Consider the following 231,948-nt stretch of genomic DNA (forward strand, 5'->3'; position numbering starts at 1 on the left):
AAATAAGATCAGTATTATTCACAGAGCTAGAACAAACAATCCTAAAATTTGTATGGAACCAGAAAAGACCCCGAATAGCCAAAGCAATCTTGAAAAAGAAAACCAAAGCTGGAGGCATCACAATCCTGGACTTCAAGCTGTATTACAAAGCTGTAATCATCAAGACAGTAAGGTACTGGCACAAAAACAGACACTCAGATCAATGGAACAGAATAGAGAACCAAGAAATGAACCCAGAAACTAATGGCCAACTAATCTTTTACAAAGCAGGAAAGAATATCCAGTGGAATAAAGACAGTCTCTTCAGCAAATGGTGCTGGGAAAACTGGACAGCATCATGCAGAAAAATGAACCTGGACCACTTTCTTATACCATACACAAAAATAAACTCAAAATGGATGAAAGACCTAAACATAAGACAGGAAGGCATAAAAATCCTAGAGGAGAAAGCAGGCAAAAACCTCTTTGACCTTAGCCAGAGCAACTTCTTACTCAACATGTCTCTGGAGGCAAGGGAAACCAAAGCGAGAATGAACTATTAGGACCTCACCAAAATAAAAAGCTTCTGCATGGTGAAGGAAACAATCAGCAAAACTAAAAGGCAACTGACAGAATGGGAGAAGATATTTGCAAATGACATCAGATAAAGGGTTAGTATCCAAAATCTATAGAGAACTTATCAAACTCAACACCCAAAAAACAAATAATCCAGTGAAGAAATGGGCAAAAGACATGAATAGACACTTCTCCAAAGAAGACATCCAGATGGCCCATCAACACATGAAAAAATGCTCCTCATCACTCATCATCAGGGAAATACAAATCAAAACCACACTGAGATACCACCTCACACCTGTCAGAATGGCTAATATGAACAACTCAGGCAACTACAGATGTTGGTGAGGATGCAGAGAAAGAGGATCTTTTTTGCACTGCTGCTGGGAATGCAAGCTGGTGCAGCCACTCTGGAAAACAGTATGGAGTTTCCTCAAAAAATTAAAAATAGAACTACCCTACGACCCAGTAATTGCACTACTAGGTATTTATCCAAGGGATACAGGTATGCCATTTCAAAGGGGCACATGCACCCAAATGTTTATAGCTGCACTACCAACAATAGCCAAAGTATGGAAAGAGCCCAAATGTCCATCAATGGATGAATGGATAAAGAAGATGTGGTATGTATGTATGTGTGTGTGTGTGTGTAATGGAATATTACTTGACAATCAAAAAGAATGAAATCTTGCCATTTGCAACCACATGCATGGAACTAGAGGGTATTATGCTAAGTGAAATTAGTCAGAGAAAGACAAATATCATATGACTTCACTTATATGAGGACTTTAAGATACAAAACAGATGAACATAAGGGAAGGGAAGCAAAAATAATATAAAAACAGGGAGGGGGACAAAACATAAGAGACTCTTAAATATGGAGAACAAACAGAGGGTTGCTGGAGGGGTTGTGGGAGGGAGGATGGGCTAAATGGGTAAGGGGAATTAAGGAATTTACTCCTGAAATCATTGTTGTACTATATGCTAACTAACTTGGATGTAAATCATACAAAATAAATTTGAAAAAAAAAGGGCAAAAAAAAGCTAGAAACTCCAGACACATTTTTAAAATACAGTGGATAGCACAAGGGACTGTACACAAGCAGGCAGGTTTTGGAGCGGCATTAAAAGTTGGAGTCAGCAACAGACATGGAGTGAGGTCCTAATTTTTGTGGTGTGGGTTTGAGGTCAAGTGCAACTGCTCATCCTGAAAACCTTTTCAGGCAAACCAAAGACTAAACCATTGACCCCTTCAGGACAGGCTCAAGTATCAAAGATCGTACAATTTGTCAGACAGACTTATATACAGAAGTCAGAAGTGACCCACAGTTACCTTCACCTCATTAGAATACTAAAATCTCTGCCCAAGGAGGATCATAAGCCTCATTTACATAACACGCAATGGATGTATAGACACGTTTCCTTAAGGCACATGTACCACCTCTGCCCTACCTCCACATGCAATGACAAGGCCCCTGTATTTCAGTGTTCATTCCTAAATCATAGGAACCCATTTGCCCTTGCTTGGAGCATCACAGCTTTGGAAGTTATTCCTCGATCTCCTGATTTGCTATAAATAAAGTTTACTTTGTGCAACAATCCCCCCCCCCCCCCGCCAAAAAAAAGAAAGAAAGAAAAGAAAACATAAAACAAAAAAAAAGTGTTTTTTCATCACTCCAAAAGGCCCAAACATAGCTAATGGGAAATCTAGCAGGAACAGCAAACAGAAGTAACACAATAAATAGTCTCTAATCTGAAGGACATGAGTTTCCAGATCAAAAGATCCTATAGAAAGCTCATCATTGGGAAAACTGAGAAAAAGGCACATGACTGGGAAATTCAGAACAATTGGAATTGAGAAAAGATCTTAAAAGCTGTCAAAGAGGAAAAAAGTGGTGTCCACAGGGTCAGAAATAGGAATGCAATGCAGGAGAACTGACTACAATTCTGAATGAATGGAGTCAGCTTAAACTCTATACCTAGCCAAACTATCCAATTGGAAGGAATTATATATTTTCAGGCAAAATACTAAAAATAAATGCATCTCCTCTGCACTCTTACTCCTAAAGTTACTAGAACAAGGAAGATGAAGATGTGGGATTCAGGAATTTGGAGATCTAACACAGCAGAAACTTGAGAAGGATTCCCAGGATGATGGTGACGGAGTTTCAGGATAGCTGAGCTGCTGCCAGCAGGCTGAAGATCTTCCTGGCTTGGAACTCAGGCTGAGGCAGCTGGTCTGGGAAGGCTCAGCTTGGGACAAGGACTGGTATGCTGAGAGAAGATCAGTAGAAAATGAAAAACCAGAGAAAGAAGAAGCAAAACCAAAGGAAGCGTGGCAAATTAACATCAAAACCAAACCACATGTAGGTATTTCTAGGTATGCACATTAATGCTTACATCACCTATTCACTAAATGCATGCACTTCATTCCATAATATGCGTTCAGTTCTTCTCAGTTAGTATTTCTCTTCGACATAATACAGTCCTCAGCTAAAGAGACTGTTTAGACATAGTAAGCAGAGGTATCTGGACTGGACAGGCATAAGGGATACCTGTATTCAGATTCTTGTACTCCAAGTGGAGAGGCCACAAGAGCCATAAATGGCCCTTTCGCATGCTTGTTCCTGAGCAAGGCCTACTCCTGTCTGGATGTGTCTCATAGTACATGAGCAAATTCTCACATGACCCCCATGGTAAGGCCAAACAGTGGAGACTCCTTTTCAGTGTTTAAAGTGAAGCTGCATTATCAGTCTGTGTGAGTTCAGTCAGCTGGCTGCAAGAGCTCAGGCTCTCTCTGTTCCTGACCATTACTGTGGAATTCTGGAAACTTGAATTCCTGTCCAATGTCAGTACCTTAGCCACCTCAGACTGCTATAACAAATTATCATAGACTGAGTAACTGAAACACCATACATTTATTTCTCATAGCTCCGGAAGCTGGGAGGCCCACTATCAAGGAACTGGCAGATCTGATGAGCTCCCATTCTAGTGGGCAGATGCCTCCTCTTTGTATCCTCACTCACTCTCTGTGTCTCTTCTAACAATAGGACTAATCCCACCATGAGGGTTCCACCCTCATAACTTAATCACCCAAAGGCCATACCCCAAATACCATCACAGTGGGTGTTAGGATTTCAACAGATGAATTTTGGAGGGATGCAAACATTCAACCCATTCTTCATTGGAACTTTGCATGATACTGCTGTCTACTGCTGCTCAGCTATAACTTCATTTCCCCTGCTGTTTTGGTGGATTGTGGGACAAGTAGGGTTGAGATGGGAGTAAGGCATCGGCGAGAAAGAAGCAACAATTTCCCCTGCTTTGTAAAGAAAATAACTGCTGAGTAGAAGGCCTCTTGAAAGATTCATCCCCTTTTACCCACTCCTCCCCCATCACACTAGAGTGACTTCTTTTGTCAATATAGCAAGCACTCTTGTATAAAAAGATCCTGAAAAACTAAAACATTTTCACTGCCTCTTCCATCCCTTTTGATAAACTTGAACTGCCCCATCAATGGCTGCTAAACCACAAGACTAACTCCCCCTCTGAGAACCATCTCTGACCAACTATTCCCCAAACTAGCTGTGCGTCAGTAGACTCTCCTATTAAAGCTCTAAAGAAATACTACTCTTCTTCTCCAAGAGAAGAGAGATTCCTTCAGAGTCTTCTCATTCTGTACCACTCAAACAAAGGCTTATGCTCATGGTGCTCTGGTTGATTATCTTCCGTGGTTTTTGATGTCAAGACTCTAATCATTGCCTGGACCCAATGCTGCTAGCCCAAGTCACTCTGAGAAAGACAATGCAGGAGACTCCCCACCAACCTGAGTCTCTCCTCCTGAGATGGCCAAGGTCTAGACAGCTGAGTATATCATGCCCCTGACTAGTATCTAGTACTTGGCTCTCTTTATGTTGAAGCTCAACCTAAGCTTTTATTCTTCCTTCTTAATTGTCCTTGGTGAAAACTTTATGTTTGATTTACTTCACAATTTAGGGTTCTCAACAAGATGGGTATGTAGTACCAAGATTCTGAGGAAATCCCCAGCCATTCAATGAACTTGTAGATCTTTGTCCAGCTTCTTACATTTACAAATATGGTTACAAGTAACACCAAATATTTGAAGCTCTGAAGCAATCTTACCAAGAACAATTTAGAATTTCAGGGACCACTCTAGTGAATTTGGGTATGAGTAAAATAATCCACTTTAGAATCAAAGGGTTCAAAGAGTACAAATATTTCATGGTCAGTATTTTTTATTGGTATAAAGAGGCCTGTGAAAGACAGGAAAATTCTAAAATTGCTTCCTTTAAAGATGCTTTAGAAAAGGTCAGTAAATCCCTGGATGATCTAAAATCCAAACTTAAACTCCCTTCTTGGTCTCCTAACACAATTGACTACATACTGGCCTCCCTGTGGTTCCCTGAACCTTAACTTCTTCTTTACTCTTGCTCTCCTCCTCCTGCACCTTCACCAGACCCCCTTTCCTCTGCTCCACTGTCCTTTCTTAAACACATCCTTTCTCACTGGACAAGATCTCTTCACAATGTTGTTGTTGTTTTTTTTTAACATAAGTTGGGGGACAATGGACTTATAACTCTACTCCTTGGTCAAGATTAGATTTGCACAATTTAGTTAAGGACTTCACAACCGCTAGGAAGAAAAGACAAAAGTTCACTGAAGAACTAAGGATTGTCCTAGGAACATATCTTCTGGGACTCCTTAGACTCTATCAATCTATTTGATTACCAATATTGTGTCAAATATATAGATCAAAATTTGACAATGGGCAGATATGAAAAGAGCATAAATACAAGACAAGATCTCTTAGCACCTTTCCCTGAGATCTTTCACATCAACATTGAGTGGTTAAAAACCTAGTCTGTGAAGCCATTCTCAGATCTCACCTTCCAGGATTACTCTGATGTCCAATAGCACAATTGCCTTATCTACTTTCTGTGTTGGTTTTAAAGAGAGTGTACCTCTTAGAAGGAATCGTATCATGTACCATTAAGTGCAAACACTGCAGTGAAATTCCAAGGAATCGCCCCCATTGGATTCACGATTTCCAAGATATATATACCTACATTCTAGACTTCAATATGGACAAGAGATTTAAAACTGAGACGCCCTCAGGATTCTTCTGAAGCCAATGGCATCACAAGGAGACAGCTTTCCTGACAATCTTGATCAAGCAGCACACAGCTAGACATGGACAGCTTTGGCCTATGATCTCCTATCAAGACCCTAGAACACAGGAAGCCACTGACTGCCATATCTTTATCTCTTTTTCCTCCCTTTCATAACTATCTTTTCCCTTCTCTGTTTGTTTGAAACTCTGTTGAAATGAGATTCTTAAAACTCCTTCCACTAATAATGTTATTCCAGATGCCACCTTGGTAAATCAAGAGAATTAACAAAGCGTTGGACAAATTTACTGATCTCAAACCTCTCTTCTCCTTTGGTGGAGGATGTAATTGTTCTCCTGACTGATCCTAGGTGAGACAGGATCTGGACTAATAAGCACTATCCAAGGCCTTCTGATGATTCTTGTAATACCTGTTGTCTCTACAGTCATCCACTGTGCCCTCTCCAGAGACTTAAATGCTTTTAGACAGCCACTTGCTCAAGAAATATTAAAATTAAACTATGAAAAGTCACAAGAAACTCTGATAGTCGTCCTCACCAATGAGTCTGAGACTGCAATCAACATGAGTTCTATAATTCGAAGGTGTGAACAAGTCAGAATCTGATCAGATGATGGGACTTGGTCTCCCTGTTGACCAAGAGCAGGGACTGTAAGAGACTAAGTGACTGAAACTCCCCACTGTGGCCCTTGTATGACTTGGCCCCTAGAGCTATAGCACCCACCCCTCTTGATAAAACCCAAGTCTCCTATCCAATGGCTGTTAAACCACAAGGTCAATTCTTCCTCTTAATTATGCTCCTGCTGATTTCCTTCTACACCTGCTGACTATGGTTTTACTGTTTAACAATTTTGTGCCCACTATGGACAAAGAAATTATGAAAAATTAAAAACTGTTGTGTGAGGGTAGGTGAAACTATACTAATTGTTCTATTTTCCAAATTTTCCCTAAGGTAGTTTTATTATTTTAATATTGACTATATCTAATGGAAGAGGGGAGAGATGAATTACTTGATTTCTACACAACTATAACCACTCCAAGAAAACATTTCCAAGAATGTCTTAAGAATTTTACATTTTCCACAAAGATAGTCCAGTCAAGTCTTGGGTCATCTCGGGTATTGGTTTCTTTAAACTTTTTACTTAAATAAACTCTTTCTGCCTTACAAATATGAGTATTTGGTTTAGAAATGACCAATGTCTCAAAAGCTTTGATTTCCTGCCACCTACTCTTCTCCAAAATGCCAAATTAATGGCATCTGATCCTAACAAAGTGAGACATCCCTAGCTAAAAATGTCTTTATAATGGGGGTAGGGAGAGAGGGGGAAAAAGCAGGGGTAATTTTTTCCCAATATGTTTGTCATTATTATAGGTTATATATACAGAAGGAAAGTTAATTAAGCTTTAAAAAAATCCATCACACATCAATGGCTGCATTTTAATGAGTACAAAAAGTTGAGGTGTTTACTACCAATTAAAGTGGTTTTTAAATAAGCATTAATTAACACAGAAATTCAGAAGAAAGTTATACCTTGTCAAAGAAAGGCCAGTGCAGGCTATGCCCACTTCTGCTCCCATTCATATTCAGATAGTAATTAACACCAACCCTATATTTTCCATAATAATGAGGAGATGCTGTCATGTCTATCATGCAACAACACACACACAAAAGTGGTGGAATTAGAAATTCTCAACCTGAAGTAAACTTTTCAAATTTTTTTCCTTCTGGGTTTATCCCTCATCCAGGTCAGAGTTTTTCAAAGAGGAGGTTAGCCTGACTTTAATGGTGGGTTTCTCTCTTTCTTCCTCCCCCTTTTGCCAGGAGCATCATGGGGGAGCGCTCATTGGTCAGAGAAGTGTTGTTCAAGTCCCCACCAGCAAATCAGAGCAAACACCCAATCATGATTTAAGAGGGCCTGCAGTCCTTCCTTTGTTTCTCAATGATCCTGTTAAATTGCATAATCCAGCTTCCTCTACCCCATTCCGCTTTTTAGTAAATTATTGTCTGTCATAGGGTGGTAGGGAGGAGAAAGACACAAAATCTTTAAAACCCACGGCCTAACGAGCACCCAGTCTGATGGATGGCCTCATCCTTGGGTGAAAGCGATGGGGACCGTGCCTGAATTTGGGGAGGCACCCTGGAGAGATGCCACAGGCGGTGGTCACGGGAAAGGCGTTGTCAAGCATCTCAAGGCAACAAGTTCCAGAGACTGATCCTCAGCCTGACAAATCAGATTTGCTTAGTGATGACCTTAACTCTGATCAAATTAACATACAAGTGGCCAATAAATGAGTATATTAACTTACTAATTTATAATGGAGGAATTCAGAAATTCCCTTTCCAGAACTTGGAATTCACATGCTCCCTATCCAGGGGCTTTCCTTCCCAATGTCAGCGTGTTTAGGAAAAGAAGCTGAGTTTTTTATCAGACTCCTCCTTAGTGAACTCAAAGTCAGAACAGGGATGCAGAATAATGTGGGAGGGTTCTGCCCAATGGAATCGCCCCTCTGTGCCACAGGGAGCCTCTCTTGTGGTTGAAGCACTGTGCTTTCTGCACAGTGCCTCTCCCCGACACGATGCTGCAAATGTGCTGACTTCGGTCTCTCGGGACTCCAATTTTCAGAGCAGACTTCTCCCCCATTCACCGACCCATGTTTTGCTTATTTAGTCAAGTTCTCAACATGTGAGAAGCTCTTCACAGTCATGGTCTTTAATGATCCAAGGGTAGAACACCAAACAAGAAAGATTGACTCCAGGAGTCCATATTGGACAGGTTTTAAATCAATTTGGCTAAGTTGCTGTAGAGTCAATTCTTTTTTTTTTTTTAAGCTTATTTATTTATTTATTTATTTATTTATTTATTTATTTAGAGAAAGAGAAAGCATGAGTGGGGAGGGGTAGACAGAGAGAGAGAGAATCCCAAGCAGGCTGCCTGCGGTCAGCATGGAGCCTGATGTGGAGCTCGAATTTACAAACTGTGAGATTGTGACCTGAGCCCAGATCAGATGCTTAACCAACTGAGCCACCCAGATGCCCGGCTGTAGAGTGGATTCTTAAAGCTAAAGGGTGAGAGGAGGCCCAAGAGGAGACTGCATCATCTCCCAGACAAGGGTGGATTCTCCTCAACGTGCAAAAAGGTGGCAGGATGCTTCCAGAAATTCACAGCAAGAAGTGGGATGAAATATACCCTTCTTAACCTCAGTTTAAGCGCCTTATTTTCTGTGTGAATAAAGAGATGAAGAGATGGTTTGGGTATATGACCCTTCAGCGCCAGAGGGCATTTTTGGTGTCTACTCCTCCGGAGCCTGTGGTAGCTTCAGAATTTCTACATAAGGCAGGTTTCAGGAGGAATCCACCTGGAAGGGGCTTAGAGAACTTGTCTGGAAGCCACATCTGCAAAGCAAGTGTGCCATTTTTTTTCTAGGTTGAATGTATCGGGGGGTGCTGATGAGATTGAGGGAAGAAGTAAAAACTGCCATTTGTTGTGGGATCACTGTGGAGAGGAGCAGGCCTAGCTTATCTTTAAACCATGTACAGTGCCCAGCAGGGTAAGTAGTACAAGACAAGTGTTCAAAATGTTTATTAAATTAGACGAACGACAAGTGAGCCTTGGGGCGCCCGGGCAGCTCAGTCTGTTAAGCATCAGACTCTTGACTTCGGCTCAGGTCATGATCTCACGATTCGTGGGTTCATGCCCGGGCTCTGTGCTGACAGCACAGGATTCTGTCTCCCTCCCTCTCTGCCCCTCCCCCTACTCTCTCTCTCCCCACCCTCAAAAGTAAATAAACAAACATTTTAAAAAGATGAATGACAAGTGAGCCTTTAGATCCACATCAAAGACAACAAGGTCATGCCTGGGTTTTTTCCCCTTACAAGCCCGTTGGCTTCTATCTAGTTTCATGACTAGTGGCCGCACGTGTAAGTTATACCAACTTGTATACTTGCCCAGAAATAGACAGACAATGGACGAGCAAAGAACTACAAAGAAAAATCTAAAGAACCCAGGCATTTAGTTGGAAAGGGAATAGGCTCAGTTGACACATCAGAGAAGGTGGGGCTGGAAATCAACGTGGCAAAGGAAACACACAGCGGCCCAAACCTCACTGGGGAACCACAAAGCACCAATATCCTGCCACTCAAATTGCAGCCACTCTACATCATCCCTTTTTTTAAAATCTAGCTATTCATTGTTGGCACCCACCCTCAGTCTTATCTGATCCATTTGTACAGGAGTAAACAGGCTTCAAAGAACAGTTAAGTACCAATGTGCTTCTTAGGAGAGAATAGGAAAAGGTTGGCGAGCCCCCAGATTCCAGGAGTAGGAAAATCTCCTGCCTAACGTGGCTGCCACCTTGGCCTTTGCTTCTCATTCTTTTCACTGCTGTTGCCTTTACAGGAAAAAAAAAAAAAAATGCTCATTTGGGCACTGTTTAAACATGCAGTCGATTGTACTTCTTTTTGGGAAAGTGTGCATTTTCTCCCTTAGAGTGGATACGGGTAACATGCCTCCTTGGTCAAATCTGGCAAACTGAAATGTCCTTTTTTCTGAAATTCCTCAGTTATGTCACACCCATTATCTTGCCTTATTAAAATGGAAAGAACTTTCCTCTATGTATGTCCCATTCTTCCATTTATCAGAATTGGGATAGATTGTGCCTTTCCACTCAATTTGGACAATGAAATGAGTTTCATTTTTATTTATGGGCTTCATAAATCCGTCTCACTTGCTGCTTTTCATGCCCCAGTTCCACGCTGTTGTGTTGGGATTTCCCACCCTGCCAGGCAATTAAACTAAAAACTCGTGGCAACAAAAATTTTCTTTACAAAACTCTTTTAAACCCAAAATATACATAATCATCTCCATTTCGGGTCCAATATATTTAAGGGATGGGGTCTTTAAGTCTTATTTTGGAGCGTCCAATTTCCCAGATTAATTCTGTCATCGCCAAGCCCTCATTGGAGTTCTAAAGGTGAGTGCAAAGTTCCAGGACGGAAAGAATGCGTTAATTTTAGATACTATGTTTCCAATCCGGGTGCCAGGCATGTGAGAAGACAATACAGTGGCTGTGCTGAAGGACTTGAGGAACAGCAGTGAGCTCACACCCCACGATCACCTGAGCTCCGAGCAGGAGGAGCCCAGAAACCGGGAGCAGCAGCAACAGTTCCCTGCTCTAGGCCAGACCAAAAAAAAAAGAAACAAACAAAAACCCCAGCCCAACCCTATCACATAGACCTACAGCATTAAAGGAAGGGTGGAGAGACAGGAGTCCTGCTTCTCAGTACTTTGCCACCGTCAGAGGAAGTTACTACTGTTTCTCTAAGTACACAACTGAACGACAGGCTTCTACCTGATAAGGTAGATCCAATAGGATCCAATAGATCTGATCCAGTCTAATGACATGTATGGATTTGGTTCAGGGGTAGTCCAGTCCTGTAACACAAAAGCCCAAGAAAAGAAACCCAATAAAACTATTTTGACAGAAACCCAGTGATCTGCATTTTGGATACCTTAGACACAGGCCAAGCTGAAGATGCTTTCTCTGATTCAACCACACACACACACACACACACACACACACACACACACACACACAGATAGATATGTAGATAGATAGATAGATAGATAGATAGATAGATAAAGATACATATATCTCTCTCAAATAGTAGAAGTGGGCAAAGAATGTTTAAATCTGGCCTTACCAGGCTGTCTACTTTAGATCAGAAACCACTGTTTGTTCCTCTAGTCCATGGAAGGTGCTCCATGTCTGTTAGACTCATTTACCTGACATTCTTTGTAATGTAAGGTGAGCTGGATGCTTCAATTGTCATGCCCCTAAACACTAGGGTTGACCCAGTGTTGCTTCCTCCCTCTATGCGGAGCCTGGGAAAATGTGAGCTGGAGAGCAAGAATTTGTAAGTGTGTCTATTGTAGGATGCTGACACGGTTGACACAAGTGTTTTGGTCCAGCTGGCAGGTATCTCCCTGGAGTGGAGATGGGTGGATCAGAATGTGATGAGAATGTCACCAGCCATTAGGATCATCCACCTCCCTTTGCAAATCACACAACCTTCTGGCTTCAGAGGTACTTGCCTCATTGGGAGAACAGAGCTAACGTGAGTATTCTCGTTTATTTAGCAGTTATTATTATTACGGGAAATTAGCAAATAGACATTTTCACTTATATCACAATCTTCTGAACTTTTCCTAATGTGGGTCTATTCCCCTGAACCTGATGATTTATGGTGAATGAAGTTCTGGACCCGGCCAAGATGGGGGCTAGAGCCCAAATGGTGCTAGCCACACCAGAGGTATGACACTCTAGAACTTCCTGGCTCTGAAGCTAGCTAGCCTTCTTAAACATTTCTTTTTTTTTTAATTTTTTAATGTTTATTTATTTTTAAGAGACAGAGAGAGTGTGAGTGGGGAACGGGCAGAGAGAGAGAGACAGAGAGAGAGAGAGAGAGAGAGAGAGAGAGAGAGAGAGACAGAATCCGAGCTGTCGGCACAGAGCCTGATGTGGCGCTTGAACCTGCCAGCCATGAGATTATGACCTGAGCCGAAGTCGGACGCTTAACTGACCGAGCCACCCAGGTGCCCCCTTAAATGTTTCTAATATTACACAATATCTCAGGAAGTACTTAATTCTACCTGAGTGATATTGTATGCTAAAATGGGCAAGCGAAATATTAGTGAGAATAAGCACTTTCCCTATCCCACTGGATTGCTAAAGTACATTCAGGTAAAATTTTTCAAAGAACAAAATGGTGCTTGCAAAAAATAAATTCCTTTCTTTAATAAACACCAAATGGAGATGAGCTTGAACCAACATAGACAAAGGCCATTTCATAAAGTTGTGCAAGCTGTACACTGCTCAAAGGCCCCCTTCCTTTCATAGGCATTGTAGGCTTTTGTGTTTACTGGCCAATAGGAGTCAATGCCTTGAAGAAAGTCTGCCTTTTTCTAAATTGCACAAAGACAAATAAAGGTTAGCAGTAGCTCTGTAGGAATCCGTATCTAGTAAAAGGACCAGGTAACCAGCACCAACATCTTCTTTTATCTTTTTTCACTACATATATAATATATAGATATTATATAGACAGCCACCCCAGAAGTTCCTCCGTGTGCCCCAATCATAACCCCTCTTCCCTCAAAGTAACAATTGTCCATGATAGTTGTCACTTCTTAAAAATCATTTTATCACCCAAATCCAAACATGCATCAGTAGACACTATTGTTTAGTCTTGCCCTTCTTAAAACTTTTAGTATCTTTAAAAAAAATTTTTTTAATGTTTATGTATATTTGAGAGAGACAGAACGCGAACGGGGGAGGGGAGGGAGAGAGGGACACAGAATCTGAAGCAGGTTCCAGGCTGTGTGCTGACAGCAGGGCTGTCGATGCAGGGCTCGAGATCATGACCTGAGCCAAAGTCAGACGCTCAACCAACTGAGCTACCCAGGTGCCCCCCAATTTTACTATCGTTTAATTCTCTTTTAATCCACAGAATTTCTCCTCCACCCCTTCCATTTCTTTACAAATCATTTGTGGAAGAATTTGGGCAGTTTGACCTATAATTTCCCAGTGTCTTGATGTTGCTGACTGCCTGCTCACAATGAAGTTCAACACGTTCCTGTCTTCTGCATTTCCTGCAAATTGGAAGCTCAGTCTACTTAAGGATCAGACCAGGTAACAACTATTTAGCAAGACTATAGGTAGTGTCCAGCAATACTACAGAAGGCACATAATGTCTGGTTATCTTTCGGTTTTTAATCTGTGCCACTATTGATGCCTGTATGTGTCCAGCGGGGGTTGCAAAATGGTGATATTCTATCATTTCTTTTTCATTTTGTAATTAGAATAGTTTTATAAGATACTGTGCCTTTAATTTACTATTTGGATACCAAGTGGCACAGTTCATATAAAAACCAGGGTAAATGCTTAACTCTTTCCTTTTACTTCCCAGTTTTCAAGATATGAATTGGTTTACCTTTCCTGAAGGTGATCAGTTCTTTTTTTTTTTTTTTTAAGTTTATTTACTTTGAGAGAGAGACAGAGAGAGCCAGCAGGGGAGAGCAGAGAGAGGGGGAAAGAGAGAATCCCAAGCAGGTTCTGCACTGTCAGCACAGAGCCTGACGCAGAGCTCAAACTCACAAACGTGAGAACATAACCTGAAATGAAACCAAGAGTCAGACACTTAACTGACTGAGCCACCCAGGTGCCCCAATGATCAATTCTCTCTAATATCATTATCAAATCATGAATTTAAACATACATGACAGGTTTCAATTCTTATCATTATTGAAGGTCAAACTGTCCCATCTTTGACCAGTAGGAGGCTGAGTCCTTCTGACATGACCTCAGAAGTCTTTGATAGTTTCCTTGTTATCTAACATGTTCCAACTTCATTTTACAGACTTCCTGCCCTAGACTTATTTCTCCAAGAAGCCCTAATTTCTTTTACAGAGAAATGAGTGTTTCAAAACCACAATCTGGGTGTTGGGGATGCTCTTTGCTAAATTAGACATTGTTTCTAGAACTTTTCAGCAGACTGAACTATGAAATATGATTCAAAGATAAAAACATTTCATAAATGTATATTGTACTTTCTATGCAGATTCAATACTATGAAGTTTTTACTTAACCACTCTATAACAGTGGAATCTCCTGTCTTGCATTCTGAGAACTTGGGTTCTTAAAAGCAGAAGGAACGACAGAATTAAAACATCCCAACATTACTGTTCTGACATTGCACAGCAACAATCTCAGAATGACAATACTAATATCACCACCAATATGATTCTCAAAAACATTTAAGTGTTTTTGCATATACCTTCCTACTTTCCCCATTAAAATAAAAGTTTATTACATCTACACATTGAGACCATGTAGCCATTGCACACTATACTCTCCCCCCATGGTCCAGGACACTATTTAATGTGTAAGTTCTTATGTTGGTGTCTTTCTCATTGTTTCAGTCATTTACAATACATTCTCTACTAGATCCCTCAGGAAGAGCTCATGGGAACAATATTCCCTGAATGTTTGCATGTTGATAACTATTTGTGCCCTTTATTCTCAGAGTCAGTTTTTCTGGGTATAAAATCCTTCGCTCACATTTTCTTTCCTTACTTTAAATATGTTGTTTCATTTCTGTCTCCTCAATAAAGCACTGCTGTTGAGAAGTGTAATTATAAGCTAACTTTTCTCTCTTATAATTCATGTGCACTTTTTATTCTAGAAGCTCATTTTTTTTTTCTGTGTTAATCATATTGTCAACATTCTCAGGTATGCAGTGTGCTCTTTCCATGTAGCTTCAATTTTTTTTTTAATTTCAAAAAAGTTTTCTTGAATTCATCTTTACAGTTCAGTTGCCTTGCTTCGGTTTTCTTTGTGATCTCCAACAACCATATGTTTGATCTTCTTTGCCTGCTTCAATATACACCACTTTCTCTTTAATCCTTTTTATCTCTTTTGTAATTAAAAAAATTAATGTTAATTTTTTATTGAGAGGCAGAGAGAGACAGAACATGAGCATGGGAGGAGCAGAGAGAGAAGGAGACACCAAAATTGAAGCAGGCTCTAGGCTCTGAGCTGTTAGCACAGAGCCCGACACAGGGCTCAAACTCACAAACCATGAGATCGTGACTTGAGCTAAAGTCAGATGCTTAACTGACTGAGCCACCCAGGCGCCCCTCTTTCTTAATTTTTTTATTTTTAAAAATGTTCTGACTTCTAGTTTCCAGTTCTGCATGTAAGTATCTTAGAAATTACCACTCCATCCGAATAACAATTCTGAACAGACTGGAAAACCAACAACTCTTTTGGAATTTGTAAGAGAGTGGATGGTACACAAGGCAACCTGATGCCCCCAGACTGAAAAGAAAGACAAGTGAAGTCATAGGTTACCAGAGAGAGGCTTACAAGTGTAAAACACTGTGGGAACAATACCAGAATAGGAAAACCTAAACTGTAATTGACAAACTGATGGAGGCTCAGTGAAAACAGGTCTGAGAGTTAAAAACTCCAGGGGATTCAGTAACAATATTCCACAACATTGTGAAATATACTTTCAGCAACTTGACCGAGTTCCCACAGTAAATACTGGAGAAAAATCCCCTTGCACTTCTGTGCTTCTAGCAAGGGAGGGGGAAATAAATCATTTTGAAATACGCCAGAGCACTCTGTTCTTCTTAACAAGACCTGCCCTTCAGGGGAAACTAGTTAACCAGAGCCTAACCTGCTGGGGTATTATCAGAGCCAACTGACCTGGAGAAGGGAAATACCCAACCCCAATCACCTCTAGCCTTCTATGTGGGAGAAGGGAAATATTCAACTCCAGTCCACTCTAGCCATCCTGTCCTACCTAGAGAGGTTGAAAAAAACTGAGAAACTCTTGTGAAGTTCACAGTCCAGAGGCACAGTCTCACTGAAAGAGTGAGATTTCATTGTAGGACTATAGAATACTTCCTCATACCTCACACCTCAACATTACACTACTAAAGGCCTATTCATAGCCAGTCATTTTATCCAGTACTTCATGTCCAGCTATCATGAAAAAAAATTACAGGGACTACCCAAAGGCAAAAAACACAACTCAAAGACACAGAGAAAACACCAGAACTAGACATAGCAGGGATGTTGGAGCTATCATATTGGGAATTTAAAGCAACTACGATTAATTCAGTAAGGGCTTTAATGGATAAAGTAGACAGTACATAAGAACAGATGGGCAATGTAAGCAGAGAGATGGAAATCCTAAGAAAGAAGCAAAAAGAAATGCTGGAGATAAAAACAAAAAACAAAAAACAAAAAAACAAAACCACCGTTAACAGAAATGAAGAATACATTTGAAGGGCTTAGTAGTAGACTGGACATCACTGAGTAAAAAACCTCTGAGCTAGAGGATATATCAATAAAATCCTTGAAAACTGAAAAGGAAAGAGAATAAATATTGAGAAAACCAGGGTATCCAAGGACTGTGGGGCAAATACAAAAGGTGTGATACACATGTAATGAGAACACCAGAAGGAGAAGGAAAAGAAAAAAAATCTTTGAAACAATAATTTTGGAGAATCTCCCCAAATTAATGTCAGACATCAAACCACAGATCCAGGAAGCTCAGACAACACCAAGCAGAAAAAATGCAAAAAAACACAAACTAAACCAAACCAAACCAAAATACTACACCTACATATACCATTTTAAACCAGAGAAAAGATCAAGGAAAAACTCTGAAAGAAGGCTATGTCAAAGAATACCTTCCTCTGGAAGAACAAAGGTAAGAATCATATCCAACTTCTCCTAAGAAACCATTCAAGTAAGGGCACTGGGTGGCTCAGTTGGTTAAGTGTCTGCCTCTTGGTTTTTGGCACAGGTCATTACCTCACGGTTGGTGTGTTTGAGCCCCACATCAGGCTCTGTGCTGGCTGTGAGGAGCCTGCTTGGAATTCTGTCTCTCCCTCTCTCTCTGCCTTTCCCCTGCTTGCTCTGTCTCTCTCAAAATAAATAAACTTAAAAAAAATCTTTTAAATTAAAAAAAAAAAGAAACTATTCAAGCAAGAAGAGAACAGAGTGGAATATTTAAAATATTGAGAGAAAAAAACCCACCAACATAGAATTCTGAACCTTGAGACACTAACATTCAAAAGTGAAGAAGAAGAAAAAAAAAGACCTTTTCACAAAGAGATATTGAGGAAATTTTCTGTCTATAGACCTGCCTTGCAAGAAATGTTAAAAGTTCTTTAGAGGAAAGGGAAATAACATAGGTCAGAAACTCAGAGTCACAAAAAGTAACAGAAAGCAACAAAGAAGGAATAATTGAAAAACCTTCATTTTTTAATTCTTGACTGATTCTAACAGACAATTTATTCAAAATAATACCAACAACATATTCAATTATGTGTGTATATAGATTTATGTGTGTGTGTGTGCGCGCGCATGCTTATATAAGTAAAATGAATGACAGCAATGATACAAGGGACAGAGGAAGTACTCAGACTATCTGAAGTGATAATATATATATATATATATATATATATATATATATATAGACTTGGATTAGCTGAAAATGTACATTGCAAACTCTAGGGCAATCACTAAAAAAGAGAAAGAGAGGAAGGGAAGGGAAGGGAGGGAAGGGGAGGGAAGGGGAGGGAAGGAGAGGAGAGGGGAGGGGAGGGGAGGGAAGGGAAGACCAATATGCTAAGAAAGGAGAGAGATTAAAATTGCATAAAATGCTGAATTAAAACAACAGGCAGAAAAAGACCAGAAGACCAAAATAGGAACAAAGGACAAGGGCAACAAATAGAAAAGAGTAATGAATATGATAGACATTAATCCGATTACATCAATAATCTAAATGCCCTAATTAAAAGATTATCAGAGTTGGGGCGCCTGGGTGGCGCAGTCGGTTAAGCGTCTGACTTCAGCCAGGTCACGATCTCACGGTCCGTGAGTTCGAGCCCCGCGTCGGGCTCTGGGCTGATGGCTCGGAGCCTGGAGCCTGTTTCCGATTCTGTGTCTCCCTCTCTCTCTGCCCCTCCCCCGTTCATGCTCTGTCTCTCTCTGTCCCAAAAATAAATTAAAAACGTTGAAAAAAAAATTAAAAAAAAAAAAAGATTATCAGAGTCAATCACAAAAACAAGAACAAACTATATGCTGTCTACAAGAAACCCGCTTTAAACACAAAGACACATATAAATTAAAATTAAGTGGTCAGAGAAAAATAAACCATGTCAACACTAATTAAGAGAAAGAAGGAGGGGCACCACCTGAATAGCTCAGTTGGTTAAGCGGATGACTTAGGCTCAGGTCATGATCTTGCAGTTTGAGTACAAGCCCCACATCAGGCTCTGTCCTGACAGCTCAGAGCCTGGAGCCTGCTTCAGACTCTGTGTCTCCTCCTCTCTCTGCCCCTCCCGTGCTCATGCTCAGTTTCTCTCTGTTTCTCAATAGTAAATAAGTGTTTAAAAAAAAATTTTTTTTAATAAATGTAAAGAAAGGAGTAGCCATATTAATTTCAGATGAAGCAGATCTCAAAAAAGAAAAGTTATCAGAGATAAACAGAGGCATTACATAATGATAAAGAGGTAAATTCTCCAAGAAGATGTTATAATCTTTAATGTGTATGTGCCTAAAAACAGAGCGTCAAACTATGTGAGGCAAAAACTAATAGAATTGCAAAGAGAAACAGATGAATCCACTAACATAGTTGCAGGGTTTGACATCCCTCTATCAGAACCAGCTGGCAGAAAATTAGTAAAGACAAAGTTGAACTCAACACCACCATCAAACAACTGGATATAATTGACATCTATAGACTACTTCATCCAACAACAGCAGAATATATATCCTTCTCAAACTCACATGGAACATTCACCAAGATAGACCACATTCCTTGCAATAAAACAAATTTAAGAGACAGAAATCATATGTCTGCTTTCAAACCACAATAAAATTAAATAAGTATAAAGATGATATAAAATATATAATATAAATATATATTTTTTTAATTTTTTAATGTTTATTTATTTTGGAGAGAGAGAGAGAGAGAGACAGAGTGTGAGCAGGGGAGGGGCAGAGAGAGGGAGACACAGAATCTGAAACAGGCTCCAGGCTCTGAGCTGTCAGCACAGAGCCAGATGCGGGGCTCAAACTCACGAACTCTGAGATCATGACCTTGAGCCGAAGGGAGACGCTTAACCGACTAAGCCACCCAGGCACCCCTATAATATAAATATTAATTAAATCAGTAACAAAAGATGATTGGACAATCTCAAAATACATGGACTTTAACAAACAAAAAACATTTCTAAATAACTCATGGGTCAAAGAAGATATCCCCAAAGAAATTTTAAAATATTTTGAACTAAATGAAAATACAACTTAGCCAAAATTTGTGGGATGCAGTGAAAGTACTTAGAAAGAATTTACAACATTGGATGCATATATGATCTAAAATCGATCATCTAACTTTCTATCTTAGGAAACTATAAAAAGAATAGCAAATTAAATCCAAAGTAAGCTGAAGTAAATAATAAAAATTAGAGCAGAAATCAATGACATTGAAAACAGGAAGCTAACAGAAAAAAAATAAAAATAAAACCTGATTCTTTGAAAAGATCAATAAAATCTGGAAGCATCTCACCAGACAAAAAGAGAGAGGACAAAAATTACTAGTATCAGAAATGAAAAAGGGGATATTACTACAGACCTTATAAACATTTAAAGGATAATAAAGGTATACTATGAACAACCCTATGCCCACAAATTTGCCAACGTAGATGAAAATGGACCAATTCCTTGAAAGACACAACTTGCCAAAATTCATACAAGAAAAACTAGATAATCTGAATAGGCCTGTATCTATTAAATAAATTGAATCAATAATAATCAGTAATTAACAGACTTCTGAAACAGAAAGCACTAGGCCCAAATGGGTTCACTGGTGAATTCTATCAAACAATTAGGAAGAAATTGTACCAATTACCTGCAACCTCTTCCAGAATACAGAAGCAGAGGGAATACTTCCCAACTCATTCTATGAGGCCAGCATTATTCTAATAACAAAACCAGACAAAGATATTCCAGTAATTACAGACCAATATCTCTCATGAACATAGATGCAAAACTTCTCAACAAAATAATAGAAAATGCATCTCAAAAATGTATAAAAATACTTATACACCATGTCCAAATGAGATTTATTCCAGGTATGCAAGTTAACATTCAAAAATAAACTAATGAATCCATCACATCAACAGGTTAAAAAAGAAAAATCACAATGATATGACAACGATACAATCATATCAGTAAATGTGGACAAAATTCATGATAAAAAGTCTTAGTGAAGTAGGAATTGAGGGGAAGAATCCTCAGCTTGATAGTGAACATTTACAAAAAACCTACAGCTAACATTATACTTAATAGTGAGAAATTCAAAGCTTTCCAGCTAAGATCAGGTACAAGGTAAGGATGTCTCCTCTCATCACTACTCTCAACATCATACTAGAAGGTCTAGCTAATGCAATAATACAAGAAAAAGAAACAAAAGTTCAGTTGAGACAGGAAGAAATAAAACTATTTGTTCACAAATGACATGGGCATCTATTTTAAAAGTTTGAAAAAAATCACCAAAAGTCTCTTGGAACTAATAACTACAGCAAGGTTTCAGGATACAATTTCCTATATACCAGCAGGAGTAAGTAGAATTTGAAATTAAAAACACAATAACATTTATATTAGCACACCCCCCCCCAAATTATATACTTAAGTATAAACTGAACAAAAAAAGCACAATATCTATGTAAGGAAAACTCTAATGAATGAAATCAAATGAATAAATAAATAAATGGAAAGACATTCCATATTCATGGATAGGAAGGCTCAATACTGTCAAGGTGTCCATTCTCCCCACATTGATCTATAGATTCAATGCAACCCTGATCAAAATCTCAGCAAGTTATTTTTGTGGATATCAACAAAGTGATTCTAAAGTTTACAGGGATGGGCAAAATACATAGAATAGTGAACACAATATTGAAGAACAACAACATTAGACCACCTGAAGCCTTAGTATGAAGTTACAGTAACCAAGACAACACGGTGGTGTCAAATGAACAGTCAAATAGATGAATGGAACGGAACACACAGCCCAGAAATAGAACCATGTAAATAAGTCAACCGATCTTTGACAAAGGAACCAAGGCAATAGAATGGAGAAAGGATAGTTTTTTCAACAAATAGTGCTAGAACAACTGGACATCTGCATGAAAGAGAGAAAGAGGAAGAGAGGAGGGAGGAAGGGAGAGAAGAAGGAAGGGAGGAAGGGGAAAAAAAGAAAAATCTAGACGTAGAGTTTATATCCTTTACAAAAACTAACTAAAGACGGATCACAGACCTAAATGTAAAATACAAACTATAAAACTCCTAGAGTACAACATAGGAAAAGAAACCTAGATGACCTTGGGTATGGCAATGACTTCAGTATACAACACCAAAAGCACAATCCGTGAAAGAAGTAATTGATAAGCTTAACTTCATTAAAATGCAAAGCTCCTGCTCTGTGAAAGACAATGTCAAGAGAATGAGAAGACAAGCCACAGACTGGGAAAAACTATTTGCAAAAGACATATCTGATAAAAAGACTGCTCACCAAAATACACAAAGAACTCTTAAAACTCAACAATAAGAAAGTGAACAACTCAATTAAAAAATGGGCCGAAGACTTCAACAGGCATCTCACCAAAAAAAGATATAAAGATGGCAAGTAAGTATATGAAAAGATGCCCAACATCATAGGTCATCAGGAAATGCAAATTAAAACGATGACATACCACTACACACCTGTCAGAATGACCCAAGTCTAGGACACTAACACCACCAAATGCTGGTGAGGATGTGGAGCGACAGGAAATCACCTTATTGCTGGTGGGAATGCCCAATGGGCATACTCTTCCATACAATCCAGTGATAGTGCTCCCTTTTACTTACTCAAGGGAGTTGAAAACTTATGTCCACACAAAAACGTGCACACAGATGTTTATAGCTTTATTCATAATCGGAAAACTTGGTGGTATCCAGGATGACCCTCAGTAGGTGAATGGATCGATAAACTGTAGCACATCTAGACAATGGAATATTACTCAGCACTTAAGAAGAAATGAGCTACCAAGCCCTGAAGATGTGGAGGAAGCAAATTACTAGGAGAAAGGTGTCAATCCGAAAAGGCTACATAATATACAATTCCAACTATGTGAAATTCTGGAAAAAGAAAAACCATGGAGATGGTAAAATTCAGTGGTTACCAGGTGTGGCGTGGGTGGGGGGAGAGGTGAGACGTGGGTGGGGAAGAATGAGCAGGCAGAGCACAGAGGATTTTTTGAGTCATGAAAATAGTCTTTATACCATAACGATGGATACATGTCATTACACATTCGTCCAAACTGGTAGGCACGTACCACACCAAGAGTGAACCATAATACAAACTATGGACTTTGGGTGATTATGACAAAGTGGCAAAATAGGTTCACCAATTTTAACAAAGGTACCCCTCTGGTGGGCTATACTGATAATGGGGGAGGCTATGCACATGCAGGGCAAAGGGCATAAGGGCAATCTCTGTACCTTCCCTTTAGTTTTTCTGTGAACCTGAAAAAAATTTTAAGCCTTCAATTAAAAAGTTGTTTTCCTATCACATTTCTCTTAAGGCATTATCTGTTGTGTTCATTCACTCTTATGGCCTTTCTAGTTTAGTCTTTGTTTCTAAAATAATTTTTTCTTTTATTTCTCATTCCCTCCTGAGTTACCACCTCATTTCTGAATTTTCTAATTACAACTTGGGTTATTCTTTCATGTCTTATTTAACTTTCTTAATGTCCTTCAGTTCATTTTGGAGTAGTAAATTAATTTTGGTCTATTTTGTAAGCACATATTTCTGGAATTACTTTTAAAAGTTCATTTACTTATTTTGAGACAGAGAACAAGCATGTGAATGGGGGAGGGGCAGAGAGCCAGAGGGAGAGAGAGAACCCATCCCAAGCAGGAATCCCATCCCAAGCAGACTCCACACGGTCGGCTCAGAGCCCGACATGGGGCTTGATCCCACGAATTGTGAGATCATCACCTGAGCCGAAATCCACAGTCGGACTCTCAATCGACTGAGCCACCCAGGCACCCCTGGAATATTTTCACTGTTCATATTATTCTAATCCTAATTCTCTTTCTCTTACAATAACTTTGCATGGGACTTGATGTTGATTCTCTTCTGTTGTGCATTTTTAACGTGAAATTAGTTTTCCTAAACTATGAGAATGAATCAAGCTAAATTTTTTAAAAAGCTCTAACTTCACAGAGCTCCCTCTTCTGTTGTTTGTGTGAACTGTTAAAAAAAAAAAATGACACATTGCTTTGAAATTTCCTGGCTGTTCTTCCCTTCCTTTGAATTGGGCCTTTCTCTTGCCCCTACCCAGTTCAATTTTGATACCATTCCCAGTAACTTCCCAGTGAAGGGCCCAATACTAGAAGGCAGCTCTGGCCGGTCAATTTTGAGGGTTCAAAGGGCCGGCGCCTTTAATCCCTTATGACAAGCCCTTTGCGCTCAGCGGGTATTAGAACAGGCAACATGCCTTCACCTTCAGCTGCTGTTCTCAAATTGGTCTGAGTTTCCTAGTGAAACTATTTGGGGTTGGCTATTTGGGGTGCTGTTCTCAGACACAGTGAAGAGCTATACTGTGGCTTCTTTTTGTCTCCCACACAGATGCCCATCTCATGCAAGTCTTATGGTTACTGGTATTTTGTCCCCAAATACTTGCATTTTGAGATTTGTGGCATCCTGTCACCTGGTTTTGTTGTAGTGGTGGTCTATCAATTTTGATTTTACTACATGTCTCTGTATGTTTTTATGTGGGATTATGTAGGTGGTAGGCTACTGCCATTACCACCACCATCTTCCCAGGATCATTATCATCTTTTAATTCAAGCTGATTTTTGCTATGTTCTTCCTTTTGGTTCCTTCCTTTCAGCAAGTCACAGGGAAAACTTGGCTTCAGTTTGTAAAGAGCCCCTGTATTTATACATAAATACATACATCATTTATATATATATATAAATATATGTGTGTCTGGGAGAGATGTATAGAAAGGGGGCCATGTGTTGAGTGGAGGCTGCTAATTGGGGGCAGGTTGCAAAAAGTTAAAGACACAGCTTCTGCCTTTCGGAGTTCGTAACCTGAGAATGCAATACACATCCACTCAATGAAGCAGAACTACAACTACTTAGTTTCCAATCACAGCTCTTATTAGCTTGTCACGCCAACTGGGGCAAATCGACTTCTTGGGATTTGAGTTTCTCCATTTGTAAAACACAAGCATATCACCCGCCCTGTCCGACTGTATAGGCTGTAGGGAAGAAAGAATATAATGGAGGTATATGCACTCTGGTCACCAACGACCTGCATCACGGGGGCAGGAATCACATGCTCTTCATCTGTCTCTGCCCCTCAACGCCTCCGCCTCCGACAGTGCTTGACACATTCTGAGCACTCTGTGTTTGCACCTTGGAAAAAAGTACTAACAGCCCTATTATGTGATAATTAACTTTAAAAGTTCCTCAGTCTCATCAGTGATGACAAGAGTTAATAGGCCCTTGTTTGGGGGTTGGAGAGGCTAGCCTGGAAACTGACCCTTCACATTGAAGAAATGGCCTTCACTTCAAAAGTCAACCATCAGAAGACACAGAAGAGCTGAGTTTTTAAAAATGCATTTTTTATTATTCAGCCTTCAGCAGAAATGTCACCTTTCTAAAGCAAGCTGTTATCATGCGCTCCCCGTGCCAAACAGGCGCCTCTGAGGAGCAGGATTTTATCTCAACGTTTTTCGTGATTTGTGTTTCTCTTTCAAGGAGCTCCATGCCTTAAGGCACCTGAAACACTAACAGGAAGAAGTTAAGGTTACAGGAGGAGCAGACTCCAACAACATAAAACAGGGATTTCTGCGGAACGGTCCAGGATCAGCATCAAAGCTACAGTAGGCAGTCACCCTGTCCAATAATTCATGTCCTCTCAGTACAGCTCACTGCTTTTCTGGTGGGCTCGTTGGTTGAGACCATATTCTCAAAGAAACTCCATTTTGTGACAGGGCCCCCATTAGCAGGCTCAGCCACATGACAGGCCTAGACACAGCCAGCACAACTGCTGGCGACGCTTGCCAATAAGCCAGATGCTGCCACATATTGGCATCTGGGTCCTGGAATAGCAACCATGTTCTCAGTCTGGCTAGGGATTCTGACCCTAGCTACGGAAGGAGACAAAGGAAGGAAAGAAAGAGACGGAGCAAGGGGAGGGAGGGCAGACGGTGGAAGGGTCTCTTGGTAATTTCCCTACCATGGATTTAGAGCTTCCGCAACAAAAGGCTCGTTGGAAAGCTGCTACCAGCGCTGCAATGGGCGGGAGAGGTAGAGATGGGGAGCGTTCTCAACCCAGCGAGCTATTTTGGCACCTGGGGAGCGGGGGTAGCTGATTCAAAAGGAGACAGCTGCAGCAGGCAGCGACGCTCACCCCTCCTCTCCCGCAAACCATGATAGCCCACAGTGGAGATAAGCTACTGGATATAGCTTCAATCTGCAGCAGAGGGACGGAGAGTGGCAGCATCAGGATGGCTGTTGCTTTCGGCTTTCTGGGTGCCAAGACTCACCAGCGCCAGGAAGGCCAACTAAGCGGTGAGGGTGAGACCCAGACCGGCAGTCTGGGGGAGATGCTTACAATCAAGAAAGGACAACTGCGGTGTTTTGGCCCCAGGAATAGGGTACAGGTGAAAGGAAGCCCTGTGCCCTACAGTCACTTTTGATGCCGAAGTGAACCTAGCCTGAGTGAGTCTTCAGGTACCACTGGCATCATTATTAGGCAGAAGTATGGCCTGGCAGGGGGCAGGGGGTGTTGAACTGAGTTAAGCTTAGGGCCTGAAGAGGTGAGAGTATAAGAAGCAGGCAGCATTTCATCTTTCTCAAAATATCAAGTTCTATGCAGCATCCCCTCTGCCCATATCACATTTGCCAAGAGCTGCTCAGGGCCCTACACCCAAAAGAGTACTGGCCTCTGCAGTCAGAAGATCCGGGGAAAGAGCCCCAAAGGTCATTTCCCAACAGGAGAGTTGATTCTTTCAGGGGCAAGGTGGCCTCTCTCTGTTCACCAGATCCCATCCTCCCTAACCGGAACCACCGCGGTGTGCCCCTCGTCACCATCAGGGACGGTGCGAGGGGAGGGGTGGGCATTAGCGGGAACCCCTGCCCACCCCTGGAAAAAGCTTGAAGCATGTCCTGTCGATGGCACTTTACGCAATGTGAGGCTGAGTCCGGGCATAGTGAGAGCACAGAGACAGATGAAACACCCGCCGTCCCTGAAATCCCACCTACTGAAAAGGCAAAATTATCTAAACATTCTGCACGTGCTCACGAGCGGTCAAATATCCATTTGGTCAAAATAAACTTTATGAATCATCTTACCTAATAATCGAGGTACCTTATAAACAACAGAGCCTTAAAGTGAAGAGTAAGAGGACAGTGGATGACCCCCCTCACAGCACCCCCCCACCCCTACCCCCACCCATGCACACACTTAACCTTCAGGGAACATCTAGGACATTTCACTTCCCTCCTGTGAAGCCTGATGCCCATTCTCAAAAGGCAGAGCCGAGTCCACCGAGAAAGCACCCCCAGCTGGGTCCCTCGGTTCTAAAGAGAATACTCTTTATTCTCTTCGCTGAGAGAGCTCTGCCGCACTTCAGAATCCGATGAGAACATTCTGGTGTCTTTCCTAAACTTAGCTTAGCATCTTCACATTCAGATTTTGGACAACGCAGGGAGTAAATACTAAATTTCTGCTGTGGCTCTGCTTTAAGAAGGAGCAAATAACCCAAAGGTATACAACGCATCACGAAAAGAACTGTCAGTATAATGCGGTGTTTATTCTATTTCAAAAAGGGATTTGAGAGAAGAGCACTATCTATAACAAAGGGTGGGTTATTTGAATCCAGATAACCGAGACAGGATTGGCTGCGTGTCTCTGAGGGAACCGAATCACTCCTCCTGCGCTCCTCCTCTCACCCCCTCTTTTTCTTTATGCAATTGGCTATTCCCCTTGCCATTTCCCTTCCTCCTGTCCTCACTTCGGGTGAGTCCCGTTGACGCAAGGCCTCCCTGGGCCAGCCTCCTGGGAAACATTCTAAGTGTCGGGAGATGTCTTCAAACCCAAAACACATATCACAAGGAGGGTTGCATAAGATCATACAAGGCGGAGGCAATGAGTTTCCATTAAACTAAGCCAGTGGTCCTCAAATTTAACCATGCATCAGAATCACCGGGAAGAGCTTAAGACAGACTCCTGTCTGTGTCAGCACCCCCCCCCCCCCGCCCCGAGTTCTGAGTCAGTAGATTCGAGACAGGGCCTGAGAATTTGCATTTCTAACAAGTTCCCACATGGTGCTAATGTTGATGGTCTGAGGATCACTTTTTCTTTCATTTTGCTGAAAACTTCTGTATTTGGCAATCATTTCAAACTTGAAGAAAAGTTGCAAGAACAGTAAAAATCACCCTATTCCCTTGACCCAGATTGGGACCACTTTTTGACAACCACTGAGCTAAGCTAAATGTGTGTCAGAGGTCTGGGACAAAGAGCAGTCACCTGGCAGGATGTAATGCCTTCTAGGAGCAAGAATGGAGGACTAGCCATATAAAAGCAAACCCACTATTTAAAAGCAAAGGATGGGAAGGAGTGCCACAAAATGATAAAAAGAAATGGAGTTGGGACCTGGGGGGTTTTAAGCTATGAACAGTCAATATCATTATCAACCAATGGTTTGTCTCTCTGGAGATTCCTTGGGGGTGATTTTAAAAACAACAAATCCATAATCTCCTAGTATAAACTGGCTTCAAGAAACAAGGAAAGCAATTATTTGATAGGGAAACTCTACTCTATACACAAGAGACATGGACAAGAGGACGATGATGTACCCCCTCCTTTGTTTTCTACCACCTTCATTCAGGACTTTATCTCTTGCCTGAATTTCTGCAATAACTCCGAACTGATCTCTCTGCCTCTAACCATGCTCTCTCCAATTTATTCTCCATTCTAACCCTAAAATTATCTTTTCAACAGCAGGCTGCAATAACGTCAGCTAAGAACTTTCACTAGTTCCCTACAACCTAGAGAATGAAACTCAAACGTCTCAGCCAGGCATCTAATGCCTCTGGCCCCAACTTGCCTTTCAAATGCATGTATCTACACACCAGCCAAAACAATATGCACAGCTTCACTTTTCCCCATCTCCAGGTTTTTTTGCACACAATTGTTTTTGGGTTTGGGTTGTTTTGTTGTTGTTGTTGTTGCTGTTCCCCTGGAATTTTTTCTTCTCCCCAAACAAAATCTTAAAAAAAAAAATCCTTATGTTTAAAAATACTATTCAAACTTCAGGCTACTGCTCCAATACAAGAAGCTTTCCTGCGGTTCCTCAGATCTCTCCTTTGTGTGCTCACCATACCTCTATTTGTACCTTATAACACTTACAACATTCTGCCCTACTTATTATTTATGCTTTCCTTCCCCTGGGTTGTTCAAGGTCCTTGAAGATAGGCACCATTTCTTTTGTTCAGTGACCAGAGAAGTCCAGAACAGGGAAGAAGGGTAGATGAAGAGGAGACGAAGAGAGGAAAAAGAAAAAATGAGAAAACAGTGGGAGAGCATGGTAACGGGGGGGGGGGGGGGGGGGGGGGGGGGGGGGGGGGGGGGGGGGGGGGGGGGGGGGGGGGGGGGGGGGGGGGGGGGGGGGGGGGGGAGGGGGGGGGAGACTCGGTTTTAAAGTTCTCTCAGTCATTCAGAATCTTTTTGCTGAAGACAGATTCTTCAAATATTTAACGCATTTTCTTTCCAGAACAAGCCCACGAGACCAAATAGTTGCATGAGTTTTCTTTTGTTTTGCCAACACTACACCTCCTTCTCTTCTTGTTTTCTATCTGTCACTCTTGAGCCAATTTTATGGATCTCTCCCGTGTGAAAAAGGCAACATCACACCACACCATTACCGCTGAAATAGATTTGAACCCCTTTACATTTGCCTTTTTTTGGTGAGGCTGGTCGGACTACTGCCTTGTGGATTAGCTCTAGGAGGAATTTGATCAACATGACTAGAGAGATAGCTTTTTGATATGAAATTTCTTTGGGACTTACAAAGACCAGGATACCAACAACTCAAAGCGTCATTTGTCACTCTTTCTCGCAACATTCAGTGAGAGGGATTTCTGCCCCAAAGAAATCACAGTAACTCTTTGCAGACACTCATGGCCTCTACCAGCCGTACCAGCTGTCTTCAGCAAGGAGATGGAGACAGAACAGACTCTGACAAGCTTGTCACTTAATCTTTTCCAAAAAGGCAGTTCACTATCTCTTTTCCTGGAATAGCAGGAATAGTTTCACTTTCTGCCTACCTCTTCCTGGGAGAAGAACAAAGGATTGCCCTTTAAATCTAGCTCCACAAAGCAGGCTCTCTAGTGCTCCAGACACCAGGGCCAGCACGGCTGACAAGTGCCCTGCTTCATTTCCCTCGACTACCTCATTCAAGTTACTTTCTCTCTTCCACCTCCACAAATCTTTTCTGCCTCTCTTCCTCCCTGAGGTGAGATCCCTGGATCAAGGAAAGAAGTCATGGGATAAGGCCAAAAAATGCAAAGCCACACCATCTGACTATATATCCCCACTACTGTAAATCTTCCCAAAGAGGAAGCTTGTTCTCCAGTTTCCGATTTACTGTCCTTGAGAAAACAAGTGATTCCGAGTCACAAAAAGTGACCGTAGTACTTTGCTTCCCATTTCCCTGCTGCTCTTATGTTTACAACTTTATTTAGAAAGAGCTGACTTCACAGCTTTTACCATTTAGTAACCCTTCGGCATAAGGACTTCATATGAAATCCTTAAAATGAGCTGAGTAGACATCAAATACTCAAAAGTCCAAATTACCTAGGCTGGTAGAGGTTAATGTTCTGCATTAAACAGGAAGAGAAAGTATCAATTTTGTACTCTGATTATGCCTGCCAAAGAACTGAGTCAAATAAACACATAACAGATGATGGATGAGGGCAACAGGGGTAGAAATACCACCACAGCTTTTGAGAAAGGTCTAAGAAGTGAGCAAATGTAGGTGTGTCCGAACCTCCTTTCACCTCTTGGTACTTCTTTCTGGACCTTCAACTCTCCTTTTCCAGTGTAGAGCTCACTGAGAAATAACCTTTTAATATTGCATTCTATTTATAATTTTTATAGCCACATAACCACTGAGGGCTATGCTGCTGAGAGGGTAGACGGCAGCGACCCAAGTATGTGGTATTTACTAGAAAACAAAATTATAAGGAAACAGTTAAGCACTAATTTAAGATTTGCACTCACCTTGTCTTTCTCCGATGTTAGTTTATCAACTTAGCTCACTCTGAAAATCAGAAAGTCCACATGCTGTGGAGCTTAGAACTTACCTACCCCTTCATTCTGTAAGTGGGGGAATAGGTCTAGAATATTGTTCTTTGATTAAGGTAAAAATGTTAGTTAAGTCACAGAGATGAGACCAGGACACGACTGTAAGGCTTTCTATTATTTTCTACAATCCTCAAAGAAAGAGCCTGAAATACCAGGCTTCATTATCCAGAGCTTTAGCTAGCCCAGAGGTTAAATCAATTACTCTTAAGAAGAAAAATGATCCAGCTTACGCCTTGGCTTCTGCTATAAAGCATTCCCTAAGTGAGTCAAATAAAGATGCTACAAGGGGCCCCTTGCAAAGCCAAGAGCCTTTCACTAATACAGTCAGATTTTTTTCTGCTTGGATTCATAAATATGGGCAACCGAATTCAATGAGGGCGTTCTATGTATAAAGTCCTAATATAGTGTTTCTGGCCATAGTGTAAGTATTATTTATAATTTTATATTCTTCAATACATCCATTATATGAAAGCAAAACTCGATCGTGGTTCACAATGACTGAAATAAGAGATGATAGAAAAAACTTGAGGCTCAAAACACAACAGGAATTGTAGCTGTTTTAAAATGTTTAAAAGGGGGTGCCTGGGTAGTTCAGTTGGTTGAGCATCTCACTCTTGATTTTGGTTCAGGTCATGATCCCAGAGTCGTGCGTGGGATTGAGCCCCATGTCAGGCTCCATGCTGAGCAATGGAGCCTGCTTAAGATTGTCTCTCTCTCTCTCTCTCTCTCTCTCTCTCTCTCCCTCTGCCCCCTCCCCCACTCACGCTCTCTTTCTAAAATAACTAACTAAATAAGTAAATGTTTAAAAGGCAGTTTAAATATGTTATCAAGAGTTCAGTTATAACAAGTTGAAAAGTACTATGTCTCAAAAAGTTTTAACTCATGTCGTAGTTGAATTGCTACAATGATGGCATTCTCTTTCACTTTTCGGGAGCTTAACTCTACTTCTGTGTAATAGAAATGGTAGACTTTCATATCTTATCTTAAGATAGGTGGCATTATATCACACTTATTATTGACAACCTGCTTATAAAAAGCATCATAAAATGATGACACTGGTAATTTCATATAAAAATATAAAATCAAATGAGAGTAGTGACTTGAACAGATGTTTACACATCAATGTTCATAATGAGATTGTTCACAATAGCCAAAAGGTGGAAACACCCAAATGTCCACTGACAGGTGAATGGCTAAACCAAATATGGTCTATACATACAGTGGAATATTATTCAGCCTTAAAAAGGAATGAAATTCTGATATATGCTATAGTATGAATGAACCTTGAAAACGTTGTAAGTGAAATTAAGCCAGACACAAAAGGATGAATGAATATTATAGGATTCCACTTCTATGAGAGACCTCAAAGAGTCAAATTCATAGAGATAGAAAGTAGAACAGTGGTTACTAGGGGCTGGGAGGAAGGGGGACGGGAAAGAGAAGGTACTGTTTAATGGGTGTAGAATTACAATTTGGGATAATTAGAAAGTTCTGAGATACATATACGGTGGTGATGGCTGGATAAAACGGGAATGTACTTAATGCCACTAAATTGTGTACTTAAAAGTAGTTAAAATGGTCAATTTTATATTATGTATGTTTTCCTACAATAAAAAAAATCAAATGAAAAATACAAAATGGTAAGTTCTTCCATGTTTTGACCCACAGGACATATGCTCAAAAAAATAAAAATAAAAATAAAAAATAAAAAACAACAGGGGCACCTGGGTGGCTCAGTCAGTTAAGTGACCAACCTCAGCTCAGGTTATGACCTCAGGGTTCCTGAGTTTGAGCCCTGCGTTGGGCTTTGTGCTGACAGCTCAAAGCCTGAAGCCGGCTTCGGATTCTGTGTCTCCCCTCTCTTTCTCTGCCCCCCTCCCCCACTCATGCTCTGTCTCTCAAAAATAAACATTAAAAAAAATAATTAAAAAAAAAACAAAAAAGCAGTATCACCCACGGCATTTAAAAATACTAATATTTTAATGCACATCATCAACTAAAAACAGACTTGGGTTCATCACCCCAAAGCCATATCCTATGTGTTTACTACTATAATAATTCATGTCCACCATGATTACGAATGATACATCTACATTAAGCACAAGTTCCAATCAAATCTATAGACAGACAAAGGGAGCTGAAGCAATGGAGCTATGTCAACACACTGACACAGCAACCGTCTGTTGACATTACTGTCCTGAATCCAAGGAACCAAAATCCTGTGGCAGGGCTGGGAGCTTCCCCTTAGCTGTGAGGTCCTACTTTCCTGTCACAGGGCACTTCTGGAAGGAAGCTCTGCAGTGGCCAGCTCTAAGTACTTGCAGATTTCCTACCGGTCCTACACAGGAAGTCATTCTTCAGTCTCACCTGCATGAGTTCCTGTTATGAGCCCAGGGAGTGGGTGAGTCCAAATCCAGTTCCAGGGAGTGATGTCATCTTGATTGCGCTTTGATCCTGGTGACCCGCTCCCCATCCTGGTGTTGTTGCAGTCCTTCGTCTGAGGTTCAGGTTATAAGGGAACCAGAAGGAAAAAGCGGAAGTAGGAAAATAGAAAAAGAAAAAACGCTTGCACATTTCCTTTGTTTCACTAAAGCATTTTCTGCTTCCCTTTATTTTGATGGGAGAACCTAGCTGATGGCAAATGGAAACTGTATAGATGCTCCTGGAGTAGGAATCGACTCTCGATCTCAAAAACTCGGAGGATTAAATATGGAAGACTTCTATTATTTCTGATGGCCCCTAACTCCGAAAAAAGTAATTTATTCTTTCATCTTTGGATAAGGTTTAAAAAAAGAGACATTAATACTTTTAAAACATTTGTAAATTGTTACAAACAAGGCACGAATGCAGGAGCTATCTTAGCAACATAAAGAAATAACAAATACAAATATTTGTAGGTGTATAAATACTCATACACTTTCTATATAATGTCAAGTAGACTAGGAGGTCAAATCTGGAAATCTCATCACTAAGTAATAAAATAGGATTGCCATTCAGTTCCATTTACATGAGATCCTTTGGTTCTTAGTATACCAAACCAAAAACCTAAAATGAAGTCAAGCATAAGCAGCAGCAGAAATTGCTAACATTCCAAAATGAAAGAGAGGCCCTTCTAAAACAAAGCAAAACAAAAAACTTAAGCAATTAAATAAAGGAGAGATGTCCATTTTTACCATGTTTATTTTATAATCATGATTTCTTTGTCCTTATTAAGTGGATACAATTTGGGGAAATAAATACTCCCTTCCCTTTTTTGTTGCATATGTACTAGTGGAGGAAAAGGGAATCGAATATGAGAGAATAGGCAAAGGGTGTAGGGCGCAGAAGGATAAAGTTGAGAGACAGTGAGTGTTTATACGAACTCCTCCATAAGCAGTACCAACCAACCAAGTATAAAGTTGACAACATGAGTTTTCTTTTCACGTGGACTTCAGAAAGCATGAGATAGTATGGAACCACATTCAGCACATATTAATTATATAGCATCATGGTGCGTGTTTTCTATCAGACATGATGTATATATCCTTTTTTTTTCTCACTTTTTAAGCTCCACAGATGACACTATTCATGAAGCACTTTTAGTGTATTATTCGGCAAATATTAATTACGATCATATAAACCAATCTTGCTTAGCAGAAAGCACTATTAGCTGCCATGTAAAGGTCCTCCTTTCAAGTAACACTTAAATGTACACTTGGAGCTTTCAGAGGAAGTTCTTGAAGGGCATTCTTCTTTCAGCTGGGCATACAACCCGTCTGCAACACTAAAATGCAGATAAAATAAAGATCAAACCTTTGTTAAAGGTTTGCACATAAAAGCCCCTTGCAAATGTAGCCAATATCTTGTCCAGAGAGTCATGGTAAAGGAACTGTTCTCTTTCAGCCTTTTTCTTCCCCCGTTTCCTCTAAAGGTCTTTATCCCAATGTCTTGGTGCTCCATAAGTGACTGTGAGGCAGAGCTGCCTCTGTGCTGGAGATGCCTGTCACAGAGAAGATCAGAATGTGCACAGATAACCCTGCATTCTGTTCATCTCATCAGTTCTGCCCAATCCACAGGGGTAAAAAATGGATGAGATTTGATATCTTCAACACCAGCAACTCCAGCACCAAGACGCTCCACAGGGTTGAACTGCAAGAGCTAAAAAAGAAGGACTTAGTGAGTAATAGGAATCCAACTGGTGAATCAAAGGAAAACAAAAATATATGAACGGAAAGAACTGTTCAATTCAACCCCAGTGACAAGTGGACTTGATGAATAGCCAAATGACGAGATTTCCTTGAAAGGGAGCTATGTCTAACACCACTGTAGCTGTGGGGTGGTAGGGGATATCTGCGTTTACGGCTTTCAACTGATTTTTAACATGACCTTGAGTAACTCACTTTGTTTCTCTCAAGCTCATATAGTATAATAGGACAGTTAATACCCATCAGTTTCCTATTCCAAAGCACATCATGATATTAATTAGATGCTGTGCCAAACTCTGAGAGATCCAGTTACTCCTTTCATGGGCATGCTGAAAGAATGTGCCTCGAAACGTTCATGCATCCTCAAATTTTGTTTTCGCGGCTTTACTGAGAGATGATTTATATAGCATAAAATTCATCTGTCGTAAGTGTGCAATTCAATGATTCTTACTTAGTAAATGTAAAAAGTTGTGCAACCATCACACAATCCAGTTTTAGAACACTTTGGTCACCCTAAAAAATTTCCTCGTGATGTTTACATTAATCCTCATTTCCATCCCCAGCCCTGGGCAAACAATGATCTGCCTTCTGTCTCTATAAATATGCCCTTTCTGGATATTTCATGTAATTGGACTCATAAAATATGTTGCCTTTTGCAGTTATCTTCTTTCACTTAGCATAATGTTTTTCAGATTCATCCAAGTTGTAGCAGGTATCAAAGCCTGTTCCCTTTTATTTCTGAGTAGCATTCCATTGTTTGGATAGAACATATTTTGTTAATCTACTCACCAGTTAATGGACATGTAGACTTTCCAGGCTGAGGCTATAATGAATAGTATTGCTATTAACATTCACATATATGTCTTTGTGTAAACATGTCTTCATTTCTCTCAAGGACATTCCTAGGAGTGGAATTGCTGGGTCATGTGGAATATTTGTTTAGCTCTTTAAGAAAGTGCCCAACCTTTCTAAAATAGCTGTGCCATTTTACATTCCCAACAGCAATATATGAGAGTTCCAGTTTCTCTACATGCTCACCAACACTCAATACGGTCTATCTTTTGATTAAAGACCTTTTAGTGGGTATTAGAGGCATCTTATTATAATTTTAATTTCTATTCCTTGGTGAGTAATGATGGTGACCATCGTTGGATGGCCTTCTAAGCCTTTCATGTAGCTTCCTTGGTGAATAATTTGCCCATTTTTATATTTACTGAGTTATAAGAGTTCTTTCTTTATTTTTTAAAGATTTTATTTTAAGTGATTACTTAAAATAATCAACTTAAAATAATCAATTACTTAAACCCAATGTGGGGCTCAAACTTACAACCCCAAGATCAAGACTCTCATGTCCTACTGACCTGGCCAGCCAGGTACCACTATAAGAGTTCTTTATATAGTCTGAATACAAGTCCTCATCAGTTACATGATTTGAAGTATTTTTTCCATTCTGTGGCTTGTCTTCTCATTTTCTTACTGCTATCTTTTGAAGTATAAAAGTTTTTAATTTTAATGAAGCCCACATTATCAATTTTTTTTCTTTTATGGATGTTTTGGTGTCATATCTAATAACTCTTTGCCTAACCCAAGAGCATCAAGATTTTCTCCTATGGTTTCTTCTACAATTTTTAGTTTTGCCTTCCATTTTTCGTCTATGAGCTATTTTGAGTTCATTTTTACATATGGTATAAAGTAAGGGTCTTAGTTCATTTTGGTTTTAGCATGTGACTTGATTTTCCCAGCAACATTGATTTAAAAGACTATTTTTTTTCACCATCAAATTCTTTTTGCACCTTTATTGAAAATTAATAGACCATTAATGTAAGGGTTTATTTCTGGATTCTCAATTCCATTCCATTGATCTATATACTTATCTTTCCTCTAATAACACAGTAATTTTCCAGTTTGCTAAGGTGCAAGGTGAGATTTTCATTTGAGACCTTTCTTCTTTTCGGATATAGGAGTTTATAAGCCATAAATTTTCCTTAAGAACTGATTTAGCTGCATCTGATAAATTTTGATATTTTCTGTGTTTTGATTCCATTAAAAACATTTTCTAGCTTCTCTTGAGACTTCTTCTTTGACTCATAGGTTATTTAGAAGTGTGTTTAATTTCCAAATATTTGTGGACTCACCAGATCTCTGAATGAGAATTAAATTGTTATGATCAGAGCATGTTGTATGACTTAAATCCTTTTAAATACTGAAGCTTGTTTTGTGGTATGGCATATGATCTATCTTGGAGAATGTTCCATATACATGTGCTAAGAACGCATTCTTCATTGTTCCATATGTCAGAGATGTTTGATAATGTTACTGAAGTCTTCTCAGTATCCTTGCTGATTTTCTAATTTACCAAGCATGGAGTATTGAAACCTCCTTTTATTATTACTGGATTGCCTATTTACCCTTCAATTCAGTCAGATTTTACTTCTTATGTATAGAAGCTGTTGGTGCATATGCAACTATTGTACTGACCCTTTTATCCCTATGAAAATTCTGTCTTAGTCTCTAGGAAGTCTCTTGTCTTCACAGCTAGTTTGTCTGGTATTTAATATAGCCACTTCAGCTCTCTTATGGTTACCATTTACATGGTTTATCTCTTCCCATCCTTCTTCTTTTAACCTATTTGTGTCTCTCATACACAGAAGATAATTGAATCTTCTTTTTAATCCAGTTTAATAATCTCTGCCTTTTGTTTGTCATGTTTAAACATTCATATTTCATTGTACTTATTGGTGTGGTGGGTTTACATTTGCCACTTGTTTTCTACATCTACTGTCTTTTTTTGTTACTCTTTTACAGCTGTCTTTTGTATCAATACTTTTATTGTACTATTTCAGTTCCTCTATTAATTTTCTTTTACTATATATATTTTTTAGTGGTTGCTGTAAGGATTACAATATGCATCTTAATTTATCACAATCTACTTCAGATTAATACCAACTTAACGAAGGTGAAATGTAGAAACTTTGCTCCATTATAGCTCCATTCCTTCCGCCCTTTGTCTATTATTGTCATATATGTAACATATTACTTCTGGATGTTATAAACTCAACAGCACAGTGTTATAATTATTGTTTCATATAATCTTACGTCTTTCAAAAGAAGTTGAGAAGAAAAATGAGGAAAAAATAGTCTTCTTCAGTGACTCATGTTTTACCATTCCAGTTCTCTTCATTTCCTCCTAGAAATTCAAGTTACTATGTGGTGTGATTTCCTTTCAGCCTGAAGGATTTCCTGCATTATTTCTGGTAAGGCAAGTCTAGCAATGAATTCCCTCAGTCTTTATTTGGGAATTTCTTTATTTCATCTTCATTTTTGAAGGATGATTTTGCTGGATAGAGAATTCTTGGTTGATGGTTACTTCCTTTCAGCACTTTGCGTATGTCACTTCACTGTCTTCTGCCTCTCATTGGTATTATTATTATTTTTTTTAATGTTTATTTATTTTTTAGAGAGAGAGAGAAACAGAGCACAATCAGGGGAGGAACAGAGAGAGAGAGGGAGACACAGAATTCGAAGCAGGCTCCAGGCTCGGAGCTGACAGCACAGAGCCCGACGCAGAGCTCGAACACATGAACCGTGAGATCAAGACCTGAGCCAAAGTCGGACACTTAACTGATTGAGCGACCCAGACACCCATTATTATTATTATTATTATTATTATTATTGAGGTATAACTGACATACAATGTTATATTAGTTTCAAGCATATGACACACTGCTTCAGCAATCTGACTTTACTCAATGCTTATCACAGTAGTGTAGTCACCATTTGTCACCATACAATATTATTTACTATATTCCCTATACAGTATTTTTCATTTCCGTGACTTGTTTACTTTATAACTCAAAGTGTAAACTGTCTTCCATCATTTTTAATGGGAAGTCAGACATTAATGTTTCCTTGTATACAATGAGCGCTTTCTCTTTTGCTGCTTTCAAGAGTGTCCTCTTTGTTTTTGTCTTTCAACAATTTGACCAGGTATATCTTCCTAATTAGTCCATTGAGCTTCTTGGATGCATATCAATGTTTTTTTTTTTTACCAAATTTGGGATGTTTTTAGCCATTACATTTCCAAATACTTTTGCTTCCCCTTTCTCTCTTTCCTCTCACTCTGGGACTCCCTGGTATATTTGATATTGTCTTACAGGTTTGTGTAGCCCTGTTCTTTTTCTATACATTTTGGGGCATCTTTTTCCAGATTTGATTATTTCTATCATTCTATCTTCAAGTTAATTGATTCTTCCTTCATCTATCTCAAATTTGCTATAGATACGCTCTAATGAATTCCATCCCCTCCCCCCAGTGATTCTTCATTTCAATTATTATACTTTTCAACTTGAGAATTTTGGTTCTTTTTTTATATATACTTTATATCTCCTCATCAAGAATTTCTATTTGTTGATTCATTGTTGTCATACTTTTCTTCAATTCTTTAAACATGGTTTCCTTCAGTTTTTGAACATACTTATAATAACCACTTTGAAATCTGTTAAATCCAACCTAGGGACATTTAAAGTCAATTTCTATTGACCACTTTTTTCCCTGCACATGAGTCACACTTTTTTGTTTCTGTGTATATCATATAATATTTGTTGAAAATGGGATATTTTGGATAATATATTTTAGCAATTCTAGAGACTGACTTTGTTCCCAAGAAGACTGTTATCATAGCAGTTGGTTGGTTTGTTCTTTGTTAACTTGTTTCAGCTAGATCTGTATAGCTGCTTCTCCCACCACATTGTTACAAGCAGCTGTTGCTATCTCTGCTCATTCTTTTGGTTTTATTTTGAGCTTCACTTCCTGGGGATCATCCTGTGTCTGCATAGCTTAAGTGTTCAACCTGTGATTGAAAAGAGGTTATATTCAAATACCTGAGCCCCTAAAGCTTGTCATCTGCTGATGTGTTAGGAGAACACAGTAAAAATTTAGGACACTTACAAATCTCCCTTGGTTTTTACTTTCAACTGGGACCTTTCCTTGTTCCTGTACACACGCATGCAACCTCACAGTTGGCCCTCATGGCCTGCTTCAATCTGGAAGAAACTTCACACCTGACAAGCAGGGAAAAGAGAGTAGCCCAGGCAAAAATGCCACAGACTCCCACTCTTTCCCAAAGTTTGGTTGTTTTTCAAGCATAAACACTTTTCAGATTGTCCTGTCCTTTTGATCAATTTCCAGAGCACTGAAATGGCTGTTTTTGCCAATTCTGTCTAATGTTATAACTTCCTTTCTCAAGAGAGAATTTGCCAACTTCCTCATATGGCTATAGCCATTCAAATTTGAGAATATTCCTATAGTAAATCTTTTTTTTCCCACAGAATTTAACCAACTGCAACTGTAAATCTTTAAATGACTTCTTTACGTTAATGTTTCTATGCATTTAGGACATCCCACTATTCAAATTCAACCAAAATTTCTGTTTCTTCTCTTTTTATTTTTATTTCTATTTTTTCTTTCATTCATGATTAATTCAGTTATTTGTATGAAAAATACCAATTGATTTCCTATTATGTGCCAGTCCACTATTTTTTTAGGCCTTTTCACCTGTATCACCAGCAGCAGCCTCACTCTTAACATTAGTAGCCCTATAATTCAACACATGCTTCAGCAAATACAAATTACTATATATTATGAAACACTGCCCTATCAGTACTAATGATAAACATTTATGTGACACTTATTGTACACCAGGCATTATTTTAAGTGCTTAACATAGGTCAATTAATTTAATTCACAACTCTATGAATAACTACTATTCGATTCTCTCCATAGATGAGAGAACACAGATTCAGAGAAATTAAGTAACTTATTTAAGATCATACAAGTAGTAAGTAGCAAAGACAAGATTTGAATTTAGGCACTGCAGCTCTAGAATGCATGCTCTTAAACATAACATTACACTGCCTCATGAGTATGTAATCTGTAAATGCCAAGAATCTATTCACTTTAATATTACCAAACACACAGGGGCATGAAGCATATACTTCAAAAGACTGTATTCAATCTTTTCATCTGAGATTACTGTATCTAGCATTCAAAATCACTATTCATTAAAGCTAACTGTTCAAAAATTTTAATATTAGATGTTGCTAAATCGTGTTAAGTGAAAAGCTGTTATTATAAAACAAACACTGTAAGAATATCCCAAATGTATCAAATCCATTTTCAAAATCTGACAATCCATGTCTAACTGATTGAAATGTGGAAGGCATCACACAATTTAATATAAATTTAAATTATCAAACAGTGGTAAGAATTAAACCTAACTATAGCATATTTTTATATATTTCAGTACACATAATAACATGTAAAAGTTCTTTCTTCTTGGGGCATTTGGGTGGCTCAGTTGGTTAAGCGTTCAACTCTTGATTTCGGCTCAGGTCGTGATCTCACGGTTTATGAGTTCGAGCCCCACATCAGACTGTACTGACAGTGTGGAGCCTGCTTGGGATTCTTTCTCTCTCTGACCCTCCCCCACTCATGCACACACATGCACTCTTGCTCTCTTTCTCAAAAATTAATAAACTTTTTTTAAAAAGTTCTTTCTTGTTACAATTGGCTTTTCCACTCCCATTCTTTCCAAAACATGACCTCATTATGAAATTCCAATAAAGGTTCCAATTTTGCCTATTACTAAAGTCAATTTAATTAGTACATGAACTTTGCTATAAATTTGCAAATACAAATTTAGAGGCAAAAATATAATTATTTTACCCATAACTATCTTGTTTATCCTGCCATTTTATTTACTTACTTCTTAAAGTTTATTTACTTATTTTGAGAGAGAGGGAGAGTGACAGAGAGAGTGAGAGAGTGAGAGAGTGAGAGAGAGAGAGAGAGAGAGTGAAAGCAGGGGAGGGGCAGAGAGGGAGAGAGAGAGAATCCTAAGCAGGCTCTACACAGTCATGCAGAGCCCAATGCGGGGCTGAAACTCTTGAACTACAAGATCATGACCTGAGCCAAAATCAAGAGTCACCGCTAACCAACTGAGCCAACTAAGCTACCCAGGTGCCCCTATCCTGCCATTTTAAATACTATACCAGCCTCAAGAGAGACCACATAAAGATTCTACTGCTCAAGCAAATGTGTCAGCCAGTGGCAAAACCAAAAAGAGTCACCGCCAGCCTCCTTCCTCCTAAAGAATGTTCAGGCAGTAAAGTTAAGCAATGAAGACACAAAAATTTGTTTTGAAGGACTTTTTCTCATGTAACATTTTTCAAGTGACAAAAGAACTGTGTCATAATTAACTAAATATACACTGTGAAGTACAAACATACATGCTCTGAGGGTTTGTAAAATGTAAGCATCTCCTTTTTAATTGCATTTAAAATGTAACTATGTCTACTCTAGCACCATTCATGTGACTGAGATGACTGAACAACAGGTACAGGGGATTATGAAATCTAGGAAGAAAGCAAGGAGCTAGAAGTCCAAAGAGGGGAATATCTCCCCAAAGCAGAATAATTATTTCCATATAAATCATTTTGTGATTTTTTAAAAAAGTGACCCCTATGACCTGTGAGGTAGTGGAAGAGGAAAAGTCAAAATGACAAATTGCTAATCATGTCAAGAGACCCCTTTTCCCTTTCCTGATGATGTTTCCTCAACATGAATGGTAGTTTCCTTAGGCCAATGACAGAATGCTGATTTACTATATAATATAGACATATCTGTATTGGGGGATTTAAGATTTAACATACTTTAGGCCAAGATTCCTTTATAACCTACCTTCCCATAAAGACAGAGGCAGCAGGCCATTATAAATTAACGCAGGGAATTCTATTCTCAGTATTGTATAACAACGACTTTAAGGTGAGAAACAAAAAATAGCATTTGCTAGCCTTTCTCAAATTATTTACAAAAAAAATATTTGGAATTTATCATGTTGTGCCACAACAAATAAGATGAAATCAAATGAGTAGCTGTCCTTTTTTCCCCATTAGAATGAAATGTGTTCTGTGTCTTTGCATTACCTCTTAATCCTTTTGCAAAGTGCTCAATGGTATTCACATCTCATTATTTCCAACCTGGTTATGTTTCTTTCTGTGTTATACTCCCTGGAAAAATCTAATCTTCCTGAAGCACAACTCTGATCCTTTTATCTTCTGCCCCGAAACTCCAAATATCCATTACTATTTTATTTATTTATTTATTTATTTACTTACTTACTTACTTACTTACTTACTTATTTTTGCTGAATTGAATAGAATCACTCTTCCCTGGTTATCATGATAAAAGAACCTCATAAGAGAACTCCAACTTACCTTTCCACATTCATCTAGTACTATGACTCATTCCTACATTTATCCCTCCACTCCAGATAAACCAAGCTTTTGATTTCCTAATTTGGGTCTTTTGGACCAATCTTTTCCTTGTTGAAGCTGTTTGATCCACCTAACTACTTCCCCAACATCCCACCTTGTCATGCCAAAATTTGAGGGCTCCACAAAAATATCATTCGCTACATAAAAACTTTCCTAATACTATCACCGTATCAGTTATAACCCCTCCTTAACTTGACAAGTATTTTTTAAGCCTCTGACAGCTTTTATCAAACCCATCAGTGATACAGTTACTTGTCAGTCTTATCTCTATAGCTTATAGCACTATGTCTTGCCCATATTTGTGCATGTATTTGTTGAATGGAACCCAAATCACTCATTACTTTTCAAGAAAATACTAGGTCATTCTCTTCTTAATATATTCTCTCCTCCCCTTTTTCTTTTTTTTTTTAAGTTTCATTTTCTCTGATTAGAAAAATAATAATTCAGGTTTCATGAAACAAAAATGTTAGTTCTTGAACTTTTTCAAGTAACTTTCCCCCTTACGTTTCTCATAAAACTATAAGGATCCTAGGCCTGACAATTCTTGCTGATTTGCTGTGTGCCTATCTTACCCAATGCTGACAACCCTCAGCAGACTCACCAAAACTCACTATTCAAAACTAGAGGAACATTTTCAATGTGGGGAATCAATTTAAGAAGCTCACTAGAGTTCCAAGCCTACCTCTGAGATACTGAACTTTAATTATCAATAGTCTCTTTCTTTAAAGCCACCGAAAATGCATTAACTGACATCAATGCCCAACTTCCATCAATGAAGCTAGGAGTAATCGAACTCCGCAAGACTTTCTAGCACCACTTTTCTGCAAAGCAACCTGAACTGCCTATTCCTAAGTTTCTAAATATGAATTAGAGATTAAAAATAGCCATTTAAAAAAAGAAAGAAAATAACCATTCATATGGTTACAAAATGGAATAGCAAAAACAGAGCAGCTCCAGACAAGCTAAAAATGATACTTAAATCTCACACCTATATAAATATATGGAATTAATTAAACATTAGCCTAGATTTTTGAGAAAAAAACACTGAAATACCAGTAAGTTTTAACTGTTCTCTCTGACCTAATACTTAAATAAAAGCAGAGGCCTAACCATGCACAGTATTAGTTCTGAATCTGTAATTAGTAATGAGTCTTTCTTGCCCAAAACTAATTTCTTTAAGGTTTTGGAGCTATGTAGTCAGCTAATTTGCGTGGTTGATATGCTTGGTCAATATAGGTCAATTAAATTACCTGTTGTATGAGTGAGCGAGCCTCTTCAGAGACACATTCTGGCATGTTCAAAGTAGTGTGAGTATTTATTCCTGCTGGATGGCACTCCACCAGAGTCTGAAACAATCAATCAGGTACACTTCTTATCCCAAGTAACATCATTTCTGTCCTATCACAGGATTTATGGACAGCAAAGTACAGAAAGCTTAACAACCATCTTCACTGGGGGTGTAGTGATCAACACAGCGTCACCTAAGCAGTTTAGGACAAGGGCCACGAGATACAGAATATCTAACAGAAATGAAGGCAGTCATCAAAATCACATCATAAGCTTAGGCTTCTAGCCCTTTTCCCTTAGTTATACAGCGAACAGCTCATAATAGAAAAGCTAACATTACACAAGCAAACTAAAAAGGGAGTTGGTATCTCTGATTTTTTAATGGTCTTAAAAACCTTCTAAGTTTAGAACTGTTTAATAATAACGATTTCTACATTTATGGCACTTTATGATTTAATTGTATGTGTAGGTGATTTGTAACAATCCGCAACAATCTTAAGAGTTCAGTATTACCTGCATATTTACGGTAGAGGACTGACTACTTAGAAAAGTACTACTGCTCATTTCCTCTGTTTTCTTCCCAGGAGGCAATGTGCACAACACTCTATTAAAGTCTATTAACCTCAAACATCTTACTTAAAAGTTATTGATCAGAGGGAGTATAAATTCTGTCCTTAAGCCAGAACAGATAGGAAAAATTTAGTGTTGAGAATAAAGCTAATGTTACCTTTTATATCTACATTAATTTTCTAAAATGAGAATTCCCTCCTGGTTTCCAGCAAGATGTTTAAAACATCTAGAGAATTCTAATACATCCTTACATGAATGTTACAGACTTAACGCCGTTGAAACTGCATCATAGAAAATGGAGAGAAAGAACGTTTAGTCATCTTTCTGCACACTCACACTATGATTTAATGGAATCTGATCGTTTAGTCAATGTAATACAATCCACTTTTTAAAAAAATCTGGAATCTTGATAAACTTTCATTTTTCTGCCTTTTCTTTTTTATATCGAAGGTTTCCCTATTTCATCCCTGATCTAACAACTGAAGGCAAAGGCTAAATGTTCTCAATTTGAAATCCAGGTAGCATCTGGATAAATTTATTAAATGTCCAGGTCACTGCTCACCTTGCCAGTAAGAAGTTCAAAGAGAACAGCACCCAAACTCCACCAATCACAGGCTTCCGTTTCTTCTGTGATTGCTCCAACCTCTAAACACACCAAAAAAGGTTGATATTAAAATTCCAAAGGTCAATTCAACTTTCAAAATTAACATGTATTAGCAAGGTGACCTTTTTAATGCTGAGAGAGCATATACTAAATACTACTGGGCTTTCAAAATTCCTGAAAGTTACTTATCCCCTTTGGTCACCTACTGTGGTTGCATTTTTTTTTTTTTGATGCAGTCATATATTAAACTGAGACATTTGTTCTTTAGTTGATAGAGGGACACCTTCAAGAAGCTACACTTAAAAGTTATATGAATCTACGAGATCAGCATTCTGCTTAATTTTTCAAATTCAAGAAAGTAGAGCCAACTCTACCTCAGGGGTCATTTTTTGTTTTAGAAATAAAGGCTCTAGGTTCAGAAGGAACTTCAAAAATTATTTAAACCAGTAATTATCCTTTTAATTATAGATTAGAAACCAGAGAGGTGAAATGCCTTGTCCAATGTCATACAGTAAATCAGTAGCAGAACTAAAACCTGATTTATAGTACCATCCCTTTCCTACGTAATCAATTGTTTTCAACTGAAGAAGGAGCATGTGAAATGCAAATTTACCCATGTTGATATTTAGAAGTACACACAGACAGGTTAAAGCATTAAGCCCTAAAACTACCGGTTAAGGTAAGGGTGTGTTCAGGATACCCACAAATATCAACACAGTTTTCTCTGTGTTGTCCCTGAAGTTCCTGAAATGTAACAGTTTTCAGGTATCACCTTGCAGCAAGGCTCCTCACTTCACCAGTTCTTGTAGGGCCTGTAGCCCTCGTAGCCCTTAGGTCATGCTTGATGCCTTCCTGTCCTTTCCTAAAGACATTCAATTAGTCACCAAGCCTGTCAATGTTTGCCCTTTCACTTTCATTTGGCCAACAAAACATGTTTATTATTCATGTGCTGGGTAACCCACAAATCATAAAAATACTGTTCAAAAGTTTTTAAGTAGTTAGGTTGGAACTTGGAAGTAACTGAAGTGATGCTCACGTGCCCAGCCTTTTAACCAACACTTAGTAAATCTACTGGGGGGAAGAAGCACAAACTCACAAAACAGCTTTAGCTTTAAGTCTTGGAGCAAAGGTCAAGTGGACCAGAAAAAGAAAACAGGGGCGCCTGGGTGGCTCAGTTGACTGGGTATCCGACTTTGGCTCAGGTCATGATCTCATGGTTCATGAGTTCGAGCCTGGCGTCGGGCTCTGTGCTGATAGCTCAGAGCCTGGAACCTGCTTCGGATTCTGTGTCTCCGGCTCTTTCTGCCCCTCCCCCACTCACACTTTGTCTTTCTCTCTCTCAAAAATAAACATTAAAAATTGAAAGAAAAAGAAAACAGAGCCATTCCTATGAAAATACTGAAATTCTTCCTATTCACCATCTTCGTTCATATCCTGGCACCTACCCTCTTCTTCTGGAACTCAAGTGGTCTGTGGAGAACTACATCCCTTCACACTAGCTCCTGCCCAGGCCTTCCTCTCATGACATGCTCCATGCCAAATCGCAACCTCCGTCCTCGAACTAGCTGCTCTCAGCCAGGTGGTACAAAGCAAACATAGATATTTAACTACTTGAAATATTGTGTGAATGACCAAAAGTCTCCTAGTCCTCCTGATGCCACATGCATCTAGGAAATAGCAGCTTGCTTGAAAAACTGAGAACTATTTATCTAACAATAGAGACTTAATTATATATGCATTGTATATATATTTGCATAATGTGTGTATGTGTATGTAAACACATACACACATCAATATGATGGAATACTATTACATGAGCATTTTAAATGATACATTCATGCAAAGTTTAAGCCTATAAGTAAATGGGTATATTAAATTTTAAAAAACAAGCTAGAAAACAAGAGAACTCTAATTTTAGAAGTATATGTTTGAAAAAAAGACTAGTGAGAAAATACGACAAAATATTTTAGTGATTTGCCTCTGAGGTGGGGAGATGTTTATTTTCATGCTTATACTTATGAACCTACCCGAACAGCTAGCTAAGTGGTGCATTTGAAAGAGATGACATGAAACCATTTGCCTGTGCTGGTGCAAGAAGATGAAGCTATGCAGGCCAGTCCTCCCTAAGAGTCCGCCTACGTCCTTTCCCCACAGCAGAAATGTATTATATACCAGAGAGAGCAATGGACTAGATATCAGGAGTCCTGGGTTAAGGGCCCTGAGGAATTCACTTGATCTCATCCAGAACAGAGGGTTGGAAGAAGGTTAGATCTGAGGGCCTCTCAGCTAAATTTAGCTCTAAACTCTATGATTTTGATACTCAAGGATTTTCTAAAATAGTGATTCTCTTAAAGGACAACTCCTTGGGAGATCTCATTCAAAGTATTTATGCTGCCTTTCCCGGATTCAAATTCACTGCCCCCACTCATTTCCCAACCTCCCTGTAGAGAGCCTCTGTCACCTTCAGAAGCATGCTCTAGAAACTTTAGGAAGGGTGTAAGTTATTAGAAACTTAAGAAAACTAAAAAAACAAAAACAAAAACAAACAAACAAGCAAAAAACCCATAGTCTAGTCATCAAATATAACTTTTTGCACATTTCCTTCCAGTCTAAAGCAAGCAATGGACTACATCATTTCCCTGTCCAAAATTCTGAAATGGCTTCTCCCTGACCATTAAGTAACGTTTAGATGCCTTGCTTACTCAGGCATGTATATATCCCGGCCTCCATAATGAGTCTCAACCTATCATATTCATTCAACCAACATACATAAGCAGTATGAACTAGGCACTATGCTGGGTGCTATTCTTCCACATAACTCCATCAGCTGGCTACATTGCTAAATCATGCGAAACGAAAATCAAGGTTAGCATAGTTAATGGTTTCATTATTTTAGTATCTTTTTGCTCAAGAATTTATTATTCTATGTTCTTCAATCGTATAGTAGGAAGTATACATTTCTTAGTTTTATAAAGGCGATATCTGTTCACAGCTCAAGACCCAAAATGACTGATCAGCCATCAAGTCTCACATTCCATGTATGAATGTTGCCTCGCTCACAGTAGGCACATATTGCAATAATGACAGTTACAACAATAAAACAGCAGCTAACATTTATTCACTGCTTACTATGTGTAAGGACTGTTCAACATTTTATGCAAATGATTTTAAATTTCCAAACTTACAGAGAACTTAAGTAAGTTCTTATGATGACCTTGGAGGAGCAAGAATATTGCATTTGTGTGTCCAGGGAAGAGGAACATCTGACCCAATCAGCTCAAAGAAAATTGTGAAAATTAATGAGGTAGTTTTACAGGGTCTAACAACACACCCTAAGGAGCTCTAGACTAGCGCCACACTCCAAGCCTCTGCTCATGAAGGTTTCCTACTAGAATTGAGCAGAGGGCTGCTGAGGTAAGTCTATGTAATATAATCAATGGCTAACATAATTTATAAAGGCACCTTTTATTCAGTGAAAAGTCCAAAGTGCCATCGCCAGTGTAGCCTACCCCGTTGAAAGCTACCAGGTTATGTCTGTTTCCCGTATCACTGCCGGGAATGTGCATGGGTGAAATGTACCACTATTGGGGGAAAAGGGGCAATGGGTGGTCCCTGAAGCTACCAGATAAGCATAGTACATCTTCCTGAGCATCAAAGGATTTCATATATGGGGAGGGGGGTGGGGGGTGGAGGAGGGAGGAGGATATTGTTTTACTATTAAGGGCAACACAGATCTATTCAGGGACCACAATGTAAAATTTGCATGGATTTACAAGCTAAAAAGACTTCAGAGAAACTTCAGGATCATATTTCACTCGTTCCGTGGGGTACCCATTCCATACCACCTCTACAGTCAGAGGTACTCGGGTAGAAAAGTTTGAGAGGTACGTCATGAGACAGACAACGTGTATCCCTTTACTGGTTTCTATGAACTTGCTCAACTAAGGACTCTATAAGAACTAGGTTCGTTAGTTTTATGCTGCTTTGAAATCCCTCTCAATTTTCTGCCAGAGAAAGATAAATAAACAGGTAAATAATGACCAACACACTGCTTCAAATGTGGATTATCACAGTGTTTGGTGGGCCCCAATCTAAGTGAGGCAACACAGGCAGTACAGTACCAAGAGACCCACCCCGGTCCTAAAGCCAATTACTTCCCACTCTTCCCTTGGCTTGCTCTTCCGTCCAGGAGGCACCTGCCAACTTTAGTCTACTTCTTGTGTTCCCCATTTCTTTCTCCATCTGTCCTTGATCTTCCCCTCTTCTTTCTTCCACTGACAGCTGGCTTCTTTTCCTCTTTCCTTACTTCCTCTTTCTTCCCTCCCCTTGGTTGTCAATTGTTTAAGCTTTCTGACTTCAGGTCTAGAGAGACTGCTGACATCCAATCTAAGAAAAACTGCTTCTGAAAGGATGAAGGTGCCTAGGCTGAATGCCATCTTTATTCTGTTGGGCCAGTAAAGAAGATAACAACTTTGAAAAGGCATTTTTTTTTTCATGGAAATCTGGAAATAAAGACACCAAACAGGTTTTAAATCCACCCCCTTAACAATGCAGCTTGAAGCTCTTCAAAATGACTTTATATTAAGCAGGGATTCACTAATTAATGTGAAACTGACATCATGACCAACTGACCTTGGTTTTCACAGATGACTCTAAAATACAACAAAGAGCTCTGTATTTAGGTAAGATACAAAGAAGAACTTCTTAACGGCTAGGGAATTTATATTATTACAATAACTAGAGTAAGTACTTGTGGAATTTCTTCTTTAGGATTTTCAAACAGAATTCTCTTTTTCTTTTAATAATCAGGACGCAGGATTTTGGATGCCTCTTTAATATTCTTTAAGGACCAATCATTCTTATATTAAAAAGTAATGATATACTCTGAAATTATACTGCCAAAAAGAAGCCTGAGATTGTGTGGCTGTCAAAACCATTGTTCTAAAACTGCTGTCCTTGCAAAATCTACACAAAAACTTTCAGTATAAACCAAGAGCACTGATTTATATACAAAGCTACATGATGACTACCACAAACACTAGGTGAACAGTCAGGTGTATATATCTAACAAATAAATTTGTGAGGCTATTTTTAAGTATAAACACAGTGAAGCTTAGAAATCCCTTTAAACTCCTATGTTGAATGTTTTAAATCTCTGGGGGAAAAAAAAAACCACAAAAGCATTTTAAAGGATAAATTTACCATTTTTGTGTCAATTTCCAAATATTTTTCCTATTAAAAACCAAAGGGTCGGGGCACCTGGGTGGCTCAGTCGGTTGGGTGGCCGACTTCAGCTCAGGTCATGATCTCGTGGTCCGTGAGTTCGAGCCCCGCGTCGGGCTCTGTGCTGACAGCTCAGAGCCTGGAGCCTGTTTCCGATTCTGTGTCTCCCTCTCTCTGACCCTCCCCTGTTCATGCTCTGTCTCTCTCTGTCTCAAAAATAAATAAACGTTAAAAAAAAAAATTTTTAAAAACAAAAAACAAAAAACAATGGGTCAAGTTTCTGCACATGCCCTTCCCCTGCTAGGATACTCTGTATTTGCAATTTCCAGGGTGGTAAAATAGTATCTTTATTCTCCACAAGTGCAATACTTACCATAGGCATGAAGCAAAGTGATGGAGGGGAGAACTAAACTATTCCCTAAAAAAATAAACAAATGCTCAGATTATTCCCACAGAAACTCAAAAAAGAGATGGTGTTATCAAAGAATCCCAGATTTTTGTCTTTGAATCAAAGAAATGTATTGTCATTCCACCATTTGACCCTGGCTGAGTATGTCACACTGAGCTTACTCTGAAAATGAGGACAGCCGGGACCTCTAACATTTTTTCTACCTGTAATTTTATGATCCTGAAAAGTGTTTTCAAAAGCACTCATGAGCCTTTCTCAAAACTTCTCCCTCCATTAACCTAAATGCCCAAAGAATGGGATTATGCTAAAATGACTAGCACTTCTCACACTTCCTTCTTTCTATCCACCGTCACCGCTCTCCTTCCCTAAGAGATCTGGTGGCAAACGAACTGAATCAGTGTCACTCAATGTAACCATTCTCATCTTTTAATGTAATGGAGACACAGAATTGGCTCCAGATTAGATTTCAATCCATCTAAAAATTTTTAAGGACATCAAATATGTGAGAACGGTTTTGTAAAATTCTAGAATTCTCATTTTAGCACTATCGATTCTCACATTCTGACACAATATAGAATCTCATTGACTCATACTAATGATTCGAACTATATTTCACAAGTGAATAAACATGTTTAAATAAAACAATAAAGGTATCACAACATAAAATGTGCTTTGCCTACCTTTGTCTTACTCATGTTTAACACGTCATAGAACACTCTTCAACAAGCCAAGACATTTTTCAGTAAAACAGTGCTGCCTTGGTAACCCTTATTGTCAAAGGGCTTGCTAAAACATACAGTAAGAGAGTTTTACAGCCCTTATGATATTTCCCGAGTCTCCCTCTTATAGTCAAAAATAATAATGTTAATCTGACCCCAAAATAAACCTTGCTCCTGAAAAATACAGGAGCAAAACAACCAGGGCGCTTGGACTTAAGAAATCATAAAATATCTATACCTACGCGAGAAGTGAAGAAAAAGAAGCCAAGTATGCACTCTCAGACTTGAGGAAACCTAAAAGACACTAGAGAGTGCTCGATTAGGCAGCACATACACCAGAAGACCCTGGAGAGACCATGCAATCCCAGCATTACTGAAATCACGACATATACCTAAGTATAGGTAGAGAGAGGCCTTGCTTTTTAGGATTACACAGTTTAAACCACACACACGCATTTGCCAAAGACGTGACTCAAAAATAAGCAAAGATAATGTTAAGACTCTGCTGGAAATTGTATAGAATTTGAAAAACCTAGAAAGTGCATGTCAAACTCCCGCTTTAAATAAAGACCAACCTTTCTACAAAGCTTCACAAAGATGAATCACCTTGCATTTTAAGCAATTTGGTACCCTCAACATCTCAAATTCAGAATTTACTTTTCTTTAAGGGTCTGTAACTATTATACTGCTTGGTCAGTAAGGGAGTCTGACAGTCTACATTTAGTTCTCTGATGGGTTTGATAAGGCACGCTTCCAGTCTGAGGCCACCACTTGATTCTGTTCTGTGGTTTCTCACCAAGGGACCCACACAGGTGATGTCACCCTTCCCTGGACCCTTTTACTCACAACACAGTTGCCCAGACCCGCTGCAAAACCCTCCAGACAATTCCAGAACCTCCCTCTGGCAGTATGTTCTTCTGTTGCTATCTTCCTTATAGGACACGGTAGGAAATAGAGTAAATTTTCTTAGTAGTTCACATATAGAGAAATTCTATTTTCTTTATTATCTTATTTTCAGAATAAGTATTTAAATATTTCTCCCACTTTCTTAACTATACTTGTTAAATAAACAGAATCTTAGAAGCCTCATTTCTTTTCACTCTCAAAGTTCTAGTAACTGTGGAACTCTTATTAAAAGATCATATAAAACTCAGTAAAAAAGTTGCAATGAAATTGCAACAATTGTTGCAAATAAAGTATTTATGTAATAGTCAAACCAACATTTAGATGCTGGAAGAATCTGTCACATAAATGATACAGCACTTTATCCAAATATCAGAATGATGGAACAATTTTAAAGGCATAGATCCATGCAATAAATTAAAATGATAATCAGTAATAAGCATATTTTGGGGGCAAAGGGAGATACAGTTTTCTAATGCCACAGGGTTTAAAAAAATTATGTTAAATATCTGACTTTAAGGATTCCAATTCTCACTTTTAGAAGAGAAACATAAACAACACAAGTACCTTATTAGCTTTTACGGTAAAAGAGAGATCTTTGGTGAAGAAGACAATATAAAAATGAAGCCACGATGGCCTCCGATAGGAATAGAGAAAAGTGTAAAAAAAAAAATCTGATCTATCATTAGTGACATACTTGGACCAAGGAAAAGAACATCTTTCTTCGGCAATGAGCATTCATGTCAGCTAGGGCATGGAAACATTAGTACTGTGTTCCTACACAGACAGTCTTTCCCTGCAGCATCTGTTGCTAATTGAAAGGGACTAGAATTACAAAATTCTAGTCAATTTCTCTCACCAGCGCTTGCTGTGTATAAAGATTTTCTATGCAGGGGCTGAGCATTAGTCTTCCACTACAGCTGATGACTAAAGAACAAAGAGAAAGAAACACAGAAGAAAGCTTTTTTTTTTTTTTAATCCAACAATATATGGAACTAAATGGTAAGAAGAGAAACAGCTAAGCACATCTTTTGTTAGTTTGGTAAATTACAATTCTGTAAATACAACTATTCACCTGTAAAGGTCTATTAACATTCCAGTTAACCAACTGTATACGTGTTCTGTTTGGGTAGTCTCTTTGTTTACACAGGTCTTCAAAATTAATTATCAATACTATACCAATTATGTCCCTTATTTCTAGCTCCTAGGCACAGTGCCTGGAACACAGGAGGCACTTAATAAATGGTTGCTGAATACATAGATCCTCCTTGTGTTCTGTGGCACTGCACATTCAAGGCATTCAAAGCTTCTACTAAGGCCTCATCACGTTCATTTTCCTTAAGTTCCATTGAGCACAGAGATCTCCATTCAGTCCTTTCGTACTTTTATATATGGTAGGCTAGAAAGTTTCAAACATTATCTAAAGCACACCCTGGCTGCTGAATGAAACACAGATTAAAGCAGGGTGAGAATGGAGGTCAGTCAGCTGATGACTACAGTAGTCCAGGCAAGAGATGACGGTGGCTTAAAGAGGGTGGTAGAACAGACGCCTTCCAGGACACTTCTCTGCAGAGCGCAATGGCCGCTACAGTCTGTTCTGACATGGATAGCGCATGGCCAGGGGAAAAGCTGAAGAGCCCTGGGAGCAGGAAGAAGACAGGATTGGGAGGTAACTCATGGTTTCCCACGCCCCTGCTCCATGTGAGGAATCCAGGCACACAATCACACGAAATGTGCTACAAATGTGCAAGCTGGCTACAATATCTGGCTGCCAGTCTGGGGAGATAATTAGTATCACTATTGTTTTTAATGTTATCAAAACCAGTGCATCGTAGGACATCTACGCTACTTAGTTTTCCCAAGGGTATTTATTATTTTAGATATAGAGACGATTTTTTTAAAGTTTCCTCAAACAAGACAAAATGTTGCAACTGAGAACAAAACTAAAAGCCGTATCAACCATGAGAGTGAAATTTCATTTTAGTTCCAGGTTTGAATTGTTTCTCTAATACCTAGAAGCTAAATGATCAAAGTTTAGACATTTAAAGTTTAAAAGTCTGAAGGTGCACAACTGTTCAAAGGAAAGAATATGGACCGAAGAAAGGTACTTGCCTAAGGTTTCACATCTCTTAGGCAGATCTTAATTCTCAGAGTAATAGACTAGCTAGAGCCTGGAATTTGCACGTTTGTAGCCTATTATTTCAAATGAGCATTTCGCTCCTGTTTTTCATATTTTATCCTACTTTAGAAAACGTTGGCTGCCCACTTCTCCATTCTACATTCCATAAAGTCCTCCAACATTGTGCTCCATTGATTATTCAAATGCCACATCTGTTGAGGAGCGTATATGAACTACTTAAAAGTTGTCAGTGTCACGTGACTCGAATTCATTAGAATATTATCCAGAGAAGCCTGGTGACAGAGGCCAACACTTTCCAGAGAGAAGAGTCTACGGCAGCTGGGGCTCCGCTCTTCACAGCACCACACGGTGACAGGAGAAGTGTGCTGCCCTACCTCACACACACTTGCTTCCCTGGCTCATCCCAGGCTCTAGCCTTGCTTCCCGCCACCACCTCATGATTAATCCATTGGTTTTCAGGTATTTTAATTACCTGAAGCCCTGGGCCAGTCCCAGTTGTATTGGGACGTAAAGACACATCCCACTCAGAGAATTCAGGCTAGGCTTGACAAAATACTTAATTCTGCTTTTCTACCACTACCCAGCTCTGAATTTCTTGTTGTGGGGGTGACCTGGCAACATGTCCTGAGCATCCTGCAATGATCTGCGGAAGTTGGGTCAAAACTCCTTGACTTAACTTGATTCAGCAGTCCAGAGCCAAGAATTACCTGCTGGAGGGAGTTTATAGGTATCATTACACTACCGTCTTCTTGTGAGATAAAATAAGAAGTGGGTAACTACCATATGACTTCTGGTTGACTGATTATAATTATAATTCTGAGCTCTATGCAATCCTGCTTACTCTCTCACCCTGCATTTCTAGTAGGGGGAAAAAAAAAAAACCAACAGCACGCTCCATTTTCCATTGATCATATCACAACAACTCCATTCTGAATAGCCATCGGGTGTCACAGTGTTACCCAACCAAAGCCATTAAAGTTGATTGATGAGAAAAAGGCTAACTGAAAATTGTGAAAATGACAGATGCAGCTCCCCCCACCACCACTGCCGCTGTCGTGTCAAGTAGGCAGGGCTTCGTGCACTGCTATTAAAGGGGCTCAAGGAACTCCGTTTGCTTTGTCATCCATTTTTTAAAACCTTAGCATTTTTAAACATTTATTTGAGGGGAGCACTTGTGAATAACTGCTCAGAAGGAGTAAGCCCTGGTTACTTCAGGGAGATTCAAATTGACAAGATTTTGCATGGTACAGGACCTGATGACTTGGTCAAAGGAGCTGGCCGATAGCTCTGGTACATGATGTTTAAGACTCAGCATTATCTCTTCTGTGTTAAGTATCAGAGGCAAAAGATAGTTCTCTTTCTTCTTTATAATAATATCCTAGTGAGGCCAAGTAATAGAATAGTTGCCAAAAATCAACTTAGACCTGAAAATCAAAAAGCAATTACAATGCAGCTATTACTCAAAACCACAAATATCTAGTCTCTTGTTCCTCTTCTAAAAAACAATCTGCCCAAGATAATAAAGAAAAAGGTTTGGAGCAAATAAGAGGTTAAAGTTAACTTCTTTTTAATAATCTAAAGGTTGAGGTAACCCCCCATTCCCCGGTATATCAGGTACTATTACGAAATGTACGGAGATCTTGTATTTCACCTCTTCCGTATGAAAATATTACTAGTTCTTTGACTCTTACAAATTCTCTAGTTCTAATGGATGAAGAATTTCTTTTCACGAGAAGAGCTAATGTGCTATTCACTAAGGTGCCAAATAGCAAGGATGGAACATTTTGCTATTACTCAGCCTCATTCCCACTGGTGGAGGTAAATCACAATCTGTCCTGATGAGAGAAGTATGATTTCAGAATGGGTCTATTTCAGTATGGAGTGACCTTAACACAGAGGTGAAGGTAACTAGCCCATCACTGGGGGATCTGTGGAGGATCCAAGATACATCCTACCCAGGGACGGATCCCGAGGTTCCAGACCTTCAAGCCAGTATAAAGCAACTCTTTAATTTTTCCATCACGAGGGGTCTGCCTGAACAAGGTAAGATTTGCGTTGACTTGAAGCTCTTTTTGCTTATCCTAATATGACTATACTCATGGCACAAACTTCATCAGTACACAGGGATTAAGTGCATCAGAGAATTTTCCTCAGTGTAAACTTTTCACTACTCTATGGCAAACTTGAAAAGTTACTGGTTCTCCCAAAGAAGATATAGATTCGGTCTTTATGACAATAAGAACTAAAAACAAAGGATTAGAAGTACTTGCTAATTGTTAAAGGAAAATGTTAAAACATCTAATATGTACAAGAGAGTTACTGTTGAAGTTTTGCTGAAGGGTAAATCAAACAAAAGAATCAGTGTTTGAAACATAATGTTTAAATATTAACCACAAATATTTTACTCTTTTCAAAATTATTTCTATAGCTCCCTCTTGCCTTTTTCTTCTTTCTCCTTTGGGAAAAAAAATTCTAAAAGCCTACACCGGGGATACAACCATATTTCCTGGTTAGATCATTATTAGTTCAAAATACGTATCTATATTCATTTGAGTTCTCTCTCAACTTCACATTCCTAAAATAGATCACTCATGCTTGCTGAAGTTACCCAGGACCCAAACATTCTCAGATCCAAATGATTCTTTCTTCTTTAAACAATTTTGTTTGTGGAGAATCTTGGCAATCAAATTTCACCCTACTCAAAAAGTGTCTTGGCTTCTCTCCTCCAAATGAAAATACTTTCCATAAATCCCTCATTTCTGCATAATACATATTATATAAATACCTTACAAATGAGTACAGGTATACACTTAGAAAGTCCTCCAAGTGAAATAATTATTTTAACCCTACTAATATTAGACAAGAAATCAGTATGTAACCTTGGGGGAGAAATTCTTGCCTTAATAAAATAAACTTGAATTCTGACTGCATTTTGTGTAAGAACGGTATTAGATGATTTGACACCTGTGATACTTTTTATACCCTACAAATCTATTTGGCTAGTGATAAATTAAGGTCTAGGAAGTCTTAAATAACATGCCCAAGGTCATGCAATGAGTTAACGGCTGATGTGGGACAAATATTGAAGTTTGGTCATTCTTAATTCTGCCTTAATATTCTAAATCTTAAACTTAATGATGGCCTCATGATATTTTAAACCATCCATGGTCTGAGTCCTAGATCTAATTATCAAATACATAACTACGACATAGAGCACCATGCTTAAAAAAGCAACAAATGACATGTAAGACCCATTTATGAAAAAGGGCAGAGGAGACTACCCCCCAAAAATATATTCATAGCCTATTTGATAAAGTCAGGCTAGAAGAGCAAAGGGTGATAGTAAATAAATGTCATGCTCTAAAACTGAATTTTACAGATAGTTTCAGCATGATTTTTCTATGTTTCACTTTTCACCGTCAGCTGTGAGCTGTTTCCAAGTGTGAAATCGCCTAAGAGAGGAAGCAAAGCTGTCATTTGACATCTGGGAGCGTGGAGATTGGGCTGCAGTAAAAAGCATTTTGGACTTCTTCAATTTACACACATATTCACCTATAAATTGTCAAGTCTGAAAAGTATTCAACGAGAAATATCAATGTAAATTTCAAGCATTTATAAAGGCTCATAGTGGAGTGGAAAATAAAGGTGAAGGACACACTCTGATAGGTACGATATCAACTTGTGAAGACTGGAATGAGAAACTTAAGTGATTCAATTAGCATAATAACGAACATATCAACAATTTTACTCACTTGCCTTAGATTGCATATTAAACTTTCCAATACAGTCTTTTGTGCTTTATATGCTTAATATTAGAGGTTCTATTTCCTAGCTGCTTTTTTTTACGATGAGAGTCAAGACTTAAAAAAATACTGGTAAAAAAAAAAATACTTTCTTGACACTTTATTCTTCCTTTATACTTAAAATGCTGTAACAGAAATTTATTCTACATTATGGTAAATCATTTCAATGATAAAGCACATAAAATCCTTTGTGTGTGGTATACACAGATACAGAAATAAAATGAGAGTAATGACAAGGAAGTCCTCTAGAGAAGAATAATCAATTTACTCCAGTTTTTATTCTATAACCTCTCACAACGAAAAACAGGAGAACCTGTCTGTAGGGCTCTTAATAAAGTATCTAAAAAGCTCCCAATATGGAAACCAGGCAGTGTTATGTTTATATTCCTCTGCTATACCATCTATTCCCACTCCGGGGGTCTGTTTCTTTACTCTCTCTCTTCCTGAACTCTGTCCTGTGTTTCTCTAGTATGAAAGGAACCCATTTACCATGAATGATGTTTATTTAAAATACAACCTTTCTAGAGAACCATCCTAGATAATCTAAGGATACAAAGTGAACCTAAAAGGAATGATTTCTACTTTGAAAACAGGGCTGGGTTTGATCAGTGAATTCGTATTCTCAAGACCCTCTTGATGGGCCTGCAGCTGCAGCCATTTATTTGCTGGCTTTTTCACAGATGTAGACAGAGAAAGCTCATTGGTTTTTGTCTTTTTGTTACTGGACTTGTTTTCCTTAATATAAAAAAAGTGGTAACTTTTTCAAAAAGTTCTTCAGGTCATTGTAGAAACTTGTGAATATCAGATATCCTTGGTAGTATGCAGTGCTGAAACGACCATGACTTTTTAAAATCTAAGATCGCAAAGTTGGCAGAAACTCTACTTAAATAACAGAAGGTGATCATTTGCATTTCAAAATTTATCTATCTTGCTTTTCCCCTCAATTAGACCAAAACATGTTGATTCACAGGTTTCTGTGTGTGTGTGTTTTCTTTTTTAAACTTATTTATAGAGCAGAATAATGGCCCCCCTGCTAGTTTGGCATGTGCTCAAGTTTCTGTCCGTGTAAATCGAATCTGTTACTGGAAATTTTTCTCAAAATATGAAGGCACATCATCCACAAGATGAAAAGATACATTGCTGATATTATAAAGTACAGGGCAGGTGGATAATGTTTTTAGGACAAAAATGTGATAAGGATTCCCAGGAGAGAGGAGTGGTCGGGGTAGAGGCTGCATGCTGTTTAAACAGAAGTGGGTCGTTCTCATCACGATCTTATGACAACTTTACTTTCTAACCAAACATCAGCTGCTGGACATGCCTTAGAGTTACTCGGACAATAATACTAAGGTTAGAATTAGAAAATGGAAGGGCAGAGGGGATGTGGGAGAGTATTACTGCAACCCTTAGTGTCTCTAAGAGTAGAGCAAAAGATGACTAAGTACTCTGTGTCCCCATGTGTTAATGGATTTGCGACTTTTAAGCACTGAAATATTAGCATATTAGCACTGTTCCCACCCTTTGGGGAGGAAACACTATTTATAGTGTTCATCAGTAGCACTGCTGTTCACTTTTGAAACAAACAGTAATTTACAATTTTTGGTTCCAGTTCCCCTTGCATTGTAAGCTAGGTGTGGGAGAACGCAGACACTTGACGGAGTTCTGTAACTCTGGGTTTACAATCATCTACATTACAAGGCTAGCTCTACTTTTCAGTTAAGGCCATTACTGGTTTTATTTTCCCCTGTTGATGAAACAAATTAATAGGTCCCAAAAATAGAAGAGACTTTCTACATCGTTCAATGCATGATATAATGCTAGGGCACTTTTGCAACTCACAAAGCTTGAAAGTACAATTCTTTCACGCAAATAATTAAAACAAAGCCCTTCTTCAGACAGCTTTTCTCAAATGTTAGTGAAGGACAACCTGGAAAATGACAGCAAAAATCCATTAATGGTAGACTGCCACCTGCTGGTAAACTATGAGAACTGTGATTCGTGGGGAAAGGCTTAAAAATAAAAATAGGGAACTGATCTGGATTAAATTTGCTGTTTCGAGTACACAAAATTAAAAGTATCTACTTGTTGATGAATGTAGTATAGTTTTGTTAAACACATATTAAAATTTTCAGGTGGTCAACATGCTGTGAGTGTTAAAGTAAACATCGTACGTTGAAGAAACAATTCTGCTAGAACGCCAAAGCATAACCTTACAGTTTTCGAGAAGAAAGTGACAATAAAAATAGGAAATAAGGAGTCAGTTATAAACACTAAACAAGGCCTCATCACATCTGGTGTGATATGAGGTTTATCCTGCACTTCACTTCTGGATTCAACAGGTTTCATCTAAAAGAACTCCCAGATTTGGAGCGTGTGGGTGGTTTAGTTGGTTGAGTGTCTGACTTTTAATCCATGCTCAGGTCACAATCTCATGATTTGTGAGTTCGAGCCCTGGGTTGGACTGTCAGGCTATCAGTGCAGAGCCTGCTTGGAATTCTCTCTCCTTTTCTCTCTGCCCCTATTCCACTCATGCTTGCTCTCTCTCTCCCTCTCTCTCTCTCAAAATAAATAAATAAACCTAAAAAGAAGTCCCACATTTAATTTTGATCCTTAAGCCTCCAAATTCATTACAATTAATATATGTATTTATGTACACTGGCACCTAAGATGTTATTTATCAAACTATAGAAGGGGGTGAGTATTTAAAAAAAGAACCAGATAACCATAATAAAGTGATTTCACATTGAAATTATTTTTGTTATCCCATTAACTAAATCATACTAATAAGGCTTCAAAAAACAGCATAATATTATCTACTTGAGAGAAACAAAAAACGGAGGCATGCTCTATTGCCCCTAGGAAGAAATAAAATCAAACACCCCTAATTTGAGGGAAGAAAGAGGAAAAGAAACAGAACACTAAGAAAAAAAAAACCAAATCACGTTTTCAGGAAACAGTTTTGGGATATTTGCTTTGCAGGCTGAAAAACTTAGCTATTCCCCAATCCAGGAGTAATTCTTAACAATGAAGGTTGTAACTTAAAACAATATAGCTCTTTCAATCCTAATTATAATCACTTCCCATTATGCAGGGAAACAATGTTAGCATCAATAATACACTGGTTAGCTAGGAAGCGTTAAATACTGTATTAATCAACAACTAAGCAGATCATGTCACCATAATCAGCTTGAACCTCCTTTGAAAGCCAGTGGGGTGACAAGTGAAGTAACTTGGACTATCCAAAGAGGCTGAGAGCCGGGCAAAAGGTGAACGAACTTTGGATTCAAATATAGCCCCATCTGCACTGACAGAAAGACACTCACACAAATCCAATTCATATGCTTACGTGACCTGTAATTATCAGCAAAGGATATAACACCCCCCGAAATAAAGCTCTAATTAAAAAAATAATAATAATAAAGACAATACAGTAAGAGCAAGAGAAATCTGTTGTGTTGAGTATTTGGCTAAACTGGCTATTTTAAAGCAAGAAAAACATGCTTCCTAAAATGTCTCAAATACAGAGAGAACTCTAAAATCTGCTCTGCATGCCAGGGCACCTCATCATTGAAGTCACAGTACTGCATTTTTAAAAATTCCATATTTTATCCACTTTTCTCCTTGGGAATTTTACCCCTGTAGTTGGCTACCTCTCACATCTTAATAAAACCATCCACTGAAAGAGGTTCGGGGTATTCAAAGGTCCTTCTAAACACTGAGAAGTTAAGACACTTCTAAGACAGAATTAACTGTCTCTCCTAAGAGAAGTACAAGCCCATTTAACAACAAATACACACACACACACACACACACACACACACACACACACACACCTCTAGAATATATAATGGTTTCTTCCCCAAATTTTCTTTTTTTGAAGGATTTGAGAGATACCCAAACCCAACACCTATGTGAACCGCTAGAGAAAAATACAACTTTTATAAGGAAAAGAGAGAGGCGGAACTACTTTTTCAAGTGAAACATTTTAAGAGATTGCTCTAACCTGGGGCACAGTACATTCTCTCCATGGCATCACTGTCACAGGAATCTTCAACCTCGCTCCACCTGCTAAAATACGTTAGCTGAATGTGTCCTAAAAACAAAACGACAGGAGAAATCAAAACATTTTTCTCTTCCATTTTCTGCAGAAGTGAACTGTAATTACTCCTTTTGTAGCTAAAAACAGTATCATTAAGAATAATGGCATCATTAAGTACTAGAAGCTATTACTGGGGGTGAATTTGCCGCACTGATAATGAAGCTCTAGACAGGAAATGAAGATACTAATTACAAGATAAAACGCCTACTCAGTTAATTGGAAGCAACAGCGAATAAAAAGAAATGCATTTGCAAAAGTTCCTGACCTCTATCATTCAATAAGATGTTGTTTGGGTTCAAATCGCGGCACACAATTCCCTCTCTATGTAAAGCATCAAGGGCTACCACCATTTCAGCTGCCCATCTTTGAATGCAGCCCTCGGGGATGTAAAACCTGGAGTTTAGTGCTAATTTTTTATCAAGGTCCTCAAAAATCTGATGTATTTCCTTGTCTCCTTCTAGTGCTAATCCACTCTCTCCCTTAGTCTCTGAGTCTCTCTGAAACAAAGTCAGTTCCTCTTTAGCCAAATCCTCAGTTTGATCTGTAAACAGCAATACTTCTTCAGTTTTTAAAGTGTCTGTGTTTACATTATATTCATTAGCACCTGAGAGTGGGTTAGAAATATGGAATATGCTTTCTTCTGTGTTGGCTGCAGTGACTGCAGACTCAACCGCTCCAAGTCCTTGGAACTCAGGATCCGAGCTGTGTAACAAAGACACGTCTCCTGAACTACTGTGATCACCGGCTGTCACAAACAACATCCCAAGATCCCCCTGCGCGCTGTGTTTCTCCGCTATACTATGGGATTTAGGCCTGGAGGGATCACTCAATTCCTCTGTGCCATTTTCCTCACTTGCTTGGCGTTGTTCAGTACTAAGCCTGAGGCATAAAACATCAGGGGCTTCCAACAATTTACTTTCAATTATGCCTATATTAGTCTGTGTAAACGGAGTGGGTCCCATTGCTTCACCGTCTTTGATGGGCTCCAGTTCACCAGGTAGATTTACAAGGAGATCGGGCCTTCCTTCATCAGTGCCGATGACATCATCAAAAGCAGCATCTTTAAAAGAAATAACTGGGACAGAGTCATCTGAGCCCCTGCTAATGGTGTCCTGAGCTATAAACTCTACCTTGCTTTCACTAGTACTGAAACCCCTGGAAGTGCCGTCTCCATCTGGAAGAGTGAAAAATGGTTTCAAAGGCTCTGACTTTAGACTATACAATTTTTCTCCAAAATCAAGGCCTAGGAGTTCACTAGTGCTATCCTTACTGTCTATTCTAAAGAATTCCATGGGGCTGTTTTTAGATCTACTAAGGGAATCGGACGTTCTTGGAGAACTATCTGCTTCTAGGTCATCATCTCCAGCAAAGAACTTCAGTTCGTGAGCTATGTGCTGGGTGCTGGGGCTGCCACTGTCAGCAGCAAGGTGTGTTGGGAAGCTTTCGATAACTCTGGGATCAACAGCATTCCCTCCGATCTTCACGAAAGGCTCCTCATTCAAGGACCCTGGCTCAATCTTTTCTTGCCCATATTCATTGCAGAGGGTCAGATAACTAGTGGTACATTCCTCTTCTGAACTTGAGCCAGAATCTGGCCATTTTGGAGAGCTATCTTGGCCTTCTTCGTCTTGGTTGCTATCATCTTGAGAGCTTGGAGTAAGACTAGTCTTCAGAGGCAGAACTTTAAGCATCGTTCCACCATCGCTTGCTCTGGATTCAAAGCTGCTGCTGTCCTGAGGACTAGAAGTTGGCTGTTGCAGGTGAACTTTAGTGAGTGCAGATTTTTTCACTTCCCCGATGTCAAAGCTTTCTTCAGGACTTCTGTTTAGAAACTTACTGATATATGACCAGAGTTTGCCACCTGTGAACAAGTATAACCAAAAAAATTTTTAAGATCCCCAAATTAATGGTTACTTATTGAAGCCAAAAGAAAAACCAAAAGCATTCTAATAATCAATCAAAAGCAAGTCAGCAATATCCATTAATATCAAGTATGCTATAAAACAAGCATTTTAATAAAATGTATTTTTTTGTGATTGCTGACTGGTGAGTATAGTTTTAAACCTATCTCCTGATATCAATTATTTTTTAAATGACAACCTATTTCTTCCTTTGAAATTATTTTAACAAATACTAATAGGAAATCCCACAGCTAGAACACTGCTGTAAATATGATTTAGCTGTTGGAACATGTGATTATGTTCTGAGCTGTTTATGTAATAATTTTTCAAGCATGGCCCCTTGGTCAAGTGGAAATACATAAATAAGTGCTGCTTAAAACTGTATATACTATAGTGTGTGTGGGGGGGGGTGTGGGGGGGAATCAGCAATATTATTCCACTTTAAAATGCCCAGTCCAAGATTAGAGGGGAGATATGGCATCCGGTATATAATTATGCCATTATAAATGACATATTAATAACATTTTCCCCATTTTCTCCCTTCCCCACACACATCACGTATGGTAGAAGACCAAGTAAACCAGCTGAGGAAAATTAATTGGGTATTAATGGGGCAGGCTACTGCAATTCTGATTCTATATTCTGATATATATCAGAAACCTATAAAAGTAAAATCATAAAAATCAATTTCACAGAAATCATAGAAATCAAATAAACACAAAGCAATCCAATATTTTACCAGCAATACTTGTTAGGTAGTTGTTTCACTTTACTTTTCTTTTGTTTTAACCATTAAAAACTCAGCCCGTTTTACTCATTAGAATCTTTGAATAAATAACTATAATAAGTATCAAAAACCCATCAAAGCTTTACTGTATTGCAAGAAGAAAGAACAGTTCAATTTGATCCAGAAATCTGATAAACAATAATTGCAGAAGCATACTTTGTGAAGATACAACTGTATCTTCCAAAAATGGGAAATAATGTGTTAAACACGAATCCCCTCTATTAACATGGAAAAGGCAATTTTTTTCAGCACATTTTTAATGTCTTTATTAAGCATCCTATACCAAGAGTAACATTCGTAAGAGAAATAATTACTGACAGTCAATTATATCTATAAAAAGGTAAGTGGAAGCATCCAAAAAACTCTTTTTTGTACACTGCCTTTTCATTTCATTTAGAGGGACTCAGTAAATACACAAAGCACCCAGTACTGTGCCTGCTATCAAGTAAATGTGCAGTAAAGGTTAGCTGTTACAATATTAATCCTAAGATATTCAGACATCTCCTCTACCAGTGACCTAGTTAACAGCCTTCTCCCATTTTGATAGTAATTAGTAGTATTGGACATTAGGGCATTTAACTTTTCACTCTCATTCTTTTCTTGGCTAACTTTCTGTCCTCATTAGGTTATACTTAGTGTTTCATATCTCCCCAGAGTCAAATTAAAATTTAAGGGTTCATATATAGCTTTGAAACACATTCACAAAAGACGGCATGCATTGATTCCATCTTTTTTTTTTAGTTTTTTGACAACAATAACCACATTCCTCTTATCACAAACACCTCTATTGTGGCACACTGACAATAAAGCCTGAACCTGAAGCTGGAATTCCTGTATGCAATCCAACTATAACAACGTGTGTTGTTTTCAGTTCTCCTAGATGGGGACTACTGTGAGGACAGGACCGTCTTTTTCATCTTTCTCTGTCTACTGCCTGATCAGTGCACAGGACATGGCAGGCATTCAGTCAGTGGCAGGCATTCTTTAACTCAGATGGTAACTCATCAGAATGTGATGTGCCATCACAAAGCAGACAGTCTCTGTACTCACAAAGTTCCAGAAATAGCAAGACACAGTAAAGTTCCAAGAAAAGTTTCATTCATTCTTAGGCCAATTTCACCTAGATGAACTGCTGAAATCTAAAATTCAATATGCTTAAATTCTTTCTTCTTGCCCCCAAATCACTTCCTATTTCTGACCTCTAAGCCACTCTGGCACAAAAGCTTTGGACCAAACTTAAGATTATTTTTTCCTCCTTTGTTCTTTCTACATCTGACAAGTTTCCAAGTCCTATAGGATATACCCACAAGGTTTCACATAACGTTTCACATAGTCTTCCTCTTCCATTGATTCCTTTGGCCATTCTCCTTGGAATAACTTTATAGTTACAACCAGATTCCTGCTTTAACTCCTTCCTGTACCACTCTATCATACTAACTGCTGCCCAGTTAATCTTCCACTTTAGCACAGATCTTACATTATTTCTCCATTCAAGAACCCAAATCCCCTCGACCCCCTGAGTGATATACCAGCCCCACAGAGGCACTGAACTCCTCAGTAATACAGTGTGTCAAGCTATGATTTGGTTCTCCCCCTCAACTCATCAAATACTTCATCTGAATTGGATTTCTCCAAATATAACCCATGCTGGGCTTTTGCTCAAACTATACCTACCACTTAAAGAATTTACTTTCTTATTAGTTTGTCCAACATCTGCTTGTCAAAATCCCAACTATTCTTGACAGTCTCTCAGAATTTGTTTTCTTTTACCAATTTTTTTGATATCCCCTCAGCAGATATGACTCCTATCTTCTCTGAATTTTTTATATCACTTAGTCCCTCTTACAACATTTAAAATATTCTATTTCACATTAATATTACTTTTATACCTTTATCATCTCCTTTACCAGACCACAAGGAGAGGATTCTGCCTAGCATATAAAATAATATGTATTAAATAAGTATTTATTAAATTGGGTTATAGAAAGATGGTATCCTTCCAAGTATTTTGAAAACCTTTCAAGAATAAGGGTCTATAAATATTAATAATGTCATTATTTTTTATCATACTTTCTTCCTATTTTAAAACAAATATATGGCTTCATTATAAACAATTTAAATAAAGAAAAAGAAAAAGAAAAATATACAAATCACCTAGAAACACCATTAACTATTTGTACATTTATTTTCAGGCTTTTTATTTGTGACTAACATCACATCATGAACATTTTCTAATTTTCATGAGACTATGAACTTGAATGGGCTATACAGCATATCCATGGGATAGATGTTCATCTATTGTTGGACATTTACATTGTTTCCAATCTTTTACTATTAGAATTAAAATAGTATGTACCTTCACATGGAAGTATTTGACATCTCTGACAATTTCATCAATATAGAATACCAGAGACGCAAGTACTAGATCAAAAAGCATGAATATTTTTAATGCTTCTGTTATGTGTTATGAAGCTATTTACAGAAAGGCTGTACCCAAATCCACTCCCATAAGCACTGTGTATTAATGCCATCTTCATAGCAACTTGCCTATATTGGATATTACCAAGTTGACCGATTTGATTAATCAAATATGGCATCTCACTTAATTTCCATTCTTTTCATTATTACATAGAATTTTTAAATGTGATGGTTGACACTTTCTTTATAAAATTTATTCCTAGCCTAAACAAGCATCCTAAAGTAGACTGTAAAAAGTGCATTTTTCAAGAGAAAACAAAACTGTTTTAGCCCTTCTCCATTGTTGCTAGGTACCCAGGTAAACTTAATGCTTGATATGGAGCTATGGAAACAAAATTTGAGTCCTATCCCATATTTTTTATCAATTACAAAAATCATGAAAATCACAAAACTTACAAGAACACATTATTTCTATTGAAATTGGTCACCCACAAAAGCTGAATAGGTTTTCCTTTCTATCAAGATTAGGCCTAATAGACAAACTTACACACATGTCGATATTATTATTATAACATTAAAAACATTATCCTTTTTAAAAAAAACAACCCTGTTATTGATAAATCTCAAAATATAAACAGAAAATACCTAACACATTTATAATTTTTAACACTTTAGAAATATAAATGACACCTTTCTAAGCACCATTGAAGCATATAAAATTGGAGATATTAGCTATTTTAAGCTATGAAATTAGAAATTCATAAAGTTTAATAAAAACTCTGTGTCTCTCATTAAATTTTACTGATATTCTGAAAGACTGCAAACAATATTTGTTAAATTTGCTTGGCCAGAATTAGGACCTGACATTAACAGGTCTGATAAAATACCGCTGAACAATGCTCAAAATCATTTTCTGAACCAGGAATTCCAATTCAAGAAATTCATGCTACAAATAGTTCTCAAAAAAAGAAAACAGAAGTATACAAAGACATATAAGCAAAAGTACTAGAAACAATTTAAACACCAATTAATAAGACAATAGTTAAAAAAATTATAAGTCTATAAACCAAATATTCTTTATTCAAAGAAATAATAGCAATATTTGCAAATATAGTAAAACCTTGGATTGCAAGTAACTTGCTCTGCGAGTGTTCCACAAGATGAACAAACATTTCTAATAAATTTTAACTTGATAAATGAGCGATGTCTTGCAATAAGAGTACTACACGACGCCAAATGTCACATGATCACAACTGAACCAATGATTCTTGAAATTCACTTTGATGTACAAGTGCTTTGGATTATAGGCACGTTTCCGGCACGACTCATGTTCGCAAATTAAGGTTTTACTGTACTTACATAGCGTTTACCATGTGCTAGGTACTATTCTAAGTGTTTCACATATATGAACTGCTTAATCTTCACATCAACTATAGGAGGTAGGTAACTATCATCCCTATTTTACAGATAAGGAAATGGAGGCACAAAAACGTTAAATACCTTGCCCAAGGTCACACAAGCTAACAGTAGTCTGACTCCAGATTCCTTGTTTTTAATCACTACACTGGTCTCTCTTAACACAGACCTATATATACTGCTAGGGAAAGTCACCCAAGGTACACTGTTAAGATAGGGGAAGAAAACAAGCTATAGAACAATATGTAGGATCCTTTTTTTTTAACTAGACGGGTAGGGAGAATATGTTTATACACAGAGGAAAATTTCTCCTATTTCTAGAAAGTGGAACAGGGCATAAAAGTGACTAGGAGGGGAGATTTTTTATTTTTATTTTATGTACTTCTATATATAGTTCAAATGTATTGCTTTACATATTAGTTTCATAATAAAAAAAAACTTGTTAATAAAAAAAGAATAATTTCACCCCTGGGGTCCCCAGGTAATTTGGGGTTACTCTTTCCTGTCCCTCATCTCTCCAATGTATCCACATGTGCAGGCTTTTCCAATCATTTTCTTCTAACCTAGGCATTCACCTTTTCTCCGACTCAGCAGCCAGCAATTATGCACTGAGCACCTTCTGTGCACCAAGTATTCTGCTAAATGCAGGGATACAGTCGATGAAAATGACACAGTCCCTAATCTTAGAAACTTAAAGTTTTAACGACACACACGGCCTTGACTGAATACAATTACTTTCTCACCTTTTCCTTCCCAAACAGAATTAACATAAGGGATTCATTAATAGGAACAATAAACATTTTAAATCTCTCTCCTAAAAGCCTGTCTGCTACATCCAACTGCCCACTCAACACCACCTGGATATTTAATAAGCATCTGAAACTCACAAGCCCCAAACTGAAGCCCTGATTTTTTCCCTCAAAATCGACCTCTCCCACAGCTTTCCCCATCTTAACAAATGGGAACTCACTCCATTCTTTTAGTTAGTTAAGCCAAAAACCTTGCAGACGTGTAAAGCACAATCAGGTCAGTTCTATCTTCAAAACAGATTCAGAATCTAACAATCATGTCTTACCACTTCCACCTCTAATGCTTTGAGCGAGCTACAATTATTTTCACCTGGATTGCAACAAAAACTTCCAAACTGGTCTCCCTGCTTTTGCCTTTGCCCTCCTAGACTACATTTTCCACAAAGCAGCCAGAGTGAGCCCTATCTTGCCACTCCTCTGCTCAATATCCCTCAGTGACTTCCTTTTTATTCAGCATAAAAACCAAACTATAAGCCCACAGAAGGAAGATCTGCCCACCGGCCTCCCCACTTCCCCAAGCTCTTCCCATTCTGCTCCAGCCACAGTAACCTTGCTGTTTCTTATACCCCAAATACACTCTTGGCTCCTGGCCTATTTGTTCTCTCTTTCTAAGATGCTCTTCCCTTACATATCCACAACATTCTGCCTCTTACTTCCTTCAGTTCGCTGGCCAAACGTCCCTTTCTTAATAAGGTGACCACTCTAGATAGAATAGTAACCCCCCCACACACCCTTTTGGCATTCCCTTTTCCTTCTTTTATTTCTCCATAGAATTTATCTCCGTCTGACATATATTTACTGATGTATTTGCCTATTATCTTTTCTGCTTCTCAATGTAAGCTCCATGTGGGCAAAGTCTTCATTGGTTTTGCTCACTGCCATGTTACAGCCAAGCCTGTATCCCAGTAAGCGCCAATTTGTTTCTAACTAAACAAATTAAAAATGGAAGGAAAATGAGTCCAAGAGACTTACGTGAATCCTGAATAGTCCTGTAAGCGGGAGGAAGCTAAAGCCACAAATCATAAATATTCAAGCATTTGTATTACAGAGAAAACAATTGTTCAACACTTACTTTTCAGGAATAGCTATTTATACATATGAAAGTAATGTGTTTGTGACTTATGCACAACCTTCTAATTCACAGAGGTAACAAAGAAAATACCACTAACATGTAAAAGATAGCACACCGCCCGTCAAACAGTTCACTTGATTGCTCAAGTGAGCAATCCAAAAAATTCGCCTAGATTCTTCATTCTCTAACTAGAATCCATCACAGGTCCCACTGAGTCTACCCTCAAAGCATAAGGGCTAGAACCATTATCTCTTGTCTAGACTATACATTGCTCGTAGCCGGTTTGTAATCCATTCCCTATACAACAGCCAGAGTGATCTTTTTAAAATGTAAATCAGATCTTGTCGCTGCTTTAGATAGATATCCAGGGGTTTTCCAGTGCACTTGAATAAAAGCCAAAGTCCTTACCCTTCAGTACAAGACTCCTGCCTATTTCTCCCATAGCCTCATATACGACGACTGCCCTCACCTACCATACACTGCAACCAAATTGTCTCCTTTCTTGTTTATCGAACGTTGTTTTTGCTTTTGATTTCTTAACATTGATCTCTCCCACTTACATCCAAATGGTTGTCATTCAGCACTCCTCTTAAATGGCACCTTCTTAGAGCAGGCTTCCTTGACTACCTAATCTAAAGTAGTCCCCCAGTCATCCTATTTTAGAGTTCTCTGTTAGAGATCGGTGGAGTCCCTATTATTAGGCAATATTATCATGCTTTTGGTTTTCTGTTGGACTCTCCACAAGAATGAATGTAAGTGTCAAAAGGGCAAGCTCTTTTCCTGTGTTGTTCACCTAAGAGAGAGTCTAGCGCATAATACACACTCAATAAATTTGCTGAATGTTCAATGAATCTACGGTCCCTATTTGCACTTTAATTTAATATCTTTGTGTTATAAAATCTTCGTAAAATTAAACAATAACAGTCAACAAGAAATGAACAGTCGACAAGAGATCCTCCCTCACCAAGTTTAAATAATCCAGGGCAAATTCTATGATCACGTAGCCATTCAGAGTCAGGTATGGCCAACAATAAAGGAAAAGAAGCTTGGTAAAGATCATCTGAAACAGTAGAATTTAATTGATAAAGATTTTCTCAGAACTAAAGTAAAATCAGTTGCAACAGCAGCTTTAAGAAGTGTGAGACAGAGTGAGAAGATGGCAGAAGAAAACCGGAAGTGTGTTCTGGGGAAGGAAGAGAAAGAACAGGAAGAGGCTGCAAACAGCAGAGGCAAACTAGAATCGAAAATTTGCCACAGATAATCTCCAACATGAATAATCCACCCTGGGTAATAGAATATTGACTATAATTACATTCATCCTACTGACCTTGTTCTAAATTATTATGGATTATTACTACGCAAGTTATTTTGTTCCACACCAGAGGTGGCTGTATTTCGCTATCAGATGACATGACCTCTAATTCAATAATGTCTGTAATGCACTGGTATCCTCAGATAAAAGCTGTCTATAATGTCTGAACAAAGGTGAATTAGTTATCCAATTCACACACGCAATTAACTCTCTTAATACCTGAGAGACCATGGAGCCCCTTCTGAATTTCCTATTAAATACTACATATGGAGGTCTTCCCTCCATCTGTAGTTATCTTGTGCTGTACTTCATAATAAACAATATTAATAGTTTATTGCCCCCGTCAAAAATCTTGCATTAGTTATCATAAAAGACCTCATTCCACAAAGCAATGACTCATTTTCCTGGGAAAATGCATTAAATTCAAATGCCATGCCTATTAGTAAAACACAACACGTGTTTATTCTCAGTAATGTAAAAATAATAACAACACCTTCGTGAAATATGGAAAATAATTTAATTTTTTTTTACTATTTAAAAAAACACCTCTTAAAAGCCAAAAGGCGACTGTTTATTTTGTGGGTTTGTATTTATATGCTGTATTTAGTCATTCTAAATAAAAGACTATTTATTTAAATTCAGGCATTAAAGGGCAAAAACAATCAAAACATAGTATTTTTTTGCCACCTGTTCCCTCTACCAAGAGCTGAAATTTCATAAATAGTTTGAAGGCAGGGCACCATGCCTCTGCTTTGTACGCATATGTGATGCCAATGGCTGTGTTCGTAAAAACCCAGATCAGAATAACTAGGTAATGTCAAATGTTAAGCAAATACCCGTGCATTCTAAAAAAGGAGGTAATTAATTAATTCTTCAGGGGATGCTTTTTAAGTCATCTAACATTAATGTATCCTTTTCGCAGAGAACAAAATAAAACCCCTAAAATACAACCTCGCTCTTTTAGCACACCTTCACCTTAAAGTTCTCATCAGAGTAGACCAATTCTAGGAGAAAGTAAGTAGTTATGTATATCGAACAAGGTTACTGTAGTTCAAATGAAATCCGCTGCTCACCTGGGTTTTCGTTTTCCCTCACAACTCAAAGAGAGCAGAGGAATAAGGAAACAGTTTCTTACATGTGTTTTATATGTTTCATCTGCTCATGCGATGACAGAAGTAAGGAGGACATTATGGAAACGGAAGAGCTAAGGAGATGATGACATTCTTTGCTCCATAAACAATTTAAACTACAAACTAACCTTCCGCGTGCTGCAGCACAAGAAATACCGACTCCTCAGAAATGATGTACTTGTGCAGACACACCATGTTGGGCACACAGCGGGGGATGATGGTCTTTCTGTTCCTGCTGTATTCACTGCTTTTCCTTAGACCCTGACAGAGAACAAAAAGGTCAGTTGTACCCTCAGTTGCCTTTGGAGCCTGCTGTGCTCTGTGTTTATCAACCAAACTAATCTATCCGAGTTACTCTGGGCTTCAGAGAAACCACTCATCTGCTGCTCTATGCCCCTCGGTCCCTGGAGGCTCTGCTGATGGCATCTGGCGTGAATCCAGAGAACGGAAGATGCCACAAAGCTGCCATTAAAATCAATTACGTGGGTCAGTGTTTTTATTAGAGATGCTCTCAAACTAAGTCATCAGGATGATACACAGTTATTTCTCTATGACCTTTTCTTAAGTTTTATTTTACATATATAGACAGATCTTTAAAACAGTAGACATTGTGAGATCATTCAAATTTCTGAGACACAAAAGGTATTCCTGATGAAACAGGTGATTTAAAATTTCAGGCCAAAAACAGTATAAAGACTATTTTAAGACTTCTCCAAAGGAACAAGGTGGCTATAGTTTCTGGTGTCTTACCCTGGTTTAAAAACCTGGGGCGATGCCAGTGATAAAGTATACTCAGAAAGAAATTTGTTTCCGCATATGTTAATGTAACTTACTGCCATGCTGTAAGAATCTGAAAAAAATACATACAACTAATCTGAAACTGATTAACTCTAGATGCTGTAGAAATGATTACATTAGGATATTTTAGAATATGTACTGTCATAAGCCATTTCAATTTTGAAATTACAAAATTGAGGGGTGTTTCTTTCCTTGTTCCTAGAATTTAGATTAAAAAAAAAAGAGTGCCAGGAATGTAGATAACACTTTCCCAAATACCTGAAACGAGACTTTAAGGCAAAATTTCAGTTCTTAGGGACTGTAATCATAATCAAAGGGCAACTGTGTGCAGTCCTCACAAATTACACAAAATGTTTTAGAGGTTTATTTAAAGTACACACTATATATTTAAACATGAGGGAATGAGTCTTCAACTTATCCAAATGACCACCTCTAAAGGCATGCTATAAAGTATTTATCAACTGTGACAAAAAACAGGAAGTAAAATAAATACAGACCACCACAAACACAAAAGAACATTCAAATACCCAAGAAAAAACATTAAATATTTTTCTTTCAGAAGCATAATTTGAAAATAAATTCCTAAATTCATTCAACATACAAATTCTACTTACTTTTAAAATGAATGTCTGCTCTGTCCTTGTGTCCATTACAAGTAAAACCTACATAAAAGACATGAGTAATGAATCATTCACAGTACAATGAAACATGGACTTGTAACTTTTTGAAACTATACTTTAAAGGTTTGGGGGATGGGGAGTGTTGGAATTGACTCCACCAAAGTTGTTAATTTCTGAATAGATTTTTTTTTTTCTTTAAGTAACCAAATCACAGGCTTAAAACAGTCTTATCTAGAGTAGGTTTTACTGGGGTTCATAGGTGGCTCAATGGGTTAAGCATCCGACTCTTGATTTCGGCTTAGGTCATGATCTCACAAGTTTGTGAGTTCGAACCCTGAGTCAGGCTCTGTGCTGACAGTGTGGGATTCTCCGTCTCCCTCTCTTTCTGCCCCTCCCCAACTCGCCTGCATGTGCATGCTGTCAAAAAACCATTTTTTCAAGTGGGTTTTATTATAGTTTCCTTTTCTTTTTTTTTTTAATTTTTTTTTTCCAACGTTTATTTATTTTTGGGACAGAGAGAGACAGAGCATGAACGGGGGAGGGGCAGAGAGAGGGAGACACAGAATCTGAAACAGGCTCCAGGCTCTGAGCCATCAGCCCAGAGCCCGACGCGGGGCTCGAACTCACGGACCGCGAGATCGTGACCTGGCTGAAGTCGGACGCTTAACCGACTGCGCCACCCAGGCGCCCCTATAGTTTCCTTTTCTAAAAATTCCATATTTTAGAAACATTTCTATATATTTACTTATTTCTATATAGAGAGAATATATATATATATAATTATTTATATATTTTTTTAAGAAATATATTTAAAACAAATCTAGGAATTTGTTTTAAAATATATTTCTTAGGGGCGCCTGGGTGGCTCAGTCGGTTAAGGGGCCAACTTCGGCTCAGGTCATGATCTCGCGGTCAGTGAGTTCAAGCCCCGCGTCGCGCTCTGTGCTGACAGCTCAGAGCCTGGAGCCTGTTTCAGATTCTGTGTCTCCCTCTCTCTGACCCTCCCCCGTTCATGCTCTGTCTCTCTCTGTCTCAAAAATAAATAAACGTTAAAAAAATTAAAATGTATTTCTTAAAAAAATAAATTAAATAAAATATATTTCTTAGAAGGAAAAATTTTCCCTTATGGAATATATATGGTTAAGAGGAAGTAAAAAAAAAAAAATACAGGCATTGCTGAAGTCTCATTTCTCTTCCTAAAACCCCTTATGTAGCAACTTGGTATAATGATCTCAATGACTCAGGCTCCAACTTAAGACTCCCTTTCGGTGCTACTTCTCTATCTAAGACTCATCCTAGCTCCTCTTTTTCCATTAGCAAATCCTGTCAGCTCTATCCTCAAAATGTACCCAAAATGTGAACTGACTTGCCAGCTATTACCCTGATCCAAACAAAGATCTACCTGGATTATAACAATGGTCTCCCAACAGATTTCTCTGCTTCCTCATTTGCTGCCCTATGGTCTGTTCTCTAAATAGCAGTCAGTGTTTTCTTTTAAAACAATAAATCCAAAAAATCACCTCAAGACCCTGCATGATCTCACCCACTGCCCCCTCAAGCAACCCCCTCCCCCCACCCACCTTGGCAGATAGGAAGAGTGCCTATAGACAAGGGATTGATTTCTCTTTACCCACCAGGTACTAAGTGTTTACTATGTGCTATGCTTTAGCCATCAATGTTAATTCTTTCAAATACCTATAAGATACTTTTACCCTTCCTATTCTACATGTGAAAACATTAAAACTTCATCTATAGAAACCATAATGGTAGATAATAACAGCATGTACCATTTGCGAGAATTTCAGTGAAATAATCTTGTAAAACTGCTTGGTATCGCCATTTAACTATTATTGCTATCACTATTATTGCTTCTTCTCCCTGACATATGCCCCCCACAGCCCCTTAAAACAAGTACTCATCTTCCCATATTCAGCTCAAATGTCTGTCTCTCAATAAGACTGATTCTCTCCTTTCTTCATTCACCCACTGTATACAGTCCCAACCCCTTGAATTTGATTTTATTTGTTCATGTGTCTATCTCCCAACCAGATTTCAAGCTTTTCATGGGTATATCATAGGCAGAATAATGGTCGCCAAGGACGTTCATACCTTAATCTCCAGAACCTGTGAATATGTTATGTTCCTGGCAAAGAGAACTTTGCAGATGTAATTAAGGTCTACAGACCTTAAAACAGATTATCTTGGATTACCGAGGAGGCTCAATCAAGTCTCATGAACCCTGAAAAGCAGAGAACTGTCTCTGGCGAGAAGTGGAAACACAGAAGTGATAATGGCAGGAGAAATCAGAGAGATGTTAAGTATGAGAGGGTTACACAGTTGCTGGTGCTAAGATACAGACACCCGCATGTCAGCACTGGAGAAAGGCCACCGGCAGCTCCCAACAAGCATGAGAAGGAGCAGACAGCTTCTAGAAGCAAAGACTAGAGTTCAGCTGATAGCCAGTAAGGAAGAGTTCAGTCCTACAACGGCAAAGAAAAGAGTTCAACCTACAATCTGAATAAGCTTGAAAGTGGGTTTTTCCCCAGAGTCTTCAGTAAGGCACACAGCAGTGCCGGCACTTTGATTATAGCCCAATATGACCCACATCAGGCCTCTGGTCCAAAGAACCTTGACATAATAAATTTAATTGTTTGAAGATGCTAAGTTTGTGGTGATTTGTTATGACAGCAATAGAAAACTAATACAGGGCAGAAATTGTATTTCTTCCAACACATAACACATCCCGATCCCATAGTAAATAAATGTTCAATAAACACAGTGAACAAATTCAGGCCTAGAAGACAGATGGCAATATGTGAAGGGAGCTTAGAAAATAAGTTGGGACTAAAGTTTCATATTTGAGCATTCTCCATCAAAATAACAGCTAAAAACATGAGACTGTACCCCCAACGAAATGTTTACACTGTGCTGGATTTCAAAGAATTAAACGATATAATGCACTGAACAATCCAATGAGATAGGTATATCTATTTTTCCTTTGTGACTGGCTTTTTTTAAATTAAAATATAGCTGACCTACAATATTGTTAGTTTCAAGTAGTGATTCAACAATCATATCATATACACTATGAAATGCTTACCACAGTAAGTGTAGTTACCATCTGTCTACCATACAAAGTTATTACAATATTATTGACTATATTCCCTATGCTGTCCTTTTTATTCTCATCACTTATTTTATAACTGTAAGTCTGTACATCTTAATTCCGTTCACCTGTTTCGCCTATACCCCCAACAACCCTCCTCTCTGGCAACCACAAGCTTTGTATCTCCATATTTATGAGTCTGTTATTATTTTTCGTTTGTTCATGTGTTGTTTTCTAGATTCCACACATAAGTGAAATCAAATGGCATTTGTCTTTGTCTGATTTATGCCATTTAGCATAATATTCTCTAGTTCCATCCATGTTGTCATGAATGGCAAGACGTCATCCTTTTTTGTGGCTAATTTTCCACTGTGAACATGCACCACATGTTCTTTATCCATTCATCTATAGATGGACACTTAAGTTGCTTCCATATCTTGGCTATCGTAAATAACATTTCAGTAAATATAGGGGTGCATATAATCTCTTCGAATTAGTGTTTTTATTTTCTTCAGGTAAATACCCAACAGTGGAATTACTGGATTATATAGTATTTCTATTTTTAATTTTTTAAGGAACCTCCATGCTGTTTTCCATAGCAGATGTACCAATGTATATTCCCACCAACAGTGCATGAGTATTCCCTTTTCTCCACATCCTCCCCAACACTTGTTATTTCTTATCTTTTGAATACTAGCCATTCTGATTATTATGAGGTGATACTTTGCTGTGGTTTTGATTTGCATTCTCATGATGATTAGATATGTTTTCTCATGTCTGTAGGCCACCTGTATGTATCCTTGGGAAAAATGTCTATTCGGGTTCTCTCCCATTTTTTAATCAGATTTGTTTTTGGTGTTGAGTTGTATGAGTTATTTATATTTTTGGATATTAATCCCTTATCAGATGTATCATTTGCAAATATCTTCTTCCATTCAGTAGGCTGCTTTTTCATTTTACTGATGGTCTCCTTCCTGTACAAAAGCTTTTTAGTTTAATGTTGTCCCATTTGTCTATTTTTCCTTTTGTTCCCCTTGCCTAAAGAGAAAGATCCAGAAAACTATTGAGACTGAGACTCGATTACTGCCTCAGGCAGTTAGGAAACTGTTGGTAACTTTCAATACTGTATTATGCTGTGAACTGCTGGAACAGAAGTCAGACTGCTCTGGGTTAATAATGGGTGATAATAAGATGGAAGCGATATATATAAATCTTTCAATAAAGAAACATGCCAAAAGAGGGAAAAAAACACTAAAATGAAAGAGTTAGTGGGGACATCAGGTCCAAACTATTTTCTGATAATATACACCTATTCTCCCCATAATTTCCCCTTGAGCTATATGCAATCTTGAATCTCCAAAGCATGGAACCACATTCAAAGAGCTTGAACTTTGAGACTTAATTTAACATGTCGTGTGTGTAAAAGGAGACACTTCGGTTCTCTCTCTGCCTTTGCAGAGAGCTTAATAAACCTCTATCGAGTTTGTAAAGTAGTGTTCCTTAAATCCTCTGTGTTTTTGTACCAAGTTGTGACTGTCTTAAGCCACTCACCAAATGTCAATCTTCTTTAAATAAGATACATCTCTATGAAACAGAAAACATTTCACGAGATAAAAGGTATGGAAGATGTACAAAAGAATTTCTTCCGTCTACCAGAAACCCCTTAACCGGCTGAACAGAATATATCCACATGAATCAGGAGTGATTCTTTGCTGATCTTACTTAGCCATGAAGCATGAAGTGGATCAGATAAAAAGACCAAATTAAGATCGACAAACATGGCTGGGAAGCGATGCTCTGTTTGCATTTACTTTCTTCTCCTACCAAGTTTGTTTGCAACTAGACAACGTTCACATTGAGGCAATAAACACAAGAACATATGTGATTTTTTTTTAAATGTGCCCTTTGACTGTCAATTTCTCCCAAACAGGTGTTGGCTAAATGATTATAAATTGGCCTCTGGATACACCTCTTCAACTGAGCCGTACAGGGCTGGTGATAATATAATTAGACCTAAAAACATCAGGCTGGTGAATGCTTTCCATCTGTTTGGCAATAATGTTTAGTTAACAATAGTCTTTAAAAGAAGCACCTTCAACTTCAGTTCTTAAAGTTATTTATAGAGCCATTCTTAACACACCAGCACTCCTGCTAACAAGAGCTTTAGCCACTTGGAAATTATTAGCCATACGGCTGTATACAAAGAGAAACGACTGCATTTAACATCTGTATCTTTCCAAATTTACACGCTTCAACCTCATTTAAAGTCATTTCTTAATGAACAGTGCTATGGCACTGCATTAATATTATAGTTGCATGCACAAAGATCATAAGGAGCCAAACATTTTTTTAATGCCAACAGTAGGCTAATCTGTAATGAAGCTGTCAGCATAAAGGACAAAATAATAGCTTCTTTAACCCTCAAACAGAATTTGTTCATTTGTGGACTAGAACACATCAATTTAAAAACTGCTCATGGGTTTGCTCACCTTTATAAAGACAAAAATCTAATTTGGTACTAATTTGATACAATTGTCTTTTCCAATAAAAGGCTCCTAAAACCATCTTTTATTTCATGATAAAACAAGTACTCTAACTAAAACTGTCATGAAATAATTATCTCGGATAGCATACCTTATTGAGAGAATACAATTAATGTATTTCTCCCTTTCATTTTTCACTCTCACTTATCAGCACTATATTAGCATATGGTCTAACAGAAGAGATTACTCCATCTTTGCCCGACGTAATATATAGAATGACTGCCTCTAACTGGGGGGGGGGGGGGGGGGGGGGGAGGGGAAGAAAAAGCAGACAACTTATCCCTTAAGGATTGGCCTCATCTGTTCTTCAGTTCCGCCAGCACAATGAGACCTGCCCACTGTCCTTTCATAACGGTGGCAGGAAACGCTTCAACTGATGATAGTCTAGGTTTTTCTATCCATTACAATAAGGAAGGCCTGATATTTAACTAGGCACCACTTCTGGGAAGACAGGAGGGGTGGGGCCATATATCAAAAGCATCCGATGATTTTTTCTTAAAGCATAGGAAGAATAAATTTGGAGAAAAGAGAGAGATGCTCCTATAAGACACTATCATTGTGGTGAGGAAGTGTGAAGGCTTTCCTCTGGTGAGGATTAAGTGTCACCCACTCTTGAAGCTGTTTACAAATTTAAATGTTGACATTCAATGTATGTAAGTCTCTGAAAATAACTTTAGCTCCAATTCCTTTCAAAAGAAAGATTACGTGAGTAATTTGAGGGAATATCTATCTATCTCTACTTTGGTGCCAGTTACTTCACAGGATTCTAGAACAATTAATAAAAGTTAAAAAAAAAAAAGTCTATAGAGGTAGTCATATCGGACAAGCACAGGCTTTCCCTTAATGACATCACACTACTATTTGTGTTTGCTAGATGTAATCTGAATGGACTTCAGAAGTTGTGTTAAGTTATACTACTGGGAATTCACATATAAATAAACATCTCGAAAAGAATGGGATCAATAAGAAAGAAGCCAGAGAAGAAATGGAAGCCCATCTCTGCAAGTTGAAGACACTTTTTCTCAACAGAGTTTCAGCCAGATAAGAATATACTTACTGTCCTCTGTTAAAAACTAACTTAACCATTATTAGATAAATTATCAACTGAACCCATCTTGGCAGTATTACAGAAGTTGGTAATCTTACTTTTATGCAGAATTTTTTTTTAATAGACTTCACGCCCAGCATGGAGCCCAATGTGGGAACTGAACTCACAAGCCTGAGATCAAGACCTGAGCTGAGATCAAGCGTTGGAAACGTAACCAACTGAGTCACCCAGGTGCCTCCGCAGAAACAGCTTTAAGCAACAAAACGAGGGCACTAAATCTTTGCTTCCTCCCTGATACCATGTGATGATAATCAAGTTATTTCTATTTACTGCAAAAACCCATCTCATTTTGTATGCTTAGTATTCAAACTGTATTTCCACTCTTATTTAATTCCATACCTTATTCTCATGACATCTCTTATAAAATTCCAACTACCAGAAAACAAGGAATAGTACTAGGTAACCTTTAATACCAACAACTCTCCCTACTGGGCCCTAACTTTCTCTTGCCTTAACATCAGAAGGCCAGCAACAGTCCCTGTGCCACCACCAGCAACTCCCAAAGTAAAAGATGTTGAGCCCACAGGGGGCCTCGGTGGCTCAGTCAGGTAACCATCCGACTCTTGATTTCAGCTCAGGTCATGATCTCATGGTTTGTCGCATGGAGCCCTGCGTCTGGCTCTGCACTGAAACTGCGGAGGCTGCTCAGTATTCTCTATCCTCCCCCTCTCTCTGCCCCTCCCAGGCTCACACGCACTGACTGACTGACTGTCTCTCTCTCTCTCTCTCTCTCTCTCTCTCAAAAATAAATGATAAACTTTAAAAAAAATTTTTTTTAAAAAGATGTTGAGTCTACAGTTTTTGTCCATCAGAAGCTGCAGTGACAAGAGCATCAGCATGACCAGACTGTGGAGAGGCACTTCTCTCACGTTATGCCATTAAACCAATCTGTTCTCCATGGTCATATGCTCACAAAAGTATTTCACTGTGAAGAATTCAAATATGAAGAGTGAAATTTGACATAGATACTTTGTAACTGTAACCTCAAGGATATTTTCATTTTACTAGTCTCAAGGATCTATGTTTAACAAAGCATAAAAGGTACCCCAGATTTTTTTTTTTTTGAGAGAGAGAGAGAGAGAGAGAGAGAGAGAGAGAGAGAGAGAGAGAGAATCCTAAGCAGGCTCCATGCCCAGTGTGGAGCCCAATGCTGGGCTTGATCTCATGACCCCATGACCTGAGCTGAAAAGTCATCAAAAGTTGGATGCTTAATCGATTGAGCCACCCTGGCACCCCTAAAAGGTACCCCGGGGATAAAGGATTTAAGGGAAACAAACAAACCAACAAAATCCTCAAGAGTCTTACCAGTGTTTCATTTGTGCTAGGACTTTCAAACCATGGCACAGTATCATGAAGTAGGTGAACAAACAATCCAAAAAGGACACTGCGCTGTGGACTGGTGGCTAAGTCAAAAAAAATCACTAACAATTTAGAACAGGGTGAAATATCTCTTTGAGGCAAGGTGAGTTCTTCAAGCTTCTATATAACCACGCCATCTCTTCAAAGGTCGGAAACAAAAGAACAAATCTACCCGGATTGTATGGAGGTAATAGTGAAGATCCACAATTCTGATGCAAAATACGAGAACTCAAAAAAAACCTCTAAGGGTTTACAGAAGTACGTTGAACTCCTAAAAACATTTCCTATGTCAGTTTATCTACAGTTTGTCTTAACTACAGGCAAAGTGGCGCAGGAAAAGGGAGGAAAGAACCACATTAGGAAATGCAAGCAACACCAAACTAAGCTGGTAAATAACTAATTTCCCTATAAGAAAACAACTAATTTTAGATTTCTTTAAATGCCCAGACATTTGCAAAGGTTTTAGTATGCTAATGTTTTAATTAAAAGATACTTCAGCAGTGAAAGCTCTTTCATATGCACTACTGATTCTTCATCAAACGTTAACTTCCCAACTTAACACCAGTACAGCCGGTGGCAGCCTGAAGGTTTACCATCTGCTGCTACCCAAAGTCACTGTGGCCACCTTCAGAACATATGCATCAAAGCCCGAAGATAAGAGGCTGCCTAATACTGCCTAAGTCAGCATAAGGGGGATGACGGACCCAGAGGCAGGCAACAGGCAAGCTCCCAGAAAATACAGAACATCATGAACCATCAGTCACCTCTTAGAATACATACCCAAGGTCACAGGGGATTCTCGGGGTTGAACAGAAAGACAAGAGACATACTCCCTCTAATGGGATTTACTTAAGTAAATTAAGTTAATGTGATGATTTTTTTGTCTTTAAAAAAAAGTGCAGGGGCCGATTAGCCACCTTTAGAGTGGCCCATAATTTTATTCAAAATAAGGATACAACGAATAAAATGAAATATAAAAGCTAAGGTATTTTAATCAGTCTATGAATAATAATCAAGGTTTCCTTTATGCAGTCATAGAAGGTACTTTGTTCTGAAAGGTTTCTAGGTACCATCATACCCACAATCCAAATGTTACCCAAGGAAAATGTACTTTCTGAGATTAGGTTTTATAAAAATATCTACAAAATAACAATTAAAAAGCCTGATTTCTAAGGCAATGATTCTATTTGCCGCAATATTTCATACAGAAACAAAATATTATCATGTCTCTTAAAATATTAAAAACAGAATCTTAAGAACCTGGCTATATTCTATCATAATACTGAATTAACTGGCATATATTCATCTTAAAAGAAATCAACTAGTAGGAAGCTTTCTTGTATGTCATTTTTGCTTTCTGGGTTTTATGGGTTTTTTTCCATATTTCAAATGCAGTTGGGGGAAAATCAATATAGAAAATATTTTTTAGAAAATAATAACAAAAACATCTTTTAATTCTTGGCTTTAAAATGGCAACAGATGCATTTGGTTTGCATTAATTCTATATTAATCCATATTTTTAAAAATTCTTCAAAGCTTCCATAGGGAATTAGTTATAAATTAATTTAAAACCAGGGCATTATTAAGCATTTATGTACCATAAGAACTGTCATAATGAAGCCCATTTGTCCTGCCCTCTTTTTAAACTGAATATAGCCCTAACCTGTTGAGTGCAACTATCTATGATCTCCACAACCTAGGTGAACTCAATTTACGCCTTTGTGTACTTAGTAACTTCAATAATGATCACAGTGATTTTTTTAAGGACCATACTTTGTCACTGTGATAGCTAAAAATAAATGCTACCAGAATAAATTCATCTTCGAAGATATGCTATTGATGAGGGAGCATAAGGCAAGCTGAGGGCAAAGTACAAGCTAGCACACCCACCCCCCCCCCCCAACCCACCTGCCAGGTAGGATATGTGTGATATTCCTGAGAAACTCCTGACTGCCCAAGAACAAAGGAAAGGAAAGAAAACAAATGATTGACTGATAGAGACCACAGTCATGCAGGAAAGGAGTCTCCTTCGGTTCACGGACAACTTAGTAAACTGCAAGAAAAAGGCAATCTTATCCGTAACCTAATCGCCAGAAATCTATAGACTCCGTTTCCTAGAGCCCTAATACCACCCTCATCAAGATGTAAGGGGGTTTAAAAAGCACTTGCCATGGTGATGCGGGAAACAAAGGCAAATGAAAAATTAAATTCCCTTACTGCCTACTCCCTTGACAAGTCCTTGAAACAGGCAGAGTGACCTTCCTCTAGGAACTCAGCTGCCTCAATGACACTTTGCTGGGGACAAAAGGGAATCTTGGCTCAACATTATCCTGACCCCCCAGGATCCTGTGAGTCTCCTCAAACACAGAAAAATTCCTTTGCAAACCTCCTTTATCTTTAACCCCCAAGTATATGTTGGCAATCATACTCCAAGCTAATGGCCCCCTGATATAAATCTGAAGGGTCTCATGACTGAGCTTTTACTAAAAGGTAATAAATGGCATTCTCCTAAGAACAGCGAGCCCCTCAAGGTCCTGGAAATCTTGCTTCCAAAATTCCTTAGAGACTTAGGCTATCCCTAAGCCCCTCCCAAACCTGAAGGTATATAATCAGTCATTCTTCACAACCCCAGTGCAGCTCTTTCTGCCCACAGGTCCTGTCCGCAGGCTTTAATGAAATCACTTTTGCACCACAGACGTCTTTAAGAATTCCTTCTTGGCTGTCAGCTCTGAACCCCTACAATCACCCCAGAATCCCATCACTATGAATATATTATGAATCATATTAGAAAAAGCAAATAAGCATATTTTGGTAGTGCTAAAACAGATCTGCAAATACAAGTAATTTACTCAAAATGCAAAGGCCACTCCTTCCTACACTGTTTTATTCCTTCAAGAGGCACTGAAATTGGGTCGGCAAAGCTTCTTTCGACAGACTAATATCAGGATCAGAAAAGATAAAAAGGATCCAAAAAAACGTTTCTCCATTTCCCATCTAGAAGTCACTTAGTCAACCCCTGGATTATTCATCTTTAGGCAAACAGCTAACTCCAGTCTAGCCCTGAAGCAATGCAAAAAAGATGTGATTCTCTAGAAAATAATCCAGGGAGTAAATATTTCAACTGCAAACATGAATTTAAAATCTCTTATATTCCTATTAGCCAAGTGTCAGTGGGATGTAAGCCATTCCTCAAAGATGTCTCCGACCATGAATGTGAGGTTAATGATCTAGTGAACAATAAAGTTATCACAAAAATGTCTTTTATATACATATATGAAAGAAGAGTTTTACTTTGTATAACTTTTCGAATCCTAGGCCTATACATCTTATTACTTCATGAAACCTGTTTCCAAAGGACATGGTGTGTCTTTGTAAGAAAACTGGATATAAATGTAGCAGAAGGCAGAGTATAAAAGACAGAAAAATTGGGTTTAAAACAGAAATGTTGAAGAGCTACAAAAAACATCCACTTAGGAGGCTCTTCTCAGATCCAAATGCTTTAAAAGCTAGATCTCTACACCTCTGTCATTCTCATTTTGATTGTCTGGTTTTGGTTTTTGTGAAGCAACTTGCCCAAGGCCACAAAGAGATTCTGCGAAACAGAGGTTAAAACTCTGAAGTTCTGGGTTTGCAGGCCTAAGTTCAGCTCATGCCATTCAATTCCATAATGAAACCATTTATTTTATTTCTCTGGTTTGAATTCTGAAGTTCACGTGGGATAATGACTTGACACTGTTAAATTCAGATGAAAATTAATTCAATTAAAAGTATACGGGCGCTCGGGTGGCTCAGTCGGTCAAGCATCTGACTTCAGCTCAGGTCCTGATCTCAAGGTTCATGAGTTGGAGCCCTGCGTCGGGCTCTGTCCTGACAGCTCAGAGCCTGGAGCCTGCTTCAGATCCTGTGTCTCCCTCTCTCTCTGCCCCTCCCCCGCTCATGCTGTCTCTTTCTCTCTCTCTCAAAAAATAAACATTAAAAAAAATTTTAAGTATAGTCTGTTTTATTTAGCTTTAGAGCCTTCTTATTACATTTGCTAGAAAAACCTGATACTCTAGTACTGATATAAACTATATTCGTTCATGCTCGGATTTAGTATTTCCATTCTGCTGCCAGATGTGCTCCAATCAATATGCTCCAATCAATTTACAGGCCCTGAAAAGTGTAATTTAAAAACCAAATACGTCCACCAAGTTTTTACACAGTGTTCAGAATCAGTATAGTATGTATTCAGTTAATAAATGCTATCTTATAATAATGATGGACACAGAGGCTACATCTTCAAGTCAATCAATACATATCCAGCTAAACTGACAATGTCAAAGGCAGTCTGATTCCAATTCAGAAGAAAATGCCTCAAGAGCAAGGAAGCTTTAAATGCTATTATTTTTAAATGTTTTAAATGAGCTTTGTACTTCTGTAGCAGATGGAGTTTAACTTCTAGTACTGATTAAAATGTAAGTGTTTTCATACGACCTAGATAATTTAATATAAGAATACAATGCGTCCATGTTTTGAAAAATTCCAAAATATTTTAGAGCACGTATGAAACACAAAGACACAACACTCATTCCCAAACTGAAAATTTCAATGACTGCAACAAAGTACCCCAATAATCTATAATACAGGTGTACTCCGAGAAAAAGGAAAAGGGGAGGCGGCGCATGGAGAGGAATGTTTTGACAATTTTCAGTTCAAACTACCCTCCTACCGTCTTAGTGTGATCCAGCAGGTAAGGTACATCTTGAGGTGCAGATTCACAGAGTATTTGAAATCTTAAAACACATAAACTGTCTCTTTTCGATCCCTTTACCATTATTCAACAAGCGTTTACTAAAATCCCTACTGAATGGACAGCACTGTATGTAGTCAGGCATTATCAGAAAAAATAAAGAGGAGTAAGATACAGTTCCTGCCCTCCACGACAGGTTAACAATATATTTAAGGCAACTAAAGTCATACAAGTGAAAATAATACACAACTGAATGGTGAGCTTCATTCAAAGACAGAAAAAATGAGCACAGAGTCATGGAGGAGGTAAGCTTCAGCTAAGTTGTGAAAAAGGGACTAAATATAGATGGGCAAGAAAGAAGAATCGAAAGGGCTGAAGTAGTTAGGGAGAAAGCATGCTCTGAAAGACTCCCACAACCACGTATATACTATTCTTTCAGCTTGGAACATTTCCTGCTCATCCCTCCTGTCCTTGCTTTGCTTACTTTAAGAAGCCCATGGAGAGCCCCAAGCAAGGTGGCCTCCTGTGTGTTCTCACAGTATCTTAGTGGACTTCCTTCACACAAAGCACTTTTCACCCTGGGCCGTAGCTCCGTTTATTAATATTTCCCACTGAATTATAAACTCTGAGGGGGTAGACATTAGGTGTATTTTGTTCACCATTGTATTTTCCAGTGGCTAATACCACACTTGACACACGGCAGCAGCTCAGTAAATAATTGCTGAATGAATAAATGAAGAAACAGAAATGGGGGGGAAAAAAACATACAGAGAAATGGTGAGGAGACAGTCCAATCAGAATAAATGGCCTCCCCTTTATTTTGAGATAATGTGAGGAGGGAGGTATTGTTCATTCATTCATTTTTCTCAACAGTTTTATATATTGAGTATCTGTTATCTGCAAGCTACTACACTAAATGCCCCAAATACAAAATTAAATAAGATACAGTTACTAAGCTGGTGTTTGACATGTTTTAGAGATTTATTCTCCAAAGACACATATGTTGAGCACAGGATTTAGACTACATTTTCTGTCTAATAGATGTCTGTAAATACTGTGCCAAAATAAAAACGTTAATTTAAAAAAAAAGAAGAAAAATGCTTGATCATATAAGGTATTTGAAGGCTTGTGGGAGGCACAGAAGTAATACCAAAGCTACCATACAGGGGCACCTGGGTGGCTCAGCTGGTTGAGTGTCTGACTCCAGCTCAGGTCATGATCTCACAGCTTGTGAGTTCGAGCCCCGCATCAGGCTCACTGCTGTCAGCGCAGAGCCCACTTTGGATCCTCTGTCCCCCTCTCTCTCTGCCCTGCACCTGCTCATGCTCTCTCTCTCTCTCAAAAATGAATAAACATTTAAAAAAAATAAAAAGACAAAACTACCATAAAATAGGAATGAATGCTGTGACAAATAAGTTAAAGACATTAAAAGGACACAGCAAAAGATATTTAAATCAGACAGTACAGGTAAGCAAGGGAGCCTTCCAAAAGGACAATAATTATGAATGAGATGAAATTAAGTAAGGAAGAAAAGCAAAAGTCACTCTAGGCAGGCAGGTAGGTACATCATGTGTGAAACATGATGCTTTCTACACCTTTCAAGTTCAATAGTGCTATAACCAGGAGAGCACACTGTGGTGGTCTGGGGGTGAGGGAGGGGAGTGTTGGACAATCTGAGAATCAATCCAGAAAATAGGGGCGAGATCACAAAGGCCTTGGTAGACTTAGCTAAGAAGTTAGAACTGAAAACTATGTTAAAGTACTAAAGGATTTTAAGCAAGAGAGTTTTTAGTTTTGGAAAGGTCTCTTTTTTTTTTTAATGTTTGTTTATTTTTGAGAGAGACAGAGACAGAGCATGTGTGAGTTGGGGAGGGGCAGAGAGACAGGGAGACAGAACCCCAAGCAGGCTTCAGGCTCTGAACTCTCAGCACGGAGCCTGATTCCGGGCTCGAACTCAAGCACTATGAGAGCATGACCTGAGCCAAAGTTGGACACTTAACCAACTGAGCCACCCAGGCGCCCCAGAAAGATCATTATTCTACAGCATCGGCTTTATGAATTATTCTGGCAGCAGTGCTAACAATGAACTGGAGGGAAAGCAGACTAGAGGCACATGATGGTACATCTTGAAAGGGGGATAAAGAAAATAATGCAGACTTTGAAACTTACACATAATTTGGGATGCCGAAATTTTAATCTGAAATACAGCTGAAGGAAAGGTAAGTTAGCTGTAAACGCCAGTACCTAGAGGGTACTGGGTCAACCTGAAATAATTACACTAGCTGTACGTCACCTATAGGACTCTTCCCTATTTTGCTGAAAACATTTGTTAACAACTTGAAAAAGGTCAACAAAGACATGCTGGTCAGAATTACAGATGCTATGAGGTGTGAAATGGGCTATACAATGTATTAAATGTAACACTCTCTTAAATATAGGTCACTACCCCCATAAAAATGTCATTAAATAACAGTAAAGAAATTTTAAAAGATACACAATGATAACTACAAAGAAAACATGAGAGATGAGAACAGACGGCAAAATTTTAGAAGATAAAAAACATGCCAAATGTCTGTAGGTAGGAAAACCAACAAAAAGCAAGCCGATTCTTCCTGCAGAACTCCAAAAATAAGAGGTACCAGGTATTTCCTGAAAACAAGACTGGGAAAACAGCCAGCCAGGCAGCTGCCCTCCTCCTCCCTGCAAAAGACGAGAGGTTTCTTCTCTGAAATACTACAGGCATTGAGAGTGGAATCAAGGAGTGTACTGAAAACAAGGGCATTATGAAAAACCTGCACGTTGAGTTGGTGAGGCCATCAGTCCCCCTTCCACCACTGGTTCCCAGAATGCTGCTGGTCTTAGACTAGCTCCCTAGGTAGGAGATGGTAAGGTTCTTTTCTAAGGAAACCAATTGCTCTAAAAGATACACAGATTCTGACATTCATTAGGTCTCCTAGCAAAACATCTGGAGTGTTACCCAAATTGAAGGCTACCAAATGCCCAGCTCAACAAAAGGAAAAAAAAAAAAATCCTAGAGCAAAACATATCATTGTGAAATTTCGGAAATTTGGAGTTCTCAGAACAAAGAGAAGATTCTAGAGACCTCCGGCAAAAGAGAGAGAGGGGAAAAAAACAGGCCACATACAAAGGATCTGGAATTGAAACACAATATACAAGAATGATGAAGGGAAGTGTCAGAATAACAGAAAATGGAGGAATGAGAGGTAAGCGATGTAGCAGGCCAAGGGACAAACCAGTCTAGGATGGAGCAAACGAGGAGGGTATCCAATAGACAATGCTCTGAGAAAACCACAGATCTGATGGATTTCCCAAGGTGTCTAATTGTATTGAGATGTTTTAAAGTTGTATCGGAGGGTTTAGGAATAAGTGATAGGTACATAGAAAAAAATAAGCAAATTAAAAACGATGGGTAATTTATTAACCCTGAGAAAAATAAAAATTTGTACAAGGAAGACCCAAAGATACTTGAACAGACTGGAGTTAGGCCAATGCAAGCAAAATAAAACTAGAAGGCATAAACATAAAAATAATACCAATTGGAAAGACAACGTAACTATCCTGAAATAACTACAAACTGATTATTGGTGAAGGAGAGTATTAAGACTTACCGCAGCAGTATTTGGCTCAAGAGAAAAAAAAAGACCCTCTGAGTTTCAAATGTGTACAATGGACTTTGAGGCATAAGTAGCTCTATTTTTATTCATGCTTCTTTACAGCCCCTTCTATGCCGCTTTAGAATTGACAGACTGACTTATCTCTCCTGCTAGACCAAAGAGAAACCGTCTTTGTAGCATCATATTCCCAGCACCTAACACAGTGCCTGCCACAGGACAGCATTCAAAAGAAGTTTGTTAAATGGATAAATAAAAGGCCCTGAAACTGAAAGTGGGGCACCAGAGACGGGCCAAAAGATCCGTAATGCAATGGGTCAGATGACCTTAAAGTCCTTTTGAGGACTGAGATGATACACCCAAAGCATAGCTAGTAAAATGAAACGACTCCCTTTACTTTGAAATTACTTAGGTTGTCTTATAATAAAACTGCCATAAAAACCGATCCCTAAAAGTATTTTAGAGAATCATCCTTTAAATACTAAAAGAATTTGAGTTCTCTGGAACAAAAATACGCTATTTACCTAATAATTAATATTGAAAGCGCACATAAAGGGTTTTGCAAGCATAGAATTCATTTTATATACTCTTTAAAAAAATTTTTTAAGTTTACTTGAGAGTGAGAGAGAGCAGGGGAGAGTCAGAGAGAGAAGAGAGGGAGAATCCCAAACAGACTCCACACTGTCAGTGCAGAGCCCGGTGTAGGGTTCAATTCCATGAACCATGAGATCATTACCTGAGTCAGGTAATCAAGAGTCAGACACTTAATCAAATGAGCCACCCAGGCACCCCTTAATTTATATACTCTTAATTATAATTAAGATGTGTACTTAAACAACAGGGAGACAGATTAAGATACCAGAGCACTGAACATTATGAGACACAAGTCATATCAAACATATGGTCGTTCCTTATTTTAAAAAATAGGTATATTGGATATAGTTTTCTTAAGATGATATTATTAATATAATCAAAGCCCATGTTGATGCTGTATATAAAACCTATGGGTAAACTGCATTCCCTTCAACATGCATGAATTAGTTTGTAATTATTAACGCTACCCATACAATTTGGTCCTATTAGTATCTATCCTTTAGCCTCTTGGTCACTCTTAAAGCTTTAAAAGGACCCCCTCCCCACCCACACCACAAACATTTCAAACTGTTTCATGCACCCGCCCTATCATTTTCCCCCACATTTGTAACAACCAGTGCTCCACGGCATTCTTGAAAGCATGACTTCTGTCTATCCAACTCACTGCTGTCCTCAGTATATAATGGTCTTCAACACAACATCTCAAGTGACCCATAATGGCTGTGTACAAATGAATCAGAAAGCACATTCTGACACTAACTTCTTTGCATCATCCTCAAACAGAGATGCATAGAGTTAATGGATTAAGCTAGGTGTACAACATAAGTCTACTTAGGGTGTGGATCCAAAAAGAGGTATTTTATACTATAACTCATTCCTGGGATTGGTACAATGCTCACAATGCCCGAAACAGTCTGGCCACTATTAAAATGAGGTGTGTATATGAGCCAAATGCCACAGTGCTTACCAAATCAATGGACTCCTTCAAGTGTATTATAAAAATGAACAACTACATTAAAAATTGTTTAGTAGCAAATTGTGAAAAACTGCTTTCTTTATAACATTAGTGGCTGCTAGAAGAGACCATCCAAAGGTATTTATGTAATCTATCCCAGTACACTCTAACAATGCTAAAACAGGATTACTCAGAATCACTAGCACTGAGAACTAAAAGAAACTTTGACCTGTTGTGCTGTGAAAATACAAAAGATACAAAAAGTTCTCTAATTATTAAAAAGAAACAAATCAACGCTACTATCAATCATGAATAAAAAGAAGAAGATAACAGGAAAAATTGAACATCACACATGAAATTAAAAAGCAAATTGATAGGTAGGGGTCGTCTACAACCCCCTTCACGTATTAAAATCCAACAAGTCAACATATATTTACTGAGAGCCTGTTATGTGCAAGCACTGTAACGGCCATGAATAAAAGCACGATGAACACACCAAATATGGTCCCCGCCCTACACGCGCTTAAAGGTGAGCATGGGGAAGGGATAATTACAAACACTTTAATAAGTGCTATGCTAGAGGATGACAGGTCTAAATGGAATGAAGAACAATGTCTGATTTAGACATGGGACCATCAGAGAAATCCTGGAGAACTGCATGGCTGGCAGAAGAACAGGAGCTTCTTGTAGACAGATGCAGACTCATTCTTAAATTCATGTAAGGCCACAAGGAATCTCTGAAATACTTGTAGGGTGGGGAAGAAAAAGAGGGAGGTCCCACTTTGATGCAGGTAAGAGTCAGAGTCAGTATAATTTAGATGCTAACGTCTTTATGACTTCATTTGAAACCATAGGGTAATGGGGCGCACATGTATGTATAAACACACACAAATAAAGACAAGAGGAGTATACATTAACACGTAAAAAGGATTCTCAACAGGTGGCAGAGTTATGGGGGAACTGCATCTTTTTTTTTAGCTTATTTATTCTTTTCTTTTCCTACAATGAACAATGTACACAACGAGAATTTTCTGTGTTGAAGAAACATGAGAAAACACCTGGATATTCAAGACAAAGGTTTACAAATCCTTAAATAAAGAGAAAAGTCTTAAAAATCACTAAGGGTACATGATCCTCTAATTAAAAAAATATGGAAAAAGGAAATGAAACAGTCATTTCATAAAAGGAGAAATATAAACAACCAATTAATGTTTTTAAAAATTAATCCTCATTAGCAATTAAAATTGCATATTAAAATGATAATGAAATCCAAATTTTCATCTAGTAAATTCCATTTGTTAGTAAGGATGTGAGGAATTAGTCTTCTTATATACTACTAGTAGGAGTATATATTAGTATAATCTTTCTGGAGGTTAACACACACATGTATACTCTTTGACTCATGATCTCCAACTCTGAAAAAGTATACTAAAGAAATCATAATAGGAGATAATTTATCTCTAAGAATATTCATCACAGGCAGAGAAAATTAGGAAAACAACCTGAACAGCCAAACAATAGGGAACTGATTAAATAAATTACAGTATGTGGTAGTATAGTATGAAACCATTAAAGAGAATAATTTAGAATAACATTTCCCAACTGGATCACATAGAATTTCTGAGGTTCACATTTTAAAGATGGTAATGGTGTATATTTCAATTTCTAACAGTTTAATCAATAAACATAATAATTATTTCAATATTTTTACCGTTAAGCTAATATAGTTTGAAAGCATCAAAATGTTTATGAAATAAGCAATGCATGGTGGTTTGTAAGGATCAAATGAGACCCTGACTCAGGCATTCAAATTAGTTACAACAGAACCCTATCAGCCACTGTGCAGGTTTTTGACTGCTATAGTTTTAAAAAATGTTACTATTCATATACTAATTTAAGGTATAAGATATAAGGTATGAGGGTAAACTGATTTTTTATTAAAGGAAAGCTGAAGAAATAATGCGCTCAAATATAAGAAGTTGATAAGGGGCATAAATGTTATAATCATCGCATAAAATACAGTTGTGAATAATTATAAAGATCTCTGGTGTTGGAAAGAGACAGTCCTGGGGTCAAACCCCAGCTTTGCTACTTAGCAGTGTCCCTAGACAACATACTTCACCTCTCTAAGTTCAGGTTCTTTACGTGCAAGAAGAGGTAGTGTGTAATCCAAAGAGTTCAGCCTTAGGAAAACTCAAAGTCATCCAAAAAGTTACAGTGATCTGAAGCACATCTGTAATAGCTAACTGGCTGTCAGGACCAGTTTGATCACAGTCACAATCTTCTCCTTTTACAATTTTAATACTAACCATTATATGAATTTTAGGTGAAGGCACTACTGAAGGTCCCCACAAGCTTTCACCAAACATGGTAATTACTATGTTGATTTTTTTCCTTTTATTTATTTATTTTTTTTTGAGAAAGGGGCAAAGAGAGAGAGCGAGAGAGAGAGAGCAGGGGGGCTCACCCAGGGGCTCGTGTTCATCCGCAGCAGGGCTCAAGCTCACCCCATGTAGGACTCAAACTCATGAACTGTGAGATCATGACCTGAGCCAAGGTCAGATGCTTAAGGACTGAGCCACCCATATGCCCAGTTATTTTCCCTTTACATAGACTTCATGGGTGCCTGGGTGGCTTAGTCAGTTAAGCATCCGACTTTGGCTCAGGTCATGATCTCATGCACGGTTCATGGGTTCGAGCCTCACGTCGGGCTCTATGCTGACAGCTCAGAGCCTGGAGCCTACTTTGGATTCTGTGTCTCCTTCTCTTTCTGCCCGTCCCCCACCCCCCACTTGTTCTCTCTCTCTCTCTCTCTCTCTGTCTCTGTCTCTCTCTCAAAAAATGAATAAACATTAAAAAAAATTTTTTTTTAAATAGACTTCATATTTTAGAGCACTTTTAGGTTCACAACAAAATTGAGCAGAAAGTAGAGTTCCCACATACCTTCCGCCCCCCAACCAACCACAGCATCCACTGCTATGAACATCCTGCATGAGGCTGGTACATTTGTTGAAAGTGATGAACCTACAGCGATACATTATCATCATTCAAATTCCACAGTTTACATTAGGGTTCACTCACAGTGCTGTACATTCTATGGTTTTTGACAAATGTATGACATGCATCTACCATTATGATATCACACAAAACCCTGTCTCCACTATTCATCTCTCTCTCCTCCCAACTGCTTGTAACCACTGATTTCTTTACAGTCTCCATAATTTTGCCATTCATACAGTATGTAGCCTTTACTGACTGGCATTTTTCACTTAATAATATGCATTTAAGGTTCCTCCATGTATTTTCAAGACTTCATAGCTCATTTCTTATGACAACGAATAATATTCCATCATCTAGATATAATCCAGTATATTTATCCATTTACTATTAAAGAACATTTTGGTTACTTCCAGGTTCTGGCAATTATGAATAAAGCTACTGTAAACATGCATGTGCAGGTTTTGGTGTGGACATAAGTTTTTAACTCATTTAAGGCCAGTACAAAGAAGGGATGTGCTAGATCATATGTTAGGACTATGTTTAGTTTTGGGGTGCCTGGGTGGCTCAGCATCCGACTCTTAACTCACGGTTTGTGGGATCAAGCCCTGCATCGGGCTCTGTGCTGAGAGCGTGGAACCTGCTTAGGATTCTCTCTCTCATCCTCTGACCCTTCTCCACTCTTTCCCGTGTGCGTGCACCTCTCTCAAAGTAAATATAAAGTTAAAAAAAAAAAAGATTCTTTCTCTCCCTCTGTCCCTCCCCTGCTTGCACTCTCTCTCTAAACAAAAAGCAAACAAAAAAATATGTTTAGTTTTGTAAGAAAAACTGTCTGCCAAAATGGCTATACTATTTTGCATTCCCACCAGTGATGAAGAATTCCTGTTGCTTCACATCCTTGTCGGCATTTGGTGTCGTCAACGTCCCAAATTATGGCCATTCCCTAGTAGTATCTCACTTTTTTTTTTTTTTTTAGTTTGAATATACCTGATGATGTATGATGTGGAGTATCTTTTCAAATGTCTATTTGCCATTTGTATATCTTCTTTGGTAACACATCTGTTCAGAACTTTTGCCCTTTTTAAAAAAATCAAGTTGTTCATTTAGATTTTAAGAGTTCTTTATATATTTTGGATAACATTCCTCATATGTCTTTTACAAATATTCTTTCCCAACCTGTACCTTGTCTTATTCTCTTGACAGTGTCTTTTGCAGAGCAGAAGTTTTTAATTTTAATGAAGTATAGCTTATCAATTAATTCTTTCATGCATCATGCCTTTGGTGCTATATCTGAAGTCATTGCTAAATACAAGGTCATCCACATTTTCTATTTTATCTTCTAGGAGTTTTATGGTTTTTATAGTTTTGTGTTTTCATTTAGGTCTATGATCTGCTTTGAGCTCATTTCGTTGAATGACGTAAGGTCTAAGTCCATTTTTTTACTTGTAGATGTCTGCTGGATGTGGAGTCCCAACACCATTTGTTGAAGAGATTATCTTTTCCCCATGCTATTGCTTTTACTCCTTTGTCAACAAAGATCCCTAGACTATACTATGTAGATCTATTTCTGGGCACTCTCTTCTGTTCCATGAATCTGTCTATTCTTTCATAAAGGTCTTAATTAGTGTAGCTTTATAGTAAGTCTTGAAGTTGGGGAGAGATAGTCCTCTGAGTTTGTTCTTTTCCTTCAATACTGTGTTGGATTTTCTTCGATAGTGGGTTGGACTTTTGTCACTCAATAAAAATTTTAGAATAATTTTCTCAATAGCCAAAAAATTACTTGCAGTGATTTTGATCAGGATTACACTCAATGTATTGATCAAATTGGGAAGAACTGAAATCTTGACATTAATAGTCCTCCTATCTATGAACATGTAACATCTCTCCATCTATTTAGTTCTTTTTTTCTTTGTTCCCTTAAAGTTTTGTAGTTTTCCTCATATAGATAGTATACACATTTTGTCAGACTTATACCTAAGTATTTCTTTTTTTTTTTTTAATGTAGGCTCCACACCCCATGTAGGGCTTGATCTCGTGACTCTGAGATCAAGAGTCGCATGCTCTACCCACTGAGCCAGCCAGGCACCCCCCCAAGTATTTCACTTTTTTGAGGGTGCTACTATAAATGATACTGTGTTGTCTGTGTATGTGTTTATGTATGTTTATTTATTTTGAGACAGAGATAGAGAGAATGAGCAGGAGAAGGGCAGAGAGTCATGATCTCGTGGTTTGTGAGAATCGAGCCCTACATCAGCCTCTGGGCTGACAGTGCAGAGCCTGCTTGGGATTCTCTTTTCCTCTCTCTCTCTGCTCCTCCCCCACTCGTGTTCTCTCTCTCAAAATAAATAAAGTTAAAACAAAATCATAGTGTATAGCTCTTTCTATACTGGATTCAATTTACTAATATGTTGACTAGGACTTTTGCACCTATGTTCAGGAGATATATTGGCCTGCAGTTTTCATTACTTATAATAGCTTTCTTTTTTTTTAGTATTAGGATAATACTAGCCGTATAAAATGACTTAGGAAGTATTCTCTCTGCTACTACATTCTGAAAGAGACTGTAGGGAATTGGTATAATCTCTTCCTTAAAAGTTTGGTAGAGTTCACCAGTGAACCCATCTTGGCTGATGCTTTCTGTTTCTGAGAAAGTTTTGGAAGGTTCTTAATTACTAATTCAATTTCTTTAATAGACATAGGCCTATTCAGATTGTATATTTCTTATTGTGTTAGTTTTGGCAGATTGTGTCTTTTAAGAAATTAGTCCATTTCATCTAAGTTACCAAATCTGTAGGCACAGAATTGTTCACAATATTCCTTGATTACTCTCTTAATGTCCATGTCTGTACTAATGTCTTCTCTCTCATTTCTGATGTTAGAAATTTATGCAAGCCATCTTTTTTTCTTACTTAGCCTGGCTAAAAATTTATTGGTTTTATTTATCTTTTCAAAGAACCAGTTTTTGGTTTTGTTCATTTTCTCCACTGATTTCCTATTTTCAATGCCATTGATTTGTTTAAATTTTCATTATTTCTTTTCTTCAACCACTTTAAATTTGATCCTTTTTCTAGTTTCCTAACGTCAAACTTCAATGACTGATTTTAGACCTCGTCAGTTTTAATACAGGTATTCACTACTATAAATTTCCCTCTAGCACTGCGTTAGCTGCATCTCAAAAACTTTGATTAAGTTATGTTTTCATTTTCATCGAATTCAAACTATTTCAAATTTTCTCTTCGGATTTCTTCTTTGACCTATGTGTTACTTAGAAGTGTTACTGGGCACCTGGGTGGCTCAGCTGGTTAAGCATCCAACTCTTGATTTCGGCTCGGGTCATGATCTCACATTTGTGAGATTGAGCCCCACATCAGGCTCTGTGAAAACAATGTGAAGCCTAATTGGGATTCTCTCATGTGCTCTCTTTCTGCCCCTCCTCTGCTTATGTGCATCCTCTCTCTCTCAAAATAAATAAACATTTTTAAAAAAGAATGTGTTTGAAGTGTGTTATTTAATCTCCACATATTTGGGGATTTCCCAGTTATCCTTCTGTTACTAATTTCTAGTTTAATTCCACTGTGGTCTGATAGTGAATATTCTGTTTCCACCATTTTATTTATTTTATTTTATTTTTTTAATGTTTATTTAGAGAGATAGTGTGTGTGTGTGAGTGAGGGGCAGAAAGAGGGGGAGACACAGAATCTGAAGCAAGCCCCAGACTGAGCTGTCAGCGCAGAGCCTGATGTGGGGCTCAAACTCACGAACCGTGAGATAATGACCTGAGCTGAAGTCAGACACTTAACCGACTGAGCCACCTAGGTGCCCCTCTATGCTTCTACCATTTTAAATTTGTCAAGTAGTATTTTATGACCCAGAATATGGTCTAACTTGGTGAATGTTCCATGTGAGCTTAAAAAGAAAATATTTTCTGCTTCTGTTGGATGAAGAAATCTACAAATGTTCAGCTATGTCCAATTATGTTGATTCGTGGTGCTGTCGGGTTCAACTATGTTCCAGTGATTTTCTGTCAGCTGAATCTGTCCATTTCTGATAGAGAAATGATGAAGCCTCCAACTATAATAATACATTCAACTATTTCTCCTGGCCTCATGTACTGTGATGCTCACTGTTAGGCACATTCCCCCTATGAATTGTTATATCTTCTTGGAGAATTGATCCCTTTATTATTAAGAAACATATCTCTTTATTCCTGATAATCTGCCTTGCTCTGAAGTCTGCTCTGTCTGAAATTACTACAGCTAGTCCCACTTTGTTTTGATTAGTATGAACATGCTTAATCTTTCTCTAACCCTCTACTTTTAATCTATATGTGTCTTTTATATTTAAAGTGTGTTTCTTATAGACAACAAATAGTTGCCTCCTGTTTTTTTTTTTTTTTATTAACTCTGACGATCTCTATCTCTTAATTGGTGCATCTGGAGCACTCATGTTTATGATTATTGATATAGTTGGATATCTACCACAATTTTTACTGCTTTCTATTCACTGTCTTTGTTATCCTATTTTTCTGCCATTTGTGGCTTTAACTGAGCAATTTATATGATTTCATTTTCTTACCTTTTTTAGCATATCAATTATACTTTTTTTTTTTCATTTTTCTTAGTGGTTGCCCTAGAGTTTGCAATCTACATTTACAACTAATCCAAGTCCACTTTCAAGTAACACTACGCTGCTTCTCGACTAGTGCAAGGACTTTATAATAGCAAAATATTCCTAATTCATCTCTCCAATCCCTTATATCATTGCTCTTACTCATCTCACTTGCACATAAGTACATATAAGTATACACACACACACATTGGCACACATCACATACAAAGCACATATAATTGAATGTTTTGTTATTATTATTTTAAACAGACTGTTCCTTTCCCTTTCATCTTCTTCTGGTATTCTCATTGCACGTATGTTATCCCTTTGAAGCCGTCCTACAGTTCTTGGATGTTCCATTTTTTTAATCTTCACTCTCTTTGCTTTTTAGTTTTGGAAGTTTCTACTGACATATCCTCAAGCTGAAAGATTCTTTCCTCAGCCCTGTCCAGTCTGTTTACGCGCCAATCGAGGCATTCTTCATTTCTGTTATAGTATTTTTTATATCTAGCATTTTTTTAATTCTTTTGTAGAAATTCCATCTCTATGCTTACATTACCCACCTGTTATTTTTACTTAATTTTTTTAAAGTTTATTTATTTGAGAGAGAGTGGGGGAAGGGCAGAGAGAGAGGGAGAGAGAGAATCCCAAGCAAATTCCTTACTGCCAGCGCAGAGCCTGACGCAGGGCTTGAACTCACGAAACTGCTAGGTCATGATCTGAGCCGAAACCAAGAGTCAGATGCTTGATCGACTGAGCCACCCCGGTGCCCCTACCTATCTGTTCTTGCACATTGCCTGCTTCTTCTGTCACAACATACAGCATATTAATCATAATGGTTTTAAATTAATGGTCTGGTAATTCCAACAGGCCTCCAATCTGAGTCTGGTTCTAATTCTTGCTGTCTCTTCAAACTGTTGCTGTGTTTATGTTGTCTTTTTGTTGTTTTGTTTGTTTGTTTGCCATTTAGCATACCTTATAAATTTTTGTTGAAAGTTACAGGTGATGTGCTAGGTAAAAGGAACTCCAATAAATAGGCCTTTAGTAATGTGGTAAGATTGCAGAGGAAGGAAAGAATTCTACAGCCCAAGATTATGTCTCAGTCTTTTAGTAAGCCTGTAACCCTGGGCTCTGAACTTCATAAATTCCTATCAGATTTTTCCCAGCTTTAGGTGAATCAAATGGCTGCAGGGGACTGGAGTTAGGTATTTCTCTTCCCTACCACCAGAAGGTCAGAGGGGGATTAGAGTTGGGTATTCCCTTTCCCCTACACCCAAAGCTATAGCTGGCTGGAATTGGGATTTCCCTGCCCCAAAGCCGCTTACGCTCTAATAAAACCTGAGTAGATTAGGTTGTGGTAAAATCATTTCTCTTGAAGGCAAACCTTGTTAAGAATAGAATGCTCTGGTATATTTCCGCATCCCCTAATGGAAGTCTAAGGGAATTTTTCTCCAATACTCACTGTGAGAACCTGGTAGAACTGCAAAAGGTAAAACTCAAAAAAGTCTGGGCATTCCCCTGGAGTTTTTAACTCTCAGACTTGTCCTATGGAGCCCATTTGTCATTTAGAGTCTGGTTTTCTACCCAGGCAGTAGCTCCCATGTAGGTTTCTGCTCTGGTAAGCAGTGATTCTCTGTATCTGTATGTCTGTCTCTCCAATTTTGGAGGCAGCCATTTGCCCTATAACTTCACTTTCTGAGGATCTAAGAAGAGTGGTCGATTTTTCAATTGTTCAGCTTTTTATTTCTCTTAGAAAGGAATGGAGACTTCCAAGCTGTTTACATGCCAGACCAGTAACCAGAAGGTACTACATTTTTAAATGTATTTTTAAGTATTTATAAACATAGGTGTTCAGTACCAAAATCATCAGTAGCATGTTATGCACAAAACCACAATAATAGACGACTTTATTTTAAAGAGATCTACATTGAGGGCACCTGAGTAGTTCAGTCAGTTAAAGCATCTGGCTTCGGCTCAGGTTATGATCTCTCGGTTTGTGAGTTCAAGCCCCACAATTAGCTCTCTGCTGTCAGCACAGAACCCACTTCAGATCCTCTGTCTCCCTCTCTCTTCGTCCCTCCCCTGCTCACACTCTCTCTCAAAAATAAACACTTAAAAAGTAATAAAATAAAAATAAATATAGCTTCACCTATAGTACTGCTGGATACTATAATATATTGAAACTATGGCTTTATTTGTATGTTCTAATTTGAGAATTGTTATTATAAACTACTTTTACAATATGCCTATATATCTAAACTATATACTAACAATAAAGTAGTAGGATGTATTATTTTCTTATAGATATATGACAATCTAATATACATTTATTATGAAGTAACATTCGTGGGAATGATTTCTTAAAGACTGCAACAGAATAAAATTTTTCAAAAAGTATGCAACCATGTTAAATCAGCTCACTTTTGCTGTAGTATGTAATCAATAATTGTAGCAATAATTATTAATCCATGTCTACCGTATTAGTAGTTTCTTTTAAATGTCTTTGTCCTACACTACCTCAATTATCAAACAGAATGAACTATGGGAAATGAAGGAAGAGAAATATTAGTTTGGTAATTTTGAAAGTGGGATATAAATGGGAAGCATACAGTATATAATTATTTGAGGGTGGCTTTTCTTCACTCAGCATAATGTCCTTGATGCATTCATCCCGGCAGATGCGTGTTTCAACAGTTCATTCTTTTTTATTGATGAGTAATATCCCCCATCCCTGGTATTAATGTACTACAGCTTAACTGTTCACTTAATGTATGGTATTTTGGTTGTTTCCACAAATAAAGTTTTCTAATTGGTATACAGAAATATCTCTGTGATCTTATTTTGCATTTCTTTAATGATTCGTGATGTTGAACATCTTTTCATGTGCTAATTTACCATAATTTCATTTGGTGAAATGGCTGGCTTTTCATGTCTTTTGGTAATTTTCTAGTTGGACTATCGGGTTTTTTTCATGTTGAGTTTCAAGAATTCTACATATCTTTTAGGTGAGTTTTTTTGTCATCTACACAACATGCAAATAATTTCTCCCTGTCTTTAGCTTGTCTTTTCAGCCTCTTAATGGGTCTCTTGCAGACCAAAAGTTTTTAATCTTGCTAATCTAAGTCATCACTTTCTCCTTCTATGGATCATGCTTTCCAGCATGTTTAAAGCCTCTATAAGCCAAGGCTTATGTCCTAAAGATTTTCTCCTGTTTACTCCTAAAAGTTTTATGTTTTACATTTAAATGTGTGATCCATTTTGAGTTAAGTTTTATATAAAGTGTGGGGGAGGGGCCAAGATTTTTTTGTTTGTTTTTTTTAGACAATGGCTATCCAATTCCTCTAGTACTCTTTGTTAAAAAAAAAAAAAAAAGCTATCCTTCCTACTTTGAACTGTTTTGGCACCTTTGTCAAAAGTCACCTGGCCATACTTGTGAGCTATTGCTACATTCTCTATTCTGTACCATTGATTTATGTCTCTCCATACACCAATACCACACAGTCTGGACTGCTGTAGCTATGCAACTCTTGAAATCAACTAAAGTGATTGTACCCACTTTATTCTTTTTATGAAACTGTTCTAGCTATTATACTTCCTATACCTTCCCATATAAATTTTTTAATAATCTCACCTACATCCACACACACACAAAAACCTTCCTGAGAATCTGATAAGAACTGTGTTAAAACCGTATTGTCAAGTTTGACTGTAAAGGGTACTGTATTTTTTTAATGTTTTTTAATTTTATTTTTAAGAGAGAGACAGATAGGGTGTGAGTAAGGGAGGGGCAGAGAGAGAGGGAGCCACAGAATCTGAAGCAGGCTCCAGGCTCCAAGCTGTCAGCACAGAACCTGATGCAGGGCTCTAACTCACAAGCCACGAGATCATGACCTGAGCCAAAGTCAGACGCTTAACCAACTGAGCCACCTAGCGCCCCACGGGTACTGTATTTTTTTTAATCTTTCATAGCTTATCTATTTATTTATGCTTTTTTAATTTTATTTTTTATTTTTTTAAATTTACATCCCAGTTAGTTAGCATATAGTGCAACAATGATTTCGGGAGTAGATTCCTTAGTGCCCCTGACCCATTTAGTTCATCCCCCCTCCCACAATCCCTCCAGAAACCCTCAGTTTGTTCTCCATATTTATGAGTCTCTTCTGTTTTGTCCCCCTCCCTGTTTTTATATTATTTTCGTTTCCCTTCCCTTATGTTCATCTGTTTTGTCTCTTAAAGTCCTCATAGGAGTGAAGTCATATGATTTTTGTCTTTCTCTGACTAATTTCACTCAGCATAATACCCTCCAGTTCCATCCACGTAGTTGTAAATGGCAAGATTTCATTCTTTTTGATCGCTGAGTAATACTCCATTGTGTGTGTGTGTGTGTGTGTGTGTGTATATATATATATATATATATATATATACACACACCACATTTTCTTTATCCATTCATCCATCGATGGAAATCTGGGCTCTTTCCATACTTTGGCTATCGTTGATAGTGCTGCTATAAACATGGGGGTGCATGTGTCCCTCTGAAACCGCACACTTGTATCCCTTGGATAAATGCCTAGTAGTGCAATTGCTGGCTCGTAGCGTAGTTCTATTTTTAGTTTTTTGAGGAACCTCCATACTGTTTTCCAGAGTGGCTGCACCAGTTTGCATTCCCAAGGGTACTGTATTTTTTAATTCCAGTTTCTGTATGTTCACTATTAGTATGCAGAAATATAACATATTTTTGTATGCTCATTTTATATCTTGCAACCTTGCTGACTTCACTCACCAGTTCTGAATTTTTGCTAAATCCCATGGTTTTATATATGTAGACCATCATATCATCTTCAAAACAGACAACAGTATTTACTTTCCAATCCGTATGCCTTTTATTTCCTTATCTTGCTGAACAGCACTGTCTAGAACTTCTGGTACTATGTCTAACAGAAGTGCTAAGAGTCTGCCTTGTTCTCAATTTTAAGGAATAAAGCATCCATTCACCATGAAGTATGCCATTAGCTGTTAAGTTTTCTGTAGCTATTCTTTTTTTTTTTTTTTAATTTTTTTTTCAACGTTTATTTATTTTTGGGACAGAGAGAGACAGAGCATGAACGGGGGAGGGGCAGAGAGAGAGGGAGACACAGAATCGGAAACAGGCTCCAGGCTCTGAGCCATCAGCCCAGAGCCTGACGCGGGGCTCGAACTCACGGACCGCGAGATCGTGACCTGGCTGAAGTCGGACGCTTAACCGACTGCGCCACCCAGGCGCCCCATCTGTAGCTATTCTTTACCAAATGAGGAAGTTCCCCTCTATTCCCAGTTTTTAGAGAGGGTTCCCCTCCCCCCATGAACTGGTATTGGATTTTTCAAACGCTTTCTGCATCAGTTGATATGACTGTGTGATTTTTCTTCTTTATCCTGCTACTGTGGTTAGATTACATGGATTGATTTTCAAATGCTGTATTAACTTTGCATCCCAGGAATCAACCCTACTTGGTCAAAATACATAATTCCTTTTAGATACTGCTGAATTCTATTTGCTAATATTTTGTGAGGATTTTTATATCTATATTAATGAGAATTACTGGCCTGTACTTTTCTTTTTTGCACTTTGGTTTTGTTATTAGGGCAATACTGGCCTCATAAAATGAACTGGGAACTATTTCATCTTCTATTTTCTGGAAGAGAGTATGCAGAATTGGTGTTTAATTCTTTAAAAATTTGGTAGAGGGGCACCTGGGTGGCTCAGTTGGTTAAGCACCTGACTTTGGCTCAGGTCATGATCTCAAGGTTTGTGGCTTCAAGCCCCGCATCCGGCTCTGTGCCGACAGCTCAGAGCCTGGAGCCTGCTTCAGATTCTGTGTCTCCTTCTCTCTCTGCCCCTCCCCTGCTCATGCTCATGCGCGCGCTCTCTCTCTCTCAAATATAAAATTTTTATTTAATTGGGTAGAATTCTCCAGTAAAGCCATTTGGGCCTCAAGATTTCATTTTAGGAGTATTTTTGTTGTAAATTCAATTCCCTTAATAGTAAAAGGGCTATTCAAATTATCTATTTCATATTGGATAATAGCCTACACTTTTCTATAAATTGGTCCATTTCATCTAAATCATCAAATTTACATGTATAGGGGTTTTTGTACTTTTCCTTTGTTATCCTCGTGATACCCATGGGACCTGTAAGAATATCCTAGTTCATTCCTGACAAAGTAATTTGTGTCTTCTCTTTTTCTGTCAGTCTTGCTAAAGGCTTATCAATTTTACTTATCTTTGCAAAGAACCACCTTTGTGGTTCACTGATTTTGTCTATGGTTTTTATTTGCAATTTCAATGATCACTATTTTTACCTTTATTTCCTTCCACTTGCTTAAGGTTTATGTTGCTCTTTTTCTAGTGTCTTGGAGTGGGAGCTTAGAGTGTTTATTGATTTGGGACTTTTCTGCTTTTCTAATATAAGTATTCAGCGCTATAAAAATTTCTGTCAGCATGCTTTGGCTGTGTCCCATCCATTTTTTCCCCATCGATTTTGATATGTTCTTTTGTATTCATTCAACAATATATTCAACAAATTGATGTTTGGTGTATACAAATCTAGACCTGCTGTGTGTTACTGGTGGATTGACTTATCATTATATAATGTTCCTTTCTTACTCTGATCGTTTTCTTTGCCTCAAAGTTTACTTTGTGTTTTCTGTTTTTTTCTCTCTGTTTTTTGTTTGTTTTCTTTTGCCTGCCTTACTGTGTGTTACTTTAACATTTGGTAGAATTACATTTTGGTTTATCAACAGTGTTTTTTTTTAAAAGTGTATCTCTTTAATTAGCTTTTTCAGAGTTTGCTCTAGTTATTATATATACATAACTTCACTGTCTCCTGGTGTCATCATTTTACCATTTCAAATGAAGTGTAGAAAACTTACCTCTCCTTGTGTCCCTTTACATCCTCTCATTTATTACATAATTGTCGTAAGTATTTCCTCTACATACATTTAGAAATAGGTAAGACAGTGTTACAATTTTTGGTCAACCATAAAACATAATTTAGAACACTGAATAGGAAAGGCGCCTGGGTGGCTCCGTCGGTTAAGCACCTGACTTTGGCCCAGGTCATGATCTCACAGTTTGTGGGTTCGAGCCCCGTGTCGGGCTCTGTGCTGACAGCTCAGAGCCTGGAGCTTGCTTCAGATTCTGTGTCTCCCTCTCTCTCTGCCCCTCCCCCACTCATGCTGTCTCTCTCTCAGAAATAATTAAACATTAAAAAAAATTTGGAAAAAAAAAAACCACTCAACAGGAAAAAAAAAAGTATTTACTCATATTTTACCCTTTTCATTGTCCTTCCTTCCTTCCTAATGTTCTAAGATTCCTACCTTTAATATTTCCTTTGTGTTTAGAGAACTTAACTTTATTCTTTTAGGGTAGATTAACTAGTGACAGATTCTCCTAGTGTTTACTCATCTGAGAATGGCTTGATTTCCTCTTCATTTTTGAAGCATATTTTCACAGGATATGGATTTCTGGGTTAACACAATTCTTTTCTTTCAGGACTTAAAAAACGATGTGCCATTTTTTATGGACTCAATGTTTTTTTCTGATGAGAAATCCATTATCACTCAAACTGTTTTTACTCTATAGGTAATGTTTCCCTCACACTGTCTTCGATTTTTTTTTTTTTTTGTCTAGTTTTTAGAAGTCTATGAGGTGCCCTGCCATGGATTTCTTTGGATTTATCCTTTTTTTTAGGATCTACCTTCTTCAATCTGTAGGGTTATGTCTGGCTATCATTTCTTCAAATACTTTTTGGCTTCACCCTCTTTCTCCTCTTCACCTGCGACCCTAATGCCACATGTTAGAACTGTTGATTTTGTCTCATAGGTTCCTGTCACTGCCCACTTTTTCCCTCATTTTATTTTCTATTCAGCCTGGGTAATTTCTATTGACCCATCTTCAAATTCACTATTTCCTCTGTCTTATCATTCTGCTGTTGAGCCCACTGAGGTCTGTCTTCACCTTTCTTAACTGTATTTTTCAGTTCTAAAGCTTCCATCTGGTTTTTCTTTACATCTTCCATTTCTTTGTTGAGACTTCCTACTTTTTTGTTTGTTTCATATGTGCTTGTAATTGCTCACGGAAGTATTTTTATGATGGCTGTTTTAAAATCTTTGTCAGATAAGTCTAGCATCTGTGTCACCTCAGTGTTGGTATCAGCTGATTATTTTTTCTCCACGATTTTCTATTGAAGCCTGGATATTTCAGACATATTATAAGACTCTGCATCTCGTAAAATTTTGTATTTTAGAAGTCCTTTCCTGACATGATTCTGATGGCGGAAAGAGATCATCGGTCTGTTACTACCAGGTAGCAATGGAAGTTCAGGTAGCAATGGAAAGCCTTTTTGGCTTTCACGGATATCTGAGGGAGGAAAGTGGGACTCCTGGGTATTGCTAGGTAGGGGTAGGAGATCAGGCCTCTGCTGATACCACCCTGGGAAGAACAGAGGCACCTCATTACTGTTCCTCATGTAGCCTTCATTTTACACCAGGTGGGAGGTGGCTTCATTATCACTGGGTAGTGGTCAAACCCGGAATCTCTACCAGCCCTCCTCTAACATTACCACAGTGGGGAAAGGAAGGGGAGCCTCTTGACCACGAGGCAGGGCTAAAAGTCCAGGCTTCCCAAGTGATCACAATTGATATGTGTCATTTCAGCCCAGTGGGGATACAAGTTCCAGATCCCCACTTGGCCCTTTCTGACACCACCCAACAGGGGGGATGCAGCACCTCAATGCAGCCTTGCAAGAATGAAAGTCTAGGCACCTCACATGGTCTCTCCTAGTCGTGGTGGGATAGTGCCAAAGTTTTTCTGTGGGGTTAGCTGAAGTAGAGTGGTTATTGTCTACAAGTTTTCTGTCTTACTAAGCTGCCCATTTCATGGTCCTTTGCTCAGAAAGACCGCGCTTTCGCTAAGTTTGTTTTTTTGTCTGTGCCTACTAACTTTGCTGAGTTGCCCATTTCACTAACATCCAGTCTGGAACATGTGAGGAAAAGAAAGTACAGGGAATTCACCCACATAGTCATTGGATCCCACAGCCCTTAGCCAGTCTTCCTTCTACTCTCCAGTGTCCGGTCTTCTGGTTTGTTATCTGTATAACATCCAGAGTTTAGTCAGACTTAGCAGAAAAAATAGGGAAAAGGATCTCAATTCCATCTTTCTACAAGCAAAAGTGCAACACTTGTAATCTGACTATCATTTAGGCAATATTTTTGCCACACTGTTTATTTAAATAAAGGATAAGGTCCTATGAATACAGCTCAACCCAATGTTCCCTCAATGAGCAAATACCCAAATATTGATGCTTCTGTGTTCTCAGTAAGGACAGTTGACCCATATAGCACCATAGAAAATATTATTTAGGAAACTTAAAAAAATAAGTATTTGTGGGGCGCCTGGGTGGCGCAGTCGGTTAAGCGTCCGACTTCAGCCAGGTCACGATCTCGCGGTCCGTGAGTTCGAGCCCCGCGTCAGGCTCTGGGCTGATGGCTCGGAGCCTGGAGCCTGTTTCCGATTCTGTGTCTCCCTCTCTCTCTGCCCCTCCCCCGTTCATGCTCTGTCTCTCTCTGCCCCAAAAATAAATAAACGTTGAAAAAAAAAAAAATTAAAAAAAAAAAAAAGTATTTGTTTTGTACTTGTTTTTTAAGGTTCTCTCAACATCTACTCAATTTGAACAATCTCCACAAATGTTCTCAAAAATATTTTCGCTAAAATTATATTTTTCCAATGGCAAGTCAACCTAGGAATTCTGACTGGCAAGCTTAGGATAAGTTCAGGAGCTACCTTGATTACAAAATACCTAAACACTTGATGTAATAAATAGTCATTAGTTTACAAAGTATGTGGCGTCTCATAACAATGACTTCTAAAGCATCCTTTTGAACTTGTTTTTCAAGGAGTGACAATGAATTTGAGCAATCCAGCCATACCATCTTCACGGGTTGACCTTGAAAACACCACACACACACCCACATGCAGGATGAGTCTGGCTACACACAACCCAGTAGAGTTAACTAGACATGAAGGGTTCACATCTTGGTATTATTACTCAGATGGTTAAGTCAGCATCTTCCTTGCAGCAACCCCCCTTTTATTTAACTCTTTTTTAAACCCACAGGAAGTTACAAAAATAGTAGAGTCCCATGTACCCTTCACTCAGCTTCTCCCAATGATGATATCTTATATAGCTATAGCACAGTATCAAAACCAGGAAACTGCCCCTAGTACTTTACTGTTTACTAGACTACAGAATCCTTTATCCTTTTTATTTATTTGGGGGAGAGAGATACAGTGTGAGTGGGGGAGGGGCAAAGAGAGAGGGAGACAGAGAATCCAAAGCCAGCTCTGTGCTGACAGTGAAGAGCCCAATATGCGGCTCAAACTCACAAACCACAAGATCATGACCTGAGCGGAGGTTAGAAGCTTAACTGACTGAGCCACCGAGGTGCCCCTCCTTTATCCTTTTAACTGTTAAGTTACACAATAGTGAACTTTCTCAGAAACTTTCCCTACACTTGGGCATTCTAGTACTAAATGACCAATCCAGACTTCTAACTCAACTGCAAATTAGCTATACATAAGCAATTCTTATACCTACATACCTCATCCATAGAAACACAAAAGTTTGCACCCACACGTGCACAAATTTATGTGAAAACACCAGCAATCCATCCGTTTCATCCAAGTATTAGTTTTCTACTAACTTCTACTTTCCCTTGGTATTACTACATGAAGACTATGTGTAAGTGAATCTGAGGGCTAAAAGAAATCTTTATCTAATGTAAAACTCCCTCCAGTGCTTGAATTCCTTCTACAACATCCCCACCAATGACTCTTCGGCCTTTGCTTGAATCTCTCTAATGACAAGAAACAAATAAGTCTGATGAAATCCAGTCAGCCTTTGGTCAATCCTAATTCTTAAAAGGCATCTTTAAGCATTAGCTAAACTTTGAAAACTTGTACTCATTTAGTTCTGGTTGTATCCCATGGGGATATTAACAAGTCTTATCCTTGACTACCTTCTTTCCAGGAAAACCAGACATCCTGGTTTGCCTAAGGTGATCTTAGTTTGCACCTCTTGATCTGGCATAATTAATACTTCCTTTCACCCTTAAGATTTGAACAAACAGTATTTAATTATGCTATCCTGGATAGCCCTCCAAAGAAAGGAAGAACACATGTGTTTTTATCAGGTTAACCATACCTCATTTTTATAGCTATTCTTTGTATGATTTTGAGGGTCTTTACTAGCCTGATTATTCTTGCTCTTCAATGTTCACAAGCTTATTTATATTGCAAGATCCCTAATGCTTAAATTCCTTGTTGTACATATATATTAATGATGGATTTTGTAAGCCCAATTAAAGAACAGAAAATCATTTATTTCCCTTTGAATACCAGACCAAGATACACCTATGGGGCAATGGAACTAGAGAGCAGTCTCACATTATACCAGTAGGTGTCACTCTATATATGATGTATTTAAAATTATTTAAGGTTCAATTTATTCCTTCAACAAATATTTAGTAAACACCCATTAGGTGCCAAGCATGATTCTAGGCACTGAGAACATAAAGAGCAAGACAGACAAGATCTTGTTCTAATGGAGCTTATGGTCTAGATACGGATGAACAAATTTGCTTTATTTACTTCCTATATAAAAGTCTATAAAATCCTATTCTCAAGGGAAATTTTACTTTCCTAAGTTAATAGACAACAACACTCAAACTAACTCATAAAGAACAAATACTGTAATGAAATAGAATCAGACAAACTGTAGTCTGTACAGGCTAGATTAATGTATCCTGTGTATTTTCTAGCCATTTCAATTTATTCAACACTGTTCTTCCAATCTTCCAGTTTCTAAAAGCCAAATGGAAAAGAGCTTATCTTCAAAAAAATTCAAACTTTCTGGGGTGTCTGGGTGGCTCAGTTGGTTAAGCATCCAACTCTTGGTTTTGGCTCAGGTCATGAACTCACAGTTCGTGAGTTCGAGTCCTGCATAGGGCTCTGCACTCTGGGGGCAAAGCATGCTTCAGATCATCTATCTCCCTCTCTCTCTGCCCCTCTCTCGCTCTCTCTCTCTCTCTCAAAAATAAACATTTTTTAAAAATTCAAATTTTTAAAAATCTATTCATGTTTTTATGAAGACTTATAAATTTTAAAAGATTATTTACAAAGCTTATTAATTCCCAAATACATATTTAGTTATCTCTACTTTGAAAAGTTAAATGTCACCTTCTCAACACCAAACATACTCTCCGGGCTAACAGAATAAAGACAGTAGCAAATTATGCATCAGCACAGAATTCTGGAATTCCTCCTCTGCTGAAGGTGCTTGTTTAGATAAACCTATGAGACTCATAGCTATTAGCAGGATTTCGAGGTGACTCACTCATGATTAGAGCATAGCAATGAAAGGTCATATTTTATCAAAACAAGCAGATCAAAGGGAGGGGACAGACATTGCACATCAAAAAAGTATATTTGCTTGCACCGAAATCCAAGAACCTACGAACTATTCAGTTCTTATTTTGCCTCTTTTTACTCTCAAACAGATCATTCTCCAAACTGGAAAAGCTAGGGAGACACGGTTAAAGAAATATTTCAAGCTAAAAAGACCTACTGCTTAGAACTCTTTAAGTCATAATTCAGTTATATGAATTTATTTGAGAAAAACAATGCTTATAATAAGACTGAGAGGTTCAGGTAATATTGAACCCAATGTTCCCTTTGGAATAGCTCAAACCATTAGCTCCATCTAAATTACCTGAGATACACTGCATATTGTTCAGTTTTAGCAACGAATCACATGCATACTTTAGCACACAAGAAGTACTCAACGAACATTAAGTTACAAATGACCACTGATGTGCTTCATAAAAGATGGTTAATAGAAAAAAAGGCCTAAATTAATTTATATCTTAATATTAAATAAAATATTTTCTTTTACTCTGAAAGGTAAGGTGATGGTTGATCAAATATACTTAAAATATGGTTTATTGTGTGTGAGTTTTACTTTTTATTTATTTTTTTATTGTTCTATTTTTTTTTTTTTTTTTTTTTTTTTTTTGAGAGAGAGAGAGAGAGAGACAGAGTGTGAGCAGGCAAGAGGCAGAGAGAGAGGGAGACACAGAATCTGAAGCACGCTCCAGGCTCTGAGCTATCAGCACAGAGCCCAATGCAGGGCCCGAACCCAATGAATCGCCAGATCATGACCTGAGCCAAGTCAGATGTTCAACCAACTGACCCACCCAGGCGCCCAGTGTGTGGTTTTTAAATTACACTTGTAAAGTCTCTGCCAGTACTGTGAATTTTTGGCATATCTGAGATGTCACCAAATGTGGAAAAACTCAATAGCAGATATCTTTGTTATCTCTGTATTTTTATTCCAAATACAAAAGTAAAGGAGATGGGGGGGGGGGGTAGGGGGGTGGGAGGCATGTGCTGGAAAAAAACACTGTTTTTGGAGTCACAGATCTCTAGGTTTGAATTCCAGTACTACCCTAAGTTAGCCATCTGATTTCTGGGCAAGTTACTTACCCTGTTCTACACATCACTTTCCCAACATGATGCAAAAAGCAGGGTTGTGAGAAGGATTGAGCAAGTTGTTTTATATGAAACGCCTGTGTACGGCCAACACATTGTAAGTACTCAGTAAACGGTAGGTCTTAGGAGGGTGCCATTTTTTTCTTTTTGATCATTAGATTGACTATACCAGTTAAGGCTGAAATCTACTGACTAACAAGTTTTTGTAACTAACAAAAAGTGTATCTTTACTCTGCTCTAGCAGGTTTATAAAACCAAAAGCCCTTACTCAACCGAATGCCAACAAATATGCACCTTCTCCCTTAGCTCAAATATATTTTGCATGACCTTACATGAATTGCTTAGATAAAAGCTTTTTCTTTTCTGCTTTTGTTATTTTAAAGTGCAGATGCATTTGAGTCATTTTCTCCTTTTGTTTCATATCCTTAAGATCCAAAGCTTCAAAGACATAATGTCAGCATGCAGTCGATTTATGACTGAACTCTTGAAGAGACACTGAAGAATTACCTTGTCAATCACCCCAAGGACTCTGAAGGCCTTCAGCTCCTCGGCAGGGCTCCTTAGGTTCCAAGGGGGCCTTGAACTTAGTGATCCTGGAGGCTAATGGAAGATATCAAAGATTACACATCAATCAGGGAGGTACTTGAAGGAAGACTGCCTGCTGAAGCAAATGCCAGGCCAAAGGAAACTAAATTTATCATAAATCAGAGAATGGAAAGATGAAAGGAGGAAGTTTCTGTTTGTCTGTAATGTAAAATAAAAAAAAATAATAAAATCAAAAAGAAAGAAAATCAAAAAGAAAAAGCAAGAAAAAAGTTGCAAGTAAATAAATCATGATAACATCGAAAACAAAATTTTAAAAAGAAAAAATAATGAGCTGATATAGTTTCTAGAGCAGTAATTCAATTCAAAACTATACAGCTGTAAGGAAACTTTGTAACAAATGGGTAACTAAGACAACCACCAATCACAGCCTTATATTTACCCCAGATGGCTCAAGAGTAATTTACAAGGGGGGTACTAAAAAACAATGTTATAATCGATAAACCTGGGGAGAGAGGGAACACAACAAGTCATTCTTTCTCATCATGAAACTACAGTCCTTTAATGTTACTTTATAAATATATACTTATGTATTTTAAGGCGATTGGCAGATTCAAGTTGAACCAGAACTGTCAACAATGGTGAAAAAATTAAGAAACTCCATCATACAATCAATAATCGTTACAACTAAGGTTGTTCAAGCGTAGAAAAGAAATGACTTACAGGAGAAAAAAATTTGTTTTAATATCTGAACATGTGTGATGTGGAAAACTAGGACTGTTGGCTACAAAAAAGATCAGTGAAAACAGGAAGGGATTATTTCAGTACCACACATAGTAAAAGAATAAACCTTACTCCCTATCCATTGGTCTTAGTTTTTCCATGTCAATCAGTAAAGTAAGACATTTCTTGTTGTCTGAAGTCTATCAGAATATGCAGGAACATTGTTCTCCCCGTGAATGGAAGACAACTCTCCTGGTTAATCAAATGTCATGATTAATAGTTACTGAAATACCATTTTTGATACTTCAAGTCCTTGTACAGACCAATATCACTAGACAGGAAGCTCCCTGAGAACAGGAAATATACCTTATTCATCTTTATACTCTCAGTGTCTTGTGTGTTAGCCAGGAGACAGGAAAAGCAGAAAAGAGAGGAAGGAGGAAGAGAGGAGGAAAACAAGGGAAGGAGGTTACACAGATAAATCAGGTGTCATTTACAACCGGAAAAACTATCACTTGTGAAATTTTCTAAAAGCAGCAACTTTTTTTTCTAAAGCAACAATTCTAATTGCTTTCAAATATTTGTTTGTTTTTAGGTTTAGCAAGCAAATACTAACTTCGGTGTGCCTGAAGAGGTGATGGTCCCCAACTTCCTACTGTACTGCTTGTAGTCTTTCTACTCCACGACACATTCTGATAATTAAAATTAATCTCTCCCTATTCTATTATTAAGGAAGAGTAAGAACTGCTTGTGATTTCTGGTAAGAGAACTGTTAAGGAAAAGTTATAGGGGGAAATAATACTTTAGATGATAATTTATCCATTACATTCATCTTTGAAAATATAGCCAAATGCATCTAACATCCATGCCTCCTATTTATTTATACCTTATACCTTCTTACTCACTGATGTCATTGGATCTTTCAGTTTTTCCAAAGAAAGATTTTGGTTCACTGTGGTAATCAAGAGCAAAGATAGAAAACTACAAAATCTTTTTTTTTTTTTTTTTCTTTTTTTTTTTTTAATTTTTTTTTTTTCAACATTTATTTTTGGGACAGAGAGAGACAGAGCATGAACGGGGGAGGGCCAGAGAGAGAGGGAGACACAGAATCGGAAACAGGCTCCAGGCTCCGAGCCATCAGCCCAGAGCCTGACGCGGGGCTCGAACTCCCGGACCGCGAGATCGTGACCTGGCTGAAGTCGGATGCTTAACCGACTACGCCACCCAGGCGCCCCTACAAAATCTTTATAAACTGCACCTTTCAGTGAATAATTACCATGTGTCCACTATGTGCATGATAACTGAAAGAATATAAACCATCGAAAGGCATGATCTCTTAGCTATAAGAAGTTTATTACTTATTTGAAGAGATAAGCCAAATATATGAAAAAATTAAATAATAATAAAACATTTTTTTAAAAATACAAGACTATACAGATAAGTCACTAGTATATGATAAACTGTGGTCTCAGAAAGAAGTGGAACTAAAAATTATTTTAAATGCTATGTTGAAATTAGGTTAGGAAAGGATATTATATACAGGATTGGAAGGAAACTGGTCTGGTGGGGGAAAAATGTTCAGATTGTAGAACAAAGGAAAATAAAATTATGCACTTAGGGTCTGTCAGTTTTCACAGGCCTTGAATGCCAGGTCTGGACCATATTCTCCAGAGTCTAGAAAACAAGTTTTTGTATGAGAAACAACCTAATGAAAACAGTGATTTAGTAAGGTTACTTCTGCAAAGATGGGAATGGTGAAATTGTAATGGGGAAAGACCAAAGGCAAAGTGATCATTAAAGGTCTCTTTCCACTTTAACCATCTATAAAAGTTTAAGATCAGAGAAATGAACAAAGAAAGATCATGAAATAAAATCATCAATAAGAAATCCTGTATTCCTTATACGCAGCGCTTAAATTGGGTAGAATCCCTATAGATCTATTCCTTTTTTCAGATGGCAAAAGGAAACATAAATCCACAGAATTTTAAGAACAGAAAGAGACAGAGATCAAGTCCAATGTTCTCTCTCTTTTTTTTTTTTTTCAGATGAGAAAACTGAGAAGCGGCAAGGTTAAGCAATTTGTCTAAGATGACAAAACTAGATGATAGATAAGAAGGGATTACATCTTACTTATTAAATATTATAACATTGTTTGGGGAAACTCCAGCCAATGCTAAGGGAATGAGGGATGGGAGAATATAGTGTATTTCTAGGAAACATGGCTGATTTCCTTAATGAGAAAGGTCAAATTTTCACTTACGTATATTAACTACTGTAGCAGAACATGCCTAGAGAAGCAAGAAGTGGGGGGGGAGAGAGTACATGATGGATCCTATGATAGAAGAATGTACGATGACCCAACAATCTTCAAAACCAAAGATGGCAAATACATATCACTCAACCGTTCAAGCCCACGGCAGATATCTCTGTTAATCTCACACTCTGTCTCACAAGACAGTGTTCTTGGCAGCCATGACCAGGGGATTGGAGTTAACACACTAGTAAAATCTATTTACTATTTCTGTTCTACATTCTCTAAATGGCTAAGTGACGCTCACCCTTACTTTGGTTGGTTTCTTTAAAGTTGTCGTTTACCCTGCCCACAGTCTTCTTCACTTGGTATTATTCCCTTTTCTTGATGACATCTACCTCTGTTCTTACCGAGCTGTTAGTGCAGTACTTAAACTTCAACGTGTCTATGCATCACCTGAGGACCTTGTTAAAATGGAGATTCTGATTCGGTCAGTCTGAGAGAGGCTACCATTCTGCATTTCCAACAAGCTAACAGGTGATGCTGATGCTACTGGTCCAGCAACCACTCCAGAATACGGTTAGCTACCTGTCCTTAACCTAAGAAGAATAAGCCACCATTTTGGAGTGGGGGAAGATAAGGGTAAAAGGAAAGCACTTTACAAAAAACATATCGAGAACGCACACTCTAAAACCTGATGGCTAGCTACACTAGTTTCTTAACTTGGTTTCACCCGTAAATTTTTGGCTTTGCCAAGAATTTCACTGGCAACTTATTAACCCTCAAACCCCATGTCCTAGACTCTCTTCCATCACATTTCAAGGATGTGTCTTCACTGTAGTACTATTACTGATGTGGAATGGCCCTGCCATCTCTGCTTTGTCTATGTCTCACTAAGGGTGACACGATACTCATTTTAAAATATTTCCTAAGGAAGAAGTGAGAAATACCAATAATACCAGTCAACAAAATGCACAACAGAAAAAATATTTTCAGTATCACAGTAATTATACTCAAAACTCTACAAATATTCAGGAAAGGCATACATTCTACATATTAATTTTCATTTACACCTTGTTTAACTGTATGGCAAAATATGTATTCATACTTTACAAACTACACAGTATTTTATGTCCTAAATTTAGACCATTTACTACCTTTTTCTAAATTTCCATGATCTTGAGTTATTATTCCTAGAGCTAAAAAGAGCAAAAATGATTTTACAAGTCTTTTCCAGGAAAATTCCCTCTGAATATTAATTCTTGGGGCACCTGGATGGCTCAGTCAGTTGAGCATCCGACTTCAGCTCAGGTCACGATCTCGCAGTTCGTGAGTTCAAGCACCACAACAGGCCCACTGCTGTCAGCGCAGAGCCCGCTTCGGATCCTATGTCCCCCTCTCTCTGGCCCTCCCCAGCTTGCACTCTCTCTCAAAAAAAAATAAAAAATTTAAAAATATATTAATTCTTAAATCATTCAAAGTCCTCTCCAATTAAAAAAAAAAAGGAAAAGATAAAGGACTCTGTCTCTGTCAGTCAAGACTTTTACTTTAAACAAAATTCATTTCCTTTTTTTCTGAAACCTGCCCCTTAAGTTTTCTTAGAGCCTATTAATAAGGAAATAATGAAGAAAACCAAGAGTCAAAGAGGGCTCCTTTCTGCCCTTTTTCAAAAAGGATATTACCATGTATGACTGGGAAATTTAGAACTTTTATTTTTACCACAAAAGAGTCTCATAAATAAATTCAATAAAGCAAAGGCTGAAATCACCACAGAAAACTCATGGTGGAGTGAGCCATGACCTGGACTTCACCAAAGGGGAACACAAGAATCAACAAAAAATATTTTAAACCAGAAAGGATCCCTTTATTTTCCTAATCAACCAGACTAGAAAGAAGTGTTGGCACATGCATTCAAGATGGAAATTATATCTGCTTTTGCACAGAATTTAAGAGCTAATGGGCCTCAAAAATAATTTATACCAATCCTCTGAATGCGTTGGTTGAAACTGAGGCCCAGAGATGGTTAAAGAAGAAAATAATGAATTCACCACACTAATCAAGAAACTCCAGAAGACGTTTAAGTTAAATAATAGATAAGAAAATAATCGAGCTTGTCCCTGACGTAAATAAGGGCCAGGTTTGAGAGCATAAAATACAGAAGTGAAATAAAAAGCATATACTAACCATAAAAGAGAAACATCTTGTTCTAGCTAGAAAAACTGTCCTGTAGCCCCCTTGCCTAAGAATTGAAAAAAGTCCTGGCATATCAAATTTGATTCACTAGTTAGTCCTTTTTACCCTTTCTGATACAAGTTCCCATTATTCTACATGGCTCTTATCATTCTAGCATTTCCTCAATGAGGTACGTATTTTGGGTACACAGGTTTGCAAAAGCAGAAACTGTCATCTTTTATATAACTCCAAACTATATCTAGTTTGATACTGTATACACACAGAGTCTTAACAGATGCTTAGTGAATTAATATATAATCTAATACAACCAGTTCTTATTAGATTTCCTTCGTTTTATTTTCATTAGAAGCTATGCTTGAAAGGAATTTCTGACTGATATACTTCATGGTTCCTTTCTCCAAGTCAAAAGCTACACTTATTTATTTGCCTAATAAATTATTGTTCACAGGGGCACCTGGATGGCTCAGTCAGTTAAGCACCTGACTCTTGATTTTGGCTCAGGTTATGATCTCGCAGCTTGTGAGTTAAGAGTCCCACGTTGGGCTCTGTGCTGACAGCACGGAGTCTTCTTGGGATTCTCTCTCTGTCACTCCCCTGCTAGCGCTCTCTCTCTCTCTCTCTCTCTCTCTCTCTCTCTCAAAAATAAATAAACATTAAAAAAAATTATTGTTCACAGAAGTGATTATGGGAAACTGTAATAGGGGCTGCATAAGTAGGGAGTTCAAAGGAGTAAGTATAGGTAGAATATTCAAGGTTAACATTAATGGAAAAGAATCGAATACTAGTAATTTTCTAAAACTTTTAGAATATTTACATACAAGATGAATTAGTAAAACAAGTAAGTTCATAGAGGCCCATCCTATTTAATACTTTTATATGGAAGTGACAATGTACACATCAGGATTGCACATAGGGAGGGTTGCCAACCCCACAGAAAACAAGAATTGAATTCAAAGTAATCTTTAGATAAATACTGCATTTTAAAAAGATAAAATAATAAGGAGTTAAAAATAATAATACAGTTAAAACAATAATGATAGAAAATAGGGAAAGATTGGCAAACACAGAATAATTAACAATCTGAAAATGAAACAGCAGATATCTTATTTAAAACATATTCATTATATAAAAACAAGTAACAAAAGTATATTACTTCCAAGCTGGAATATAATTTTTTTGTTCTAAAAGTAATGATCAAACACTTCACACTGAAAATTCGCATTAATAAGTACAGTTTTGATAACTGCATTTTTTAAAAGACCATATGCAGAATGAAAAGGACTCAGAAAATCAGCAACAAAAAGTTTAATGGTCCAATGAATCAAGATGAAGTACTGGGCTATTTTTAAACTAGAAAACTGACACATGTTAGAACTGTCAAAAAGTACATAAGCATTAAAAAATACGAAAAAAACATACAAAGCAGTATATTAAGGAAGATGAAAAATAGGGCTAAAACTTATTAAGCTACTCTAATAAGCTTGGTTTATAGGCTGGTCTTTTTATGAGGTAATCACTTGAATTGCAGGATTTGTGTGTGTGTGTGTGTGTGTGTGTGTGTGTGTGTGTGCGCGCGCGCGCACGCGCGCATGTGTGTGCACGTATGTGCTTGTATATATGAGTGATTTTTTTTTAACTCATTTAAACCTGACAATAACCCAGAAAGGAGTAACTACTGTCCTCATTATTCAGATGTAGAAACTGAAGGTAAGAGCTGGAGAGTTCAGTGTCTTGCCCAATCCTCCATTGGTTTCAAGGGACAGAGTTGGGATATGAACAAGCCCACCTGCATCTTAGGTCAATTTAGAAAATAAGCACTTTCTTCCATCTCTAGAAGATATGATTTTTAAATTGTATCCAGAAAAAACCTTAGTTAATATAAAGAAAAAAGCCAGAAAAGTTATATATTTGCCAAGTCCAAATGACATAAAAACAATAATAATAAACTACAACGTTTCCAATGTTTTAAGCATTCACCCGCTTTCTAGACAAGACTAAGGATGGTCCCAAATAACATAAATATCCCTGTTAGGATTATGCCTTTATAATTCTAGGTCACCTATAGCAGCTACCTGTAAGACTTATGCTTTCATAATAAGTTTTAGCGTGAATCAATAAGACTGTACAGGAATCACACAAAAACCATTATTTAACCCTACAAATTTCAAATAAAATTCAGTACAAATTACTGTCATTTTACACATGGAGTTTTAGGGGTAGAGGAAGGAACAAAGGGCTGAGAAAGAGGAGAAAGCAAGTCCCATGTTATTGCACTTTTGGTGATCCGCTTTAATGCTTTTCCTCCCACCAATAACTTGTTAACATATTATTGATAAAATTCCAAAGACCAAAATTCTCAAGCATTCTAATTATAAATAAAGCCAAGAGACAAGTCAGCAAAAAGAGCTAAAGAAAACACAAAATGAAACATAAGACCTACCTGAGAGACATCATCAAGTTGAGGTTTTCCATAAAGGCTAGAGAGACTCTCTGCTCGCATTAGATATTCTGCTGTTCTTCTCTTCACAGCTTCTCGACGGGTAGGGCTTGACTCTCCTAAAAGGAGAAAACAAGGACAGGGCACGCGAAAAATAAGCTTTCCTTTATCCAACCTGAAAATTAACTTTCTTTGACCCAGTTCACCACTTGTTCACCTTTTTTTTTTATTGGTTATTTATTTTTGATAGAGAAAGAGTGTGAGTGGGGGAGGGGCAGAGAGAGGGGGAGACACAGAATCCGAAGCAGGCTCCAGGCTCTGAGCTGTCAGCACAGAGCTGGACGTGGGGCTCGAACCCACAAACCGTGAGATCATGACCTGAGCTGAAGTTGGACGCTTAACCAACTGAGCCACCCGGGCTCCCCAGCTACTTGTTCTCATTTCTAACTAAAAAGAAGAGAGAGTCAAAGTTGGAACAGACATCAAAGTTATTAGTATCAGCAAGGTCTCAATATTACCACTATAAATTTGATTTATCCAAATTCTGAAATTTTCGTATTAAAATATATGGAGAGAACCTGATACCTTCTATAGGAGGAGTTGATATATAAGAAATGTAGTATTAAAAGCTCTGCATACAGAAGACTAGCCTAGTCCAGGTACCATGCAATTGCCCAACCCAACAAACTGGAACTAAATGCAACAGATGTTTAATAAGAGTCATGACATGGATATGATATGCTGCCCAAGTAGCAAGAAACTGGAGAATAAAATCATTTAGGGTAACTCTGAATTCACTCTGATTTTTGTAAGCTTCATGTTTTTTCATTCACAACAAATTGTCACCCACGTTACAACTGAAAGTAAGAATGTAACTGAAATGTGTATGTTAATTAGCTGGAATTAAAATAAAGACTTTAAAAAAAGAAAAAAAGGAAGAATGGAATTGAAATCCCTGTAATATACAATTATATGAAAATGAACAAGTCATTTACCCTGTCTGGCTCTCAGTTTCTCTAAACAAAGCGTATTCAAAATGGCCTCCAGAATACTCAAGACTTCAAAACACAGGTGGCCCAGCCCATGAATTTCTGGGCTCTCTCTTCTCCAGAGCAGGACAATCCTATGCTCTTACCCATCTTATATACCTGTGATACATTTCATTTGAAGAAACGATTCCATGACTGAAAGTTGAAACATTTGAAAAACCACTGTAGTATACAATCTCTAAGGCTCCTCTCATAGATAATATTCTATATTTTCACGACTCATTTTTATCTAAGCACTTCATACACAGTACTTTTTTTTATAATTCACCCCATGCATCTTCTGAATGAAGTTAACCAAAAAGCAAGTATCAGACAGTGGAAAGCACCCTTGATTACATTCTAGAAACCCTGGTTATCTAAATTCTGGCTCTGCCTCCCTAGTCATGTGACCGATGATACATCATACTTCAACTCTCTGACCCTCTTCCTCATTCTCTAAAATGGAAACATATACTTCAAATGACTGCAGAGATTAAAGGAGACAATATACATAAAAGATACTACAACAAAGACAGCTGTATATAGGAAGCACTAAATTGTAAAGGTTTTTGATCTTGGTTTTTCTCTAAACCAAGTCCTACAAAATAATGTTTCTGTTTTGCTGAAGTGAACTGAACTGAATTACAGTAAAGCAGGCATTCTTCCCCAAAAGATGACGACTAGAAAAACCTTATTTCTGCCTGGAATAGCATCTTCTATTTCTTCTGAGAAATGCTCCCTTCTCGCCTTCGTAGCCCTTCACCTTCAGCCACCACTACCATCACTTAACAGGGTGGTCTGAATGAAAACTGCTAGTGTGCTTCAGATCTCAGTCCTTCTGTCCCTTATTACTACATAGTCAAGGGTGAGCCCTCTGTCACAAGCTGAGCCAATCACAAAATCCCGCCCTCTTGGCCACAGGTGGAGAAGGGAGGAATTGGCCCAACACAAACTGGGCCAATCAGTCCCTCTTTGCTATTGACGCTGGAAATAAGAGGACTGGGAACTGCCAACAGCCACAGTCTCTGCCAATGCGCTAAGAGCCAATCAGAAAGGAGGAATTTAACAGAGGGAAGCAGTTATGAGAGACAAAAAAAGGAATCCTGGTGCGACTGGGGTCCCAGATTTCAGCCAAACCTACATTCCTGCCATTCTTTGCCTACTAGAGTTCAAATGTGGATTTTCTCGCATGCAGACTGAAGAATCCAGACTGAATAGAGCCCTCAAAGGAAACCGGCAACAGAGTTGGGGGTGCAGTTTTGCTTAAAAACCTTCCTTTCACAGCTTTTACATGACTGTTCCATCTCTTCTCTCCTTTATGAATACTTCAAAACTGTAACTAGTCTTGGGGGCTGAGGGGTGGGGGGGGGGAATCTCTATTGCTTTTTAACTATGGAACAGTCTACATTTATTAACTCTCCAACACCTCAAACTTCAATTAAAATTAAAATTTTTAAATTTCAATATGATCCCTCTCTGTCCTTAAAATGTATTTAATTTCTAAACGCAAGCTTTTATTTTTATATAATCTATCTGTGAAAGCTACCTAAGCAATTGAAATATGTTGTGAAGGTAAAATGTGCCGCCACAGAAATAAGAAACATTTACTATTTCTACACATTACTCATCCTTTAGTTTTGAGTTTACCTTTCATGGACTTAGTCTAACGGCTGCTCCCATTATCATTAGTGTTTCTCATATCAGGTTATACCTTTTCATGCCCTAATTTAGATCTCTCATTTAAAATTTCTTATTCATCGTAGGCTAAGGTGTAACGGAAACTATGGCAAGTTATTTAATGCAGTGTGCTTACAAGCGTTAATACGACCTCAAAATTTGTTTTCGTTCCAAAAAATCAATTTGTTTCCCAAAATAATTTGAAATTCAAAAATGCCAAGGCTGTGGAGCACCTAATGCAAGCTGGAGTTAAAACCATATTTTGTAATCAAATCATTGTTTTTTAAACTTTTGGTGCCTCTGCTGCTTTCTAGGCAGTCTCCATAGTAACAGAGAAACAAAACCGGAAGCCAGCAGTTGAAATGGACTCCTGCTGCTGATAGTGGTTCCGCTTCCATGGAAACAACAATGGAGTGATGGAATACTGGAAGGCTTTTTAAATGTAACCTTAAATATACATACTATGCCTCCTTCCTTACCAGCCCCTTAAAACTAGGTCACAAGCACTGCTGCTCAACAGCGGCAGCCAAGGATGAAAATCACCTCTTGCGCATTTTTACTGCTGGACACTTACTGAGGTTTGTGAGTACGAGGAAGAAAAGATTAATCTATAGATTTTGGAATAATTTTAACCGATCAATGTATTGATAAGTATGACTTGAAACAGATTTTAACTGATTAAAAATTTTAAGTAAACCCTAACCCTAATTTCTTAATCTTCCTGTTAAGACACAAACACAGCCCATAAGGATTATTTTTCCAGGAAAACCAAGTTATCTGAAATTCAACTTTTAATCCCATTATAGGTCATGCAGCTATTACCTCTTCAGTATTATATCCAGGTAGACACTTACTAAATGCATTTCTTCTTTTTTTTTTTTTTTTTAAGAGAAACAGTGCATGCGTGCGCGTAGAGGAGGAGCAGAGAGCGAGGGAGAGAGAGAATCTTAAGCAGGCTCCACACTCAGCACAGAGCCCAATGATGCAGGACTCCATCTCACGACTCTGAGATCATGACCTGAGCCGAGATCATGACCTGAGCTGAAATCAAGAGGGAGACAGACACTTAACTGATTGAGCCACCCAGCCAATGCTTTTAAAAATGGATACATATTTTACATTCTACTTAAGGATAAACCAGTACCTTCAATAAGTTTCTCTACATTTCTATGAATTTCAGATACAGTAAGAATTTCCACTGGGCTCTGGCATCGAAAAGAGAAAACCTACTCCCCTTATTTACTACCCTTTATGTCAAAAAGTCCCACTGTGCCAAAAACATGTGTTACGTATACTGTGTCAACCTGGCCTTCTTCACCTTACCAATTTCTGATCAGGAGAGAGGATGGGGATAGGGTGATTATAGAGTCTGATCTGTGAAAGAATCGGGTGTAGCTGAATAGAAATGAGGAGAAAGTCCAAAGTTGTTCTTGAAATTTTTAGAAACGCTGGACTGCCTGGCCTGCATTTCTCAGAGCACCAACTCTGACTTGCTACTAAGTTTTATAGAAGGCACAGTCTATACATAACGGAATCACAAAATTCTAATTTATTCAAGAAGCCATCACTACTTGGCATTCCTTTCATTACATCAAATTCTATTTACAAGAGATAGGTTACCTTCCTGACACGGCTAAGAAATTAAGGCTCAGGGATGTAGAATGTCTTTCTGAGTTAAAAAGTTAATATGAGAGACTAAAACTGAAACCAGGTCTTATGATACCACACTTCAGGTGACTGAATTTGAAGTGGATTGTGCTACTGTTACTGAGTAGAACAAGAAAAATACAGAGCACGGGACAAGTACCAGTGAGTATGGGAACAAAGAGGACGAGAAAATAAGCATGAGGAGTTGAGACAGGAGCCTATCAGACAACACAGCAGAGGAGAATCAGACAGAAAGAGACTGGAAATGACAGACAAGGACACACGAAAATTAGAGCTACAAAGAGGTATACATTTCACACAGTGTGCAAGAGAATGGGCCTTTCTGAGAAAAAGCGGCCTCTCAAAACATCCTTGTTACCCAAGGATTTCTTTGGAAAACACAGGTCTTTTCTCCTTTACCCATAAAAAAATAATAATAATAATAATAATAAAATAAAATAAAAAGACATTATTATTCACAGCACTAGTGAAAATCAGCTTCACAAACCAGAATAAAAAGTAGTTCTTCCAAGTCTGTTATTCTACCCTTAGTCACCAAAAAGAATATAGCTAATGCCTCACTGGTTCAACAAAAGAAAATCAATGCTGAAGGAAAAACTGGCCATGTTAGACTATTTGGAAGACAGTATGCCTACATCTGTATTTCACGGAAAATCTTAAGGGATTTTTAAGACTATTTGAGGGGCACCTGGGTGGCGCAGTTGGTTAAGCGTCCGACTTCAGCCAGGTCACGATCTTGCGGTCCGTGAGTTCGAGCCCCGCATCGGGCTCTGGGCTGATGGCTCAGAGCCTGGAGGCTGTTTCCGATTCTGTGTCTCCCTCTCTCTCTGCCCTTCCCCCGTTCATGCTCTGTCTCTCTCTGTCCCCAAAATAAATAAACGTTGAAAAAAAAAAATTTAAGACTATTTGAACTATACTTGATTTTTGCCACACACACAGACTTTAATCCTCGCAAAAGACCCTACTTTAGGCACATCTTATATTCTTATCTCTGTTTCTCTACTCCAACAAACACACTCCAGTAACTCCTACGCCACTATATTCTTGGTCAAACATGCCTGATTTTTACTCAGATTTATTACATTAGAAAGAACATTCAAATCATCCTGGCTTTAAGGGAATGAGTTTTTGTTTATTGGTGCTTCCCTTTTTTTTTCTTTTACTTTTTTCTTTTTTTTTTAATGTAACAACTTTAGTAGCAAAAAGAATACGATGGCCTTGGTGGTTATAGTTGCTTTTTTTTTTTTTTTAGTGCTGATTTATTATAGTTAATGGGTTTTTTTGTTCTTCTCAGGTATAGCCTACCATTTCTGACTTATGCTAAGTGTGCTGACAACAAAAGGCAACCTTGAGAAAAACAGTAATTTATGGTTCTACGTGTCTACCACAACTGGGGCCATCAGCCTTTCCACATATAACAAAACCGGGTCAGTCACGGAATCTGCTTCCCATTTGCATTCAACCAACTCCATATTAATGTCTTTTCAAAACCAAGTGTTATGTGACCCCAAAAGTCCAAAGAGTCACCAAAGAATAGTAAAAGCAAAAGTCATAATAATATTCATGTCCAGGCATTGCCTCAATTAAGACTCCTTTCAGTGTCGCTTAGTAGTTTTTCTATCAGTTAATACTGAATGAAAACTAACACATCATTAGATCATAGAGTGTTAAATGCCTACAGAGACAGTCTTCTACATTCAACTATTTCCTTCCTGTTCCCTAATCCATTTTTTGTTTTGCATTTTAAAGGGGAGTGCCCAAAAAACTAGTCAATCCCCTCAAAATAACATCACCTGGCCAGTCTCTTTATGACCATATACTCTTGTCTAGATAGACAGATAGACAGACAGACAGACAGATAGTCAATCCCTAAGTGTCTCTTATGCTGTTATCCATGGCTTCTAAAAGATTAAGATAAAAAGTTTAAAAAGAGCTTGAGATACCCTGAAGGAAAAGGAATGAAGAATTAAAACTTAGGAGCAAAAATTTTGCCTTCTGAGATGGAATAAAAATAAGGGGAAATATGGATATGAAACTCCACATAGACTAAGAATTGTTTATCTACTATACTAGTAAATATGAAAGTCCCCCAAGCCCCACAAAGGCTTTTGCTCATTTCTTCCACCGGCTCTAAGTGAGACATCTTAAGAAGTGGTAAATCCATGGAGGACTCCAACAAACTGTTTTCTTGATATCATGACGTTGGATCACATATTTTCCTTTAAGATGATGTAAAGCAATCAGCAGAATTGCTGATTATAAGCAATTAATTCTTCTGAATCCTAGAAGTTTCACAGACTCCTTAAATGCATCCCCACCTTAAAAAATTAAACTACTAGTGTATATCAGAATTAGACAGACTCCATTCCATTTCCAGATTTATTTAACATGAAGATATTTATCTCCACATTTAAACAATTCAGACTGTGCCAAGTGACACTCCCACAGTGTATCACATTTGAAGCCCATTTCAGGATAACAAAGAAGCTCCTCCCCAACAAGTAAGAACATACATATTCCTGTCCCTCCTATCCTCTTCAGAAGGCAAAATGCCTACTAGTTACTGAGCATCTATGATGTTCCAGACATAGTTATCTCAATGTTTACAGTCATTTCAATGTTATCACAGAACATCACATATAGAAGACCCTCAATAATATTTTGTTAAATAAATGAATGGGAAAGCAAATGAATGAAGCAAATGAATGAATGAAGTATTTGCACCAATACTACCTGGTCTGATAACAATGCCTTCATGCCTAGAGATATTCTAATTACCTCTTTCTATAACTGAATGCCTTTCTCTAACTTAACTAGTTACAGTATATGTATTTCAGAAAATGTCATCTATAATTATTGTCTTCATCTATGCAGGTGAAATCATACAAAAGGAATATGGAGGAACATGGCGTAGAAGTGGCATGACTGTACTAAAAGGACAATCTACTTTAATTTTATGAAAAATTGTCATGACAGCATCATTGAGAGAAACACAAGCACAGATACTCTACATAATTTTAAACCACTATGTAAAACAGAATGAAGTCTATGAACTTTTTATTGTCTGACAATTACAATTTGGGAAAATCTGTTTCTTAACAGTTTATAAAAGTACAAATGCCTGCATAACGACCTGGTTATTTTTCAAATGAAAAACACTTTGAGACCACTAATGACAAAACGGTAAGCTCACGAGAAAAAGCAGATTTACATTTTCAAAACTTCCTATAAGAGAACAGATAAACTGAACTTCTGGGTAATTTACATAAGACTCAATATTTAACTATTATGATTAACTAAGCTGTAAGTTCAATAAAACTATGTAACTCAAGTAATCATGAAATAATGATCGACTGTTTCTCAAAGTGCCTAACTGCTAACACTGAAATAAATGAAATAAATGAATAAATGCCAATAGTTTTTCCACTTAGGATTTTTTAGTTTTCTTCAGATTCATAGATATCTGGGGTGCCTGGGTGGCTCAGTCAGTTAAGCCTCTGACTCTTGATTTCGGCTCAGGTCACGATCTCACAGTTCATGGGTTAGAGCCCTCCACCGGGCCCTGTGCTGACAGTAGGGAGCCTACTTGAGATTCTCTCTTTCCCTCTCTCTCTGACCCTCCCTTGCTTGCGCACGCTCTCTTTCTCTCTCTCTCAAAATAAATAAACTTTAAAAACATTGTTTTTAATTATAAAACGTAAAATACTCGTAGATATCTATATTTCTTCTGACCAGAATTAGGCCTTTTCCAGTAATCACAGGAATTAAAATCAACCCTCTCATTTTAATGTTTTTAAACTGTGTTGCTAAAGATATAAAAATGTGAGAATACTGATGACCGAGACCATCTAATAAAAAACCCTTCGAGAATCCTCATCTCTCTCTCTGCTTTTGCAATAGAGCAGCTGTGCCTCACACAGATTCACATGAATGAAAATATTTAGACGAGAAACCACCCACTTAGTTTATTTTCCATACGACTTTCCTGTAATTATTTTGTAAACTGTTCACACAACAATACATAAAAACATCTGCAAAAACAGGTAATTAATGTGTCAAGCCAAACTAATGCATTTTTTATGGTGTCCATGCTTCGTCAACTGTAATTATAACTCTTTTTTAAGCAAATGATGATGTGTTTGTTGCAATGTGCAAGTGGTTATTTTAGATGCTCTGTTTACCGTTCATACAATCTGAATATAAAACTCCACAGCTACTTTACCCTATATCAATGTTTTACCTAGCTTTTTGCCGAGGCAGGAGAGTGGTTCTCTTTTCCAAGCTATAATTTCCAGTAAACAGTTTTGTCATTAAAACATAAAACTCTCAAAAATAAATACACGTTGAAAAAAAACATAAAACTCTCAACAGGAAAGTTGATACCAAAATACCCAACAATTCAAGAAACATATGACAGAAAATGATTCACCCAGACTTTCTTCCTGCAGTTGTAAACCTATGGGAATTATAGCACTTTATGGCCATCAGCTTGTAGGATACTAAGCTTCCTGTATATGAGAAGTTTAGAAGGTTTGCTATTGCTTTTAATGTATAATATCCATTCCATCTAGACCCACCAGACACATGTATCTGACATGAGGCCAACAAATGAAGAACCAAATCCTGCCCAAAGTATATTGTTTTGTATCCATACGCTTTGGTTCTACTAAAGGGAAGGTCATGTTCATTATTATTATTATTACTACTACTACTACTACTACTACTACTATTACTACTACTACTACTACTACTATGTACTAACATTGCATACCAATCATCATCCTCAGACAGCCATTCCTTAAGGCCCAAGGTTTCTATTCTATAAAGTTCTGTTTCCAGAACCAATAAAATCTAAAATGAAGGAAGAAGCACAACCCTTTAATATTTTGGTAAGGTCCTTTTTCTTTTTAAAAAAGGCAATTTTTAGGGGTACCTGGTGGCTCAGTTGGTTGAGCGTCCGCCTTCAGCTCAGGTCATGATCTCACGGTCCACGAGTTCGAGCCCCACATCAGGCTCTGTGCTGACAGCTCAGAGCCTGGAGCCTGCTTCAGATTCTGTGTCTCCCTCTCTCTCTGCCCCTCCCCCCACTCACACTCTCTCCCTCTTAAAAACAAATAAACATTTTCAAAAAATTTTAAAAAAGCAATTTTGAAAACATCTATGATGATTACCTACAGTACAGAAAAACCCTCATAATAAAGAACTCTTAGAAAACAAAGGCTTATTTATTTTCACAACCTAATTTTTTAGAAGCAGTGCAGATTGCACCCTTCCAGGTCCAAGCTTATGTAACTATTTTGATATAAATATTTCTAAACTGAACTACTCCATTCTTCCCTTGAATATTAGCTACTGTGATATGCTAAAAGTGCCTATCTATCCTCACCTTGTTCCCAATAAGAACATGAGGAAAGTATTACAGAAAATCAAATAATAGTTTCCCGGCTGCCAAGCTTTAGTTTCAGGCCAAACCTTTATTGTGGAGAATTGGGGTTGGGTCTGATCAAAACAGAACACAGCTCCAGTTCCAAGGATGGTGGAAGAGGAAAGACATGACTAAGACAAGGTAAGGGAATAGGACAGAAACTTATTTATTAAAGCCAGAAATCAAACTCAGGGTCAGATGAGCAATAGGTCTCAATACTGAGTTCCACTATTTATAATGATTGCTACAAATATAAAATGTAATAATAAACATAATTAATGTCATTTCATAAGGCTGAATTCTAAACATTGTCAAACCTTTGGGACAAATAGACGGATATTGGTGCAGAATATTGATATACCAGACAAGAGGCATTTAAACCTATTTGGTATTTTCAAAAGCTACCTTACTGCATACTGGCTGTTTACTACACATACTTTAGGATTCAACTTATTTATCACCTCCTGCAGAAGCCTTCCCTATAAGCCTTCTCCTTCTCCCTGGTCAAGTGCCCATTTATACTGATCTATAGAATCGTTCTCATTCAAAAATATTTATAGGCAACTTCCTAGGTAACTGGCACTGTGCTAGGAAATACACTGAATGATAAAATGCCTTGCCTTCAAGGATATTACAAGTAAATAAAGAGATATTCATTCAGTAAATAACCACACAAATAATTATTTCATTATAAATATGATAAGTACTTGAAGCAAAACAGTGTGCAATGACAACAAAGTTCAGGAAATCTCTTCTGGTATGAACAGAGGTGAAAAAACGCTCACTTGAGGAAATATCATTGAAACTGAGACCTGATGAACAAGGAGGAAATATCAGTTGAAAAAGCAGAGTAAAGCACTCAAACAGAGCACAACTTTTGTGAAAATTTGAACATGGGAAGGGCCACAGTGCCTTCTAGGAAGTAAAAGAAGGTCACTGTGGCTAAAAAAAAAAAAATAAGTGACTAGGACTGATTCAATATGAGCCTGGAGAGAAAGGCAGAAACCGAATCATTCATAGCCTCATAAACCATAATATCTTTGGGTCTTATCCTCAAAGCAATGAGTTTAATGCAAGAAAGTGACATGATGAAGGTTCATTTTCAAAAGATCAGTTAGACTATTGGTACAAACAGAATGGTTTAGAATCAAGCAAGGATGACAACAAATCATCAAGTATATTTTAACAATAAAAACATAGAAACTGTAACAAAATCAAATAGAAATTCTGGGATTAAAAAGTACTCAACAGCACACTGAGATGACAGAAAAAAAGAATCAACAAATTTAAAGACAGATGAGTAAACATTATCAACTATGAATACAGTAAATAATAAAAAAGGGAGGGGGGACCAGGCTAAGAAATCTGTAGATACCATCAAGAACACTAAAATATATATAATGTAGTCCAAGAAACAGAAAAAGGAGAGAAAAGGCAGAAAATTTAAGAACTAATATGTGAAAACTTTCCAAATTGATGAACACTGACATACATATCCAAGAAGACTATCAAATACCAAGAATAAAACAAACGCCAAGAAGGATAAACCCAAAGAGATCCACATCTAAACATATAATAATAGCCAAACTATCAAAAGCCAAAACAGAAAATCTTAAAAGAAGCAAAAGATAAGCTCATTTCTTCTCCAAACTGGTTTAAAGAATAAGTCCATTTAGACAATATAAGACTACACTATAGGACTTATATAAAAGTGCAACATACATGACAATACTAGCAAAAAGATGTAGGAAGAGATCTATATTGAAGTAAAATTCCTATATATTACTAGAATTAAGGCAATGAAGTAGAATATTTTAAGCTAAAGTACTTATTACTATAATCTTCAGAAAAAACACTATGAAAAATAAAAATTCAAAATGTTATAATCTACCAAAAAAAAAAGAGAGAGAATAAATGGTACACTAGAAAAAATAATCTACTCACGACACAAGGCGGTAAAAAACAAAAAGGATAGGAGACATAAAAAAACAAACAGAGAGGCGCCCAGGTAGCTCAGTCGGTTAAGCACACGACTTCAGCTCAGGTCACGATCTCACAGCTCATGAGTTCAAGTTCCATGTCAGGCTCTGTGCTGACAGCTCAGAGCCTGGAGCCTGCTTTGGAGTCTGTGTCTCTGTCTCTGTCTCTCTCTCTCTCTCTGCCCTTCCCCTTCCTGCTCACATTCTGTCGCACTCTCTCAAAAATAAACATTTAAAAATTTTTTAAAAAACAAAGAATTAAAAAATTAATAATAAAATTTAAAAAACCAAATAGCAAAATGGCAAGCGTAAGTCTAACCACATTATTAAGTATGTTAAATGTATATGGATTAAAAATGCCAATGAAAAAGCAGAGATTATACGGCTAAATTTTTTTAAAAAAAAGATCCAATTGTATCCTGTTTACAGGAGACGTATTTTGATTCAAAAAAACAAACATATTAAAAGTAAATAACTTGGGGCACATCGGTGGCTCAGTCAGTTAAGCATCAGACTCAATTTCAGCTCAGGTCATGATCTCACAGATTCGTGAGTTAGAGCGCTGTGTTGGGCTCTGTGCTGGCAGTGTGGAGCCTGCTTGGGATCCTCAATCTCTCCCTCTCTCTCTCTCTCTGCCCCTCCCCTGATTGCACTGCCTCTGTCTCTCTCAAAATAAATAAAAATTTTTAAAAAAGAAAAAAAGTAAATAGTTTTAGTAATATCCAACAAAACAGATGTTAAGAAAAATGAATGTTACTAGAGACAAAAACACTTTATAATGTTAAAAGTTAGTCAGAAAGATACAACCGTTATAAACATGCATGCATCTAATAAAAGTCCTAAAACAGATGAAGCAAAAACAGAAATAGAAGGAGAATTTCAAGTTGAATAAAAATACAAGCAACATAATCAAAATTTATGAGATGCAGCAAAAGCAGTGCTTAGAAGGACTTTATAGCTTTAAAGACCTATGTTGAAAAGATTCCAAATCAATAACCTAAGCTTTCACCTCTTAAGAGAAATAATTCTAAACAATGAAGAGTGAAATACACAAAAAGAAAGCAGGAGAAGCAGAAACTAATGAAATAGAAGATTAAAAAATAGAAGACAAACAAAATTAAAAGTTGGTTCTTTGAAAAGCTCTGATTGACATTTATCTAGACCCAAAAAAACAAACAAACCCAAAACAAAACAAAAACAAAAAGACACCACAATCAAAATAATGAACACATCCATCACTCTCAATTAACATTTTTTTTTAAGTAGGTTCCACGCCCAAGGTGGAACTTGAACTCAGGACCCCAAGATCAAGAGTCACATGTTCTACTGACTCAGCCAGCCAGGCACTCCTCATTTGACAATTCTTTGTTTTGCCTTCATTTTTTAAATACACTTTCATTGGGTACAGAATTCACTTGATAGGCTTTTTTTCTCTATGCATGTTAAAGGTGTTAATCAATAGTTTGCATTGTTTCTAACAAGAAACCTGACATCATTCTCATCTTTGTTCTTCTACACGTCTTTTGTTCTGCCTGCTTTTAATTTTCAGATTTTCTCCTTAATGCTGGTTTAGAGCGACTTGATTAAAATGTGCCCTAATATAGGTTTTCATGTTTCTTATGCCTGGGGTATGTTGGGTCTCATGGACTTACGGAATATTTTCATCAAATTTGGAAAGGTTCCAGGCATTATTCATTCCAATAATATCCAGTCTCCCTCTTTCCCTCCCTTTTTAGGGGTTCCAATTACATGGAGAAAGTTGTGCTATAGCTTACTGATGTTATAATAATTTTTGATTGATTTTTTTCATCTCCATTTTATTTTTGATAGTATCTATTGCTATGTCTTCCAATTCATTAATCCTTTCCTCTGCAATATCTAATCTGACACTAATCTCATTTCTTGTATTTTTTTATTTCCCATACTGTAGCATTCACCTCTAGAAGTTCAATTTGGGTCTTTTGTAAATCTTCCATTGCTCTACTTAACTCCATATAATGAACATATTTCCATTAAGTTTTAAAGTCCTCATCCTTCCTTCCCTTCTAATGTGTGTCAATTCTGAGTGGGTTCTGAATGATTATTTTCCTCACTGCAAGTCAAATTTTTCCTGTTTCTTTGAATGAATGGTAAGTTCTTAAAGATGCCAGACATTGTGGATTTACATTATTGTGTGGTAGATACTTTCTTATTCCTACAAATATTGTTAAGCTTTGTTCTGGAATACAGTTATGATTCTTGGAAGCAGTCTGATCCTTTTAGGTCTTGTTTCTAAGATTTGTTAGGGTGGGTCTGGAGCAAACTATTTCACACTAACGGGGTAAGACTCTTGAATATTCTACCCAACGCCCCATGAAAGAGATTTTCAAAATGACTTGTTAGGAAGAGACACTATTCCCAGCCCTGTGTGAGCACCCACAATGTTTCCCCTAATTCTTTCAATGGATCTTTCTCTGGCCCTGGGTAGTTTCTCCTGGCCAAGCACTGATCACTACTCTGTTAAGTATTCCAAGGGATACTCTGCAAGTCTCTGTAGAGCCATCTCCTCTCTAGATAAAACACTAGACACCAGACAATGACCCAATAAGGCCTACCTGCCAACTCTGCCTTGGCCTTGCTGGATTCAGCCCATCTCCTCAACTTAGAGGTTTTGACCCAATTCATCTGCCTTCCTTCTTCCTTAGCTACAACCTAGAAACTCAAGACAGTAAGCTAGGCAATCATCAAAGCTCACCTTATCTGTTTCCTATCTCTCAGAAACCACTGTCCTTCGCTGTCTAATATCCAGTGACTTGAAAACCACCGTTACATATACTTTGTTTGGTTTTTTAGTTGCTTCAATAAGAAGGGTGAATACTGCTTCTGTTACCTACCTTGGCCAGCAGTGGAAGTCCTAATTTGTTTGCTTGTTTTTTTGTTTTGTTTTTTATCCCCTTCACCTATTTCACTCATTCCCCACCCACCTTCCCTCTGGTAACCATCTGTTTGTCCTCTATATTAAAAGTCTGGGTTTTTAGTTTGTCTCCTTTTTTTTTTTTCTTTTTCATTTGTTTCATTTCTTAAATCCCACATATGAGTCAGTGGAAGTCTTAGTTTTAATGTGGCTACTGGAAATTTTTTTAATTACATATACGTGTCACATTACATTTCTAGTATACAACTTTACATAGTCACTGAAATTATATAATGTTGAAATCACCTAAGAAAGTAGGGTAAGAAGGCTAAGCAAGTTGACAATGAAGTCTCAATAAACTTCAACTTATTTTTTTTTAAGTTTATTTATTTTGAGAGAGAGAGAGCAAGGAGGGATGGGGTAGAAAGAGAGGGAGACATAGGATCCAAAGCGGGCTCTGTGCCGATAGAAGACAGCCTGATGTGGGGCCTGAATTCACAAACCGTGAGATCATGACCTGAGCCAAAGTCAGACCCTTAACCGACTGAGCTACCAGGTGCCCCTAAACTTCAACATTTAAAGGTCAAGTGGGGAAGAAGGAGCTGGCAGAGTAGACTTAGAAAGGTTAACCTAAGAATTAGAGAACTAACTGAGAAAAGTGTGGTAACATTGGAATAACAGAAGTTTTAGGAAAGCAGAGGTTGGATGAAATAGTCACTGAAGAGTTAACAAAAGAACATTAAGGGTAAGTAACATTATTGAGAGTCCAGTTAAGATTAATAACAATGAATTCATTTTGGTTATCTATCTGTCCAGAGTGTGTGGCTTCTTCTAATAGCACTCAGCTAGTTGCCCAGTTGTCTGCCTCTGTAAACCAGAAACAAGGGAAACATGGATACTTGAAAGCAAATGGATAAATTAATCCAGGGCTGGGGTTTTGCCAGGTATGTATGATAAAAGATCAGAAGTAAGGGAGATTAAGGTATCCACTGTAAGACTTTCTGATAAAAATGGATCCTGAAAACTAATAAGAGAAATGGAAGACAGCTGAGAGATACTAAAAAGAAAAATGGAGGAAAGTATAAAGTAATGGCACTTTTTAAATTGTTTATTTACCACTCTCTCCCCTTCGGCAACTTATAAGCTGCTCGTCGATTTTAGTGAACGTTAACAGTCATCCGTTAAAGTTTTGTTGAATGGAACAGAATTGACCTGACTTTCTAGATCACACAAGACAAAGTCTACAGTCTATTTCCTATATTACTGGGTCACTTCATTTAAAGGGATTATTACCATGTCACATCTATGCCTCTCCTTATCATTCCTTCTCATTTTGCTTCTTGTTGCCTGGGCAAAACTGAGTCTTTTACTACTAGTTCAAGTCAGGGCATTGCCCCCTTCCCTGCAAACACCAAACCAATTAACAAAAAATTCAATTTGGAGTTCTTTGTTTCCAATTTCTGCTTTTATTTGTCCCAGGTACTCAAAGTCTTTGTTCTTTATTGTCCTACAGTGTACTTTTCTTTTGTAGGGTAATGGGCTATCACTGATCTGGACTCAATCAAGATTACTATTTTATAACATGACTGTACTTGTGTACCTTTTCACAAAAAGAGGTATGTTTTCATTAGTCACAGAATAATTTAAAAACATCTAATACAGATGAAAAATCAATTTAATCACAAGTAGCTATGACTATTCTGTAATACAGGATGACTATTCTATAAGGATTGGTTAACTACCAAAAAGAAGACAGAGACTACTATACAATAATGTCCTACAAACAAAAGACAACAGCCATGTAATAGAAAGTACCACGAAACCCTCAAATAATTTTTTGAATGTAGCAAGCATTTCCATTTCAAGGTACTATTTAAAATGATTAAATAGGCAGGGTGACTTGGCCATAAAAAAAAGTTTCAACAAATCTCAAAAAAACTGAAGTTATTCAGACAAAGTTCTTTGAACACCATGGAATTAAGCTATAAATCAGTAACAAATAGATAACTAGGAAAGTCTCAATGCTGGGAAATTAAATTGTATACTTGTGATACACTTAGAAGTATATTACTGAGAAGTAATTCACAGGTGCAGCACACAGACTAATGGGCCCCTAAAAATGGCCACAACCTAACCCAAGAACCTGTAAATATATTACTGAACTAGGCTAAAAGTGACTTTACAAATGTCATTAAGATCAAGAATCTTGATGGGGCAATTATCCCGGATTATCAGGATAGGCCTAACCAAATCACATGGGTCCTTAAAATCAGATAACCTTCCCTTGCTGAGGATCAGACTGAGATGTTCCTAGGAAAGAATGGTCAAAGGGATAGAACACTCCTGATTTAGAAGATGGAGGAAGGCATGCAGGCAGCCTCTAGAGGCTGGAAAAGGCAGAGTTAACATATTCTCCCCTAAAGTCTCTGGAAAGGAATACAGTGCTGCCCATACCTTGATTTTAACTCAGTAAGATTCACTTCGGATTTCTAACCTACAAAACCATAAAATAATGTATTATAAATCTGCGGTAATTTGTCACAGCAGCAATAGAAAACCATGGGACAACGAAAAAATCAAAACAAAATAAAAAATATTTTGAACTGATAATAATGAAGATATGACATATCTAAACTATGGAATGTGGCTAAAGCAGTACTTAGTGGGAAATTGATCATCTTAAACATATATAGAAAAAAAGGCCAAAACTCAGAGATGTAGGCTCCTAACTCAAAAAATAAAAGTCAGACCTAAAGTTAAGTAGGAGAGAAATAAATAGAAATCCATAAAATAGAAAACTAACATCCAATAGCATAAATAAATAAATATTCTAACAATAAAACTGATAAATCCTTAATGTGACTAAGAAAATATAATAAATCACCAAAATCAGAAAGATCCAACAGACATTAAAAAGATAAAAAGATACTATAAATAATTCTACAATCAATAAATTTGAAGGTAATGCCAAAAGCAAAGGCAACAAAAAGTAAAAATAAACAAGTGAGTCATCAAACTAGGAAGCTTCTGCACAGTAAAGGAAACCCTCAACAAAATGAAAAGGCAGCCTACCAAATGGGAGAAAAAATTTGCAAACCATGTATCTGATAAAGGATTAATATCCAAAATACTTAAGGTACTCATCCAACTCAATAACAAAAAGAAAGAAAGAAAGAAAGAAAGAAAGAAAGAAAGAAAGAAAGAAAGAAAGAAAGAAAGAAAGAAAGAAAGAGAAAAAAAGATTTAAAAAGAGCAGAGAATATAGACAGACATTTTTTCCAAAGACATACAGATGGCCAACAGATAACATGAAAAGGTGCTCCAAATCATTAATCATCAGAAGTATGCAAATCAAAACCACAATGAGAAATCACCTCACACCTGTTAGAATGGCTGTTCTCAAAAGGAGGAGAGATAAGAGGAGTTTGCAAAGATGCAGAGAACAGGAAACCCTTGTGCCCTGTTGGTGGGAATGTAAATTGGTACAGCTACTATGGAAAACAGTACAGAAGTTCCTCAAAAAATTAAAAATAGAACTACCATATGTTCCAGCAATTCCACTTTCAGGTATTTATCCAAAGAAAACAGAAACACTAAAAAAGGTATCTGCAACCCCCATGTTCACTGAAGCATTGTTTATAGTAGCAAAAAAACACAAAGTGTCCATCAGTGGATAAATGGATAAAAAACATGTGGTACACACACACACATGCACACACACTCACTCACTCACTCACTCACAGGAATATTATTCAGCCATAAAAAAAAAAAGGGAATATTGCCGATTTCAACAACATGGATGAACCTTGAAGGCACTATACTGCATGAAATAAGTTATACAGAGAAAGATAAATACTGTATGATCTCATTTATATGTGCAATTTATATGTGCAAAAAAACCAAAAGCTCATAGCTACAAAGAACAGACTTTTTGTGTGTTAACTAATTTAATATTTTATTATAAGAATTTTTATTATTTCCATTTTGCATGTGAGGAAACAGGCACAGCGATAGTGAATAACTTGCCTATGTTTTCACAGAACTCAGAATCATAATCTTCCTATTTTGATTAGGATTGCATTTAAGACAGTTTGTATTAGATGGGGTGCCTAGGTGGCTCAGTCAGTTAAGCGTCTGACTTTGGCTCAGGTCATGATCTCACTGTTTGTGGGTTCAAGCCCCACGTCGGGCTCTGTGCTGATAGCTCAGAGCCTGGAGCCTGCCTCAGATTCTCTCTCTTTCTCTCAAAAATAAGTAAAAACATTAACAATTTTTTTTAAAAGTTTGTATTAGAAAGGATCAACTTTTTTTTTTTAACCATATCTTCCCACTATGACCAGAGATAATAAAACCTGCCTTATCAGGTTAATGGGAGGATTACCCAAGACAATTCCTGACACAGCCTCATAAGTGCCTTGACTATGATTATAAAGAATTGGCTCTTATTATTGACACTATTATTTCTTCAAATCTTTTTTTTAATTAATTATTCATTGTTTAATATATATCCAAGTTAGTTAGCATATAGTGCAACAATAATTTCAGATGTAGATTCCTTAACGCCCCTTACCCATTTCGCCCATCCCCCCTCTCACAACCCCTCCGGCAACCCTGTTTGTTCTCTATATTTAAGAGTCTCTTATGTTTTGTCCCCCTCCCTGATTTTATATTATTTTTGCTTCCCTTCCCTTATGGTCATCTGTTGTGTCTTAAAGTCCTCATATGAGTGAAGTCATGTGATATTTGTCTTTCTCTGAATGACTAATTTCAATTAGCATAATACCCTCTAGTTCCATCCACGTGGTTGCAAATGGCAAGATTTCATTCTTTTTGATTGCCAAGTAATACATATATATATATACCACATCTTCTTTATCCATTCATCCATCCATCAATGGACATTTGGGCTCTTTCCACACTTTGGTTATTGTTGATAGCGCTGCTATAAACATTGGGGTGCATGTGCCCCTTCAAAACAGCACACCTGTATCCCTTGGGTAAATACCTAGCAGTGCAACAGCTGGGTTGTAGGGTAGTTCTATTTTTAATTTTTTTGAGGAACCTAAATACTGTTTTCCAGAGTGGCTGCACCAGCTTGCATTGCCACCAACAATGCAAAAGGATCTTCTTTCTCCATATCCTCGCCAACATCTGTTGTTGCCTGAGTTGTTAACGTTAGCCATTCTGACACGTGTGCGGTGGTAACTCATTGTGGTTTTGATTTGTATTTCCCTGATGATGAGTGATGTTGAGCATTTTTTCATGTGTCGGTTGGCCATGTGGATGTCTTCTTTGGAGAAGTGTCTATTCATGTCTTTTGCCCATTTCTTCACTGGACTATTCTTTTTTGGGGGGGTGTTGAGTTTGATAAAGTTCTTTAAAGATTTAGGATACTAACCCTTTATCTAATCTATCATTTGCAAATATATTCTCCCATTCCGTTGGTTGCCTTCCAGTTTTGCTGATAGTTTCCTTTGGTGTGCAGAAGTTTTTTATTTTGATGAGGTCCCAGTAGTTCTTTTTTGCTTTTGTTTCCCTTGCCTCCAGAGACGTGTAGAGAAAGAAGTTGCTGCGGCCGAGATCAAAGAGGTTTTTGCCTGCTTTCTCCTCTAGGATTTTGATGGCTTCCTGTCTTATATTTAGGTCTTTCACCCATTTTTAGTTTATTTTTGTGTACAGTATAAGAAAGTGGTCCAGGTTCATTTTTCTGCATGTTGCTGTCCAGTTTTCCCAGCACGATTTGCTGGAGAGACTGTCTTTATTCCATTGGATATTCTTTCCTGCTTTGTCAAAGATTAGTTGGCCGTATGTTTGTGGGTCCATTTCTGGGTTCTCTATTCTGTTCCACTGATTTGAGTGTCTGTTTTTGTGCCAAGAGAACAGATTTCTGGTTGCCAGAGGCAGGGGGATGGCAGGTAGGCAAAATGGATGAAAAGGGGTCAAAAAGTACAAACTACTTATAAACTACATAAGTCCCGTGAGGTAATGTACAGCATGGTGACCATAGTTAATAATACTGTATCATGTATTTAAAAGTTGCAAAGAGAATGCATCTTATTTTTTTTTAATGTTTATTTATTTTTGTGAGAGAGACAGAGCACAAGTAGGGGAGGGACAGAGAGACAAAGACACAGAATCCAAAGCAGGCTCCAGGCTCCCAGCTGTCAGCACAAAGCCTGATGTGGGGCTGGAACCCCCGAACCATGAGATCATAACCTGAGCCAAAGTTGAACACCCAAGTGAGCTACCCAGGTACCCCAAGAGAATATAGCTTAAAAACTCTCATCACAAAGAAAAAAATTTGTAACTATGTGGTGATGGATATTAGCAAGACTTACTGTGATCATTTGCAATATATAAATGTATCAAATCATTGTTATATACCTAAAACCAATACGATGTTATATGCTAATTATATCTCAATAAGAAAAATAAAGCAAAGGAGTAGAGAAAAAAAATCAATTAATTTGACCATTTGTATAAAACAAATTCTTTGAAAAATACAATTCACCAGTAACTTGATAAAAGAAGAAATATATACAATTTTAATGGTTGGATATCTATTAAAGAAATTAAATCTGCTTAAAATCCTTTCCCTAGAATTGTTCTTCAATTTGTAAAGTATGGGGGCGCCTGGCTGGCTCAGTCAGAACACCATAAGACTCTTAATTTCAGGAGTCATGAAATTCAATGTGTTCAATCCCCACACTGGGTGCAGAAATTACTTAAATAAAAACCTAAAAAAATTTTTTTTAAGTATGAGACTTCATTGTGGATATGTAAAAGAATATCTTTATTTTCTGAAACCATCTATTATATAAGGGTCAAAACTATGATGCCTATAATTTACTTTTAATTCAATAAATATATCTGTAACATATATAAATATATATATTTGTATGTATACATATGTATAGATACAGAAAATAACTGAAAAATGAACACACCACTTACACACACACCCCACATAAGTCTTTTTTTTTAATTATTATTTTTTAATGTTTATTTATTTTTGAGAGAGACAGAGACAGAATGCGAGTGGGTTAGGGGCAGACAGAGAGGGAGACACAGAATCTGAAGCAGGCTCCAGACTCCGAGCTGTCAGCATCGGAGCCTGACGTAGGGCTGGAACTCATGAGCTATGAGATCATGACCTGAGCCGAAGTCAGACACTCAACCGACTGAGCCACCCAGGCGCCCCAAGTCTTGAATAAATAATAGCAACCAAGCCCAGTGATATTTAAAAAAAAAAAAAAAAAAGAAAAGGATACATTGCAACTAAGTAGGTTTATTTTAGGAATGCAAAGGTTACATTCAAAATAACAATTAGGGTAGAAACCTCAAGTCTGGAGGATAATGACAGCCACCCAATTTCAAATCTCCTCCACGTAATCTCTCAAAACCAAAAAAACAAACAAATGAAAAAATTGAAGAAGCAAATAAAACCACACAAGATCCACACCTTAAGCATTACTAAGAAAAAAGAATACCCAAAAAAAAAAAAAAAAAAAAAAAAACCTGAGAGTACCATGACCTTCAGATTATCTGTAAATAGGGAAAGAAACCAAATTACAACAGAGCTCCGAGGACCCCACTATTGCAGGCCCATGAATGTGGAAACCGGAGGAGAAAGAGCTTAAGAGATCCCTTAAAAAAGTATACGGGGGTACACAGGACTTAAACCAAAGAACAGGAGAAAAACAAAACAAAACATAAATATCCCAAGAAAGAGAAAATCCACTTAAATGTCAAAATACGAAACAGAGATTGGGACTTGGTAGTTGAAAACATAGGCTATAAAGAAAGACTTGAATGAAAGTCAGTGGAACCAAAAGTGAGAACCTCGGTAAAGCTTTTCTTCCGGGGAGGAATCAGACATATAGAAAAGGGCGTGGGTGGGGTAGCAGTAAAGGGAAGCAGGGAATAACGGAAAGAAGAGGAGAGAGATAAGGAGCCTATAAAAACAAAAGAGAAACACTAGCTACTCCCCCATCCGCATCCATGAAAGAAATTGCACAGAAGAGGACATCAACTGGAACCATGACCCTCACAAGATATAACAATGGAAAAGGTAGACTTGATGCAATCAGTGCTGTTAAGAGATCAAGACAGCTATCACCTCTGGAGAAGTAGTAACTGGAAAGGAACATGAGGCGGCTTCAAGAGTGCTGGTCAAGTTCTACTTGTTGATCCAGGAACCAGTTACACAGGCGTATGCCATGTGTGAAAATATATCAAGCTACGTACTTACAAAATGTACTTTTCTATATATTCAATTAGAAGTAAATCAACAACAACAACAAAAAGATATTGTTTGTTCCCTACAGAATCTAAGTGTGAGAAACATATATGAGAAAACATATAAACAACATATATTTTTTTAATAGGCTGGGGAAGAAAGCATATTTGTGTCAGTGTGGGGTCAGGAAGGGAAGTAGAGGATGACATTTTAATTTGTTTTATTTCTGCCTCAAAACTCCTCATTTTGGTTTACTCTGCTCACATTCTATGGCTATGCTGTTTAGTTTGTATGGTTCATCAGGGATAGCTCTGCCCATCTTTTCGGGATAAGTAAACCAGCCCATACCTAATTAGGTTATTTCCCAGATAGAAAAATGAGGTGAAGGCACGTGACCTATGTTTTTGATTTGAGCTATAGGGAAAACACCCTCTTCCTCTAGGACTCATTTTACAGAGGAAAAAGCCTCTGTAAACCCAGAGCAGCTTAGGGGTTATCTTTCACACCACCTGGAGATAAAAGCAAATAAGAGAAAGGGTTTGAGAGTACAGGGCCATGTACAAAGATAAGCAAACAGACATAGAGACCAGGTGATACTCCTTGAACACCTGAATCTAGAGATACGGAAGCACTCATTCATGTGGGCTGAAACACTTTTGTGAGTTTCTATGTGAGCGTCTTTGCACTGGTTTTGTTTCCTGTAACTGAAAGAGTCCAGAATAACACAAAATTTGAAAGAAGGACTGATCTAAATACAGGATAATTTAAAAAAACAACTCTCTTTTCATTTGTGACCATCCAACCAGAGAATCAGAAGTCTTCTCTTAGTTCATTCTGGCTGCAAGAAGAGAACACCGGGGACTAGGAGCTTATAAAGAGAAATTCATTTCTCACAGCTCCAGAGGCTCAAAGTCCAAGAGCAAGACTCCAACAGATCTGGTACCTGGTGCAAAGTGGGTTCCTCACTCATTGATGGCTGTCTTCTATATCCTCACATGGTAAAACAAGCAAAGGGGCTCTCCAAGGTCTCTAATGGGCACTAATCCCACCATGAGGGCACAGTTATCATGGCCTAATCATCTCTCAAAGGCCCCACCTCCAAATACCTTCACACTGAGGATTAGGGTTACAAACACTTCCTAGACAAGTAAAGAAAGGAAAAATGAAAACAGTAGGGTCACCTGGGTGGCTCAGTTGCTTAAGCATCCAACTTCGGCTCAGGTCATGATCTCACGGTTCGTAGGTTCAAGCAACACATCGGGCTGTGTGCTGACAGCTTGGAGCCTGGAGCCTGCTTTGGATTCTGTGTCTCCCTCGCTCTCTGCTCCTCCCCCACTCACGCTGTCTCTGTCTCTGTCTCTGTCTCTCTCTCTCTCTCTCTCTCAAATAAATAAACATTTAAAAAAATTTAAAAAAGAAAGAAAACAGTAATGATGGGTGATTACAACAGGAAAACAGAATAGGTGGTATATATAAATAGTTTCAAATCTCTATTTTTAAAATCATAGTTTTCCTGTTTTACAATGTTTTCTTCTAGCCTGTTTTGAAACAGTTAAGATGTAAAAATGTCTTGAGATGCCTGGGTGGCTCAGTTGGGCATCCAACTTCGGCTCAGGTCATGATCTCAGGGTCCGTGACTTCAAGCCCTGCACTGGGCTCTGTGCTGACAGCTCAGAGCCTGGAGCCTGCTTCAGATTCTGTCTCTGTCTCTGTCTCTCTCTCTCTCCCTGTCTCTCTCTGCCCCTCCCCCACTCATGCCCTGTCTCTCAAAAATGAATAAATGTTTAAAAAAACATTAAAAGAAAAAAATATAAAAATATCTCAGCTAAGGTAATTTATTGAATTGTAGTGTTTTATTTTTTTTTTTTAAGTTTTTAAATTTATTTTGAGAAAGAGACAGAGTAGACGAGCAGGGGAAGAGCAGAGAGAGAGGAAAAGAGAATCCCAAGAAGGCTGTGCACTGCAGAGCCCAATGCAGGGCTCAAATTCATGAACCACAAGATCATGACCTGAGCTGAAACCAAGAGTCGGATGCTTAACTGACTGAGCCACCCAAGTGCCCCATAATATTTTATTTTGAAACAGAAAAGGCAGTAGAAAACTTTCCCAAAATATTCTGAATTTGCTTACTACTGCTCTTTGAAAAGATTGCGATTTACAGATTAAGATAGACAATTAGGTTCATACTTCAATGAGCAGCCCTTCTTTTCCAACTATTATATTACAATGATGAACATCAAGAGATACTGAAAGGCATAATTAGGTTTAAATGTAAGATAAAAATCTTTGTGGCAAGTGGAATTTATTCCAGGAATGCAAAGGTGGTTCAATGTAAAGAAAATCAATGTAGGGTGAGCCTGGGTGGCTCAGTCGGTCGGGCAACCTACTTCAGCTCAGGTCATGATCTCGTGGTTCAAGAGTTCGAGCCCTGCACTGGGCTCACTGCTGTCAGCGTAGAGCCTGCTTCAGATCTTCTGTGCCCCTCTCAGATCCTCTGTCCCCCTCTCTCTCTGCTGCTATCTCATTTGCTCTCTCCCTCTCTCAAAAATATGTAACAAACAATTAAAAAAATCAATGCAATATACCACATTAACAGAATGAAGGAGAGAAAAAAACACACGATCATTTCAATAGAAGCAGAAAAAGCATCTGACAGAATTTACCATCCTTTCATAATAAAACCATTCAGAAAACCAGGAACAGAAAGGAACTTCTTCAACATGACACAGGGCATCTATGAAAAACTAATAACTAACATCATATCATACTCAGTGATAAAAGACAAAAAGCTTTCTCCCTAAGATCCAGAACAAGACAAGGATGTCCACTTTCCCAATGTTACTGAACATTTCACTGGAAGCCCTATCTAGAGCATTAGGCAAGAAGAGATAAAAAGGCATCCAAACTGAAAAAGGACAAGTAAAACTACATCTGTGCACAGATAACATAATCCTACAGAACTCCGAAGAATCCACCAAAAACACTACTAGAGCTAATAAACGAATTCAGCAAGTTGCCACCACATACAAGATAAAAACACAAAAATCAGTTGCATTTATACACCAAGAATGAACAATCCAAAAAGAAAATTAATGAAACAACTCCAATGACAATAGTATTCAAACAAATAAATAACTAGGAACAGATTTAACCAAGGAGGTAAAAGGCATACACAGAAAATTACAAAACATTGCTGGAGGCAAATAAAGAATATCTGAAAAGGAGCACCTAGCTGGTTCAGTCAGTTAAGCCTCTGACTTCAGCTCAGGTCATGATCTCACAGTCTATGAGCTCAGGCCCTACATCAGGCTCTGTGCTGACAGCTCAGAGCCTGGAGCCTGCTTCGGATTCTGTGTCTCCCTGTCTTTTTCTGCCCCTCCACCACTCATGCTCTTTCTCTCAAAAATAAACATTAAAAAAATTATTTAAAACATAGTATCTGAAAAAATGGAAATACATCCTGTGTTCATGGGTTAGAAAACTTATTTTTGAGATGGCAATTCTATCCAAATTTATTTACAGATTTAATGTAATCCCTATCAAAATTCCTAAGGGGCACCTGGGTGGCTCAGTCAGTTAAGCGTCCGACTTCAGTTCAGGTCACAATCTCGCGGTCCGTGAGTTCGAGCCCCGCGTTGGGCTCCGGGCTGATGACTCAGAGCCTGGAGCCTGCTTCCGATTCTGTGTCTCACTCTCTCTCTGCCCCTCCCCCGTTCATGCTCTGTCTCTCTCTGTCTCAAAAATAAATAAACGTTAAAAAAAAAAAAAAATTCCTAAGCCTTTTTTGCAAAAACAGAAAAGCTGAGTTTCTTAAAAATAAAAGAGAGAGAGAAAGAAATATTAAAAAGTAAATAAAATGTCAATTACAGCTCATTTTTTTAAAAGGTCATTTTCAAATTTATATAGACTTGTCAGGGGACCCAAACAATCAAAATAATATTGAAAAAGAACAAAATTCTCAAAGAAGATCATAAATCAAAACAGCTATGAGCACATGCATTAGAAAACAATATGATTACAACACCATTCCCTATTAAAAATTTAGCTTTCGATGTTGTTAGCCTTACACTATACCATATTTTGTAGTGAACTAGGCAATCCCTAAAGGTAATTGTCTAAAGGGCTAGACAATATTTTCACAGTATCTTCAGGGTTAACAAACATAATAAACAAGTCTAATCATTTTTTTGAGAGAGAGAGAAAGAGGAGAGTGTGCATGCAAGCAGTAAAGGGAAAGAGAGAGCATCTTAAGCAGGCTCCATGTGGAGCCCAGTGTGGAGCCCTACACAAGCTCAATCTCAGGACCCTGAGGATCACGACCTGAGCTGAAATCAAGAGTCACACGTTTAACCAACTGAGCCACCCAGGTGCCCCTATTTTTAAAGTTATACATTTTCATTTCTGAAATTCAGCAATAAGCAATCAAGTGACTTGCTTCCCTTTATCAGACATTAACTTACTACTACCTTTCTTATATATCCACCCATTCCAAAATTTTTCAATGTTTGTTTATTTTTGAGAGACAAGAGAGAGAGCATAAACGAGGGAAGGGCACAAAGAGAAGGAGACACAGAATCTGAAGCAAGCTGTAGGCTCTGAGTTGCCAGCATAGAGCCCAACACAGGGCTTGCACTCCTGAAATATGAGATCATGACCTGAGCCGAAGTTGGATGCTTAACTGACTGAGCCACCCAGGCACCCCTGTCCATTCATTCTAAATCAAACAAGTTTATACTTTGGGTTTCTTAATATTTGAATAACTGTTATTCAAAGGAATAAATCAGTGGCCCAAACTGCCTTTTACAGTACTCCAGTATATATCATTATGGATGCACGGAGACTAATCACCTTCATAGGGCCTAGACACGTTCTAGAACCAACCCTACAATTCTAAACTAGTGACTCAAAGGAAACCTAGAAATATACATGGGTTTGCGGTCTCCCAAGGAATTCTATTCCTCATTATGGAAAGGGGAAAAAGAATAGTCAAGACCCCAGAAGAGACCCAGAAAGATGTAGTACTCCAGCACACTGGTCACAGTTTTTTAAGTAAGTCTGGATATCTCTGAGAGTCTAGCACACATGTACCCAGGGCCAGGGTAAACTAAGAAAAGTGGCTTCGTATCACTTACTGTACCGTTTACTAGGATGAGAATTGCAGAAGACTGTTTGCACCTCTTAGCTGAGTGGTAACATCAGTCATCGTCTCATTAGTCTCATTAATAGTCTCAAATCATCCAGGAATGTTTTTCAATGTGAGATTTATAATGCACGTAGAAGATTTAAATAGAAACAAAGAGAAGAGAACTTATTTTGAAGACCCTTCATTCAGTTCTATATTTTTATTAAAAGACTATTTTATATTCACTAGCACAATACCTAGTACATAGTACTAATAAAAGCTTGTTGAATGCTCAATGGAAAGATAGATGGCTGAATGAGCAAACAAATGGGTAGAAGGAAAAAACAATGAGTACCAAAATAAAGTTTAAAAAGATTTGATACTCTTGGGGTGCTTGGGTGGCTCGGTCAATCGAGCACCCGACTCGTGGTTTCAGCTCAGGTCATGATCTCATGGTTCGTGAGTTCAAGCCCAGCATCAGGTTCTGGGTTGACAGCACAAAGCCAGCTTGGGATTCTCTCTCCCTCCTGCTCCCACTTTCTCTCTCTCTCAAAATAAACAAACTTAAAAAAAAAAAAAAAAAAAAAAGAGTTGTTGCTTCCCCATTTTAAAAAGCTACTCTAATTAGGGGGGAAATGTATGAGAAGTAACATGGCACAGTGGAAAAGAAGACAAGATTTAAACTCAGAAAGACCTAAATATTTACATCTTAGCTGAAACTCAGTGGCTTGCATTGTTGAGCAAATTGCCTACTTTATGTAAGCATAGTTTTCCCCACCTATAAAATGGGGATTACAGTATCTACCTTACAAACACAATAAACCAGCAATTTTGGCACCTAGAACAAACTAAACAAAACCAGTTCTCAAATCAACTCTGTAATTCATAATGTAGCCCACAGATGGGTGTTACTAACAATGCTCGCCATCTGGAAGCTTCCTGTTTTAAATAATTATTCTTGCTAACTAGGTGCCAAGCTTTTAGAATCATTACATTAAATGTTTGCACCCTCTAAATTTTAGTGTCCTTAGACAAAGCCCAGTAAGACCAGCCATAGTTCAGCTTATAGGCTTGTTCTGAGCGTTAAAAACAATGTTCAGAAAAATCCCTTGTACAGTGACAGGCATGTAACAGATGATAAATTATTGTTATTATTTAAATATTTTATTAATACCTTTATGTCATCCATTTGTCACTCTACATTCTCACAATTATTCTAATAAACCCTCAGAGTATATAGATTAATCACATCAGGCCACTGCAGAAATATATAAACAAGACAGAAGTGAAAGGATATTTACTAGAAACATCCTCCTCAAAGATTCAAGTTGATTCCTTCGATCTTGATTTTTGGATTTTCTGTCTTACATACATAAAGACCTAATGAGTTAGAAAAATAGAGGGTACCTTAATTTCAGGAGCCATTCTAGAATGAGGAAGTAAGGGAAACATCAGGTTCAAAAGGAGAATTCAAAGTTACCACTATCAGGGTACGTTTCTTTGTTGGATGGGCAAATAGAACTCCTGCTATTGTGTTCTGCCTCTAGTCTCAGCTGTGCAAACACCAGTTAAGTAAGAAAAACATCAAGCCATCTTTATCAGATCTACAAACAACCCAGATAAACTCCTTTAGGATGAATAGTTAGGATGAATAGTTAGTATTTAGAATAACAAAATTTGCCAAATCATAAGAACACCTATATAAAGAAGCACTCCTACTTAGCTCTGAAAGATCATTTTCTCTGAATTATCAGATATCCAGAAATAATGATTTTATTATAGAGTATATCAAACCAAACCAAGGTCACAGATAACAATTCTATTTTCTTTTTTTTTTTTTCCTCACAGGTAACCATTTTTATAGCAAGAGTAAAATTTAAGTGATTCATAGGTATTACTGGTTATAGTGATGTTTCAATAACAGTTTTCCCACACTAAAACAAATTTTCCCTAAGAAAACATCTCTTCTACTCACAAGTGTCAAATCAGCTCACAAGCCAGAGCCCCCAATTTCCCAACAAATTAAAGAATAAATCCATCATACTCAACATTACACTCAGTAGTGATTAGCTGAATGCCCTTCCTCTAAGAGCAAGAACAAGACAAGGATGCCCATTCTTACCACTAGATTCAACATAGTACCAGGCACGCCTGGGTGGCTTAGTCGGTTGAGTATCTGATTCAGGCTCAGGCCATGATCTCGCAGCTCCTGAGTTTGAGTCCCATGTCGGGTTCTGCGCTGAAGCTCAGAGCCTGGAGCCTGCTTTGGATGCTGTGTCTCCCTCTCTCTCTGCCCCTCCCCTGCTTGCACTCTGTCTCTCTCTCTCTCTCAAAAATAAACATTAAAAAAATATATATATGTATACACACACACACACACACACACACACACATATATACATATACAAAGATTCAACATAGTACTAGAAGTCCTAGCCAGAGCAATCAGACAAGAAAAAGAAATAAAAGGCATCCAAATCAGAAAGGAAGAAATAAAACTGTCTCTATTTGCAGTGGCAAGATATTATACATAGAAAACCCTGAAGACTCCATCAAAAAACTGTTAGAACTAATAACAGATGAAATCTGTTACAAATCATTGCTGAAAGAAATTGAAGACAAAAATAAACGGAAAGACATTCTACACTCATGTATTGAAAGAATTAGTATCATTAAAATGTCCATACTACCCAGTGAGATCTACAGACTCAATGCAATCCCTATCAAAATTCCAATGACATTTTTCACCTAAGTAGAAAAAAACAATCTTAAAATTTGTATGGAACCACAAAAGACCTCAAATAGCCAAAGCAATCCTATGAGTAAAGAACAAAGCATCTCCTGATTTCAAACTATATTACAAAGCTACAGTAATCAAAACAGTATGGTATTGGACACATAGATCAGTGGGACAAGATAGAGCCCAGAAATAAAACCACACATACATAGTCAGTTAATTTATGACAAAGGAGCCAAAAATATACACTAGGGACAAGACAGTCTCTTTACTAAAAGGTACTGACAAAAACAAACAACCACATGCAAAAATAATAACACCATACCCCTATTTTACACCATATACAAAAATTAAAACAGATTAAAGACTTGAACATAAAATCCAAAAACATAAAATCCTAGATAAAAATGGGGGGGGGGGTAGCTTTCTTGGCATGATTTTTTTTTGGATTTGACAGCAAAAGCAAAAATAAACATGCTGGACTACATCAAACTACAAAGATTCTACACAGCAAAAGAAACCATCAACAAAATGAAAATGCAGTCAACCAAATGGGAAAAAATATTTGCAAATCATATATCTGATAAGGAGTTAATATCCAAAATATATAAAGAAAACATAATATCAAAAAACCTAAACAAGACGATCAAAACATGAGCAGAGGGATTAAAAAGCTACTTTCTCAAAGAAGTCATAAAAATGCCAAACAAGTACATGAAAAGTTACTTAACATCACTCATCATCAGGGAACTACAAATCAAAACCATAATTTGATATTACCTCACACCTGTTAGAATGTCTACCATCAAAAAGACAACAGGGGTGCCTAGGTGGCTCAGTCAGTTAAGCATCTGACTTCGGCTCAGGTCATGATCTCACGGTTCGTGCGTTGAAGCCCCACATCAGGCTCTGTGCGGACAGCTTGGAGCCTGGAGCTTGCTCAGATTCTGTCTGTCTGTCTGTCTGTCTGTCTCTCTCTCTCTTTATCTCTCTTTGCCCCTCTCCCACTTGCACTCTCTCTCTCTCTCTCAAAAATAAACAAACATTAAAAAAATTTTTTAAAGACAACAGATAACAAGTGTTGTGGAGAAAAGAGAACTCTTGGACACTGCTGGTGGGAATGTAAAATTGGTGCAGCCATCACAGAAAACAGTATGAAGGTTCCTCAAAAAACTAACAATAGGACAACCATATGTTCCAGAAATTCCATTTCTAGCTATTCGTCAGAAGGAAACAAAATCACTATCTCAAAGAGGTATCTGTACTCCCGTGTTCATTGCAGCATTATTTACAATAGTCAAGACACATACACACACACACACACACACACACACACACACACACACAAACACACATGGGAATATTATTCAGCAATAAAAAAAAAAAGGAAACCCATTAGTGACATGAATGGACCTTGAGGTCATTATGCTAAGTGAAATATGTCAGAAAAGACACAAATAGTATATGGTCTCACTTATGTGTAGAATCTAAAAACAACCAAACTCATAGAAACAGAAAAGAGGTTAGTGGTTACCAAAGGCAGGGGTGAGGGATAAGGGGTGGTGGGTAAAGTGGGTGAAGGTGGCCAAAAGATAGGAACTTCCATTTATATGATTAATAAATGCTGCAGACATAATGTACAACATGGTGCCTATAGTTAAAAATACGGTATCATGTATTTGAAAGTTGCTAAAAGAGTAGATCTAAAAACTCTCATCACAAGAAAAAAAACCGTTAACTATATGTGACAGAAAGGATATAACTAAACTTATGGTAATCATTTCACAAAACATACATATATCAAATCATTACTTTGAGTACCTTTAGTATAATGTTACATGTCATATGTCAATTATATCTCAATAAAACTGGGGGGAAATTTTTTTTAAACCAATAACGTCCATGTGTCTGTTAGGAGGTAGCTTTTACACTTTTAAATATGAACCAGAAGCACTGCTCTGACGCTACATTTAACACATAGTTAAAAGTATAACCACAAGGACTGAAATAAAGGTTATTTTACATATTGATTAAAAATTAGAATTCTGTGATTGTGATTCTCACAGTTTGTATGAATAAAAAATTGAATAAACAAAAAAAAGACTAAAAAGCAATTAGTCAAGTATAATTTTTTAGTTATTATGGCACATTAACAACAAAAACCAATCCAGGGCAGGAATGGATATTGTGGTTTCAGAAAGACAGGCATATGTTAAATCGGAAAAACATGTTTAAATGGTAACATTCCTTAAGACAGAAGTCTACTATATTTAGTATCAAGTTCTGGTGAGAAATAATTCACCATCATAATCACAAAATAACTACCTAAATGATATTTTTTTGTTATTTGCTGATATGCATCCATAATTCTCATTTTGAAGTACAGATTTTTATTTTTCTGGTGCCCTCAAGTGGTAACATTATGAAGTACTCTAAGTTTAAATGCAAATAACTTTAGACAGAAAAAGATCACATTGATGTATCTGTGTCAGTTAAACACTAGTGACTTTTTTAGCACAAAATTATCTTTAAAAAAAAAAAAATAAGGGAAAATATCAGAGCTAACTGCAACTTATCCCAATTTTAAACTCCCAACCCAAAATGAGAGTTAAGACAAAGAAGAAAAATGTGTAGACCTTTAAAGACCAGAATGTTCTACTAGCAAACAAAAACCCCAACTGACTATATGACACTACCTGAAAAACAAAAATTTGTGGGACCCCTGGGTGACTCAGTCAAGCATCTGACTCTTGATTTCGGTTCAGGCCGTGATCTCACGGTTTTATGAGTTCGAGCCCCATGTTGGGCTTTGCACTGACTCTGTGCAGCCTGCCTGGGATTCTCTCTCTCCCCTCCCTCTCTCTGCCCCTCCCTGGCTCGTGCTCTTTCTGTCTCTCTCAAAATAAATAAATAAACCTAAATAATATATATTAAAAAAAAGAAAGAAAAACAAAAATTTGTATCAAAATGATGTATCAATCAAACCAGGAGAAATACTCCCTCCTGAAACCCCATTAACATGGCAGTAAAAGAATTATTTTTAAGGCAAAAGCCCCCAAGGACAAAGAGACTCCAAGAGAAGACTGCAACAACAACATTTTACAAAATGAAAATAGATGGATGAGTGGTTATTGACTTAGGAAGCTCAAGAAAGCTGCCTGATTTATATGACACTGTAAATTAGTTTGGGAACGTGTAGCACTGGGTAGCTTGGAAATGAGAGTAAGGGCCAAAAACAAGCGAATTAGTGAAAATTCTGGTTAAGAAGCACTGATGCCACCAGATACACTCCCTCTTCCGGCCCATGCAGCCAAGTATTCATCGTCTACCACGTTAGAAGGCTGAAAGTTTAGGGGCGCCTGGGTGGCGCAGTCGGTTGAGCGTCCGACTTCAGCCAGGTCACGATCTCGCGGTCCGGGAGTTCGAGCCCCGCGTCGGGCTCTGGGCTGATGGCTCGGAGCCTGGAGCCTGTTTCCGATGCTGTGTCTCCCTCTCTCTCTGTCCCTCCCCCGTTCATGCTCTGTCTCTCTCTGTCCCAAAAATAAATAAAAAACGTTGAAAAAAAAAAATTAAAAAAAGAAGGCTGAAAGTTTAAACTGCCATAAAGCAGAGCACTTCTGGAGGACAGGACACCAAGCATGGTGAGGGCGGAAGTACTACAGCAAAAAAGGGTTCGTGCTACAGGAGACTATGGTCATCGGAATGGTTCTAACAAGTCAAAAATGACAGGAAAACAGTAAAAATGATGATATTCTGGAAAGAAAACCACCAAGAAGGTCTTATCGACCTTCGGCTTTTGTGTCCACAATGTCACGTAACTAACTGTGGTATGCTTTACTCTGTTTTGTTTTTTTTTTTAATGTTTTTATTTATTTTTGAGACAGAGAGAGACAGAGCATGAGCAGGGGAGGGGCAGAGAGAGAGGGAGACACAGAATCCGAAGCAGGCTCCAGGCTCTGGGCTGTCAGCACAGAGCCCAACATGGGGCCCGAACTCACAGACCATGAGATCATGACCTGAGCTGAAGTCGGACGCTTAACCGACTGAGCCACCCAGGCGCCCCTTACTCTGTTTCTTGTAAGGAAAAGACAAATGACTTAAAAAATCTGAGGCAAAAAAAAAGGTTAAGTTCTACTTACAGACATTAGAAACATTCATTCTAAATGTCCCAAATCACCCCAGTAACTAGCTGAGAATTTATGGCAACTAAAACAGAAAAGAACAGTAGGTAAATCCAAGAACCTTTACATTTCATCTCTTCTCTTCAGGCCAGCAGGAGTAAATGCACTAAATCTCTGTGAATACTCCTGTGAGAGGTGAAGGCTGGGGAACACTGGCCACGTCAGAAAAAACATAATATCATTCATACAAGAGACATGGAGATTTGAGTTTTTTAAATCCTGTTTTTGTTGGTTAATTGATCAAAGCACAGTGTTAAGTAGCTCTGATCCTGCCTTCCCTTCATGTAACTAAAAGTTTTTACCCAAATTTAGGTCATTTTTTTATGTTTATTTATTTATATGGGGGAGAGGTGGAGGAGTGGGGGAGGGGCAGAGAGAAAGGAGAGGGAGAGAATCCCAAGCTCAGTCTGACTCCACAGACTCAGCACAGAGCCCAATATGGGGCTCAGTCTCACAAACTGTGAGATAATGAACTGAAAGGAAATCAAGAGACAGTTAACTGACTGAACCACCCAGTCATCCCCAAAGGTAGGTCATTTAATCTTCAGTAATTTCTCATTTTGAGTCTCGTTTGGACACAGGACTATACACAAGATACAGTTATATGTATATACTTTCTTTCCAGATACCAACATAAGAACATTCCAAAACATATTAATACAGATAAAACTGTACCTTGAACACCTTCTAGGAGTAAATCAACTCCTTTCCTATAAAAATTGGAAGCAGCTTCATAGTCATCTTCTTCTTCCTTTTTTAAAGCCAGCTTTATTAATTCTCCAGCTTTCTCCAAATAATCTCTCTTGCCAAGCTTGGACTTTAAACTGCCAGGAAAGAGGCTACGACTTTCCCGTTCTTCTTCTGTTTTGTTCTGTTCGCTGTCAGAAGCAACGGCCCCTAATGCTGATGGATCCGAAGAAAGATTGAGACCAAAAGTTCTAACGGGAGAGTTTTGATTGGAAGCCATTCCATCATCTAACTCAGCAAGAGAATCCACGTCCACAGTAAGAGATATCAAATCACTGTCACTGGAGAAACCTAGAAATATGATCACAATATAAATAGATATTAAATTAAGAATCAGCCAAAAAGAATACAAATCATGCTGACTATTCATTTGTTCATACTATTCGAGTCGATTAGGAAGGCTGTCATTGCCTGATGGAGATCGGTGCCTGGCCATTTGCTTTAGCTTACTGAATTCAGCTCTGGAAAATAATCTCCTTTGCCTTAATTATCAGACTAAAACTGAAGACAAGTCTTTATCTAGTCTTGTAAAATGAAGAGCCTTTACCACAAAACCTTGTAACAACAGCATTGTAATAAAGAAAAAAGAATTAAGAGCCTCAAGGCAAGACAAAAACAAGGGCCTGAATCCCAGCTCTTAAAACTTACTATGTGACCAAGCCCAAGACACTTAATTTACTTACTATGCAGAACTTTAAATGAGGAATACAGTTCATGCATATAAAGCATAATAGGCTATCACTCAATTGCAACTATTATGGCAATTATGTAATGATTATTTATTTCTACAACGTACCCTCAGAGGTAAGCTTTTAGATAATCCATATCTGGAAAATGTACACCATTTGGTTGTGTGTGTGTGTGTGTGTGTGTGTGTGTTTTAAAGAACTAAATTTTTAGAAATTTTTGTTTCATTCTCTTCCACAAACTTTTGGAGAGAGGTTTGGTCTGTATTTGCCTCTTAGTTTTCTGACAGAAAATGAATATTAGGTGGTATTGAAATATTTAGCAATGAAAATTCTTTCTCCCATTTCACAAAACTGACTCCATGGTAAAGGAGCATGAAGTACAACAGTTATGAAACTTCCTGGCGTGAGGACCTCCCTTTACATTCTTAAAATAATTGAGAACCTCAAAAAAGCTTCTTTTTGTGGATTATACCTGTAAATATCTAAAAAATATACCTGTGGATTATACCTGTAAATATCTATTTAAAATAGACTAATTTTTTTAAGTAAACATTAAAGCCCATTACATGTTAATGTAATTTTTGTTCAAAATAACTATATTCTCCAAAGCAAAAAAGTATTTAGTAAGAATAGTGACAATGTTTTACATTTGTACAAATCTTGTTAATTGAAGATGACTAGATTCTCGTATTATGATTTTGCACTCAATCTGTTGTCGGATGTTGCCCTGGTTGAAAGATTTGAGGAAGATCTTGCATAGATATGTAACTGAAAATGGGGTGAATATTTTAGCAGCCTTTTCAAATACTTGTGGATATTGTTTTTTGATACTATACCAAAACTTGACAAGTAGTAGTTTCTTAAAGCTTAGTTGCCATATAGAATATAAATTCTTGTCAGTGAAATTTGTTTCTATTATATTCAACTCCATTGATCTGTCTTGCACACTGAATGTGTGCATCACACATTGGACATTTTGAAAGTACTGGTTCCCTGAGTTATAGTGACAAATCACATTTGTTACTATCACCACCAATCTCAGCAGAATATTCTTTAGGTCTTGGGGAACTGTCAAGCTCAAAGTAGCAGATACAAGTTCTCCAAAATTCAGGCATCTGGCTGGCATCAGGTGGTAGAGCGTATGACTCTTGATCGCAGGGTCTGGAGTTCAAAACCCTCATTAGATGTAAAGATTACTTTAAAAAAGAAAAAAAAAAAAAAAAGGTTCTCCAGGATTCTAATTTGGCACTGAAAACTCAAAGTTTATCATTGGCAACAAACACTGTCGGCCGTTTTCCTTAAAGTGTCAGCTCACTTTGTTTGCGTTTGAAAACCATTTGCCAAATACCCAAATCTGAATAATGACAGTTTGTCTGTCAATTGTTCTTTCAAGCAAAAATGATGTCCCAAGAGAAAAGCTGCTAGTTCATAGCTCAAACAAGTGCTCTTCCTCAAGACAACCATGGCAATTCAGTTAGGCAGATGTGTTTTATGTATACTTCCATTTTTTCACACAGAATATAAGAAAGCCATGTAGCAAACGGTGGAGATTTGATAAAAATTAATAGTTTTTACTGCTTTATCATGGGCATTCTTAGGTAAAATGAGCATTGGCATTACTGCAAGTAGGCGGCATGATTCCTGTTACGGTCTGGTATCACTGTCTTGATCCACGCTCAGGCAAGGCAGTTTTACCGATCATTGCTTTTGCATCATTAGTGCAAATGTCAACACAGTGAAAAAGGCAAATAATTTCCTAGACTATTGCAAAAATAATTTCTGCCTCGGTGACCCCCTGAGAAGATCTCTAGAATACCCAAGGGTCTAAAGACCATACTTGGAGAGCCACTGATCTATATATCATTCAATAAGATTGACAATAGAGTTACATACAAATTAAATTTGGGAACAGCTATGCAATCTGCATCACCATTGAATGTTGACTTCCAAGTTCCTCAGAAAAGACAATATATTAAAAAGAAAATTATTTCCTCAAGATCATATCCCAAGCCAAACTTAAAGGTAGATTAGACTATACAATTCTAGAATAGGGATCAGCAAACTTCTTTTCTGAGGACCAGAGAGTGAATATTTTAGGTTTTGTGGGCCACATGATCTATGTCACAACAAATCAACTCTGTTGTTGTAGTACAAAAGCAGCCACAGATAATATGTAAATGAATACGCATGGCTGTGTTCCAGTAACACTTTATTTATGGATGTTGAAATGTGAATTCCATGTAATTTTCACATGCCATAAAATAATATCCTTTTGAATACTGTCAATCATTTTAAAATGTAAAAACCATTCTTAGCTATTAGGTCACATAAAAACAAGTGGCAGGTCAGATTTGGCCCACAGGCCATAGTTTGTCAACTTATTATAGACTTAAATTGCTTACTTCATTTCAAATAAAGTAAGTTAGGGTAAAAACATGTTACTGGCAGCTAAACTCAAATTTCAAATCAACTTTAGACACCACTTTGGCACCCTGTCAACATATCCTGTTTTCAGGGGCTTTTCTCAAATCCGTGGAATGCCCATAAAGAACTGATTTTGTTCTCTAAAAGCAAAACACTTCATTAAATCCACAAGCTGAGAAGAGATTCATTGGATCTGGTGGAAATCTTTTCAATCTCTGACATTTCAACTGTACAGACAGCTCTTCAAAATCAGAATCTTTTACAGCAATCTACAAAATTATTTAACCACTGTTCTGAGAAATACATAAATTTCATAAAAGATTTTGTTAATGATTTCAAAACATTTTACATATTCCAATGCACACTTATTTCCTTAAATGGGGGTATTATATAACCTGGTCCATTGATATTAATAAACAAATAGACAAAGTTTAAAAAATAAGTTCTGGTTTATACAGCTAATCATAAAAGAAAGGAAACACTGTTATAGATCTTTTGTCTGCTCTCCAGTGTCTTGTCACTATAACCTTCACATCATCTATCACACTGTACTGTTTCATGTTTTGCCTGATTTTCCTTTCTAACAGGAACAATAATACCAAAGGGCAAAGGGGTAAAATTATGTGTACTCAGTTTCTTGGCTTTTGACCACAAAAATCTAGTGGCATAGTCTTATTTCCTCTCTTACCTTTCCAATCTTATTTTGTTAGCAAAGGAAATCATGATTACATAAAATTGGATCAGAAGAGCAAGACCAGCAAAATACTTGGGAAGAATATCAGATAATGAAATAAAGTAATAATTAATAATAATATTCAAATAATTTCCTTTTCACATTCTACCTAATTCTAAATGAAGAATCTTTCAAAGTGAGCAAAGAAAAACTAGCATGTTAGAAAGAGGAATTTTTCTAGCCCAACTACGAGAGGAGCAAAGGGAAGCAAAAAGACTTCTGATTTAACCCTTTTGGAAGACAATTTGACAATGCGTATTCAGATGCAGAAAATCTTTATACCTTTGACCCAGAAATTCAACAATTATACCAAAAATAACCAGAGATACGATCAAAGATCTATATTTGAGAATCATCATCACAAAAATTAGTGAAAATTTGGAAATAACAAATTCCTAACAATAAGAGATTATGGTACATCCCTTTGATAAAGTATTATACAGCTATTAAAAATTATGTTACAAACGAATATTTAATGCTAAAGTATTCATGATCTATTATGCAAAAATAATAAACTGCAAAGCAGTATATACATATACTATAATTCTAATTTTAAAACAAAAACAGAAAAAAAGGCTAGAGAGGTAGCCTAACAGTAATTTTCTCTGTATGGTGGGATTACAGGTGACTCTTACCACATCGCTTACATGTGTATGACAAGCTCTTAAGGCTCTGTATTTGAAGGCTATCAAAGGAGATGCAACAAGGGCTAAAACTGGGAATTTGTTTGTGAACGAATATATGCTATACAAACATAACTTATGCAATATAGGCCCATACGTATCACCCAGCAGCCAGTGCCAAGGAATTCCTAACTTAAGAGAGAAGACAGAAACGATTACAGACAGATTTGTCTGAAGCAGACTAACCCTTGACATTTCTTCCTCGCCTACCTTCTTCCTTTAATTCTCCTCTTAAGATGCACCCTACCATATCTCAACCATATCGTAAGTCGAACCCTATCATATCTCAACCATACACTGCAACCAATCATCTTCTAGGAAATCTCTTCTGCATTTAAGCAATTTCTAAATTCCCTTCTTCTCAATGAAGTATTCCCCAATCACCTCAAGAACGCTCCCCTTTCACTACCACAGTAATGAATTATTTATACACACACACACACACTCAGTACCTAGTTTTTTTCACCTTATATCCTTAATACAGCTACTTATCACAGTGCTTGCTCACCTCCTTGAATTCACGGTCCTGTCATTCAACCTGTTTTATACAAAGCTACATAGAAATATCACGGAAAGTGGAGACTAGCTTCCTAAAACCCAGAAAGAAAGCTAATAAGATAGAGCAGCAAACAAGAGGTTCTCAGTTAAGGTGAGTAGGAAGAACACTGTGGATAAGGCAGGGCAACAACTGACAATTCAGACACTATTTGTCAAAAGTTAAACCAACCTGAAGTCAATCCATGTTTAAAGGGGCCCTCTGGAGCCATCATGAGAGTAAAAGGTACATCCTTCACCAACACCATCAAGACAAAAACCTAAGCCTTTTTGGGAAGGGATGGGAGGGGGAAGAGTCAAAGGTTCTATGAAAGCGTTCTGCCTCCAGGTTCATATCACAGAGATTCAAGTCTCAGGGCTATTAGAGGGCCCCAGGTGACCGGTTAAAAAGCAGCTACAGACATGAGGGGTTTATATAGCATCCCAGTTCACCTACCTACCTTCACCTTCTGTGCTTTGAACTGCTCAGAGTAGGGCAGTCTAGTGAAATCTGTCTAGGACACCACCTCTGAAAGACAGGCACCAGGGGAAAAGGTTGAGTTGCTATAGAATAAATCTTTATACTATAAACTATCAGAAATCTGTATTTGAAGACCATCTGCAAAAAGAGATCGGTTTCCTTTAGAACAACAGGTGGTCTCTCATGGTCAACTATATATAAAATACATGGCCTCATTATTATTAGCTGATAGCTTTCACTGAGCACTGAGGTTCAGTCAACGAAAGGGAATTTCTACTTTTCCTAGTAGCAATGACTCATGCTTCACACACAAAGCAAAATATCTAGCCAGCAGAACAAAGGTCACCCTGAGGGAGAAGACATACATATCAATCTCCATTAAGAAACAAGCTCTTATAAATATGATTTTAGGCGAATACCCAAATCTCATAATTAAGATTCTGTACCTGATTATCAACTTATCGTTTAGAAATAGCCACTGTTACTAAGAAGTACCATTCCTTTGATATTTCACATTTTTATAATGTCCTGGGGACAAGTCTTTGCTTCACCCTTGAAAATTTATGAAAAGAGGATGAGAATATCTACTGCATATTTGGTGAAAAACGGAGTAAGTTCAGAAAGTAACATATCAATCAAAATTACAGCCCTAATACTGTTATCTTCTCATGAACAACAAGGATCTATGAGTTGGCTTTCCTTTCTATCTAATGAACTTCTTACGCTGCTACTCTCCATAATCTCTGCAAATCAATCCTGCTACCAGAGCACAAGCCGCTCACACTGGGAGTTCTATACCAAATATGTATTCTCACTGCCTCCCTCTCCATAAAACTAAATCTCTTCTTTCAAAATATATTTTTTATGATTGCTACTGAATACCCGGAGTGCCTAGACTGCCTTAGGCACATGGCTTAACTTCTCTGAAATTCCAATTTTTAATTGTGGAATAAGGGATTTATCTGTGTCATTCTTGATGTTCTTTCTACTCTCAAACACTTCCCATGACATATTATCAATTTTTTTTATTTGCCCCACCCAACCCCTAAAATCCAATATTATCCTCAATAGCCCTAGGGTTTATAAGAGTCAATATTTATAATTTGCATCATTTGTTTTACATGCACACATACAATGACACCTTCTCATTTATGTTTATCTTAAGAATAATAATCTGTTCTTTTTTACCTATTTTAAACTCCTTCACCAAAGAAAATTCAACTAACAAGGGAAAATAGATAAACGTTAGGCAGATAAGCACTTAAGAGAAAAAGGAACTTCTAACTGAATAAGCATACTCTATCATAATACAAGAGGGCCTAGAATAATCGCAGTAACAAGATTTAGGGTTCTCATGGTGCCACCTAGTGGATACTTGCGCTAAATCCTGCTTTAAATTTAAAATTACTTTCAATTAGGCTTTCTGTATTTTTGTCATTTTACACTACTCCATGGTGCACACACTTCAAGTTCGTCTCAAAAATAGATTTAGGCTATTAAGTGGTGAACCAACTTAAGAATATTCCTTTTTAAAATGAACCTGCCTGAAAGCATCAACTTTGAATCAACCAAATGAAATACAAATAATAAAAAGAAAAATATAATAATGACACTTTGATACAGAAGATTTTTTCTCAAACTTAAATAACTAGACACCTTTCCAATTAGTCTCCCTTAATGCTTTAAAACTAATCAAAATTATCCAAATTAATACAGTTTACCTCTAATCTTCAAGATTTAATGGAAAGAATTCTTATCCCACCATTGAATAAAAATACAAATCTTGAACTGAGAGTGATTTTAGAGATCCCTTACACAGACCAGCAATAGATGCTATTCTCAAAATGTACATCTCATTTACTCTAAAAGGGTTCATTCAAGACAGCTTAATAGATTCTTTCTTGTGTCTACAGTTGCTACAATTGAACACCCAGGGAGTTCTTAATCCACAATTTACAGGCCACACACACACACACACACACACACACACACACACACAAAGGTAGATCTGGCTACTCCCAGGAGACATTGAAGAATATTCCACACATGAGATCTTACATAAGAAACTGACCTCTCAGTTTCTATTTGTGATTACGATCATCTAATTATTTTCTCTGGTTTGCTGCGTACACCTGGAAAATGTCCCTCCCACAACTGCAAAGGAAGTCAAGTCACGTATTAGGAAGAGGAAATGACACAGGTTACCAGATGAGAGTCTACCAACATCAAAGGCTCCAATATCAAGGCCATCATGGCAGTAAAGCAACCTACATCCTTCAAACGGGCCAACAGATGAGAGAAACATGTCAAGAAGCTCAATTCCCATGCACCATTTTGGCCAGGTTTCTACAAATGTCATGGTAACTTCATAGCTAAGTTTAATCAAACGAAAAGATGCAAGTTTAAAAAGGAAATAAGATGTTAACAATCAAGTAAATCTTCTTTCATCTTTAAATATATATATAGTTTAATTTCTCTGGACAAAGGATAAGAAAAGTAACCAGCATTTCATTTTAAAAACATAAAACAATATAAACTTTTTATCTAAAAACCTACTGAATAATTTTATAATTCTCAATTTCATATTAGATAAAATACACTTACCAGTTAATCACCAAATTATTGGTTTTATGGAACCTTAAAGGGGTTTCCACTATCCCATTACAATCAAATGATAATTTTTTTCGAAGTCATTAATCCAGCTCTTTATGTTTTCCTCAGAAAACTTTCCTTCAAGGTAAATTAAGACCTGTTGATTGCATTTTTATGGTACTAATAAAAATAATGATCACTTAGCCTCTACATCTGTTCTCTGAGAGGTGATATACTTGCCATGTCATTCTAACTCTACTGAAGGACCTTGAAACAGCAGACTATATATTAAGATTTGCCCCTCTGGCTCATTTGACTGGCAAACTAAATCACAAGTGTGAAAAATGAATACACCTTTGAAACACCGTTTAAAATACTACACTCAGAGGAGATGTTATGGAGTGAATCACCTCCTCACATTTTGGCTCTAAATCCAAACCCCGAGCACTTGCCACCACAATCCCTCTACAACCCTCTGTTTCACTGCATACCTGTGGGGCTTGGCCGGCTGCCAGCTTTCCCTGCTCTTTTGCTAGCACAGGCCCTCTCCCTTGGTTGTCTCTGGGGTTTGCAGACCTTTTGGTAGGAAAGTATATCTTCCACTTACCCAGTATGCCAGACAATCTCATGATATTTAAAAGCCATTTCCCCTCTCAAATAACAATGAATTTGCAAGCTGTTTGACACTCCGATCTGTATTTGTCAACAAGGTCTTTCAGCCGGATTAATTAGTCAGGCGTAAAGGCTTTTAAAGGGAGGGGGGATTAAAAAAAATCTAAGCTTTAACTGCCTTTCCAGTTCCATGTTTTGCATTCTTCATGGATCACAGTGTGTTTCAGAGATGGTAATACAGCTAGAAAACTAAGCTATGCACTGAAAGGATAAAATGTCAGTATTACTTTTAGGTAGCGTAAGTCTTTTCTGATGTTTTTAACAAAAAGGTAGCCCCTAATTTCTCTCATAAAAGCATATTCCTAAAAGATAAATCCTTTCGTGGGGCACCTGGGTGGCTCAGTAGGTGGGGCGTCGGACTCTTGATTTCAGCTCAGGTCATGATCTCATGGTTTGTAAGGTCAAGCCCTGCATGGGGGTGGGAAGGGATTCTCTCTCTCCCTCTCTCTCTGTCCCTCTCCCCACCGCCGCTCGCCCACGCTTTCTCTCAAATAAATAAAACTAGGAGAAAAAAAAAAAAGATAAATCCTTTCAAGGAAAACCCATCTTTTTGAAACTTCAAAAGGTAAATTCTGAAACAACTGTTTTAGGAAGAATGGCCCATATGGCCCCAGTGTACCAGAGGCAGTCCTAGTTTAAGCTTGTTGTCTTGTACTTAATAAGTACCCTCTCTACTTCTCAGAAGTGTCCCACTCAGGACAACAAATTACAAGCTCATCCTATTTTTTTTTTTTTACCACATTTTTACCACAGTCACATTTGAACTCTGAACATTCTTCCATATTCTAGAACACCATCCCAAGAAAACTCATTCCTAATAATAATGCTCCTCTCTTCTCTTCCAGACTATAAAAAAGGACAAAAGACCTATGTATCATTCCCATCCATGACGACCTTACACTAGAATAGGTTCCTGAGATATACATCTCCCATCATGGCTGACTCTCACCTAGTAAAAAAGGATTATTATGAATATTAAAAGAATATAACAATTCCCAAATCACGTAACCTTAGATTCCTATAACAAAACACAAGAGGAGAGAAACTAAGAAACATTCTAAAATTTCTAAAAACTGTACTCTTCATTGAACACTCTCCTATGAATCTTTGTAACTCTATTTGTCCACTATTGGATGTCACCAAATCACCACATTTACAGGGAGAAAATACCTTCTCCCTCTTCTAGGGAACAGAGTATCTCTGAGGCAACAGCCCGATCTGGTTATCCCGAATAAGTTACCTTCCAAGAAACTAGCTCTAGAAACAATCACATTGGGATCCCCAGCAGGGAGTAGGTTTTCCAAAGCCTAGCAAGGATCACAGATCAAAACAGGTCACAGGAAAAAGGTATTTGTTTTTTCCGAAAAACATAATGGATTATAAATATGTACAATGTAAATAAATACAGGTGAACAAATTACTGTAAGCAATGTTTTTCTACAACCTTGGCTGATTTATGATTTAGTATGGAGTCAAAAGTATTGAGGATCTAATGGAAACCGCTGGGCCTAAGGTGCCCATACAAAACCACAGAACACTAGGTGTAAATGAACAGACTTTGCTTTTAAGTCAATGGGAGCCACCGTGAAAAACAAGAGGAGCTCATCACTTCTCAGTGTGGTAGCACCAAAAGATTCAGCCTACACAACGAATGGGAATTTGCTGTTCCTCCCAAATTAAGATGCCAATGTACAGCAAGAAATCTGTATCAGTGTGTCTGTTGATGTATGACATCAGTACATATCCCCACAAAAACATCACTACAATGAGATTACGGCTACCTCCCATATTAGAGTCGTAAAGCATCCTCCTCAGCCATAAACTGTTATCCATGAAAGCGATCAAGAAATAGCTAGTCTATGATTTTACTTTTATAGAAACCAAACCTAAGCCACTTCAAACAAATCTAATTACCTATTTTTAAAGACTCTCCCTCCCTATCCCCAAATCTTTTTTTTTTTTTGTTTTTTCATTCCAAAATCTTCCCTGGATGAAAACCAGCTAAGGAAATCTAAAGACCAAAATGTATGTATTTTAAATCTTCATAAAAATTCAAGGATGGCTTAACAAAGGAATAAAACAAGAGATTATGCATTCTTGAATTAAAGTGATTAGAATTTAAAAAACTGCTTTGGTTTAGACTTATGTTATTATAAAACATACTAAAAACACTAGAACTGCCTTAGGTTTACTCTTTCTAGGAACATGACTAAACTTTTAAAGCCAGTTTTGAAATTAATTGTCTAAAAGTCAGATGCTGCTAAATAAACTTTAGCAAGGTATTCTTACACCAGACAATATAAATTCTGAACACTTATTATGCCATATTTCATCAAATCTAATATGCCATTAGATGTAGGACAAATCATTATTTTATATATCACTAAGAAAGAAAAAAGCTGTCAATTAAATGTAAGAAGGTATCATCAACCCAATATCACGCACCAAGTGATACTAGGTGATACTACTAAAACGTGAAGAACAAAAAGCATCTTAGAATTGATAAAATACTCTCAAATTCCTACAGCCATCTATTCTTTTGCAATTCAAATATGATTTATAGTCTTCTCCAATCAAAACCACTGCAATGAAAAAAAATTAAAATATCCTACCTTCAGTACTACACTCCGGAAAGCTATCAACGAGGGAATCCGAATAAGCTTCCGCAGGTCCAATCAATTCAGAACCATCATTAACTATTCCACCCTAAAAAGAGAAGAATAATTGTGTATCATGGTCAGTAAGGGTTTTATTTTTAAATGAGTAATAAATTAACAATAGTTATCTCAACTGAGTACGTATAAGGATTACAGAAACCATTCATCTGTTAAACCAGATTACATTTGCTTTTAAAAAATCAATAGAAATATCAATATTGATTCATCAACTGTAAAAAATGTACCACACCAATGCAAGATGTTAATAACAGGGGAATCTCTGTGAAAGGGAAAGGGGTATACAGAAAAGCACTATATTTTCCTCACAATTTTTCTGTAAATTAAACTACTCTAAAAAATAATCTATTATTAAAATCTAGCATTAACCAATGCGAATTCAAAAGGAATATTATCATGTTTATATCATGTGCCTTTTTATAAAAGCATATGTATAAAAATCTATCTAAAGTACTCATTTAAGGGGCGCCTGGGTGGCGCAGTCGGTTAAGCGTCCGACTTCAGCCAGGTCACGATCTCACGGTCCGGGAGTTCGAGCCCCACGTCAGGCTCTGGGCTGATGGCTCGGAGCCTGGAGCCTGTTTCCGATTCTGTGTCTCCCTCTCTCTCTGCCCCTCCCCCATTCATGCTCTGTCTCTCTCTGTCCCAAAAATAAATAAACTTTGGGAAAAAAAATTTAAAAAATAAAAAAATAAAGTACTCATTTAAAAAATGCAGAAAACACACACAGACACACACACACCAGCTACAGACTATTACTCAACATTCTTAGTGTCTGGTCATTCTATTTAGTGATAAATGATGGGACTCTATTAGAAGTCATTTAATTTTATCAAATTAAAAACTAACATGTATCACATAGCACCTCAGTGATTCCAGAAGCACCCTAAATTTGAAACCTATTTAGACATAATATAAAACTAAACAAACCTAAGATATTTGTATTAAAGCAACACATTTTTTAAACGTTTATTTATTATTTTTGAGAGACAGAGAGAGAGCATGAATGGGGGAGGGGCAGAGAGAGAGAGAGAGACACAGAATCTGAAGCAAGCTCTAGGCTCTGAGCTGTCAGCACAGAGCCTGACACGGGGCTCGAACCACGAACCATGAGATCATGACTTGAGCCAAAGTCGGACACTTAATTGACTAAGCTACCCAGGTGCCCCAAAGCAACACATTTTTAATAACTATAAAATAACTGTATTTTAATAAAATATAAAAACTATTTTGATTCCTTATGTGACCATTATTTCAATTCTGTATCTAGGTTTGCAAATTCAACCTTCAAAAAACTGTTTTCTCTCACCCCGTGTGCAACTAGAAAATGCTACTTATCAAGAAAGTGGTCTGGGGGGCGCCTGGGTGGCGCAGTCGGTTAAGCGTCTGACTTCAGCCAGGTCACGATCTCGCGGTCCGTGAGTTCGAGCCCCGCGTCGGGCTCTGGGCTGATGGCTCGGAGCCTGGAGCCTGTTTCCGATTCTGTGTCTCCCTCTCTCTCTGCCCCTTCCCCGTTCATGCTCTGTCTCTCTCTGTCCCAAAAATAAATAAACGTTGAAAAAAAAAATTTTTTTTTAATAAAAAATAAAAAAAAAAAAAAAAAAGAAAGTGGTGCTGGTATGTTTTGTGCTGTGGTTTTACGACTGTTTCAATCATGAGTATAAGGACTTAAAATCCTTAAATAATTATAACTAAAATAATAGCTCTTTTGCTCCGTAACATCTTTCATTCTACCTTCCACCAACAGTTCTATGTCCCCAAACACTACTACCAGGATAGTAAAACCCACGAAAAATACAAGACCTCTTTTTCCTCTCTCCTTCAGCACAAAGAACTTAACTATCTTTAGTTATAATCAAAAGTCTCCCTACCAGCTTATCTTTAAGAAAGAGAAATTTGAAATGGTTCCTCTAAAATTACCAAATTTTACTTCCCAGAATGTTAAATGAACTGAAACTTTAAAAACAATTATTCCCTTTAGACGCAAGAATTTATACACTTTATTCTATTTGTGAATTAAAATATTCAAATCACAGTTTGTATCTGAATTTTTCTCCAAAAAAGAAGAGTCTCTATTTTAGACTAAGCCATAAACCAAATCTGAAGCAAATCTGCAAATATTCTGAGAATTTTACCAGACAAAGCTGATTTTATTTATAATCTCAGTTTACAGAAAGTGCCTTTCAACCATTAACTACCTCTTCTACTATCAGAGATGTGGACTTTGTTACCTGTCTATAAAATGGGATTATTATTTATAACTTAATATGTTGTCAGGACTAAAAGACTTTATACATGTAAAGTGTCTGGAACAACATAAGCACTCATTTTTTATTTGTTAATATTAGCTGATATAGATCTGTTCACAAGATAAAATAAAAACACAATACTAAAGAATACAAAAAGCTATTTTAGCTCATAATCTTCAAGAAATTTTATTTACTTCATTTAATAAACAACAAATACAGAATAAATCTTTAATTAAACAAAATAATAAAAAACTTTCCATAGGAATTCAAGGTAAGTAGTGGAGAAATACGCCACAATTGTATTTTAATCTCTACATTAAATCTCTAGATTAATTGCTATTTTAATCTCTCTATCAAAAACATTAACCACTAGGCGTTCTTTACTATGCAGTAGAAAGAAATTTATTACACAGCATCTCAAAGTTTTTTGTTAATGAAATGTCAACCTAGGGGTGAAGGAGTCCAGGTATAATAGAATAAGCAGATCAGCAAATGCTCTCCCCAAAAGACAATGATACAACTGGAGAAAAATGTCAAAACGACCATCTGAGTGCTCTGGAAATTGACCAAAAACATATAACGAATGAAGAAGTGGTTACCCATAAAAAACCACAAAATCACAGGTAAGAACTGTGGGAGCCTGTGGTATTCTTGCCTGGGGTTGCTCCCACCTTCTGTCCCAGCTGGGTTCCCATGGTAATTATACAAGGGCAAGACAAGCCTTGAAATTCAGCAGATTCACTTGCAGAGGAGGCAAGCATGATTTGGACTGAAGCACAGAAGTCGTCCACCCCAAACAGTATTATCAGTAATAGTAGCGATCCCAGCACCAATGCACAGTGGCTCAGCAAGCATGAGGTTCCAGCAAGCAAAGGACCAGCGTATTAGCCAGACATTTCACAGGGAGCTACAGAAAGTACACAACCATACGGGTTCTTAACAAGCTCTCTACTCACCCATACAGGAGAGACTAGAGAAGAATCAAGCTATCTACAAACCCCCAACAAACCACAATGGTGCGCACACACACAGAGGAAATGCAAGAGATCTCAAAGATAAGCAAAATCCAGGGCAAACTTAAAAACTGCTTGAACTCTGAAAATATATCAAGAAACATCAGCATATGGAAGAAGCATATACTGGAACAAAGTGTTTAAATACAAAGACCAATCACTGGCTGACCACTAAGCTATGCTGCTATAGGACTAACCCCTAGTTAGCGAGGTTTAAAAATACAATAAAAATTTAAAATTGAGAAGAGATATCAGCAGTTACGCACTGCCAATTAAATTTTTTTAATGTTTATTTCCTTTTGAGAGAGAAAGAGACAGAGGCGTGAGTGGGAGAGAGGCAGAGAGAGAGAGGGAGACACAGAATCTGAAGCAGGCTCCAGGATCTGAGCTGTTAGCACAGAGACTGAAACAGGGCTCGAACTCACCGGGAGATCATGACCTGAGCCGAAGCTGGACGTTTAACCGACTCTCTCTCTCTCAAAAATAAATAAACATTAAAAAAAAGAAAAAGGAGAAAGAAACTTCAACAATTAACTGGAGGTTTCAATATCTTACTCTTAATAATTGACAGAACTAGACAGAAAACTAGCAGATACAGAAGACTTAAAGATCACTAACAACTAACTTGAAATACTAAAATTTACATAAAATTCCACCTGACAACAGAATATACACTCCTTCCAAGCACACATGCAACATTCTCCAGGATAGTTCATATGCTAAGAAATAAATCAAATCTCAATATATTTAAAAGAACTGAAATCATACATGCGTTCTGACCATGACCACAAGAAAACAAAATTAGAATTCAACAATAAAAGAAACTTTAAAAATTAACAAATACTTGGAAATTAAAGAACACTTTTCTAAATAACCAAAGAGTCTACAGAAAAAAATCACGAAAGCAGAAAATGCATTAAACTGAATAAAAATAAAAACAAAGTGTAAAAGGCTATGCTAAAAGAAAAATTTATAGTTGTAAACACCCATGTTAGATAAGAATAACCATCTCAAATCAGTAATCTAAACTTCCACTTTAAGGAACTAAAGAATTAGATAAAGAACAAAGTAAATCCAAAGCAAGCAAAAGGAAAGAAATAAAGTTTAGAGCAGAAATCAAAATAAAATAGAGAAAATAGAGAGAAAGTAATGAAACCAAGTTGGTCTTTTGAAAAAAATCAACAAAAATATCAAACTTTTAGGTAGACTGACCAAGAAAAAAATACACCAGATACAAATTACCAAAATCATGAATGAAAGAGGGACATCACTAACATACCCATAGAAATCAAAGGCGTTCTGGGGGAATACTATGAACAATTTATGCCAACAAATTACACAATTTAGATGAAAAATTCCTGGGAAGGGACAAGTTCCAAAGTTGATTCAAGTAGAAATAGAATATCATGATAGACTTATAACAAGTAAATAAACTGAATTAAAATTTGAAATCCTCCCAGATCAATTCCAATACTATGTATATACCTAAGAGAAATGAAAAGGTATGTCCACACAAAAAACTTATATGCCAATGGTCATTAACAACATCATTCATAATAACCAAAAGGGAGAGACAACCCAAATGTGCATCAATTGATGAATGGAAAAACAAAATGTAGCATATCCACTAGCCATACAAAGGAATACTATATAGGCACCAAAAAGGAATGGCGTATTGATACATGCTGCAACATGGATTAAACCTGTAAACCACTCACGACAGCATAAAATGCTTAGAGTAATTTTAACCAAAGAAGGGCCAGACTTATACACTGAAAACTGTAAAACACTGCTGAGACTAATTAAAGAACGCCTAAATTAATGGAGTCATTTCATGTTCATGGGTTGGAAGACAATGTTGTTAAAATAATAATTTTCCCCAAACTATAGACCTGATACAATTCCAACCAAAATTCCATCAGAATTTCTTGTTGTTATGGACAAGCTGATGCTAAAATTTTTATGGAAATTCAAAGGATTCGAAATCACTGTAACAATTCTGAAAAAGTATGAATAAAGTGAGACAACTTACACTATCCAATTTCAAAACTTGTTATAAAACTACAATAATCAAGACAATACAGTACTGTTATAAAAACAGGCACACAGATCAATAGAAGACGTCAAAAGTCAAGAAATAAACTTGAATAAACTTGAAGAAATAAACTTGAGCTTGAAAACAAGCTCATCATCATTAGCCATTAGGAAATGGAAATAATACTACAGTGAAATACCACGATATACATACTAGAAAAACTATAAATTTAAAAATCATACAATACTAAGTGTTGGTGAAATTGAGTAAGAACCAGAGCCTTCATACATTGCTGGGGAATCTAAAACAGTATGGTCACTCTGGAGAACAGTTTGGCAGTTTCTTAAAAACATAAACTTACCATAAGACCCAGCAATTCCACTCTTCAGAATCTACCCAAGAGACATGAAAACATATATCTACACACAGATTTGTTGGCAGCAATACTAGACAAAGGCCCAAAAAGCTGAAAACAAACCAAATGTCTGTCAATTTGCCAATGGATAAACAAAACATAGTATGATCTATATAACAGAATACTTTCCAGCGACATAAAGGAACAGAAGACTGATACGTGATAGAATGTGGATAAAACTCAAAACATTATGTGAAAACACTAAGTGAAAGAAACCAGAACAAAAGACCACATACTGTGTGATTCTGTGTAATTGAAATGTCCTGAAAAGGTAAATCTATAGTCAGAAAACAGGTAAGTAGTTACCTAGGGACGGGGCTGGAAAAGGAGACTGCCAGTAAAGGGGCACAGAGAAACTTGCTTAGGTGGCAGAAATGTGACAGTTGCACAACTCTATAAATGTACTGAAAGTCACTGAATAATGGTACACTTACAATTGGTAAATTTTAAAGTATGTCAATAAAACTGTAAATGCATATATACATACAAACATACATACATCTACATAAACAGCAAAGAATACACATGGAAAGGTATAGATGAAAAACATTTGGCAATAAACTGGTAATTTTTTAAGATGAGTAATGAGTAACAGAGGCTCATTCTAGCACTTTGTAGCACTCCTTCTACTCCTGTGTATGTTAAAAAAAAACCAAATCAAATCATTTGACTATGTGGTCATTTGCAATGTGGTAAATACCATCAATGTTTCCACAAACAAACACACAAACAAACAAACAAAAAACCTACACGTTATTGTAGCACACCCTGTGACCTGACTACCCAAAAACCTCCCGTTCATACCTTCATCCACAATCAGAACTAGAAAGCCAAAAGAGTCACACACCCAGACTTTTCTGAAGCTACGGACAGTCCTGTAACCCAGTTCTGGCCTACTGGATGTAAGAAGGACTACCTCTAGGCAGAATGTCTAGGAAAGCTTTTAAAAACTGGCATGCATTCATTTATTGGCCCTTTTCCTTTCATGCCCCAAACAAGGAAGCTACACCTAAGGCTCTGGAGGACATTATTGAGCTCTGTGCCAGCGACATCCTATCTTCCTCACTCAACTTCCCGTTGTAAGAGACAGACACCCCTTTCTTGTTTAAGTTAATACGGTTAAGCTTTTTCATTGTTTATTTAGAGACTGACTACTACTGCTGTGATAATACCCAATCAGTATCCCTCTCTTGCCCAGCAGACTACCTAAAGTATTTCTAATACATTTTCTAAAACTAGCTTGACCTCCCTTGAAGTGCCCAATGTATTCTTTTCTCTTCTTCTGTCTCTCACTGCACAAAGCCTAAAAAGTATCATCCAGCAGCAGTTATAATCAGGAATTGCCAGATCCAAAGGAAACAGAATGAACAGGTAACTTTTATTTAAATTCTTCAAGGTCTAAGATCTCCTATTTTCCTAGACTGATTTTTTTTTAGCCCTTGGCATGTGATAATTTGCATGACTGCTTTTCACAATTTCTATAAAGTCATATCCTTCTTGCTTAATAAAGCTGCCTTTTTCTATAAGCATAGACTCCTTGCCACATAGATACGGTTGTAACCAAGAACAACAAAGGGCAAATACTGTACCAATTTGATTTGGCCTTCTAGCCTAAAGATCTGCAGTATACCATAAACAAAGCCACATTCATCATCTTGGCCTAGTTCACACAGTAATGAAAAATTAAGCGACGAAGTCAATCACTAGAAATCTTGTTACTATAAACTTTCCTATTACTACTTCTATTACTGTAAAGTCATAAGTCTGTAATATTTTTCAAAACATCAACTCTCTTCAGTAAATTAAAATATTTTCATATTTTATTTTCATAAAATATTCTTCATAAAAAATATTTTCCTTTGGTAGATCCACTGCCATCAGGAAATTTAAAACTCCCACTACTCATATACCTCACTGGCTGTATGTTCTAACAAATTGCATTTATACAAATAAATTACATTTACACAAAGAAGGAAAAAAACAAGTATGGCACAATCACCTAGCTTTTTTCTAGAAGTCTAAAGGCAATAGGAAAACTGTGGTCATTAAAGACATTGATACCAACTGACGACTTGCACAGGTTCAATGCAGAATAAATCAGAAAACTGTAAAATTATATAAAATTATAAAGAACTCATGGGGCACCTGGGTGGCTCAGTCAGTTGAGGGTCAGACTTTGGCTCAGGTCATGACCTCACAGTTTGTGGGTTCAAGCCCTGCATCAGGCTCTGTGCTGTTAGCTTGGAACCTGAAGCCTGCTTCTGACTCTGTGTGTCTCCCTCTCTCTGTGCACCTCCCCCGCTTTCTCTCTCTCTCTCTCTCTCTCTCAAAAATAAATAGACATTAAAAAATTTTTTAATTAAAATGATAAAGAACTCAGAATGAAAACCTTACATGTCAAGAAACTGAAAATACTCATATCCAATGATTCTGGTAATATAATTTGTACTAACCTACTTCTCTAAAATTGTATAGTGACCATTTTTGGTCTATCTCTAATACAAAGTAGTACAATTATAACAAATTGAGTATCAACTTACAGTGGTTTCTATCCCAAAGAGTCTACCACTGAAAGACACCTCAAAAAGTGAAGGCAGCAACTGAAATTTCATGATACTTAAATTTTTTTAATGTATTTCAATTATGATAGAGTGAATGAGATAATCTCTAAGCCCTCTGCACCAATTTTTTAAAACCTATGAATCAAAAATCTTATCCATTTCTACACTAAAATCAGAAGATATGCCAAAGACATTGTTGTTTAGCTACTAACTTCTACTTATTTCAGTGAGTAATGAAATCCAACAGTAAGTGACGTTTTGTAAAAAAAAAAAAAAAAAAAAAAAAAAAAAAAAAAAAAAAACTTGAATCCTGCCTTACGACAAATTAGAAAACAGAAATATTTAATAAAGTACAAAATGTTTCAGGAAGACTGTCAAACCTTGAAAAAATCTTCAAGCTGTTTACTGTTATAAAGAGCGGGGATATTGGCAGAGAACTGTAGCAAATCTTCTGCACACTGTCTTCTCTCTTCGATGACAGTTTCATCAAATCGTCCTAGAATGAAATAAGAATCAAGACTTAAGGAAGGAAGGATCAAACGCCAGTTAGTGAAAGTTTACGTTCACAGATCAGAAAGAAGTGACAGGCCTATCACTGCCTTACTACACAGTTTTCTAAAGTCAAGTCTGCACAGAGTCAGAGGTACTCTCACTAAGAAAGAAAATAATGTTTCTCATAAAACAAAAGGCAGAAGTGTCAACTGATAAATCAGTGGTGCAGCCATAGTCGAAGGCCTGTCAATGTAAGAAACCTAACGTTTAAGAAGCTGGTGATTTGAAACTCAAGTTGAAAAGAGAATTATAAAGAAATGAAATGGTTTTCCACAGTAATTTCATACTGTAATTACTCATATAATTTTCCCTTTTCCCACTCTTTTTGATTTATAAAGGAGCCGAAGAGAGGAAATTATGAGAACATCTGTATATCAGTGGGGTCAAAACCCTCAGCTTGAAGCAAAAAGCTTTTAAGCCAAACTCCATGTGCGCGTGACAGCAGGCTTATGGAAAGAAAGACAGTACTCACAGCACCAGTGAGCTCTGATTTACAAGGTGATCGAGAGGTGGTTTTCATAGAATTTTTTTCAATGCTATATGCAATTTGAATGCTGATAAGACATTTTAAAATATGATCATTTTGTACTACTCTTAGATCAGATTACCAGTTGACATTTGTCATAGCTCACGTATCATACTGATTGCAATTCAGGCTTAAAAAATACAAAATAAAAAGAGGAGCACCATCACATTTTAAGTGGCTCTGCAAAACGTTAACAGAAAACTGAGGCACAAAGAGATTCCTCATTATGTAAACCAAGACAAGAATTTGACACTGAACCGCTAAATACCCTCAGCTCAATGCGTCTCATGCTTGTGGGGAAGTGTCTACTTCATGAAAACTAACAGAAATGGTTTTAGAGTTAGACCTGGGTGTAAATTCCAGCTCTCTCACTCACTAGCTATAAAATCTTAGATAATTTCTTCATTTGTAAAATGGAGAAAATAAACAATGTACTTAAGACTTCCAGTCCCACGACAGGCACATAACTAGCACTTAAGAAATTAATCACGATGCCTCTGAATGTTGAAGTATCATCACAATGTCTAGCATACAGAGCCTGCTAATTAACTCATACTTGACTATGTCAGTGAGAAAGAACGGTCTTTTAACAGTAGAACATTCTTTCCTAGAAGACAGTCATTTTTCATTAATAAAAAATCTTAACAGTGATCCATAAATAAACTGCTTGCCTTAATGGATGAGTTCCAAAGACAGCAATCCTACAAAATTCCACACATGTGTCCACAGCTACATCTTCCTAGGGAATGAGTCCCTAACTTTTATCAGCATCATCAAAGAGCCCAGAGCCCAGTAAAGGTTAACCGGCAAGCGGCAGTCAATTAGAGGATCTCTAACATTCAAAACGCTGCTTTATTTATACTATACAACAGGCTGCCAGTTGCCAGCCCAGTATCTGTTCGTACCTTCTTCCTTAGTAAAATAATCCCCAATTTCTAACAGCGGACATGGCAACCCCCACCCCCGTCAAGAAACCACTACACTGCCAGCTTGCCTTGCAGCAGTTATATGTGGACATGGACTGAGTTCTGGCCAATAACTGACAAAAAAGTTATATTGTGGCGTCCTGAAAATCTCTTTAAGAGATAGCCTTTTCTTCTTTTTCCTTGTCCCTTTCTAGGAAGGACTACGACATGGGAGGTTAAAAATGACAGAGCAACAAGGCAGGAACTTGGATTCTTGATTACTGTAGAGCTGCCCTGCCTAAAGCTACCTTTGGATCTCATACCATGAGAAAGAAATTGACCTCTATCTGGTTTTAAGTTTCGTCATAAGAAACCAAACCTAATACACGTTATGCTAAATCTATGTTTCTATTAGTTCGTGTGTCATATGCAACAATTCAATTAAACTCAATTCTCCCCCAAAAATCTAAAATGATGTGCTAGCTTATCTAAGAATAATATTATCTGGAAACAAACTTCCAAGAGCCCCTACCCGTAAAGCAAATTTTCTGGCCTGAAAAAATCTAGGTTATTCAGTCTTGGGAAAAATCTACTGGCCAAACAGGTTAAAATAATAGTTAAATATCCATTATTCCTTCTTGTCTAAATAAGAAACTAAGAATACAATGGTACTTATGATTAAAGTCCAATATGTTTAAGCTTTACACAAAAAAGTTAATTCCAGTGCCTATGAGTATTAATAATTTTGTGAACATCTATAGAAAAATCCAGGAAATGTACAAAAAAATCATACTGTATTTTAACCCACAAGACTACCTGATATTATCTTTAAATGCACTATGTACTTGTTGAGAAATTAAAAAATCTTTTTTTTCAACTTTTATTTATTTTTGGGACAGAGAGAGAGCATGAACGGGGGAGGGGCAGAGAGAGAGGGAGACACAGAATCGGAAGCAAGCTCCAGGCTCTGAGCCATCAGCCCAGAGCCCGACGCGGGGCTCGAACTCACGGACCGCGAGATCGTGACCTGGCTGAAGTCGGACGCTCAACCGACTGCGCCACCCAGGCGCCCCGTTGTTGAGAAATTTTCATAGAAAACTCGCTACTTTTTAATGACATCCTAAAAAAATTATCTAGTAGCTAAAACAAATACATATGAATTTGGGAGCTTCAATCCTAAGTGTAATCAATGATTCATCCAACCTCCCTATTAAGCTAGACTAAAATACAAGCAATGAGTGTATCAACTTCCAAAAAGATTAAAGCACATCTTTGTTGTACTTCTATTGATCTATGCATTTCCATTCCACTAAACTTGGACAAGCAGAAATGAATTAAAATATTTTTCAGAATGGAACACAACCAAAATAAAGGTTTATGTATTAAAAGGTTCAATTACACTGAATCCTACCATCAGAACAAATACGATGAAAGAACTTCTTTGTTCTTAAGATATTTCAGAATAACAGCAACAAAAAATACTATTTGTAACATAAACAAGAAGCAGATGAATTTTAATCGAATAACTACTGGCCTTAATGTATTTAACAAAGGCACCTAATTTTAAAATTTTTGGGGCGCCTGGGTGGCTCAGTCAGTTACGTGTCCGACTTTGGCTCAGGTCATGATCTCGCGGTTTGAGTTCAAGCCCCGCGTCAGGCTCTGTGCTGATGGCTCAGAGCCTGGAGCCTGTTTCGGATTCTGTGTCTCCCTCTCTCTGACCCTCCCCGTTCATGCTCTGTCTCTCTCTGTCTCAAAAATAAATAAACGTAAAAAAAAAAAAAATTTTTTTTTTAATTTTTTTTAAAAAGTAGCAAGATCCAACAGGCATCCTAATGGTAGCCAACACCCTAGTGGCTATTCTCTAGTTGTTGGTCCTTTAGTATCATCTAAACTGCACTTGAAAGCAGCAACAATGAGAAATTATAAACAGGTACTTCTTTATCACCACTTTTTATTTCCATTCACAGGGTCAATGTTTATTTTCCTGTGAACAGAGTAGAAAAATTATAAGTAATTTGCAATAGAAAATGCAAAACATACTTTTCATAAGAAGGTTTCCTGTGCAATATTATTTTTTTTTAATTTTTTTTTTTAATGTTTATTTTTGAGAGACAGCATGAATAGGGGAGGGTCAGAGAGAGAGGGAGACACAGAATCTGAAACAGGCTCCAGGCTCTGAGCTGTCAGCACAGAGCCTGACGCAGGGCTCGAACTCACAGACCACGAGATCATAACCTGAGCCGAAGTCGGATGCTTAAACGACTGAGCCACCCAGGCGCCCCTGTGCAATATTAGATACTATATTATTCGTGTGTGAGTACGTGTACATTATATATAAGCCAGTCCCCCATTCCCAATTACCCAACAATGCTTTCTTTATTAAAAGCTGTGGGAGGAAAAATTAGATTCAAACATTCTATTTAAGCTGGTAAATCACTGGAAATAAGGGTGTCTCTCTTAGATTTATAAGCAATCTTTGGAATATTCTTTTTTTTTCTATGTAGAACAACATCCGGATATCAGAGCTTGCAACTTTTTAAAAATGCAAATGTCAACAATCAAAAACTGGTTATATGGAACGAAAAGCTGTCCTTGACCAGTAAGAAACTAGCTAGAAAAGCTTGATGCTGATTCTTTTTTTTTTTATTAATTTTTTTTTTTCAACGTTTATTTATTTTGGGGACAGAGAGAGACAGAGCATGAACGGGGGAGGGGCAGAGAGAGAGGGAGACACAGAATCGGAAACAGGCTCCAGGCTCTGAGCCATCAACCCAGAGCCTGACGCGGGGCTCGAACTCACAGACCGCGAGATCGTGACCTGGCTGAAGTCGGACGCTTAACCGACTGCGCCACCCAGGCGCCCCGATGCTGATTCTTAACTGAACCAAAAATTCATTCCGGGTAAAAACAAAGAGAGGTCAAGATTCTTTTTTTTCTTTAATATTATTTTTAATTATTTTTTTGAAAGAAAGAGCACATATGCTAGTTGGGGAGAGGGGAGAGGAAGGGAAGTGGGGAGGGGAGAGGGGACGGGGAGAGTGGACGGGGAGAGGGGGAGAGAGGGGGAGAGAGAGAGAGAGGGAGGGAGAGAGAGAATATCTCAAGCAGGCTCTATGCTCAGTGCAGAGCCCAACATGGGGCTCCATCCCATGACCCTGGAATTATGACCGGAGCCAAAATCAGAGTCCAACACTCAACCGACTGAGCTACCCAGGCACCCCGAGAGGCCAAGGTTCTTGGGTGTGAATTCTCTCTAGTCAACAGCACCAAGAATATACCTGTAAATGAATGAGCTGGATTAATTACTCCTTGTAACGAGGGAAAATGAATGCCATTGGGAACCCTGGAGGATTTCATGAAGAGGGTGTTAGAATGGATTTACAGGATACGGGCTTGTGTTAGGTACTTTTGGGAAAGGTTTAAAGAAGTAGGGGCTTTGGTGTTGATTCTGTTGGAAAGTAGAGATAACTCTATGGTTCTATGAATTCTATCTAATTCTATAATCCTAATTTTAATAAATCTTACTATGAGGCAAGAAGAACGAAGAGAAGCTAAGGCTATAATTTATAAAGAAGCAATAGTCACTTACGGTGGCAAGGATGAAGATATGCTTGATCATTTTTGTGACTTTACCAATGTTGATGTTTTTGTCTGTGTTCAGACATGATCTTGTCTATGGTCTTGCTTTTGTCTTGATCCAAGGACACAGAGTGGCCCTGTCTAATGTTTCTGTGAAACTGCTTATGTTCAACAGGAGAACACCACAGCCTAGATGTGAATGCCAGACCAACTCTAGGAAACACCAAGGTCAAATGAATAGGTAGCACCAGGCCAATTCTCTCTTAGCTGTCAGGAACTGCTTTTCTCTTTCTCATAGGAAATCAAAGTGCGATAACAGATCTAACAAAACAAAACAATGATCTAGTCCTGAGAAAGCAATCAGACAGGTGGAGACTTTGAAACCTACAAAACAAATGTCTTACACACTTTAAAAATGTCATTGTCATGAAAGACAAAAAATGTACAGGAATACTCTAGATTATCCTAGAGGCATGATCCTAGATCCAAAAACAAACCTAAAAAGGACATTTTTAGAACAACTGAGGAAATATGAATATGGACTGCATATGTGATAATATCATTGTATCAGTGTTAAATTTCTTGAGTGTGATATGGGATTATGGTTATAGGGGATAGATACATGAAACGCAGGGGTGAAATGTTACAATATCTGCAACTTGAATGGTTCAGAAAGAAAACAAGAGATACATAGAGAGTTATAAAAAATGTGGCAAATTGTTAACAATCAATGGACTAGGGCCGAAGGTATAAAAGTATTTACCACACTATTCTTCTGCAGGTTTTTCTGTAATCTTAAAAATTCTGCAAATTAAAAACAATTGAAAAAAATAAGTCCAGTGATATACCTACCGGTGAGATGTACAACTGGAAGGGGAAAACAACTAAGCCTAAAGGAAATGGAAAACTTCCTAAGGAGACATCTTATGGTCTGAGAGGCTACCAAGAAAGTTCACAGCAGAGCAGTACAACACTAAAGTCAGAGACACAAGAGAGCATTAGAGGTAAACTGAGCACCAGAGGTACATTAGAGGTAAACTGAGCAACAGAGGATAGCTAACAATAGCAGGTATGTGTCGAGCACTGAGCTAGACACATGGCAGATAATCCACAGAACACAAAGGTATCATCCCGATCTTAACAATAAGAAAATAGACTCAGATGTTAATTTGTATACAACCACACTGCTAGTAAATAATGGTTAGAAGATCTGGGCCTAAAGCCATCTGATTCCAAAAGGCATGTTCTTTTTTTCACTATACCACGAGAATAGTCACTACATTTTTGATGGTTGTGTAAATTGCGATAGGATTCTCTTTTGCTACTGAAGTTTACATACTAAAAATGTGAGAGGAGTTAAAAATATAGACGATTAACCAACAATCCACCCCCACCCCAACCACAGCTGCTGCCTGCAGGGTTCACTGCAGTTATCAAGTATTACAAATGGACTGTACCATTTACTAAGAGAGATAAATTGCTTACTTATTAAGATTAATAAGAAACTTTCATTCTACAATATGTAAGGATGTGGAGAAAAGTTGAAGATAATCCATTAGCAACAGCGACAGCAGCCACAAATCTCGACCCGTTTAGAAACTACTCCCTTTCACTCAGTGACAAGCGTTTGTTTAAGAAGCTGGGCTGTGTACCTCCCAATATTAAAGATATACGGATGCAGTTAAATTCCACAGTACAGAAGGTATAAAATAAAATTTCCTTCCTCCCACACCCTGAGGGGGTCCATACATTACACAAATGTGTGCAGATTATGTCTTCACACAATTATGTATGTCTATTCAAACACAGATGGGATCTCACCAAATGTACTGCTGTGCAACATTTGTTGTCTGTGTCTAAAAAATATAGCTTGTGGGGCGCCTGGGTGGCGCAGTCGGTTAAGCGTCCGACTTCAGCCAGGTCACTATCTCGCGGTCCGCGAGTTCGAGCCCCGCGTCAGGCTCTGGGCTGATGGCTCGGAGCCTGGAGCCTGCTTCCGATTCTGTGTCTCCCTCTCTCTCTGCCCCTCCCCGGTTCATGCTCTGTCTCTCTCTGTCCCAAAAATAAATAAACGTTAAAAAAAAAAAAATTAAAAAAAAAAAATATATATATATATAGCTTGGACATCTTTCCACACCAGTATATTTCAAATAGCTAAATAAGTCCATTAATTGGCTAAACATTATGGCATATCTGTACAATCACATAATGAGAAAATTCAGCTTATGTGCAGTTTTCTTCTATGAAAATGCTGCAAAGAACACCCATATGCATGTACCTATGTGTGCACACAATTGTGTGTGTGTGTACATTCTCAAAATGTGATCTGCAGACTGCTGGGGTTCCCTAAAGGCCTTGCAAGGGATCGACAAGGTCAGAACCATTTTCATAATACTATTAAGACATTTTTCACCACATCGACATCTGCACAGATCAACTAAAAGCAGTGGCAGTAAAACTGCAAACCTCGGAGCATGAATCAAGACAATGGCACCAAACTGTACTTACTAGTAATCACCATACTCCTGACTGCTACTCACTCATACTCAAAAAATTTTTAAATGCCAGTTTCACTTAAGAATGACCTTGATGAAGCAATAAAAATTATTAACTTTACTAAATTTCAACTCCTGAGATCATTTCTAGAAAAAAAAAAAAAAAACTTCAACCATTGAGATTTGGATATCTGGCAGAAACTTCCTCAAAACAAAACAAAACAAGACAAAACCCACATAAACAGGGTGCCTGGGTGGCTCAGTCAGATGAGCGTCCGGCTTCGGCTCAGGTCACGATCTCGCGGTCCGTGAGTTCGAGCCCCGTGTCGGGCTCTATGCTGACAGCTCAGTCCCTGGAGCCTGCTTCGGATTCTGTGTCTCCCTCTCTCTCTGCCCCTAACCCACTCACATTCTGTCTCTGTCTCTCTCAAAAATAAAAATTAGAAAAAAACCCACATAAATAAAGTGGGCCCAATCCTCAAGGAAAACTACCAATAGCATTGTTGTCAGTGATGGAATTCAAGGCATTAAGTCGCTGCAAGCTTGACAGCTTTCTAATACTTAAAATATTTCCTTTAAAGATCTGTGGTACTATTAACCATTCGGGGATATTATACAATTAAATGGGTCAACATATGCAACATCTGCATAACTAAGGGAACTGATATTTTTCACGTGACCAACGCATGATATTACAAGGTCATGCACAGGTAAAAGATGCATTCAAATTTAAGACAGATTAATGAATTTTAATACAACAAAGTCCGAAATAATGAATTCTAATATAACAAAGTACCAAAGGTTTGTTGATAGGATTTCAGATTCCATAACGCAACTAAACTTTTAAGAAATTACAACTTACTAATAAGTTTGGGTGTATCTTCAATTATCTGAAAAGCTATTAAAATACTCCTCCCTTTTTCAACTACATCATCTGCATGACCCTGAATTTTCTCCATATACTTCAATTAAAGCAATGTGTCACCACCAAATGGATCCAGAAGCAAATATGAAAATCTAGCTGTCTTTTCTTGATCTAAGCACTAACTCACAAATGTAAGTTAATGCCATTCTTACAATTTTTTTCCTTTGGAAAAGCTATTTTTCATAAAAATATTAATATGCAGAGGAGGCCTGGCTGGCTCAGTTGGTACAGCAGCAACTCCTGATTTCAGGGTCATGAGTTTGAGCCCCACGTTGGGTATAGAAGTTAAAAATTTTTTTTTAATTTAAATTAAAAAAATATTAACATGTAATATACTCTATTTTTCATTTTATACAATAATATTTTTAAATTTCTAGTAAATATTAACAGGTCCAACTACATAAACAGTATTTTGAGATGTTCAATAATTTTTAAGATTGCTAAGGAGACTTCTGAGACTAAAACATCTAACAATCATTGATAAATATCTTTTTTCATTAATAAATATCTCTTATGCAGAGGTGAGAACAGATATGTAGTAAAATTTACTAAAAACAGCCTTGTTAGAAAAAGATATATATTTTTTTTTTTTGTAAATTTTTTTTTTTAACATTTATTTACTTTGGAGACAGAGAGAGACAGAGCATGAACGGAGGAGGGTCAGAGAGAGAGAGGGAGACACAGAATCTGAAGCAGGCTCCAGGCTCTGAGCCGTCAGCACAGAGCCCGACGCGGGGCTCGAACTCACAAGCTGTGAGATCATGACCTGAGCCAAAGTCGGACGCTTAACCGACTGAGCCACCTACGCGCCCCGAAAAAGATGTATTTTAAACTGACTTCCAAAAACTGTGCAAATTTATACTCTTCCTGTTGTGCCTTTATATCCCCATACTAAGTATAACCTAACTTTTTAATTTTTGCCTTGAGATTGACTTTCAATGATCTCACTGCATATAACTACTTCGTCTCTTAAATCCTAACTCATTCTTTTTGTTCAACTTATTTTTTAGGCAATTATGTGTCAGGCTTGGTCCTGACATAAGTGAGAATAAAGCAGCCTCTAATCACACAGTTGTGTCTAGGAAACAGAGAGAAAGAGGGAGGAAAAGACAGCTAAGTATGAGGGAGGTTTCTTATTTTTTAGAATATACCAAGAACATCTTTTGGTGTGAGTTCAGAAGCATGATTCTTAAAACTCCTCAGATTGGGGAATTTTTTAAATTATTTGCATCGTCATAATTAAAGTAGGGTGTCACTGGGGTTAATATCCCAAATAGATAAAGAATTCATACAATTCAACACCAAAAAAAATAAATGATACAGTTAAAAAAATGGGTAGAGGATCTAAGTAGACATATTCCAAGGAAGACACACAGATAGCCAACAGACACATGAAAAGATGCTTATCACTCCTCATCAGGGAAATGCACATCAAAACCACAATGAGATATCTACTTCACACTTGTCAGGGCTGTGATCAAAAAGACAAGAAACATGGGGCGCCTGGGTGGCTCAGTCGGTTGAGCGTCCGACTTCGGCTCAGGTCACGATCTCACGGTCCGTGAGTTCGAGCCCCGCGTCGGGCTCTGGGCTGACGGCTCAGAGCCTGGTGCCTGTTTCGGATTCTGTGTCTCCCTCTCTCTCTGCCCCTCCCCTGTTCATGCTCTGTCTCTCTCTGTCTCAAAAATAAATAAACGTTAAAAAAAAATTTTTTGTTTTAAATAAAAAAAAAAAAAAAGACAAGAAACAACAGGTATTAGCAAAGATGTGGAGGAAGGGAATCCTCTTACAACTTTTGGTGGAAATGTAAACTGGTGCGGCCACTGTGGAAAACAGTGTGGAGGTTCTTTAAAACATTAAAAATAGAACCACCATAAGATCCAGCAATTCCAATTCTAGGTATTTATCTGAAGAAAATGAAACCACTAATTCAAAACGAAATATGCACCCCATGTTCATTTCAATATTACTTATAACAGCCAAGATCTGGAAGCAATCTAAGTGTCTATCAACAAAGGAAATTATAAAGAAGATGTGGTATTGGGGCGCCTGGGAGGCTCCATCAGTTAAGTGTCCAACTCTTGATTTCAGCTCAGGTCATGATTTTGTGGTTCGTAAGCTCAAGCCTCACTTCTGGCTCTGCACTGGCAGTGTGGATTCTCTCTCTCTCTCTTTCTCTGTCTCTCTCTCTCTGCCCCTCCTGTGCTCTGTTTCTCAAAATAAATAAATAAACTATAAAAAAAAAAAAGATGTGGTATACATAAACACACACACACACACAATGGTATATTACTCAGCCATAAAAAAGAACGAAATCTTACCAGTTATGACAATACAGATGAACCTAGAGGGTAGTACGCTAAGTGAAATAAGTGAGAGAAAGACATTTACAGTACAATTTCACTTACATATGGAATCTAAAAAACAAATGAGCAAACGAAACAGAAACAGATTCATAAATACAGAGAACAAAACTGTGGTTGCCAGAGGGGAAGGAGTTTAGAGAGAGGCAAAATATATTTGGTGAAGGGGATTAAGAGGTATAAACTTCCAGTTATAAAATAAGTCACAGGGATGTAAAGTATAACATAGGGAATACAGTCAATAATATCTTAATAATTTTGCATGATGACAGATGGTACTATCATTGCATGGAGTTCATAATGTATGTAAATGTTTAACCACTATGTTGTACACCTGAAATTCATGTCATATTATATGTCAATTGTACTTCAATTTTAAAAAATCTTTAAAAGAAGTAGACTACCACAAAACTTAAAAACTTGATGGTAAGGATGCCACATACTAAAGAACCTCTCTTTCAGAATTTCTAGATCATAATGCTCACTTAGCTACAGAAGACTAAGTTTGAAGACAGAAGCTGAGTCATCATACCCACAGTGCCTATTTTTAAAATGTTTCTTGAATTAAGTGTGCTTTTAAAATTTCCACATAATTATGGTTGGGTTGATATTAATCAAAGAAGACTCTTAATAGCAGCAAAATCATGGTCCCAAGAGGTAGCAGCTCAATGGCAAAACACAACTATACTTTTAATCCGAAAACTGTCAGGAAAACAAGAAAGAAACCATAGATACTGGGTAATAACGATGAACAGAAGGCACCAAAAATGTGAACACCATGGAATGTTGGGGCTCCAAGACCCAAAAGCAAGCAAAGATTAACAAGAGTTTATGGATCCCCTAATGCTTCCTAGAGGAACAAAACGATGGTGTCATCAAAACTAATGGTCCTATTGCTACTGACCACATCCCTCAATTGCTTTTCACCTAAGAAAATACAAATGCTTTCCTTTGTAATTATGAACCTCAGATACCTCTTTACATTAGTTATATTTCAAGATATCATTATAGATCATGCAATTTTTTTTAATGTTTATTAATTTTTGACAGAGAGCGAGCAAGAGAGAGAGAGTCTGAGTGGGGAGGAGCAGAGAGAGAGGGAGACAGAATCTGAAGCAGGCTCCAGGCTCTGAGCTGTCAGCACAGAGCCCGACACGGGGCTCAAACTCACAAACCGTGAGATCATGACCTGACCCGAAGTCAGACGTTTACCCGACTGAGCCACCCAGGCGCCCCTATCATGAATTGTTAATATTAAGTATTTGTTAACATTAAAGAATTGTAGCAAAAAAGCTGTTGATGCCCACTCCATTCTGGAATAATGGCATAAATGCCACTGATGTTACTATACCATTATGTGTCTCTGTATCTTGTCCCCAGATCTCAAGGAGTTGTGAAACATGCAAAATATCCTGCAGAAGCAAGTGTAAATAAAGCTCAGTGAATACTGTGGTCCTGCAATCAACCTGAAAAAAATCACTATTCCGTGTAAACTACAAGCCGATGGAAACTGGATAATTTCAAATCATTCAGACTTCTTCCTAAATCAAAGAGAGCATCAGTAGGGTCAGTGTAGAGACCAAATCCACATAGTAATTTGAACAAGGAAAGCTTAATATAAAGACTATTAGACAACAGCTTAACTTATTAAAACTCTGAAGAATACCCCAGGGAAAAGGAAAGTATCCAAGGAAGGAACAACCTGGAAGGGGAACCCTCCCCAAAGCTGGGATTGGGATCCTCCTGGAGAAGATGTGGTTGTAGTCACTGAATGGGAGAGAAGTTAAAGTTAGCTGGATTTCTTGGGCCAGAGGTGGGCCACAGTGCCAGGAAAGCAAGAAAGACCCCTCCAGAGTTCACATGAGACAAGACTAGGAGACGAGCAACACAAGAGTCACAATGCCGGGAGCCCACTTACAAGCAAAGTAACACAAGGCCTGGAGTACACAATGTCTGTGTTGGAAAGGTCGTGGGAAACAAGTTTCTGGGGTAAAGGCAGGCCAAGGCCGGCAGATAGGCATGCAGGAGAGCGGGGAATCAGGAGCCTGCTCACCTGCAAAGCAACAAGGTCTGGGGTTCACAGTGCCTGCAGGAAACAACCTTCAGGAAGTCAGAGAGTCAGAAGCCCACTCTCCAATAGATCTGGGGTGCCTTGGGGTACTCAACTAAGTGGCCACCAAACTGGCTGGGGATGCAAGCTTATCAGCAGACTGTGCTTTAGGTGTACAGCTGAGGCAAAATGCCTCTGGCAACAGTGCAGGGGGAGCAAAAAGAAAAACAAAATTCATAGCACACTGGAAGATGGAAGAGAAGCCCCTTTACCCTCCTTCAGTGCCCCTTCCAGCATCCTCGACTGTGAACAGCATACTCTATAAAGGAAAAATTCTGAAAGAGTCCAATCCATTCATGTAGAACAGAAAATGAAAGAAGGAACTTGAAGCTAAGAGGAAATAAACAGATAACTGGCATGGCTTCTTAGAATTACCAATATAAAAACCCTAGGAATTCCAGGCCTATCTTGAAAGGCAGCAATTTCCCCAATGTCAATGAGAAATACAGCTGGTATCAGAATATACTCTACAAAGCCACTGCACAAAAATCAACATGGTACAGAAATAGGTATTACTATAAAAATAAACAAATGCCACAAAAGAAAAAACTTTTAATTAGTGGCAATGCATGTGAAAAGTTAATGTGTAATGAAGACGGCATCCATTCCATTGGGAAAAATACATATTATTTAATAAATACCTTAGATGTCTATCCATCTGAAAGAAACATAAAAATGAAGTATTATCTGACATCCCATTCAAATATAAATTCCACATGGATATTAAAAAGAATTTTTTTAGGGGCGGCTGGGTGGCTCAATTGGTTAAGCGTCCAACTTCAGCTCACGTCACGATCTTGTGGTTCGTGGGTTTGAGCCCTGTATCGGGCTCTGTGCCGACAGCTCAGAGCCTGGAGCCTGCTTCAGATTCTGTGTCTCCCTCTCTCAAAAATAAATAAACATTAAAAAAAATTTTTTTTAATTTTTTTAAGCTCTAAAAATCATCTCATGAGCAAATGGAGGAATTGGGAGACATTTCTAACCAAGACCAGAAATCCAAAATCTTAGGGGATGGAGGGGGCAGGAATAGAAGTGAACATACAAAAATTTGCTGGGAAAAGCTATTACAAACAATTGTAAAATATATACATGTAGTGTATATAAATGTATACATCGCTCATACACATATGTATGCAGATGTGCATATGAGTCAAGTATGTACAACGTATGCAATGTGCATAAATGCATGTTTCCTGACTCCATCTGCTGAAAGAACACAAAAGCGATTTGCAATGAGTATATCTACTACCCAAATAATGGTCTCTGCAGCAGCCAGGGTCCACCCCGAAAATGGAGTCCACACAGCAATTTGAACAGAGAAAGTCTTACAAAGAATCATTAACTATTTGCACAGGATTAACTACTAAAAGGGAAGAACAGAGAACTCTAAGGAATACCCTAGAGTTCAGGGAGAGAACCAGAGGCAAGAGTTGGAAGGAGCATCTCCTTCTCAAGTTGGAGTTCACATCTCACTGGAGATAGTGTGGCTGCGGCACACTGAATGAGAAAATTAGCTGGGTTACCCCAGCTAGAGCTGTCCTATGGCAGGAAGGCCAAAGTTGAGGGACAAGAACATGCAGGCTGGGACTGATAAGCAGGAAACTCTCTGCTGTGGTGTCAGCATGTCAAGAGCAGAAGGCAGGGAGCCGCAGGCAGGAACTGGCAACAGAATCTGCTAGAGCATGAGCGCCATTGAAGTATCTATCACACACACACCACCGGCAGCAGGGCAAGCAGGAACAGAGGACCGAGACTCTCTGTGCCTCAGTTTTGTGTTGACATCTTGCAAAGCCACGAACCTAACAGGTGTTACTCAATCAGTATACCCAGAGCCCATCCCAAAATGTCCGCATCTGGCCTGGTTGGGTGCCTCAAACCGCAACCATTCACATTATAAGGAAGGTATCAGAAAAAATATACAAAGTAAAAACTTTTCAAAATCCCCAAATTTCAGAACTATAATTCAATATCATCTCTTGTTGTGTTCCCACATGTTTTTATTTTTTATTTGCTTGACGGGCCGGAGTTGGAGTTGTTGGTATGGTGTTGTTTCACAAAAGGGAAGAATAAATGCATTCTGAGTAATCAACCTATACCACGAACGTGAAAAAGTAACTTCAAGTGCATGCTGCATGATGTGAATGATCTTTATAAAGGGCTTTTGATTTCACAGTACAGTATTTCAGGGTTCAGCACATACACATGATTAGCCAATCATCACTTTTTAAAGTCACAATTTCAAAATCGTCACTTACCAAACACTATCCCTTTAGCAAATGGAGGAAACAATTCTGAATGTCGGAATAAGTTTTTGTGAATTTGCCATAGTTCTTTGTGTAGTTTCTTAAAGTCACTGTATCTCTTCCATACGATTATCTAAAGAGAAAGGAAAATTAAATGTGTACCTCACAGTGAAACTACATAGGTTCAGATATCTGAACAAATAATCTTTTTCCATTAAAGAGCTCAAACTGTCATGCAAAGGCAAACAAATATATGTTTGAACCAACATAGTTAACTGTCTGAAATTAAATAATAATAGTTAATTAAAAATATAAAGTAGCTGGGGCACTTGGGTGGCTTAGTCGGGTGTGTCCGATTCTTGATTTCAGCTCAGGTCATGATCCCAGGGTGGTGGGATTGAGCTCTGTGTCAGGCTCTGCACTAAGCATGGAGCCTACTTAAGATTCTCTCTCTCCCTCTGCCCCTCTCCCCCACTCGCGCACACACTCTCTATCTCTAAAATAAAATTATACAAACACACACACACACACACACACACACACACACACACACCATGCAAAACAGCAATTCTTTCTCTAACTTTTCTGCTTTGGTTTTTAAATTTCATTTTAAACAAGTACTGTTGGGGCGCCTGGGTGGCGCAGTCGGTTAAGCATCCGACTTCAGCCAGGTCACGATCTCGCGGCCCGTGAGTTCGAGCCCCGTGTCAGGCTCTGGGTTGATGGCTCGGAGCCTGGAGCCTGTTTCCCATTCTGTGTCTCCCTCTCTCTGCCCCTCCCCCGTTCATGCTCTGTCTCTCTCTGTCCCAAAAATAAATAAACGTTGAAAAAAAAAAAAATTTAAACAAGTACTGTTTTCTTCATACTGCAAAAATATTCAACCGGGTACAAAGAAGGTCTATCTAAAATGTCACTTAACCTCTTCAAAAATCAATTACTATTGGCCTGAAACAAGCCAGATGTCAAAATACATATTCTGTCTCAAAAACAGCATGTTTATACACACAAAATAATTAATTTAGACAATGTTTAAACATCAAATACCCACACACCATTTGCCTAAAAGGATAAACTAATTAATATGGAAAAAGAAATGGTTATGTAGCAAGTAATTAACCTGAACGTTTACATTTCATAAATCTTATTTCACAAATCCCAGTTAAAAGTAATAGTAAAGATTTCTTAAGGCAAGATGAATCCTGAAAACAATACCATGAAACCTCGTATATTTCAACACAGAAAATAAGTCATCCAGATTATAAAACACGTAAAGTTTACTTCCATTAACTTGAATTACTATTTAACCTTATTCAGATTAAATTAGTAAAAAGAAAACAGATTTGACACAACTTTGATATCACTGATTCGGCCCCTCAGTCTCCACAAAATAGGGTAAAACTGAGTTTTAAATTTCATTACTGGTATACTAGGGTCTTTGCTTCTTAAAAACCTAAGAACTTCTAACGAACTCAATAGAGTGTAACGCCAATAAGCAAATCTTAGGCCATGCAGGTAATCAAGTGTGATTTAAGAGACTCTTGTCAAAAAATTACTCTCTGCATGTAAGAAATTCTTCACTAAACTTTATCATACTGCCTAAAATTCTACCATGATGAGTTTCTTGTTTTTAATATAGTTATTAATCCTAGGAGACTAGTCAGACTATAATATGAATTAATCTAAACTGTCTCCTCTGGATGCTTCCTTTCATTTATTTACTCAACAACAAAAATAGTCATCAAAACAATTATTTTCAAGGGCCTATTCTGTGCTAGGCTCTCTGTAAGCACAAAGGATGAAGAAATGAGAACGCAGCACCTGCCTTCAAAGACTTCCCAGCCTAGTTGGGCAGGATAAGCCAACACAGTGATGATGTCACAAGACAGTGTGATAGATGCAGACAAGGAAGCCCAAGGGAGTTATGGAAGGAGCACCTACAGAAGGTCTTATCTTAGGTAAGCATACTGAAAGGAAGTAGCAATTAGACCAACAAAAATAGAGAGAGAAGGGACTGGGGATGAAGTTTGTAAAGGAGAGTGAGAGGTCAAATATAATTAGAATTTGGGCTTTTGCAACTGAATAAATCATGGTCCTACTCTCTAAGGTGAAGAAAAAGGGAGAAGAAACTTTTAAGATAAGAACAAAGTTCAATTTTAGACATATTTGACACAGATTTGGAGTTCAAGAGTGAGAACTAAGCAAGATGTATTAATTTGGGAATCATCAGCAGAGAGGTGGCAATCACTCAGGAAAGGTTTCTCAGCATCGGTAATGTGAGGAATCTAACAACAAAACAATGGCAAACCCTAACACTGAGAGGCCAGCCAGAAGTAAGGAAGAGGAAACCAAGTGCAAAGTAAGTGTTTAAGAAGCTTAGCTGTGGGGCACCTGGGTGGCTCAGTCAGTTAAGCATCCGACTTGGGTCGGATCTCACAGCTTGTAAGTTCGAGCCCTGCGTCGGGCTCTGTGCTGACAGCTCGGAGCCTGGAGCCTGCTTCAGATTCTGTGTCTCTCTCTCTGTCCCAAACCCACTTGCATTCTGTCTCTGTCTCTCTCAAAAATAAATATTTTTTTAAAAAGTTAAAAAAAAAAAAAAAAAAGCTTAGTTGTGCCATGACACAGTCCACTGGGATGGAAGAAGAGATTTTATTTTAAAACAAAAGTGAATGGGACAAAAGCTGACAGCAAAGAACCAAGAGTCCCAGTAAAAGACAGAGCAAGAGGAGCTAACAACTAAGACAGCCAAAACAACACTCGAAAAGGAAACGGTCTCTGGACAGTGAGCTTACAAGTGACTTCAATTTTCATATTTTTTGCTTCTCTGTAGTTTCTAGTTTCGATATGGGAAAATAATTCTATCATAGGAAAAACAACAATGTTATTTTTATATTTTTAAAACATATCAAATTACAATGGCACCATGTTGCCAACGGCTTAAGGAAGAAATGGGTGATGGGCTTTGCATATGGTAAATGCCATCCCCAAAGCCTTTATAAATGAGATATAAGAGCTATTTGAAAGACTGTAGCTCTTAGAAACAATTAAATTAAATTAAATCTGCAGATAAAATTTCTATTCTAGTTAGGGCCATTTTTAAATAAAGGCAGAGTAACTTAAGGGGCAAAAGTTAACAACTTAATCACAATAATGATAATAACATGGTCCATAAACTGGCAGATAGTCTATCAGAGTAAGAATTAGAGCCCCAAAGGTGAGACTCTTCATCATGCCTAATTTATTCACTCACATACTCCTTATTCTCAACACTGAAGCTACAGAACCAAAATACCTAAGAGCAAATATAAACCCTCAAGAAATGAAGGAAACCAAAGCATCACAAAGTGTCACCATCTACTGCCTTTTTTTCTTCATACTCCTTCTAACCTTGGACATTTCTAGAAATCTTCCAAATGGAGAAGTGAACAAAAGCATACTTCCATTACATTAGCAAGTACTGATGTTTGTAACTGGACTACACAAAGTCCCAAAAGATGCATGCAAAAAATTACTTTCCCTAATAATTCTTTCCTATTACAAAAAAAGTTGCATAATAGCTATTGCTTTATTGAACCAACCCTGCAGAAATTTCTTATTCGTGAAAGTTACTTTGCATAAAATTCCTCAATTAAATATTACTTCAGTGACAATCCTATATAGACTACCACTTTAGTAAAAGCTTAACTTGCATTAAAACATTCCCTTGAAATAATTTTTACAGAAAATAAATGTTATCTTTTCAGATAATTTCACTTAATGAGAGCAAAAACCTGTAGATCTCATAAACAAAGCCACTCATTCAATTAAGTCTGTCCTCTGATAGAGTATTTAAAATTGCTGAATCATCTTTTCTTGCAACCAACGTCACTACTATATTTCCTTATGGATTTTCTTTCTCGCCTTTTCAAGACTCTTCTTTCCCTTGACACATTTCTGTTCTCAAATAGTTTTTTAAAAATTATTTTATTTATGAAATGACTTAACAGATTTCTGATGTGATAACATAGAAAGTTCTATTTCAGTTCTCCTTTCCCAAATTTCACCAGTGAAATCTGCTATCTATAGAGAAACAGAGTTATAGGTTACTTTTTTTTTTTAAGGTAGGGGAGGGAGAGCACAATGTATCTCTAGTTCTTTCTTTTCTGCAGGTGTTCATGCTTTTGAGAATCTACTGAATGAGAGGCCCCATTAACTGCTGCCGTCCCCTCAGATTTTCCCATGCTGCTATTAAAAAATAAAAACTTAGAGGGCGCCTGGGTGGCTCCGTTGTTAAGTGTCCAACTCTTGATTTCAGCTCAGGTCATGATCTCACAGTTGTGAGACTGAGCCGAGAGTGGGGCTCCATGCTTAGCATGGAGCCTGCTTGGGATTCTCTCTCCCTCTCTCTCTGTCCCTCCCCCACTTGTCTTTCTCTCAAAATAAATAAACATTTTCAAAATATATAAAATAAAAATTAGAGGGAATTTTTTTTAAGTTTATTTATTTATTTTGGGTGACAGAGCGTGAGTAGGGAAGGGGCAGAAAAATCAGGGTCCAAGCAGGCGCCACACTATCGGCATGGAGCCCAACTCCAGCTCGAACTCCCAAACCATGAGATCATGACCTGAGCCGAAATCAAGAGTCAGTGGTTCAATCGACTGAGCCACCCAGGTGCTCCTTTAGAGGGAATTTTTAAGGGATAAAAAACAATTTTTTTTTAATCTATCCTGGATAATTTTAAGTTTATTCCATGTGGGTATTTCAGCATTCTTAGTTAGAAGACACTGCTACCCGGTAGCATGTGCCAAGCATGTGCGAATACATCTATCAAAGAAAACCAGAAAAGGAAACCAGCAAAACGTCGCTGGTTTTAGAAGGATAGCATATTACTGGCCCTATATTTGGTTGGACTAACAGTACATCTTCTAATCCTCGATAGCTCTTGGGAAGCCTGATTAAATTCTAAAACAGTTAACTAAATGAATCTGTTAACAGGAGAGAGAAAGTGAAAGGCAAGAAAATGGAAACAAATTCTGGGTAGTGAATTTCTCTCCTAAATGAGAATTCCAATGTTTAAATGAAATACATGAGAAGCTAAAGTGTTGTTATAATTTCTAAGTCATTTTATATTTTAAGAAGCCAACCAGACAGAAGACATTTTAAAAAATTTTTATATCATTTCTAACAAAGGACCATGCAATCATCTAACTAAAGGACACTTACAAGAGTATTCTGATGAATGGTTCACCAACAGTTGTTATTATAAAAGAGTTTTCCCCAAAAAAGGATTAAGGAAATGGCAGAGAGTATGTTCATGGATGGGTTGGTTCAGGATTCTCCCTGGAAAATGGGAACATCAAGCTACAAACTACAGCATAGCAATCAGACAATGTATTCAAAGGAAATACAACCCATTTTTAATTTTAACAGAGTTGTAAAATTTCAAAAGCAGAACAGCCTATACTATTAATTCAACATAATTAGAAGAATTTTAAAGAAAGTTCACACTAACCAATTGACACTTAAGTAGAGAGAGTACTTTAAAGAATGGTGCAAATTACTTTCACTTCCTTTTTGGGAGGATATAGACATAGAAATTGATATATCCTTTTCTTCCAAGATAACAATATTACAATATTCCCTTCCTGGCTACTGAGGCGGAAAAGTGAGATATCTTAAAATCCCTAAGGAAAATAGTACGAAATCTTTTAAACTCTTTTTAACCATAGGACAAAAACAAATACTGGATCAAATATAGCAAGAAATGATCATGTATAAAAGTTCAAATATGGTCTAAGCCTGATGGTCACACACTCAAATCAACCAGTACCAAACAATCAACTTAAATGTATGAATCAAGCCAGGCTTAAGGAGCAGTGGGACTTGTTAGCAAATACATACTCCACCTAAACACATTAAAATTTAAATGGAAAAAAAAAAAAAAACTGCTGTAGAATCAAGAATGCCAATTTATAATGTCTTTTTTAAACACTTCAGTAAGAAAAAAAAAATTTCCCCAACATACGTGCTTCTAATCATAGTGTAAATGAGCAGGTAAATAAAATAATGAAAGTAAATCAAAAAAAATGTTAAAAGAAACAAGCTCCTCAGCTAGGATTCCTAAGGGCGCAAAGTAATTACAAATAGAGAATTATATAGCATTAAGCAAAAACACAACAAGCTGGCGTCATTTTAGAGAAGAGTCAGCAAAAGAACAATAAATTTAAAAAAGAAACAGTTACACCCAAAGCAGTTTTCCAAGCTGTCAACATGCCAACTCAATATAAAAGTGAAAGTAAGGGTGCCTGGGTGGCTCAGTCGGTTGAGTGTCCAAATTCGGCTCAGGTCATAATCTCACTGTTCCATGAGTTCCAACCCTGCGTCGGGTTTGCAGCTGTCAGCACAGAGCCCCTTTGGATCCTCTGTCCCCCCTTCTCTCTGCCCCTCCCCAGGTCATGCTGTCTCTCAAAAATAAATGAACATTTAAAAAAAGTCAAAGTAGACAGGAACCCATAATTTATTATGATGATCTTTAAAATTAATATTAGTTACTCAAATACTTTTCATTTTTTATTAGTTATCATGACTTTGAAATAAATAAGAGCTCTTAACTTATACTGAAACCTTATGTTAGTTATCAAAAATATTATCACAGGGGTGCCTGGGTGGCTCAGTCGGTTGAGCATCCAACTTTGGCTCAGGTCATGATCTCAGGTTCGAGCCCCGCGTCGGGCTCTGTGCTGACAGCTCAGAGCCTGGAGCCTGCTTCAGATTCTGTGTCTCCCTCTCTCTCTGCCCCTCCCCCACTCATGCTCTGCCTCTCTCTGTCTCAGAAATAAATAAATATTAAAAACAAAAATAAAAAAAATATATTATCACATTAAACAGCACTATAATTCCTTAAATTCTTCCTCGTGTAACTTAACATGTACTTAACAGATCTAGACAAACATAAATATAGACATACCAATATTCAGTTTCCTCAACAAAGCATTTAATTAAATTTGTATCAAATATATAAAATAAAATTTTCATATGTATAAACATGTTACCTCCTGGACATCTTCTGGGTTTCTTCGAGAAACAACCTAAAACAAAACATACACAGAAATATCTCATCATTACCAAAATTTAAGATTTCAAATTTGTATAACTACTTTCAACAGTATTTGTATAAATAATTCAACTTGTTTAAAAGAAAAGAAATACCATATTTTATCACTTAGCTATATATATCTTATATATATCACTTACATCACTCAGCTATATAATAACTTCACCATCTGAAACACGCTACAAAATTAAGAAAAAGGCAGCTAACAAAAAATCCACACACTAAAGTTCATGCATTACATTCGTAAGAGAATGCCCTGGCTTCACTCTTACTTGACATAATTCTAACAAGCTAGTCTATCCCCCTTCTGAGCCTACATATAAGGTAAAAGCAAAAAAAACCAGCGGTACCCACACAAAGCGTACAAGAGACGGCTCTGTATTACTTGTTATAACTGTATGTGAATCTACAATTAGCTCAATAAATAATTTCAACTTAAAAAAAAGCAGCCACAATGGCCAGACACACTAATATCTGTGAGAAGTAATCACTGACCATATAATGATGAAGAAAAAAACAAAAGTAACTTATAAAACATTATAATCCTATCAGGGTTCTCAGGGACAAATAATCCTATCAATATTCCCTGAGCAAAGAGAAAGAGGGAGGATTCTTTCATATTTTTCTAATTATAAAAGCCAAAAAGTCTAACACCATTTAGAAAGATTTCCGCACTGGGGCACCTGAGTGGCTCAGTCAGTCAGGTGTCTGACTTCGGTTCAGGTCATGATCTCACAGCTCGTTGAGTTCGAGCCCCGTGTAGGGCTCTGGGCTGACAGCTCAGAGCCTGGAGCCTGGAGCCTGCTTCAGATTCTGTGTCTCCCTCTCTCTCTGCCCCACCAGAGCTTGTGCTCTGTCTCTCTGTGTCTCTCAAAAATGAATTAACATTAATAAATAGATAGATAAATAGATAGATAGATAGATAGATAGATAGATAAATTTAAAAAAAGATTTCCTCACAAAACTTAAAAAAAGAAGGCTGGGTGTTTAAATCATCAAATAGCATTTTAGTGGGAAAAACTGACATTTGATACATAATACCATCTAGGCAAATGTAAAATTCACGTACTTGATGCTACAATATGCATCTTGCAAAGACAAGAAGAAAACATCAAACACATTAAAACAGTTGCCTATGGATGAGAGAAAGAAAAAAGTCTTCGATGACTGGTCACGATACCACGAACTGAAGATGATGATCAACTCAACACTACTCCTGAGGTCCAAAACAAAAAATATATATATATACTATTTAAAGTCAGCCAGGGTGGCTCAGTTACCACCTGGGTGGCTCAGTCAGTTAAGTATCTGACTCTTGATTTCGGCTCAGGTCATGATCTCACACTTTGTGAGATCTAGCCCCACAACCAGCTCTGCACTGACAGATTCTCTCTTTCCCTCTTCTCTGGCCCTCCCTGGCTCATAGTCTCCAAATAAATAAACCAACTTAAAAAAAAAAAAAAAGGAAAACAAGGGGTGCCTGGGTGGCTCAGCTGGTTGAGCGGCCGACTTTGGCTCAGGTCATGATTTCACGGTCTGTGAGTTTGAGCCCCGCATCAGGCTATGTGTTGGCAGCTCAGAGCCTGGAGCCTGCTTTGGATTCTGTGCCTCCCTCTCTCTCTGCTCCTCCCCTGCTTGTGCTCTATCTTTCTCTGTCTCTCAAAAATAAATAAATGTTAAAAAAAAATTTTTTTTTAAAAAGGAAAATGAACAAACTGAGCCTTCAGACCCATACTTTTATAACTTTTAATGCTGTATTAGCAATTATCTCAACAAGTAGTATCAACTCTAAAAAATACTGTAAATTCTCTCTGATATCGGTTGCTAACTAGCATTTAGTAACTTTTTTCTGGGTGAATTTCAGTATTTTGTCATAAAATTCAGCCAATAAATTCCACAGAAGATGGAATTTAAAGTGGTGATTCCTTCTGTTTAAAGTTCATAAATTTCCACTGCAAGCGTTACCTATCATGGGTAAGATGCTAGACATATATCTTGAAAAGCCTCTTGCTACAGAGAATTCTATCCCCAAGTCATCTTCAAAATTATGACCCTAAAGCAGCGCTTCACAAACCGTGCTGTACGGAATATCAATATTCTTTAAAATCAGTGCTCTTAAAGGAAGAGCTTAATGACAATTTCAGTTTACCTTTATTTAAAAAAGAAATGTTTTTTACAGCAGAATTTCTAAAGGCCTTTAATATATTATTATGCCTAGTAAATCTCCAAAAGGAAAATAAAACAGTATTTCCCCAGGTCATCTATCCACTCCACTTTTTTTTTTTATCATGTTATTTGTTGTTATTTTATTTACTTAGTGCAACATCCACTAAATTTGGAATACATTTGGGAAATGTCGCTGTAATATCTGTATTTTATCTGCCCTGTTAATGCCAACAGCAAATTCTGAATTTAGGAAAACAAATAAAGGCTTACAGTGAAGGTAACTGTCTCCTACTGTGCTAAGAAATTAAATCCTTTACTTCATTTAATCACCCCAACAACCCTGCCTGGCAGGACAAGATAACCAAGCCCAAGAGCATCACTAATACTAAACATATTAATCAGTTACAGGCAGGACTGGATCTCAGAGCCACGATTCCAAACAAAGTGGTCCTTCCAGGACATAACCAAATCAGCCCTCCTAAAGACTAAAATTCCAAGTTTGCAAGTAATATTCCTGATGCCTATTAGGTAAATCCATTTTGTCTTTTACAGAGAAATGTAAGTCAACCAATAGCAGCCGAAGAAGTGCTTTGGCAGAAGAGAAGGCGCGAAGAAAGGGGTTTGAATACAGGCTCTGGTGCTAGCCACTAACTGCTTTTTTACCAGTTGGGTAATAAACCAAAGAAAAAGCAACCTTAAAACGAGCCCTCTTGCCTATCTTTAAAACAAAGACCTGAGGTTAGGGCTTGGCCTAGCTCAGGACCATAATAATCAACAGATCATACAGTAATTAGGTCCTCTGTATCCATTTCACAGTGTTAATTTATTTTATATAAATAATAAATTATTTCATACAAATACAAAATATAAATATATAAATTTTATAAAATATAAATATGTATTTATATAAATATAAAATATAAAAATAATTTATTTTATATAAATTATTTTATATAAAATTTATTTTATCTTACTTTTGAATAAGTATTACCAAGTTTCCTTAAAAGTCAAGTCTAAAATACTCATTTATCTAATTACCATCAAAATTATGATTTGAAATCACTCTCTTAACTCAGACCTACACAAAAGAATTGTCTTCTTCATGAGATTGATAGTTCCTAGAAAACAAAGCTACAAAAATTATTCAAACATATTACATCGCCTACAAAAAAATGATCACAAAATAAGTCCCTTTAGAACCAAGTAGGAATGAGTCAAATATACATTTTAAGAAGCTACTTTTATGAGCAACTTATTACAGTCAGATCTGATGGCTGTTCAGCTACTACTATGGTAACAGCAGCACTAAGAAGATAAAGGGTTTACAAAAGTAACATTCTTTTTAAAACTTAGTGTCAAGATACAAATAATCAAACATGGAAAAAAAAGAGAGAGAGAGAGAGGGACATGCCCACTCTCCATTTCTCAAAGATATGACTCTCCAAATGTAGGATGGGAATAATTGGATATATAAAAATGTAAGGTTACACTATAGTGAACATTTCCCATCGTGCCCATTAGGTAAACCAAATGGCACATTCATCAATGTAATGCACGCAATCCTGACTTTCAGACATTTGAGTTTCACAAAATCCATACTTTCATATAAATATACTGACACCTTTAAACTGCATTTCATACACACACACCTTTAAACTGCATTTCATACACACACACACACACACACACACACACACACACACACACCCCTGGCAAGAAGAGGAGATACCTCAAAGTGCCCAGCTCACGCAGTCCTCTTACCAAACTCAACCTTCCCTCCCACCCCGTCACCTGCATCTCAGTTCCTCTCTCCCTCTTTTCCCTGCAGAGCTGCAGGTGTCACTGGTTGGCAAGAATATTTGGGTTGGTTAATCACCTGCCAACCAGGTAGTCTGGACCCAAGAGACAGCACCTGCACAAACCATAATTAGACACTTTACGACACTGTTTAGTTCTCTGGAATGAAAAAACTCCCATATAAGATAGAGAAGTCAATGGGAAAAAAATTTAGGCATTCCACTTTCTAACAAGATTTTACAAAAGTAATATGTTGAAAGGAATTATTTCTTTCTACATCATTAAAATCCCAAAATCTAAAGAGAGAATAAAGAAACTACGACAGCAAGTTACCTTTGGATACTCAATAAATGTTAAAGTCGTTTTTCTCGCTTCAAATTTTACCAACCATTATAGCACCACTCTAAGGTAAACTATTTTCCAAAGTTCAAGGAAAATCAAAACGCTTACTGTTAAAGTTTGCAGTTTAACATAAAATCTTAATGTGAACTCAAATGCCCAAGCATATAAGTTGTCAATAAACAAAATGAAAACAGAATTTTAAAACCTGCTTACTAAAGTTTTTGGTATGTGAGATGGTTTCCTATTAAACAATATTAAGAGTCAAAAACAAAGGTAGAATGAAACATTACTCTAGGAAAAAAGTGAACAACTTAAGAGCCACGAGTTTTCAAAATGTCTAATCATAAATACATTTTTCAATAAATTAATCTTCCCCCACCCCCATGACTACTCCATTTACTGAAAATATTTCCATAGTAAGCCCACACCAATTATTTCTTCAAGAAACTTTCAGGGAGCTACTGATCTAACAACTGGTAATGAGTGGTAATTCTCACCGCTTTAACACTAGACATTTGCAATAATGTAAACAGTTAATTAAGGGTTTAAAATTTAGTAGGCTTGTATTTCCTTATAGTGGCTTCAGTTATTACTTGCAATGTTTATGAATATGCATTACTTTCAAAATAAAAAGCTAACAAAACCAAAAATTAAATCTGCTGCCTCCCATATACAAAAACTCCACAGTGACTATCATAATTAAAAGACTGAATGCTTTCCAAGATCAGGAACAAAGGAAGGATGTCCACTCTCATCACTCCTATTCGACCTAGTACTACAAGTCCTCGCAAGAATAAGACAAGAAAAAGAAATAAAGGACATACAGATTAGAAGGAAAAAATAAAACTGCCCCTTTTGCCAAACATGTATTGTCTATGTAGGAAAAGATGAAAACTCTACCAAAAACTCCTAAACTAATAAGTAACTTTGAAAAGGTCATAGATATAAGGTCAACACAAAAATGAACTCAAATGTCTTTATACCAGCAATGAAAAAATGAAAACCAAATTTTTATTTTTTTCTCCAACCACATTTTATTTTTTTATATTAAATATAATTTATTGTCAAATTGGTTTCCATACAACACCCAGTGCTCATCCCAACAGGTACCCTCCTCAATGCCCATTACCCACTTTCCCCTCTCCCCCACTCCCCATCAACCCTCAGTTCGTTCTCAGTACCTAAGAGTCTCTTATGAAAACCAAATGTTTAATACTACTTACGATAGCTACAAAAAGATGAAATGCTGAGGAATATATTTAACAATAATGTCCAGAATCTGTATACGGTCAACATAAAATGTTGAAAGAAATCAAAGAACATCTAAATTAATGGCACGACACACTGTGTTCATTTGCAAATTTACAGATTCAACAGAGTAAAGATTCAATTCTCCCAAAAACTGACCCACAGATTTAATGGAATTCTAATAAAAATCCCATTAGGATTTCCTATAGATATAGACAACCTGATCTAAAATTGATATAGAAAAGCAAAGGAACTAGAATAGTCAAAACTATTTTGAAAAAGAATAAAGTTGGAGGAATCCTACTCCCTAATTTTAAGACTTACTATAAAGATAAACCTACCATAATCAAGACAGTGCGGTATAGGGGCGCCTGGGTGGCTCAGTCGGTTGGGCGGCCAACTTCGGCTCAGGTCATGATCTCACGGTCTGTGAGTTCGAGCCCCGCATCGGGCTCTGTGCTGACGGCTCAGAGCCTGGAGCCTGTTTCAGATTCTGTGTCTCCCTCTCTCTCTGACCTTCCCCCATTCATGCTCTGTCTCTCTCTGTCTCAAAAATGAATAAACGTTAAAAAAAAAAAAATTTAAAAGACAGTGTGGTATAGAACAAAACAGAGAATCCAGAAACAGATCCACGTATATAATGCTGACATTTTTGACAGAGATGCAATTTAAAAAAAGAAAAAAAAGAAAAAAGGCTAGCCTCTTAAACACTGTTTTGTTGCAATTGAACATACATGTGCAAAAATGAACCTCTGCCTAGACCTCACACCTTATACAAAAATAAACTCAAAATGAATCATAGAGCTAAATGCAAAATGCAAAACAATTTTCTAGAATGAAACACTGGGGAAAAAATTGTGACCTGGGGGTATTAAAGAATTTTTAGATCAAACACTAAAAGCACACTTCATACGAGAAAAAAAAATTATAAACGAGAATTTACCAAAATTAAAATTTTTGGCTTTGTGAAAGACACTGTTAAGAGTGAAAAGATATACTACACACTGGGAGAAAATATTTGTAATCACATAGCTGACAACAAACTTACATCCAGAACAACTAAAGAATCTCAAAATTCAACAGTTAGAAAACAAACAACCCAATGAAAAAATGGGAAAAGACAGCCTCAAAAGGTTAAATACTGGCCGATTCTATTTATACAACACCCTCAGAAAGACAGAAGTAGAGAGGTAGAGAGCACATCAGTGGTCACCAAAGGGCTAAGAGGTGGGGAGACAAGTGTGAAAAAGAGATAGCATGAGGGAGTGTTTGGGGATGTGGAACTGTTCTGTTTCCTGATGATGGTGGTGGATATTTGAATCTATGTGTGTAAAGATTCACAGAAGTATATAACAAGTCAATTTTACTGTATATCAGTTTAAAAAGGAACACTTAGAAAAACAATGCCTCTTTCCAGGCCTCTCTCAAGTTCCTGCAGTATCTCCCAGCTAGGCAGCAAGAACACAAAGTTAAAAAGGCAGCCCACCCTCAGGGGAGGAAGCAAACAAGTACAATATGACAAAGGCTTTCATGGAGGAACATATAACACACATGGGGTTCTACACCTAAGAAAGGCTTCCTGGAGAGCACAGGGCAAGAGCTGACACTTCAGATGAGCAGGGATGCCAACACAAAAGACAACTTTCCAGACGGAGGAAACAGCATCTAACAGAGAGGTAAGGCGGGGGGGGGGGGGGGGGGGGGGGGGGGGGCGGGAATGTACTACCATACTTGGGAAACTACAAATAATTCCTTTCCTAGCACAAGCAGGCCATATACAAGAATATGGTCAGGAATTGAAAGCAGGTTCTTTCCAAGCAATACAACTAGTGTTTCAATTTGAAGCCTTAGAAATGGCAATTTTCAGACTCAAGTCAAGCTAAGTACTTCTTCCCTTCATTCCCTACTCCCTTATTTGTTCACATTATCACAGTTACTGTATTTTCCATGTACCTATCAGTTTTGCCAAACTACAGTAAGGCCCTGTGGGGACACATAGGTCTCCCCATACATACACCCATAGAATCTAATGAAATGTGTTTTATAACATAGGTAGTCAACAGCACAGCACTGGGATAAAAGCACTGTGACTCAGGCCAGTCTACTAGGCTCAAATCTAGACTCCACCCCTGGCTAGCCATGTGACCCTGGGCAAGTTACTTAACCTCTCTGGGCCCCAATTTCCTCATTGATAACGTAAGAATAATAATAGCATCTACTCATTGGGTTGCTGTGGAAAATGTCCTAATTTATATAAAACGCTTAGAACAGTGCTCGACTCATAGTAAGCATCATGTGTTTGCACTTAATACTCAACAAATGTTAGCAACATAAAATGAGGACTTACATATTCTCAGTCTGAAAGCAAACCTAAATTGCTTTAAGTATGCACAAGACTTGCACACTGAAAATTAGAAAATGTCGCTTAAAGAGCTACATAAATGGAAGATACATGGATCAGAAGATTCAATATTGCTAAGATATCAATATCGCTAAGATATCTTCTTCTGTAGAAGCTGATCTACATTCTCAAAGTACGCCAATCAAAATCTGGGTAGGCATGTTTATGGAATTTGCCAAACTGATTCTAAACTTTATACAGAAATGCAAACAATCTAGAACAGCCAAGACAATTTTGAGAAAGAGAACCTACTTTCAAGACTTAGTTTAAAGCCACAGTAAACAAGGTTGTATGCCATCAAGAAAAAAGAAAGCATATGTCTAAACAAAGACTTATATACAAATGGTCGTGATAACTATACTCATAATAGCCAAAAACTGGAAACAACCCAACTCGACAGGAGAATGGATTCACTGTAGTATAACCATACAATGGAGTATTGGTCAGCAATAAAAAAGAGTAAAAACAACAACAGAGATGAATCTCAAGTACTCATGCTAAGTTACAAAGTCAAACCACAAAACAAAGTGCATACTGTATAATTCCATTTATATCAAATTCTAGAAAATACAACCTGATCTACAGTGACAGAAAAATGACCAGTGGTTCCCTAGGGACAGGGGGTGGGGAGGGGGGAACCAAATGCAAAGAGGCCTGGGGGAACTTGTGCAGAGATGACCATGGCAGTGGTGACACAACTATACACATTTGTCCAAACTCATCAAATTGTACAAATAAAGCTGGTGAATCTGATTTGCACATAAATTGTGCTTCAATTCAAAATATAGACATAAGGCAACAACGCGGTTTAAAAATAAAAGTATAGTAGGATGCCTAGGTGGCTCAGTTAAGCGTCCGGCTCTTGATTTTGGCTCAAGTCAGGATCTCATGGTTGCGAGATCAAGTCCTGGGCCAGTTCCATGCTGAACATGGAGTCCGCTTGGGATTCTCTTTTTCCCCTCCCTTTCTGCTCTTCCCCATGCAGGCATGCACTCTCTCTCTCTCAAAATAAATAAACAAAAACAGTAATTTTTAAAAATTAAAATGAAAGCATACCTTTTGCTTTCCATACTTGCAGAAAGAATACAGGCAAGAATTTGCCATTCATTTAATGCGGTTGAGAAATCTGCATTACAGTATGAGTTTTGTTAACATAGCATGGTGAAACAACCAAAAACACTGGTAATGGTTCTTGTAGATCTGTGTCTTCTTTAAGTAAAGAACCAAGGAAATCTCTAAAACAACTTTCCAATTCTTAATAGAAATATTTATTCTAGATAAAAATTGATAAACAACACAGAACTTATCTAGGAAATCTGTTAGCCAGCGTGTGACTGGCCATAAGGTTGGTCAAGCCTGCTAGGTTCCAGAGAAATGCAAAACTAAGCACAAAGGAGTCTTAAAAAGATGAGAGAGCTCTTATGCTACCTAAAACTTAACAATGGTACTTACTTCCCATGATTCTAAGTCTACTTCTACATAAAGAACGCTATAAGAATCAAGAATATAGGGACTGCTTCCTAAAGCTAGAAGCAAATCAATAGTAGGAAACACAGAAGACATCCCTAATCTTTAGCTCATGAAGTTGTCTCAGAGGAGCACTACTTACTTGGTTAATTCTCCTGAGGAAAGATGTTTTTCTCCTTAAGTCTCACAAAATAATAAATATTTTACTTGTTTATAATATTACACATACTTTTTCTAAAAAGTTTATCCCCATGATGACCCTCAAGCCTTGAAATGAAAAAAGCAAAACAGAAGCCAAAAATGAGGAAATAGCCCTTTACAAGGAGAAAAAAACACAGTGTAAGCAATTTCCAGTTCAAATAACCATGGCAATATGTAGCATGCATATCATAGAGATTTGGTTAGTTCTAAGGAAATGTGCTACTTCATGTTCTAATTTATGTTGTCATACATTAGCTGTTGGTCATAAAAATTAGTTCACAGCTTAAGAAAAGATACTTAAGATGTAAATGAGGTTAACCTCTCCTTCTGCGAAGTAAGACTACAAGTAATAGTCATACCCAGTGTTTCCTATTCGAGTTCCACACACATACACAGCTTCAGGGCTTTATGGGCTCTGTCCCTCCCGTTCACCCCTCTGCCTACCACACCCTCTGCTTTTCTCTTACCTGTCTGGATTCTTCCATTCCTTCACCACCTATCTTAATTCTTCTCCTTCTCCCTTGAGCCAGAGCAACCTCTCTATCTTCTGAAATCCCACAGCTCTTTTCTGCAGTCTCTTAAAGCATTTAACATTCTCTCTTGTACTACTTTAAGTCCAGTTTACTCTCTTCTATGAATATCCTTGAAAGGAAGGGACATGCTTTATTCAGTCTTGAATTCCTCATAGCACTTAGTGCCTCAAACCAAACATGTATTGATTGGATGTGCTGCCTAGAATGCCGAGGAAAACATTCCACCGATTTCTTGTCAACACTGTGTGCCATACACTGCCTCAGGTGATGTAAAAGGAAACACATACCAGTGATGGAGACCTACTGTCGATCTACTAAGAGACACTGACGTGTAACCAGGTTAATACAATATGATTGAGGTACATGTTATCATAAGGGATGAACAGGGTGCTGTCAAGGGAACACTATGTATGTTAAAGATTGTTCTAATTCCATAAACTACGTTAGGAAAGTAGATTTTTGAAGGGCCCAATTACCAGAAACGTTTCAGAAGTGGTAATTCTAAGGGTCCCTTAATTTTAGTCTTAAAAAATTTCTTAACCTGAAACTAACACTCCGCCAATATAACAACCTTACTTGCATAACTGGAAGTAACAAATTTCCTTCTATCTTCAGTATAACCCTCTGAGACAACCAGGCCTGGTCTTATCTTTAAACAAATTTGCTCCTCCCATCTTCTCACATTTGTCTGAATTGTGCACCATTTCCATAAACCACGTACCACTCTCATGGGCCAAACTCTGTTTATCTAAATATACCTAACCTTTACAGTTCTCAAATCCTACCTCCTGTGCTAACACAGAGGACTATGCCATCCTCCCAAGGTATATTTAGCATTACTACTATCTCTACCTCTCTTTTCTAACAATTAATGATAATAATAAAGTTAATTCTTAACTTTTTATATAACTTGGACTTAAGCAGAACTAGACTGAAATCCCAAATGTGCACCTATCTTATGATGTAAAATTGCTCAAGTTGTGAAACTTCCTTGAACCTCAGTTTCCTCATCATTAAAATTAGAATTCCATTGGGTAATATGTTCAAAATGCCTAATATACACACATATTCATACCTACATACATACATTACATACATTCGGACTTATTTTTGTTACTCTTCTTTTCCAAGCAGGGAGATGCAAACTCTCTTTAAAACCCACCGCTGGGGCGCCTGGGTGGCGCAGTCGGTTAAGCGTCCGACTTCAACCAGGTCACGATCTCGCAGTCCGTGAGTTCGAGCCCCGCGTCGGGCTCTGGGCTGATGGCTCAGAGCCTGGAGCCTGTTTCCGATTCTGTGTCTCCCTCTCTCTCTGCCCCTCCCCCGTTCATGCTCTGTCTCTCTCTGTCCCAAAAATAAATAAATGTTGAAAAAAAAAAATTAAAAAAAAAAAAAAAACCCACCGCAAAAGCAATGATGAACAAAGTGGGTACTAAAAATTGCTTAGCTGATGTAAAGAAGCCTCACAACTTTTAAATATGCCCTCAAAACAACTCACACAAGACACACACATACACACACACACACACACACCGGTAAAATTTCCCGTATGTCACCTACTGAACACCATGAAAAACTCAGATGCAAAATGACACAACCAGATACAGAGGTCCTAGGCTGGTAACCCTAACACCGACATCCTTCTCAAGAATCTGTCTGCCTCAGTACAAACCTGACACTGTATAAAAGGTCAAGAGAAGAAATATATTTTATTATGTAAGTTAATTTTTCAATCTACACTATCCCTGGGAAGCAAGCAAAACCACTTCTGCAGATTTCAGCCTCCGAAGAGAAAGTCCTAATGGGATAGGGTCTGAGTCATCCATTTAAAACCATCAACGCCTGCCCCACCCTGGAACGAGGGCACTACCGCGACCTTCTACAGCACAGTCTCGAGCATCCAACACTCAGCACCCACCCCAGCCTTCCTGAAGTCCCCACCTCCGACGCGGATCCAGGCACTAGGAGCACCCCGTCCCACCCCAGGCTCTGACCCACGGTCAGGTACCCCCACACCAGGGCACATACCCTGGTCCCTCACGCCCCAACTCAGGATTCTACCCGCGCCTGACACCGGCACTCACCCGGGCGGTGACCTTATACACCGTGTAGCCCCTTGGATGTCGCTGGGGCTCGGTGACAGTGTAGAAACGGGCCAGGTCGGCACCCCGCTCCCGGGGAGAGGTCATCCTCCCGCCGCCTCTGCCGCCGCCGCCGGCCGGGGACCATCAGGACAAGCCGGCGCCGCCGCGGTCCGGGATCCCCAAACAGCAGCGAAGCGGCGAGGGGGCGGCGGCTCCACGGCTGCCCTCCGCCGCTCGGCTTGTGCTTCCGGCTCGGCAGAGAAGCTTCCGGGTCAGGCCTTTTCCAGCGTCCTGGGGGAGGGGAAACTCGGCGCAGGGCGCTGGACCCTGTCCCGGCCGGGGCTTGGCATCAGGGATCAGGTGCTCGCACTACCATTCTTGTCACCGTAGATACCTGAGACTTCTCCAACGAAGTCTCTGTGCGCTAGCTCTTGACACCTTCTAGATTTTTCTGAGCGCTGTTAGAGCCACGACACACAGGTGAGATCCCGGTCCTCCACACCCTCGGCCAACCTGTGTACAAACTTATATGGAGTCGTAAAGGGACGGAGGGATAGTCCAGCCTAGCGTCTTCTTTCCTCCCTACTCACGGCCGATCATTTTGCATACCCACAACAACATCTGAACTGTCACAGACATAACTGCTCCTTTTTTCTAAGACAAATCCCGTCCACCCGTGCACCTGTCTTTCAACGTCCACAGCGGCCCGCAACCCTATGTCTATCTTAAAATTCATCCCCTCGGATGCTAAAACCTGGAACCTGCGTCTAACTGGGGAAAAAAAAAAAAAATCACACGACCTCTAAAAGCTACTATGAAGAGTTTCCCATTCAATTGGTTGCTATCCAGTGCTTGGCAATTCTTTACCTTGCCTTGACCAGGATTTTCTTATTCCCCATAACATTTATTCCAGGTCTTTGCCATTCACCTCAACCCTCTGTTCCTCCTAGTCTTGCCCATCTACCGTTTGTCCCTGCCTTTCTTTCAGAAGAAGGGGGAGGAGTCCTCAGTACCAACCCCTTCATCTTCTCACATTTCTGTTCTGGTATGAGACATGGACACATCCCTTCCACATTATTTACTTATTTATTTTTATGTTTATTTATTTTTGAGAGAGAGAGAGAGAGACAGAGCGCAAGCAGGGGAAGAGCAGAGAGAGAGGGAGACGCAGAATCTGAAGCAGGCTCCTGGCTCTGAGCAGCCAGCACAGAGCCCGCGGGGCTCAAACTCATGGGCTGTGAGATCATGACCTGAGCTGAGGTTGGAGGCTTAACTGACTGAGCCACCCAGGCACCCCTCCCTTCCTTTACTTTTAAAGACTAATCACTCTACCTGTGTGCTGAAACCCATCCCCTTCGGCAGACCTAAAGACATTGTTCGTTCCATCAGTGGCATCTCAACTCTGCTTTCTATACCTTTAATCTTTTTCTCACCACTGGCTCCTCTGTGTCCCAACCTACATATGCCCAAATCTATCTATCATTCATTTATTAAACCTGAATTCCCCTACTTTGTGCCAGACATCATGCTGATAGGCACTGGAGTTATAAAGAGAGTCCCTGCTGTCAAGTACCATCTAGTGGGAAAAAACAGAGAATAATTAAAACATATTGTAAGTACCATGACAGATGTATATGTGGAGTGCTGTAGAGCACATCAAACTCAGAGTAAAGGGTTTTCCGTTACAGGGGAAACTATGACTGAATCTTGAAAGACAGAGAGGAATTAGCCAGGCTGAGATGAGAAAAAAGGACATCATCACAGTTGCCTCTTCTCCTCCTTTCTCCTTCCCTGTATTGTAAAAATTGCCTAAGTTGTTTTTTAAGTAATCTGCATCAGTATTCACACATCCCACATTTATACATTCAGGGATATCACACGTTCATTACCATATTCACTTCAATCGGCCTTCACTACTCTACTCCTACTAAGAAACGGCTTTGAAAAAAAATCTGATGACCACATTTGCCCAATATTTTCAGAGTTTGAACATTTCTGACCATTTCCACCTTTTCAAAACTCCTCTGTGTCCTTAGTATATGAGTCAGCATTCCCTTTGCTTTTTCTTTCACACTCTGAGTCATTCACTCCTTTTCAGCCTCTTTTGCTGATTTCTCCTTTGAAGAAGGTTCAGTGTTGGAGTACCTGGGTGGCTCAGTCAGTTGAGCATTCAACTCTTGATTTCAGCTCAGGTTATGATCCCAGGGCCGTGGGATCGAGCCCTGCCTCCAGCTCCAAGCTGAGTGTGGAGCCTGCTTGGGATTTACAAATAGCAACTTAACATGAATCATTGCCATAAATATAAAACCTAAAACTATAGAAGTTCTAGAAGGAAACACAGGAAAGAATCTTTGTAACTTTGGATTAGGCAAATGATTCTTAGGAAACAAGTGAATTACAAGAGAAAAAAACTAATAAATTGGACTTCATCAAAATTAAAAATTTCTTCATTGTGAAAGATACCATTAAAGAACAAGCCACAGATTGGGAAAAAATATTTACAAAACATGTATCTGATAAAGGATTTGTATCCAAAATATATAAAGAGCTTCTATAATTCAATAGTAAAACAGAACCAATTCAACTGTTTTAATATACAAAAGATCTAAATATCCATTTCACCAAAAATGAAATAATGAGGGCAAATAAGCACATGTACTACCTTATTCATCTTTAAGGAAATTGCTTTTATTTTTTTAATATGAAATTTATTGTCAAATTGGTTTCCATACAACACCCAGTGCTCATCCCAACAGATGCCTTCCTCAATGCCCATCACCCACTTACCCCTCCTTCCCACTCCCCATCAATCCTCAGTTTATTCTCCGTTTTTAAGAGTCTCTTATGGTTTGCCTCCTTCCCTCTCTAACTTTTTTTTTCCCCTTCCCCTCCCCCATGGTCTTCTGTTAAGTTTCTCAGGATCCACATAAGAGTGAAAACGTAAGATATCTGTCTTTCTCTGTATGACTTATTTCACTTAGCGTAACACTCTCCAGTTCCATCCACGTTGCTACAAAAGGCCAGATTTCATTCTTTCTCATTGCCAAGTGGTATTGCATTGTATATATAAACCACAATTTCTTTATCCATCAGTTGATGAACATTTAGGCTCTTTCCATAATTTGGCTATTGTTGAAACTGCTGCTATAAACATTGGAGTACAAGTGCCCCTATGCATATACACTCCTGTATCCTTTGGGTAAATTCCTAGCAGTGCTATTGCTGGGTCATAGGGTAGGTCTATTTTTTAATTTTTTGAGGAGCCTCCACACCGTTTTCCAGAGTGGCTGCACCAGTTTGCACTCCCACCAACAGTGCAAGAAGGTTCCTGTTTCTCCACATCCTCTCCGGCATCTATAGTCTCCTGATTTGTTCATTTTAGCCATTCTGACTGGCGTGAGGTGATATCTCAGTGTGGTTTTGATTTGTAAGGAAATTGCTTTTAAAAGCACGATGAGGGAAAATGGTGGAGTAAGGAACTCCAAAAGTCCACTATTCCATATAAGCAATGAAAAAAGCTGGCAAAAATTGTCCATATCAACTCTTTCAGAGCTCTAAAAATCAAACAAAAGATTACAGCAACCCAGGGAGCATTTATTCAAGAAAAACAGCTAAATCTCTAGGAACAGAAAGCTTTCTAACATTTTTTAAAGTTTACTTATTTATTTAAGTAATCTCTACACCCAACATGGGACTTGAACTCACGACCCTAAGATCAATAGTCTCATGCTCTTCTGACCAAGCCAGCCAGGTGCCCCACACTTTCTAACATTTTAACTTACCCTAGTTCCATCCCCTACTTTTCAACTCAGGGTATCCCGTTAAATAATGGTCTACTTTCCTGGTACCAGTACAAAGGGAGCAAAAGACATCTGATTCTCACAGAATAGTAATTATTTCTTTTGACCTATCTAGTGGTTCCCTGGAGAATGGCCTCAAAAGTCTTGTCTTTATCTCAGCTAACTTGTCCCAGTGCTAAAGCCGCTATCTAGCGGACATTTGTTTTGTTGTTGTTGTTGTTGTTGTTGTTGTTGTTGTTTTTCAGGGGACATTTGTGAAAACAAACAATAATAGACTGCCCAAGAAGCTTGAGAGGAAAGACAGGAGAATAAGGTTTGGGGAATAGGGCCTTGAAAAGCTCCAGAGAGTCTAGAAAATCACGCACATAACCAGGACTGTACATATGCTCAGGAAAGACCTAAGAAAGCCCTAAGTTTTCATATCTGCCTGACTTTGCAAAAACAAAAAAAGAAGGTTAAGACAGTTGTAAATTACCTGAGTATTGAGGGTATACCCCAACCTACAAACACAACATACTGCAAAGACTGGGAGATTTTTAAATTTTTTAAATATTTTAATTTTTTTATTTCCAGACATTTAAGAAAATCTCTGTTTAATCATTAGCTGACCAGTGAGCTAATAGAACAGAGATTTCAGTGGCCACACACAACAAATAATAGATTTTGTAAAATTAGTTCAGAAAACTAGTCCCATGTCAGGCTTTGTCCTAACAGAGACTGGAGCCTGCTTCGGATTCTGTGTCTCCCTCCCTCTCTACCCCTCCCCCGTTCATGCTCTGTCTCTCTTTCTCTCTCTCTCTCTCTCTCTCTCTCTCTCTCTCTCTCACACAAATAAACATTAAAAAAAATTTTTTTTAATTAGCTCAGAAAAGTTACGAAACAAATAACAATAACAAACAATAACAATGAACTCAGGAGAGGGAAGAGAATCTGATTTCCAGAGGTGAAACATTATAATATTCAAAATGTCCAATTTTCAACAAAAAATTATAAGGCAGCCTAAAAAACAAGAAAGCATGGCCCACACACAGGAGAAAAAAAGCAATCAATAAAAATAAAAACCATGTCTATGAGGAAGCCCAAATGTCCTTTACTAGACAAAGACTTAAATCAGTTATTTTAAATGTATTCAAATTACTAGAGAAAACTATGTCAAACTGACTAAAGCCAAAACCAAAACTGGCTCAAGAAGAAACAGAAAATCTGAAAAGACCTATAATAAGTAATGATATTGAATCAGTAATCAAAAAACTTCAATGAAGAAAAAACCCAGGATCGAATGGCTTCACTGGTAAATCCTACCAATTGTTTAAAAAAGAATTAACACAAATTTTTCTTAAACTCTTTCAAAAAAATAGAAGATGGGTGAACACTTACTAACTCATTTTATGAGGTCAGTATTATCTGGATACCAAAGCCAAAGACATCACAAAAAAAGGAAAATTGCAGACCAATATCCCTAATGAATATACACAAACATCTTCAACTAAATGTTAGCAAATCAAATGCCACAGCATATTAAAAATATTAAATACTAATGACCAAATGGCATAAATCCCAAAAATACAAGGTAAGTTTAACATATGAAAATAAATCAATGTGATAGACCATAATAATGGAAATAAAGCAGAAAAATACAAGATTATTTCATTAGATGCAGAAAAAGAATTTGACAAAATCCTTTTCGTGATAAAAGCACAAAACAAACTAGAAGTAGAAGGTAAACTCCTCAACCCAACAAAGGACATTGGTGGAAAATTCATAGCTAACATCATAATGGTAAAAGACTGAAAGCTTTTCTCCCTAAGATCAGAAACAAAACAAAGATGTATACTCTTTACACATCTATTCAACACTGTACTGGAATTTCTAGCCAGGGCAATTAGACAAGACAAACTGAAAGAATCCAGATTGTAAAGACAGAAGTAAAACTCTCATTTGCAAGTGACATGATCTCATATTTGGAAAATTCTAAAGGATACACACAAAACAAAAAAAACCTATTAGAGATAATAAAGTTAAGCAAAATTGCAGGATATAAGATCATTACACAAAAATCAATTTTATTTCTGCACACTAGCAATAAACAATCTGAAAATGAGATTAAGAAAATAATTCTATCACCAAAAATAAAACATTTGGGAATAAAGTTAACCAAGGAAATGCAAGGCTTGTATACTGAAAGCTCTAAAACATTGCTGAGAGAAATTTAAGAAGGCCTAAATAAATACAAAGTCATCTCATGTTCATGGACTGGAATATTGTTAAGATGGAAATATTCCCCAATTGATCTATAGATTCAATGTAATCCCTACTGCAATTTCAACTGCTCTTTTTCCAGAAATGGACAAGCTGATCCTAAAATTCATGTGAAATGCAAAAGCCTTTGAATAGGCAAAACAATCTTAAAAAAAAAAAAAAGTTGAAGGACTCACAAGTCCTGATTTCAAAACTTACTACAAAGCTATAGTTATCAAGGCAATGTGATAGTGGCATAAAGATAAACATATAAATAAATGGCATAGAGTTGAGAACTCAGAAATACACTCATACATTATAGTCCAATAATTGTCAACAAGGATGGAGGTGGATGGTGTGGGGACCGATCGTCTTTTCAACAAATGGTGTTGGAAAAACTGGACATCCACATCAAAAAGAATCTGGACTCCTACCTAACACCGTATACTAAAATTGTACCAAAGACTTAAATGTAAGAACTAAAACTATGAAACTCTTAGAAGGAAACAGGTGTATACCTTTCTAACCTTGAATTAGGAAATGGTTTCTTAGCTATGACACAAAAAGCACTAGTAACCAAACTAAAAATTAAGTTATTTCATCAAAATTAAATGTTTCATACATCAAAGGACTCTATGAAGAAAGTGAAAGGGAACCTACAGAATGGGAGAAAATATATGTATCTGCGAGGGTCTAGTATCCAGATTAACTCAACAATGAAGAACAAATAACCCTATTTAAAAATAAGCAAAGGATCTGAATATACATTTCTCCAAATTAGATATACAAATGACCAATAAGCACATGAAATGATGCATCATTGGTCATCAGGGAATGCATCTCAAAACCACAATCTGATAAGACTTCACACCCGCTAGGATGGTGATATGGGCTGAATTGTGTCCCCCAAAAATCCATATGTTGAAGTTCTAACCTGTTACTTCAGAATGCGATTGTATTTGGAGGAAGGTCCTTTAAAGTGGCACTTAAGGTAAAATGAGATGGTTTGGGTGGGTCCTAATCTCATATGACTCATGTTTTCATAAGAGAAGATTAAGACACATATACAGGAAAGACCATGTGAAGACGCAGAGAAAAGATGGCCATTTACAAAACAAGGAGAGAGACCTTCAGAAGAAACTAGCCCTGCCAACACTTTGATATACTTCCAGCCTCCAGAATTGTAATAAAATACATTGTCCAAGCCTGTGGACAGTCTGTGGTAGTTTGCTACATTAGCCCTAGCAAACTAATACAGAGGGCTATTTTTAAAAATAGACAATAAGTTGGTACTGAAGATATGGAGTAATTTGACCCTCATACATTGCTCATGGGAATTTTAAATGATGAAGCTCATGTGGAAAAAATTTTTACAATTTCTTAAAAACTAAACACAGAGTTACCATATGATCCAGCAATTCCACTCCTAACTATGCCCAAGAGAACTGAAAAATATGTCCACAAAAAACCTGCATGTGAATATTATTAGCAGTATTATATACAACAGGCAAAAAGTAGGAATAACCCCCAAAAAACCATTCAGATGGCCGACACATGAAAAAATGCTCCACGTCACTCATTATCAGGGAAATACAAATCAAAACCACAATGAGATACCACTTTACACCTGTCAGAATGGCCAACATTAACAACTCGGGCAACAACAGATGTTGGCGGGGATGCAGAGAAAGAGGATCTCTTTTGCATTGTTGGTGGGAATGCAAGCTGGTGCAGCCAGTCTGGAAAACAGTATGGAGGTTCCTCAAAAAACTAAAATAGAACTACCCTACGACCCAGCAATTGCACTACTAGGTATTTATCCAAGGGACACAGGTATGCCATTTTGAAGGGGCACATGCACCCCAATGTTTATAGCTGCACTATCAACAACAGCCAAAGTATGGAAAGAGCCCAAATGTCCATTGATGGATGGATGAATGGATAAAGAAGATGTGGTATGTATATATATATATATATATATATATATATATATATACACACACACACATATATACATATATGTGTATTACTTGGCAATCATAAAGAATGAAATCTTGCCATTTGTAACTACGTGCATGGAACTAGAGGGTATTATGCTAAGTGAAATTAGTCAGTCAGAGAAAGACAAATATCATATGACTTCACTCATATGAAGACTTTAAAACACAGAACAGATGAACATAAGGGAAGGGAAGCAAAAATAATAAAGACAGGGAGGGGGACAAAACATAAGAGACCCTGAAATATGGAGAACAAATAGAGGGTTACTGGAGGGGTTGTGGGAGGGGGAATGGGCTAAATGGGTAAGGGGCATTAAGGAATCTATGCCTGAAATCATTGTTGCACTATATGCTAACTAATTTGGATGTAAATTAAAAAAATAAAATTAAAAAAATTTTTAAAAAGTAGGAATAACCCAAGTATCCATAAACTGATGAAAAGACAAACAAAATATGGTTTATCCAATACAATGAAGTACTATTCAGCCATAAAAAGGAGTAAAGTACTAATACATACTACAACATCGATGAACCTTGAAAAAATTACGCTATGTGAAAGAAGCCAGACAGAAAAGTCTAACTAGTACATAATTTAATTTATATAAAGTGTCCAGATTGAAAAATCTGTGAAGACAGAAAGGAGATTAGTGGTTGACAAGGGATGGAGGGAGAAAGGGGATGAGGAAATTGGGAGGTATGGGGTTTCTTTTAAGGATAATGGAAAGTTCTGGAATTAGTGGTGATGATTACACAAGCTTGCAAATATTCTAAAAACCACTGAGTTATATACTTTATGTGGTTAAAATGGTGACTTTTATGTTATGTGAATTTTATCTTAATTTTAAAAAAAACTACATTGAGATATCACCTTACGACCAAAACAATGGCTAACATTTAAAAAAAAATTTAAATCTTTATTCACTTTTAAGAGACAGAGAGAGAACATGAGGGGCGGGGGGCAGAGAGAGGGGGGACACAGAATCCAAAGCAGGCTCCAGACTGTCAGCACAGAGCCGGACGCAGAGCTCGAACCCATGAACCGTGAGATCATGACCTGAGCCAAAGTTGGAAGCTCAACCGACTGAGCCACTCAGGCGCCCCATCAATGGCTAACATTTTAAAGACTGGTGCTACCCAATGTTGACAGGGACAGGAGCAACTGAAACTTTCATAGGTTGCCAGTGGGAATTCAAAATGACTCAGCCACATTGGAAAACAATTTGGCAGTTTCTTATAAAGTTAAACATACACTTACTATATAAACATACACTCACTCGTAGGTATTTTACCCAAGAGAAATTATATATATATATATATATATATATATATATATATCCATATGAAGACCTACATGTGAATATTGATAGCAGCTCTATTCATAATAGCCCCCAAATGGAAACAACTCAAATGTCCACCTAACAGATTGTGGTCCCAGAACGACTAAAGGTAAAAATACTGATAATAATAGCAATTTCATTCCTGGAGATATACACAAGAAAAGTGAGTGAGTATATCCATTTAAAAAGACACACACAGGGGCGCCTGGGTGGCGCAGTCGGTTAAGCGTCCGACTTCAGCCAGGTCACGATCTCGCGGTCCGTGAGTTCGAGCCCCGCGTCAGACTCTGGGCTGATGGCTCGGAGCCTGGAGCCTGTTTCCAATTCTGTGTCTCCCTCTCTCTCTGCCTCTCCCCCGTTCATGCTCTGTCTCTCTCTGTCCCAAAAATAAATAAACGTTGAAAAAAAATTTAAAAAAAAAAAGACACACACAGGAAAGTTTACAGCATTATTATTCAGAAGGTCTGAAAATTTGCCACAACCCAAGTGTCAATTATCAGTAAAATGGATAAGTTAAATGTGGTATAAATCACACAATGGCATTTACACAGCAATTAAAAAGGAAGAACTACTGGTACATGTATCAACAAGGAAGAATGTACGCACATAATGTTGAGCAAAAGAAGCCAGAGCTAAGAGTATATACTCTATGATGCCATTCACAGAAAATTCAAGAAACTAAAACAATTTTATGGTGATAGAAGTCAGAATAGTGGTTATCCACAGAGGATGGAGAGGGGGCAGGCGGTGAAAGGTACAATGGGCATCACCTGAGAAGCACCTGAGAGACGTCTGGTACACTGGAAAGTTCATGCTCCGGTTAGCAGTTACATAAGTGCACACACATGAAAATTTATCAAGCTAAACATTTAAGATTTATGTACTTATGTGCCCAATTAGTAAGTGTTTTAAATTTTCAAAGAAAATAAAAACTACCCCGGTCTACCTACTACCTGCCTCCAATTCATCCATAGTCCCGTTAAAATTATCCTATGAGATTTTTCAAAATATTATAATAGCTCAAAGATTCCCTTAAATCTTTTTATTTTTGACATCCATGACCCCAGATTTCCCAAGCTTAAGGTAACTGTTTATGAGCTAAAAATTCATTAAAGAAAGTTAATACCTACCTTACACTTTGATGTTAGCCTTCACCAAAGGATCCTTCCAGCTAAATGTCCAGTGGCACAGGCAGAGTCAAAATACTTGGTAAAGTCACCACCAAACAGCCACTAACTTACTCATTATTTAGACAAACAAAAGACGAAGTCCCTCTCTTCAAGTAGATATTAAACAACCACAGAGTGTTTTTGCTCTTTCTTACGTGCAGCTTTCTCATGCTCTCCTCTGACGCTCCATTGCTCAGTCTCTTCGTTCTCCCCGGTGTCCAAGGAACCCCTGCTGAGGGCTGCTCTTACTCCTTAATATCTTCCCAGAAAGATAACCCTAGGAGCCCTAAAACAGACCAAACCAGGCAGCAAGATAATTTGTCAGAGGTGAGCTCTATTCCATAACATCCACAAGTCTCTGCACTATAGGGACTCACAAATCTGCAAAGCCCCATTCAGGATTGAGAGATGGGAAGAACAAATCATTTGGGATAGAGAGGAGAAAAAGACTAATCTAAATTTCATATTCTGACTACCAAACTCCTAGAATTGTACCTCTGGTTTAAAAGCCTGGACATTGAGAGTTCTTAATTTAATCAGCCCACACAGGTTAGGAAAGAAATAGATTCTAGCAAGGGGTGAGTGCTGTAATGTTTTCATCAAAGACGACTGCAGAACATACACTCATACATACATTCCATCAGCTTTCCAGATTAATTTACTATTATAAGACCACTATTTAAATCTTCCTTGTTTCAAATTAAGTCTTTAGTTTGCCACCACCGTAGCAGGCTAAGATGTAATCTTAGGTTGGAAAAATGAGAAACCATGTGAAAAAAAAAAAAAAAAAAAAAAGAAAGGAAACATTCCACAACCATAAAGAATTAGGAAATCACTGTACCAGACTACAGGATTCTGCAGGGGAAAGAACTATGTCACCATGACAACCTGGGATATTTTTATTGAGAGAGTTGATAGGTTCTACAGAAACATTTTTCATAATTTGGAGGCTGAAAGTAATATATAAGAACATGTGTGGGAGTTGAGAGACATTTCAAATTTGGATTTTCATCTTTTTTTTCAGCTTTTCCTTGCAATCTACATGTTGCCAAATCTTGTTTTTTAAGGGCAAAGGGATAAAAGTAATTTTTATATCCCATGTTCATATATAAGCATTAGGTACATGTGTGTATTTATGTAACTTCACTCATTAACAAATACAAAGTTTCTTGACAAGCAGGGGAAATTTGTAACAATTAATGGCTCAAAATAGTTTATATATTTGCATACCCATCCTTGGCTTAAAAATCTGAAAGTATCAGATAGATATTTCTGTCATGTATTGTATCCATACTATATTACTTCTCATTTGACTTCATAACATTTTTATCTTCTATTTTTAATATCCTTTGTACCATTTCCCAAAGAGTCTGTATACGGTTCTGCTACATGTGTATTATCTACCTGGTATATGCTAGTTTACTTAACAAAGTGTATGTTTTCAATGTTATTTTGCCTACAAAGCGGATGTAAAATAAAACAAAACATGTCTCTCTGTGTCTTATAACAGATACTTCACAGCTATCATTTATTCAAGCTTCACAATATTTTACAGGTATTATTATCCCCCTTTTAGAGATGAAGTAACTGCTATCAAGGAGATGATATATTTGCTACTTCCACAGGGAAGTGTCAGGTCTGTGTTAAAACCCAGGTCTATTTGACACCTGAGAGTCTTCCCATTTCCTATGTTACATTGAATCTCAACGTCCTCATAATTCTTGAAGCACAGACTTTGCACTTACAAATAAATAAATAAATTGTTTCTGGACAATAAGGCAATATATAATGCAATATAATCCAACATATCTATACTTCCAGCTAAGATACCTGTAATTTCTTGCATTGAAGACATCCTCTGCTCCAAACACGTATCAATGACACATAAAAAGAGAAATTACGAAACAAATAAAGAGGGTGCCTGGGTGGTTCAGTCAGTTGAGCATCCAACTCCTGATTTTGGCTCAGGTCATGGTCTCACAGGTTGTAGGATCAAGCCCCACACTGGGCTCCATGCTGGGCTTGGAGACTGCTTGGGATTCATTCATTAATTCTCTCTCTCTCTCTCTCTCTCTCTCTCTCTCTCAAACTAAATTTAAAATGATACAAACCATTATCATGCTCAGAAACCATATAAACCTCTCTAAGGCCCAGAACACCAAAGCTGAGGCCTGCTGGGCTCCCCATCTAGGAATTTTGTACTGCTGTGTACAGGGACCAAAAATCCTCCCAAGAAAGGGAAGGGATGGATTCAAGTTCACTGCTGAAACCAGGGGCTTCTTCACCCATGAAAAAAAAGTTAAAAAGGGCTGCAGTGACTCCTTCTAGAGCCATGGCTTAGGGAGCCAGGAGAAAGGTGACACAGCACCACACCCAGGACCTGGGCCAAGCTGCCCACTAGTTCAGAGACTGGATCTGTAATTTCTCTTAATAGCATAGCCAGACAAGCCTAAGCCAGGAATATAAGTCCTAATTCTAGTCTGGGAGTTCCTTGGGGAAAAATGGAGGCAACTACGAGTTAACAAAGAGTGAGAAAAACAAACAAACAAACAAACAAATTTCCTAATCAGGATGTCTGCATATCAAAATTCCAAAACATATAAGGAAATTCCTACTTAGAACAGTGACCAACAAAATTAGAGGAGATAAGTTCATCCCAGATGAAATGAACATAAGAAAATGATTTGAAAATGAGTTTTAAATAAGCATGTAAGCATATTTAAGTATGCTCTAAGAAAGTTAACAGAAAAAATACAAGGAATTATAAAAGCAAGGAGAAAAACAAAAGGTTGACATGGAAAAGCATCTACTAGATATCCTGGAAATAACAAAATACAGTCATTGAAGTAAACACTCAATAGACAAAATACACTCTGGTCTCAGTTGAAGAAAAAGTTTAGTAAATTAATAGAACTGAGGATTCACCCAGATCTCCACATAGCAAGATAAGATGAAAAGGAGAGGAAAGAGAAGGGAGAGGACAGGAGGAGTGGTTAAGAGTAGTCAGAAGACAAAAGAATGAAGAGGGTTTAAGAGTGATCTAATAGGAATTCCAGAAAAAGATAATAGAGGAAATGGTGGGAAAAACAATATTCACAGAGATAATGGGGTCAACATTTCCGAATTGAACAAAGAAGTTTTCAGAATGAAAGTTCACATTGAATGCTAATTAGTAAAAAGCAATTCTGGGGCGCCTGGTGGCTCAGTCTATTAAGATTCTGACCTTGGCTCAGGTCATGATCTCATGGTCTATGAGTTCAAGCCCCACATCAGGCTCTCTCTGCTCTCGGCACAGAGCCTGCTTCGGATCGTCTGTCTCCCTCTCTCTGCCCCTCCACCACCTGTGCTCTCTCTCTGGCTCTCTCAAAATAAATAAATAAACTTTAAGAAAAAAAAGAAAAAAGCAATTCCACATATACAAAGTAGATCTTAAAAACCAACAGGAGAAAGGACAGGTTAGCTGCAATGGAATGACATTTAGACTTACAGCAGACTTCATCAGCAACGATAGATGTTAGAACACGATGAGTCATTAAGAATACTATGGAAAAATAACTGTGGGTCTCAAAGTATATCAAACCCTAAATATCATTCAAGAAAGAAACCAAAGTACAGATATTATCAGTGACACAAAACTAAGAGACCTTATCACAAACATTTGCTAAGAAACAAGAAAGAGCAAAGAAATTTTTTTGAATATGTTGGTGAATTTGCTTACTATTAAAAGGCTCATTTTGAGGGAACAAAATAAACTAAGAAATACGGGTAGCAATGTTTAGTGAAAAGTTAACGTCTAGTAAAGTCTTATTTGGGAAGAAGACAGAAATAAGATTTTTATTAGATATTTTGTTAGGAATAGAAATGAAATTAGTATTTGGCATAAGGGAATTTTTATACACACCTAGTAGAAGTACAACCAATTTGGAGAGCAATTTCTAGTAGATGAGGATGTATTATTCCCTCTCAGCCAGCAATTCCAATTCTAGGAACATGTAAAGAAAACATCCCAGGGGCGCCTGGGTGGCTCAGGCAGTCAGTTGAACTTCCAACTTCGGCCTAGGTCATGATCTCTCAATTCTGCTTGTGAGTTCATGTCCCACATTGGGCTCATCGGACTCACAGCTCAGAGCTTGGAGCCTGCTTCAGATTCTGTGTCTCCCTTTCTCTGCCCCTCCTGCACTGGCAGTCTGCCTCATTTTCTCTCTCAGAAATAAACAAACATTAATAAAGAAACAAAATGTTTTAAAAAATCACAAATGCGAGCAAGGAGACATACAAGAATATTCATAACAGCATTAGTAATAATAGTAAAAAAAACTATAAACAACGTAAATGTGTACCAGCAGAATAAAGGATTAGTAAATTGTGATTTGTATTTGGAATACTGTGTGCAGTAGGAAAAAGTGAATGAACCAGAATTAGAAGTAGAAACATGAGTAAAATCTTATAACGTTGAGAATAAAAAACAAGTCGCAGAAAGATGCAGAGTATAACATTCTAGTTTTAAAATGTTTAAAATTTAGTTATATGTTATATGTTATATGTTATATGTTTATTATATGTTGCATATAATACTTAAAATCAATGGAAAACTTAACAGTACATGGGAATGAAAAGAGCCAAAAACAGGATAGTAGTTACCTTTGGGAAGATGAAGGGGAATGGCATTGTGTATGGGGTACCAAGAGGCTTCAACTATACTTGTAATATTTTCTTTTTTTTTAAGTTTATTTTATTTCTTTTCAGAGAGAACACAAGCAGGGGAGGGGCAGAGAAAGAGGGAGACACAGAATCCGAAGCAGGCTCCGGGCTCTGAGCTGTCAGCACAGAGCCTGACATGGGGCTCGAATTCATGAGTTGTGAGATCATAACCTGAGCTGAAGTGGGACGCTTAACCAACTGATCCACCCAGGCGGCTCTTGTAACACTTGACTTCTTAAGCTGGGTGTAGGGATAAATGAATAAACGAATGAGTGAATGAATTTTAACCGCAAATGTCATCGGAGTATACCTGATAAAGAGGTATAACTAAAATAGTACCTGGAAAGATTATTTAAATTGGAACTTAACAAACTACAAATGTTATGCATTTGTTATGGTATCAACTTATTTTCTTTCCCCTAGCTTTATTGAGGTATGATTGGCAACTAAAAACTATATATTAAGGTATGCAACATGATGTTTTAATATATGTATACATTTTTAAATGATTATCACAATCAAGCTTAACATACCCATCACTTCACCTACTCACCTAGTTACTATTTGTGTGTGTGTGTGTGTGTGTGTGTGTGTGTGTGTGTGTGTGTGTGTTGAGGACATTTAAGATCTACTCTCTTAGCAAATTTCAAATATACAATACATTATTATTAACTATACTCACCATGCTATATAGTAGGTCTCAGAACTTCATCTTATAACTGCAAGTTTGTAACCTTTGACGAATATGGTATTACCTTCTGATTCTTTCTGTCCTCTAGAAACTAGCGAAGGCCTTCTCCAGTTGTGTCAAAGTAAAACGTTTCTGTTTCAGTTTGTTTTGGACTTTTCTTCTTTCTCCTGGCTCTGCCTTGTTTGCTGATCCAATCTGGACATCCAAGTCCAGAGGCTGAAATGGTCACTTCCCTGCTTAAGGATTGGAAAAACAATTTTCAAATAATTCTAAGTCTCTCTGCTATTGTTCAAAATTTGTATTCTGAGTATTATTTTCTCTTCGGCCACATTTCCATAGCTCTAGCCATGTCTATTTCTAGTTGTACAGTACTTAATTCCTTCATGAGCTTCGCTGAACCTCTGTTACACCCTGAAAAGTGCCTCCACTAGTGACTTACTCCTCAGGAGGAGAGACACTCTCTGACTTCATGCCATTACAGCTCTCCATCTCATCTCTCTTCATAATCAGCCTTGGCAGTTTCAGTGAAAGAGAGCAGTCTTACCTGCTTTATAGTTTGGGCAGGAAGAACATTCATGGACCAAGAGTAAACACAGAAACACAAAAACTCATCAGTCTAGGAATTCTTGAGAGTCCCCATACCACAGAAATGTGGGATTTCAAGCACTTCCACCTTCTTTTAAACATCAGTCCCTCTGGGAGAGGTTTATTAACTCACACTTTTGCCATATTTGCTACTCACACCCCAGTCCAGTCAATTCAAGTTCCTGAGGTCTTAAGGAGTCCCCTAGTAGCTGATGAGTATCTGTATGCTTGTCCAAACAACTTGGTTTCCTTTTAGTAGAGACCTTGGACCCTGAAGTTTTCTTGACCACCCTTCTTCACTGCCTCAATCCATGACTATCTGTGCAATTATGATGGGATGGTATTTTGAAACATCAATCAATGTCTCTACCCATTTCTAGTTAACATTAAACTACTTCAAGAAAGAAATCACCTGCTCACTAGAGATTGACCTTAATTATGTAAACTTTGATTCTTACAACATTTCTTATTAGTTTCTATAATAATATATTTTTCCTTTAAGTATATCACATTTAAAGTGTCTTTATCTTTTTTTTCAAGTAATTTTAGGAATTAAACTTATAGAAGTGCTAAGGTACCTGGCTGGCTCAGTCAGTGTAGCATATGACTCTTGATCTCTGGGTTGTGGGTTCAAGCCCCACACAGGGTGCAACGATTACTTAAAAATAAAATGTTTTAAAAATATTTATACAAGTGCTAATTTATCTCTATAAACCAATTAGAGCGCAGCTCCTTTAGTAAAATAAACTTCATAATTTCACTTATTAATATCTTCCAGATGTAGGACATCTCACATTCATATAATGAGAGGTAAAGCCCTTCGTAAATAACAGACACATAGACACACAGGCAAATAGAGAACCTATGGCTTTGAGTCTACAATTTCAGCCACGTGTCAAGAGTCAACACAGCAGCACAAAATCTCTCTAGTCGAGATGCCAAAGAGTTGTTTTTCCCAGTGGGCACAGAATTCTTGAGCTCAAAATAGACAGACAAATGAACAAGAATAACAAGCCAGATTCTCTGCTGTCTTTCACTCCATACAAAAAAGATCTCTGTAAGCCATTAATCCTTTTACAGAGATCACCAAGTGGCCAGACCACACTACCAAATTGCCAATCACTGCTACCACAGGAGAGGCATAATTTATTGACCATATACAAACCAAAACACAAAACCAGTGGAGAAGAAAATTAAAATTAGGAAAACAGAAATTGAGGAAAATTCTGGTGTGCTTCAGATCCACCTCTGAAAGCAGGAAAAGAAATACCTACACTTGGCAATCCATGAGCTAGAGCTCCCTGGTCATAAGTTGGTCTGGTTCTGTCCAACGAATACACTGGGCATCTTGGTGGGAACTGAAAACTGTTAAAGGATAACTCTAAAAGAAATCATTTAAAAAGTAGTTATACAAAAGGATCTTATTTAACTCTTTTATTAACCTTCTCTGATAGATGTTACAATTTGTTCCAGGAGAATCCAAACAGCACACACTTTACAGATCAGGAATATCGACCTTGCAAATGAATGCAAAACTGGCTTTTCTGCAGAGAAGGAGAGTTCTCTCTCCATTGGATAGAACTCAACTCACATGTTCACAGATAATAATCATTTGTGTTACCATCTGTTCTCTACAAGTTAACTTTAATCACTACAGAATTCTAAAATAGTCTGATTCAAGATAAAGGTGAGTATCTTTCAGGATCAGACAATCCTCCAAACTCCAGCATTCCATTGAAAGGACATCCATTAATCTTTTTTGCTTATTTCAAAGTGTTACATTTCTCCTTAACACATTACAAACCAGAGGACATAGGATGTACTAGAGGGAGAAGTTTCTGCTCATTCACAGATCTGTTCTACTTCTGGCCCTGTGTTTATCATTCATTCAAAAATATCTACAATCTACTGTGTACTTAGCACAGCACTAGGTGGGGTAAATTTTGAAAATAATGGGTCATGGTCCTTGCTCACAAGGAACTTACAATCTCATTATGGAAATAAGACATACAAAAAAGTAGCCAATAAATATAATAAACTGCAAAAATTTTAGTACAACCAGAAAAGAGGGCAATATAAAATAGAAATACATCTGACCATCATTATTGATGCACTATGTATTTGTGAATTTGCCTACCTACTAAAATTTATCTGTAACTCCAAAACCAATACTTCCAAGTGCTTTTGCATTCATTCATGGACACATGCAGAGTGGTGAAAATTTTTGTTGTTGCATACTCCCAGCTGAGCTTGAAGGAAGCAAAGCTTGCCTTCCTGTTTCAGCCCTCACATTATAAACAATTGTCCTCTTCACATCTATTTAGTACTATGT

At 37.7% G+C, this 231,948-nt stretch overlaps 1 protein-coding gene and 1 long non-coding RNA gene across 9 annotated transcripts; one reads left to right on the top strand and one right to left on the bottom strand.

Moving 5' to 3' along the window:
* Positions 1 to 27,848: 27,848 nt before the first annotated feature.
* RPS6KC1 (ribosomal protein S6 kinase C1) lies at positions 27,849 to 214,037 on the bottom strand. Of its 7 annotated transcripts, none has more exons than XM_043568412.1 (16): positions 213,096 to 213,366; positions 200,795 to 200,830; positions 193,779 to 193,899; positions 178,446 to 178,561; positions 169,730 to 169,823; positions 158,238 to 158,600; positions 122,617 to 122,732; positions 114,974 to 115,066; positions 75,246 to 75,293; positions 73,962 to 74,094; positions 63,593 to 64,849; positions 62,893 to 62,982; positions 45,651 to 45,733; positions 44,482 to 44,577; positions 33,082 to 33,211; positions 27,849 to 28,618 (listed from the first exon to the last, which is right to left on the bottom strand). In XM_043568412.1, exons 1-16 carry the CDS (start codon positions 213,198 to 213,200, stop codon positions 28,398 to 28,400), a joined length of 3,102 nt encoding a protein of 1,033 aa, XP_043424347.1. In that variant the 5' UTR covers positions 213,201 to 213,366; the 3' UTR covers positions 27,849 to 28,397. The 7 variants fall into 7 exon arrangements, with proteins under 7 accessions (XP_043424347.1, XP_043424344.1, XP_043424343.1 ...); XM_043568408.1 differs by having other exon boundaries at positions 27,857 to 28,618; positions 63,254 to 64,849; XM_043568416.1 differs by lacking the exons at positions 27,849 to 28,618; positions 33,082 to 33,211 and adding exons at positions 33,880 to 34,851; positions 198,966 to 199,082 and having other exon boundaries at positions 63,254 to 64,849; positions 213,096 to 213,176.
* On the top strand, positions 125,798 to 129,974 carry LOC122476109. Of its 2 annotated transcripts, none has more exons than XR_006295393.1 (3): positions 125,798 to 125,896; positions 128,281 to 128,413; positions 129,861 to 129,974. It is a non-coding gene; the product is annotated as an uncharacterized LOC122476109 (long non-coding RNA). The 2 variants fall into 2 exon arrangements; XR_006295392.1 differs by lacking the exon at positions 125,798 to 125,896 and adding an exon at positions 127,170 to 127,270.
* Positions 214,038 to 231,948: the final 17,911 nt, after the last annotated feature.

The sequence above is a fragment of the Prionailurus bengalensis genome, chromosome E4 (assembly GCF_016509475.1).
Source record: "Prionailurus bengalensis isolate Pbe53 chromosome E4, Fcat_Pben_1.1_paternal_pri, whole genome shotgun sequence".
In the NCBI taxonomy this organism is placed as follows: domain Eukaryota; kingdom Metazoa; phylum Chordata; class Mammalia; order Carnivora; family Felidae; genus Prionailurus; species Prionailurus bengalensis.

Bases quoted from the DNA above. Each gene is read 5' to 3' on its own strand.
- RPS6KC1 (XM_043568408.1), bottom strand. From the start codon at position 213,200: ATGACCTCTCCCCGGGAGCGGGGTGCCGACCTGGCCCGTTTCTACACT. The intron at 200,831-213,095 runs GTGAGTGCCGGT...GTTTTGTTTTAG, and splicing joins TGTATAAGGTCACCGCCCGG to GTTGTTTCTCGAAGAAACCC. The intron at 33,212-44,481 runs GTAATTTAATTG...CCTGAACCTCAG, and splicing joins CTCGCTCACTCATACAACAG to ACGAAGGACTGCAACAACAC.